The sequence below is a fragment of the Crinia signifera genome, chromosome 8, assembly GCF_055691185.1.
Source record: "Crinia signifera chromosome 8, ASM5569118v1, whole genome shotgun sequence".
NCBI classification, from domain to species: domain Eukaryota; kingdom Metazoa; phylum Chordata; class Amphibia; order Anura; family Myobatrachidae; genus Crinia; species Crinia signifera.
In genome coordinates, this window is record NC_139224.1 from 161431428 (window position 1) to 161694400 (window position 262973).

Sequence of the window (262973 nt, forward strand, 5' to 3'; positions counted from 1 at the left end):
GTGGGAATTTGAGCAGTTATGACAGGCATGTCCAAACTATGGCCCTCCAGCTGTTGCGAAACTACAAGTCCCATCGTGCCTTGCCACAGTTTTGCGATTAGGAAATACTAAAACTATGGCAGGGCATGCTGGGATGTGTAGTTTCACAACAGCTGAAGGGCCACAGTTTGGACATGCCTGATTTATGAGGTCAGACACTGATGTTGGACGAAATGGTACACCGTAAATAGATGTGTTATTATTAAGTATCCCTTACATTGCTACAACCTCACTTATACACTAACAACAAAAGTGTTCTCACGTTACATTAGACCCCCCTATGTTATACATTGCCCTGGGTATAAAATATCAGCTCTCCGCTTACCTGTAGCCATGAATTGGGTGGTTGAAGACTGCGCTCCCGTCTCCATGCACAAGGCTGTAAGCAAATAACACAGTAGTAACTGCAAAGCCAATATTTCTAATATTCTGGCATATAGGGGGTGATTCAACAGCATTCGGTCCCCGGTGTATGCGCGCCGGGGACCCATGTGGCAACTCTGCGCATGCATATGGGTGATTATACCCCTGTGCAGGGCCGCTGTACGACTGCCTTCTGCGACTATCTCAGTCGCCATGGGTTCATATGGGCAGGGGAGGAAGGAGGGCAGGCAGGGGCCAGAGCAGGGGAACGCCAACATTTTATGGGCTTCCCAATGAAAACGACGGGCATTCGCCTGGAAACGCACAAATCACATGACGTCAGCCCCCGCCCCTCTTTGGCGGACTGTGACAGAAATCAGTTTAGACTTTTTTTTCTGAAGGGTAGAGAAATAATTCGATGGTCAGCGACTATCGAATGATTTCTTTTCCCCTCGGCCACATATGAGGGGATGTGTTCGCATACATCTCCTCGCATGTTACTGAGGGGTTTTGATGGCTGAGGGTGGGGGTGGGGAGCTTTTGGCCTGGTGTTAAGCCGCTCGCTGCGCAACCACCAATCGCTGCTCAGCAAGCGGAATCAGGCCCATCATTTTTATACCACCAATCTCGCTTACCACCATCTATAAGATCATTGGGCTACAAAATGGCCATAATATTTATGAAGCAAAGCCTTATCTTACCTGCTAAGATCAGCCATAACCGGGTGTGCGTTTTCCACTTCATTCTGAGATCAGCGTCTCAGATAGCGTCCTCCAGGACTCACAGTACCTAATTCTAAATAAATAAATAAACAAAAGTTTAAAAAATAAAACTGAAACTTTGACAAGCAAGATAGGTGTCTAACCATGGAGGTGGAGGCCTGTGAGTGCCGCTTTACAGATACCCAGGGCTTGAAGTGGTCCTGAAGAGGTGGAACTCCTTTCTCCTAACACCGACTCCCTCATTAGGCAGAGCCTAGACCATTGCCAGGGAATTTGTGCCCTACCTCCCATAAAGGGGTAATGGTCCCACAAGGAAGGGGTGTGGTCACATAATAGTGACACCAATTAAAGTAGTGCAATCATATACACATTACACCGCATGTAGAGCCCTTGATTCATCTTAAATTACACAGTAATGCTCCTTATACACTCCTTAATTCTCTCTGCACATTTTACATCTGCTCCCCTGCAGTGCACATGGTTTTGTCCATCTAAGAAGGATGTTGTCAGAAAGAGTGAACTAAAATAAAGCCCCTTATCCAGCAAACTTCAAACAGATCATTTTGCTTTCACTTTCTGTTATGACATCTTTTGGCATACAAAGGTGTAATTTAGTCTATCTCTAGAGGCCTCTAATGGTCAGTGGTGGTACTTCACCTCAGAGAGGTGAGTAGTTAGCTTTATATACTGTGTAGATAGATAGATAGATAGATAGATAGATAGATAGATACTTTGTGTATATATATATATATATATACACACACACACACACAGTATATACACACACACATCTGTGAAACATCACATAAACGTCACATTTCTATGAAACATGATGCAATATCTCAAACCCATCACCTCGCCATATAAATCCGTGGACCCTGCATCATAGACACCTTGGGTCGGATTTAATAGCGTCCGAGTTCGGCGGTCGTGCGGGTTGAAAATCAAACTCAGACACTATCACAACACTGTTAAATGTAACAACACTTTACATAACAACCTAAGATTCAATGAACATCAAATGTGTGCATGTAGCAGTACAGCAGCCACTAAACAGAATCATAACACACAATACACACAGGAAAGATGGGACGAGACTAATGTTTGATCCAGAGCCTGCAATGAATTGCCATTGAAGGCAGCAGTCAGAACGGTTGCATAATAAGCAGTACAAATAGAAAGGCATTTTATCATACGAGCAGAATAAATAGCATTATCCGTCACCCACACAGCGCTATCCTCACTTTGTAATGGCTGGAAATATGGAGGTCCGGCATAAGGAAACGTAAGGTGAACATTTTCCAGGGACATTACTGTAACTTGGTTTGCTTTGGAATAATGTCCCTATTTGCATGTGTGTCACTTTACATTGTCATTATGCAAAACATTTGAAGCTGAAAAATGGGGCCTTATATTGTCATTGATGTCACAAGTGTCCCTGATTAATAAAGTGACCTAGCCAGATTAGACAAGAGGTGATCAATCACTAATCGTGAGTGTTAGTTACTGTATAATGAGGGGAAAATAACCAATAGCCACAGTGATAAACAACCCTCGGCTGGAGCAGTCAGTATTAGTATTTTTGGTACTTGTGTAGTTTCACGGTGCCACCGCGCGCACAGTCTGTGGGCGGTATTCAATGAGAATACCTGCGAGGTGCAGCGAATCCTTTTTAGGATTCGCTGCACATTCGCCACGTTCCGGAGCCGGCGGGCTCCGGTATTCAACGTGTCAGGGGCTCGCTGCCCCTGACTGGCGAGTATGAGCTCCTGCGGCGTATGCCGCAGGGAGCCTGAGGACGGTGGCAGGCAGAGAGATGGAAGTCTCTCTGCCTAGCCCAGAACGTTTGTGGGGGTTAGGTGGGCTCCCCGGGTGCCAGGCAGCACAGGCTGCCCCCCGGGGGTGCCAGCAGGGGACCTATATTCACTATACCCGATCGTAACGATCGGGTGCAGTGAATATATGAATATGTAATGAGCGGCTCGGCTCCGGCGCCCCCTGCTGGCTGCTGTGTAAAAAAATAATTTTTATTTTTTTTTATTAAATATATATTCATGTGCTTACAGCACATGAATAAAAGTAGCATGCCCCTCCTCAGAATAAAATTCCTGATTTTTTTACACCAAATGTAAAAAACAAAACACTTTATTTTAAAAGTTCACATTCCACTTCTCCATAAAAAGATAGCGATTGCTACTCGGTGAATCATGGCGAAAAAAACCTTCAAATGTATTCGCCATGTGGTCATTGAATAGGGTGATTTACCGTTTTAGTCAAAAATTCGCCAAACAGCACAAATTCGCCATAAAAACATGGCGAATCAGGCTCATTGAATACCGACCTGTGTCTGAAACTTGGCAGCCTGCCAGACGCTCTGTTTAACTGTGCGTGTGCCACTCTAGCAGTTCTCAGCGCAGCGCGTGGCTGCTTTCCTTATGTAAGCTACGTTATCAGCGTAGCGCTGGGCAGCAGCAGCGCACGCTGCCCAGCGCTGACAGGTCACTGTGGTACTTGTAGTTCCACAGTGAAATAGGCAGTCCTGCGCACTGCTGACAACGGGGGCACGTAAACTGGACACTCCGGCAATTTAGACGCTAGAGCGTCTAAATCCAGACTCCCTGCAAACCGCTAAGATGGGGGCATCTAAATTTAGACGCTAAAGCATATGAATTTAGTAGGGACTAGGGGTAAACTATTAAACCTGTTCACAATGACACTAGTCGACCTAACAGCTGTCGACCTTGTTAATTCCGCTATCCACGCCAACCCGAAGCGTGGCGAGCGCATCGAGCCCGTGAGGGGCGGCGGTACGCGTCCTACGACCTTTTCATACCCCCACTATCCACGTCGGCGTGGAGTTGATTTTCTAAAGTGTGGCGAGCGCAGCGAGCCACCGAGCCCGAAGCGTGGCGAGCGGCCGCGGATACCTTCACAGGTATCTGCGTCCCCTCGCGGGCTTCACAGGTATCCGCGTCCCCTCGCCACGCTTCGGGCTCGGTGGCTCGCTGCACTCGCCACACTATATAGAATCAACTCCACACCGACGTGGATAATGGGGGTATGAAAAGGTCGTAGGACGCGTACCGCCACCCCTCGTGGGCTCGCTGCGCTCGCCACACTATATAGAATCAACTCCACACCGACGTGGATAATGGGGGTATGAAAAGGTCGTAGGACGCGTACCGCCACCCCTCGTGGGCTCGCTGCGCTCGCCACGCTTTGGGTTGGCGTGGATAGTGGACTTAACAAGGTCGACAGCTGTTATGTCGACTAGTGTCATTGTGAACAGGTTTAAGAGTGTTTTGCACATTGCACCCCTATGTACCCCGTAACACCCTAGTAAATCTAGACGCTTTAGCCCCCTTCTTAGCGGCTTGCAGGGAGTATGGATTCAGACGCTTTGTCAGCGGTGCGCAGGACTGCCTATTTCACTGTGGAACTACAAGTACCACAGTGACCTGTCAGCGCTTGGCAGCGTGCGCTGCTGCTGCCCAGCGCTACGCTGATAACGTAGCTTACATAAGGAAAGCAGCCACGCGCTGCGCTGAGAACAGCTAGAGCGGCACGCGCACAGTTAATCAGAGCCTCTGGCAGGCTGCCAAGTTTCAGACACAGACTGTGCGAGCGGTGGCGCCGTGAAACTACACAAGTACCGTATTTTCTATGTTACGTTACACAGAATGCAGGGGGGCCCCACACCTATAATTACCAGCATGGACGACACTGTGGCAGATTTGAACTTGGGATGCTATGCATTTGAACTGGGGCCACTACAGTGTTTTTCACACTTTTGGTGCTGAGTACATTTGCACAATATACTTTTTAATGGGATACGGTCATTTGGTCTACAGCATGATGGTCAACAAGCATTGGGTCGACACCATTAGGTCGACATTAGGATAGGTCGACATGGTTCTAGTTCGACATGGGTCAAGGTAGACATGGGTCTAGGTCGACAGGTCATTAGGTCGACACAAGCATTAGGTCAACAGTTTTTTGAGCTGACATGTTCCGATAGATGGTATTTCATGCCCTACCATCCACTAGGATGTGGTGGGAGAATACAATAGTGTGCTGAGCGCAGCGAGGTACCGTGCCCGAAGCATGGAGAGCGAAGCGAGGGGATATGGTGCACTTTAAACTGTGCCCATGTTGACTGTGTTGACATTCGGGTAAAAAAACTGTGAAAAACCCCATGTCGACCTTTTGACTGTCAACCTAGACGAGGGCTGGGCAACACCGGCCCTCCAGATGTTAATGAACTACACATCCCAGCATGCCTTGCATCAGTTTCAACATGGCCACATAGCAAAACTAATGCAAAGCATCCTGGGATGTTTAGTTCATTAACATCTGGAGGGACGGTGTTGCCCAGCCCTGACCTAGACACTGTTGACCTAGCTTGTGTCGACCTAATGACCTGTTGACCTAAACCCATGTCGGCCTAGGCCTATGTTGACCTTGTCCCATGTTGACCTAGAACCATGTCGACCTTTCCCCATGTCGACCAACATGCTATAGACCAAATGATCCCAACCCTTTTTTAATAACATCACCAGTATATAATATTGGAATTTGAATCGGCATTGGCCTACACAAGTTAGTGGTAACCGAATGATAAGTCAATAATGTCCAGGTCAACAACCAGTAGGCCGACACCAAAACATGCACAAGGTCGACATGACAAACGACGAACACATCAAAGGATCGACATGGTAATTGAGTTGAGTTTTTCACATTATTTGTTTTTACTGTTTTATTCTTGGACTGCGACTGGGAACAGTAAAGTGTGCGCATGCTCAGGTGTCAAAAACTCAAGGCGACATTTTGATGTGTTGACCTCTCCCAAGTCGACCTTTTTGCTTGTGTCGACATGTTGTCAATGTTAATCTTGTGCACAGTGGTGTAACAATAGCCCCTCAGACCCCGCAATGGCGGGGAGGAGCTGTGTAAGTGTGGGCACTGGGGGCCTGCTTGGCTATTGTTACGCTACTGCCACCTGCCGGGACCTGCAGCGTCTGTGGCCGGGACCCGCAGATTTACTTGTCCCCTCCCCTCCGGCTCCCCTCTTGGCTCCTGCTGCTTATGAAAACGAACCATCACAAAATGTCCGCCCCCATACAGCAGACAGTTTTTGAGGATGCTAGAGGAGGTGGCGGCCGGACACCGTATTACATCAGGCGGGTATCTCCGATATCTGCTCTGGAACCCCTGTCACAATTTGCGAGTACCCTACAAAAACTACAATTTTCAGGGGATTCCCTCACAAAATGTGTTTAGTAAATATGGGATTCTTTAAATCTGTCTATAGGAGAATTGTTATTGTTTTTACATGAATACAAAGTAACATTATTCGGTTTAAAAAACAGCCTATATTGTTCAACTACAAGTCCCAGCAAACTGTCCAATAGCGACAGAGGCTTCGTGCAGGTCACGTCTGTTCACCAGTACCAAACAAATCAACCTTAAGGTGTATCAGTAATTACCGAGTACATTCGTTATTGGGTGTTTGATTATGATTGTCACATGTATATAACTTTATGATTAATATTATAACCCTATAACGCATGATTAACCCATCAACTACCTCATACATTCTGCGCTGATCTAGGGGAAGACAGGACACCACCTCCAAGACCGCTGCCAGTATAACCACAATGTAGCAAACATTCAAACTAGTATATAAGACCAACTCACCGGATCTACAGCAGTAAGGTATTTATGAAGTACTGCTGTAAGTGACATACTGTATATTGCGAGTATGACACACCCCCTCAATGGGGCGCTGTGGAAAATTCTACTACCGACTATAATCTCCCTGAAACTAGTTTTCAAAAGTAGGCAAGTATGTTCCAACATACATTTGTTTCTAAATCCTGTTATAAATTTAGTGCAATTAAATTGTTATTTTTGTTTATGTGCAAACAGGACGTTAAGCAGGAAATAATCCATTTTATGTGTATTTACTGTAGCTCTCAATCATGACTTTTGGGGAAATGCATTAAACCTTGGAGAGAGTTATCTAGCACTTAAAGGTTTGATACGTCACCCCCAAAGTTATGAGCTACAGTATATTGTTATGCGCAGAAGACGTTTAAGCCTGCAAACTCGGTCCTCAGGACCCCACACTTTTTCCAGGTCACCCAACAGGTGCACTCATTACTCACTGACACAGTTCAAAATATCCACAGGTGGAGCTAATGATTTCACTTGATTCTGTGAGGAGACCTGCAAAACGTGCACCGTGTGGGGTCCTGAGGACCGAGTTTGAAAACCTGTGCTATAAGGTCTTTGCTGTTAAAGTACAGCATCCAAGTAAACAAATAATATAAGAAAAGCAGGTGGCACAGTACAATTCAGTATCCTCCTAGTCCCTTAGTACACAGGCAGCGCAGAAACGCAGCAGCTGATAAAAACGGACACAAATATCTTAGAGCGGGGCTCCCCAGAAAATCAGTTGTCATTTTGGAAACATCCTCAGTTTCAGCATCCACCGGTCACTTTGCGGCCTCTGGTGAAAGTTGACCCCTAAGGTCGTTAATCTGTACGTCCCCAGAAGAATCCGAAATGTGTTTTCAAAAATCAAATACCAATCCATCAAAACTGACTTCTCCATCCTCACCTGTTACCGGTCCAGGTCCAGAGTTATCCTCTCAGCTAATGAAGATAAATCTTGGACCCAGCAGGGGAGAAGGGCTTATATAAAGGAGGCAGGGCCAGAGACTTCCCATCAGGGACTTATACGAAACAACATTCCCTTTTTCTGCTTAGACATCGCACAGGGATGCAGATACAGCCGGGATCATTCATTTAATTATATCTGCAATCATCAATGTAAAATACAACAGAAATATGTGAAGAATGGAAGGAAGAATCTCAGAGAATCATAGGCGGGGCCGGGGTCATATCACGAAAATAGTAGCAGGGACAAGTACAATTATGAAAGCACTGTGCACGAGTCACGCAGGAGGTTGCGAAGTGCTGGCTCGTCATACCTGAAAGAAGTATCAGCCCTGTGGCCATCAGGTAGCTGAGGTTATTTGGTGACAGGTGCGGTGTACGCAACAGTTCATAACAATCCAATGACAGCTCCTAACTTGTTAAAGTGAAAGCACCGTTTTACAAGCTTACAGAAACTTAATATAACTCCAAGTGCGCTTTATTATGATCCGTTTGGTGTTAGTAAAATGCATCTCCTATATTGCGGAATTAAAGTATACAATCCTCATGCAATAAAATGCAAACTAGGGGAATACCTCCGATATGACCCATTCCAAAAAGGGACACAATGCTCTGTTCCCTGACTTCCCTCTTAACCACTTGAGTGGTATGCCCGGAAGTTTTTCGTAGGCGCATCACCTGTCCGGGCACCCCACATCCCGAACCTCCTCTCCTCTGTGAATGGTGGTTGGGGCAGCGGCAGGGCCCAGAAGCCCCGGAGTACGATGAAGCAGAGATTGGGGGGGGGGGGGGGGGGGGGGCTCTGTAGTGGACAAACCTGCCCCAGCAAAACCCACCACTCAAGGGGTTAATGTATGATTGCCATCACCTGTGTTGAACAGGTTAATTGAAAAGAAAGGTGTTTCAACACAGATGATTGTACATTAAGAGGGAAGTTCAAGAACAGAGCATTGTGTCCCTCCTGGGGAGGGTCATGTTGGGAGGTATTGCATAGGCATGATTCAGACAGGGTTGCTAGGGGAAAATATGGTACAGGTTGAGTATCTCTTATCCGAAGTGCTCGGGACGACAAGCATTTTGGATAAGGGATTATTCCGGATTTAGGAATAATTTTTTTTTCCACTCACCTGGTCCCCTGGCGGTAGGGTGGCCAATCCCGGAATCCTGCCAATTTGGCCCAAAAATGTCCGGGACCTCAATCCCGGGATTGGAGTATCTGACGTTGCCCGGCGTGCGGCCTGTGCAGCGTGACTTGGTCATAGGTCATGCTGCGCAGGCCACACCCTGCCGCCGGAAACCTCTGCCTCCCAACCTGCGCTCCAGGTGGCACAAAGCCCTCCACCGAATGCCTCCCAACTACCGCTCCTGATGCCTGTCACACCAACCGACTGACTCCGCACAGCTTCGCCACAACGTTGCTGTTTGTCCCGGTCCCACTCATAAGAAAATGTGGGGGATGGGGGCTTTTTCTTTTAGGGATACGAATCTCAGGATCCCAGGAATCCCTGGATTGAGCATTTTTCAATCCCGATTCCCAGGATTGAAAAAATGCCCTGGGATTGGCATCCCTACTTGGCGGTCCTCCAATGGTTTGCGGTGTTCCATGGCGTCTACCAGATCCCTCTTCAGCAGCATCCTCGATCCCAAGGATGCATTGACGTCACCGGCACACCTTTATTTATGCTCACTTTTATTGATACTCACCTCATCCCCCGGCAGCCGCCATCAGATTCCTTATCAGCGGCATCCTCGGTCCCAAGGATGCATTGCATGGGTGCGCCGGTGACCCGCACAATGCATCTTTGGGACCGGGGATGTCACTGAAGAGGAGTCCAATGGCCACTGTGGCCACCAGGGGATGAGGTGAGTATAAACAAAGAATATTTTGTTTTGGGGATATCCGTATAAGGGATACCCAACCTGTAATACAAAGATGGGGGGGGGGGTTACTGTGCTAAATGACTTGTGTGCAGCAACATTTAAATAATATATGCATTTAATTAAAAAAAAAAAACAATTTGAGATACACTTATGATAAAATGGTCTCATAGGTGTGAATATGACCCTGAATATATTTGCCCATCGGGAAGGTGGGCAAGACCCCTGCTTTCCCTGGAGGCCCTCTGCACCCTCCCCTTTGCCACCCACAACAGAGTACAAGGAGGAGGGGGCAGCAATTTAGGGAAGTATGCTGATGTAACATGTGCAGAGAGAGAGTTAGATTTGGGTGTGGTGTGTTGAAACTGAAATCTAAATTGCAGTGTAAAAATAATGCAGCCAGTATTTACCCTGCACAGAAACAAAATAACTCCCCCAAATTTAACTCTCTCTGCACATGTTACATCTGCCCCATCTGCAGTGCACATGGTTTTGCCCGTTTTGAGAACAAATTTGTACTGCGATTAGATCTGAATAAGGGCCCTGGTTGGTTGCTATGGGCAATCTCTACACTTCTAAAAACGTGCACATTAGTAACTATAAACCCATGAGTCAGATTCGATTTGGCACGGAACAGAATGGGTCCTGGCAGTGTTTCCATTGTGAGATGGGTTTAGCGTTTTCCTGCTGTTACCAATGTTGCTCTTCCAAGGCTTTTGTGTGCACAACATTTTCGCACCGACAGTTACTTTTATTTCATGGAGTTATCGTTAGTTCAGTCTGTTATTACAGTTCATTCAAGTTTTTATCCAAATCCATCCAGTGAAAGGCCCAGAACAGTCGTCAGGAGTTAAATATTTATGGGCACGTTCCGCCATAAGGTTCCCACCAGTGTGTTCCACTGTTAGGTATAACTGACACCAACTGCCTAGTACAGTCTTTTCCATCCTCGGTCCTCGAGGCAAACTGACACTGCAGGATTAATTATATTTAGGCTTTAGTTCAGATACTTAAATCAAAATAACTAAGGTACTTATTAAGTCACATATGCTCAAGCCTGGATATTCTTAAAACCTGGGCTGTTGGTTATCCTTGAGGACCAAGGTTGAGGAAACCTGCCCAAGTACAGTATGTCTTCTGGAATCCAATTAAGCTTTCTTCCAAATTCATCCATTGGAAGTCCCAGACCAGGCAACCTGGGTCACGGATCCTACCGGTGCGTTCCGCTGTGAGGACCCCAGTCCCCATATCACATTGCCAGGATCCAACTGGACCACCTCTGAATGTGTGAATGAGTAATCAGACAGACAGACATATATATATATATATATATATATATATATATATATATATATATATATATATATATATATATATGAAAGGAAAGAGGAGTGCTCCATAGTGCTTATATCATTTATTTGTGCAGGGTAAAAAAACGTATCCAACAGGTATTCTTAAGACTTGTACAACGTACCGAAATGATGGTTAGGCACAACCGCGGGTGTTACAGTGTATGTCTGCTGCCCCAAGCAGCGTGTGTGCGAGCGGGTATACTCGATTCCACTCTCTCGTCGGTACAGCAGTTTGACCGATGCCAGGCCACGCCCCTACGCTCCCTACACGTTTTGTCACAGAGACTTTCCAAATGAAGACACAAAGCTGGATTGCTGTGCGCCTGAGGGTTATACGTGACCAGATCTCCCCGTACTTCGCATAGTAATCCAGCGTTGTGGCTTCACTGTGGGTTTCTCCATTGGTCTTTTAATGCACCATGAAACGCACTTTTTTCTTCTCTTTCATCTAGATATTCACCTCTGTGGATCCCAGAGGCCCCTCCTCCTGTTAAAAGTTGCAGTGGGTACAAATCTGGACTCTGGTCCGGGCACATCTTGTATATATTTATATATACTGTATATATATATATATATATATATATACACACATACAGAGTACCACAACACTCGCCATCCCTGCGAATGGGGTGCAAACAGCACTCGCCATTCCCAGGTTGGGGTGAAAGTGGCCTGTGACCACATGCTCTAATACATACAAATACAGGGACTCAACACTCTCCATAATGAACTAACTCACCTTAGTATACAATTAATCAAATAAATAATGGGGTTTTAGTTCATGAATTGATCAATGCATTTAAACTTGCAGCCCATCGCCAAGGGACCCCATTTCACTGCAAGTCCTACACTAGCATTTGTTTCTCAAGAGCCTGCCAACTGCTGACACATCAGAGCTTTAAACCAGGAAAAAGCACATGTCGACTTTAGCTATGATGTGTCAGCAGTTGGCAGGCTCTTGAGAAACAAATGCTAGTGTAGGACTTGCAGTGAAATGGGGTCCCTTGGCGATGGGCTGCAAGCTTAAATGCATTGATCAATTCATGAACTAAAACCCCATTATTTATTTGATTAATTGTATACTAAGGTGAGTTAGTTCATTATGGAGAGTGTTGAGTCCCTGTATTTGTATGTATTAGAGCATGTGGTCACAGGCCACTTTCACCCCAACCTGGGAATGGCGAGTGCTGTTTGCACCCCATTCGCAGGGATGGCGAGTGTTGTGGTACTCTGTATGTGTGTATATATGTGGGTTAATTTTTATTAACCTTTGTTACTGTGATCATAGCTTTCTCTTTCACCCCAGATGAGCTAATTTATCTGTAACCTGTTACAGCTGCCCCTTTAATTCTAAGTCAGGTGTTGTGTTAGGTGACTGCCTCATCTTTAAAAGCCATAAGGCACTTGGCAGGTGAGCTTTAAACCAGGAAAAAGCACATGTCGACTTTAGCTATGATGTGTCAGCAGTTGGCAGGCTCTTGAGAAACAAATGCTAGTGTAGGACTTGCAGTGAAATGGGGTCCCTTGGCGATGGGCTGCAAGCTTAAATGCATTGATCAATTCATGAACTAAAACCCCATTATTTATTTGATTAATTGTATACTAAGGTGAGTTAGTTCATTATGGAGAGTGTTGAGTCCCTGTATTTGTATATATATATATATGTATATATATACACACAGGATATTAAGTGTTGCCTTAAATTAAGCAGAAATAATTGCTGTAATAAGATTGAAGCACTCTGAGACTATTAGCATAGTGAAATTAATTAACTGCAATTATAAGGACCAACCACTTTATGGTAGGAATGCAACAAGGTGTGTTCTAATATCCTCCATCTGGAAATGAATATTTATGTGGACAGGTTACAGCAATCAGCGACTTACCAGGATTATCAGACATTCTTTGCTGTTAAACAACCTAAATTATTATTTTAGACTAATGAATAGCTTAGTATAGTGAGAACAATGGTCTTCAGTAACAATTACTGCAGAGGTAAAGGTACATTTCAAATCCATCTAAATCGATGGTGATATTTCAGTGACTAATTTGCACATCTACCAAAAACTAAAATCTATATATTACATTGGAGGTTATTCACACCTGATCATGTGGCTGCAAATTTGTATCCTGGGCAATTATCGAAAGACTGCACATGTGTACAACCCGTAGTTCGCATGCGCAAGGATGTCCTGGTACTTTTTTGATTACTGGTCGATGTTTTCTGGGAGTGTCTGGGAAAACGCAGGTAAGCCCAGGAGTTCGAGGGGAGGGTGAGTGGTGTCAGCTCCGCCCCCAAGCAGCCTGCTTCTGTCGCAGCCTCTGAGTAAGTCATGGACTACGCACAGACAGCACACACTGGAAAAATCATTCAATGGTGGGATTTCACTCTGGCTGGGCAGCTATTATCTGATCACAGGTATCTGCAAACTAACAGCCCAGCAATCAGATCTGAATAACCCCCATTCAGTGTCAAATGCAGGATTTTAAAAGGGGAGTTTCCAAATAATTGGTCCAATAGATTTTTTTTCCATTGCATCATTAACGATGCAATGAAACTGCGTCTCTGTGTGATTTTTAAACACGACTATACCTGGGTTGGACACGAGAGCATGATCCCGGCTCCGACCCAGATCAGGTGCTTTCACACTAAACCCGATTATACAGAGGGCGACCCAGGTTTAACCCTTCTTATAACCCGTGTCAAATTGTTGGGTTGAGTGACCCAGGTTATAAGCTGTAATGCATTTATACCGTACCTCGACTCGGGGTCCATAAATCACCCTCCTGGCAATAACCTGGGTCTGAGGTGTGGTGTGAAAGGGATACTAGAAAGACACACGCACACCAACCCCATAAACAGAAGACACTTTCAGGCTTTCTGATTCCCTTACCTCCTTCAAGCGCTCCCTCAAAACCCACTTCGTTTCTCCTCCTCCTAACCTCTTTCGCTCCGCCTATCCTGCCTACCCTACCCCTCCATCCACTCCTACTTATCCTATTGTTTTTCGTTCGTCCACCCACCTCCTTTTAGTCTGTTATCTCTTATGAGCAGGGCCCTCCTTCCTCACGTACTCACCCTACCTCTTTACCTCACCAGTGCTCCTGTCCTGTTCTTCTCTTCCTCTACTTCATCTTCAGTCTCCTCGACAATTTCGACACCTACTTCAGAACTGATGCTGATTTCAGTTCTACCAGCTATACCACTATTTATGCTGTATTTTATCAACACACCCTGTACAGTACCTTGTAATTTGTTTTTTGTTTGCTATGTACGGCGCTGCGGACACTTTGTGGCGCCTTATAAATAAACTACTACTAAGACACACCCACCATCATTCCCCCCTCTCCTTAGACAAATCACACCACCATACCCTCCTTAAGAGACCCAGACATAATGGGGGAAATTTACCAATATGAAAAACCTAGGGCGAAATGTAATAGGGTGCGATTTTTTAGACTAAAAAAAAATCGCACCAAATCGCACCTTTAAAAATCGCATTTTTTGCCGCGAATTCGCATATGTAATGAGATGCGAATTAGCGGCAAAAAAATGCGATTTGCCGCGATTTGCCGCGATTTTTAGTCATGAAAATGTGCGCATTTTCAGTCATGAAAATGTGCGCATTTTTATAAATGCACTTTTGTGCAAAAAAAAAAAAGTAAAAAAAAAAACGGCGTGGGGTCCCCCCTCCTAAGCATAACCAGCCCCGGGCTCATTGAGCCGGACCTGGTTCCAAAAATACGGGGGACAAAAAATCTGGGGGTCCCCCGTATTTTGAAACCAGCACCGGGCTCCAACAGCCCGCGGTGTCATGCCACAGCCGGGGGACACTTTTTATACAAGGTCCCCCGGCCAAAACATGAGCACCGTGGCTGGTCAGCCTTGGACGGGGTACCTGGAGGAGTGGGGACCCCCCCAATAAAGGGGTCCCCCCCCCCCAGGCTTCACCCGTCCAGGGCTGAAGCCCGGGGCTGTCACCGGCGTCCGTGGCCAGTGGACGCCGGCCTGATAGGGTTAAATCCATCATACATATCATTACATTGCTTTTTACCGGCGAACTACAAGTGCCAGCAGACCTCCCCCGCATGCTGGGACTTGGAGAACCACAAGTCCCAGCATGCAGGGCATTAATGGGCCCGCTGGGACTTGTAGTCCACCTGTAAAAAGAATGTTTATAAAAAACACACACACAGAGAAGTACAAGTTTATTACACACACACACCTCAATTTTACACCAGCATACTTACCATTCCTGGATCCAGCGCTGGTCTGGCTGCTTTACAGCCGGCTCCCCCCGCACTGACAGGCAGCGGGGAGAACCGCTTTCTCCGTTGCCTGTCACCGGCTTTCTCCGTAGCTTCTGTAGCTCTGTCCCAGTGCTACAGAGGCTGAGAGCGTGATTGGCTGAGCTACAGTATGCGTCTCCATGGAGACGCATAGCTCAGCCAATCAGGACTGAGCTATGCGTCTCCATGGAGACGCATACTGTAGCTCAGCCAATCACGCTCTCAGCCTCTGTAGCACTGGGACAGAGCTACAGAAGCTACGGAGAAAGCCGGTGACAGGCAACGGAGAAAGCGGTTCTCCCCGCTGCCTGTCAGTGCGGGGGGAGCCGGCTGTAAAGCAGCCAGACCAGCGCTGGATCCAGGAATGGTAAGTATGCTGGTGTAAAATTGAGGTGTGTGTGTGTAATAAACTTGTACTTCTCTGTGTGTGTGTTTTTTATAAACATTCTTTTTACAGGTGGACTACAAGTCCCAGCGGGCCCATTAATGCCCTGCATGCTGGGACTTGTGGTTCTCCAAGTCCCAGCATGCGGGGGAGGTCTGCTGGCACTTGTAGTTCGCCGGTAAAAAGCAATGTAATGATATGTATGATGGATTTAACCCTATCAGGCCGGCGTCCACTGGCCACGGACGCCGGTGACAGCCCCGGGCTTCAGCCCTGGACGGGTGAAGCCTGGGGGGGGGGACCCCTTTATTGGGGGGGTCCCCACTCCTCCAGGTACCCCGTCCAAGGCTGACCAGCCACGGTGCTCATGTTTTGGCCGGGGGACCTTGTATAAAAAGTGTCCCCCGGCTGTGGCATGACACCGCGGGCTGTTGGAGCCCGGTGCTGGTTTCAAAATACGGGGGACCCCCAGATTTTTTGTCCCCCGTATTTTTGGAACCAGGACCGGTCCAAGAGTCCGGGGCTGGTTTCAGAAATACGGGGGACCCCTATGCTTTTTGTTCCCCCGTATTTTTGGAACCAGGTCCGGCTCAATGAGCCCGGGGCTGGTTATGCTTAGGAGGGGGGACCCCACGCCGTTTTTTTTTTTATAAAAACACTTTTACACATTTTTATTAACAGAACCATGCACAGATCTCAATGATCTGTGCATGGTTCTGTCAAATTCGCCTGTCAGAACCTGGTCTATTTTTTTTGCGATTTTTGGTAACATTGACCAAAAATCGCACCCTATTACATTTGCGAGTTGTATACTTTATAATGGGAAAACATCTGGATGCGAATTGAAATGTGACTAAAAATCGCACTTCTAAAAGTGCGATTTCGCGGTAAAAAGTGCGATTTTTTACCGCGATTTTCAACCTATTAAATGTGCGATTTTCGGAAAATGTGCGATTTCGGCCGTTTTTGACCAAAAATCGCACATGTCTAAAAAATCGCACTCTATTACATTTCGCCCCTAGTTTTTCGTATTGGTATTTCCCCTACGGCTGCATACGACTGTTTTAGTCGTATGCAAAGTCGTGTTCCGGAGGGGAAATTACAAAGCAGTCATGTACGACTGCTTTGTAACCCTCCGATGGTGTAACAATTCGTATTAGCTGGCCATATATACGGCTGCTAATACGAATTATTTGTAGCAGTCTGCACGGATCAGTCAGATCCGTGCAGGCTGCAAGGTGTAAAAAAAAATAGAAAAATAAATATAAAAAAAAACCGGCGTGGGGTCCCCCCCACAGCCGAAACCAGCACCAGGCTGACAGAGCCTGGAGCCGGTAATTAAAAATCAGGGAACCCGACAAATAGGGGTTCCCCGATTTTTAACAACCAGCCCCAGGCTCCTGCTCTGGGGCTGGTTCCCAAAATACGGGGGACAAAATGACTAGGGGTCCCCCCGTATTTTAAGAACCATCCCCAGGCAAAACCAGCCAGCAGGGTAATGCCACAGCCGGGGGGAGACTTTTTATACAAGTCCCCCCGGCCAAAGCATTCATCCCTACCGACCAGTCAGCCTGGCCAGGGGCCCTGGGGGAGTGGGGACCCCCCCAATGAAGGGGTCCCCCCCCTCCAGGACTTACCTGACCAGGCTGAAGCCTGGTACTGTCCCCGATGCCCCTGGGCGGTGGGCATCGGGCTGATTAAGTGTAAAAAAAAAGATGAAACTATTGTTTTTTACTGTGGCACTACAAGTGCCAGCAAGCCTCCCCAGCAAGCTGGGACTTGGAGAACCACAAGTCCCAGCCTGCTGGGCATTAAATGGCCCGCTGGCACTTGTAGTTCCACAGTTAAAAAAATAGTACACAAAACACACTGACACACATTTTAAATAAAAGTTTAATACACACATCACAAACACACTGATACTTACCTATCTTGATCCCGTCGGTAGGTCGCTGGCTCCGGTGTCGGCGGCTCCGGTGTCGGCGGCTCCAGTGTCGGCGGCTCCAGGTCGGCGGCTCCGAGGTCGGCGTCCTGTCTGAAGAAAATCCATGTTGGACCTGTGGAAGTAAATCCTACTCACCAGGTCCTCCATGGATGGTCTTCTGTCTTCTCTCTTCTTTTCCAGGACTTATCTTCTGTCTTCTGTCTTCTTTCTTTCTTCACGCTGCCGCCGGGACTTTCAGAGCTGGAGAGATGTTGCCTCCTCGCTGTCTGGACTAAGAATGAATTCTAGCCAATCAGGAGCCGCCTAGTGGCCAATCAGGAGCCAGTAAAGTCGGCTCCTGATTGGACTGAAGTGGAGAAACCCCCCATGCATGCGCGTATGCCATTGTCTGTTAGTGGCGTAACTATAGAGGGTGCAGTTGATGCAACGGCTGCTCCTTCGTGCAGTGGCGGCGGCAGCAGGGGACCAATGGTGGACTGATTGTCAGTGCCAGCAGGGGACCAACAGCAGTGCTAGCAGGGTACCAGTGCCGACAGTAGCAGGTTTCTTGCTGGTTAATCGTAGACCCAATTTAGGGTAACGGTGGTGTGTGGTGCGGTGCCCCTGGACTGGTTGAGCTGGGTAGCTTTAATGCGACATGCCCCAATATTCTATTAACTCAGGACAATGTTTATTTTACTCACTAACACTATTTCTTCACTATTTCAATTATATTTCATTTTTTTTTCTCACTCTCTCTCTTTATATATAGCTTCGGCTTCCTATCACTAATATTAACTAACACTATAGTATCTCACTGGCGTGCCGCGCTGGGCTTTCTAGCTTATGATAGTTTTTTGGGGCGCCGCACCCTTCAACTAGATATAGCGCTAGGGACCCCCAATATAAGGAGAAGCCTTGACGATGGCTTGGGGGCATATCATACACCTGCAGGTATATGTAACCAATATCTCTGAATTCTATTATTATGTAGCGTTCAAGATTGGTTACTAATACTATTCAGTGAGCTGGGGGAAACAATATATTTTTACTTACTCAGTATTAACCCCTCTCTCATGCACCTGAATGGTATTACTGAACTAATTGAGCATCTACAACTATGTGTATGTCTGTAACAAAACTTTAGTAAATCATTTTATTGGATGACATACATTACATTTATATACATTAGTGGGGGAGAAGAAGCGACAAACTGATGCATGTCACCCTTTTAAGCTCTTGTACTCCCTCCACACCTCCTAGTCACCACCCTCCCCTCACTCATCCCCTTTCTCTCACACCCCCTCTTTTCTCCCTCATCGCTCTCTTCCCCTGTCTCTTTCTCACTCCCCCTCCCCATCTCATTCCTCTATTTCGTTCTGTACCCATCCCCTCTCTCTTTCCTCTCTCTCCTTCTCTCTCAGTCTCTTTCTCTCTACCTCCTTTCAATCTCTACCTGGCACTGTCACTCCCTGTCTCTCCTTGACACCCTCTCTACCCACCTCTCACCTTTTCTTTCCCTGACACCCTCTCTCTCGTTTTATTTTTCCCTGACACCCCTCTCTCTCTCCCCCTGTCTCTCCCTGACTCCCCTCTCTCCTCCTGTCTCTCCCTGATACCCACTCTCGTTTTGTCTCTCCCCATCTCTCCTTGTTCCATTCTCTTCTGATTGCACCCATCTTGTTCTCTCTATGGCAACCTACTGTATCTCTCGCTCCTCGCTTTCTCTCATTCACTTTTTTCCCATGAAGCCATCTCTCTGTCCCTTACCAGCCCTCTCGCACTCCTCTCTCCTGTGTTCTCTTTCTTTCCCTAACACCCTCTTTGTCTCTCACTCCCCTTACTCTCTTCAGCCACCCTAAGGGGCATTGAAGTGTCAATGGTGGGTTTCGGGTGGCCCTTCCAAAATTTTGCTATGGGGCCCACAAAGTTCTAGTTATGTCCCTGGCACTTACCAATAGTCAGCCATGAACATTAAGGACAGGGCTACCACTAGAAATTGTTGGGTTCAGGACTGATTTCTAGTCTCCCCCCCCCCCCCCCCCCCACTTACCACCCACATCTGCAGAGAAGCGCAGGGTATCCCATCTCCCCTTCCGCTGCCCCAGCTGAAGCCCACTGCTCCCAGAGTGCAGTCTTCAACTCCACCACTGGTCGGACACTGCCCGCCATTTAAAATATGGGCTCGTGGCACAGCAGCCAATCAGAGTGGCTACCGGTATGAGAGTTCTCATTGGCTAACTCAGCAGACGGTGCTGCATTTTTAAATGGCAAAGATGGTAAAGGAGAAGTCTGCTGTCCAAGAGCAGTAGGCTTCAGTGGGGGCAGCACAGCGGAGGGGGGTGGGGGGCAGAATGCATCCCCTTGATGGCAGTCTTGATTAAGGACATTAAGTAACTCTGGCACTGAACATACAGTATTTGCATATCAAACACAGGATAAGATCATATAAAAGATATACTGCAGTTATATATTTAATAGCAATGCACAGAACTTGCTGTAAGCATCAATCAGGCATGTTTAAGCATGTACTGTACTTATATTACAGTGGAGGTTAATCTATCACACACTAGTACTGAATGGCAGGGTTGTACATCACTTTAATCATTGTAAATTAATTCTTGTACATCAGTGCCAACTGTATGCTGGGATAGACGCTTGGCTTGTGGTATTAACAGAGGAGTCTAGGGACATAAGCCATGTGTAAAGGTACAGTACATGGTGAGGGAATGAAGCTGGCGTGGCTGTGAGCATCTTAGAGAGAGAGGATGGAAGACCCATTTTGCGTGAGTACCAGCCAGCATCTCTACCCAGAATACCAGCCTTTGTGACCAGTGTTGCAACATGTTAAATATTGGCAAGTAACTGAAATGTACTATAGTGGCACTGCAACTAAAGAGAAATTTATTATGGTGGCACTGCAACTAAAGAGACATGTACTATAGTGGCACTGCAACTACAGAGAAATGTACTATAGCCGCACTGCAACTAAAGAGAAATGTACTACAGTGGCACTGCAACTAAAGAGAAATGTACTATAGCTGCACTGCAACTACAGAGAAATGTACTATAGCCGCACTGCAACTAAAGAGAAATGTACTACAGTGGCACTGCAACTACAGAGAAACGTACGGTACTCTTTACTTAGAAGGGCGCCCATCATGGCCATCTCGGGCATTGAATGCACTAAAAAATCGGGTGCGATGCGACCGACGAGATGCCCGAGATTTCCCATAGGGAACAATGTTAAATGTCTCAATTGACCCGATTTTCCTGTTCAATGCCTCAATTGACCCAATTTTTCCATAGGAAACAATGTTAAATGGGCCACTGAGGCCAAATAGGCACCCTGAAGTGTATAATGGCCACCCGAATTGTTAACGCCACCCCACGATCAACGTCAACCCGAAGCGTGGCGAGCGCAGCGAGCCCGCGAGGGGCGGCGGTACGCGTCCTACGACCTTTTCATACCCCCACTATCCACGTCGGCGTGGAGTTGAGAATAGAAAGTGTGGCGAGCGCAGCGAGCCACCGAGCCCGAAGCGTGGCGAGCGCAGCGAGCCCCGCGAGGGGACGCGGATACCTTCACAGGTATCCGCGTCCCCTCGCGGGCTTCACAGCTGTCCGCGTCCCCTCGCGGGGCTCGCTGCGCTTGCCACGCTTCGGGCTCGGTGGCTCGCTGCGCTCGCCACACTTTCTATTCTCAACTCCACGCCGACGTGGATAGTGGGGGTATGAAAAGGTCTTAGGACGCGTACCGCCACCCCTCGCGGGCTCGCTGCGCTCGCCACGCTTCGGGTTGACGTTGATCGTGGGGTGGCGTTAACAATTCGGGTGGCCATTATACACTTCAGGGTGCCTATTTGGCCTCTGTGGCCCATTTAACATTGTTTCCTATGAAAAAATTGGGTCAATTGAGGCATTGAACAGGAAAATTGGGTCAATTGAGACATTTAACATTGTTCCCTATGGGAAATCGCGGGCATCTCGTCGGTCGCATCGCACCCGATTTTTTAGTGCATGCAATGCCCGAGATGCCCCAGATTTTTTACTAACGATGCCCACGATCAAAATCGTGGGCGCCGCTCTAAGTAAAGAGTACCAAACGTACTATAGTGGCACTGCAACTACAGAGAAATGTACTATAGTGGCACTGCAACTAAGGAGATATGTACTACAGTGGCACTGCAACTAAAGAGAAATGTACTACAGTGGCACTGCAACTAAAGAGAAATGTACTATAGCTGCACTGCAACTACAGAGAAATGTACTATAGCCGCACTGCAACTAAAGAGAAATGTACTACAGTGGCACTGCAACTAAAGAGAAATGTACTATAGCTGCACTGCAACTACAGAGAAATGTACTATAGCCGCACTGCAACTAAAGAGAAATGTACTACAGTGGCACTGCAACTACAGAGAAACGTACGGTACTCTTTACTTAGAAGGGCGCCCATCATGGCCATCTCGGTCATTGAATGCACTAAAAAATCGGGTGCGATGCGACCGACGAGATGCCCGAGATTTCCCATAGGGAACAATGTTAAATGTCTCAATTGACCCGATTTTCCTGTTCAATGCCTCAATTGACCCAATTTTACCATAGGAAACAATGTTAAATGGGCCACTGAGGCCAAATAGGCACCCTGAAGTGTATAATGGCCACCCGAATTGTTAACGCCACCCCACGATCAACGTCAACCCGAAGCGTGGCGAGCGCAGCGAGCCCGCGAGGGGCGGCGGTACGCGTCCTACGACCTTTTCATACCCCCACTATCCACGTCGGCGTGGAGTTGAGAATAGAAAGTGTGGCGAGCGCAGCGAGCCACCGAGCCCGAAGCGTGGCGAGCGGACGCGGATACCTTCACAGGTATCCGCGTCCCCTCGCGGGCTTCACAGCTGTCCGCGTCCCCTCGCGGGGCTCGCTGCGCTCGCCACGCTTCGGGCTCGGTGGCTCGCTGCCCTCGCCACACTTTCTATTCTCAACTACACGCCGACGTGGATAGTGGGGGTATGAAAAGGTCTTAGGACGCGTACCGCCACCCCTCGCGGGCTCGCTGCGCTCGCCACGCTTCGGGTTGACGTTGATCGTGGGGTGGCGTTAACAATTCGGGTGGCCATTATACACTTCAGGGTGCCTATTTGGCCTCTGTGGCCCATTTAACATTGTTTCCTATGAAAAAATTGGGTCAATTGAGGCATTGAACAGGAAAATTGGGTCAATTGAGACATTTAACATTGTTCCCTATGGGAAATCGCGGGCATCTCGTCGGTCGCATCGCACCCGATTTTTTAGTGCATGCAATGCCCGAGATGCCCCAGATTTTTTACTAACGATGCCCACGATCAAAATCGTGGGCGCCGCTCTAAGTAAAGAGTACCAAACGTACTATAGTGGCACTGCAACTACAGAGAAATGTACTATAGTGGCACTGCAACTAAGGAGATATGTACTACAGTGGCACTGCAACTAAAGAGAAATGTACTACAGTGGCACTGCAACTAAAGAGAAATGTACTATAGCTGCACTGCAACTACAGAGAAATGTACTATAGCCGCACTGCAACTAAAGAGAAATGTACTATAGTGGCACTGCATCTACAGAGAAATGTATTATAGTGGCACTGCAACTACAGAGAAATGTACTATAGTGGCACTGCAACTACAGAGAAATGTACTATAGTGGCACTGCAACTACAGAGAAATGTACTATAGCCGCACTGCAACTAAGGAGATATGTACTACAGTGGCACTGCAACTTAAGAGAAATGTACTATAGTGGCACTGCAACTACAGAGAAATGTACTATAGTGGCAATGCAACTACAGAGAAATGTACTATAGTGGCACTGCAACTACAGAGAAATGTACTATAGTGGCACTGCAACTAAGGAGATATGTACTACAGTGGCACTGCAACTAAAGAGAAATGGACTATATCCGCACTGCAACTAAAGAGAATTGTACTATAGCCGCACTGCAACTAAAGAGAAATGTACTATAGCTGCACTGCAACTACAGAGAAATGTACTATAGCTGCACTGCAACTACAGAGAAATGTACTACAGTGGCACTGCAACTAAAGAGAAATGTACTATAGTGGCACTGCAACTACAGAGAAATGTACTATAGTGGCACTGCAACTACAGAGAAATGTACTATAGTGGCACTGCAACTACAGAGAATTGTACTATAGTGGCAATGCAACTAAGGAGATATGTACTACAGTGGCACTGCAACTAAAGAGAAATGGACTACAGTATATCCGCACTGCAACTAAAGAGAATTGTACTATAGCCGCACTGCAACTAAAGAGAAATGTACTATAGCCGCACTGCAACTACAGAGAAATGTACTAGAATCCTACTGTAGCCGCACTGTATCTAAGGCGATGTGTATTATAGTGGCACTACAACTAAGAAAATATGTACTATAGCCGCATTGCAGCTAAGGGGAATTTGTACTATAGTGGCACTGCAACTAAGGGGAGATGTACTATATATGCACTGCAACAAAGGGGAGATATACTATAGGTGCACTCTAACTAAGGGGATATGTTCTATAGCTGCACTGCAACTAAGAGGAAATATAATATAGCTGCACTGTAACTAAGGGGATATGTTCTATAGCCCCACTGCAATGAAGGGGAAATGTACGATAGCTGCATTGCAACTAAGGGGAAATGTACTATAGCCGCACTGCAACTAAGGGTAAAAGGTATTACAGCTGCACTGCAACTAAAAAGAAATGTACTATAGCCGCACTGCAACTAATGGGAAATGGGTACTTGTTCCCCCTAGCAGGGCACCCGGATTTCCTACGTACGCAAATGTAGTGAAACCGCATTGCACATCGCAGAACGCAGAATAGCCCACTAAGTAAATAGCTTAGTGGGTGCCCTGCTTGGAAACAAGTACCGGGGTACTATAGCCCCACTGCAACTAAGGGTAAAAGTACTATAGCCGCACAGTAACTAAGGGAAAAGGTACTACAGCTGCATTGCAACTAAAATTTACTATAGTTCCACTGTAACTAAGGGGAGATGTACTATAGCTGCACAGTAACTAACGGGAGATGTACTATAGCTGCACTGCAACTAAAAAGAAATGTACTATAGTGCCACTGTAACTAAGGGGAGATGTACTATAGCTGCACTGTAACTAAGGGGAGATGTACTATAGCTGCACAGTAACTAAGGGGAGATGTACTATAGCTGCACAGTAACTAACGGGAGATGTACTATAGCTGCACTGCAACTAAAAAGAAATGTACTATAGTGCCACTGTAACTAAGGGGAGATGTACTATAGCTGCACTGTAACTAAGGGGAGATGTAATTAATGGGAATTGGGTCGGGATTTATAGACTGGATAAAACTTTTATATACAGATCCTCTCGCAAGGATAGCTATTAATGGGGTGGTATCAGACTCCTTTACCCTCCATAGAGGGACAAGGCAAGGATGCCCTCTATCACCGGCCTTATTCGCGCTGGCCATAGAACCCCTAGCTTGTTTCTTGCGACAGCATCCAGAGATAGAGGGTATAAGTTTGGGCGGAATTAGGGATGTAACGGCATTATATGCTGACGACCTGCTTATTTTTTTGGCGGATGCCATCAAGGCCGCTCCATTAGTGATGGGGATGATAGAGAAATTTGGGGAGTTCTCTGGCTTTAGGGTAAATTGGGGCAAGTCGAGTATTTTCGCCATAAAATCTAGCGATTCAGGATCCTCGAGAGTAGTCACTCCTGTGAAATGGGTCGACACTTTTAAATATCTCGGGGTGTGGATCTTGAGAGACCCGAAGGATTACAAGCTCTTAAATCTTGACCCACTATTATCTTACTTAACAAATAAAATTAAAATATGGATAAAACTACCCTTATCTGTGTCAGGAAGAGTAAATTTGATAAGCATGATTGTACTCCCAAAGTTTCTTTATACCCTGCAACATGCACCAGTCTACATCCCAGATTGTTTTTTTAGAAAAATCAATAACATACTGGCTGCCTTTATATGGAACAACAGTCGCCCAAAAATAAGGTTTCAATATTTAAAGAACAAAAGAGACAAGGGGGGCCTCGCCCTACCGGACCTCAAACTGTATTATATAGCAGCGCAACTGGCACAACTGAGAGATTGGTTCAGAGACTCCGCACAGAGATCAGGGATAGAATTTGCAATATCACAGATAGAAGGGGGTACCTCTCCGACGCAAAAACTGTTGAGGGGTCATATCAAGAACAACGACATTCCTATTGTAAAGCAGGCGGTTAAGGTGTGGCGCGACGCAAATAAGCGTATGCAGTTTGACAGTTTTGACAACGAACATCCGTTATATGACCCGGTAATATTAAAAGGGCTGGAATATACCCAATTAGATAAAGCGTGGAAACCATATGGAATAACCTTATTATCTCAGGTTTTTTCGGAGGGTGGTATAAAACCCTTTTCCCAGCTACAGGCCGAATTCCTGTTACCGGCTGGACAATATTTTAGATATGCCCAGCTGAGGCGGGCATTGATGTGCCACTTTAAGAATTTATTCCCACAGTTTGAGATATCACCATTTAAGGAGTTATTGAAACGAGATAGGAAAAATAAATTGATCTCTGAAATGTATAAGAAATTAATTGGGATAGAAGGGGTGGAATATCAAGGATTACAGGGAATTCGATCTAAATGGGAGAGTGAAATGGGGATAATCAACCAGGAGGAATGGTCGAATGCTATGGTGGCTATACCAACAGCCACAAATTCGATAAGGGTACAACAGATTCAATTATATGTTCTCCACAGGTCATATTTAACTACGGAAAGGCTGTGTAAATTTGGGGCAAGAACCTCAGATATATGCCCAAAATGTAAAGTTTCACCAGGCTCTTTTTACCATCTTATGTGGGCCTGCCCCAAAGTGCAAATGTTTTGGGAAAAGGTAATCTGTACCATAGTAGAGTGTGGCATCAATAGAGCATATTTAACAGATAGATGTTGCTTACTAAATATCATGAATGGACATGTTTTAAGTAAAGAGGACAAGGTCTTTATGAACAGCATGTGTGCCCTGGCCAAAGTTATGATAGCCAGATCCTGGTTGGCGGAGACGGCTCCAGAATTCGAGGCTTGGAAGGCATTAGTTGAATACACTGTTGAACAAGAAAAATATATTTATAGTTTTAGGAAAGCAATGCACAAATTCTTTAGGATTTGGGGTAGATGGATATACAGGGATTTAAGAAGCTAAGCACGGAGTCACGAGTAAAGTAAAATCTAATATAATATATATATATATATATATATATTTTTTTTTTTTTTTTGTTGTTTGTCTTTCCTCGTTTGTTATATAAGTAAGCACTAACACTTGGATTTATTAATAAGTTCACTTTTTTTTTTCTCCCTCTTTTTCTCATGCACTAAAAACAAACACACAGACACAGGGGCTCATTTTTAAATGATAAGTTCACTGCAGAAATTTTTTTTTTTTTTTTTTTTTTTCTCCCTCCTTTCTCTCTTTGGCCGTTAAGGGCTATTCCAGGATGTGGGTACAATCTTGTCCAGATATTAGTAAGAAAGATTAAGATGAAAAAGGAAAGCGTGTACAATGAAACTACGAAAAGACATAGTAGTGTACAAGGTAGCTAAAAGGTTTCTATAATGTATAAGTGCTCTTGGGAGGACTCGTGGGTATTGTTTGTTTGTTTGCTTATTGTAACATGATATGAAATTCTGATTGCTATTTATTGAAAGTATTATTTTATCTGTTTTTGTATTGTAAATGTGTATGTGTTAATTGATGGAAAATTTGAATAAAGAATATTTAAAAAAAAAAAAAAAACTAAGGGGAGATGTACTATAGCTGCACTGTAACTAAGGGGAAATGTACTATAGCGGCACTGTAACTAACGGGAGATGTACTATAGCTGCACTGTAACTAAGGGGAGATGTACTTTAGCTGCACTGTAACTAAGGGGAGATGTACTATAGCTGCACTGTAACTAAGGGGAGATGTACTATAGCTGCACTGTAACTAAGGGGAGATGTACTATAGCGGCACTGTAACTAAGGGGAGATGTACTATAGCGGCACTGTAACTAAGGGGAGATGTACTTTAGCTGCACTGTAACTAAGGGGAAATGTACTACAGCTGCACTGTAACTAAGTGGAAATGTACTATAGCGGCACTGTAACTAAGGGGAGATGTACTATAGCTGCACTGTAACTAAGGGGAGATGGGTATTTGTTTAGTTTCACGACAGCAGCAAGGCCGCCATGAACTTCTGGGTACAGCGCTCACCAAACTATCTAAAATAAACTAAATTAACTCTATGCCAACGTAGATAGTTCATACCCCTACTATCCACGTTGGCATAGTGTGGATTTTAGATAGCGTGGCGAGCGCAGGGAGCCTGCAGCGTGGGCAAGCGAAGTGAGCCCCGCAAGGGGGCTCAGATGCACGGCTGCTGCCGCCGTGAAACTAAACAAGTACCGGGAGATGTTCTATAGTTGCACTATAACTAAGGGCAAATGTACTATAACATCAGTGCAACTAAAGGGAAATGTTCTATAGCATCACTGTAACTAAGTGTAAATGTACTAGAGCTGCACTGTAACTAAGGGGAAATTTACTAGAGATGCACTGTAACTAAGAGGAAATGTACTAGAGCTGCACTGTAACTAAGGGGAAATGTACGATAGCGCCACTGTAACTAAGGAGCATATGTAGCATACTGTAGCTGCACTGTAACTAGAGGGAAATGTACTATGAAATTATACTTGCTATTAACCATACATCACCAGCATATATTTCCTTACTTATCACAAAACATCTCCCATCTCGACCACTCCGCTCTTCACATGATCTGCGTCTCTCTTCTGCACGGATCACAAGCTCCCATTCACTATTACAGGACTTTCATCGGGCTGCTCCCACCCTATGGAATGCCCTTCCACGCACAATAAGACTCTCCGCTAGCCTCCAAACTTTCAAGCGTTCCCTGAAAACTCATCTCTTCAGGCAAGTCTATCATTTTTATATACCGCACGCATAACCCTCTGAGGCACTTATGTATCATATAGCTTCCCTTCTGGACCTACAAGCTATGCTATTACTGGTGCCTGTCCTTGTGTTTCCCTCCTATGTCCCTATAGATTGTAAGCTTGCAGCAGGGCCCTCCTTCCTCCAAGTCTGTCTGTTGTTACCCAGTTTGTTTATCTCTGTTAACAATTGTAAAGCGCAACTTAATCTGCTGCGCTATATAGCACACTGTAACTGAATCTGCCTTGCTAAATAAGACACTGTAACGGAATCTGCTGCGCTATATAAGACACTGTAACTGAATCTGCCTTGCTAAATAAGACACTGTAACGGAATCTGCTGCGCTATAGAAGACACTGTAACGGAATCTGCTGCGCTATATAAGACGCTGTAACGGAATCTACTGCGCTATATAAGACGCTGTAACGGAATCTGCTGCGCTATATAAGACACTGTAACGGAATCTGCTGCGCTATATAAGAAACTGTAATGGAATCTGCTGCGCTATATAAGACACTGTAACAGAATCTGCTGCGCTATATAAGACACTGTAACGGAATCTGCTGCGCTATATCAGACACTGTAACAGAATCTGCTGCGCTATATAAGACACTGTAACGGAATCTGCTGCGCTATATCAGACACTGTAACGGAATCTGCTGCGCTATATAAGACACTGTAACGGAATCTGCTGCGCTATATGAGACACTGTAACGGAATCTGCTGCGCTATATAAGACCCTGTAACTGAATCTGCTGCGCTATATCAGACACTGTAACGGAATCTGCTGCGCTATATAAGACACTGTAACGGAATCTGCCTCGCTATATAAGACGCTGTAACGGAATCTGCTGCGCTATATAAGACACTGTAACGGAATCTGCTGCGTTATATAAGACACTGTAACGGAATCTGCTGTGCTATATAAGGCACTGTAACGGAAACTGCTGAGCTATATAAGACACTGTAACGGAATCTGCTGCGCTATATAAGACGCTGTAACCGAACCTGCTGCGCTATATAAGACACTGTAACGGAATCTGCTGCGCTTTATAAGACACTGTAACGGAATCTGCTGCGCTATATAAGACACTGTAACGGAATCTGCTGCGCTATATAAGACACTGTAACGGAATCTGCTGCGCTATATAAGAAACTGTAACGGAACCTGCTGCGCTATATAAGACACTGTAACGGAATCTGCTGCGCTATATAAGACACTGTAACGGAATCTGCCTCGCTATATAAGACGCTGTAAATAAATAAATAAATAGTAATACTAAAAAACAGCACAGCAAGGATCAGCTATCTGGCAGCTGTTTCATAGTTTAGAGATAATAGACACCCCATACAAGTCAGTGACTTGACATTTGGATGTCTTGGAAGGATTGCCTTACCTCCGGAGAACTCACACGTTCTTACATAAATTTTTGTGAATGGGGTAAAACATTTTGCACTATTACAGCTGGGTCTATCCGTACACATTGTTAAGTGTTTGATTTACCATTGTCTACATGACACAGCACATAGTTATACTATAAAATATGTAATGTAAACATGTAGAATTTATGACTATCATTATACGCTGTCGTATTAACCATTAGGCGGTGTTTTATCCTAATTAAACTGGATAGGCTGCAATGTAATACATTTACAGATTAAACATTGGAGTGGGAAATTAGTAAAATAAAGGTGAAATTAGCACGTATTGAGTTTTTGTAGTGTAGTCAGCAACTACGGCGATACCATACATGTGACCTGCCCTTTTATCACCATTATGTAGAATTCCCATATGCCGGGGTCTATTTATTAAAAAGGGAAAAGCTCGGTTGTCAACGATAGGATAGCGGCACCCTAGCGTATATGAATTTTTTCACGGCACCCCTTGGCCCAAAAAAAAAAAAGGAGAAGAATAATTATAAAATGAAGTAGAAGTAGATTGTGTTTATATGTGGTATTAAAGATAGGTGCAGTCTATGAACTTAAAATTACTATAAAAATAAAATAAAAACTTTTGCACTTCTTTGGAGTGGTGGAGTCCCCGTTGGCATTACCTGCCTGTCCCTACCTCTCAGAAGCATGCGGTACAGCTCAGCGGCTGTAGGATGTGATTGATAGCCGCAGCGTCTGATTTCCAGTTCTGTGTGCAGCGGGATGCAGCGAGGGAAGTGTTCGGCCGGCGTCCCGGCGAGATGTTTTCTTTTGACGGCTGCCAGTCTGTCGGGTTAGCGGTGGTGTGTCCTCCTCTGCTCCTTCTTGGGTTCAGTTATGTGGTAAAGCGCAGGATTTGTTTCTCTTTGTACACATTTTATGATTGGCAGCCACCAGCACTGCTTTTGTAAATAATTGAACATAAATAATTATTTTTTTTAACATCAATATTTTTTATTGAAAACCAATTCAATAACTTTTAGGGGGGGGGGGGGTACAGAGAAAATAAATAGGGTAGGAGGGAGGGAGGGGTTTGACTTCTGCAAACAACAGACAAAAAGATTATGCAATGCATAAAGGGCCTTATTCAGATTTCATCGGTACCGATGTTGCGCGTCTGCGCATGTGCAGGCGGGTATCTGCGCATGTGCAGGCGTATGGTGCGTGCACCCATGGCGACCTTTCGGTTCGCCGGGTGCACGCACCCATGGCGGCGTGGGGGGGCGGAGATGGGTGTGGGCGCCAGGCTGCCACATTACCATATGGGAACGCCCAGCGTTCCATAGGCGTTCCCATGAGAATGCTGGGTGTTCTCATGGTAATGAGGCAGTGACGCGGGTGTGGGGGGCGGGTAGCTTACATCACCGGATGTCAGCTGCCCGGCCGTATCCACGCCAGCGTGCACGCATATATACGCAACTGAAATGTCACTTATATATGCGTGCACGCTAAACATCATTCGATGGTCGGTGACCATCGAAAGATGTGGGCGGTTACCCGAGCCATGCGAATGGATGTTTATGCAAAACATCTATTCGCAGCTGTTCGGGCGAAGCCGCACTTTGACGGGGCGGCGGGGGGGGGGGGGGGGGGCGGTCGTTCGCCGGGCGGGGTTTGGTGGACTCGCAAGGCTGAATAACCCCCAAAGTACAGAGCATGAAAGACATAGGCAAAAACAGTCATAACACGTAATGTCTTGTGTGCCAATGTAACTTACCGATGGAACCATTACTTTATGTACATTGTGCTACAGTGCCAGCTGGGCAGCCTAATGTCAAAGTCTCCTTCACACGCCACAAGCATTAGATCCTACACGCCAGCGGTATTGTTACATGCACATGGGCTCATACACGTGTGTCTATCAGCATTACCTTTAATCAGGTCCTATCCCTACAGCTATTACCAGTTCCAGTAGTGCCATGTTTGTACAGCTGTTATAAGTTCCAGCAGTGCCATGTTTGTACAGCTGTTATAAGTTCCAGCAGTGCCATGTTTGTACAGCTGTTATAAGTTCCAGCAGTGCTATGTTTGTACAGCTGTTATAAGTACCAGCAGTGCCATGTTTGTAGTACAGATGTTATAAGTTCCAGCAGTGCCATGTTTGTACAGCTGTTATAAGTACCAGCAGTGCCATGTTTGTACAGCTGTTATAAGTTCCTGCAGTGCCATGTTTGTACAGCTGTTATAAGTACCAGCAGTGCCATGTTTGTACAGCCATTACAATTACCTGCAGTGCCATGTTTGTACAGCTGTTATAAGTACCTGCAGTGCCATGTTTGTACAGCTGTTATAAGTACCAGCAGTGCCATGTTTGTACAGCTGTTATAAGTACCAGCAGTGACATGTTTGTACAGCTGTTATAAGTTACAGCAGTGCCATGTTGGACAGCTGTTATAAGTACCAGCAGTGCCATGTTTGTACAGCTGTTATAAGTACCAGCAGTGACATGTTTATACAGCTGTTATAAGTTCCAGCAGTGCCATGTTTGTACAGCTGTTATAAGTACCAGCAGTGCCATGTTTATACAGCTGTTATAAGTACCTGCAGTGCCATGTTTGTACAGCCATTACAAGTTCCAGCAGTGCCATGTTTGTACAGTTGTTATAAGTTCCAGCAGTGCCATGTTTGTAGTACAGATGTTATAAGTTCCAGTAGTGCCATGTTTGTACAGCTGTTATAAGTTCCAGCAGTGCCATGTTTGTACAGCTGTTATAAGTTCCAGCAGTGCCATGTTTGTACAGCTATTACCAGTTCCAGCAGTGCCATGTTTGTACAGCCATTACAAGTTCCAGCAGTGCTATGTTTGTACAGCTGTTATAAGTACAAGCAGTGCCATGTTTGTACAGCTGTCTTAAGTACCTGCAGTGCCATGTTTGTACAGCTGTTATAAGTACCTGCAGTGCCATGTTTGTACAGCTGTTATAAGTTCCAGCAGTGCCATGTTTGTACAGCTGTTATAAGTTCCAGCAGTGCCATGTTTGTACAGCTGTTATAAGTTCCAGCAGTGCCATGTTTGTACAGCTGTTATAAGTTCCTGCAGTGCCATGTTTGTACAGCTGTTATAAGTACCAGCAGTGCCATGTTTGTAGTACAGATGTTATAAGTTCCAGTAGTGCCATGTTTGTACAGCTGTTATAAGTTCCAGCAGTGCCATGTTTGTACAGCTGTTATAAGTTCCAGCAGTGCCATATTTGTAGTACAGCTGTTATAAGTACCAGCAGTGCCATGTTTGTACAGCTGTTATAAGTTCCAGCAGTGCCATGTTTGTACAGCTGTTATAAGTACCAGCAGTGCCATGTTTGTACAGCTGTTATAAGTACCATGTTTGTACAGCTGTTACAAGTTCCAGCAGTGCCATGTTTGTACAGCTGTTATAAGTTCCAGCAGTGCCCTGTTTGTACAGCTGTTATAAGTTCCAGCAGTGCCATGTTTGTACAGCTGTTATATGTACCAGCAGTGCCATGTTTGTACAGCTGTTATAAGTACCAGCAGTGCCATGTTTGTACAGCTGTTATAAGTCCCAGCAGTGCCATGTTTGTACAGCTGTTATAAGTTCCACCAGTGCCATGTTTGTACAGCTGTTATAAGTTCCAGCAGTGCCATGTTTGTACACCTGTTATATGTTCCAGCAGTGCCATGTTTGTACAGCTGTTATATGTTCCAGCAGTGCCATGTTTGTACAGCTGTTATATGTTCCAGCAGTGCCATGTTTGTACAGCTGTTATAAGTTCCAGCAGTGCCATGTTTGTACAGCTGTTATAAGTCCCAGCAGTGCCATGTTTGTACAGCTGTTATAAGTTCCAGCAGTACCATGTTTGTACAGCTGTTATATGTTCCAGCAGTGCCATGTTTGTACAGCTGTTATATGTTCCAGCAGTGCCATGTTTGTACAGCTGTTATAAGTTCCAGCAGTGCCATGTTTGTACAGCTGTTATATGTTCCAGCAGTGCCATTTTTGTACAGCTGTTATATGTTCCAGCAGTGCCATGTTTGTACAGCTGGTATAAGTTCCAGCAGTGCCATGTTTGTACAGCTGTTATTAGTACCAGCAGTGCCATGTTTATACAGCTGTTATAAGTACCAGCAGTGCCATGTTTGTACAGCTGTTATAAGTTCCAGCAGTGCCATGTTTGTACAGCTGTTATAAGTTCCAGCAGTGCCATGTTTGTACAGCTGTTATAAGTTCCTGCAGTGCCATGTTTGTACAGCTGTTATAAGTTCCAGCAGTGCCATGTTTGTACAGCTGGTCTAAGTTCCAGCAGTGCCATGTTTGTACAGCTGTTACCCCCATCTATTCAAAGGTACAGCCCGCCCTGTGACGATCTCACCGCCCCTTCTATGGCATGGCGAGGACACTTCCAGGAAGTGGCCAACATCCGCCCGCGGCGGCTGGACTCTCCAGCCGTCCTATCAAAGGGAGGCAACACCTATTAATCACACACCTAAGCCTCTATGGGTAATCTATCTAGCCACAAAACTTTATTGAGATTATCACAAAATCCACAGGCTCATAAATGCCATCACACCTATGCAGCCCTCGCTTAATCTAAATACCAGCAGGGCCATGTTTGTACAGCTGATATACATTCCAGCAGGGCCATGTTTGTACAGCTGATATACATTCCAGCAGGGCCATGTTTGTACAGCGGTTTTATGTTGTGTTTTTACAAGCATTGTACAGATGTTATTAGCAGGGATAGTGCCATGTCTGAACATTATTTTGTTAATACTATTTTTGTTGTTCTGCAGCAGGATTTGTTGTCTTACCAGTTGATGACACCTTTTACAGGCTTGTAATAGTAAGCTAGCATTAATTACGGTAATTTGAGTGTTGTTTCTGAATAATTTTAAGGCGTTAGAGCTATACTGTACATTAAAAAAAAACCTAAGGCATTACAAAATGCCAACAACACCGTTGCAAAATGCAGCAAAGATCAAAGAGATTTGTGTGTCTGCATGAATGTTACCTCAGACAGTGTAGAAATAGTTCCCGTGCCTCATTCCTAGTAGGGCAGCTGACGAATCCAGACTGCAGGTCAGCGCGGTGATTCAGAAACATTTCAAGATTCTCCAAAGTCCATTCGCGCACAATTTCTCATTTACTTAATTAAATAATTAAATGAAATTAATTTATTTTATTACTTAATACGCTCTGAAAGTGCTAAATTTGGCTTGCCGCATATATATTGAAGGCAGTATTGTCAGATAACTAGGGCTCGGTGCTGTGTGCCCCAATGGCTGTGTTCTGTGGCCCATTAAATGATGAAGTAGGGATGGTCATCAAGTTTCTTTGAGTGATTGGCATGAGGGCCAATCAAAACACAGGGGTGGGGCTTCACAGGTGTTGGGTGTGTAGCTATGCTCCATGTCCCCGTCCCTTGGGGAAAAAAGAAAATCGAGGCTATTCATTTAAGCTTGACATCCATGGTGGGATACCATCGGGTTTCATTGATGGCAAAACTATTCTACATCGGCCATAAACAATAGATGATTTTTAATCATCCATGGTCAATGGACATCCCTTAGAAGAAGAACCTCATAACCAGCAAAATGCAGAAGTGGAATCCCGCCAACAGTACCAAAAATGTTTTTGTCCTATGTTTTAATTTCTTGAATTTCTGTTTTAAACTGCTTAGTCGTTATTTTTTTAATAAATAGCCAGGAGGCTCACCAAAATTAGGTGTCACTCCCGGCCACCCGGAAACACGGGCAAGTCTCCTGCATCATGTTTACACCCCCTTGCACCCCCCACTCACCCCAGCACCCTCACTCATCCCTGTACCCTCCATTCACCCCTACTCATGGACGAAACGTGGGCAGTGCAGTGACATTGTTCATATGTATCCCCACCCCCTTAAAGGCACATATAACAAATTATTTATTGCAATTATGGATCCTATATCTCTTTATGTAGAGGATTACATTTTTTCATATACTTAATGTGATTGTGTTTTTATTATTATTAAATGCATTATTTTTAACTAAACTGTAATAATGATATGGTACTTGTTTCCTAGCACGGCACCCATCTCGTTGATTGTATGCCTTAAGTTTAAGGCACTTAAGGCATACAATCAACGCGATGGACCCGATTTTGTGTCAATCACCAGCTAATTTGCCGGTGAAATACAAAATCGAGTTGATCGCGTCCATCGCAGCCCCTAATAAGGGGCCGCAATGCGACCAAGGCAATCAACCCGATTTTCCCATAGGGAACAATGTTAAATGATTTTTTAAGTGAAAATCGGGTTGATCGCGTCGGTCGCGGGCCATTATAATGCGATTTGGTTGGCATGCGATGCGATCGACCCGATTTTTCCGACCCGATGGATACAATCAAAATCGGTGGTGCCGTGCTAGGAAAAAAGTACCAATGATATTTTCATTTAAGCACTGACATTTTTATTCCTGAGCAGTGGCGTAACTATAGCACCGCAGCCCCCGCCACCGCGGGGGGGGGGGGGGGGGGCGCTGTGCATATGGGGGCTGTATGGGGGCGGCCATTTTGTGGTGGTCCTCAGCAGAAGAACGGAGCCGCCGGGACCAGCACGAAAGGTAAGGCTGCGGGAGAATGGGGGGGAATGGGGGGGTCTGCATGGGCGGCGGGGGGCGCCCCCTCCCTAACAGCGGGGGGCGCCCAAAACATAGCTACGCCGCTGTTCCTGAGTGCTGTTCACCTTTGTCCTTTTGGTATTTTAAACTTCAGAAAAGATCCTAAGATCTTCCTTGAATACCAGCTATAGTTGTGCCACTGTTTGTTGTTGGTAGACTAGTACGATCTACTGTACTTGCTGAAGAAAAGATATTGATGCATGTCAAGGCATGTTTTGTGTTTTACATGTGGTTCCATATAAGTAGAGATGTGCACTGGACATTTTTTGGGTTTTGTTTTGGATCTGGATCTCCTTTCATGTTTTGATCTGAATTGGTTTTCCAAAATCACCCTTCCAGGTTTTGGGTTTGGATCTGTATTTGTTTGGCAAACAAATTATAAAAACAGCTAAAATCACAGATTGGGGGGAGGGTTGGTCCTATAGTATTACAGTATTTACCTCGATAAAATAAATTTCCACTCATTTCCAATCTGTCCTGAACACCTCACAACTCACAATATTGTTTTTAGGCCAATAGGTTGCACCAAGGTAGCTGGATGACTAAGTTTAGCAACACAAGTGGGCGGGTCAATACCGTGGCCCATCTAGAAGTGGCACTGCAGCGGCAGACAGGATAGCAGTAGCAAAAACTAGGCCACGACGAGCACATAATGCAAAGAAGCTGCAAGATGGAATTGTCCTTGGGCCCTCCCACCCACCCTTATGTTGTATAAACAGGACATGCACAGTTGTTGTTTTTTACAATATTGGTGGCATTGTGAGATATCACAAATTCCCAGGAGAGTCTAAGTGAAGTAAGCTATTAGGTTCTCTAAGAGGTTCACAGTGGTGATACACAGCATAGCCTGCCTAGAAACGAGTTTGAGTTTGTGAGATGCTGCTGCGGGTGCTGCTGTTTTTGTTCCTGTGGAAGGCAAGTGGGCTGTCACAGTCATGTAAAGTAGTACTTAGTTTGCCCTGTTCCACTTGTCCACATGGTTAAGTGGACAGTGGGTACAATGGTATTTCCGAGGGGTGCCGGATGACAGTATCCCAATGTCGGGATCCCCACTGTCGGAGCCCCATACCACACCCTTTCCGAGAACACTAAGGACACTTTTCTTAAAGTCCCTGTACAGTCTGAGAACAGCACTGTACGTTCATAAACTGTCTAATCCCACTGCACTAATGGTAGATACTGAACACACGTCTAACACCAGCATAGGTGTTATGGCCTCAGTAATACGTTTTGCCACAGGATGACCGCTGCCATACTTCACCTTCCTGGCAAAGGACTGCTGCAAGGTCAATTGGTTAGTTAAAGTAGTACAAGTACTCTCTCTCTCTATCCCCTCTCTCTCTCCCCTCTCTCTCTCTCTCTCTCCTCCCAGCAACAACAGCAGCAGCGGTAGGCATTGCACTCAAGGATCCTCTGGAGGAATCACGAATAGTAGAGTAGTCAGTAATGACAGTGACTGCAGGACTACGTCCGATCATGATCGAGATGATTAGGGACTTGGGGCCTTATTCTGCTTCACTCTCAGAGGCAAATTCCTTCTCAAATGGACAAAACCATGTGCACTGCAGGTGGGGCAGGTATAACATGTGCAGATAGAATTAGATTTGGGTGAGGTTTTTCTTCAAAGTGAGATCTATATTGCAGTGTAGAAGTAAAGCAGCCAGTATTTTCCCTGCACAGAAACAAAATAACTCACCCAAATCTAACTATCTATGCACCTGTTACATCTGCCCCCCCTGCAGTGCACATGGTTTTGTCCATTTGAGAAGGAATTTGCCTCTGAGAGTGAACCAGAATAAGGCCTGTGCTGTGGATTGCAGGCGCTTGGATACAACAGAAAAAAGGTGTCACTGGACTGATTACGCTCTTAGCCAAAGTTTCTGAATTTGCCTGGACCGATACAGAGAGAGACAGCGACACAAGGAATGAGGGGTGCACCGGGTAACGCGACACAAGTTATACAAATATGTTTTAGCTTCAGGTGGTATGTGAATACAATCATTTGACAGGTAATTGTATACATGAACAGTTACATATTGTATAGTCTCGTATAAACCTGCTCTTCTCTATTTTCCATAATGACTCTTTTGTCTTCAATTATTTCCTGTAATCATCGTAATTCCTTTTATTGGTCTCATAAATGTTTATAAATAAATCGTGTGGGCGTCACCTGTGGGCTGGGCGTCTATTACAGCTTTCTCTTACTGCTTTTTATTATCTGGAACATACTAATTGACTCTCTTTAACCCTTTCAGTGCCAAGGAAATCCGTTTTTTTTGCTGATATTTTGAGGATCGCTGACAGCAACGTTGACACTCAATGGGTTAATAATGGGACAAGGGGCTAGTATTGGTATACACATCACCCGTCAGACAGCAGTGATGACCTGGGGACAAGGTCACCATCAGAGGGGTATTGAAGTTACGCATGTTAGGCGCAGTCTGGCTGCGAATCAGCAGCAGTGAGTGTACAGGGTCATCAGCTTCAATGGTGCTGGATTGAATGGGGAACAGGGCTCCTCTATTGTGGATACCCCGACTACAGCAGTTTCAACATGGTTCCCCATTCCCTCTCCATTTCCCCTGCTCCCCTGCCAGCTTATCCTGCTTTGCCTGGGTCTGTTGCTATGCACAGCACAGACAGTGTGAGTACAGTAATCTTGCCTTCTGTCTACAGGTCTCTGTCCCCCACAGTGTCTCATTCTCCCCCTTTGTATTTGTTGCTCTACAGTTTTGTATGTATACTTCTCACACAACAGGTCTCACCATGCATGCCTCTGCCCAAGGGCGTAACTACCATAGATGCAGGGGGTGCAGCTGCTATGGGGCCCAGAGCTGAGAGGGGCCACCTTCCCTGTCACAGTTACATGTGTTATATGCAGGGGTGTAGCTGCCATAGGTGCAGGGGGTGCAGCTGCTATGGGGCCCAGAGCTGGGAGGGGCCAGCTTCCCTGTCACAGTTACATGTGTTATATACAGGGGTGTAGCTGCCATAGGTGCAGGGGGTGCAGCTGCTATGGGGCCCAGAGCTGAGAGGGGCCACCTTCCCTGTCACAGTTATATGTGTTATATACAGGGATGTAGCTACCATAGGTGCAGGGGGTGCAGCTGCTATGGGGCCTAGAGCTGAGAGGGGCCACCTTCCCTGTCACAGTTACATGCGTTATATACAGGGGTGTAGCTACCATAGGTGCAGGGAGTATGGGGCCCAGAGCTGAGAGGGGCCACCTTCCCTGTCACAGCTACATGTGTTATATACAGGGTTGTAGATACCATAGGTGCAGGGGGTGCAGCTGCTATGGGGCCCAGGGCTGAGAGGGGCCACCTTCCCTGTCACAGTTACATGTGTTATATACAGGGGTGTAACTACCACAGGTGCAGGGACTGCAGCTGCTATGGGGCCCAGAGCTGAGAGGGGCCACCTTCCCTGTCACAGTTACATGTGTTATATACAGGGTGTAACTACCATAGGTGCAGGGAGTGCAGCTGCTATGAAGCCCAGAGCTGAGAGGGGCCACCTTCCCTGTCACAGTTACATGTGTTATATACAGGGTGTAGCTACCATAGGTGCAGGAAGTGCAGCTGCTATGGGGCCCAGAGCTGAGAGGGGCCACCTTCCCTGTCACAGGTACATGCTTTATATACAGGGTGTAGCTACCATAGGTGCAGGGATTGTAGCTGTTATGGGGCCCAGAACTGGAAGGGGCCACCTTCCCTGTCAAAGTAATTTTTCACCACTGGGTGGTACACAGTCACTTGCAAACTTTTGCTATAGGACCTTCAAATATCAAATTATGCCACCAGGGCTGCCACTAGGAATTTTGGGGCCAGGGACTGATTTTTAGTCCGGCCCCCCATCTCACTTACTGCCCGGCTCCAGGTCCCAAGCCCCTTCCGATGTGCTGCAGGTGCTCAGTGTGCTGAAGGAAGCCATGCTCCCAGAGCACGGGCTTCTTCGTCTCCTGAGGCCAATTAAAATGCAGTGCCGGCTGGTGAGCCAATCAGAGCTTGTGTACCGTTAGCCAATCAGTGTGGCTGCCGGTACGCAAGCTATGAGTGGCTGCGGCGTCTGGAGGTGAAGAAGCCTGTGCTTCAAAAGCAGGGCTTTGTTCAGCGCACTGAGCGCAGGTAGCACAGCTTAGGCATTCACGGGGGTGGGGTGTGTGTGCATTGGGCAAAATGAGGCCGGACCTGGGACAGCTGTACCCACAGCACCCCCTGATGGCGGCCCTGTATGCCACTGCCCCCCATATGTGACGCTGTACACTCCATGAGTACCTCTCCAGGGCTTGGGCTAGCGTACCTCAGAGAGGTGGTAAAGACGCCAGGCCTCTATTGGGGGAAGCAACATTAAAAGAATCTCTTTGCATTCAAACTTTTGATTGTTTTAAATACACTAGTGGGTCTGTCAGTTAACCCCGCACTAGCAGAACATCTGCTGCTATATCCCAATTGCTCAGTGTGTTATTAGAACACTGAAGCCTAGTCAGCGACTAAAAAAACCAATGCAAATTATGGGTTGACGCAGAGTTCCTTTGGCAAAATGAATGTAAATTGCTCTAAAAACAGCACAGAAAATTTGTTTACTTCCACCCAAAAAGCAGAACTGCATCCCAATGTCTTCTGTCCAGAGAGCAGAACAGGGAGCATGGACACGGTGAAATAGAGGCATGACCACGCCCACTAGTGGCCACACCCACTCGTTCATTATTTTTTTAGTGCCATTTTTCATGCAACATGCTGTTGAGAGAGACCCAGTGTGCCGCAGTGCAGCACCTAGTGCACAAAGGTTGGCAGGGCTCCCGTTCCCCTCATTGCAAAGAGCCAGGGAGTGGGGAGACAGATGACAGGCTGCCACCGCAGCACAGCCTCTCTCCCCAGCTCAGCACAGGCTGCTCATTGCAGGGGCAGCCTCTCATCTCTCTCCCTCTGTGTGTGGATGAGGATCCTGCACCCTGTACAGATTGTGTTTTTCACAGGGGCATGGCCACGCCCCATACCTACATCTACCGGGGCAGCGGGCCCGGCGGGCCAAGGTCTACTCACCTGTAGCAGCCACTAGAGATGACGGGGCCCACTTGGAGGCTGCAAAGGAGGCTCTTCTCTCTCAGGGGGTGATTCCGGTTAATTTGTAACAGGGCGAATTCTGCCCGTTCCAATGGAATGCCTTTGGAGAGTATCACACTTGCTGGGGCATCTGCCGGGGGTAGGAAAGGGAGGGGGGCAGCTGGAGGGGCGTCCCCATAAAAAAGCTGGGTGTTCTCCTGGGTGTACAAGCGTGGCATTCCCTGCTCAGGGGGGGTGGCTGGTGTCACCTGACATTCGTGCCCGCCCCATCTTCAGCCGACTCCGACGGAAATAAGTCAGTTTAGACTTTTGTTTTGGTCAACGACCATCGAATGATTTCTGACCCCTTCGGCCACATGTGAGGGGTTGTGGTCGCATATATCCCCTTGCATGGCACCGAGGGGATATGGGGGTCGGGCGGGCGTCGGTCAGCGTTTCAGCAATTGGTAAGCAGTAAACGACCCCTGCTTAGTGAACCAACATGAATCACCCCTTAGTACTCCCCTAATGTACTTCTGAATAACAAAACCACACAAGATACACAAGCCTGACTCATGTCTGTACATTAACTTATACTGACTTATTCCCATGATGCCATTGTCTGAGGACACACCGTATACCACATTGAAACTGTTGGTCCGTAGATTTGTCATTGGTTACTTGGTTTCGGAGTGATGTGTCAAAACCTTCACATTCCATTTAGATTGCGTCATAATTGTGACAGTTGGTGAAATCTGTGCACCTGTTGGGTTGACCTGTAACATTTGACTTGCTGGGTGGGCTGGGAACTGTGACAGTTATTTGCTGCTAAGCACAGGAGGCGAAAAATGGGTCAAGTGTTCCAGCCAGGAAATCCTCAGCTAGTTCCCATCACTACAGAACATGACAAAGCAGCCTACCTTCCAGTATCTCCATAAGGACTCTCTGCTGAAAACTTCCTCTACCTGAAGTGACTGATAACAGAAAACAATAGCTTACACACACTGATTACAAAAGTACACTATGCAATATTTCAAGTACTGTCAAGGTGCGGATACTATTAAAATCCTTGCAACATCCTCTGAGACATTGAGTACTGTGCTGAGGGGAACTCTTATTTCTGGTTCTCCAACTCTCCACATTCGGTTCTGTCCCAGCGCCCTCCTGCATTGTATTTCTGTATTTTATCACTGCTCTCTTATGCAAACAATGAGCAGATGGATTTATTTTAATGAAAGATGTGGATTATTTATGATAGTCACAAAGATGCCAGGGTGCCTGGGAGCTGCTAATAAAATGGTAACATCTTTTTGTCACAGGTATCACGTTAATGCTTGGATTACATTAGGTGATGGGTGATTGATTTCAGGGAATGCCCTTCCCTCGATGAGGTGGCCGGTCATGTGCCCATGTATAATTGCTGCATCATTGCTTCCTGCAACAAACATGATTTGTAGGTTTGTTCCGAAAACAAATGTTCATAAAAATAACATAATATAAAGCATAATGGTACTTGTGTATTATCTGGGCGCCCGATTTTTTCATCGCATGCCACTACTTATAGTCAGCCATGGGTGATTTCATACCCCCACTATCCAACTATCTGATTTTATATAGTGTGGCGAGCGCAGCGAGGGGACGCAGATTACTTTACATGTATTCTGCATCCCCTCGCGGGGCTAGCTTCGCTCGCCACGCTTCGGGCTCGGTGCGTAGTTGGACAGTGGGGGTATGAAATCACCCATGGGTGACTATACAATTAAAAATCGTGTCTTTACATTGAAAAATCGCATCGCATGAATTGTATGCCACTATATTGCATGCGATGCGATGCAATACAATGAAAAAATCGGGCGCCCAGATATTACACAAGTACCAGCATAAGTGCCTACTCTCGTGCATTCTGCAGAAGGCTCCCTGAAATAGTAGTAGGGATGGCCATCAACCATCGATGATTCAAAAATCATCGATGGTTTAAGGTAAATGTTGAATAGTTTTGCTATCGATAGGGGAGATTCAGATGGTTTCCCGCCATCGATGGCACAGCAAAACCGGTTTTCTTTTTTTTTTTAAGGTGCCTGGACACCCACATTCTGATTGGCCCACTTCTTTCAGTCAAAGAAAATGGATGACCATTGATAGGTAAAACTATCGATGGTCATCCATCACATAGTTAGTTATTATCGATGGCTGGTTGCAGTATTGTCATATTGCCAGTATTGACTACACCGGATGTAAGTATTGCTTGAAGTGTGCCAGAATACGCCAGTATGTCATACCAGCACTTCAACCAGAGGCTGTCCGGATCCGTCAGATCCTTTGTGTTGCAGCTGCGATCTCCAACTCCGATCTAATGCACACGACACCATGCATCGGATTGGATGTCAAACACATAGGATTTGGCCACTATTCACTCGATTTCTCAGGACGATCTGTCGGGTGAAAAGTGGATAAATCACACTAGTGTATGGGCAGCTTAACCCTTACTCCCACCCTCCTTTATCCCAGTGGCTGCTCCTGTCCCCAAGCTCTCCTACCCGGTGGCTGTTTTGCCACCTGCAGCTGTGTCCCATGCCACCCATCCCACCAATCAGCTGCCTGTGTATCAGCATCTGTGTGTCAGCATCTCCCTGCGTTTCAGCATGTCAGCATCTGTCTGTGTGTTACTGTCAGTGTGTCAGCGTCTGTCAGCATTTGTCTTTCTGTCAGAGTCTGTGTGTCCATGTGTCAGTTTCTCTATTTTTATATGATTGTCGGGATGTAACAGCTAATGGATCCATTCCAGAATGATAAGGGCGGGAGAAAAGTTTGCCAAAATATTGAGAAGTGGAACAAGACTTTTATGAAACAGAAATCTGGAGAATTCCATCCTCGCATGCCAATCTAAGGTAGGGTGCTATAACGGATCACGTGCCAGCTTGTACCCGTGCTGCTTTTGTAAAATGATCAATCAACTGCGCCAGCTATCTGTGACTCAGCCATGATGCATCACATACAGTTACAGAAGGAAGTTCGGGCTGAGCTTATTTGTAGCAGCTGCAGTGGCGTAATTAAAGATCTTAGTGCCCTGTGCCAGAGAGTTCATCTACTCTATTCTTAATGCATAAAAAGATTTCTATAAATGAAGAGAGGAGCATACTCAGCGGCATAACTATAGCACCGCAGCCACCGCGCGGGGGGGGGGGCGCTGTGCATGTGGGGGCGCCGGGGGCTGCAGTGCTATAGTTAAACCCCCCCCAATCCCCCGCAGACTTACCTATCTCGCTGGTCCCGGCGGCTCCGTTCTTCTGCTGAGGACCACCACAAAATGGCCGCCCCCATATAGAACACAGTTCTCTGAAACTGTCTGCTGTATGGGGGCGGCCATTTTGTGGTGGTCCTCAGCAGAAGAACGGAGCCGCCGGGACCAGCGCGATAGGTAAGGCTGTGGGGGATTGAGGGGGGGTTTGCATGGGCGGCGGCGGGGCGGGGGGGTAGGGGTGCTTGGCGGGGCGGGGGGGGGCCTAACGGCGGGGGGGCGCCAAAAACATAGCTACGCGACTGAGCATACTGTAAATTATGTGGCACACTTTTCATTTTTTGAAATAAAATGTGGTGAGGTAAGAGGTTGGACCAGGGGCGCTCAATGTGAGTTGTTTAAACCCAGCTGCTGCTTTACCACAGAATAGTCAGTCCTGTATGATACTAATAATAAACAGACTGGTTGATCTAGTAAAATTCATTTATTAATACTTCGCTAAAATATGTATGTAGAGCCAGCATGAATAAAAACAGAGAATTAAAACAGATGTGCTCTGAATGCAGATTTCTGTACGATCTCCACCAACCGTTTTTTGTTGTTCAAGTGTCTTTGAGGGACCTGAATTTCATAGGCCCATGGATGCAGTTGTAAGTCCCCAAATGGATATCCAGGGTGGAGAACAGAAATAGTAGCAGGTTTTTGCCGGGAGCGGCCCAAGATGCCACAAATCACCAACTCCTACCGCTGATCTTTCATGCAGGTATAATAGTCCTCGACCTCCTGTGGACAATAATTGCTTTTGTATCCAAATAGAAAATGGAGGAGAACATCCAAACGGGGATAAACAGAAGTTGTATTTCAAGAGCACTAGGTTGGGAGAGATGGCACTGTCCTTCTGACGCGTTTCACTACGTCTGGTTTATCAACGGGTGATGAAAGGAATACAATTTTCATTTTATTGTGTGCATGATGTAATTGTTACAGCTGAAATAGTGACAATTGTGTCTAGAGACTGAAACGGAGAGGGACAGGATAGTGTAACATAGGCCGGGTACAGCAAGGGGATGCTATTTGGGTGCTTGGGGGCTGTTGCAAATACGCAATGATAATAATGACTGTAGCCACACAGAAGTGGAACTCTGGGAAGCAATGGAGTCATCTGCCACCGTGCTCCTGCTTACGAGGGGGCACCTCTCCACCCCTATGAGTTTGAATTAGTTAATTGAAAGCCGTTAATATTGCTTCATTGGCCGACTCCCTACCCTGCTATAGTCATCACCTTCTTTCTATTCTAATCATAATTTTCACAAGTGTCACTCGCTGTATTAGAACCCATGACCTTTTGTACTAGAAGCAGACATCTTACTGATGGAGCTGTTTGCTCCTGCTGAAGAAGCATAGGAATTCTAGCTATATGAAGTTACTACACTACACACAGTCAGCTTACTTACTGTGCAGGAGCAAATATCTCCAGCAGCAAGGTGTCTGCCTCCAGTGAGATAGGTCACAGGTTTACATACACACTTACATATATTTATATAAGACGGTGTGTGGGGGCACCAATATTTATCCTGCCTCTGGGCAACTAGGACAAACTTATGCCACTGTAGCCACATCTATTTGGCTGGTTGCGAATTCACCTCTTGCTTTCATCATTGTGGGGCGTATTTTAAATTTAATTTATTTGTTGGTTGTATTTTTTTTTTTCCATCAATATATTTTATTGAATTTTTCAGCAAACAAAGAAAAAGGGGGGTACAGAAGAGAAAAGGGGGGAGGGGACAAAAACATGGGCAAGGGATGCACACAGTAATAGCACAAATATGTAATATATATCAATAACAAGAAAAAAAGCACAACACAGTAAATGGCAAAAAGGATATTGCAGTGTGAGAGAACATTAAGGCATATGAACTACGAGATACATCCTTGACAGCATTCATGTGACAGGTGGTTCGTTCAGGCTGAACTGCAAAGGGGACACCCTGGAGGATTGGGACAGCAGGGCCGCTCCTTCACCATCAGTTACGTATTTATGCCAGGCCATCCATTTCACAATCGGGGATGAGGGTTTAGAGGAATATGGGACAGATTCAGTCTCCATTGTAAAGTGGAATTGGATTTTGTGAAAAACTTTTATCACTAGAGGAGGTGAGGGTTGCTTCCAGGCCTGGGCTAGTGTGGTCCTTGCCGCAATACACATTTGTCCTAGCAGATATCTACAATGGGGTGGGACCTCAGGAGGGTAGAGATGTAATAGTGCTATCGCTGGTGCTGGGTTTAGGGTGAGGCTCATGACTTTATTGATCAGCTGAAAGACATCTATCCAGTAGTTACGCAGCGAGGGGCAGGACCAGAACACATGATAGAGGTGGCCTACCTCGCCGCACGCCCTCCAACAAAGTTTGGAGCAGGATGGCCAGTAGGTATGTAACCTATCAGGTGTGAGGTACAATCTGTTAAGCAGTTGACATGCATTTCCGTGTGGTTCAAGCATCTGGACATCTGGAAGGATGAGCTATATATCCGTTCCCATTGGGAATCTGATAATGTGATGTTAAGATCTTTCTCCCAGCGAAGCTGAGCATTGGATTTTAGGGATTTGGGTAAATTAACAATTACATCATACCAAAAAGAAATGTCCTTACCCATCGTAGCTGATGTTAAACGGGATAGTACACAGGTGGCCACAGCACTAGGGGTGCGACTAGGGCGAGGCAGGCTTTGGAACCAGTGGCGTATCTGGATATAATGAAATAATTCTCTGGGTGGAATGGCAAAGCGGTCCTGAAGTTGGGGAAAAGTGAGCAAAGTATGATCATCTAAGAGGTCACCCAGTACCCGTATGTTACACTTGAGCCATAAAGATAAATTCAAGTTGGGAACCAATCTAGCTATGGCTGTCATTGACAATGCCGCCATAGGGGGGCTAAGGTCAGGCAGTTTGGAAACCAACTTGTCCCACGTTCGTAAAGCAGAGGAGGAAGAGGGGAGTAAAGGTAAGTTTACTGGTCGTATGCGCCTTGGTGTCCATAGGATATCTGTGAGGGGGTATGAGGGACATTTAGTTTGTTCAAGCACAACCCAGGGAGATGTAAGGGGAGTGGCTATCCAGTATTTTAATTGGGCTAGGATGCACGCATCCTGGTAAGCAGACAGATCGGGAAGATCCAAACCCCCACGCCGTCTAGGCAGGACCATACGGGAGTAAGCTAACTTAGGTGGATGAGATTTGCACAGATATTTAGTGAGTATAACCCTACATTTGTCTAAGTATTTCTTGGGAAAACTGAAGGGAATTGTTCTGAATAAGTACATAAGCTTTGGTAGCAAAGACATTTCGAAGGCCGCTAAGCGACCCAGCCACGAAATTTCATAGGAGAGCCAAGATGAGGTCAAAGCTTGGAGGGCAGTAATGACAGGAGGTAAATTTACATCAAAAACCATTGAAGTAGAGGGAGGGATGTGGATGCCCAAATATATAATGGATTTAGTGTTCCAATTGTATGGGTAGAGGGAGCGTAAGGTTTCCACCTCCGTCTCGGGTAAGTTTATTGGCAAAGCATCAGATTTAGTTGTGTTTAACCTATAATAGAAAACTGCACTAAACGTGGATAAAAGGTCATGCAGATGTGGGAGAGAGGAGGTGGGGTCGGTGACAAAAAGAACATTGTCTGCAAATAGACACAGCTTATAGGCGATCTGGCCACAAACTAATCCTGGAAACTCGCTTGTTGGTTGTATTTATCGGCAAAATACAGTTTCGTTGAGTAATGCCCAAGGGAGTCCCAGATGGCTGATGCCAACACATAGCCGGGTGTAACTTGCCTTGCATGACACAGACATACTTACACACTGACAAACAATACTGTGTGTGACATGGAGGTGAGGATTCCAGATCAGACACAACCAACTAATTCCAGCTTAACTACCTGTCATTGCAAATGTAGAAATAATTAACTTTTTGCTGCTGTAGAAGATATTTCACAACCTGCTTTACATATTCTTGTTGTCACGTTTATGGATGGGAGCTGATGTCGCAATGCCCTTAATTTCTGGCTTAGAGCATATTCATCACAGGGGTAACGACCATATTGGGGACACTATTGTCCGGTGGAAGGGAACGATGGAGCCCAGCATTCCTCCATGTAGTTTAAAGGCCACCAAATTGGTCCTGTCTGGCTGAGGCAAAGAGATCAGCAAGAGTTGAAGGTGAACATTGTGTTGTCGGTCTAAAATGAAAGGAAATACCGTTTCTCACCGGTACCCCAGTTAAACATTCTTATCACCTCTTACATTCCTGTCATAGGTGAGAGTAATGGCTGCAGTTACCTGGTGACAATGTCCCAATCCTAACTGTACAAAAATAAAATTTGAATGCCAAGGTAGGGTTGAACTGGCCCATAGGTGTACAGGGTGAAATTCCACTACCTGAGCGGGCCACACGGCCTCCACTATGGGTCAGGTACTTGGTTGGATGAACTTTGGTGCTTTGTTTTGATTGCCAGGAGGACAGGATTAGTCTTCCTGCCCATCAAAGCTGGTGGTCCTGACACATCCCATTCCCTTAAATTTATAAAAGTTCTGTGTTCTTTGCTTGTCCTTTCTAATGGTTCACTAGATCCCTCTGTGGTGGCTGGTTACACCTCTTAACCTTGGGTCCCAACCACTGCCTTCTCTCTTGTGCCCTTTATGCAGGGAGGGATGGTGCCACGGGGGTACATGGGAAATCCTTTGTGTGCCCCACTGCGTGTCTGGCACTGGCTAAGGGGCTAACCTCTACTAGTTTTACTGCTGTTACCTGTAGTTATAATCCTATTACACATAGACTTTGTACCAGGGTTTTAGCCGGGGCATAAGGTTCAACCTGATTTGCGTCTATTTGTAAACTGACCCATCCCTGGTCTGCGACTCTTCTCGTTACCAGGGTTATTCCTATGACTAACACAGGTAACCTCTAAAAGGCATTGCCCTGCTCATGATGAACCAGGTCATGCCTAAAAGTAACTGATTGGCAGGCACAGTAGATTCTAGAGATGGCATCATCTCCAAGTTTCCACTGTATGCCAAAAGGCCTGGGTCACTGGAACCACTAATCCGGTTGGGATTGGTGAGAACCTGGAAATAATCTGGGTCTATAACCGATGTGTGAAAGGAGGTATGTACTGAAACCCCAGATTTAACTCATGCTCAGCGTCCAGGGCCCGAGCCGGGGTTCAAGATGGCATCATGCTTGTAGGTCCTCAAAGACTGATTGGCTGGAACTCTTTTTTTTTATTAACATTTATTTACATAGCACCAAAATATGTAAATACACATTATAGTTAGGAACATAGTGATAAAACAAGACTGGATGTTACCAAAGAGAGAGTTCAGAGGGCCTTGCTTGTTATAAATAATTTGTAAATCCCCACAAAATATATGTGTAGTTAGTCTCCATTTTTCACCATGAGAAAGAAAGGAAACAACCTGGTTTTTCAGATGTTACCATTCCAGAGTCAATGTTGTGTTGTGAGTTGCTGCTCTTAACCATGCCAGCTGGAACTATCCATAGAGAGAGATCAGAAATGTGTTTACTTGGTATGATGGGAATCCCCAGTGGGTAAAAACTTGTTGCAGAGTACAACATGGGCCAGAGGAAGTGCTGAATTATTAATCTGGGAAACCACCAGAAAGTCTCGTAGACTGGAGTAAGCGGTTCTGGCCAGACATGAGGCACATCTCACAGGTAAATCTGTGACAGTGATAGTTTAAATTTTGAGATGAAGTTTTTGCATTGTTGACGTGTTTCTAGAGGACAGTTATTAGAATTGTATTGTAGAGGACACGGATCAACTGTAGGGATTTACTGAGCAGTGCAATGGGTAAGGAGTGAAAAGTGAGGAAGGTCAGACTTGCTGCAGTATTTAGGATGGACTGAAGCCAGAAAAGATAAGTGAGAGGAACACCAGACAGGAGGAGGTTGCAGTAGTCTCGGTGGGAGATGATGGGGGAATGGACAAGAGTTATGTTAGTATCTTAGAGAGAGAGAGAGAGAGAGAGAGAGAGAAGGGGGCAGCGAGGGAGAGCATGTCAGAAAGAGTTAGCATAGAGAGGGTGAGGGAGGGAATGGGGAGCAAGAGAACACACCCTGTTATGGCTGCATCGTCAGGTCTCTGATGGGGGTGTTCACGTCAAAGACATTAAGCCCCTTCCCCAGACACCTGTGAATTGCTGCATTATATCCGCAGGCGGGTTCCAAAAGTCATTCACTCCCACTCACCTGTCACTGACTGCACTGCTGCAGGCAGCTGGCCACATAGGATGCAGAGTGGGCCAGGCCTGGCCAATGTTTGGGGGCCCCTGACAGGCCACCCCATCTGCCCCACCTATAATACGGCTCTGGGTGAGTCTAGTGTTGTCAGTGTGATGTTGCCACCTATAACTCTCCATATTATTTGATCTACGTGATCTCTTTCCATGTCATTCTTCTTAATCCTTTAAGGTCCAACGTCTAGTCAGGCTCAACAGCCCTAGCGCTAGTAGCAGAGCCAATGGTGAGACACTTTAAAAATAAGAACATTAACATCGTTCAAAATTCAATGTAGACCATTTAAAAAAAAATTAAATTAAAATAACTTAACATTTAAACCAAAATGTTTGTTTGAATTGCAAAAAAATTAATTTGGACTGCAAAGGGTTAATCATTTAAATCTCTATATTTTTTGACTGGGTTCTTTGTTCTATAGATCAATATATTTCTGTTGTTTTTTTTTTTTTTGTGCACTTTCTGCAAAAGCACCTAGACTAAATGGTAAATCAAAATACCCTTCTAGGATAGGGCTATCCATATTTTTAATTCCCTGTATATAATGTTCTCTCCCCAAAGCATAGATGAAAACTGTACATGTAAATCCATGTTCTCTTTTTTTTAAATATTAAGATTAAATCCAACTTCCTATTTTTGTCTGAATTTCATTTGCTGTAAATATTATTTTCATTTTTTTTTCATCTGCAGCATCATCCATAGAAGAAAATAAAAGGGTGTAAGATCTATTTTTCCGTTTATAGAAAATAAGAAATTCGCATTTGCCAGAAAAGAACAGTTTTATCTTCTTTGGTTATTAGATTACAGTAGTTATTGGTTACTGGAAAATACATGGTAATTGAACAATGATAATAATCCTATCTTACTATCAAGATTACAATATTAGTTGGCTTTTTACATTTGTTTTCAAAATAGTTTTTCTGTATAACGAGAGACACAAATAGGAAAAAAAAGGAAAATTACTTTTTAATACAAAAATGAAATAAAAGTAATTGATTCATAATTGCTATATATAGGGACTTTCATTAACATGTAACAGAACCCTTTTTGTAATACTTATTTAATGGATGTTTGTAGTAAGATTTCAAAACTGAATAATTTACTTTTTTTCCCCAAAAAACATTTTTATTAAGGCATTGTATAACATACAATAAATTGCACATTAAATCTGAAAATTTGCATAGTGGCATCATTTCCAATGAAGAAGGCAATCAGTACATTAAAATGTAATGAGTCCGTAGTGAATTATGTAAAAGAACAGTTTGGTAGCAACCAGTATATAGGCTTACATATCATCTACAGTTAGTCGTTATGGTCATATAATGTCATGAGTAACTGACAAAGTGTTTCACTATTGGAAACTACTGTAGAGCAGATCAAATGAATGTACAGCAATAGACTGTGCTTATACATGAATTAGAATAAATAACAAACTAAAAAAAAAATAATAATAATACAAAAACATATCACATCAAAAAAAGAAAATAAATATAGGAAAAAACAGCAAACCACCCGACATGCATACGATTTGGACGATGTAGTGCAGATCTGCACTATATAGTCATTGCTGCCCTGTCTGTCTGGGTTTCAATTTGTGCTGCCACGGGAGCGTGCATCGGGATCGCAAGATAAAAAACTTGTGCGATCTGCATGCGATCCCGATGCGATTTTGACCATATAGTCAAAATCGCATGTTGACTGTACACGTGTGTACACACCATTAGACTCTCTCTCCTATCTCAGCCCCCTCCCCCCCCCCAACCCCCAACTTACGTTGCCAATCACATTTACGACTGGATCCATTAGTATTGGAGGGCCATTATCCACTAGGAGTAATAAGTACCAAGATGTATATTGTAAACTTTGATGAATCTGTTGTCTCATATCCACCGACAGTGTGGCAATATAACTCCCATACTGCAAAGAAGTGTCAATTTTTTAATCTTTATTCAAACTTCTACCCAGTCCATTTGAAATAAATGGAATAATTTACATTTAAATAATAAGAAAGTTGGGGGTGAGGGAGATATCCATTCAATCATTCATGAAGGATTGTTTTATGAGTTGCAGCACTTACAGCCAATAGAAGATGTCTACCACCTCTGCAGATTCTTGTGGAGGATGAGATTGTGCCAAAAATGTCCCAATTTGGTGTGAAAGGGACGTGGTTAACCAATGAGGTCTCTGCATATTGTTTGACTTATAACCAGAACCTTCAAACGATTGAACAGGACAAAAAAATAATGGTTCAACTCTACATATGGTTCTCCACATCTGTAGCATATGTAAGAAGTGGAGCGACCCATTAGAAAGCTCCGATGTGGGCACAAATATGCTCTGTGAAATTTTTTTTAAAACATTTCTGTGTAAGTAGAGGATGATAGAGTCTTACAGGAGTTAGTAGGGGCAACTAGTAAATGTTTGATTTTGTAATCAGGAAATTTAGCTAACCATCATGACATGCCGTGACATTATGACCACTTGACACATACGCAAATCGGCTATAACTTCACGTTGTTGCCCCTAGAGGGCGAGATAGACATAAAAAGGGAATACAGGACAAGTGAAGCATCAATTGTCCTGTGTTGCTTGCGATGAAATGGGCAAAAAATGTGATTTAACCGTGTTTGAACACGGGATGATTGTAGGCGCTCGAACCATCGGAACCAGTATCAGCAAAACGGCTGCACTTGTGAAGTGTTCGAGAGCAGCTGTTATTAATGATTACAGAGAGTGGACTACCGAGCAGAATACCGGGCTCAATGTCAGGCTTGTGGTCGTCACAGGCTACTGAATGCTCAATCTGAAAGGAGACTTGCAAGAGATGTCCAGTCCAACAGAAGGGCAACAGTACATCAAATTGCAGGGAATCCTAATCAAGGAGCAACTGCGAAGGTCTGTGAACGAACTGTTCACCGCACATTACACCGTATAGGCTATGGAAGCTGATGACCTGTTTGAAAGCCTCTACTGTCTGCCTTGAACAAGAGCAGATCTCTCCAGGTCACAAAGGAGCACAAGGATTGGACAGTAGATGACTGGAAAAGGGTCATGTGGTCCGATGAATTGCATTTTCAATTACACCATGCAGTTGGCAGGGTGCGAATATGGAGAAAAGAGCATGAAAGCATAGACCCCAACTGCATTGCCACAACACTACAAGCTGGTGGAGGCAATACTATGGTTTGGGGGATGTTTTCTTGGCATTGTATGGGTCCCTTGATTCCTGTAGAACAACGTCTGAATGGCCAAGGGTATTTGAGTGTTATCGCAGATCAAATACATCCTGTTATGTTAATGGTGTACCCTGCCGGGGATGGATACTTCCAGCAGGACAATGCTCCCTGTCATAAAGCTGGCATTGTCCGTAGATGGTTTGAAGAGCATGACAGAGACTTTACCTTGCTTAGTTGGCCTGCACAATCACCAGATCTCAATCCAATTGAGAATCTGTGGGATGAGATCGAACGGGCCATCAGGCAGCTGGATCCAGTACCTTCAAATCTTAAGGAATTGGAAAGTGCAGTTCACCTGATATGGTCTCAAATTCCTCACACCACCTACCAATATCTCATAGAGTCCAAGCCAAGAAGAATCCATGCAGTGTTAAGGGCAAAACGTGGTCCAACATTGTATTGAGGGGGTGGTCACAATAATTTGGCCACTCATATAGATATATATATATATATATATATATACTAGGTGATTTATCGCGCCCTACGGGCGTTTTTCACACCGTCATAAGTGGCTGCGCCCCCTTAATTTGTGAACGTTTGTATTGTGAGAAATATGGTTAGAATTGTATGAAATATGCCTGTATTGCAACTTGAGTTATAGGTGAAATGTGTTAAATAGAGAGCATATGATGTGGAAGGGGGTGTGCATTGTTTTGTTTAATTAAAAAGCGGTTACAGAGTAAGATGTACATTGATAGTGTGGATGGTACAGTGACATTTGTGGGTGTGTGTGTGTGCAATAGTATAGTAGGGTGTTTTTGAGTCAGCGGCTCCCCACTGGCGGAGGTCACAACACAGGAAAACAGGAGGCTGGGTAGTGATAGGGGTGTGTGGGCATAAGGGGGACTAAAGAGGAGGGTGGGAGACACAGTGCAGCTTCTGCCAGTGGGTGAGGGTCCAGCGTGGCAGTACAGGACGGTGTCAGTCAGTGTCTCCTCCTACTGGGTGGGAGTTAGGGTGCATGAGAGCAGGAGGCTGGGCTATGAGGCATAATAGGGGTATGTGGGCAACACAGCGTCAGCGACTTCCCAGTGGTGGAAGCTATGGTTCAGGAGAGCAGGAAGCTGGGTAGTGATAGGGGTGTGTGGGCATACGGGGGACTAAAGAGGGGATCAGGGGTGCCGTGAATTGTGGGAGGGGCGCGGGGGGTGCCGTGAATCGAGGGAGGGGGCAGAATTGCGGGAGGGGGGGGCGCAGGTGTCGGTGAATCTCGGGAGGAGGCGGGGGTCTGCAAAGTGCAGGAGTGGGGCGTGAATCGCGCAAGGGGGGTTGCGAATTGCGGGAGGGGGGGTCGCGGGGGGTGCCGTGAATTGCGGGAGGGGGGGTCGCGGGGGTTGGGGGGTGGGTGCCGCGAATCGCGGGAGGGGGGGGTTGCAGCGAATTGCAGGAGGGGGGGTCGCGGGGGCAGGGGGGTTGCCGCGAATCGCGGGAGGGGTGGGTCGCGGGGGTTGCCACGAATCACCACAAGAACAAATCAACACAGAAAGGTCAACACATGTAAATGTTGACATAAGTGTGGCATTTCATTGGTGTCCATGTCGACACATGAGAATGAATATGAGAACATTCAAAAAATGAAAAATAAATCTCAAAATCTCATGTCAACCTTTTTCATTGTCGACCATAGCTATGGGGAGGGGGGGTTTTACCGCGAATCGCTTGAGGGGGGGGTGTTTTGCCACGAATCGCGGGAGGGGGGGTCGCGGGGGGTTGCCGCGAATCGCGGGAGGGGGGTCACAGGGGGGGGGCGCGAATCGTGGGTGGGGCGGCGGGGGGCACTCACCTGGTGCAGTGTCTTTGCTGGGCAACATGGGGAGGCAGAGGATGAGGATGGCACTGTGGGCTCACTGGGCTGGTTCTCTGTCATGTGAGTCAGTCACATACCTCCCAACATGACCCTCTCCAGGAAGGACACATTGCTCTGTTTCTGGACTTCCCTCATAATGGGCCTTATTCTAGTTCACTCTTTCTGACAAAATCCTTCTTAGATGGACAAAACCATGTGCACTGCAGGTGGGGCAGATGTTACTTGTGCAGAGAGAATTCGATTTGGGTGGGGTTTTACTTCAAAGTGAGATTTATATAGCAGTGTAAAAATAAAGCAGCCAGTATTTACCCTGCACAGAAACAAAATAACTCACCCAAATCTAATTCTCTCTGCACATTTTACATCTGTCCCCCTGCAGTGCACATGGTTTTGTCCATCTAAGAAGGATTTTGTCAGAAAGAATGAACTAGAATAAGGCCCAATGTATGATTACCATCACCTGTTTCACACATGTTATTAATTGATTAGAAAGGTGCTTCAACACTGGTGCTGGCAATCATTAATTAAGGGAGAAGTCCAGAAACAGAGCAATGTGTCCCTCCAGATGTAGTGACAGATGTAGCCAAATATATAAGAGATATATCCACACCTGAACCTTTGCATCATGGTGGAATTAATGCAATACATAATATCTATCTTTGTGTATCATTGGCTATTTCCCTATAGGTTGTAAGCTTGCGAGCGGGGCCCTCATACCTTTGACTGTCTGTAAATACCCAGTTTGTTGTATCACTGTCTCCTATTGTAAAGTGCAACGGAAAATGTTGCGCTATATAAGAAACTGTTAATAAATAAATTTACTTTTTTTAAGTGTATGTATGCATTGCCACAGATCTTCACAGAAAATTAAATAAAAATAAAATATTTAGAACCATATACCGTATTAGGGATCAAATATTTCCAGTCAAACAAAGCATCCTTCATACTCGACAATGTGCAAGGGAAGAAAATAATTCGTTATACAATGTGAAATGTAACCACAATATAATAAATGTAAATATCTAACACAGTAGTCCTCCAACTGGGTAAGTCAAGAAATGATTAATTAAAATGGCCATTTATATGTATATATAATAGAAAGAACCCATCAGGCTAATTTTATACGGAATGATTGCTGACTAATTATGCTAATGAATTGCATTAAGTGGGTTATAAGGACAACCAGTTTTTTTTCTCTTTAATTAACTATCAATTCTTCAGTGAATATTAGGTTAAGTATGAACCACGTCCTAATAAAGGGAGTGATCGCTTGTGAAATATTTGGCTTTGTAAATCTGAATTAATGTATATAACACATAATTGCACTGTTAGCTTATTAAACCATCATGAGTCAGAACACTCCTGAATGATTAAGATTCTTGGTTTTGACGGGTTCTCTGTATTTTCTAGACCGACTGTAAACTCTTTTGTTTCTTGACAGAGTAATGTAACTCATTTGTTGATTTTATGATGACATAAAATCTGGCCAAATAAAGTTTCACAATTGTAATTGACTAACAACAAAGGATGACATTGTTGTTTTATGAGTCTTAGTTTTTTTTTCAGCAAAAAAATGGGGGGATTACACATAAAAAAAAATGGTATACGTTTAAAAAAAAAAAAGAAATAAAAAATAACTTTTAAGAGCCAATATATATTTTACAATCACGTTGCTATGGGATGTAAGGCTAAAGAAAATGATGGACTCGCTACTGTTGTGAGAACTCATTAAAAAATGCATTAAAACGATAAAAAAAAAAACAAACAGACATTAAGTCACTTGCTGGTCAGGAGCTAGGGGGCACTCTGAGGGACGAAAGGTAGCAGGCTTGATATAAGTCTTGATATAAGCAAAGATAGATATTACCTGGTATCAATGTATTACAGCACGGGTGTCAAACACAAGGCCCGCGGGCCAAATCCGGCCCGACAGACCTCGTCATGTGGCCCGCGCAGCCGCCGCCAGCCTTCACCTTTTATTCTCTTTTTTTAGATCTTTTTTAAAGAGGTTTTTTTTGCACTGCCGGCGGCCATATTCCTGTGGTCTTTTAACATGGCCGCCGGCCTCCACGGCTACGTGGAGGAGGGCCCGGCAGCCTGTTCCCTCTTATCGAGGCAGTGGCAGAAGCTGGGTGGGGACGTCATGACGATGACGCCTCCCACCCACGCGTCTGCAGAGAGGAAGGAAGGCAGGCCGAGTCAGGGGGCTGCAGCAGGACAGGCCGCGGCACAGAGAGTGGAATTGAAATTACTGGAGCCGCAGCAGCAGCAGTAAAGGAGTCTGAGGGATAAAATACTGTAAGTTACATAAAAAACAATATATCTGGTGGTGGTGTCATGGCATTACTTTTATATTATACAGGGGGAGCAGCCTGTGGTGTCATTATTATTGTACAGGGGGAGCAGCCTGTGGTGTCACCACCTGCGCTCCCCCCCCCCGGAGCGCAGGTGGTGCTGCACAGAAATCTCATGCCACGGGCCGGCTCATGGGAGCGGGCGGCGCGAGCAGCGTGTTTTTATAACACGGCCAGGATAGGAGAGAGGAGAGGGGAGCGGGCGGAGAGGGGAGCGGGCGGCGCGGGGGGGAGTAGCATTCATGCCACGGGCCGGATGGGAGCGGGCGGCGCGAGCAGCGTGTTTTTATAACACGGCCGGGATAGGAGAGAGGAGAGGGGAGCGGGCGGAGAGGGGAGCGGGCGGCGCGGGGGGGAGTAGCATTCATGCCACGGGCCGGATGGGAGCGGGCGGCGCGAGCAGCGTGTTTTTATAACACGGCCGGGATAGGAGAGAGGAGAGGGGAGCGGGCGGCGCGGGGGGGAGTAGCATTCATGCCACGGGCGGGATGGGAGCGGGGAGCGGGGGGAGGAAGAATGAAGAATCGCAGACTTACCTGCTCCCTGCTCCCGGGTACCTCGGCGGCTCACTACCGCCCTCCAGCGGCCGGCGCCCTAGGCAAATGCCTAGTTCTGCCTAGTGGTGGCGCCGGCCCTGATAATAATAATGCCATGACACCACAGGCTGCTCCCCCTGTATAATATAAAAGTAATGCCATGACACCACAGGCTGCTCCCTCTGTATTATAATAATAATGCAATGACACCACAGGCTGCTCCCCCTGTATAATAATTTGTGTCATGGCATTACTATTGTTATATTATACAGCGGGAGCAGCCTGTGCTGTCATTGCATTATTATTATACAGCGGCCCTTTGAGGGTGACCAAACTGCTGATGCGGCCCCCGATGAATTTGAGTTTGACACCCCTGTATTACAGTCTCGGAGGTACAGGTGCTTGGAAACATGGAGTAGGACCGCTGGGCTGTAGGTACACACTGGGAGACAACAGGAACACAGTCTTGGAAGCACACTGGTGTGGAAACGCTGGTGCGGGTACACACTGGGAGATCACTGGAGCTGCAGACTTGGAGGCGCACAGGTGTGGGAACGCTGGTGGGGGTACACACTGGGAGATCACTGGAGCTGCAGACTTGGAGGCACACAGGTGTGGGTACGCTGGTGCAGATACACACTGGGAGATAACAGGAGCACAGTCTTGGAAGCGCACAGGTATGGAAACACTGGTGCGGGTACACACTGGGAGATAACAGGAGCAGCAGACTTGGAAGCACACAGGTGTGGGAACGCTGGTGCAGGTGCTCACTGGGAAGCAAGCAGGTATGGAGACGCTGGTGCCGGTACACACTGGGAGATAACAGGAACAGAGTCTTGGAAGCACGCAAGTGTGGAAACACTGGTGCAGGTACACACCGGGAGATCACAGGAACAGTGTCTTGGAAACACTCAGATGTAGAGGCGCTGGTGCAGGAGCACGCTGGGAAGCACAGGTCGCAGGTTACCTCCTGGGAAGAGATAGCGAAGCACTGGCGTCTGCTGAGAGTCAGATGAGGGATTAAATCCCTCGGGCATGTTCCTGATTGGACAAGCGGAGAAGTCAGAGTGAAAGCCATTGGGCAGGCCATGGAAAGATGGCAGCACACTGTAGGACACAGGGCCAAGCCAACATGGCGCCCGGGAGTGGAGACCAACAACACTAGGCAGGAGATGACAGGCACGGCCGCTGGGACACCGCAACAGGACACCTCTGGCTGGCACCAACACGAAGGGACCGGAGACCCCGTCGGTGGACCCGAATCGGTAAGCGCTGCTTGTGTCCAATGGTCATGACAACTTTAAAGGCTAATTTATTCCTTATAGATCGGTAACACCTCAGTGTCCTCCCTGGTCCGAATGGACTGGATACAGTGGGGTGTAGATACAGTTGATTATTTCAATATACAATATATATATGCACTATACAGTTGTGCTCATAAGTATACATACCCTAGCAGAAGTTGTGATTTTCTGCCCATTTGTCAGAGAATATAAATAACTGACAAACTTTTCTTTCACTCATGGAGAGTGGTTGGGTGAAGCCATTTATTGTCAAACAACTGTGTTTACTATTTTTAAATCATAATGACAACAAACTACCGACATGACCCTGATCAAAAGTTTACATATCCCAGTTCTTAATACCGTGTATTGCCCCCTTTAACATCAATGACAGCTTGAAGTCTTTTGTGGTAGTTGTGGATGAGGCTCTTTATTTTCTCAGGTGGTAAAGCTGCCCATTCTTCTTGGCAAAAAGCCTCCGGTTCCTGTAAATTCTTGGGCTGTCTTGCATGAACTGCACGTTTGAGATCTCCCCAGAGTGGCTCAATGATATTGAGGTCAGGAGACTGAGATAGCGACTCCAGAACATTCACTTTATTCTGCTGTAGCCAATGACAGGTCGACTTGGCCTTGTGTTTTGGATCATTGTCATGTTGGAACGTCCAAGTACGTCCCATGCGCAGCTTCCAGGCTGACGAGTGCAAATTTTCCTCCAGTATTTTCATCATAGGCCTTGTTGTCTCCTGTCCAAATGTAACGTTTATGGTTGTGGCCAAAAAGTAACATTTTGGTCTCATCACTCCAAATGACTTTCTTCCAGAAGTTTTGAGGCTTGTCTCTGTGGTATTTGGAGTATTGTAAGCGGGATGCTTTGTGGCATTTGCATAGTAATGGCTTTCTTCTGGCGACTCGACCATGCAGCCCATTTTTCTTCAAATGCCTTATTGTGCTTCTTGAAACAACCACACCACTTTTTTTCAGAGAGTCCTGTATTGCAGCTGAAGTTATTGGTGGATTTTTCTTTGCATCCGAACAATTTTCCTGACAATTGTGAAATTTTTGTTGGTCTACCTGACCGTGATTTGGTTTCCACAGAATCCCTCATTTCCCACTTCTTAATTAGAGTTTGAACACTGCTGATTGGCAATCTCAATTGCTTTGATATCTTTTTATAGCCCTTTCCTGTTTTATACAGTTCAGTTACCTTTTCCCACAGATCCTTTGACAATTCTTTTGCTTTCCCCATGACTCACAATCCAGACACGTCAGTGCAGCACTGGATGAAAGATGCAAGGGTCTTTCAGAAGACCAGAAACTCACTGACCTTTTATACACACATACTGATTACAAGCAAATAGATCACAGGTGAGGATGGTTACCTTTTGTAGCCATTCAAACCCGTTTGTGTCAACTTGTGTGCATGTTATCAGGCCAAAATCTCCAGGGTATGTAAACTTTTGATCAGGGTCATTTGGGTAGTTTCTGTTGTCATTAGGATTTAAAAAGAGTAAACACAGTTGTTTGACAATAAATGGCTTCACCCAACCACTGACCACGAGTGAAAGAAAAGTTTCATTATCATTCATATTCTCTGACAAATGGACAGAAAATCAAAACTTCTGCTAGGGTATGTAACCTTATCAGCACAACTGTACATATATATTGTATCTTTTTTCTGATAACATGCGGTATATAGCCCACACTAGATGATTAACTTGTTACGGCACCATACAGTGGAAAAATCTTTTAAACTGTCTATATAAACGTCTTTTAAATAAATGATATTGCACTATTGGGAGCCCCCTCTATTGTACTTTTAGATGGAAATTTGAAGACCCTGCGGGAATTGGGAAAACCAGAGGTGAGCAGCGGCCCACAATTCATATGGACAAGTGCTTATATTGACATTGTGCAGCAGTGTCATTTTTAGTAATTGTTTTAGGTCTCAGCGCACCTATATAACCTGTTTTTATATATATATATATGTTGCAATAGGTGGCATGAGGTGGGGCCGGGGATGGTCGCATGCAGGAGAGCTCCGGTGTCCATCCACGGAGCTCCCATCCCCGGCCCATGGAGAAGGTGCGGGTGACGGCGGGGGGACGGGGGAGACGGAGAGAGCACTGACCGCTGAGTCGATGTGCTCCCCCGGCGCTGGTCGCGGCGTTGCCCGGCGGGAGAGCATGGAGGGGGGAGACGGATGGCGCCCACAGTCACGGCGCCCAGATAACTACACTATGCCGCCGGCATGAGGCTCTGCTGCCGGTCCCTCGTGCCAGCGGGACGCCCAGCTGCCGCAGCAGAGACGGAAACCAAAAATGTGACACATATTACATCCAGCCGCCGCAGCAGAGAAGGAGTCCCGGCCCCAGTGGAGGATCCGGGCCTACAGAAGAGGACCCTGGCCTGCAGTGGATGATCCCGGCACTGCGGCAGAGACTCCAGGCAGACCCTGGCTGCGACCCCTAGGATGCACTGGGAAGCCCGTCCAGCCTCATGGATCTCTGGATGAACTGGCTGCCTGGGAGAAGGTATGGCTCCAGAGAGAGGGCCTAGCCTAGGCCACAGGCCTCACTGTCTGTCCCAGGCCCCAGGCTCCTGGCCTCACTGACTCTCCCCCCCCCCCCTCCAGCCCCCCCAGCCTCAGCCCCCCCAGCCTCATGGACTCTCTCTCTCTCCCCCTCCCCCGGCAGCTGCCTGCACTGACTCTCCCTTCAGGAGGATGGCCTGGTGAGGCCTTCAAGATGGCGCCGCAAATGGCTGCCTAGGATCTGTGCTCAGCAAATATGTATCCCGTGTCTCATGTGTGATAACTGTACTGTCCCTGCTACAACTGTACTGTCTCTGCTTCTATTATTACCTGCCGGCTGCTGCAATGACCAGTGGCGCCGCTGATGGCTGCCTAGGCACTGTGCAGCTCGGCAGGTATGTGTCCCCTGTGTGATAACTGTACTGTCCCTGCTTATATTGTTACCTACCTGGCTGCTGCAATGACCAGTGGCGCCGCTGATGGCTGCCTAGGCACTGTGCAGCTCGGCAGGTATGTGTTCCCTTGTGATAACTGTGCTGTCTCTGCTTCTATTGTTACCTACCCGGCTGCTGCGGTGACCAGTGGCGCCGCTGATGGCTGCCTAGGCGCTGTGCAGCTCGGCTGGTATGTGTTCCCTGTGCGACAACTGTGCTGTCCCTGCTTGTATTGTTACCTACCTGGCTGCTGCAACGACCAGTGGCGCCGCTGATGGCTGCCTAGTCGCTGTTCAGCTCGGCGGGCATGTGATCCCCGCAAGTAATGTCAATATGCTCTCAATGTAACGTGTATAATTGTCTCAATGGAATGTATGTAATGTCTCCCCACCCCATTTCATCCCTGCTTGATGCTGCACTGTAATCCACAAAAAATTCCTAGTGTGCGCAAGCACACATGGCCAATAAAGTTGATTCTATTCTATTCTATATATATGTATATATATAAAAACAGCCCCCCCCTCGCCGCGGGACACTGCCGGCCGTGGGAGGGACGCGGGAATGTATTATATTACGGTTACTACACGGGTCGACAGAGTAGACACTTCAGATGATGTCTATACTCCCACTGTAGTTATATTCTACATGCGCCCTATAATTCATTGATATACCCAATAGCAGGTATAATTGATAGATGAGGACGTACACCGAGTGTTTTTGCTCCACATTTTATCGGCTCAGTATCGGTACCTGACAAGTCCAGGGCTGATTATGCGTTATACAGCTATTATGGTACTAAGGTAACGGAAACAGTGTTTAAATTACCGTATGGAATATAACTTCCAGGTGATATACACGCGGTTTGATTAGACCCGTTTTCATAGTATAAAAGTAACTTGCCATTAATCATTTAACTAATATATTTCATCTTGAGCCAGTCTTTTTTCAATGTTATTTGTATATTGTATATGTGTACATGTATATGTTTGTTTTTATTTTCCACTTCCTTTCCGCCCACTCTTATCTCTCTAAACAGTAGCTCACTTATCACGTTTGTTATGTTTCACGGGTTTTGACAGCCTTTTTTTTCTCACGTTTTCATTCACAGTTTGTTTCGCTGGCAGTCCTGTCATAGTGACGCCGAGTGGACACTCCCCTTCGGAGGCGGCTCCGAGAGGTCCGCCGGACCGGAAGTCCTGTGCACCGGCTGTTGGCGTCCTGTATGCACGCTACCGCACACTGATCCCTATATAGTCTCCCTGGAGGTAAGATACTTTTGTGACCACATTTTGCACAATGTAATGATTGTATGGACCTGATGAAAAGACTGTTGTTTTGGTCTTGAAACGTTGTCGAACTGCTTTTACATTTATGACTTAATACAAAGATTTACTTGATTTAAGAAGTCCGTTTGAGTGCCGCCTCTTCTTCTACTCTGGGACCTGAAAGGGAACCTCGGCAGATACCAGTACTATATATATATATGTATATATATAAAAACAGCCCCCCCCTCGCCGCGGGACACTGCCGGCCGTGGGAGGGACGCGGGAATGTCCCCGAAAACCGGGACATTCCCGCGGTTTTTGGGATTGTTGGGAGTTACTGTATGGAGATATTAGAGGGAGCGAGAAGGAGTGATGGCTTTAATCTAAATAATAAGCAATGCCATTTTGTTTTTTATTATGGAAACAACTTAATGTGTTCATGAATAAAAAGTGTCTATGTGTTTATATGAAAGTATTTCTACGGAACCAATAATGCTGAATGTCAGTCTGCCTAGAATGATACTGCCATCTGCTGGATACACACAGGCATTGTCCAACATTGTGTATATTAATTCAGGGGTTATGGTATAAATCAGTGATGACTAATCTTGACACTCCAGAAGTTGTTGAACTACACATCCCAGCATGCCCTGCTACAGTCTTTCTATTTGACCATGCTAAAACTGATGCAGGGCATGTTTGGATGTGTAGTTCAACAACAGCTGGAGTGTCAAGGTTAGCCATCGTTGGTATAAATAGTACACAATGGGGGTTATTCTGGTTGACACGCTCGGATACGAATTCGCACCCTTGCAAGTCCACCAGAACCTGCTATGCGAATGGCAGGCTGCCCGCCCTCCATTTGCACTTTCACACGGCCTGCGAGTGGATGTTTTACATAAACATCCATTTGCAGGACGGGGGGAAAAAAAGAGTTGGTGCGTGCACGCATATATAAAGTGATTTCAGGTCACTTATATATGCGTGCACATTCGGGAGGAAGTGGGCGGGCGGCTAACATCCGGTGATGTCAGCTGCCCGCCCCTGGCGCCTACATCACCCAGCGATTTCCATGGAAAGGCAGAGCGCCCACAATGTTGGGTGCGTGCCCCCGGTGAACAATCTGTTTGCGGTGGACACACGCACCCGATGCACACATGCAAGCTCGATGTCTTGTTAACATTTCTGCTGTTGTAGCAGATATGCTCATTGACAAAACATTGAGCTTGCATGCGAACGAACGGACGGAAATATGGTCCGATGTCTAGGTGGACCACTACTGGTCAACAGTGACTAGGTTGACACCTTAAAAAGGTCGATATTGACAAAACGTTGTCATAGGCATGGTTGAATCAGATTCTACTTATTAATTTAGCATCTCCTAGAAGACAATAAATAGAATCTGATTGGTTGCTATCGGCAACATCCCATCTTCAGTAGAACTCCCATCTTAGTACATATACCCCTTCTTGTCTAATAATTGCATGACCTATGATGCTCTCCTGAAACTCTGATAATTATGGTGACTGTGCTTATTCCAATATGGGTTCATCCCGAATGAATGCCTTTTAGTAACTCATCTATCTATGGGTTCTAGACTTGAACCTTTATCAACATCCAATATATGCAGGCTGTGGACACAAGATAATATCCGAAATATAACTTTTATTAAAAAATTATGATTTTCCATAAGTTATAAACACATTGCAGATGTGCGAAACATAGCTGTACAATTTTTCCATCCCTGAGTTCTAGATTTTTTAAAGTGTTCTGCCATTCAATTGTGACTCCTCATAATGAAATGTATAGCTACATTTCACCGACGCGTTTCGTCTCCACTTGAGACTTCATCAGGGGTATCAAAATGGGAAAACAATTGCGAGGTGTTGAAAGAGATGCATCAAGCTGGTACTGTAGGTAGGTGAAGGTGCAGACACTTTAATATATACAAGTGTTAATGAGATCAGTATTTCCCTGGGTATATTTAGACATATCACTTATCTCGTACCAAGAAACAAACAATAATGTTGTCAGTACACTCATTATGCTTTGATCTATGGGTAACCAGAATCTCCTATCAGACTGACATGATGTTAGCAACAACCTTTGATTAAGATTGAAGATAATGTCTGTACATTATACTGTACCATTCCCTGTAAGGTGACTTAAAAAACTCGTTGTTCATGTTCGAAATTTGAGAGTTGAACGTGTTTGTTGGGATGTTTGTATAGATATCTGAACATCCGATTCCAACCTGTAAGGGCGTGGAACAGCTGGTCCTGGCTTCCGACAGGCAGTGTGTATTTTACAGATCTCTTTGATCTCATAGACGCTGCCGCTGTTTACTACACCTTCTGTATTTTGATTGTGAAATCATTTTAATTATTTTTTGCTCCATGGGAATTGAGTTTTTATTATTATTATGTTTTTCAAAACTGATGGGTGTTGGGGTTGCGTAGAGACATAACGGGCGCCTCTGACTGGCTGTTAGCTCCCCGTAATACACATCTCTTTACGCCACTCTTAATTTTTGTATTGAAAAGTGGCTCAAGAATACTGTGACACAACAAATGGGCAGAAGGTTGCCTTGTATTTATTATACATTTTATGAGTTACCTGTTTTCTTATTTTTTGAAAGGATCCATTTTATGTGGCCCTTTGTAGAATGTGATATTCACCCCCACTAGTCATTTAAAACAGTTCGCCGCCTGATAGTCAAAACTGTAGATCCCAGCCTGACCATGTTACGATTAAGGTCATCTTAATGTACATATGGGCTCCCTGAGCAGCTGCACAGAGCCCCATAATTCCAGGGGCCTTCCAGCCGGAGTGGGCTGGGCCAGAGGGTATTGCCTACAGACAGTGCCGTAACTAGAAAATGTCGTCGTCCCCTCCTGCAAAACTGTCTCTGCCCCCCCCAGGCAGTTCAGGACGGATACAGGGGGAGGTAGGTGGTACCTGGACAGCGTGGGGTCTGGGCAGCATCCGGGAGCTGTGAGGGCAGTCTGCAGTGTCTGGGAAGCACTGAGTGAGCTGACAGCAGCGGCAGAATTTGAAAATTCAAAAGATAGACCGCTGATTGGTTGAGAAAGAGAGCACTGTCAGCCAATCAGCAGCCAGCCTATCTTTTTAATTTTCAAATTCTGCCACCGTGTCTGCTCACTCTGCACTTCCCAGACACTGCGGACGTTCGCTGCACCCACAGCCCCCGGGCGCTTCACGCTGCCCGGACCCCACGCTGCTCAGGTACCACCTGCCTCCCCTTGTACCCGTCCTCCGACTCCCGCAGGTTACAGCGCCGGGACCCTGCGCCGCTATGGAGCCTACTTCCCCCGCCACACCTTGGGCTGCGGAGCCCTAGTTACGCCAGTGCCTACAGAGGTTCTTGGGTGTCAGGTAGCAAATACTGGGGCAGATGTATTACGCCTGGAGAAGAAATAAACTGGAGATAAAATGAAAAGAGATAAAGCACCAGCCAAAGAACTGTGTTTGAAAATGACAGTTGGGAGCTGATTTGTTGGTGCTTTATCTCCTTTTACTTTATCTCCAGTTTATCTCTTCTAAAGGCTTAATACATCTGCCCCATTGTTCTGATTGTGAATTACACAAAGTGCCCAGGTTTCTGTCAGCATGCTTATTGGTGGATGTCTGGAGCTCTCCACTAATCAGAGTGTAGCATTCGCTACCTGCTTCCCAGCCCGCAGCCACACAGTGATTGGCTGTCAGCATGGTGGATAGTTGGAGTTACAGTATCCTCCAATCAGAGTGCTAACAACCATTCACATGTGGAGAGACAGAACGAAACTGCAGGAGGTGTAAGCGAACATCAATTTATTTGCCTTACTGGGTGGTGAGGAGCATTGCTTTGCCCAGGGCCTACAATGGTCCTGCACTATGGTATTGTACCTGAATTTCATTTAACAATTCATCTTATATTGTTTAATAACAATAAAGTGTTTTTTTTATTTGATTTGGTGCTCTTAACCCCTTCATGACAGAGCCAGTTTGTGCCTTCATGACAGAGCCCTTTTTTTCAAATCTGACATGTCTCACTTAAGTGGGGATAACTTTTTTTTGCTTTTACTTATCCCAGTGATTTTGAGATTGTTTTCTCGTGACACATTGTACTTCAAGTTAGTGGTAAATTTGGGTCGATACAGTCTGTGTTTTTTTGTGAAAAATACCAAAATATCGTGAAAAAATGGAAAATTTAGCAATTTGCAAAATGTTAAATTTTCTGCTTGTGAGACAAATAATCATACCACTCAAAATAGTTAATAACTAACATAGACCATATGTCTACTTTATGTTGCCATCATTATTTCAACTTCCTTTTAATTTTTTTGGACACTAGGAGGCTTACAATATGAATAGCAAATTCTCAAATTTTCAAGAAAATTTCAAACACTGATTTTTTTAGGGATCAGTTCAGTTCTGATGTGACTTTGAGGGACTTGTATGTGAGACACCCCCATAAATGATGCCATTTCAAAAACTGCACCCCTCACAGTATTCAAAACAGCATTTTGGAAGTTTGTTAACCCTTTAGGTGTTTCACAGGAATTAAAACAAAGTGTAGGTGAAATTTCAAAATTTCTTTTTTTTTGCAGAGTTTCAATTTTAATACATTTTTCTAACGAATACAGTAGATTTTACTAGAGAAATGTGACTAAAAATTGATTCCCCCAATTCTTTTGTTTTCAAAAATATCCTATATGTGGCACTAGTGTGCACGTTGACCAAACCACAGGCTTCATAATAGAAGGAGCACCTACTTGATTTTGGAGCCTCCTTTTTATGAGATTTTTTTTTAGGCACCATGTAGGTTTCTAGGCACCATAAGTGCTAAAAGTTAGGAACCTCCCCCACAAGTCACCCCATTTTGCAATCTACACCCCTCGGGAATTCATCTAGGGGTATAGTGTACATTTCAAACCCCCAGGGGTTTCACCAATTTTGGTACAACTGGGATGTGAAAATGGAAAATTACATTTTTTTACACAAACATGCAGTTCTGGCTCAAAATTTTTCATTTTCACAAGGTATGAAGGAGAAAAAGCACCCCAAAATCTGTGCCCCAATTTCTCCCGAGTACGGCAATGCCTCACATGTGACCAAAAAAGACCAGTTGGGTGCATGGCAGGACTCAGAAGGGAAGGAGTGTTTTTTGGATTTTGCAGCACAGATTTTGGTGGAATGAATGGTGGGTGCTATGTTGCACCAATACAGTGGAACCCCCCCACAAGTCACCCCATTTAGCAAAGTACACCCCTCAGGGAATTCATCTAGGGGTATAGTGTACATTTCAAACCCCCAGGGGTTTCACCAATTTTGGTACAACTGGGCTGTGAAAATGAAAAATTAAATTTTTTTACACAAACATGCACTTCTGGCTCAAGATTTTTCATTTTCACAAGGAATGAAGGAGACAAAGCACCCCAAAGTCTGTGCCCCAATTTCTCCCGAGTATGGCAATGCCTCACATGTGACCAAAAAATACCAGTTGGGCGCATGGCAGGACTCAGAAGGGAAGGAGTGATTTTTGGATTTTGCAGCTCAGATTCTGGTGGAATTTTGGTGGGTGCTATGTCGCATTAGCAAGACCCCCCAAGCACCAATACAGTGGAACCCCCCCACAAGTCACCCCATTTTGCAAAGTACACCCCTCAGGGAATTCATCTAGGGGTATAGTGTACATTTCAAACCCCCAGGGGTTTCACCAATTTTGATACAAGTGGGCAGTGAAAATGAAAAATTACATTTTTTTACACAAAAATGCAGTTCTGGCTCAAAATTTTTCATTTTCAGAAGGTATGAAGGAGAAAAAGCACCCCAAAATCTGTGCCCCAATTTCTCCCGAGTACAGCAATGCCTCACATGTGACCAAAAAATACCAGTTGGGCGCATGGCAGGACTCAGAAGGGAAGGAGTGATTTTTGGATTTTGCAGCTCAGATTCTGGTGGAATTTTGGTGGGTGCTATGTCGCATTAGCAAGACCCCCCAAGCACCAATACAGTGGAACCCCCCCACAAGTCACCCCATTTTGCAAAGTACACCCCTCAGGGAATTCATCTAGGGGTATAGTGTACATTTCAAACCCCCAGGGGTTTCACCAATTTTGATACAAGTGGGCAGTGAAAATGAAAAATTACATTTTTTTACACAAAAATGCAGTTCTGGCTCAAAATTTTTCATTTTCAGAAGGTATGAAGGAGAAAAAGCACCCCAAAATCTGTGCCCCAATTTCTCCCGAGTACGGCAATGCCTCACATGTGACCAAAAAATACCAGTTGGGTGCATGGCAGGACTCAGAAGGGAAGGAGTGATTTTTGGATTTTGCAGCTCAGATTCTGGTGGAATTTTGGTGGGTGCTATGTCGCATTAGCAAGACCCCCCAAGCACCAATACAGTGGAACCCCCCCACAAGTCACCCCATTTTGCAAAGTACACCCCTCAGGGAATTCATCTAGGGGTATAGTGTACATTTCAAACCCCCAGGGGTTTCACCAATTTTGGTACAACTGGGATGTGAAAATTAAAAATTACATTTTTTTACACAAAAATGCAGTTCTGGCTCAAAATTTTTCATTTTCAGAAGGTATGAAGGAGAAAAAGCACCCCAAAATCTGTGCCCCAATTTCTCCCGAGTACGGCAATGCCTCACATGTGACCAAAAAATACCAGTTGGGTGCATGGCAGGACTCAGAAGGGAAGGAGTGATTTTTGGATTTTGCAGCTCAGATTCTGGTGGAATTTTGGTGGGTGCTATGTCGCATTAGCAAGACCCCCCAAGCACCAATACAGTGGAACCCCCCCACAAGTCACCCCATTTTGCAAAGTACACCCCTCAGGGAATTCATCTAGGGGTATAGTGTACATTTCAAACCCCCAGGGGTTTCACCAATTTTGGTACAACTGGGCTGTGAAAATGAAAAATTACATTTTTTTACACAAACATGCACTTCTGGCTCAAAATTTTTCATTTTCACAAGGAATGAAGGAGACAAAGCACCCCAAAGTCTGTGCCCCAATTTCTCCCGAGTATGGCAATGCCTCACATGTGACCAAAAAATACCAGTTGGGCGCATGGCAGGACTCAGAAGGGAAGGAGTGATTTTTGGATTTTGCAGCTCAGATTCTGGTGGAATTTTGGTGGGTGCTATGTCGCATTAGCAAGACCCCCCAAGCACCAATACAGTGGAACCCCCCCACAAGTCACCCCATTTTGCAAAGTACACCCCTCAGGGAATTCATCTAGGGGTATAGTGTACATTTCAAACCCCCAGGGGTTTCACCAATTTTGATACAAGTGGGCAGTGAAAATGAAAAATTACATTTTTTTACACAAAAATGCAGTTCTGGCTCAAAATTTTTCATTTTCAGAAGGTATGAAGGAGAAAAAGCACCCCAAAATCTGTGCCCCAATTTCTCCCGAGTACGGCAATGCCTCACATGTGACCAAAAAATACCAGTTGGGTGCATGGCAGGACTCAGAAGGGAAGGAGTGATTTTTGGATTTTGCAGCTCAGATTCTGGTGGAATTTTGGTGGGTGCTATGTCGCATTAGCAAGACCCCCCAAGCACCAATACAGTGGAACCCCCCCACAAGTCACCCCATTTTGCAAAGTACACCCCTCAGGGAATTCATCTAGGGGTATAGTGTACATTTCAAACCCCCAGGGGTTTCACCAATTTTGATACAAGTGGGCAGTGAAAATGAAAAATTACATTTTTTTACACAAAAATGCAGTTCTGGCTCAAAATTTTTCATTTTCAGAAGGTATGAAGGAGAAAAAGCACCCCAAAATCTGTGCCCCAATTTCTCCCGAGTACGGCAATGCCTCACATGTGACTAAAAAATACCAGTTGGGCGCATGGCAGGACTCAGAAGGGAAGGAGTGATTTTTGGATTTTGCAGCACAGATTTTGGTGGAATGAATGGTGGGTGCTATGTTGCATTACCAATACAGTGGAACCCCCCCACAAGTCACCCCATTTTGCAAAGTACAACCCTCAGGGAATTCATCTAGGGGTATAGTGTACATTTCAAACCCCCAGGGGTTTCACCAATTGTGGTACAACTGGGCTGTGAAAATGAAAAATTACATTTTTTTTACACAAAAATGCAGTTCTGGCTCAAAATTTTTCATTTTCACAAGGAATGAAGGAGACAAAGCACCCCAAAGTCTGTGCCCCAATTTCTCCCGAGTACGGCAATGCCTCACATGTGACCAAAAAATACCAGTTGGGCGCATGGCAGGACTCAGAAGGGAAGGAGTGATTTTTGGATTTTGGAGCACAGATTTTGGTGGAATGAATGGTGGGTGCTATGTTGCATTACCAATACAGTGGAACCCCCCCACAAGTCACCCCATTTTGCAAAGTACACCCCTCAGGGAATTTATCTAGGGGTATAGTGTACATTTCAAACCCCCAGGGGTTTCACCAATTGTGGTACAACTGGGCTGTGAAAATGAAAAATTACATTTTTTTTACACAAAAATGCAGTTCTGGCTCAAAATTTTTCATTTTCACAAGGAATGAAGGAGACAAAGCACCCCAAAGTCTGTGCCCCAATTTCTCCCGAGTACGGCAATGCCTCACATGTGACCAAAAAATACCAGTTGGGTGCATGGCAGGACTCAGAAGGGAAGGAGTGATTTTTGGATTTTGCAGCTCAGATTCTGGTGGAATGAATGGTGGGTGCTATATGGCATTAGCAAGACCCCCGAAGCACGGTGAAATGATGAACCTAATAATCCATAGATGTGTGGTATATTTTGAAACACTCCTTCATACATAGGCCGGGTTTGTCGGGGCAAGTTTCACAGTGGAAAATAGTTTCCTTTCTTATTCCCTTTTTATAGCAAACTTTGCACCTTTTTTGTGTCCTGCCCTTTCTTGCAGTGGAGGGGATTTCGTTGGGAAAATGCTGCCCTGGTACAATACGGGGGCCAGTACTAGAAGTACTGGGGCCCTCTGCCTGCTGGTTCCCAAATACTAGGCCCTTTATGACTTCCTCTTGAAAGTGCATAAATGTCCCCCTCTGGCCGGTAGAACGGAATAGCACGTAAGCGTTATACAGTGCCATCTGGATGATATACACGGCCAGCTTCTTGTACCAGATATTTGTTTTCCGCAGGGCACTGTACGGCTTCAGTACCTGATCTGAAAGATCCACTCCGCCCATGTACTTATTGTAATCTAGGATACAATTTGGTTTTGAGGTGTGGGTACTGGTACCTCGTACAGGGATGGAGGTGGTACTGTCTCCATGAATTGTTGTCAGTATAAGGACATCCCTCTTGTCCTTATATTTGACCAACAACATATTTTCGGTGCATATTCCCCTGCTTTCACCCCTTCTTAGTACTTGGGCAATGTGCGTTTTGGGGAGGCCTCTTTGGTTCTTGCGCACAGTACCGCAAGCTGCTGTACCTCTTGAACCAAGAGCCTTAAACAGGGGGATGCTGGTGTAAAAGTTATCCACATAGAGGTGATAACCTTTATCCAGGAAGGGGTGCACTAAATCCCAGACAATTTTTCCACTAACACCTACGAGGGAGGGGGGGCATTCTGGCGGTTCAATTCTTGAATCCTTCCCTTCATATACCCTAAACTTGTGGGTGTACCCTGTGGTGCTTTCACACAGCTTATACATTTTTATGCCATACCTTGCCCTCTTACTGGGAAGGTACTGGCGGAATTTAACCCTTCCTTTAAAATGTATAAGGGACTCGTCGATACTAATACATTTATCAGGGATGTATAGCTCTGCAAATTTGGCACTGAAATGATCAATGACCGGCCTGACTTTGAATAGCCTGTCAAAGGTGGGATCATCTCTGGGTGGGCACTGTGCATTATCGGTGTAATGTATAAATTTATGGATTGCCTCAAAACGAGCCCGGGGCATGGCCATACGGTGAAATGGGGTGCTGTACAGAACATCTGTACTCCAATATTGCCTAATTTGTGGCTTTTTTACTATGCCCATATGTAACACCAGACCCCAAAACGTCATCATCTCTACTGCATCTACAGGGGTCCACCTAGCAAATGATGACGTGGGGTTTTGAGCAATAAACTGCTGGGCATATAAATTAGTTTGGTCCACCATTAAATTTATAAAATCATCAGAGAAAAATAATTTGAAAAAGTCAATTTCTCTGAGACCTGTTGAATCAAATTGGATTCCTGGGATGGCCAAAAACTCAGGAACCTGGGGCTCAAAATTGTCTGGTGGTGGGGTCCATACGAGATCAATTATTGGGGGGGGGTCTCAGCTGCTCTACGGGGGCGTCTTTGAGGGGGTCCCTCATCATCAGAGGAGGAAGAGGAGCTTAAGACAAATCCTTCAAATTCCCCGCTTGCCTCACTGGCTGTGTCAGAGTCAGAGGCAAGCATGGCATATGCCTCCTCCACCGAATACATTCTCCTGGATGACTGGGACGACATTTGGGATGACATTTGGGATGCCATTTATATTTTTGTGTTACTGGTAGTGAAATGTTTCAACACGTGTATAGTGTAGGGGGGGGTACAAACTTTATTTCAACCCGGGGGGTATGTAGTGTGTAGTGTGTATGTAGTGCAGAAAAAAAAAAATACAAAAAAAAAAAAATTGAAGGGTTCAAAAAAAAAAAAATGGAAGGGGTTAAAAAAAAAAAAATGGAAGGGGTTAAAAAAAAAAAAATGGAAGGGGTTAAAAAAAAAAAAATGGAAGGGGTTAAAAAAAAAAAAAGGTCCTGCGCCAAAAATTGAGCACAGATGTTGGTCAGTAACGTCCGTCAACAGGAATTTGATCCAAAAAAAAAAAAAAAATAGATCAACCCTGTGCCGAAAAAGCTGATCAGTGATGTACGTCACTGATCAGCGCACAGTGGCCACAGGACACACACAAAATCACAGTGTGTGTAAAAAAAAAAATTTAAAAAAGACCCCACAGCACTCACAAAAAATAAAAAAAGGTGATCAGTGATGCGACACTGATTACCAGTGAGGGGCAGCAGGTGCACAACCTTTGGTGGTACTGACAGGTATATATAAAAAAAAAAACCTCTGTACCCCCAAAAAGTTGCTGATCACCTCAGATATAGTGATCAGCACAAAAGGCGGGGGCAGCAGACACAAAATTTAGCACTCTCTATCACTCTCTGTCACTATCTCTCTCTATCTCTCTATCTCTCACTATCTATCACTCTATGACACTGCAGCAGCAGCACTGACAGGTATATCTATATATAAAAAAAAACCTGCGCCCCCAAAAAGTTGCTGATCAGTTAATTTATACTGATCAGCACAAAAGGGGGGGCAGCAGTCAGTTATATAAAAAATATATAGCACAATCTGTCACTATCTCTCTATCTCTCTCTCTCTATCTCTCTCTATCTCTCTCTATCTATCTATAGCTCTATCACACTGCAGCAGCACAAAATATAGCACTAGGCCTCTCTATCTCTCTCTATCTCTCTCTATCTCTTTCAGTTATATAAAAAATATATAGCACAATCTGTCACTATCTCTCTCTCTATCTCTCTCTCTCTATCTCTCTCTATCTCTCTCTATCTCTCTATCTATAGCTCTATCACACTGCAGCAGCACAAAATATAGCACTAGGCCTCTCTATCTCTCTCTATCTCTCTCTATCTCTCTCTCTCTAACTCTCTCTCTATCTAATAAATCGCAGAAGCACAAGATGTCACAGGATGTCACAAGATGTCACAGGATGTCACAAGATGTCACAAGCATAAGCAATATCAATGATCAGGTAAGTATTTTGGATGGGTTCTGGTCAGTATAGGCGGCAGCTGGGCACGGTGACCGCACTGCATGCTATTCCAGACCGGAATGGCGTCTGCAGTGCAGTCACCGTTAGTTTAAACCCCCCTCCATGGCTGTGATTGGTCCGTCGGTCCGACGAACCAATCACGGCCTTTGGGGGCGGGAGGGGTGAGGTGGGGTGACACCAGTGTCACCCTTACACCCCGCGGTGATTGGTGCTGTACTTTACAGCACCAATCACCTCCGATCCCGTGTCACCGGCGAACGTTATTCGCCGGTGACACAGAAAACGCTGTGAATGGCTGTTCACAATGAACAGCCAATCACAGCGATTGCCGACGGGGGGGCGGCATCGCCGCCCCCCCTGGGCATGCACGGACATGTCTGCTGTCAGGGACAGCAGACATCGTCCCTCTGTCACTGCGTCTCTAGACGCAGTGACAGTTTTAAGCCATGACGTATATATACGTCAACGGTCGGGAAGTACTTCCCGGCCATGACGTATATATACGTCAAATGTCGTGAAGGGGTTAAGATGGCCCTGATGTATTCCTAGCACTTGCAGTTATACAATACAATAATTTTATAAAAGGTTTAACTTTATAATATATAGAATATTTTACAAACCACAATGTGATGTAACGGAACGGTATCTCCTTCAATTGGCAGCAAATCACTGATATAAAAAATTCCATTAGTTCCGTAGGGACACGTGCAATTCCTGGAACCTTCTTCCCCTTTGCTTCACAAAGTGCTCAAGAATATCAGTGCATAGTTTGTTATCAAATTAGAGTCGCCGGTGATTAATCCACCTGTCCAGGAGATCCACATATCTTCCCCTGTTGGGTGTAGACTCGCTTGGTAACAAACCATAATGCATACTCATATCGACAACAATATTTACATTAAATACATATTCAAATGTAATCCCATTTACGGGGATTACAAAAGTTTCCCCGCATCACTCTTTTTATACAGGCTTCCCTTATCAAAAATGCTTGGGACCACGAGAATTTTGTATAAGGGATATTTACAGTTTTTGGAAAAAAATTTTTATTGAATACTTATATGGTCCCCTGGTGGTTTCCGGATGGTCCAATGACGTCCACAATGTCCCCCGGCATCCACGGAGGTGTTCAGGATCCTCTTCAGCGGTAACAGGAGTGCGGTGTGTGAGTGCGCGGGCGCGTTGGTCATCGGGGGACTTGGTAAGTATGAAAAAAGGGGCAGGGGAAAAAAATTACAAATTCCAAAAAAAACATGGTTTTTGGAATATTTTGGATAACAGCATACGGGAGACTCGACATGTAATTTCCTTTTAAAGTCAAATCCCAGGGTACTACAAGCTCCAGTTAGTGGGCAAGTAAGTCTGATTGGTCACACCACTGGATGGCTGGTCATAGGGGGTGACGTCCAGGCTGAGTTCCAGTAGGTCTATCTTTGGCCAGTAGTCTTCATTCTGGTAGCTGGGAAGGGAGAGCTGAACGTAATCCTGAGATGTTGGAGGCCCTTCAGCCGTAAATGTCACTTCGCTAAGTATTTCCAGACAGGAGGGTTGTGGTGCTTCTTCCAGAGGCTTCTCGTACAGCGTAGCACTAGGCTGCGATAACAAAAACAAATAGGTCAAACGCATCAAATACGACAGGGACACCCTCCCTCCTGGTTCATAAAATGACAATGTTTGTAAGTGTGAATAATTGGCCTGATTGGGATATGTATGCAAAACCAAGGGTCTACTTTCAAATTCCAGTTGTAAAAGGCCTTTTGACTGCGACCTTCCCCAAGTTGAACTATTGACCCTATTGACCTAACCCCATGTTGACCTTCAGTCATGTTGACCTTTATGGATGTCGATTTATTGGTGTCGACCTAATGCTTCTCAACCTAGTTGGTGTCTATCCAATGATCCATACCCGTCATTGGACGCAGCCTTCGTACCCAGCTGATGAAGCTTCGGCTTACGTGGACTGGCCAAGGGTTGGCGATGGTGACAATGGTCATCCAATGCTTTGTCTTTGGAAGCAACACTCGGACTGCAGATGCATGGTTTATAACATGGAGGACTGGGTTCTGCATATACTGTATATATACATTTTGTTTGTTTTGCGTCATCAGAGGCTGAGCCCTGCAAACCTCGGCAACACTCATACAAAGGAGAGCATTGGCAAAGAAAGGTTCTGGCTACAGCTGGGTTTTTCGGAAGTTACCTGACATTAGTGGCGTAACTTTGTCCCAGTTACCCGGTGGCAAGTTGTAAAATGTAATAATAACAATATATGAAGCGTTATTAGCAGTCACCTGGTATTGTTTCTGTATCTCGGCCAGGAACGAGTCCAGGACGCGGTGCAGGTTGGGCACAGAAGGCCACAGTATATCCTTCAGCTTCCTGAAAATAGGACATCACATTTCATGTATAGCATCATGGATAGGTATCACACACTGGTGTCACACGCAGGTACGTGTCACACGCAGGTATCACACACTGGTGTCACACGCAGGTATTACACACTGGTGTCACACACAGGTATAACACACTGGTGTCACACGCAGGTATTACACACTGGTGTCACACGCAGGTATCACACACTGGTGTCACACGCAGGTATTACACACTGGTGTCACACACAGGTATCACACACTGGTGTCACACACAGGTAATACACACTGGTGTCACACGCAGGTATTACACACTGGTGTCACACGCAGGTATTACACACTGGTGTCACACGCAGGTATCACACACTGGTGTCACACACAGGTATTACACACTGGTGTCACACACAGGTATTACACACTGGTGTCACACACAGGTATAACATACTGGTGTAACACACTGGTGTCACAATCTAATTTTTATTTAGCGCCTTCTAGAATCTCTTATATATTTGGCTACATCTGTCACTCAAAGTGTGTGAGTGTGTGTATAACAGGAGGGACACATTGCTCTGCTTCTGGACTTCTCCCTTAATTAATGATTGCCAGCACCTGTGTTGAAGCACCTTTCTAATCAATTAATAACATGTGTGAAACAGGTGATGGTAATCATACATTATGAGGGAAGTCCAGAAACAGAGCAATGTGTCCCTCCTGGAGAGGGTCATGTTGGGAGGTATGTCAGACAGACTCACATGACAGAGAACCAGCCCAGTGAGCCCACAGTGCCAGACATCCTCTGTCTCCCCATGTTGCCCAGCAAAGACACTCCACCAGGTGAGCGCCCCCCCACCAACGATTCGCGCCCCCCCCCCCCCCCCCGCGGCAAAACCCCCTCGCGATTCGAGGCAACCCCCCCTCCCCCCGCAGTTCACGGCACCCCCGCGACCCCCCCCTCCCGCGATTCGCGGCAAAAACCCCCCCTTCCCCATGGCTATGGTCGACAATGAAAAAGGTTGACATGAGATTTTGAGATTTATTTTTCATTTTTTGAATGTTCTCATATTCATTCTCATGTGTCGACATGGACACCAATGAAATGCCACACTTATGTCAACATTTACATGTGTTGACCTTTCTGTGTTGATTTTTCTTGTGGCGATTCGCGGCACCCCCCACGACCCCTCCCGCGATTCACGGCACCCCCCCTGCGACCACCCCCTTCCATGATTCGCAGCACCACCCCACCCTGTGACCCCCCCTCCTCCCGCGATTCGCCGCCAACCCCCCCTCCCACGATTTGTGGCAACCCCAGCGACCAACCCCTCCCGCGATTCGCGGCAACCCCCGCGCCCTCCCTCCTGCGATTCGCAGCAACCCCCTGCCCCCGCGACCCCCCCTCCTGCAATTCGCTGCAACCCCCCTTGCCCCCCCTCCCGCGATTCGCGGCACCCACCCCCAACCCCCGCGACCCCCCTCCCGCAATTAACGGCACCCCCCGCGACCCCCCCTCCCGCAATTCGCAACCCCCCTTGCGCGATTCACACCCCACTCCTGCGCTTTGCGGACCCCCGCCCCCTCCCGAGATTCACCGACACCTGCGCCCCCCCTCCTGCAATTCTGCCCCCTCCCTCGATTCCCGGCACCCCCCCCCCGCGCCCCTCCCACAATTCACGGCACCCCTGCTCCCCTCTTTAGTCCCCCGTATGCCCACACACCCCTATCACTACCCAGCTTCCTGCTCTACTGAACCATAACTTCCACCACTGGGGAGTCGCTGACGCTGTGTTGCCCACATACCCCTATCATGCCTCATAGCCCAGCCTCCTGCTCTCATGGACACTAACTCCCTCCCAGTAGGAGGAGACACTGACTCAGGGCCACCGTCCTGTACTCCTGTACTGCCACGCTGGACCCTCACCCACTGGCAGAAGCTGCACTGTGTCTCCCACCCTCCTCTTTAGTCCCCCTTATGCCCACACACCCCTATCACTACCCAGCCTCCTGTTTTCCTGTGTTGTGACCTCCGCCAGTGGGGAGCCGCTGACTCAAAAACACCCTACTATACTATTGCACACACACACACACCTAAACAACATGCACACACAGCCCCCCCCACACACCCACAAATGTCACTGTACCATCCACACTATCAATGTACATCTTACTCTGTAACCACTTTTTAATTAAACAAAACAATACACACACCCTTCCAAATCATATGCTCTCTGTTTAACACATTTCAACTATAACTCAAGTTGCAATACAGGGCATCTTTCATACAATTCTAACCATATTTCTCACAATACAAACGTTCACAAATTAAGGGGGCGCAGCCCCTTACGACGGTGTGAAGAGCGCGATGAATCACCTAGTATAATAGTATTTGATGTGTTGTCCAGAGAAACAATCAATCTATAATTGTTATGGGAAAACTGACTTTCATGTATAAAAGACACTGCAAATGTCTTTAATTATATACATATACAGGTTGAGTAACCCTTATCCAAAATGCTTGGCACCAGAAGCATTTCGGATAACGGATTATTCCGTATTTCAGAATATTTTTATATTTCAATGGGGTATCTTGATGAACCTTGCATGTATGTTGTATAAACACATCAAAACACATCAAAACACATGAAATACACACAAATACATTTTATTTGTAAATGAAACAAGGTTTCAAAACATGAAACAAAGTTTGTGTACAATCTCGGGTATTGAATTTGAATGCCAAGCAAACATTTTCTTGCACATATTTAGTGGCAGTTGCATATCATGTCCCCAGTAGTGCCAGTTACATATCATGTCCCCAGTAGTGCCAGTTACATATCATGTCCCCAGTAGTGTCCCCAGTAGTGCCAGTTAAGGGCCCCATACATCAGCAATTAATTGTGACAATTTTCATATATGGAGATTGCCACAATTAATTTTAGATGTGTGGGCTCCCCCTTTTGGCAATCCCAATCAAAATCGCCAATCGATTGCTTAATCAGGTTTTTAAACATGTTTAATAATCTGGTATTATCTGCAGATCTTTTTTATATGTGTGGGCATTCCCAATTCGTCTTCTTCATCTATTTACATTATGAACAGCTGAAGTGACAATCGATTGGGGCAATTTCCAGATATGAAGATGCAATCTTTAGATGGAAAAATCTGCCGATCACTGAAATAAATCTGTAATATGTGGGCAAAGTCAGATAGATTGTAAAATCCATTTATCTGGCCAAAAAATCCCTGTATCTGGAAATCCATAAATTGTGATTTCTGATGTATGGGGCCCTTTACATGTCATGTCCCCAGTAGTGCCAGTTATAGATGTCCCCAGTAGTGCCAGTAATAGATGTCCCTAGTAGTGCCAGTTATAGATGTCTCCAGTAGTGTCAGTTACAGATGTCCCCCCAGCAGTGCTTTTAGGGGGGGGAAATACGGTACTTGTGTACTAGCACGGCGCCCATCGCATCGCAGACCATATCGCATGCGATGCGATGCGATATCCGCCGATGTTCTATTTTTAATTTTAAAATTGTATGGCATTGTATATGGCATACAATGCCATACAATGCGATGGGATGCGATTATAAATTGTATAAGCACCCTAATGGGTGCTTACAATGCTTAAATGCACCCCCACGCCACACCCGGCGGTACGCGTCCTACGACCTTTTCATACCCCACTATCCACGTCGGCGTGGAGTTGATTTTATAAAGTGTGGCGAGCGCAGCGAGCCTGAAGCATGGCGAGCCCCGCGAGGGGACGCGGATACCTTCACAGGTATCCGCGTCCCCTCGCGGGCTTCACAGGTATCCGCGTCCCCGTGCGGGGCTCGCTGCGCTCGCCACGCTTCGGGCTCGGTGGCTCGCTGCACTCGCCTCACTTTATAAAATCAACTCCACGCCAACGTGGATAGTGGGGGCATGAAAAGGTTGTAGGACGCGTACCGCCGCCCCTCGCGGACTCGCTGCGCTCGCCACGCTTCGGGTTCACGTTTATACTTGGGGGGTGGCGTGGGGGTGCATTTAAGCATTGTAAGCACCCATTAGGGTGCTTATACAATTTAATATGGTATATGGGTCAAAATCGCATCGCATGCCATCGGGTGTATGGCATGCGATGTGATAAAAAAATCAGGCGACTAATTATCGTGGGCGCCTTGCTAGTACACAAGTACCAAAAATACATTCTGGGAACTATGAATAAGGGATTTTTGGATATGGGATACTCAACCAGTTATGTTATTTTTCTCAATAAATGTGTACTTACCTATACAGAGAGGGAAATAGATAACACAGAACAAGCCCAGCTGCCAGGGTTATCACCACACACAAAATGATTACTGGTATAATCCAACCTGCAAGGAAAGGACACACAGATCGATTATATATAATGGGCATATATATATATATATATATATATATATATATATTGTGTGTGTGATAAAGAAGGACATACACTGGACTCCAATGAAGGCTTTGATCTTTATTTTCTTTAGCAGGACACAGTATACCAGGTCAGTTCACAGGCAGGCGTAGGTACAGCCAGCAGCATACAGGTAATCACAGCATAATACATACTCCAGTTATCCCTAGCATGGCCCCGCACCTTGCCCTATCGCTTGGGCAGCTAATCCACCATCAGGAGCAGTTACCCTCTGCCCTGGAAACACTTATATCATGAGACCACAGGTGCTGCTGATTACACAACCTTGCTTCTGTTACTGCTCCAAAACCTGGTCTGGATCCTCTCATGTGGAGAGATGATGTCACTGCCACTAGAGGCAGACGGCGTTTCGTTAGATGTCTATTCTTGGTTGTCCGCATTTACATAGACAGTGACAGTAGATAGACGAGAGGAAAGCATCGAAGGGAACCTGGTCGACAGTCGACAAGGGTTTTTCGGCTTTTTTTTGTGCCAATCCACTTGGTTCCTGCTCTACTATCCAAGTGGACATAAAGTGGGAATATGATGGTGTGCCCAAATCACGGCTAGAGCATTGTCCACGGGCACCCCTCTGACACTGTGAACATACATATATTGTCCGCAGGCACCCCTCTGACATTTGGCACCAAAACAAAGATGAAAAACCTGTGTCAACCTTGCTACTGTGGACCTTGCAGGTTTCCTCGTGTAGATTTACCGTCACTGTCTATGTAAATGCAGACAACTAAGTATAGACGTCCAGTCATAGTCAATGTAAAATGAACTACGGACATACAAGTGCACAGGTGACCAACACACAAGTCAGTGTCCTGTTCATGCTTGAGAATAGGTGAAAGAGAAACAGAGAGATTGCCTGAGCGCAGAGTGGTCGAAACCTCCAGATGGCAGTTGACCAATGATCATTAGTCTATGGGTGATGTCAAATACTTTTGCCATCAAGGAGAAGATCCAAATAGTTTCCCACTATCCGATGGTTTCCAGATCACGGGGCATCGCTCTAGGCACCCTCCTCCCAACAACTGTTAAGACCCAGGTGGTCTGTGGCCTGTGCAACACTCTCTGAAAGAACAGGAATGTCCATTGGTGGGTGACTATGGTGCAGGATTACAGTCCTGGTGCCTTCATAGTAAGATCGATGTTGAATAGGGTTACTGTACATGGGTTTTGCAATAAGAGGGAGTATTTTGGACAAAAGTTATTGCCTACAGGATGTTCCATTCCCTGTGTCTTTTTTATAAAATGTATCACTTCTCTTCATTGGTGTGGTCATTGGTCTGCGAGTGTTTGGAGCGCAGCAAGAAGGTTAATGCACCCCACCAGACATGTGCCCCCCCCCCCCCCCCTCCTGCCTGTCCCAATCCCTGTGCAGGGTAATTTCTCCTCCTGTCACAGGAACGTCTGCATTTTGCTGGGCACTCCCGACGTTTCTATGGGCGCGTCCACCATTTTTGTGGGCACGCTCATGAAATGCCACGGGTCCAACCTGATGCACCTCCCACCTGTCAATCAGACTGCGAGTGCCTTGCAAACACAGAAGTTTGCCAAAGGCACTCACAGCCGGGCCCGGCACATGGGCATTTTGGCAAATGCGTATCCGGCCAACCATCAGGCGGGGCCAAATTTGGACCTGGGCGAGCAGGTCTGAAGGCTTCTAGGCTTCCTCAATACTTGTTGGCAAAATGTGCCATGCGGTTGCTCTGTAAAATATGCAGCAGTTCATAAAAGGCACAGTCACTCTTGGTTCCTTTGAACTTTGCCTACATGACATGGGCAAAGTTTTCTATCAGTTTGAAAGAGTAACGACTGGAATCCAAGTCTCACCATTTATTTCCATCTGTCATCTGAAATGATACAGGACCTTCCCATGGAGGATTTTCATGGTATCCAGATTTAATTGGCTCCAGTCATTGACAATTTCTAGTTGCTATTCTACACAGATATGGCAGGGTCTATGGGGGGGATATGGTAATTTGGTCTACAGCATCTTGGTCGACAAGGATTAGGTCAACACCATTAGGTCGACATGGGGATAGGTCAACATGGTTCTAGGTCGACATGGGTCAAGGTCGACATGGGTCTAGGTAGAAATGGGTTAGGGTAGAAAAGTCATTGGGTCGACACAAGCATTAGGTTGACATGTCCAGGTTGACAGTCAAAAGGTGGACATGGGGTTATTCACTGTTTTTTGAGCCGACATGTGCCGACAGTCAGTATTTCATGCCCTACCATCCACTAGGGCGTGGTGGGATAATAAAATAGGGTACTTGTGTACAATCACGGCTCCCACAATGTCCATCGCATAGGAAAAAATCGCATCGCATGCGATTTTAACGCATGTGATTTTTAACAGAAATGCATCCAAATGCATTGAAATTAGTATCAAACATGTTCAATGGCCCCCAAATGTCATTTTTCAGGCTGTACCACCCCCACTATCAACGCGAACCCGAAGCGTGGCAAGCCCGCGAGGGGCGGCGGTACGCGTCCTATGACCTTTTCATACCCCCACTATCCACGTCAGCGTGGAGTTGAGAATAGAAAGTGTGGCGAGCCACTGAGCCCGAAGCGTGGCGAGCGCACACGGATACCTTCACAGGTATACGCGTCCCCTCGCGGGCTTCACAGGTGTCCGCGTCCCCTCGCCACGCTTTGGGCTCGGTGGCTCGCTGCGCTCGCCACACTTTCTATTCTCAACTCCACGCCGACGTGGATAGTGGGGGTATGAAAAGGTCGTAGGACGCGTACCGCCGCCCCACGCCGGCTCGCTGCGCTCGCCACGCTTCGGGTTCGCATTGATAGTGGGGGTGGTACAGCCTGAAAAATGACATTTGGGGGCCATTGAACATGTTTGATACTAATTTTAATGCATTTGGATGCATTTCTGTCAAAAATCGCATGCGATCGCATGCGATGCGATTGCATGCGATTGCTAAAATATTGCTTAAAATCGGCAAAAATCGCATCCCATCGCATGCCACTACATATGGCATGCGATGGCATGCGATGGGAGCCATTAAAGTACACAAGTACCTAAAATAGTGCCCGAAGGGGATGTGGTGCACTATAAACTGTGTCGACATTCAGGTAAAAAAAACATGTCGACCTATTGACTGTTGATCTAGACACTGTCAACCTAATGCTTGTGTCGACCTAATGACTTGTCTACCTAAACCCATGTCTACCTAGACCCCTGTGGACCTAAACCCTTGTTGACCTGGAATCATGTCGACTTTTCCCCATGTCGACCTAGTGGTTTCGACCTAATGCTTGTGGATCAAGATGACAAATTCCGGGGTTGGATCCAGCTGAGGAAGCCACAGAGTAATCGTAAGGCGGAGAAACGCGTATTGGAGCCCGCTACAGCCCGGAGCCAGTACCCACAGACTCTGCAGCATTGGTATTGGGTCAACCCCGGAACTTGGGGATTCTTTCTATTTCTGCAGGAGCCAGTAAAGGATACAAACATCTGGACACTGTTACCTGGAGCTGTTCCCTGCAAAAGGACCATACACCTACCGCTCTGATAAAGGGAACGTGGTATATAACCAACTACTCAAAACTCCAAAAAAGGAGCCCTGCACTATGACCAAATGGGACTGGTAACTATTGTTCAAATGCCTCTGATATAAAACTGAACATTATTAAAAAAGCCTCATTAGTTGAGTATACTCAGCCTCGCTCTGCATATTATATGTGTGTATGTTGTTTGTCTTGTATGTCAGCTTTTTAATTATATTGTACTAATAAATTGTGGATTTATGTATGCCTTTTTTATTAAATAAGGGATATCACAATTATATGGTTCAACTTGGTCTTTGTGGTAAGCAGCGCCACCTTGTGGTAGTTTACTTTTAGTAATATACCATTTTCTTTTTTGTGCACATAATTAGCAGAGGTACACAATTCCTCTGACAGGAGGCCGCAGCTTACTTCTTACTTTCTGTGGTCAGATTGTGTTTAGGGAATTGGTGTGAGAAATGTGACGTGGCGGACCTTGCGGTCTAAACTTTTGGATTTTCCAAGGCAATTTGGGGATTCTGAGGTCTTGGTTTTACATCTCGGTAGTAAAGATCTGAGAAAGATGACAGGTTTGGAATTGAGGAGCCATAAATACAAGGCAATTAATGAGGCCAGGAAGTAGGTGAAATGGGGTACAAAATGTCAGTAGAAGGACTTTTTTTTTGTTTTCGAGGATCTGATTCAGGTTATTTCTTCGGTGCTTCGGTAGTTGTATCGTAGAGGTGTGGGGGTTCTGTATCCGGACCTTCGTTTTGATAGGAAAGAACGTAAAGTTGCCACTTTGGGTGCATATTTTGTTAAGTTAATAAATCTTATGGTTTTGGGTGCGCTCTCCTTCCTTGATCTGTTTTTTCATTGGAACACCTTGACAGGGTCTGCGTTTTCACCCTACCGGTTGAGTTGTCATGTTGGACGGTTGAGTGGATACTTATTGTTGGTAGCTGTTGAGAATTTTGGTTTGTGTGCACCATTGTCGGGATCAGTCAACATTGCGTGTTGATAGTTGTTAATACCATAAGCGTGCGCAGCCCATCTTATTAGAGGGTGCACAATTTGAGGGGCGTGTCTATCGCCACCTACTGGGCGTGCATATCACTGCCCACTTATCTATGCTATATAGATATACATATACATATATAAGTTTGTGATAGATGATAGAATATATATATATATATAAAAGCACTTACCCCCTCTGTGTAGAAGGAATTGAAGCCAGCACTCAGCGATGTAAGTGAAAAAACAAAATAGCTTTTATTGCAAACACATCATTGCAAAAAATGACAGCTGTAGAGACCTGACAGCCGTTTCAACTGCTCCTAGGCAGTTTTCATCAGAGGTCCTGGGAGCAGTTGAAACGGCTGTCAGTTCTCTACAGCTGTCATTTTTTGCAATGATGTGTTTGCAATAAAAGCTATTTTGTTTTTTCACTTACATCGCTGAGTGCTGGCTTCAATTCCTTCTACACAGAGGGGGTAAGTGCTTTTGTTCATGTACCTATGTGCCCTGCACCAGCTCAGTTATTTCTTGAACATTTAGGAGTGCCTAACCTGCAAAAACCTGATATATATATATATATATATACATATATATATACATACAGTTTGTGGAGGGGGGGCACCAACATTCATCTTGCCTCTGGGAGACCCCCCTGGCCCTCTCTCCCCTAACATACTGCCGAGCGGGCGCGGGGGTCGGGGGGGGGGGGCACGGGGATGTCACGATAGAGGTGGGGGCTGAAACTGAAAGGGCAGCGATGGATCCAGCGCTGCAGCACCCTGCACCCGGCCGCGAAGACGCCGTGTGACGGCTTTTATCTGCTGCAGGCTGGAGGTGAATTTAGCAGTGTGCGAGCGCACGCCTATGGTTGATACATTGTTGAAGTGTCCTTGATTATAGCTATCCAGTCCATGCCACATACTTTAGTTTATTTAAACATATTTAAATATTCTTAATATATGCTTTAAATAAATATCTAACAATTTTTTTTATTAGGCCAAATCCATGTCTCCGAGTCTTTCTAATATTGTTTATTTATGAATGTGTCCAGTTTATGATGTATGCATTGGACACACTCAGACGATGAATATCTCTACAGTGGGACCCTGATATAACATCGCCGCGCACATGATAATTCAGCCAGAGGGTGAAATTGGTCCAAGCTTTAAGTCTTACCAGTGCTGGGAGGACTCTTGTACAGGACACGAGAGGACCAATCGCTCCAGAATCCCTTGATTTTCTTTGTACTTGGACTTGGACTTGCTCTAATTTGCAAAATGTAGCTTGTACCAGCAACCAAAGACAGCAATTTGTGGTGAACGCCTGCTGGGACCTGCACAGTCTGGTGGAGAACATGCAGCTTTATACAGTAACTGTAGTCATAATTCACAATCACACCCTGCTCTATTAACCCCATCCTGCATGTTCTGTATAGCAGCGTGCAAATGAATTGGGACGGAGGCCCTTATTCTGGTTCACTCGCAAAGGAAAAATCCTTTTCAAATGGACAAAACCATGTGCACTGCAGGGGGGCAGATGTAACATTTGCAGTGAACGGTAGCACAGGACTTACTCAACGGCTGCGATAGAACTAGGTGGAACTGAATGTACAAAGGATGGTCTATATGCTGCAGAGTCTTACCGTCCACGTTTTTGTATTGTCCTCCGAGAAGCGGATCTGGTAAATCAGATGTTCTTCAAGGCCCGGTAGGGAACTCGACCAGTTAAGAGCCAGTTTGTTGCCAGGAAGCTCCTGGATATGCAGCTTGGGTACAGGAGGAATGACTGAATCAGATAGAACACAGCCAGCTTAATTTATAAACATTGGAAGAGATATCCTACAGTGTATATAGTCATTCTGCATATAGCCTCTAGGTGTCGCTGTTGTTGTCGTGCAGATCAAAGATACTGATATGATATTTCAGATCATAGAGACATCTGTGCTTAATGCAGGCCGAAGCTTCCCACCAACCTTCCTCAGAGCCCCCTAACATTGCATATGATCCAGATCTCCTAGTTGGTGCACAGTAAACCCAATGTTTTAATTAACAAGAAGAAACTCATCACCAGTGGCGTTGCTAAACAACTCCCTAGGGAGCTTTCCTGGGCCCAGGACAAGACAATATTGTCAGCCATACATCACATGAGGGGTATTGGTTGCGCGAAGGCCGTATTGTCGTAAAGCACCATCGGAAAGCGATCATGTAATGGTGACAACCACATATATAATAGCATCAAACATCAACAGTTGCCATAAATTAGTTTCCAATATAGTCCATACTCACCTATATGGTTAACCAAGAATTGCTTAGTAGAGTACACAGACCAGTTCCCATTCACAGATGTTACATTCAGCATCACAGATACTGGTCTGTCCTCTTGTGCCAAGAACACACAGGGACAGCCTGTTACATTCACATCACCCATGCACGTCTGTAAGGTCACATTGCTGTATACCGAGAGAGAAAGTACAGTGACTGTTATTAACCTGTAGAAACATTCCTAAAGCCAAATTCCCAATTATGTATTTTAATTTATATTAAAATAAAATGCTAGCAATATTATTAGAGCCCAAAACTACACTATATGTAAAAAGTATGTGGACATAAATTACTACTGTGGAGATCATGTGTAAAGGGCATTGCTACTGTGTGTCAAAATGTATAAGGAGCATTACTATTGTGGGCATAATATGTAATAGGCATTACTATTGTGTGGCATAATGTGTAAAGGGCACTACTACTGTGTGGGCATAAGGTTTAAGGGGCATTACTATTGTGTGGAATTAATGTGTATACATTGTACTGCTGTGCGGCATAATATGTATGAGGCACAATATATGTATAAGGCACATTACTGTGTAGTGTAAAGTAAATAAGGGGCTCTAGTCTGTGGCACAATGTATATAAATGGTACTTTTGTGTGGAATTATGTGTAAGGGGCAATACTTGTATGTGGGCATAATGAGCAAGGAGAACTACTACTTTGTGGCATAATGTGTTGCAACATTATTTTTGTGTGGCATAATGTGTAAGGGGCACTACTGTTATGTTGGCATAATGTGTAAGGGGCACTACTAATGGGTGTAATAATGTAAGGGGCAATACTTGTATGTGGGCATAATGAGCAAGGAGAACTACTACTTTGTGGCATAATGTGTTGCAACATTATTTTTGTGTGGCATAATGTGTAAGGGGCACTACTGTTGTGTTGGCATAATGTGTAAGGGGCACTACTAATGGGTGTAATAATGTATATAAGTATATAAGTTGTACTACTGTGCGACATAAGGTGTATAAGATACACTGTAATGTAGTAATGTAATGTGAATAAGGGGCGATGATGTGTTACAATACTTGTATAAAGGGTACATGAAATGTGGAAAAAAGTTAATAAAATATACTACTGTGTGGTGCAAGGTGAATAAGGGACATTATTATGAGGTGTAATTTGAGTTGGGGGTATTATTGTGTGACCATGCCCTTCCCCATGAGACCCATTTTTTTGGAGCCTTCCCTATTTAAAAAATTGGTAAGGGGGAGGCACAAATGCTATTTGGGTACCAAAATGTCTAGTTACAGCTCCTACACTGGCAACTTCAATTCAAATACAATAGTTATATATTCCTCCCACCCTCCCCCCTCCCTTTATCTTCAATGGCTCCTAGAGAATATTACCTCTCTTGCTCATATCTGTAGAATGCTTGGTAGAATCCTAGCGCATTAGCAGACGCTCTATTCCACTTGCAGCAAACTTGAGACAGGTCAAATGTAAAACACAACAGCCCAATGGCATCTGCAAGGGACAAAAAAAAATCACTTCCTCCGTATGACGCAAGTATTTAATATAATTTCTGATGGCTTCTTACATATAACGCTAAATATTACACATTTATAAATTGTACTAATTATTACGGAAGCCACCCAGCAAGATTTAGGATTTACTAACGAGCATTGTCAGAAAGAGGTATTTTTCAGGTCTATTAATTAAGCTGAGAAGAATCTTTACTCGGGTGTTACACAAATTGTTTCAACTGTGAGCTACTTTCCAAAACGTTAACCTTTTCTAGCTGCGTAGCGCCATCTTAAGATGACGTTACCCTTCATCCGTCTATTCCAAACTTGCCAGCTCTCCCGCATGTTCGGAGCGACTCACAATTTTCTGGGCAGTTCCCAGGTCTCCCATCCCTACTTCCTAGTGAAGAAGCGGTCAGGAAGAAGAGATCATACAGGGGGCAGGGTTTGTCTCCACCCTTAAAATACAGTAGTTCTCAAGTCCATAGGGAGGAGTCAGGGCAGATGATGTGAATATATCCACGCCCCTTCCTGCTGAAACACTAATTACATTATTTTGTGGGCGTGGCTTAGTTATGTGTTGTCTGGCCCCTCCCCTGCACTGGCAAGCTGTGTCTTCTCTCCAGGCTTCCCATTCTTTGGATGCGGGAGAACTGCTTTTATTTCTGGTAGTGCGGGGGACTAATCAAACAATTGGGAGTCTCCTGCAACTTTCGGGAGAGTAGGCAAGGATGTACCAAGTACATTCCTACACTGATCCAATGACAAATTCTAAAACTCACCTGACACAAGAATCAACATTAAATATTTCATGACTCTATCTTATTATGCTCAGGAAATTAAATGAAATTTTGAGCAAACGCACATTTTATTTCAGTGAAGGTCCACAATTGCTTTGTAACCTATGGTATATTTCTAAATCCATATTTTTGAAGCAATGTATTATCTAAGCATGGAACAGGCACAACATTCTGAAGTTGTTTGAGTTGGGAGCAATGTAAAAAAGAGCAATTAATATGTGACTGACAGTGACTTGCTATTGGAAGTTCGACCTGCCAGTCACTCCAGGCAGTCCCATTGGGTGGTGTTCCCTCCCTCTGGGATGCCTCTCTATGAGCACCTGTGGGGCAGCCCCAAAAATGGGTTCTATGCGCAGTACCGCAGATGATAATACATATGCGCCGAACCCGTGACCTGAATATGCCTCCGGGGGCTGCTGCAAATGCTGTGCAGGGGACCGGAGGCTGGGACCGGGATTTATTTGTGGCGGAGGCAGCCCCCTCCTCCGCAGAGGTAAGAGCCACCGCTGATTAATATTGCCCTAGGGTAATACCATGATGCCCATAAGGTAGGGCAGATGTATCGTGCAGAGAGAGATAGATTCGGGTGGGGCATGTCCTAATGCAATTTTGAATTGCAATGTAACAGTAAAGCTGTCCACTGTTCATGGGCTACATGCAAAACCAGCTGGTATTTGCCCTGCACGCAAAAAACAATAAGTTTCTTATTCATGAGACTACTGCTTTCACTCTAGCGACCGTTGGCGGAGTTATTTTAATTTTCGACAATTCTGTTACCAAAATGTAATTGAAATGTACTTGGTAATGTGCATCTGTCATCTACCTGCAGAAAGTGGGCTGTAAAACATCACTGCCTCCGACCATGGGCCCCAGACTAATGGGTCGTCATCCATCCACGACGTCCGGACTTGAAGACGGTAGCGCAGACCCGGTGTCAGCTTCGGAAGTTCTACTTCTTGGTCCCTTACAGTCTACTTAGAAACAAAGCGCACCAAAGCATACCAATTGAGCAAATGTTGTCCCTGACCCCCTACCAGTGGAGGTATTTTATATGGGTATCAATCATAGGTTGCAATATACGGTACTTGTTTCCTAGCACGGCGCCCGTCGGGTCCCATCGCATACCTTAACTTAAGGTATGCGATGCAACGCGACCGACCCGATTTTTACCTTGGACCCAATGTATAAAGGGTCCCTGGGACCCGATTTTACATTGGACCCAATGTTAAATGCCTCCCACACCCGATTTTTAATTGTAAACCCACCCTGATGGTTAATTATGTGAAATGGCCCCCCATTGTTAATGCAACGCCACGATTAAAGTCAACCCGAAGCGTGGCGAGCGGAGCCAGTGGCGTAGCTTGGTTTGGGGCGCCCCCCCGCTGTTAATGCCCCCCCCCCCCATCACCGCAGGCTTTCCTGTCTGCGCGTTCCGGCTCCCTGCCTGGCTTCAATTAATAATTCTATGCAGACGGACCACGATAAAATTGCCACCCCATACCGCAGACAGTTTCAGAGAACTGTCTGCTTTATGGGGCGGCCATTTTATCGTGGTTCGTCTCCATAGATTTGGTTGAAGCCAGGAGGGGAGCCGGGACGCGCAGACAGGTAAGCCTGTGGGGGATGGGGGGCGCCACGCTTCGGGCTCGGTGGCTCGCTGCGCTCACCACACTATATAAAGTCAACTGCACGCCGACGTGGATAGTGGGGGTATGAAAAGGTCGGAGGACGCATACCGCTGTGCTCGCCACGCTTCGGGTTCACGTTGATCGTGGTGTGGCGTTAACAATGGGGGGCCATTTCACATAGTAATTACCCATCAGGGTGGGTATACAATAAAAATGGGGTCTGGGGAGCATTTAACATTGGGGCCAATGTAAAATCGGGTCTCAGGGACAATTTAACATTGGTTCCAATGTAAAAATCGGGTCGGTCGCATCGCATGCGATTGGGGCGCATGCAATGCAATCGACCCGATTTTTGCGACCCGATTTCATACAATTAAAATCGGTGGCGCCCTGCTAGGAAACAAGTACCCAATATACAATATTGCACAGATACTTCTTACAAAAGGAAATTGCAGGGTTAGGAAAAAAAACACCCACCATTAGCTGTATCGCCGTTGAGTTCTCCGACCAATACTGGACCTGGTATTGCAGAAGAAATGGCATATCATATTCCGGAGGTTGCCAGATTACATGGAACCGTTCAGAACTTTTATCCCATAAAACTGTGACACCACTTGGGTTTTGTAATATTGCTAAAAAAAAGCAAAAAAAACCCAAAAACTCTGAAAACTGTTGGAAATAATGTGTGTGGCAGTGCTGACATTGCAGAGGTATATAGGCACACACCAGCAGATAACTTAAGCTATGAACAGGTCAGTTACTCAACCAGTGGTGTTGCTTTATTGATAGATAGCAGGTAGAGTCGTACTCACTGTTACATGCACACTGGTTATGGAGCAGTGCTCCAGCAGAGTGTAATGGATAGTGGTTCATGGAACTGCTTTGTAGGTCTCTCTGGAGACTTATCTTATCTTCACTCGCAAAGGCATCTTCCTTCGTAAATGGACAAAACCATGTGCACTGCAGGGGGGCAGATGTAACATGTGCAGAGAGAATTAGATTTGGGTGAGTTATTTTGTTTCTGTGCAGGGTAAATACTGGCTTCTTTATCTTTACACTGCAATATAGATCTCACTTTGAAGTAAAACCCCACCCAAATCTAATTCTCTCTGCACATGTTACATCTGCCCCCCTGCAGTGAACATGGTTTTGTCCATTTGAGAAGGAAGATGCCTTTGCGAGTGAACAAGAATAAGGGCCAAAGTGGATCATTTGTCAAACAACCAGTTTCTGTCATTTTAATTGTTAGATAAATGATAGCATTTCAAGACGAATTGATACCTCCCAACTATCCCTATTTCAGCAGGACTATATTTTTTGGGACACTGTTCAGGAGGAGGCCTGCATGCAGCCCCATCCAGCTGGGCCCCCTCCTTCCTAACGGGAGCAGCGCCGGGCTGCTGACTCATACTGTGCATGCACAGATCTTTGGGAAAATGGTGCGCTGGCCATTTTTCCAGTGATCTCTGTAGCAGCAGTGTGGAGATGTATGGTCTGAGCACTATAGCGCTCAGACCCTACTGCGCATGTGCAGTAGGGTCTGACACACCTACACACCTCTTTTCACATACATCATACTTGCCTACTTTTGAAAACTAGTTTCAAGGAGATTATCATAGGTAGTAGAATTTTGCACGGCGCCCCATTGAGGGGTCGTGCCATGCTCCACCGAAAGGGCGTGTCTAGTTCCATATATGGAGAGATTGTGAAAAGAGATTGTGAACGTGGGTGTGTACTGCTACATCTGAGAGGAACCTTGTAAAATGACTTATATCCAAATGAAGATAAGCCCCAAAGCAGCTACTATACTTGCTAAAGTGTTGGATGCAAGTCTATATAAAACAATTTTCCTCTCATACAAAGCCTCAGTAAGAGTATTTGGTAGTAAATATTGTGCTTTCTTACCTATGAGTCCAACTTCAAATGTGCGTTTACGGAGGGTCAGATTCTTTGTTTTGTCCTTCACTAATACATGAAGGTCACTGAACAAGCGGACGTCGTCGTGCTCGCAGACATAGAGGGCTCGGCTGCCATTTTGTACAGTGATGTCACATTCCTCTTCCGCTTCTCTGTGGAGGAAGGGGGGGGGGGTTGGGGGTGGATTCACGTTCTCATCACAGTGGCAATATAAGGTGCATTTTCAGGGAGCATTTACATACAGTACAGGCCTGTAATACACTTACCAAGATATAAATGCACCAAGAACAAGTAACACACACGCAGCCTAATAGATGGATAGATTAGGGATAGATAGATAGATAGATAGATAGATAGATAGATAGATAGATAGATCATACTTGCCTACCTGACCCTCTCCATGAGGGAGAACATGCTCTGTTCCTGGACTTCCCTGGTAATGTATGATTGCCATCACCTGTAGTGAAACACCTTATTTATCAATTACCTAACTCCCCACAGGTGATGGCAATCCTACATTACCAGGAAAGTCCAGGAACAGAGCATTTTCTCCCTCATGGAGAGGGTCAGGTAGGCAAGTATGTGATAGATAGATAGATAGATAGATAGATAGATAGATAGATAGATATTCTGTATACTAATGTCTTTGCCAGGGTTTCGCTATCTACACTTCAGCTGTGCATAGCATGTTCTCGTCAATGGTTACTTACATTTGTTTAATGTAAAAGAATTGTGCAAAGTGCCACCTACAGGCCTGCTGAGGGCATTGCCCAAGCAACCATATCATCTATATCAGTGGTTCCCAAACTTTTTTGCATCACGGCACCCTAGATTATCAGAATATTTGTCACGGCACCCCTAGGTGCAAAGTTTGCTACCGAGAATTTCAGAAAACAATGTTAAATTAAATAAGTTGTGCTTATATTTCATCCTTAGGTCCAGCTATGTGGTGAGGGACATAATTCACTTCTGTATATCCACATATTTTAAAACTGGAAGCCACAAGCTCTGGTTTTGCCTATTACATTGACCATAAATAATTTGAATCGGTTCTGGACCAACAAACCAAGGCACCCCTGCAAGTGTTCCGAGGCACCCCAGGGAGCCTAGGCGCACAGTTTGGGAACCACTGATCTATATATTGTCCGTTTGTCTACAAAATACTGCCATCTGTTGGCGGTGAGTGAAATGACATCTCTTTCTCACACATGCACGAATACAGAAGGTAGCAGAATAGCCTTTGAAGCTTTTGCTTCCTTCGAGCGGGCTTACTAGTAATAAATAAATGTGTTTTTGCTTACACTCAAATATAATCAGTCAGCTGTAATTATAGGAGGCAGGAACTCACCAGCAAAGCATTAGTGGATGCAAAAGGTGCTGTTGCTGCTTTGGGGCCCGGGGGTCAGGGGGCCCCGGACCCAGCTCTCGTATAATTGTCTAACAAGTACCAGAAATAGCCTCTTAAGAAATTGGATCTGGCACTTTGCCTCGGTCCAAAAAGGGGACTCAGCAGTGGCGATCTCTCTCTCTCTCCTACTCAGTAAACCTGCACACTGATATGATCCCTCCAACAGTGCAGGGTGTGGGCGGATTTGGAGAGACTCCCATTTTTCCAGGGGAGCTGGGAGCGCCACCCACATGATTTTCGGGAGCCTTCAGTCAGTGTGAGTTAATGTATTATGCACACCACAATGTTGCTCTTGGGCTAACATACAAATAGCTGCACGCCTGACCATACAAATCATTTCTGGCAATAGCCTCATATTTGAGTTACTTACTGCTCATAGGAGTAATAAAAACCATAGGTTACTTTACTGTCTCCAGCGTCCTCTCCCACCGCCGGCAGCTCCTGAGAGTCACAGTAACATGTGATTGTTTTTAGGTTTCTGGAAAAACAATGTGGGGTCCCCTGGTCCTCCGACAGCAGGAGAAGGTCTGCAAAGAACGAAACCGCTTACGTGACTGGATTGTGATGATAATAATAATAATTATAAAAATAATAATAATCCTGTATCTTATTTTTCCTTGCTCTACTTCTGTTCTCAAACAGCTGTAGTCATCTATGCTCCTTGAGTTGGTCATTTAATTAATGTCACAATTAGGTGGGAAAAATACAAGACAACCAGCAAAAATCCTAAAGGGATGAATGAAAAGTACCAAGTGCACAACTCACCTTCCTCAGTGACCTCGGATTTCCCCAGAGCCACACACAGTACGAGGACCGTGCAAAGGGTCAGAGGCCGGGGTCCTCCAAAGGATCCGTCTCCCATAATTCCTGGGTGGTTTCTGCCCTGTGATGCTGAGCGTTCGCTCAGTGTTCTGTGAAAACCTATCTGCCTCAATAAATTGGAACATCAGGAAACCCTTTTTCTTGAGGGAAGGCCCCAAACCACCAGAGTGTGGTAGACTCTATGTGACAGTGACATGGGCCGTACCACCCAGTGCATCCTGTTGGTGGCTGGTTCAGGAGAGCCAAGAGTAAACAGCAGGAACCAGGGAGGGAAGTAACTGATGATAAGAGCTGGGAGATTCTGACCAGGCTCCCTGTGAAGTCTGAGGGAACGTCGCAGCAACGTGGAACATGGAGATACGGCTGCACTTTGTAAACATCCTGGGCCTGATTCTTAGTCTGATGCAGTGGTGTATCTATAATGGGTGCAAGTTGTGCGGCATGGGTCCATTTGTTCAATATTTGCCCCTCCTGAGTCCCATGTCGGCGGACGGAGCGCTGCACAAATCACTAGGGAATTGGTGTGGCGGCCATTTTCTGTGCAATTCTTGTATGCATATTAGGAAAATCACAGGAAAAATAGCCACCGTGTCATTTCTCCTGCGCATTCGTACTAGACTCTACAAGGTAAATTTACTAAGATGTAAGTTCTATTAGAGATTCTATCGCCAGCCCCCGCAAGAACTAAAGGCGCTCCATATGGAACTCTCAGTCTGTGGCTTCCTGCTGCCCCCATTCCACTCCTCACATCATGCCACTGCCCCTGTCACATGCAGCCCCGTCCTCATTGACGCATCACTCATCTCCTGATATACTCTGTGCTGCTGGGAACACTGCTCCTCCCACTATACAACTCTGCTGCCCCCATTCCCCTCCTCACATCATGTCACTGCCCCTGTCACATGCAGCCCTGTCCTCACTGACACATCACTCATCCCCATATACTCTGTGCTGCTGGGGACCCTGCTCCTCCCACTATATAACTCTCAGTCTGTGGCTTCCTGCTGCCCCCATTCCCCTCCTCACATCATGTCACTGCCCCTGTCACATGCAGCCCTGTCCTCACTAACACATCACTCATCCCCTGATATACTCTGTGCTGCTGGGGACCCTGCTCCGCCCACTATATAACTCTCATTCTGTGGCTTCCTGCTGCCTCCATTCCCCTCCTCACATCATGTCACTGCCCCTGTCACATGCAGCCCTGACCTCACTGACACCTCAATCATCTCCTGATATACTCTGTGCTGCTGGGGACCCTGCTCCTCCCACTATATAACTATCAGTCTGTGGCTTCCTGCTGCCTCCATTCCACTCCTCACATCATGCCATTGCCCCTGTCACATGCAACATTTTCCTTGCTAACACATAATGTGTATCCTGATATACTATGTGGTGATGAGATACCCTGCATCTTCCATTATATAACTCTCAATCTGTGGCATCCTGCTGATTCCATTCCCTTACTCAAACCACGCCTCTGCCCTGTCACAAGCAACCCTGCCCTTATCTCCCGACATACTCTGTGCTATTGGGGACCCTGCTCCTTCCACCAGAGCGTTGGAGGCCAAGCAGAGAAAGGCTCAGGTGGAGACAAGAGCAGGGAGTGAAAAATGAAGGCCACATGTCTACCAGGTGAAACAGATATAATCGGACCACCTGCCCGCCCCGCTTGTAAAAGGCTTAAATTACTGGAGGTACTCCACCTATTTCTTGAACCATGTCTCCCTGCCCACTCACCAAAGGACATCACCACCTACCCCCACCTCACCCATACCTCTCTAACTGCACCTGAGCTGCAACCTCCACCCACCACCCTGATCCCACCTAAGGAAATTACCCCCTGCCCCAACTCCACAAATACCATCCTGACTGCATCTGAGACTTTGTCCCCCAATCACCTTAACCCCACATGCAGTGTAAAGTAAATTAGATTGTGCTACTTTGTTGTGCCATTTGAATTGGGGATACTACAGTATTTTGTGACCAAGCGCCTTTCTTGTAAGACCACAGTTCCTTTAGAAAAGTACAGGAGGTAGGGCAAAAATGTATAGTTTGCAGGGGGTGCAGAAAATCCTACTACTGGCCCTGGCACTGCCTAATGGGTGGGCATTATGTGTATATGGGGTATTACTGCTGTGGGCATCATGTGTGTAAGAGAAACTACTACTGGTGGTATTATGTGTATAAGGGGCATTACTGCTGTGGGATTATGTGTATAAGCAATGCTGCTACTGTGGGCATTGTGTATAAGGTGCACTACTGTTTGATGTAATGTGAATAAGGGGCACTATTTTGTGTTGTAATGGGAATAATGGGAACAACACGTGGCATAATGTAAAGAAGATTGTGCTACTATGTGCCGTGATTTGAATTAGGTGTTCTATTGTATGGCCACACCCCTCCTTTGTTAAACCATACGCTTTGTTGCGATGCGCACCTTTGGTTCACACTGTCCTTTGGTATAGAATGGAAGGTTGTATAGTAGGGGTGTGCCAAAAACCTTAGCATCGGCCCCGGCTCTGCCTAATGGGATGGTATGTGGTGGGGGAAATGAGTTCCACCACCTCCCCATATACCTAATTACAGTCATGCGGATATGCCCCTTCAACTTCAATCTCCACCAGCTCTGAAGTTGACCATGAATGTGGTGAGTCACAACTTCAGCTCATGGGATCCCCAATGTATACTGCTCGGACACACTTAACTAAAGCCACCGCTTATTGTGGTGTTTAATGGGAGGATGTAGCTTTCTTGAGGGACTTATCAGGAATCCTGCAAACCAGCCCAAACACCATCCTACCTTCCATAACCCAACATTGGCGCTATAGATGTCACACGGGGCAGGGATGGTGGCTTGTGGGCTCCGTTACCACCATGATTATACATACGCTAACCCAAAATCAAGGTCCAAACAGTAGTTTATTGAGATACAATGGAAAGAAACAGAGAACTGTACAGGGGAAATGCAGGGTGCTCACTTCTGGCCCCCGGCTTGGCAGTATTCAGCTGTGCAGAAGGGAGGAGGGGTCCCGCTCTTATCACATACGTCCAGACACACACACACTTTTATAGACACACACACAGGCATAAAGAAAGAGCCGCTGGCTGTGAACATCTACAGATCCACAATGCACATTTGTGTGGTTTGTGTGCACAGCCTCAGATGATTGAAAGAACAGCAGCCCATGATCCGGCAATGGGTTTTGCTGGTCTCGGAGATCTTCCGCTCCCAGAGGCACAATAAGTCCTTATTTATATACAGAAAGTCCTGTTCTCTGGCAAGCAACATGCAGAGAACCCAATGTTTCCATCATCCACAATCTATGCTTCTTCGGCTGTTGCGTCAATTCCGGCATAGGTAAAATTCTCAAACAACGCCATGTTCACGTAAGCCTGGGAGACACAAACGGGGAACATGAAATTAGCGTAGTCAGGGTCTGAGGTTCAGACCGGGAAATTTACATGCACATGATGGAGGAAATGTTGTCCCCGGCGAGTCTGTCTGATGTTTTAAAGGGGCAATCATTTAAAAGACAAAAGCAGGGTGTTTTTGCTTTTTTAAATAATTTCCACTTTAATTGCCCCTTTAAAACTTCGGAAGACTTGACCCATTATTTTGTGTGTATATACTGAATACTGTGCGCATACGCACAGCGTCTATTCATTAGAAGAGTGGGACAGGAGGCATGGCCAGCAGCTCATAGAGAGCTGACCATGCCCCCACAGTGACAAAAACGGGGCTTAGCTTCACTGGAAGTGCCACAATTGTAGGCCACACCCCCTAACCATGAGGGCACACCCCTTAATTTCCCTAATGGTCCCTAATCATCATTTTCAAGTTGGGTGGTATGGTATAACCTCCTCCACTGGTGAACAGAGGGTCTGATTCAGACTTAATGCAGGCCTGTATCGGCACGCAGATTCACGATTATCGGATATCTATGGCTGCGCAAGATGCGTTCTGCACATGAGCAAGACGGGCCTCATAATCTCGCCTGTAATTCCCCTTTGCTACTGAGAGAGGGGGAGCCTACATTCCGGGAAATGGTGGCCTTCTGTCACAGAAAAGGAAGGGGGTCTATGTTGTACCATGCAGACTTCCCAGCCTCACCCATCGGTCAGCTGAGTGAGCCTCAAATGCAAACACCAAACTTCACGGTGCACGCGCGATGCAAATTTCGAACCGTGAGATTGACGGGGGATCTATAAATGATTATACAGTGAAGACGTTGAGGTCCTTTCAACCAATGAAATTATATACAATTTCTCGTACCTTTCTGGCCTCTAACATGCGTATGAGCTGCAGGGATATCTGAGTGAATGGAGGCCTCTCGTAGGGTCGGTCTCTCCAGCATTGCCGCATCAGTTCGTACCTGAAAGAAGAACCCGCACTCTGTAATCACCATGGAAACAGCCAGGGATGCAGCACCAGTGCTTTAGACAGTCTGCCTGTTACACAGACTAAGCAGGGATTACGGGAGTCATGGAAATCATAGGCCTCATGGGGGAAGATTGGGAAAGTTGTCCTTAGCAACCAATAAGCTCTTACAGTACATCACATGTTATTTAATGTACTGATAGGTAACAGCTGATTGACTATTGCTGATTGACTATTGCTTGACCACTTTTTGGGAGGTTTATTATGTATCTTCCACTGTTTCCCAACATTTTGCTCTCGGGTGGCGACTATGGAGTCCCATTAAAATCAATGAAAAACAACTGATTGGCTGAGAGCCGTGACAGCTGGTTCTCTCAGCCAATCAGCAACCGCCTATTGATTTCAATGGGAGATTTGAAATCTCCTGCTCACCAGCTGCAGCCTGTTTCTTGCTGGCACCGCTCCTCTGGTGTTAAAACACTGAGGCTCATACCCTGCAGTGTATATGCAGCCAATCAGCTCCCATGTTACATGCTGTGTTTAAAAATGACAGTTAGGAGTTGATTGACTGGGCATTTATCACTCTTTATCACCCTTGCATTTATCTATTTTTTAGGCTTAATACATCTGAGCTATATGAGGTAGATCCGTGATCACAGACTCAATAAATATTAGCAAACACTTACACCTCATCGTCACAGTTGCGGGGCTTCTCCATTCTGTAACCCTGCGGTAATTTCTCATAGAGTTCCGCACACGTCATCCCGCAATATGGAGTTCCACCTGGAAGAGATATAATGAGTATGGGTCTCACACCGTATGGAAAATTTACCAGCTAGCACCAAAATGTAACGGGGCCCAAACATCTACAGGCCAATTCCCCAATTTGCTGAGAGCACAGAAGCTGATCTACGGAAATGAGATCCATCGGGAATTGGCAAAAGACTGCACTCCACTGTTCACCGATTCCGATCAATTTTGGGTCAACAAATCGAGGATTTCCAATGTGTTGGATCTTTACAACCCTCCGACCCAGGCATCGACAGAATGGGGAATTGCTACAGCAGCTGCCTGATGTACAGGCCCCTGTTCCATGCTTACATTTTGGACTCAATATTTTAAAGCTAAATATTTTACAACTCCCCAGTTTTTAGAAACATTCCAAAAATTCTTACGAAATTGGCTAATTCTTGACTTACCTAAACTGACGATCTCCCAGAGTAAGACCCCAAAGGACCACCTGTGTGACAAAGCAAAATGGTTATATTTACTGCACACAGTCACACACTTGGGGTAATGTTCTCATTCCCTTATTTTACAAATCTCTACAGCCCCGGAGCCATCGTACCATATCCACCTGTCTGTAGAAAACCCACATTACAAGAAACCAAATGATTGCTCTAAGAAATGATATAATTTTAAACCGCTAAGATGGGGGCTAACATAGCATGACTTTGCCTGCCTATGGTGTGGCAGAAACATCACGTGACTTAGCCTGCCTATGGTGTGGCAGGGACATCATGTGACTTAGCCTGCCTATGGTGTGGCAGGGCGAATTCTGTGCTGGAATTTATGGGCAAACCCTCTCTGTTTCTCAAGTGTGCCACCAGAGGTAGAGATGTTCGGACAATGGCCCTTATTCTGATCGGTGCGGATTTTACCGCATGCGGACGTCCCGCCGATGTTGATCGTCTGCGCATGTGCAGAGGTCACTCTGCGCATGTGCAGGCGATTTCGCCGCACGTATTCTTTATACGCCGCACAGGGGGCGTAGAGGGGCGTGAGGGGCTACTTAGCCTCATTACCCTATGCATACGCCCCGCGTTTCATGGGCGTTCCCATGCAAACGCGGGGCGTATGCATGGTAATGAGGCCGTGACGCGTGTGTAGGGGGCGGGCATCTGACATCGCCGGATGTCAGCTGCCCGTCCCCATACAAGATTTCACACGGACAAGTGTCCGTGTGGTCTTGTGTTGCGGGACCTGGTGGAGCGTGCGGCCCTGCATTCGATGTTCGTCGACCATCGAATGCAGGGGCTGCTCCCAAGACGGAGGAGGCGTATCCCCGTCCAATTTCATAGGGATCGCCACATATCCGCGTACGGACAGAGGTGGCGATCCGTATGGAAGGCGGGGATTCGCCTGCACGGACATGGCCGCATATTTCTGATCGGGCCGCACCGATCAGAATAAGGCCCTATGTATTTTATTTTTGTTCCCGGTGGGGACAGGTGTGATTGTTTTTTTCATATGGGGGCCAATGTTTTTTTTTATTATTCCTGTGGGGGCCAATGTGTTTTTCCCTGGAAATTTTAAAATCTTGTTTGGTGTGCCGCAAGTTGAAAATCAGTGCCTTAGAGCAACCACCAGAACGCCATATACACATATGTACTCTATGTAAATAAAATTATTGATTGGTTATTTAGTCATAATCCCTATGATCCATTGCAGTGGAGGTGACTTACACATCGCTCTTTGTAGTATACACGCTGTAATTAAGAGACTCAATGGCCATCCAGCGCACTGGGAGGCGGCCCTGCAATATTACAGAAACCATAATTAGCACAAAATAATGAACCAGTCAAAAAAAATATATGTAATATGAATTTTCAGTCCCATCATTCAGCCCTGACTGGGATTTCCACAAGTAAGATCAGGTACAGGCATCATTCAATCACACGCTGCATTCAGACCATCGATGGCAGAGTAAGCCCCATGTCCTACCATGGTCTTCTTCACATAAACTTCTTCTCCCCTGGAAAGTCCAAAGTCTGCGATCTTTGCTGCTAAATTCTCTCCAACAAGAACGTTTCTGGCAGCGAGATCCCTGTGGATAAACTGGGAAAGCACCAGAGAACCCCAAGGTTAGTAAAAGATGCAGCAAAAATGCACAATCGCATAAGAGCGATTAGGTGGGATCCCCTGACAATGAGATTGGATTTAAAAATTAATAGCTGTAATCATTGCTTGTGATTGTAATAATATTGATATCTCTGACTATAAACAGAGTGAAATTGTTTCTTATACTTTGTTGCATTTTCCATCATTGAAGACCAAGCTGTAAAGTGACCCTACAATGGGGGTAATTCAGACCAGATTTTCACTCGGCGGATAATTATTAATACACTGCGCATGGGTACTGCCCACAGTACGTATGTACGAGGCCGTGCTGCGATGAAATCCTGCTACTTTTTCTATTTGCACGCTGTTTGCCAGGTGATTGACAGGAAGTGGGTGTCTGGGTGTGGAAACTGGACGTTTAGTGGGAGTGCTAAGAAAAATATAGGCGTGCCTAGGAAACCGCTGGGAGTGTCTGAGAAAACGCTGGGAGTGCCTGAGCAGTTTAGGGGAGGGTGTGTGACGTCAGCAGAAGGCCGGATGTGACTGTTAGGAAAGGGTGTGTGACGTCAGCTCCAGGCCGGATGTGACTGTTAGGAAAGGGTCTGTGACGTCAGCTCCAGGCCGGATGTGACTGTTAGGGGAGGGTGTGTGACGTCAGCTCCAGGCCGGATGTGACTGTTAGGAAAGGGTCTGTGACGTCAGCTCCAGGCCGGATGTGACTGTTAGGGGAGGGTCTGTGACGTCAGCTCCAGGCCGGATGTGACTGTTAGGAAAGGGTCTGTGACGTCAGCTCCAGGCCGGATATGACTTCTTCCATCGCACTGCTGAGTAAGACACTGGCTACTCTGGGATGAGTTGTGCCCAGTGTAACAATCATTCACTAATGAGCCTGTTACGATGGGTTTGCAGCGGTGCACACCCATTCGCACAGTGAGCAAGGCGGGATTTCACTCTACGCTGTGAGTTTGTGGCCCTGTGATCAGGTCTAAATAGATATTAATATACCTATGGTCTTATGACTTGTCTTGTAAGATAGTTTACTTGATTCCTTGGTTACCTTTAAGGAGGTGCTACTGCTAACTATGAGCCCGATTCAGATGCTTTCGGAGGGCCAAATTTGCAGCCCATCTGAACATCAATAGATGTGCATGGTACACTGTGTGCGTGCGTTGGACCCCGTGCATACGGACTGTGCAAAGAATAGCCTTTGCTGGTCGTACGCCAGGTTACTGAGGCAGGGGGCATCCCGTGGTGCACCCCCGGCGTCTCATGCACAAAACTGGTGGTCGCGCCCAGGGCCCCAGCGAACGCTGGCGTACCCATTCCTGTTCGGTGCAGGTGCATGACATTGGCGGCGACCCTGAATTTGCGATGATACAAGCAGCCTGGTTCACGCGGCGGCTGCGAGCAGTTGACAGAGGATAAGAAATCCTTTAATGGTAAGTAACCAGCAAATGATTTGTACGACCGTACCCATCCATTTGCATCACCGCACAGGAATGCCTTTGGCGGGGGGGGGGGGGCATTAACCTGATTGCTAGGCTGCAAAAACAATTTGAATCGGGCCCAATGACTAGTGAAACATCTCATACAGTATATGCCATCAGGCACCGTGGGGTAATGTAGGAGGAAACTCACTAAGGTTCTGATAGACACAGCTGTTGTACTTTGTGCAGCCGTCATTTGATAAACACAACCCTTCTATACAAAGCTCATCCTTTCAGCAATGGCAGATTTCTCCTTTATACGGAGTCCATACCTGCTTCTCACTCAGGTACTGCATCCCCTTCCCTACATCCGAGGCAAACTGCAGCAGCTGCTGGGAGGTAAGTGTAGACGCCGTCCCATGTTCCTTGGCGAACGCGGGGTCCGTCTCCAGGACTCTGCTCTTACGTAGGAAGTCCAAGAGGTTCCCAAATGGGGCGTATTCAATGGCGATATACAGGTACCCTGCAAGGCAACGAACACAAAGCTCCGCATCAGTCGTGCGTAAAGTCTTCATGTTCCCGACTATCGTATAAAATAATGATTCACAATCCAAGCAATTATGTCAACAGAAGACAATATATACATGTATACAGCAATGCGGTACCTCTGTTCTCGCAGGCTCCCAGCAGATTGATGATATTCGGGTGATGACCCAGTTTACATAAGACCTCAAGCTCCCCTGCAAAGTCCCGGTGGTCATTCTCAGATGCAAACTCTGCAAAGGAAATGGTCAAATTGAATTTGTTTATTGTATTTGCCTTCATTTTAATTAAAAAGTTGGAATGTCACCTCCTTGGCAGATACAGGGGTCTGCCCTTTGGTTCCCCCCTACAATGTTACCTGAAGGGGTCTCTACTGATTAAATCGGGTGGAAATAGTTCCCTATAGATCCTATATAGGGTCATATTAACTTAAGGAAGGGTTATGATAATTGGGCAGATCCTTACATTTGGTGCTTTGGTGGTAAGTATATAATAATAGGGGTATATAGTATATAGTAATAGGGGTGCCAGATAATGTAACCCTATTTCCCAAAATAATGCCCGGGACAGTAAGTTGGCAGATATATTGTCAGCATAACCGTGTCCTCACCTTTTAACATCTTGATGGCCGCGCTCATCCGCACCCCATCTTTTTTTATCATGGCTTTTATGACCTGGCCAAAATTCCCTTCTCCAATCACATCCTCAAATTTAATATCTGCCCAGTCCAGGATGGGGTATGAGAAAGGTTCTGTCTGGGGTCTGGGGCGCCGGGTGAGGGTCAGAGTCCCGGAGCTGAACTGCAGGATGGTTTCTTCTCCCTGTGAGGGCAACATAATGGAAGCACCATGAGAGCTGAAGAACAGTCTGTGGGATTCTTACTGTTACTGAGTCTGGCATAGGGCAGTGCTATGGCTGATTATTAGCATTACTAAGATTGTGCAATTCTGTATAGATAGGCAGTGTCCCATCTCCACGCAGGTCTCCCATTTACAGTGAGGATCACAAATGCAAAATCTTTCTCTAATGAACCATGCTGTGCTGCAGCTGGGGCAGATGTAACATATGCAGAGAGAGTAAGATTTGGGTGAGTTATATTGTTTATGTGCAGGGTAAATAATGGCTGCATTATTTCTACACTGAAATGTAGATTTCAGTTTGAACACACCCCACCTAAATCTAATGCGACCGCCCCAAAAAGGGGTGTGGCCTCTGGAAAAGGGGCGCGGCCCACGTGGTGATGCTGCCCCCCAACTGCCCCCACCCACCGTGAGACACTGGCGGCCCCAGGCGGGACACGGGAACGTCCCCGAAAACCGGGACGTTCCCACAGAAAGAGGGACAGCTGGGAGAGTGATAAACAACCAGCTCCAACCTGCCATCTCACAGGCTGTGTTTGAAAAATGACAGGTAGGAGCTGATTGGTTGTTGGTTTATCACTCTCCATTTTATCACTTTTCAAGCTTTGTACATCTGGCTCAGAGATTAGAGGTAGGAGCATATAGGGACTGGGGGTGAGGTGGACAGATTGTGGTTTAAAAACTGTCACAGCTCAAAGTGAAAGTACATTGCAGAAGCCGTCATTTTGAAAAACGGTTAACTATTTTTGATATAAGTATGGTGGTGTGACTGGTCAGTGTGTCGCGGACGAATAAAGCATAAGGACTACACAACTGTATGACAGTGTGTCGCACAATTACTCACAGATCCAGACTGGTACGTGAACATTCTCCTGCGATGGAACAAATTCTTTTTAATGCAGAAGAGGGCGAGCAGGGCGATGATGATGGTGAAGCATGTGACTGACACGGAGCCAATAATGGCCAGGATGAGCTGCTGGCCGGATTCGGGTGCTTGCGGGTTCTGGCTCTCCATGCTGATGGTGTGATGAGACTCTATGGGCACAAACGGCAATTGATCGATGGTCTATGTAACAAGGAGGCACCTCATATAATATGGCAAATTACTATACAAGGGAAAATTTTACACACCTAAATAGGACAAGTGCAAGTGTTGCTCGTAGCAACCAATACCATTCTAGTCCTCTTGTAAAACAGGGATGGGGAACCATTGGCCCTCCTCCAGCTGTTGTTGAACTACATAACCCAGCATGCCCTGCTACAACTTTGCTTTTGGCCATGCTAAAACTGTTGCAGGGCATGCTGGGATGTGTAGTTCAATAACAGCTGGAGGACCAAAAGTTTCCCATCAGGGTTGCATCAGGGTTCCCCAGAGGGTCTCCTCTTCAAGAGACTTGGGGGGGGGGGGGGGGGGCACTTTGGGGGCGGGGCCTGATCTATACTTCATTAAGTCCCGCCTCCAGTACTGCAAATCCCATGATTTGTGGGTCTTTGAGAAGGGGGCGGGGCTAAATTGACTCCTTCCCTATGAAAAGGCGTGAATTGCGGTAATTAAACACTGCAGCTGGTTAGATGGGGGGGGGGGGGGGTGTCCAGCATTTTGGCCACCTTTCCTTGGGGCCGGGAGGGGGACCCAATTTTTTGGGAGCCTCCCTGTCCCCCATCCCTGCTTTAAATCACAGCGAGAGATGTATTGGTTGCTAAGGGCAACACTTCCACTTGTCCTCTTTATTAGGCCATACCTCCCAACTTTTCCATGTTGAGAAGAGGGACACATGCGCACAGCGTCTATTTTGTCAGTTTGGGGGGGGGACTCCCAACTGCTCCCCACCCCCCCCCCTTGCAGCGGGACACTGCTGGCCACGGGAGGGACGCGGGAACGTCCCCAAAAACCAGGATGTTCCCGTGGTATGCAGGACATTCGGGAGGTATGTTAGTCTTTATACAGTACATCTCCCCATTAATGAATTCTATAGTAGATTGGCGATTACACATAATGAGGCACATGTTACACAAAGCCAACAGAGACATTTACCCTCGCTGTATGTTTCCGCGGTCACCGTAGGGCTCCACTCTCCCGGTACCCTGGAGTTGGCGCGCACGCGGAACTGATACGCCGTGCTGGAGTTCAGGCCACTGATGACATGCCAGGTCTGGTTGTTGCTCTCCGTATCTGCCCATTGCTGCTCCCCAGGAACTCCCAGCCTCCTGCTCTCAACTGTGTACTTAATGATCCCCCCATTCTGATCATCGGGAGGGGACCAGACCAGCTTTACGCTGTCCCTAGAGTGAGATTCTGCGCGGACATCCTTTGGGGGTGATGGGCCTGTAAACACAGTAGATTTAGAATTTGTGTACCAGAACCTCATTAAGACCCTTTCTGGTCCTAGGTACCAGACTGGTTGGATCCCTCCCACCCATCTCTTTTTCCACGTGAACACTTGAAAATGTGTTAGAGTGATCCGGGCCTCAGTAACCGTTGGGCCCTACATAGGATTATATTCCTCTCACCAGGTGCTAAAGACCACAATGGAAGCTACTGATGACATTATGGTGCCTTGCGTCTCACTGGACTGATGTCATAACCTTCTAAGCTGCCTTAAAGGTGCCGATTGGAAGAAGTGTCTTAATGCCCCCCACGGGCAGGACCGAGAAATCGGGTCAGTGTGATGTCCCGGGCGGCTCGCAGGTGATTGGCTGGGCATACCGTGCTGAGAGAAATCGCAGTAGGGTATGCCCAGCTTAAGTGGAAGGGGTACAGGGCGGCTTTGGAATGACCTAAATCCAGAGATAAAGATTTTATGAGCGCGGGGGACTGTTTGCAGACAACGGGCCAGTAGAGGACATATGTTATTCTGCGAGTATATGCTTAGTACGACCAAAGGTGCGTACACACAGTAAGATATTGGCTAACAATTTCGACTATGTAGTCAAAATCGAAAGAAAAGTTAGCCAAAATTCTTCAGCGTTACCCTGCTTGTGATACCGATGAGCAGACAGGGCGGTTTTGACTATGTTGCATGCAGTGTATTTGGCCATAAGCCAAATCGCATATAGTCAAAATGGGCTCCATGGCCTTCAAGGGGAAATCACATAGTCAAAATCGGCCAAAGCCAATGTCTCACCCAGTGTATGCCCCTTAACCGTTATCTCTGTTTTTTTTTTTAATTCAGTAGTTTTTTATTAAGATTTTGAAATATACAAAATAACTCCCACTACAGATATAAGGTATTGTAGACCCAGACATTGTAAACTACAGGGTACTAATACAGCAATGAGCAGCCAGAGTAGCGATAATACTACAGTGGTATATGTGAGCAACATAAGGGTAGGGTACTGTTTACCTAGAACGGCGCCCACGATCTTTATCGCGGGTATCTTGCCGCAAATCGCAGGCATCGCATGTATCTTATGTGTTTGTAATGTTAAATTACCTTCCAATCAACCAGATCAACCCAATGGCCACGATTTTACATAGGGAACAATGTTAAATAGCCCCCAGACCACAAATTGAATAACCACCCTGAAGTGTGAAATGCCTCCCCTCCCCCATTTTTAACGTCATCCCGAAGCGTGGCGAGCGCAGCGGTACGCGTCCTCCAACCTTTTCATACCCCCACTATCCACGTCGGCGTGGAGTTGAGAATAGAAAGTGAGGCGAGCGCAGCAAGCCACCGAGCCCGAAGCGTGGCGAGCGGGGACGCGGATACCTGTGAAGCCCGCGAGGGGACGAGTATCCGCGTCCCCTCGCGGGGCTCGCTGCGCTCGCCACGCTTCGGGCTCGGTGGCTCGCTGCGCTCGCCACACTTTCTATTCTCAACTCCACGCCGACGTGGATAGTGGGGGTATGAAAAGGTCGGAGGACGCGTACCGCCGCCGCTCGCCACGCTTCGGGATGACGTTGACCGTGGGGTGACGTTAACAATGGGGTTGGGGGGCATTTCACACTTCAGGGTGGTTATTCTATTCAATTTGTGGTCTGGGGGCTATTTAACATTGTTCCCTATGTAAAATCGGGGCCATTGGGTTGATCTGGTTGATTGGAAGGGAATTTAACATTGTTCCCTATGTAAAATCGCTACAATCGCACCCATCGCATCACAGGCATCGCATGCCACTATAATGGCATGCGATGTACATGCGATCAACGCGATGGGTGCCGTGCTAGGTAAACAGTACCAAGGGTAGTAAGTGTACATACATCAAGTGCAATCTCTGCATTTCAGGATTTATCAAGTCCTATTGCCCAAAGGCGCCATCTGGGTTCTAGGTACTATCGGAAATAAGACACATATACATACAAAGTGAAATACCACCCTAAAATATAGCAAAAGTACAACAGTACGGATAGAGAAGTGTGAAAGGACAGTATATTCCCCAGCTAAGAGAAGTTATTAAAGTAGGAACAATTTTCATTGCAATGTCAATAGTCTGGTTCGAAAGGGGAAATGAAAACTATAGATAAGGAACCCACTATCTGAATATACTACCCAAAACAAACCCCCCCAAAAACCCAACATAAACCTCCCCCAAAACCCCCCACCCTGTATGACCTAACCCCAACCTAGTTATACCTGGATCCCGAGCAACCTACCCCCCCCCCCCCCCCCAACTGTCTATACTACTTTCTCTGAGAGGGATAAAATTAGTGGTCTTTATCTTATGTTAGCTAATCTAGCCTAAAGTCCTAATTCACCCCTTCCTCCCACCCGCTACACTATAGTATCTATCTAACCCCCCCCCCCCAGTATATAAAGGATAAACAGAACGAATGCCCAACAGGGGCAATATGAGACAGGATGAAATCACTTTAAGACCTAAGGGCAGGTCCCCCAAACCCATCGGACAGAAAAACAATGCGATAAGCAGTACACAGGATATATAAATGTAGGTAAAACAGAGTTTAAATACGGGTCGAGTTCGGCAGATATATATAGCAGAATCAACGTGTTTCATATATGTAGGTACAATGATTCTAGAGGCAGGTCTAGGTTCTGGAGTAACAGCCAAGAGGGATAAAGTATGGTCTCCACGACGCAGACAATGTAGGGGCAGAATCTCCCTGCAGTGCAGTCAATTTATTAATAAGCCTGTCAGAAGAGGCGTAGATGGCCGTCAGGATTTGTTGGACTGATGTATCCATTGTTAAGGAGATGGCTGTCCCCACTAGGTTTCAAATTAAAGGAGAGCAGGTGAGCTGCCGCTGAAGGAGTCTAGACAAAGGATAGAGGTGGCTAGCACACCTCTAATCCTACACAGGTTATTAGCAGCAGCGGCACAGTCACAGGGGACGCAGGAGAATAATCAGGCAGGCTGCAGTGGCAAGTATATAATATATAAAGGCAGGCAGACTGCACGTGGCTGGAGTGCAGAGCCAGCAGCCAAGGAGTCCCACCAGCAGCCGAGGAGGATCTTACCCGCAGCGAGAGGGATCACCGCCGGGGCCCAAGAGGACAGTCAAACTGGCAGGAATCTCTGGAGGCAAGATGGCGGCCACGTCGGGAACCACCACACCCCACAGGCACCAGATTCGACAGTGAAGGGTAAAGTCCTACTGAAGAGAGGATAGAAGCCCCAATGCGGCGGTAGTCACAGGCAGCGCAGGGTATAGAGCTCCGATGCGGGGAGACAGGTGGCACCGCAGACACAAGCGCCGCAGAGAGAGGAGTGCTTCAGAGCACGTGGCGCGGCCCGGCCCAGAAGCACACACATCAGGGAGTAAAAGCAGGTCACCCAGCCAAATAAGCACCGCAGATGGTGACCCGGAGGACGCACCCCGCTATCCCAAAGCAGTGGGTAGGTTATTCGCTCCCCAAGGAGGGGGCAAGCAGGATATTTAGCAGGATATCATGACGGAGCTCAGCACATTACATGCTACTACATTGCCGTCGTAGCCACGCCCCGTTACCTCTGGGTTTTACATGTAACGATGGAATAGATTTATTAAGCTCGGTGAAGCGATAAAGTGTCTGTTTTTTATTACCGGCCAATCAGCTCCTACCTGTCATTTTTCAAACCAAGACTGTAACTTCACAGGTAGGAGCTGATTGTCCGGTGATAAAAACCAGACAGTTTATCACTTCACTGAGCTTAATAAATCTGCCCCCAAGTATATGATGGTTCTGACAAAGGGGATGTATTATTTATTTTTTTAATTAGTTTTCAGAAAAATTTGACTCCATGCTAGGTCATGTTCACGGTACTTTCCCCATGGGATGCTCTCCAACAATAGGCCCAGTTATACAGTAGGAAAGGTCTAGATCAGTGGTTCCCAAACTGTGTGCCGTGGCTCCCTGGGGTGCCTCGGGGCACTTGCAGGGGTGCCACGGGTCGGTGGTTCAGGACCAATTCAAATTATTTATGATCAATTATTTATGGACGAAACCAGTGGTGGTGGCTGCCAATCATAAAATATGTGTACAATCAGAAGCAAATCATTCCCTTTACCACATAACTGAACCTAACAAGCACATATAAACACAATGTACTTAATTTTATATACATTTTTTTGGGCCTAAGGGTGCCGTGGAAAAATTCTGATATTCTAGGGAGCCATGATTCGAAAAAGATTGGGAACCCCTGGTCTAGATAAATGATTTAGTTCATTAGGCGTTATGGTACAGTAGATAAGAATGTATCAACGCAATACAAATTGTGATCCAAAAATGAACTTGCAAAGATATGAGCTAACTTTTGAGAATGTTTGGTGCCAGTTACATATCATGTCCTCAGTAGTGCCAGTTACATATCATGTCCCCAGTAGTGCCAGTTACATATCATGTCCCCAGTAGTGCCAGTTACATATCCTGTCCCCAGTAGTGCCAGTTACATATCATGTCCCCAGTAGTGCCAGTTACATATCATGTCCCCAGTAATGCCAGTTACATATCATGTCCCCAGTAGTACCAGTTACAGATGTCCCCAGTAGTGCCAGTTACATATAATTTCCCCAGTAGTGCCAGTTACATATCATGTCCCCAGTAATGCCATATCATGTCCTCAGTAGTGCCAGTTACATATCATGTCCCCAGTAGGGCCAGTTACATATCATGTCCCCAGTAGTGCCAGTTACATATCATGTCCCCAGTAGTGCCAGTTACATATCATGTCCCCAGTAGTGCCAGTTACATATCATGTCCCCAGTAGTGCCAGTTACATATCATGTCCCCAGTAGTGCCAGTTACATATCATGTCCCCAGTAATGCCAGTTACATATCATGTCCCCAGTAGTACCAGTTACAGATGTCCCCAGTAGTGCCAGTTACATATAATTTCCCCAGTAGTGCCAGTTACATATCATGTCCCAGTAGTGCCAGTTACATATGTCCCCATTAGTGCCAGTTACCTATGTTCCCAGTAGTACCAGTTACAGATGTCCCCAGTACTACCAGCTACAGATGTCCCCAGTAGTGCCAGTTACGTATAATTTCCCTAGTAGTGCCAATTACAGATGTCCCCAGTAGTGCCAGTTACAGATGTCTCCATTAGTGCCAGTTATATCATGTCGCCAGTAGTGTCAGTTACAGATATCCCCAGTAGTGCCAGTTACATATCATGTCCCCAGTAGTGCCAGCTACAGATGTCCCCAGTATTGCCAGTTACATTACATGTCCCCAGTAGTGTCAGTACATTCCGGAAACTTTGGTTTTCAGAATAATTTGGATATTAGATTTCCGCATAAGGGATACACAACCTGTACTTTCTGTGCGCCTTTTAAAAAGTATTTTTTCTTTAGCTTTTGAAAGAACATAGATACTTTTCTAGTCGTTATTTAATCCCTGCACACATAAGAATGTCCTGCTGTTTATGTGAAGAGCGGGTGCAGCCTGATGTGTAAAACAATCCTACTACATAAAATGTATTTCATAAAAGTGCAATTTTACTGTGGAGTCAAATAAACGACATTTAACCTAATTATCATAAGAAGAGGCACAAAGAGGGACAATTCCAAATGCAAATGAAAGCTAAATTCCCCTTCCTTCTCTTTTAGGGGCTCATTTATCTTTAATCATTAATTCAATGCGATCTTGGTTTTATATTAGCACCCAGGATCGCATTGCAATATATGATTGTACTGGACCAATGTATCAATGCGTGCCGACAGGGGCCAGAGCTCGGGGGACAAGAGACCATCCCAGCGATGTGCTCAGTTTGGAACTGGCACTGCAGCGCATGCGTAGTCCCGATGACCACACGTGCGCAGTGCCCACTTTTAGGGAGGGTTCCAGGGGAACCCTGTGCCAGCTATGATTGCAATGTGTAGCTCATAGGCTACAGGTGGTGGTTTTGCATTCCGAAACTGGTCAGAAACCCATGGGGGAAGCGGCTGCTGGCAGGAATGGAGGGATCACAGCCATCCTTCCTGCTGTGGTCCCTTCTTCATAAATGAAGGTATATTAAAATATTTGTGGTTAACCCGCAAAAACAATTTTTTCAGTTCAATAACTGCACATATTTGAGCCCCATTATATGGGCTCTGTCTTTCCCATTGGGCTTAATGGGCAGTTGCCCAGGGGCCCAAGGATTATTGGGGCCCACCCCAATGGGGAAGACGGCACTGCAGCAGCGGCAGTGGGTGACGGGGATCCGGGCAGCGGCAGCTTGGAGCTTGCCTTGTACTGTAACGCTATTTGCCGGACGGGAAGCTCTGCTGATTTAAAAAAGACTGTCCAGACGCTGATTGGCTGAGCATCCGGCCAATCAGCGTCTGGCCAGTCTTTTCTAAATCAGCAGCGCTTCCCGCCCCGGCGCTCGGCAAATATTGCTACATCAAGCCCGTGCTGCCCTGATCACCGCCGATGCTGCACATAGGTTTGGGGGGGTTGTGGTTGTTGTTGGGTATGAGGTTTGGGGTTGGGCTGGGGGTTGTGGTTGTTGTTGGAGTTGGGGGGGCCCTCAAATTATTTTGCCTAGGGGCCCACTCTAGTGTTAAGACGGCCCTGGCTCCCAAGCAGAATTACTATATACTGTTCCATGCTGGGTGCTAGGTCTATCAGTAATGAGTAGTGTTGTGCACTCACCTTTGCTGTTGAGTCTGATATAGAAGGGATTGGAGGGTGGCCCCAGGCTTGTGCAATGATAAATAAGGACTTTAAAGATATACTCTGTGTTGGAGCTGAGGCCGTATATACGCGCAGACAGAACATCTATGGACGTTACGTTCTCTTGCAGAAAAACACGGTGGGGAGGGTGATAAACCCTCACCAGGTAACCACTGCCAACCACCTTGTAGGTGGGCAGCTGCCAGTTTATGTACAACGTGTTTCTGTCTTCTATCGAGTAGTCCTTGATCTCTGGCTTCAACGTGGGTTCTGCAGATAAAAAAATATATATTGAAAAGCCCTGTAAGGACTAACACGTTAACAATAAAAGGACGCATTGGAGTTCACTGTCAACATGTCGACCATTTTGACATTCTGAATGATGACGTTCAGATCCTTTGTTCATGTCGACGTAACAACTACATACCCTGGGCACATGGTCAATGACTTAGCGGCCATATTTACCTATGCAGTCGGTTTCTAGAACAGCCAGTGGCCCCAGTGGGCCTTCACCACCGGGCCCTTGCCGGCTCAGCTGGAACTGCACCAGGTAAGTGGTGACAGGTTTTAGGTTCGGTAATGTGATGTTGTCTTTGTGATCCACTGGAAAATACAGAGGGTTTATGTGTTATATGCAGTGCGAACAGGTGCAACCAGTGGCGGCTCCAGAGGTGGGGCTGCAGCTTCAAAAACATTCAAATAGGGGATAGACACCAACTGCCACTGCCAGTCAGTCCTGGCCAGTTGGTGAGTCTCCCTATTTGAATATCGGATGGCGCTGCAGCTCTGGAGCCGCCACTGGATGTAACTCTTAATCAGCCTTCTACAAAGCAACAACATGAAACAAATGATTTGCTGATATGCGGCAATCTCTAGGGAACCGCACAGGAATGCGGGTGCCACAACACACAACGAGGGCACCGTACGCAGGATGAGGGGTGGATCGCGGTATTCCCAGGTGTTGTGCGATGACACACATTTTTATGCACCCACTCAATAAGGGGTTTCTTTTAGAGGGGGGGGATATCAAACAATTTAAGAGGAACATGAATCCATGTACTAACGGGGCGTGCACATTATAGATTCCCCCGTTGTGTCACTCTAACAGGACCAAGCACACCAGGCACCGAAATCCTAAAAACGATACAAGTGAGTTCAAATGAAAGTGAATTCCAGGAAGCATTTTCCATACCTATAATGTTAGACCAATCCGATTTACTTTCCTTGGGTTTGTATAGTAACTTTATGGATGAAATTGGTCCGTCTCCTTTGAAACGTTGCAGTGGAGCCAGGATCAGCTGCCTGCTGCGCCGGTCCAGCAATCTTGGCGGCTCCAGAGGTTCCGGTGGGACTGAAAGAGAGATATAGAGCCATGAGATATGTAATACGGCGGGTGCTTTAAAACCTCTTCTCAATGAGGACCACATGCACAAAGCGATAAAGTACCAGCCAATCAGCTCCTAACTGGTATTCTACCGGCTGTGTTTGAAATATGACAAGAGCTGATTGGTTGGTGATTTATCACTCTTAATTTGATCACTTTTCAAGGCTTAGTACATCTGGTCCTCAATCCCTGAAATATTTGTAAGGGTCATGGAGGAGACCCTCAAATTCTGTACCAATAAACGTTCCCTGAGGACCGTTTAGGGAAACCCGAGTTCCGATTGTCCATCCATTATTTGCATCATCAAAACTTGTGCCAGCACTATGACAGGTGCAGGTGGTCTGCCCGGAGTACGTCCCCCAGTCTGAGCGATGAAGCATCTGAGTGCGCAGCCGACGACACGCCCATAAAACTGTCCATCTGCATCTTCTGCATGGTCAGCTCCCAGTCATCCCCCAATCACCACACAGTACACTTTTACATTCATACATTCGGTACAGTCTTTATTTGCCGGTACAGACCGTTAAAAAACGGTACTGTACCCAGGGCCGGTGCAAGGCACCGGAGCGCCCCAGGCGAGTCGGGGTGGGGGCGCCCCGGTGCCCGGGGGGTGGGGTGGTACCTGTATTATAAAACTGGCGGCGTCAGCGTCCCTGCAGTGCTGGAGCGGGCAGGGGTGTCCGTGCCGTGGGGGTACCTGCGGCGCTGTCACTGTGTATAAAGCTGCTGGCGGCGGCGGCGGGGTCCCTGCAGTGAATAGAGAATAACTAGCGCTATGCGGCGGCGCGGGAAGCGCTTCTGATTTTGAAAACACTTGCCACACGCTGATTGGCTGAATCTCAGCCAATCAGCGTGCGGCAAGTGTTTTCAAACCCAGAAGCGCTTCCCAGGCCGCCGCATAGCGCTAGTTATTCTCTATTCACTGCAGGGACCCCGCCGCCAGCAGCAGCTTTATACACAGTGACAGCGCCGCAGGTACCCCCGCGGCACGGACACCCCTGCCCGCTCCAGCACTGCAGGGACGCCGACGCCGCCAGCTATATGCACATGCTGGGGGTGAGTGGCGAACTGCCGCCCTCTAGGTGCCGGCGCCCTAGGCAAATGCCTAGAGCTGCATAGTGGTGGCCCTGACTGTACCGGCAAATTCGGTACAGTTGGAGGGTATGATATACATGTAATCAATCAGTGCCCGATGACACTATTAATCAGAAAATTTATGATTGTTTACCTCTGACATACACTTGAAATTTCCGGTTGTCCTGCCCCCCGCTGGTGGATACACGGCATTCCCATATTCCATTGTCAGACAGAGTTATAGAGGGGACGGTGAAAGTGCACGTGCTGCGCTCCGAATCCAGGACTGCTTGACTGGCCTATGGGGGGCGAGAGTGAGCAGGGATCAGCTTCCACACAATGACAGCAGAGGATGTGTACAGTTTATTTAGGGTAAGAATTTGTGCTAGTCATCTTTCTGCAATTAAACACAATTATTTAATTACACCCCTTTCACATCACATGCCGGTTCATGCCGGTTTCTTGCCGGTTCGACACGGTAATTGGTGCGATGTGAAAGGGGTTACCGGGTCCAGCAAACCGGTAGCAACACGGCAATACAAACCGGTAAAAAAGAAGGGTTCTTACCGGTTCGTTGCCCTGTTGCTTTGTGGTTAATCGGGTCGAGCGACCTGTTTCCTGTTCACACTATGGAGGAGGCAGTGCTTGGAGCAGCGCCAGTTCTAAGCACTGCCTCCTCCCCTGCCCCCGATGATGCTCCGTCGCTCTGCCCCACCCTCGCATGACGCCAGAGAATCAGCAATGCTGTGATTACCTATATGCTTCTGCCTGTAACTACGCTTGCCTACGAAATTAATCTGGTATGCTGTGACCCGCTTTATAAAAAGAGATCAAAGTCTTCATCTGAATCCCCGTGTACATGATCCTTGTCACATATATATATATATATATATATATATGGGGAACAGACTCTCGTTTCGCGCCACTGGTTTTTATAGTAACTATGCTAGGGCTGCCGGACCCACACGGACCCCTGTTGGATGGGGACAAAAGGAATGTGAATGGCAGTTGTGGGTTGGCGCCCTTTTGTGAGATCTTTAATGATTAGATCTACAAAGCCTTAAGTTGGAATTCCATACACATAAAAGTAAAGTCCAAAATTCATATATAAATTTATTAAAATGTCTCTGGATCCACACTGTATTGGTGGGTAGATCAGATCATAAAAATTTCAGTGGTACAGTTCATATCGGTACAATAGACGATCCCAACGCGTTTCGTCCCAACACGGGACTTCATCAGGGGTTCGCTATGAACATAAACATATACAGATTCTTAATTTTGCAACTTGCATAATCAATATCATACAATTTTAATAACAATTTAAAAATAAATGATATACAAAGAAGGACTTCACTTAAAATCATTTTTACAGTGTTTGTAGGCTAATCTTATCAGCATGTGACATTTATCATTTGACAAAAAATGATGATGGATGAAAAAAGGCAGGTGTTAGGTAGAAAAGATGAATGAAGAAAAGAACGAGGAAAACAAGAAAAATAATGGTTTCCAAGAATTGAGGTGATGACATGAAGAAAGATTAGGAGTATATTTATGGCTTTGACATACCAAAAAGTATAGGGATAAGTTCCTCAGTGTTTTCGCTATGGACGTCTCCGACTGAGTTTATATATAATATAACTTTAAGAATACGAAAAGGTACCTGAAAGAAGACATGTCCATTTTTAAGAGAATGTTCTGATATATGGCATATAATATGGATGAAAGATTTTTTAAAGGGAGGAAAAAATTCTTACTGAGTGGTCAATTACCTTGGAGAGTTATTACTATATAAAATCTATTGTTCCACAGGAGCTTTCTCCTTCTTAATTGCGGGTTAGGCTTCCCGATAATTAGCTCAGCACACTCAGATCATACATGTGCAGGTAATTGTGAGACTGTGGGTATATGTAAAAAAATATATATACACATGAGTATACTCTTGTACTTTTATGTTCGAGACAGGATTCACTGATAAAATGAAGTTATTTACCTTGGGATTTCAGGGTTCTAGGGTATTCACCCTGCTGTACCCTCCCAGACTCCGTTCACTTTTTCGGAGAAGATTCTGCTTTATACTGATTGAAAAGTGTTTTTCATTTGTAAAAAAGTTGTAAGGACATGATAAATCACAGTTTGCATAGGACTCTAAGGACAATTACCTACAGATATGGGATCCTTTTTCTAATACACGCTTTATGGATGTATTCAGACTGTGCCCATTGGCCTTGTAGAGTAGACACACTTATTCAGGAACCGTTCTGGATCTATGGGAAATGAGACGCTCTGAGTCAACTGGTGTTAAATATCTTAGTGATAGGATTTTCTAAAAGTTAGTCCCTAATAGATTTGAAGGGTGTTATAATTAGTTAACCCTGCAGATTAGCAGGCATGGTATTCAGATTGCTCTTATTCTGATAAACCCCATGGGTAGCTACCTTGAGGAATATTTCCCATATAATTAGTTCCACTATGACAGGGAAAAATAGAAAAAGCAACGAAAAATCTGACATACATACCAAGGTATATTCAAGAATAAGGTGTGACCAATGTATAGTCAGAAACTGATCGAAAACAGGGTTGTCACTGTCTGGTGAAAGAATATAAATACATTCTTAAATAATTTTTATATACTATAAACATATTACATAGAAGTCACAGTTCCTACAAAACATGGTTTAACAAATGCAAAACTTAGCACTCAATAAACTGGGAGTGGATAGCTTACCCTTTCGTAGATGTGTACCAGTGTGAAGGTTCAGTGGGAATGAAAGGCCCTATCTCATGGCCCAGGTATATATAGTGACTAGTCGTGACATCACTTCCTGTTAGGGTTAATGAAAACCATCACAGTTCCCCGCAACCGGTGGAACGCAATCCGGAAGTGCTACTTGTTAAGACGGCGATAACAACGCCGCTATTTTGGGGACAATGGGGGGGAGATCCATCAAGTGGAGATGGATCCCATATCCCCCCACTGTACAACCAATGTTAATAAACATCGGTGTTACAAATCAAAGGTGATTTATGACTATAATAAACGGCTGTGACAGCCGCTAAGCATGCTGGGTAGTCCAGCCCTTAACATTAATTCTATACAGAAAAACGTCCAATATTTAGGTTTATTATTAATTATCATATAGTTACCAGAACAGTAATTTAATTAGATAGGAACATCCACGATTTGTAAACGAATATGATGGTTTTCATTAACCCTAACAGGAAGTGATGTCACGACTAGTCACTATATATACCTGGGCCATGAGATAGGGCCTTTCATTCCCACTGAACCTTCACACTGGTACACATCTACGAAAGGGTAAGCTATCCACTCCCAGTTTATTGAGTGCTAAGTTTTGCATTTGTTAAACCATGTTTTGTAGGAACTGTGACTTCTATGTAATATGTTTATAGTATATTAAAAAAAAAAAAAAAAAAAAAAAAAAAACCTAGGTGAAATGGAATGCACATATGAAATTATTTAAGAATGTATTTATATTCTTTCACCAGACAGTGACAACCCTGTTTTCGATCAGTTTCTGACTATACATTGGTCACACCTTATTCTTGAATATACCTTGGTATGTATGTCAGATTTTTCGTTGCTTTTTCTATTTTTCCCTGTCATAGTGGAACTAATTATATGGGAAATATTCCTCAAGGTAGCTACCCATGGGGTTTATCAGAATAAGAGCAATCTGAATACCATGCCTGCTAATCTGCAGGGTTAACTAATTATAACACCCTTCAAATCTATTAGGGACTAACTTTTAGAAAATCCTATCACTAAGATATTTAACACCAGTTGACTCAGAGCGTCTCATTTCCCATAGATCCAGAACGGTTCCTGAATAAGTGTGTCTACTCTACAAGGCCAATGGGCACAGTCTGAATACATCCATAAAGCGTGTATTAGAAAAAGGATCCCATATCTGTAGGTAATTGTCCTTAGAGTCCTATGCAAACTGTGATTTATCATGTCCTTACAACTTTTTTACAAATGAAAAACACTTTTCAATCAGTATAAAGCAGAATCTTCTCCGAAAAAGTGAACGGAGTCTGGGAGGGTACAGCAGGGTGAATACCCTAGAACCCTGAAATCCCAAGGTAAATAACTTCATTTTATCAGTGAATCCTGTCTCGAACATAAAAGTACAAGAGTATACTCATGTGTATATATATTTTTTTACATATACCCACAGTCTCACAATTACCTGCACATGTATGATCTGAGTGTGCTGAGCTAATTATCGGGAAGCCTAACCCGCAATTAAGAAGGAGAAAGCTCCTGTGGAACAATAGATTTTATATAGTAATAACTCTCCAAGGTAATTGACCACTCAGTAAGAATTTTTTCCTCCCTTTAAAAAATCTTTCATCCATATTATATGCCATATATCAGAACATTCTCTTAAAAATGGACATGTCTTCTTTCAGGTACCTTTTCGTATTCTTAAAGTTATATTATATATAAACTCAGTCGGAGACGTCCATAGCGAAAACACTGAGGAACTTATCCCTATACTTTTTGGTATGTCAAAGCCATAAATATACTCCTAATCTTTCTTCATGTCATCACCTCAATTCTTGGAAACCATTATTTTTCTTGTTTTCCTCGTTCTTTTCTTCATTCATCTTTTCTACCTAACACCTGCCTTTTTTCATCCATCATCATTTTTTGTCAAATGATAAATGTCACATGCTGATAAGATTAGCCTACAAACACTGTAAAAATGATTTTAAGTGAAGTCCTTCTTTGTATATCATTTATTTTTAAATTGTTATTAAAATTGTATGATATTGATTATGCAAGTTGCAAAATTAAGAATCTGTATATGTTTATGTTCATAGCGAACCCCTGATGAAGTCCCGTGTTGGGACGAAACGCGTTGGGATCGTCTATTGTACCGATATGAACTGTACCACTGAAATTTTTATGATCTGATCTACCCACCAATACAGTGTGGATCCAGAGACATTTTAATAAATTTATATATGAATTTTGGACTTTACTTTTATGTGTATGGAATTCCAACTTAAGGCTTTGTAGATCTAATCATTAAAGATCTCACAAAAGGGCGCCAACCCACAACTGCCATTCATATATATATATATATATATATATATATATATATATATATATATAGGTAGTGCCTTGCCTACAATATTCAGACAGTCAGTTTTCACAAATAAATACCATTTAATACACCAAAATCATACGTATACGCTTAGGAATTAATTCACACAAAGTCAAATTGCACTTGGAATTAATTGCATAGGCATCACATTAATCATGTATATTGGGATTTGAGAAGAAAATAAATATCACAGCAAATCTATAGTTGGAAACAACAAACCCCATATTGCAGGCAGCAATGATAGTATCAATACTTGCAAAACTTCCCAAAATATGTTGTTACTAATGTTGTTGTATAGAAATGTAGTTTAGAAATGTAGGCAATTTTGCACTCACGACTAGTACAGAACCATCGGGACGGCGCAGTACAATACTCTCCCGGACAGGCTGGGGGTTACCGGATGCAGCACAAGTCAGTAAAGCCGTGGAATTCAAATTAAACTCAACCTCAGATCGAAGATCAATGATTTGGGGAAGCCGATCTGAAATTAAAATATTAAAGAAAGTTATATAAAGCCTAAACAAATAATAAAATGTGACACCACAATTAAATAATACAGACAGTGCTGCGGTCTTTTCTTTAGATGCAACACATTCCCATTAGTTGTGAGAGTCTCAACCATCAGCGCAGGGCCTGACATACAGTATAGGGCAAAGCAATATCTGTGTGGAGTTTGTATATCCTCCCAGTACGGGTCAGAATCAGCCACATACTGTATACATTTTGATGTAACCTATGTCTAGAATCATTTCTGTAACATATGAGAAAATGAAATAGCAATCAGCCATGTTGGAATGCCACAGTTATTGGCTTGGCCACAAGAGGGCACTGTTGTATTGTGTTCTATGGTCATAATTCCATACATGTCTGCAGATAACATTTTCCCGTTGACTATTAAGGAAATTGCGTTTGAGCAGAAGAAAATTGGGTGTGGACCGCTTGGTTGACAGTGTCTAGGTCGATACTCAATAGGTTGACCACTACTGGTCGATAGGCAAAAGGTCGACATGCATTGGGTTGACATAAACAAAAGGTTGAAACAATCAAAATGTCGACATGGGAAAAGGTCGACATACTGTTATATTCTCTCTCTATGCCCACTGGGATGGTAAAGTATGAACAAATCGTTTTTTGTTTTTTTAAATCACGAAAAACTCATGTCAACCTTTTTCTATGGCACCTTTTGCCTGTGTCGACTTTTTGTCCATGTCAATCTTATATATGCATTCCTTTTCCATGTGTACACTTCCCGCCTGTCGGCCAATAATACTTTTAGCATTAAAGATTATTCCATATTGAATCGGACGACACAGAAGTCGGAATCGCGACTGTTAAATGCGTGTCGGGATCCCGACTTACAGGGGCTACTCTCCCTCATGAGAGAGGGAGAGTATAAGGGCCAGATGTATCAAGCTTCAAAAAAGGATAAAATGGAGAGTGAAAACAGCCAGCCAATCAGCTGCTTACTGACTTGCTACTTCCTGGGTTTGAAAAATGACAGGTAGGAGCTAATTGGCTGGTTGTTTATCACTCTCTAATTGATCACTTTTTAAAGGTTGATACACCTGGACCTATGGGAGGAGAGGGAGAAGAGGGAGAACAGAACCTGTGGCGAGAGCAGCGATCCCACAATGGGCTGTGATGCGCTTGCCGCCCTGTCGGAGTAACGGAAGTCGGAATTAAGATGTTGGACGTCTGACCGTTGGAATCCCTACTGTCGAGCGCTATACCACCACCCCCCACACACAGAGGTTCCCGATGACAATATCTAGGCTGATAGTCAATAGGTCGATAGCAAAAGTTTGACATGCAGAAGGTCAAATGGTCGACACAAGCAAAATTTCGGCATGGCAATGGTCGACATATGAAAAGGTCAACATATCATTACACGATTTGTTCATACTTTCTGTGGACACCACCAGGCCCGACGCATGGACAGCGCAGCGAGCCACACAGGACCATACACTAATTGGGGGTCTGGGAGCTCAGGTGTCGACAGTGACACCCAAAAATCTGAAAACCCCATGTCGACCTTTTTATGTGGTCACCTCCTCCATGTCGGCATTTGTGCGTATGTTGACCTGTTATCAATTTCGACCTAGACAATGTCAACCCTATGATCCATATCCCCCTTTATTACAACATCAATGGGCTGTTTATTATTGATCCCCCACTTATCTTCCTTGTAGCTCTCAACGGATCTTAGTACATCACATTTTTTTAGATGGCTATACTGCAAAAAGCGATATTCAGGGGTAAATTTACTAAAGTGAGAGTTTTTAGACGTGAGATGTTGCCCCTAGCAACCAAATTAGATTATACGTATTATTATTTAGCACCTTCTAGAACAGGTATGTCCAAACTACGGCCCTCCAGCTGTTGTGAAACTACACGTCCCATCATGCTTTGCCCCAGTTTTGCTATCAGGGAATGCTAAAACGATGGCAAGGCATGCTGGGATGTGTAGTTTCAGAATAGCTGGAGGGCCACAGTTTGGACATGCCTGCTCTAGAAGATAATAGAATCTGATTGGTTGCGATGGACAACATCCCATCTTCAACAGAACTCCCACCTTAGTAAATGTACCCCTCAGAGAGAGAGAGAGAAATAACATTCTTATTACATAATTGCTAACATTACATTGTCTCATATATATTGCTACAGGACGTTCTATCGCTGCCCACTGCAATACATACAGGCAAGCAGTAGGGGGCAGTATTGAGTAACAGATGCCTCACACAGTATAAATCTTACCCGACTTCTCGCAGTGCTGTCCGTGCCAGCCATTGGGGCACACGCAGCCACTGAACCTGTTACAGGAGCCTCCACTCTCGCACTCACACTTCAGGGCACAGTTTGCGCCGTAGTCGCCGGGGGCACAGGCTGTAGAAATATAAATAGTGACCACACATGAAAAGGAGTCGGTGTGTGCGGCAGGGCCATCTCTATGTATGGGCTCAATGGGCCCTTGCTCAAGGGCCCCACATTCCAAAGGGTCTGTGCCAGGCTGCCAGCAGACAGTGCTGGATTTAAGGATCAGGCAGGCGTCTTCTATGCTGGCTCCGGGATGGGTGGAGGCCATGCAAAAGAATTTAAAGGCCACCTCTGTCCAGGTGAAAGACTAAGAGCAGCAGCTTTGGTCTGGGCTGGTCACTAGGTTGGCATGTGCCCCCTGACCCGCAACAGCAGTAACAGTCATGTGAATGGGTGGATAGGGGCCTTAGTGCTTTTTTTTGCCGAGGTGCCTACACTGATGTTAAGATGACCCTGGTGTGCAGATGCAGGGGGATGCTTAGCACTAAAATAAGGGATTAGGTAAAAGCCGGACCGGACCAGCAACCTGCAGCAATCTCAGCAACTGTGGAGCTTGCTGTGCATGTCTCCCTGCACCGTTTGCTGTAACATACTCAGGGATGGGCACAGGAAACTCTACAGTGGCAAAAGTCGCTATATGGTCCGGTCTGGTGTGTTTCATACTTGGGGACCCACACAGAGAGCTCCACAGCTACATGGAGATGGAATGGTCCGGCATTCCGGCTTTCACCCAATCCCCTAATATAAAACATTACAGACCACTGCCTGAGAGGTGGGCACGGAGATTGGGTTTGGTACCTGTTTGGCAATGTGAGCCGGTCCAGCCGCTACCACAGGAACATCCATAGGGGTCCGGAAGGCAGAACGTCAGCCCCTTACAGCCTTGATCTTTCTTACAGGACTCCTGACAGTTTCTGCCAAAGGTCCCTTCTCTGCAGGCTGGAAAAAAAGTTTGGGAAATGTATTATAACCACGGAATATGGAATTCTGTAGGAAAAGTTGTTCTCTTCTTTGTGCCACATATACAGGAATGTCTGCCTCTCAGCTTTACCATATGGGTCACATATCCCTGTGTTTCACCCCATCGCCCCCAACTCATCGTAGTCATTCCTAGAAGCGAGAGCCTGCTTATTAGTAATGATGATAAAGCCCCTTAATACAGGATGAAGAGCACGTGGGGTGATTGCTGCCGTTACACATGGATATTAGAACACAGATCAATGTACCCTTTTCACAGCGTGGTCCCATGAACCCTGGGGCACAGATGCACTCTCCGCTGCCGTCATGGCACACTCCACCGTTTAGACAGTCGAGGCAGTCCTTCTGGCATGATGGACCCCACTTATTGGTGGGGCACCCTGTATTACAGAATGAATACAGTTACTACAACAATGAAAACTAACTTAATATACCATTACCATCAATAAATAAGTATATACATAGTTATACGTGTATATATATATATTCTGATAAGTTTCCACTCCTCACCTCTTACGATGAGTCTGAAGAAGGCGCTGGCCAGGGGACTCGCTGCCATGAACGCGGCGCTGTACACCCCGGCCTGGTTAAGCTGCACTGATTGGAACGTCAGCACCGCTCTCCCACCTGTTATCTCATTCTTGTATGTGGTCTGGAATATGGTTCCTGCAATGTAAGAGAGAGTGTTAAAAGAAAGATTGCAAGTCCCCAGATAAATCCCACTAGTGTCCAGAATTAGCATAGCTCCGAACATGACCCTCTCCAGGAGGGACAAAATGCTCCGCTCCTGGACTGTCTTCTTAAGGCATGATTACCTTGAACTGTGTTGAACAGGCTAATTAATAACATTAAGGTGCTTCAACACAGGTGATAGCAATCATACATGAAAGGTGCGTACACACGGGGGCGATTATTGCAAATATCGCTGGAAATATGGTCGCTGAGCGACCATATTGTCAGGAATGGGAGTGTGCACCGGCGATAAATCGCCGGGTGCGCGCTCCCGTTTTCTGCCCGTAGTGATCGCTGGTCACAGGAGCATGCTCCTGCGACCAGCTGATTTCCACTGCTGGGCTCCCCCGGCAGTTTCTTTTTCATCAGCGACCATCTCTGGTCGCTGATGAACAGGAGACACTGAGCAATATATTGCTCCCCCGTTTGTACACAGCTTAAGACAGAAGTTCATTAGCAGAGCAATGTGTCCCTCCTAGAGAGGGTCATGTTGGGAGGTATGAATTAGGCACATGGAGGAACCACAACTCCCAGCGGGGGGATATGAATATATGCACCCAATTCAGTGTACAAATAAATATAATTGGAACTCTGGCCCTTATTCTGGTTTACTCGCAAAGGCAAATTCCTTCTGAAATGGACAAAACCATGTGCACTGCAAGTAGACCAGATGTAATATGTGCAGAGAGACCAGAATAAGGGCCTCAATACTGTGAACTCTATACTACGTGAGTAATATTGGGGTATATAGGGTGCGATTTCTGTGACCTGTGATTGTAAACTTGCGAGCAGGGCCCTCATACCTCTATTCCTGTCTGTTATTACCCACTTTTCTATTATCTGTGTTTACAATTGTGATTAATATTTGTGATATATAAGAAACGGTTAATAAATGGAAAAAAAATGTGAAAAACTCATGTTGCCCGTGCTCCCATCACTCTAACGCTAGCGGCTAGCTTCCGTTACTGTTAGGTTAATTAGCTTCTAATGAAATGAGCCCTAGCATGGGGTTGGGTGATAGAGAAATTAGATTGTAAGCTCTATGGTGGCAGATAATGCTGTAAATGATTATAATTCTCTGTAAAGTGCTATATAAATAACTTAACAAAATGAGTAACACCATCCTCCCAAATGGAATTATTCAGCACAGGTAACTGCAGTAGTAAATAAGAGGAGCTCAGGCAGGGCAATCCTGGCGTATAGCCACACCAGGCAGCTGCCCAGAGTCCCACAATTGTATGGGCCTTTGAGCAGGGGCAGTTGGTGGTCACATGATCACAGAGCACCATTCTCTATCTACCTTCCAGCCTGCAGCCAGACAGAGAATGGCTGTCAGCATGCTGATTGGTTAATGTCTGGAGCTCTCCACCAATCACAGTGACTTACAGCCATTCACTGTATAGAAGAATGTGGAGAGATGGCACAGGACTACACTAGGGGCATGTCATAATTTCCTTAATTGGTTCCTCCTGTGTATGGGTGTGTAGGGGCCCCAGTGAGATGAGTTTCCCAGGGCCGGTGCTCAGGCTCCAAGCTTAGGTGCAGGACATTTTGTACTGGGTGATCTGGTGACAAGTTCAAGGCTGCTGAGTCATCAGTAGGTCCCAGGTATAGAGGTGGCATGGCCACTGGAGGTGGCACAGCTATGCTGCATCATTGTGTACATTCCTATGGTGTATGCTGGGTGGGGCAATAGCACAGGCACAGGGGGAAGGTGGGTGTTACACCTCCTCTGTATTCCCAGGTCCTTCTAGAGCCCCAGACCTGGCTTATTATTATCCATTACATACCATTGTACTTCCACATGATGTCCTGGTGTAACGTCTTCTCCCCTTTGGCTTGTATTTTGGCCTCTAATTGTGCATCCTGGTTCACACTCACCGTCACTGTGACCTTCACCGGGGCCAGATCAGCTGGAAGAAAGCACAAGACAGGGGTAATGGACCCTCTACAATTGACGCATCTAGAAAGCGGACAGGGACTGAATTCCGTCGCTATACGTCTATTAATGCAATTAGTTGCCTTGTTCTCTAGACTTACAGTAAACATTGACATTATCCATTATTGTACAATTGGGTCACAGTGTCATCCCATGAGAGATCATTTAAACCTCTAGGATGGGGGCTGGCATGAAGGAACATCACATGACTTAGGCTGCCTATGGTGTGGCAGGGACTAGTCAGTGTAGGACTTGATTTGAGGTCTTGCTGCTGTGAGCAAACTCTCCCTGTTCCCAGTCTTCCCAGCCTCCTCTGTGGTTCTGTTGTTGGTAATTGAGCGTTGGCTATCTTGTGGCAGGAGAAAACGCCAGGTCCCCAGTCTCAGTGCAATTGCTTATTTGAAGTACGCTCCCTTCGTTGATGGGTAGTTGGCTGTACCACCTTGGTGGGGGTACTTTCATCACCCAAATGGGTGGTTAGTAAAGATAGAGGGTGAGTGCATACATTTCTGCTTGTAATGCCTCCCTGGGCATTGCAGAATTGGCTGATTCTGGCCGTCCTTTCTTTGCCACCATAGTCTTTTTTAACCCTTTCAGGTCCAACATCTAGTCAGACTCAACAGCCCTAGCGCTAGTAGCAGATCCAATGGTGAGCCGCTTTAAAATAAGAACATTAACATCGTTCAACAGGTTGACCATTTTTTAATAATACATTTTTTTACAGTTAATTTAAACGTTTGAATTGCAAAAAAAACAAAAATGTGGACTGCAAAGGGTTAAAGTTAATATTAATATGCCATTTAAGAAACAAGCTAACTCTATCAAATCTACACCTCAGTGTCTTTATTGATTCAATATTTATTTGCATTATCAGGGCCGTCAATAGGGGGGTGCTGTGGGTACAGCTGTGCCGGGCAGCTCATTTTGTCCACACACACACGAACACACACACACCCCCCGACTGCCTCCGCTGCGCACAGTGTGCTGAACAATGCAGGTCCCAGAGTGCAGGCTTATTTAACCCAGGACACTAGCAGCCAATTAAAATGCAGCACCAGCTTTTGAGCCAATCAGAGCTTGCGTATTGGCAGCCAATCCAAGCGGCTGCTGGTACGCGAGCTCTGATTGGCTCACCAGCCGGTGCTGGATTTTAAATGTCCGCCGGCATCCCAAGTTGAAGAAGCTCCGGGACATTCGGACTGCAGCTCAGCGGAAGAGAAGTTGGGGGAGCAGGAGCCGGGTTACGGTAAGTCAAGTGAGGAGACGGGCCTGGGGCCCGGACTAGAAATAAGTCCCGGGCCCCAAAATTACTGATGACATATGTGTTATTAACCCTTCATTGTGCATTTACGCAATGATAATTCATGCAAGGAAAGCCAGTTGTGAGAAGGGCGGAGGACTTATGTGATTATTAGAGGCTGTCCCCTACTTTCCCTTGTTTTCTAGCCTGAGTCTTTATCATGAGCTCTGTTTCTTTCCTGCTTTTCAAGACACATCCGTATCAGAGACTTTCTTGTAAGGAGGATGAGTGACAGAAGCTTCCTCACAGATTAATCCCCATCAAGTTACTATGGCGCAGATAGTGTGCTTTCCCTGGGAACTCTGGGATGCCGGGCCATTAAGTCTCATTATCTGTGTAACCAGTGATAGCATCACACATACAATCCTACAGTCAGGAAATAAGGAAAGCTGGAGGCAGACAATCAGGGACTGGAAGGCTGGGGGCCGTACCTCTAATGAACTTTCATTTATTTGAAGTGTTTGGGATCTGTTCATTAAAAGAGTGTTAGAAAATATATATTAAGAGTCAAATATAGTGTTATAATAAATAATCCATCAGGGAAACTTGATAAAACCTCTGTATGGATAGTAACAGCAACACTGACACAGACAAAGTAACAAATTCTGAATTATTGTTTTCATTTTTTTAATCACTGTTGTCTGGAAACAATTACTATGTTACTATGTTTCCAATTGTGAAGCACAACGGAATATGCTGTGCTATATAAAAAACTGTAAAAAAAACAAAAAAAAACGTAATGTTTGTTTCCGCATCAGACTTCCTGTTTGTCTTTGGAAAATACCGTAATTATCTCTCTCATACCGCTTTCACGCTGACTAAACGTTTTAAAAACCGGTATTATGAAACGGTATTTAAAACGGGTCTGAGCCTTCACATTGCAGTAGATTACCGTTTTAAATACCGTTTCAATACCATTCACATCAATTAAACCGTTGAAAACCCCTGAACACATTTCAAGGCAGAATGCAGGGGACAGCCTATCACAGGTCTGTAATCTGTTGTTTTTACTAAATACCGTTTCAGAGCCATTCTCACTGCTTAAAAAACGGCTCTGAAACGTGTAGGACTCTGGTGCTTTCCCACTGCAGCCTTAAACGTTTTAAAATGGGAAAAAAATGGCAATATACCGTTTAACAAGTGCGGTGTGAAAGGGGTATGAGTCTAACTCAAGGTGCGTACACACGGGGCAATATGATCGCTGGCAATATATTGCTAGCAATATATTGCTCAGCAATCATATTGCCCCATGTCCCGTTTTCATCTGCGACCAGAGATGGTCGCAGATGAAAATGTAAACACTGCTGGGTGAAGAGGCAGGGGATGTCGCTGGTCGGAGGAGCATGCTCCTCCGACCAGCGTCCATTCAGGGTCTGAAAATGGGAGCGTGCACCCGGCGATTTATCGCTGGTGCACACTCCAATCACTGGCAATATGGTCGCTCAGCAACCATATTCCCAGCGATTTCAGCCCCTATCGCCCCCGCGTGTACACAGCATCAGGGTTGCCGACTTTATTATTCTCCTCTCCGGGAGAAGCCCGGAGAGGAGAGTTTCATCAGCAGCTCAGGGGGCGGTGTTTAAGCGTGATGTCACTAAGCCCCGCCCCCATGACGGTAAACCAGCTAATTCAGGGATCTCCGTGGAGGGGGCGGGGCTAAAATGACGTGATTGTGGCATTTTAGCTCCGCCCCCTCCTCTGAGACCCGAGGATTGCAGCATTTTAATGCCGCGATCCGGGGGACAGCGGGGGTCCCCCCTGAATCCGGGAGGGTTGCCCACCCTTCGGGGGGCCGGGAGGGGGACCCGATTTTCGGGAGACTCCCGGCAATTCCGGGAGGGTCGGCAACCCTGGTCTAACTTCTCCAGTGAATAAAAACAGTATACACATTGGGCCTTATTCTGGTTAGGTCGGTGAAACGTACGTACGGTTCGTTTCACCGTACGTTTCCCGTACGTGGACGGATGAGTGTAAGTCCGCCCACAGAATAGCCGCATACGGATGGTCACAAACACCGACAATGGGGTGTGACGTACACTTGAGCGTATGCCACCGTATATGGACGGGTATCCGCTTAGACACCGCTAACTGGCGTACAACAGAGCGTACGCCACCATATACGGACGGGTCTCGTCCGTTTTGACACCAACATCTTCCGTATATCTGAGCATACGCCACAGTGCACGGACGGATATCGCCTTTTTTCACTGGAAAACTCAGCGTGTGTCACTGATCGTGAGAGTGAGCGTACGTCCGTGCACGGTGGCATACCCTTCACATATATGGACCTGCAAATCTTGCCTTTCAACTATAATTAAGACAATTAATTAATTATTCTAACTGTTATTCAATAATTGTTTTCTATTAACTCAATTGTCTACCTTAATAAACACCCTAATAAAACAACTTTTTAACCCTCATTACATGTATATTTATTATGTTCTAATGTGGCATTTTAATCCATATCTATGTGTCCCCACATTGGTTTTACATTTAAATAAAGTTGTGTTGGTGTGAAAAAGTGAAAAAGTTGACACATGTCGACTTCTGTGAATGGGTGTAGATGGTTATAAAATAACTACCTTGACATATATAAGCAGGTCTTAGAATGAATATTACCTAAAATGAAACCAACCTTTACATGTTGAAGTGTAGAAAGATATGCTTCCAATGTGTTTGAGGGCTGTGTGTGGCTTGCAGGTAGTGAAATAATGGTTTTCACTCAATAGGCTGCAGCATTGCTTATTACATTCAGCAGTGTATGTGTTTGTGTAGTAATCAGCGTTAATTAGCAGACCCAGGCGTCCGCTCTCATACGGTATCTCTAGGGGTGGTCTGGAGCTATCGTTGGCGTCCGCCTGTTTTTGGGCCAAAATGCACGGTGCGGTCGCCGAACGAGCGGTTGTAGCACCTTACATTTTTGGTGCACACCCCCGTGTACGCCCATGTTTACGCCCAGCTTTCCTCATTATTATGGGCGCTCCCCTAAAAACGCCCTCATGCCGCCCACAATGACCGTACTCTTGCGGACAGGTTTTTTCGCACGGAGAGACCCATCCGTGAGCGGTGTGAGGTCGCCGCACCTGCGCATTGTGAAAGCTACGCATGCGCAGATGGAAAAAAAAAACGATCCGCCCGTACACGCTCCCACCGTACCGAGCAGAATAAGGCCCATTATTACATCTCTGTTATCCCATAACGGACGTTTCCATATGTAACTGTGGGTATATAATGCTGGATCAGCTGATATGGTAGTGTCACTGTTCCTTTAAATCCAATTAACGGTGATCATACTGTAGATGGCTTTGGTGAAAAGCCGGTGACTGGGAAATTGTGACAATGATCACATAGACCGGGTAACAGTCAAACAGCAGGTGTATTTCTTCTCCAGCGGATAGGTCACTTACATGGTAATAACAGCAGGTCAAAGGTTACAGCAGGGCTGGGCAACACCGGCCCTCCAGATGTTGATGAACTACACATCCCAGCATGCTTTGCATCAGTTTCAGCATGGCCACATAGCAAAACTAATGCAAAGCATCCTGGGATGTGTAGTTCATTAACATCTGGAGGGCCGGTGTTACCCAGCCCTGGGTTACAGCATCACATTCCACGTTCTGACAAACAATAACGGTATACACCCCACTGGTTCCTAACGTAACCCAAGACCCCCAGCCTACTGCCTGGCCAGCTCATCCGGGATACGGTCGTATTATCGACCACACTTAGGTCAACAGTCATAAGGTCGACACTGTTGAGTCGACAGGCAACTAGGTTGATGGGTTTCTAGATCGACATGGATGAAGGTCGACATGGGACAAAGTTGACATGATTTTAGGTCGACAAATGCGTTAGACAACATGGGTTAGGTCGACAGGTCGCGAGGTCGACATGGTTTTTTTCACTGTATTTTGAGCCAACATGTGCCGACGGGCGGTATTTCATGCGCTACCATTCACTAGGGCGGGAGAATAAAATAGTGTGCTGAGCTCAGCGAGGCACCCGCCTGAAGCATCGCAAGCAAAGCGAGGGTCTGCGGTTCACTTCCAACTATGTCCATGTCGACTGGGTCGACATTCGGGTGAAAAAACAGTGAAAAGAGATCTAACGCGATTGTCGACCTAAAACCATGTCGACCTAAAACCATGTTGACCTTGTCCCATGTCGACCTTCACCCATGTCGACCTAGACCCATGTCAAACTTGCTGCCTGTCGATCTAATGACTGTCGACCTAAGTGTGATCCATAATACGATCCACACCCGCTCATCCAGCATCAGAAGCCCAATTCTTGTATACAGACACCAGTCTTAAATGCAACTAGCAAAAGCTTGGCTGCAGTTCATTCCTGAGCTTGATCAAAACCTGGACCGGACCTATGTTCAGCTGCTGTTCCGTGCTTAAACTTAAACAGGGAAATCCTGCTATCCCTACCACTATAAATATATATATATATGAGCAAAGGAGAAAAAACCCCAACCGTGCACACAGAATTGATAGCAGCACCTCTGAGGATCCCCTGTTAGGCGGGACCCAGCTTTTTTTCAGCTTTTGGATTCCAGAGAGCACACTTCCAGTGGTCTATGTTTACATGGGACGTAAAAAAAAAAAAAAAAAAAAGCCCCTGATGAAGTCATGTCGTTGACGAAACGCGTTGGGCCTATTATACTACTGGAAAGACCAAAGCTTGACAATAACTCTCAACACGTGTTGTATTAAATGCTTTTTATTTGTGATTCATATACTGCCCATAGGGCAGTGTTTTATCAAATTACAACTTCTGTTTTATTGGTGTTCAAATTTTCTTAGCGCACCCTAAACACTTCCTTTTTCATATATATATCTCCAGAACTATCTCTCATGCGTGTATAACGCTGGGAGGAGTCCCAAACTCCACCCCCCATCCTACCTTACACACGCCAAGCCTTAAGCAGCCCATACACGGTCCGTTTAACGGATCCGTTTGGGACTTAAATAGTACACATCGGATCGGATAGCATCCCTAGTGCATGCAGTGTGCATGCACTGCGAGCCGATCCGATGTGTACCTAGTACAAAAAGTATGTGCAACACATACTTTTTGTACCGTACTATGTGATGCGCGGGAGCGCGCATCGCATAGTACAGAACGGAGCCGTACACAACTGACCATGTATGGGCTCCTTTATAAACACAAGTGGGACAGATTTGGCCACAGTCCCTGCACCCATCGCCTCCTTAGTCCTCGCCCTCTTCACTCACTCATCCCATGTCCGGTGTCCTCTACAGTGACGCGCAATCCCCACCCGCACCATGGTACCCTGTTCTCCCCCAACACACACTCGAATGCGCCACACGTCGCTGGTATGCGCAATCTCCACCCGCACCACTGCTCTCTGCTTTCCCCATCACCCACTGCGCATACGCCACACGGCGCCGACGTGATGTGCCACGTGACGTCGCCGTCACTCCCTCTGCTCGCCAGCCACCGCGGGGCTCTGTGGGTAGGGGTGGCTTTCGCAAACAAGGCACAGGCGCCCCAGTTACGCCAGCCGGACCGGACCGGACCACCCAGACCACCAGAGACCTGCGTCCGACCCACCACCCGCTCAGTGCTGCACTCCCCTCCACACTAAGCACCCGTTCCCAAGGGTGCATTGCGGCTCCCAGCTCGGCGTGTGACGTCATTACAAGTAACTATGTAGGGCTGAGGGAAATGTTGCCCAGTGCAGAGGCCGGGTCTGTCTCGGTGGCTCCTCCCCTCCCCTGCTAATGCTACAGCTGGAGCCTGGACAGAGGGAGAGACTGCAGTCATCCGCCAGGGTGATTTTACAAGCAGCCGTGGGCCCGTGGCTATCCTGGAGGGGGAGTGACATAAACCAATACAGGAAGCAGCTGTGGGGAGATAGACAGCCCAGGACAGCTAGGAGCTCGGAGGAGATGCTGGGGGAGGAGCAGGAGTGCTTCCAGGTTAGTGCATGTGCTTCTTCTGCCTTAGCAGCTACATACTGGTTGGGACTGTATTTAAATAGCCGGGTGTGGCTGTGCATGCTAGTAGTGACCTGTGTGTGTTTGTTTGTCCTGTGTGTGTGGGGGCTGGTAGTGACCTCTGTGTGTGTGTGTGTGTGTGTGTGTGTGTGTGTGTGTATGTGCTGGTAGTGACCTCTGTGTGTGTGTGTAGGCTGGTGGAACCCAATCTCATATACGGTATTTGCCCAGATCTGTCACTCTGTTAGTGTGTGTGTATAATGGAGGGTGGAGTCACTTTATGACTCCGCCCAGCGTTATACACACATATCTGGCCTAATACATAGAAAAAAAGAGATATAGGTGGGCAGTGGGCCACAGAAGAAGGTACACATATATATATATATATATATATATATACTGTATATGCGACCTGTGTGCGCCACCGGGTGCCCGCGGTTAGCCTGCTGCCATTGTCAGGGGACAAGGAGGGGGCAGTGCTCTTGGGCAGGAAGGGGCGGGTGTAGGGCTGCGATTGGCAGCCGGAGCCGCTAATCCCGGGAGAGAAGTGGCTGGCCACATCACCTGCAATGTCTGGAGACAGGGTGCCAGAGCAACAGGAGGTCCCCCCCCCCCATGAGCCGCTATCTGCTATCTCCCTACTCACACACACACACACACACCCCATCATCACACACATACACCAGCATCATCACCATCCGCCGCACCCACTCTCCCGCCAGTGTCCCCAGCCCTCAGTCCACCATCACCCACCGCGATCTCCCCCCAGTGTCCCCAGCCCTTACTCCCCCACCAGCATCACCAGCCGCACCCCCCACCCCCCCTCTCCGGACAGTGTCTATAGCATCACCAGCCGCACTCCACCTCCGCAATCTCCCTCCACAGTGTCCCCAGCCCTCAGTCCCCCGGTGGCATTAGTTGAAGCACTGCACCACCGTTTTGCCACACTGCACCAAAACCCCCATCCCCAGCGATCTCCGGACAGTCCCCTACAGCATCACCACCAAGTGTGGGTGGTGATGCTGTGGGAGACTGTCCGGAGATTAAGGGGACTGAGGGTCAGTCCCCCTACAGCATCACAACCCACACCCCCTCCCACCAATCTCCCGCCAGTGTTCCCGCCACCTCCTTCATCCCCCATTAGCATCCCCGCACCAAACACTGTAATTTACCATGTTACCAACTACAATACAAAAGTAACAAATTATTACATTTGTGCTTTTACAAGAACAAAGGGGCTAATTCAAATCTGCTCGCAAGGCTGCCTACCGAGCATGTAAACAGCGCCCCGCCAAACACCCCCCCCCCCTGCACTACCAAACGGGCAGATGTAAACACTTATGCATCCACTAACGGGCGGCTGCAAGGATGAGAAATCATTTGATAGTCTCTCCCCATCCCATGATTTGTAGCCTTCACTCTGAAAACTCTGTACCTTTCAGATATTCGCTATCTATCCGCCAAATTGGGGGGTGGCGGCTAATGTCATATGATGTCAGCCACCCACCCCATGAATGCATGTCCATGCCTACGTTCCCAAGGGTACGCCCACCATTTCCATAATTGCAGCCGCTCATCCACCATCCACAACACCACCGCACCCGCCCCAGCATCCACCTACAAAACACAGCAACCACTCATCCACCACCCGCAGTACACCTGCCCCTCCCCCATGGCACTCAAGCCTCTCCCACATCCACAGCATGCACAAACCCCATCCCGCGCCCTCCCCTCGAACACTGCCAGCACACCAGCCACCGTCCATCCCCAACCCAACTAAAGCACACCTGCCTCTACACCGCACACCTAGCCAAACCACACACATGGCCCAATCCAGACCCGGCAACAGTATCCACCCACAGTATCCACAAAGCCACCACTCCCCACCCAGAGCACCCATTCCTCACCCACTCAATAAATGCGTTAACACAGGGGTTCCCAATCTTTTTTGATTCACGGCACCCTAGAGAATCAGATTTTTTTTCACGGCACCCCTAGGTCCAAAAAAAATTAATTTGATTGGGTTTATATGCGATTCTAAGTGGCAGTTATGTGGTAAAGGGCAGGATTTGCTTCTGTTTGTACACATTCTATGATTGGCAGCCAGCAGCACTGGTTTTGCTCATAAATAATTAACCATTAATAATTTGAGTTGGTCCTGCACCACCAAGCCGCGGCACCCCTGCATGTGTCCCGAGGCACCCCAGGGAGCCACGGCACACAGTTTGGGAACCACTGCGTTAACAGGTTAAGGGGGCGCAGCACCACATTTGCAATAGTCCTGGACCAGAAGTAGACACAAGGAACCCACAATGGAACGCTGTGCTAGACCGGAAGCTCCATCTGACCGTTCCTGGTCTAGTATGTTTTCATACTTGCATGCATATATTTTAAGCTATTTGCGCTACCTATATCGTTTATTCTGCACATAAAAATATTAAGGGATATCGAATTAAATCCCCATACTTAGTTGACCGGGCCGGAAGTAGCCATATGGAATGCACAGTGGAACCCACCAGTCGTGGTTTATTTAGTTTATTTAGTTTGTTTTACCTTTATATTTATTTCTATATTTCAAGGAATGGCATGCACACATAGGGCCTTATTCAGATCTGAGCTCAGTACAAATTTGTTCGGAAAATGGGCAAAACCATGTGCACTGCAGGTGGGGCAGATGTAACATGTGCAGAGAGAGTTAGATTTGTGTGAGTTATTTTGTTTCTGTGCAGGGTAAATACCGGCTGCATTATTTTTACACTGCAATTTAGATTTCAGTTTCAGCACACCCCACCCAACTCTCTCTGCACATGTTACATCTGCCCCACCTGCGGTGCACATGGTTTTGCCCATTTTCCAAACAAATGTGTACTGAGCTCAGATCTGAATAAGTCCCATTTAGCGCCACTCGCACTATGGATACAAACTGTTAGGCACTGTTAAATGTATTCATTAAGTGATATTTAATTAGAATCCCCATGCTTATTCAGCAACGTGAAGTGATGTCACACCTTAAGAAGTATATAAAGAGCTCCCCCAGAGCTGGCAGCACACTGGCCTTTTTGGGATCTCCGTAAAGTTTCTCATATACATACTTCTGTAACTAGTCTAGAAAAATCTGCATTTCTGTGACTGCGGAGCACTGTATATATACTTATATACCATCTGAAAGCCATCTGTTTATTAATGGGTATCTGAAACCTCTTGTGAACTAGGTATGTAAATATACATGGTTTGTTTATGTTAAATATGCCTATATGAAAGAATCAGTGTATTGATCGATTTTTTTTTTTTTTTTTTTTTAATCAGTATTAGAGGTGTTCAAATCTGCACATTGTGTTATTACAGAAAAACTGTCTATTGATATGTCCATACCTAGAGTAAAGTTAAAAAATTGCAAGAAATTGCTATATATGAAATGAAGGTTCTTGTGTACTATCACGGCGCCCATCACATTGCAGACCATATTGCATGCGATGCGACGCGATATCGGCAGATGTTCTACAATGCGATGGGATGCGATTATAAATTTTATAAGCACCCTAATGGGTGCTTACAATGCTTAAATGCACCCCCACGCCACCCCCCAAGTATAAACGTGAACCCGAAGCGTGGCGAGCGCAGTGAGCCCGCGAGGGGCGGCGGTACGCGTCCTACGACTTTTTCATATCCCCACTATCCACGTTGGCGTGGAGTTGATTATATAAAGTGTGGCGAGCCCGAAGCGGGGCACAAGTACACAAGTACCAAAATTAATGTAGACCCCGTAGTTATTATAAATAATAATACCTATTGGCCATTTCAAATTTTGTCTTACATTCAGGTGACTGTAAAACACCTATTATTATTATTATTATCCATTCTACTTATCCTACTGAAGCGCGCCACTGTATTATTTACTGGGGTAACAGTATATTTCTGCATTAAATAGAGGATATACCAATATTAGGGGATTCGGTATGAAATCCCGATGGTTAAAATCCCGACAAGGTCAAAATCCCGAATGGGTCATAATACCGACAAGGACAAAATCCCGACATTTAAAATCCCGACATGGTCAAAATACCGACTTATGTACATATGTACAGGTGAAACAGTCAACATGACTTTCCGTCGACAGGTCACTAGGTCGACATGGGTTTTTTCACAGTTTTTTTTACCCCTCCCACATTCACGGCATCTCCCCCCCCCCCCCCCCCCCCCCGGGCCCCCCCTCCCATGATTCGCGGCACCTCCCGCGATTCGCGGCACCCCCCACGTATGCCCACATACCCTATCATGCCTCATAGCCCAGCCTCCTGCTCTCATGCACCCTAACTCCCACCCAGTAGGAGGAGACACTGACTCAGGGCCACCATCCTGTACTGCCACCCTGGACCCTCACCCACTGGCAGAAGCTGCACAGTATCTCCCACCCTCCTCTTTAGTCCCCCTTATGCCCACACACCCCTATCACTACCCAGCCTCCTGTTTTCCTGTGTTGTGACCTCTGCCAGTGGGGATCCGCTGACTCAAAAACACCCTACTATACTATTGCACACACACACCTAAACAACATGCACACACAGCCCCCCCCACACACACTCACAAATGTCACTGTACCATCCACACTATCAATGTACATCTTACTCTGTAACCGCTTTTTAATTAAACAAAACAATACACATCCCCTTCCACATCATATGCTCTCTATTTAACACATTTCACCTATAACTGAAGTTGCAATACAGGCATATTTCATACAATTCTAACCATATTTCTCACAATACAAACTTCACAAATTAAGGGGGCGCAGCCCCTTACGACGGTGTGAAGAGCGCCCGTAGGGCGCGATGAATCACCTAGTATATATATATATATTATGTGAGAAGAGTGAGGTAACCCCATTCATTAAAAAAAATAGAGGAATTGCTCTTAGCAACAAATCATATTCTGCCTATGGGCCTCTTTACACATAATTCCCAGAGAACCCAGCATTTACTGTGGCTGGCACATGTGCAATAGGGCTCCCAGGTCATAAATCCAGAAGGCCTAACAAAACAAAGTACGAACGGACGCGGATGACTTCACATGTATTCCGCGTCCCCTCGCGGGGCTCGCTGCGCTCCCCATGCTTCGGGCTCAGTGGCTCGCTGCGCTCACCACACTATTTAAAATCAACTCCACGCCGAGGTGGATAGTGGGGGTATGAAAAGGTCGGAGGACACGTACCGCTGCCCCGCTGTGCTCGCAACTCTTCGGGTTGGTGTTCATAGTGGGGGTCACATTGACAATGGGGGGGGGGGGGGGCATTTAACATTCTGGGGGCATTTAACATTGTATGCACCAGGGTGCTTGTACAATTAAAAATCGCATGCGATCGCATCGCATGCCATTTGCTGGCATGCGATGCGATATTTAATTGTACATTTTTCCATTTTGACGCGAAAATCGCATGCTATCGCATACCTTATTTAGTGGTATGCAATGCGATGGGCGCCGTGATAATACACAAGTACCCAAAGTACAGCTGTTACTAGGAGACACAAAGAACAGCTGTTACTAGGAGACACAAAGAACAGCTGTTACTAGGAGACTCACAGGACAGCTGTTACTAGGGGACACACAGGACAGCTGTTACTAGGAGACACACAGCACAGCTGTTACTAGGGGACTCACAGGACAACTGTTTGTTACTAGGAGCCATACAGGACAGCTGTTACTAGGAGCCTCACAGGACAGCTGTTACTAGGAGCCTCATAGGACAGCTGTTACTAGGAGCCTCATAGGACAGCTGTTACTAGGAGCCTCACAGGACAGCTGTTACTAGGAGCCTCACAGGACAGCTGTTACTAGGAGACACACAGGACAGCTGTTACTAGGAGACACACAGGACAGCTGTTACTAGGGTTACCACCTCATCCCTTTAATTCCGGACACATATTAATTACACAGGTTCTGTGTCTGGCTGACTTCAAGACTCCATTCACCTGGTTTTAAACTGCCACAGAACTTGTGTAATTAATATGTGTCCGGAATTAAAGGCATGAGGTGGTAACCCTAGCTGTTGCTAGGAGACACCGAGCACAGCTGTTGCTAGGAGACACCGAGCACAGCTGTTGCTAGGAGACACCGAGCACAGCTGTTGCTAGGAGACACCGAGCACAGCTGTTGCTAGGAGACAGAGAACACAGCTGTTGCTAGGAGACAGAAAGGACAGCTGTTGCTAGGAGACACAGAGCACAGCTGTTGCTAGGAGACACAGAGGACAGCTGTTGCTAGGAGACACAGCGGACAGCTGTTGCTAGGAGACACAGCGGACAGCTGTTGCTAGGAGACACAGCGCACAGCTGTTGCTAGGAGACACAGCGCACAGCTGTTGCTAGCTATGCTCCATGTCCCGGCACCTTGGGGGGAAAAGCAAAAACAAAATTATTAGTTTAAGCTTGACATCGATGGTGGGAAACCATCTGGTTCTCCCCAATCGATGGCAAAACTATTCAACATCAGCCATAAACCAATGATGATTTCTAAACATCGATTGTAGATGGCCATCCATATGCAGAAGGTCATTACATCACACGTGTAGTCAGCAGACAGGACATACATGGCAGCATTGTGGAGGCAAAGAGTGATGGGAGGAGTCTAATATACCATAACCCATCACATCACACGTGTAGTCAGCAGACAGCACATACATGGCAGCATTGTGGAGGCACAGAGTGATGGGAGGAGTCTAATATACCATAACCCATCACATCACACGTGTAGTCAGCAGACAGCACATACATGGCAGCATTGTGGGGGCACAGAGTGATGGGAGGAGTCTAATATACCATAACCCATCACATCACACGTGTAGTCAGCAGACAGCACATACATGGCAGCATTGTGGAGGCACAGAGTGATGGGAGGAGTCTAATATACCATAACCCATCACATCACACGTGTAGTCAGCAGACAGCACATACATGGCAGCATTGTGGAGGCACAGAGTGATGGGAGGAGTCTAATATACCATAACCCATCACATCACACGTGTAGTCAGCAGACAGAACATACATGGCAGCATTGTGGAGGCACAGAGTGATGGGAGGAGTCTGATATACCATAACCCATCACATCACATGTGTAGTCAGCAGACAGCACATACATGGCAGCATTGTGGAGGCACAGAGTGATGGGAGGAGACTAATATACCATAACCCATCACATGTGTAGTCAGCAGACAGCACATACATGGCAGCATTGTGGAGGCACAACATGATGGGAGGAGTCTGATATACCATAACCCATCACATGTGTAGTCAGCAGACAGCACATACATGGCAGCATTGTGGAGGCACAAAGTGATGGGAGAAGTCTAATATACCATAACCCATCACATCACATGTGTAGTCAGCAGACAGCACATACATGGCAGCATTGTGGAGGCACAGACTGATTGGAGGAGTCTAATATACCATAACCCATCACATCACACGTGTAGTCAGCAGACAGCACGTACATGGCAGCATTGTGGAGGCACAGGGTGATGTGAGGAGTCTAATATACCATAACTCATCACATCACGTGTAGTCAGCAGACAGCACATACATGGCAGCATTGTGGAGGCACAGAGTGATGGGAGGAGTCTGATATACCATAACCCATCACATCACATGTGTAGTCAGCAGACAGCACATACATGGCAGCATTGTGGAGGCACAGAGTGATGGGAGAAGTCTGATATACCATAACCCATCATATCACATGTGTAGTCAGCAGACAGCACATATATGGCAGCATTGTGGAGGCACAGAGTGATGGGAGGAGTCTGATATACCAAAACCCATCACATGTGTAGTCAGCAGACAGCACGTACATGGCAGCATTGTGGAGGCACAGAGTGATGGGAGGAGTCTGATATACCATAACCCATCACATCACATGTGTAGTCAGCAGACAGCACATACATGGCAGCATTGTGGAGGCACAGAGTGATGGGAGGAGTCTGATATACCATAACCCATCACATGTGTAGTCAGCAGACAGCACATACATGGCAGCATTGTGGGGGCACAGAGTGATGGGAGGAGTCTGATATACCATGACCCATCGCATCACATGTGTAGTCAGCAGACAGCACATACATGGCAGCATTGTGGGGGCACAGAGTGATGGGAGAAGTCTAAAATAACAGGCAATTCAACATATTTATCACTTTTGGGGGAATGGCGAAATGGACCAGTGCACAGGTTTTTGGTTTTGAACTAAGATTTTAAATGGAGTAATGGTTTCCACAATAACATTTATTGTAAAGAAAGAGCACTTTCTCTAAAGTATATGTATATATCTTTTGTGGAGATTATTAAACATAATCTCAGTATTTTTAGCTGTATTTATTAGAATTATTGATGTTAGGGGACAGTACAAGAGGCAGAGTCTTGGAACCCCCTTTGTATCTCTTATATATTTAGCCAGATCTGTCACTCAACCCCTGTGGAGAACGTTCCTGTGTAGAACAGTTTCACTTTCATGTGTCTGACGTTCCACCCCCTTGACATCACCTCCCCCCGCCCAGCCAGGGCTACAGTACACGCCCACCATCCACCATTACTCCACAGCCACCATCCACCATTACTCCTGCACATCCCTACACTCTGCCAGGACCCCCACGACCCCCCTCCCGCGATTCACGGGACCCCCCCCCCTCCCGCGATTTGCGGGACCCCCCCACGACCCCCGCGATTCGCGGGACCCCCCCTGACCCCCCCTCCCGCGAATCGCGGGCCCCCCACGACCCTCCCGCGAATCGCGGGACCCCCGCGACCCCCCTCCCGCGATTCGCGGGACCCCCGCGACCCCCCCTCCCGCGATTTGCGGAACCCCCGTGACCCCCCCTCCCGCCATTCGCAGGACCCCGCACCCCCCCCTCCCGCGATTCGCGGGCCCCCCGCTTTCCACCCTCCCGCAAGTCGCGGGACCCCCCCTCCCGTGATTCGCGGGACTCCCGTGATTCGCGGGACCCCCACGACCCCCCTCCCGCGATTCGCGGGACCCCCGCGACCACCCCGGTATCCGGACTATTGTTAGACAGCACTTACATCGACAGCCATTACATCGACACCATTAGTTCGACACCTCAATAGGTCGACATGGCTTTAGGTCGACATACCATTAGGTCGACATGTCATTATGTCGACAGCTCATTAGGTCGACAGCTCATTAGGTCGACAGCTCATTAGGTCGACATGTTTTTAGGTCGACACTGCCATTAGGTCGACAGTGTCTATGTCGACAGTCAAAAGGTCGACATGGGTTTTTTCACTGTTTATTGAGCCGGCATGTGCCGACAGGCGGTATTTCATGCCCTACTATCCACTAGGGCGTGGTGGGAGAATAAAATAGTGTGCCGAGCGCAGCGAGGCACCGTGCCCGAAGCATAGCGAGCGGCTGCGGTACACTTCAAACTGTGTCCATGTCGACTGTGTCGACATTTCGGCCAAAAAAACAGTGAAAAAACCCATGTCGACCTTTTGACTGTCGACATAGACTCTGTCGACCTAATGGCAGTGTCGACATAAAAACATGTCGACCTAATGATCTGTCGACCTAATGAGCTGTCGACCTAATGAGCTGTCGACATAATGACATGTCGACCTAATGGTATGTCGACCTAAAACCATGTCGACCTATAGAGCTGTCGAACTAATGGTGTCGATGTAATGGCTGTCGATGTAAGTGCTGTCTAATATCCGTCCCAGACCCGACCACCCCCTCCCGCGATTTGCTGGACCTCCGCGACCACCCCCTCTCGCGAAACGCGGGACCCCCGCGACCCTCCCGCAAATCGCGGGACCCCAGCGACCCCTCCCTCCCGCGAGCCCCCTCCCGCAATTCGCAGGACCCCTGCATCCTCCCCTCCCCCGATTCGCGGGACCCCTGCGACCCCCCCTCCCGGCATTAAAAGGGCCCCCCGCGACCCCCCCTCCCGCGATTCACGGCACCCCCCCTACTATGATTTGCGACCCCACTCCCGCAATTCGCGCCGCCCCCTCCCGCGATTCACGGAACCCCCCGTAGCGCCCCCCTCCCGCGATTTGCGGGCCCCCTCGGCACTTCTCGCGATTTGCGACCGCCCCCTAATTCACACATTCGGGGACCCCACCTCCCGCGATTTATGCCCCCCTCACGCAATTCACGGCACCCCCCACACCCCCCTTCCTGCGATTCGCAACCCCTCACGACCCCCCCTCCCGCGATTCACGAAACCCCCCGTAGCGCCCCCCTCCCGCGATTTGCGGGCCCCCTCGGCACCTCTCGCGATTTGCGACCGCCCCGTAATTCACACATTCGGGGACCCCCCCTCCCGCGATTCATGCCCCCCTCACGCAATTCACGGCACCCCCCATACCCCCCTTCCTGCGATTCGGAACCCCCCACGACCCCCCCTCCCGCGATTTATGCCCCCTCCCGCAATTCACGGACCCCCGCACCACCCCCCTGCGCCCACCCTCCCTTGATTCACGCCCCCCTCATGCAATTCACGGCAACCCCCCACACCCCCCTCCTGCGATTCGCAGCACCCCCACGACCCCCGCCTCCTGCGATTCATGACCCCTCCCGTGATTCACGGACCCCCGCACCACCCCCTCTTGACTCACGGCACCCCACGCGCCCCTCCCGCAATTCACGGACCTCCGCAACCCCCCCTCCCGCAATTCACTAACCCCGACAACCCCCCTCCCGCAATTTGCGGACCCCCCTTCCCACGATTCAAGCCCCCCCGCGCCCCCGCCCACGATTTGCGGACCCCCGCCCCCTCCCGCTAACCGCGGATCCCCACACACCACCCCCCCTCCCGCAATTTGCAGACCCCCTTCCGGCAATTCCACCCCCCAGCGGACCACCGCGGCCCCCGCATTTCACGTACCCCCGTGACAATGGGGGATCCTGTACCACCACAAGCAGGTACCGCCCCTAGGTGGGAAATCCGGCCCTGGCTGCCGCATTGCAGGTTTCCCCACTGCCCTCTGCACCAGCGCCACAACTTTTATCAATGTCTTGCCCACATACCACTATTATACAGCCTCCTGCTCTCATGCACGCTCACTCCCTCCCAGTGGTAGGAGACGCTCACCCACTGCCGGGAGCTGCATACTGTCCCCCACCCTCCTCCAGTTCTAGGGATGCCCATCGACCATCAATGATTTTCAAATAATCGATGGTTTATGGCCGATGTTGAATACTTTTGCCATCAATGTGGGAGGACACTGCCCTGCCTCCTGTTCTCCTGCCCCGTAACTTCCGCCAGTGGAGACCCGCTCACCCTGTGTTGCCCACATTCCCCTATCATGCTTTACCGCCCAGCCTCCTGCTCTCATGCACCCTAACTCCCACCCAGTCGGAGGAGACACTGACTCCTGTATTTCTGTGCTGCCACGCTGGACCCTCACCCACTGGCAGAAGCTGCACAGTGTCCACCACCCTCTTTAGTCCCCCGTATGCCCACACACCCCTATCACTACCCAGCTTCCTGCTCTCCTGAACCGTAACTTCCACCACTGGGTAATCGCTGACGCTGTGTTGCCCACATACCCCTATCATGCCTCATATCCCAGCCTCCTGCTCTCATGCACCCTAACTCCCACCCAGTAGGAGGAGACACTGACTCAGGGCCACCGTCCGGTACTCCTGTGCTGCCACGCTGGACCCTCACCCACTGCCAGAAGCTGCAATACAGGGCATCTTTCATACAATTCTAACCATATTTCTCACAATACAAATGTTCACAAATTAAGGGGCGTAGCCCCTTACGCCGGTGTGAAGAGCGCCCGTAGGGCGCGATGAATCACCTAGTTATTTAATACTAGTATAACAATCAGGGTGAGAGGGAATGTGCCATTGTTAGAATGAATTGTACTAAAATTTTACTTTTAATAATACACTTAAAATGAATACTAGACATACACTTTCCAATGTATATTTCTCTATGTGGCCACTTGAGTACAGTCAAAGGAGGAAAACATTACAAGTGGAGTACCCCAGGGATCTGTACTTGGACCGGTGCTTTTTAATATCTTTATTGGTGATATTGCAAATGGAATTGAGGGTAAAATGTGCCTTTTTGCAGATGACACAAAGGTATGCAACAGGGCAGACACACCAGGAGGGGTAAAAAAAATGATTGATGATCTAGGTAGATTAGAGGAATGATCAAGAGCATGGCAACTGCAGTTTAATGTAAAAAAAAAATGCTAAATCATGCACTTGGGTCTCAAAAAGCCAAAGACTAAATATAGTATAAATGGCACTATAATGGAAACTACTGAGGAAGAGAGGGATCTAGGTGTCACTATTTCAGGGGACTTAAAAGCAGGTAGGCAATGTAACAAAGCAGTGAAGAAGGTAAGTCAGATGCTTGGTTGCATAGGGAGAGGTATCAGCAGTAGAAAGAAAGAAGTAATAATGCCACTGTATAGGTCATTGGTACGACCTCACCTAGAGTATTGTGTTCAGTTCTGGAGGCCGAGACTGTACAAAGAAGGGCAACTAAAATGGTGCATGGCCTACATCACAAAACGTACCAGGAAAGACTAAAAGATCTTAATATGTACACTTTGGATCAGACAAGGGAAAGGGGGGACATGATAGAAACTTTCAAATATATCAAGGGCTTTAACAAGGTACAGGTGGGAGACATTCTTCACAGGAAGAGGAGCAGCAGAACACGAGGACATGCACTGACACTAGGGGGGGAGGAAGGTACAGGTGGGTGACATTAGTCACAGGAAGAGGAGAAGCAGAACATGAGGACATGACACTGGCACTAGAGGGAGGAAGATTCAGGGGAAATGTGAGGAAGAATTACTTCACAGAAAGAGTAGTAGATAAGTGGAATAGCCTCCCATCAGAGGTGGTAAAGGCAAATACAGTAGAACAAATTAAACATGCTTGGGATAGGCATATTGATATCCTTACAGAGAAATAAGGATCAAATATGGTTTGAGGTAACATGTTTAAGAAAGGGGCAGACTAGATGGGCCAAGTGGTTCTTATCTGCCGTCAAATTCTACAGTATGTTTCTATCGCCCACTTGCACCCAATGCCACAATAGTGCCCACCTCTACATGCCTACTACATGAATAACTGGTGCTAGCTCAGCACTTACCAGATGGGCTGTTGTAGGTATAGAGTATCTTGGTTTGCTCGGAGGGCCCCTTTGCGATGCAATAGAAGACGCCAACCAGCTCGTTGGGTGAGAATCCGCTGGCCTGCAGCCCAGTCTTTATTGCTTTGGTCTGGAAGGATGTTCCCAGAGGGATGCGTACGATGGTGTTGTCTCGCTCAATGCGCAGATCTGAGCTCTTCATCTCCCGCTCTCCGGTCACACATAATAATGATAAATTCACCTTGCTGTGCCCAGAAGTAGCGGACACCAGTGTGACATCTAGAACGGCACCTGTAATGCACAAGATGCATTAGTACATAGATATCTACTGGTCTACTGATGTATACTACTATATTAATAACTGGTAATATATACTATGCGTGATATGTGCGGAACTCAAGGGGTTATTGGCATTAACGCTCTGCTTGCTAGTAACCTTCCAATACACTATACACAATTGACCTCACCAGTTCCAAAACAGCCTTGGTTAAACATATACATTACTCAATACGGATTGATAAAAACAAATTTAATGTAAGGTCAACTGAAAAAAAAATTCGGTACTCTTTACCTAGCACGGCGCCCACGATTTTGATCGTGGGCATCGCAGGTAAAAAAATTGCGGGCATCGCGGCCATTGAATGCACTAAAAATCGGGTGCGACGCAACCGACGCGATGCCCGCGATTTCCCATAGGGAACAATGTTAAATGTCTCAATTGACCCGATTTTACTGTTCAATGCCTCAATGGACCCGATTTTTCCATAGGAAACAATGTTAAATGGCCCACAGAGGCCAAATAGGCACCCTAAAGTGTGAAATGGCCCCCACAATTGTTAACTCCACCCCACGATCAACGTGAACCCGAAGCGTGGCGAGCGCAGCGAGCCCGCGAGGGGTGGCGGTACGCGTCCTACGACCTTTTCATACCCCCACTATCCACGTCGGCGTGGAGTTGAGAATAGAATAGTGTGGTGAGCCCGAAGCGTGGCGAGCGGACGCGAATACCTTCACAGGTAAACGCGTCCCTTCGCGGGCTTCACAGGTATCCGCGTCCCCTCGCGGGGCTCGCTGCGCTCGCCACGCTTCGGGCTCGGTGGCTCGCTACGCTCGCCACACTATTCTGTTCTCAACTCCACGCCGACGTGGATAGTGGGGGTATGAAAAGGTCGTAGGACGCGTACCGCCGCCCCGCGCGGTGCCTATTTGGCCTCTGTGGGCCATTTAACATTGTTTCCTATGGAAAAATCGTGTCAATTGAGGCATTGAACAGAAAAATCGGGTCAATTGAGAAATTTAACATTGTTCCCTATGGGAAATCGCGTCGGTCGCGTCGCACCCGATTTTTTAGTGCATTCAATGCCCGCGATGGGCACCGTGCTAGGTAAAGAGTACCAAAAATTCAGTTACAGTAGGAAATAAATATTTGTCATAGACACTACTAGAAATCTAAGTAAGGTTTGTTCCTGAGTAACTAATGTCAGTGTTCAGTGCAAAAGAAAAATCAGAAAGTAGTAAATAAATCTATTTAATCTAATACAATGATGAAAACATAAATAAAATAGACAAAATCATATAATAATCAAATATATAAAATAATGCTGAAGAGTGATAAAAGTGATGTCATCACGTTGGAATGAAGTGACTGGTGAAGTCACTGTTCCACTGTGTCAGTGATGTTACTAAAGATAACACATAACACATATCTGCAATTTCCAAACACATCTGTTATTTCCTGATTACTCATCATGGACCAACTCATGAAGAAACCACACATGGATCTGCATCATGTCGGCCCGCCTTTGGGGGGGGGACTAGTAGTGACTGAAAGTCTGTCCCGATTCCCTGTAGTTACATGTAGCACCTCCTCTCAGGCCTTACAGGACACTTTTATACCCCTTTCACAGCGCAAAAATAACCTGGGGGGAGTATCCCTGGGTCGGACCTGGGTTGCTGGGCAGTGTGAACAGGTAACCCGGGTTGAGTGACTCGGGTCACATTCACTTTTGGTACTCTTTACCTAGCACGGCGCCCACAATTTTGATCGTGGGCATTGCAGGCAAAAAAATTGCGGGCATCGCGGCCATTGAATGCACTAAAAATCGGGTGCGACGCGATGCCCGCGATTTCCCATAGGGAACAATGTTAAATTTCTCAATTGACCCGATTTTCCTGTTCAATGCCTCAATTGACACGATTTTTCCATAGGAAACAATGTTAAATGGCCCACAGAGGCCAAATAGGCACCCTGAAGTGTGAAATGGCCCCCACAATTGTTAACGCCACCCCACGATCAACGTAAACCCGAAGCGTGGCGAGCGGCGGCGGTACGCGTCCTACGACCTTTTCATACCCCCACTATCCATGTCAGCGTGGAGTTGAGAATAGAATAGTGTGGCAAGCGCAGCGAGCCACCGAGCCCAAAGCGTGGCGAGCGCACGCGGATACCTTCACAGGTAATCGCGTCCCTTCGTGGGCTTCACAGGTATCCTCGTCCTCTCGCGGGGCTCGCTCGCCACACTATTCTATTCTCAGCTCCACGCCGACGTGGATAGCGCTCGCCACGCTTCGGGTTCACGTTGATCGTGGGGTGGCGTTAACAATTGTGGGGGCCATTTCACACTTCAGGGTGGCTATTTGGCCTCTGTGGGCCATTTAACATTGATTCCTATGGAAAAATCGGGTCAATTGAGGCATTGAACAGAAAAATCGGGTCAATTGAGAAATTTAACATTGGTCCCTATGGGAAATCGCGGGCATCGCGTCGGTCGCGTCGCACCCGATTTTTTAGTGCATTCAATGCCCGCGATGACCGCGATGGGCGCCGTGCTAGGTAAAGAGTACCCACTTTTATGGTAGAGCCAGCAACGTCACCTCAGTGCTGCCTCCTTCCCCACCCCCTTCTGACGTGCCACCACTCCGCCTGGTCCCCCGTGATGACGTCAGTGACCCGGCTCCAGATCCCGTGTGTGACCCGGCATTTGCTATGTGAAAGGGGTAATAGAGTAGGCAAGTATGCCATAACCACACAATGTAACAATATAGAATAAATGAAAAAGGCTCAGTGTTGATGCACAGGACACCTATAGGAAGAATAAATACAGCAGATTCAAGATATTACCCTCTAAAATATGCTAGATAAATAACATGTAGAATCTGATTGGTTGCTAGGGGCAACATCTCAGACTTCTAGAAACTCTCACCCCTATAAGTATAAAATGAAAAGCGGAAATGTTAAGAACAACCTATATAATCAACTGCTGATACGAAAAATAGATGACGTTGAAGGAACAGATCTATGTCTATGTCGACTTGTGTCGACCTTCTGGCAAAAGTCAACCTATAGTATGTCAACCATTTTCAGATATTGACCTAGTCACTGTTGACCATTAGTGGTTAACCATATGACTGTCGATCTAGACATTGTCGATCTAGACATTGTCGACGCGCTATACCGCAACCAATGCATTAATGAGTACCCGAGGCTCCGAAAGCCTGTCCCTGTGATGTGCTCAGTGAGCTGCTGCGGGGAATGTCAGCACAGCCACCACCTCCAGGGAGGGTTCCGGCCAGCTGGGCGATGTGTAGCTACAATGGGCTACTGACACTTCCAGGAGGTATCGCATTGCAGAAATTAGTCAACCTGTCAGCATTGAATCCCCAGTGCAGCAAGTAGGGGGCTAGGGCGTGATATAGCGTATGTGCTGGTGGTATGCCTAACCACATGCCCCTGCCCCGCTGCCATTTAGGGCTTTAAAACATCAAAATAATGCCACCGCCAGCTTGAGTTCCCCACCATGGCCTGCCCACCTGATGCTTGGATAAAGCTCCGGCTTTATCACAAGCTACTGAGGGCTGGGAGTGAAGGACCCTGGGAATGCAGAGTAATAAAGTTGACAGGCCATAGGTAGAGACATTAAAAAGTCAACATACCTTAGGTCAACATGGTCAAAAGGTCAACACATGCAATAGACCAACACATGCAATAGGTTGACATGGGAAAGATCGACTTGAAAATGGTTGACATAAGTTTTTCATATTTTTTCCAAAACAGGTGGTTTTTCATACTTTACCATCCACATAAAGGACATAGAGTTATATTATAATAGTGTGCCGAGCAAGGCAAGGCACTGTGCCCAAGGCATTGCGAGTGAAGCGAGCCATGCAAGGGGACGCGGTACACTTATACAGTGTCCACATCAACGTATGCCGACATAAGACACCAAAAACGGCAAAAAACATATGTCGACCTAAGGCAGGTCAACCTTTTTCATGGGTCGACCTATAGCCTGTTGACCAATAGTGGTCACCCCAATGACTGTCGACCCTATGGCCCTTACCCAGACTCAGATTCACAGCGCTGGCGTGAAGAAGAAAAAACTTGGCGGAAATGCGTTCGGTGGGGGTACTGGGGGTGAAAGGAGTCTGGCGGTGGAGGAGCGGTGCTAGGGAGGCGGACTTAAAGCAGGTGAAAGGAGTAGTGCTCTTGGGATCGTGGGGGGGTTTAACATAGGAGCAGCGCTGAGGGGTGTCACGGAGGGGGTGAACAGAGGAGTCTTACTGTCTCACATTATGTTTAAGAAGCATTTTTGCATGTGTCGCATAATATGTAATGGTGTGTGGTATAATATGTAAGGGGCATAACGGTGTGTGGTATAATATGTAAGGGGCATTACGGTGTGTGGTATAATATGTAAGGGGCATTACGGTGTGTGGTATAATATGTAATAGGCCTTATGGTGTGTGGTGTAATAGGCATTACTGTGTGTGGTATAATATGTAAGGGGCATTATGGTGTGTGGTATAATATGTAATAGGCATTACTGTGTGTGGCATAATATGCAAGGGGCATTATGGTGTGTGTTATAATGTGTAATGGGTAATGGGCATTATTGTGTGTGGCAAAATGTGTAACACGCAGTGCCATACATTATACAGTGACACGCAACACAGTTCCATACTATATACAGTGACACACACTATACAAAGTCACACATTATACAGTGACACACACTACACGGTGCCATACTATACACTACACAATGACACACAATACACAAACCCTTATATTATACAGTGACACACACTACACAGTGCCATACTATACACTACACAATGACACAGAATACACAAACCCATACATTATACAGTGACACACACACACACAGATGGATCAGATATAGATACAGTGAGACAGCATAGTTAGCATAATAGTGGGCCAGCACAGTTGGCACAGTAGTCAGCATTACTAGTGGGTTTACTTTGGGCACTCTGCCTTCACTCCACACTCTAAAAGCACACTGGTGCAGTAGGGTAACTGGCTTATGAGAGAACAAAATGTACCATAGTGTATGTGTGTGTGTGTCCATGTGGTAGTGAATATAGACTGTAAGCTCCACTGGGACAGGTCCAGTTGTAAATGACATCATATGCCTGGAAAAGTGCTGTATATTATATGTGCACTACATAAATAACTGTAAATATATAATATAGTCCCTTCTTCAACTCTATTGTATCCCTTATATATTGAGTATTCATGACAATACGTCGTTAGGTCACTATGGCACTTGCTGAAAAATGTTCGCTTGGTAATTTTCGCACCGATTTTGACAAATTTCTTTGGCACTCAGAGAGTTAAATCTTAACGGACTAATGAAAATAAAAACGGTGCTATTACCGATTTCTGTCAGAGGGAAAGATCCAAGGAAGAGACTCAGGAGATGAAACAGCTTCAGCATTGTCCTTAATCCAATCCAAGGTGAAGCTCTCCCAGAGTGTGGCCAGCAGTCACCACCCAAATCCACATTATTTCTTATGGCCACGGATTAGTGCTTAGAACAGATCCACCATCATATCAATCCAAAGGCATTCATCTCATCCAAGTCACAAACAGCAGAGGCAGATTTCCATAATATCCCAGTCGTATCCCAGTGAGGAGTCTTCAGGGATCACTAATCAGATGTCTGATCTCACATCATGGCATGGCCGCCATTAATCGCTAGCTCAGGGGCCAAATTCCACACTGCAATAACCAATTGTTGGTGAGGACTCCGACATTAGCTCCCGCTAGACTTTCTTACACTCAGCACCTCTGTCTTCCACAGATCTGGGATTTGGACATGGAAAGAGGAAAAGGCGTAGGCTGGACTATTAGGTACAGGAAACTCCACAGCTGAACACTCAGCGATGGCCTCTACTCTAGGAAATCACAGTCTGAGTAACGATGGGAAAAGAAGATGACAAAAGCTGATCACCCTCCCCCCCCCCCCCCCCCCCCCCGACTTCCCTAGGTATGAACTATATTGTTGTATTCTGCCATTAAGTCTGTGTGACCTCCAGGCCCTCGCACCTCCCCTAAAATACAAATATAGATGTATTTAGCACGTTATTCCACTGCATGGCTCAGGCACATCATTGTAATATAAATCTGTTATCACCCAGATCACAAAGAAAAAAAGAAAGTGCAAAGGCACACTCTATAGGACTAAGCGCCGGGAGACAATGGAGTCATCTGCCACCGGGCTCCTGCACCAAAGGGGGCACCTCGCCTGCGAGTTTGAACTAGTTAATTGAAAGCCTTCAATATCGCTTCTGTGGCTGATGGTATGATTATTGTTTGCGATTTGATCTTTTTAGTTCAAATTGCACCATGTTTATTTGCCTTGAGATGCTCGCTTCCGACATCACACTTGCGGGCGGGCCGGGCTGCCGACGTCACACTTGCGGGCGGTCCCGGGCCCCGCCGACGTCACTAAAGTGGGCGGGCCGGGCCGCCAACGTCACTAAAGTGGGCGGGCCCGGCCCCGCCGAAGATGTCGCCACTACAGGGGGAAGGTGCCGTGATGCCGGGGAAGCGCCGGGCATCGCCGTCTGAGGCGGCGCTGGGCTTCCCTGTGCAAGCTGTCGGGCAGGCACCAGGCTATTTTAGCGGGCGCTGCGAGAGGGGCAGGGCGCATTTTGCCCTTAAAATATCGGGCAGGGCGCGGCGCCCCGCTAAAACAGCCTAGCGGGAACACTAACATAGGATTAAGGCCGACAGCTCTGGCTCACATGGGGCCAGATGTATCAAGCTTCAAAAGTGATAAAATGGAGAGTGATAAACAGCCGACCAATCAGCTCCTACCTGTTATTTTTAAACCCAGTCTGTGACATGGCAGGTAGGAGCTGATTGGCTGGTTGTTTATCACTCTCCATTTTATCACTTTTGAAGCTTGATACATCTGGCCCTTAATCCTATTAAAGGGCTAGATGAGGAGGGCTCTATCTGTGGCACTCATTTCACCGTATGCGGGCACCATGAGAAATGGCTCCTAGCAGGACAATACACATCTCTTTATTCTAAAGCAATTGTCACACCCTGGTATGAGAACGCATGATCTGTTCCACTAGAAGAGAAGACGGAATAGGAATGGAGAGGGTTAAATATCTGAGGCTGGGGATGGCCTTGTAGGTATCCCATGACATATTATCCAATAGGAACCCAGAGACGGAAAGAGTAGTTTTGTTCATAAGGAATAGCTGGGGGGGGGGGGGTGGAGTCAGACACTTTTTCCTTTGTATTCCCTCCCACCCTCCTTTTTTGGTGGATGGGGAAAATTTTGCGTTAGCTGTTTGGCGAGAAAGAAAAGCAGGTTACCTGTTATAGGTCGTTAATAGATGAGTATTGATGAATCCATGGTGGTTTGGTGCGCTCACCTTTAATGACTGTGTATATCTGCTGAACCACCTGAACAGGGGCAGCGTCATCACCGGAACGGGGTAGGTAGTTAAGGTAGAGGGTTGAGCGGATGCCTTTTGTTTGGTTAGCTTGTTTGGATTGAATTATGTAATTCATTAGATGGGGGTAGGAGTTTAGCCGTTCTTTTATTGCCACCATAATGTATTCCCTTTATTTACAGATATTTAAGTTTAGTTTACTGAAATAAATCCGCTCTCATTCTCTGCCAAACCTAGGTCTCCGTGTCTTTATATTAGGTAAGGTTATATTGTATTGATTCATGCACGTTGTCCTCCATGCCGCATTCTGCAGGGCCCCTATTAACGATCTGCTCTGTCGTCTGTACACAGATGGGGGGATTAACGACCCGCGGGAGCCTGCATTGACCGTCAGGTGCAGCACACACACTGGGCCCAAACAATTTGACCCATTGGCGAGAGGTCCTTGATCTCATCTCCAGGCCTTCTGCTACCACTAGCCCAATTGCCGCTGATTGGAAACATCCTGCTTCCCTTTCTTTAACTACAGTCTTATCCTATAATTGGTAAACCTACCATACGCAGGGCCAATAGACCTCCAAGGCACAATCCTAGGGGCAGCATCTGCTGGGGGCGGCAAGGCACCCGCCGCAGGGGAGATGCAAATTGTGGGAGGGGGAGCAGTCTCTCTCCCTTTCTCCCTCTCTCTGAGCTCCCACTCAGTCTGCTCTGCACCTGTGCTCTGTACTCCCCTTCTCTGTGTGCTCTCTCTCTCTGCTCTCGCTCGCTCTCTGCTCTCGCTCGCTCTCTCTTCGCTCTCTCTCGCTCTCTCTTCGCTCTCTCTCACTCTCTCTGCTCTCTCTTCTCTGCTCTCTCTTCTCTGCTCTCTCTCTCTCTCTCTCTCTGCACTTATCTCTCTCTCTCTCTCTGTGCTAAGCCATTGTGGTACATCCAGCCGGACATCACATTGACACTAATCGCATAGTACTAACATATTGTAAAGTCACTGGCGCCAGATGAGAGGGACCCCATGGGAACCTCTCTCCTCCTTTACCTGGGAGTGTCCTGCTGCAGACGGGTACAGTGACTCCCAGGCTCCTGCTCCTCTTCCCTGCACTCAGAAGGGGAAGTATCATGCCAGGGAGGAGGTCACTGGGTCCGGGCAGCACAACCAGAGGCTGCCCAGACCTCAGGTAAGGGTTGCCGGTATGGGCAGCATGAACCAGCATAAAATGGAGAACCTAGGATTGGGTGAAAATATCTGCTGATGGGTAGGGAATTGGCTATGTAATAGAGAACAAAGGAGTGGTTGTGAATGGTGCCGTATCAGATATGATACCGGTACTAAGTGGAGTGCCCCAGGGTTCGGTTTTGGGGCCCATTTTGTTTAACATTTTTATTAACGATATTGGGATGGGGTTACTCAGCAATGTATCCATCTTTGCGGACGATACAAAACTTAGCAAAGTCATCAAATCATCAGAAGATGTCACCATGCTTCAAAATGATCTTGCAATTCTAGATGAGTGGGCTAAAAAATGGAAGATGAGGTTCAATGTAGATAAATGTAAGGTTATGCACCTTGGGAGACACAACCAGTGTGCAAGTTACAACCTTAGCGGAGAGGAACTGGGTAATTCCATACTTGAAAAGGATCTAGGAGTCCAAATAGACAGCAAACTGGGATGTAGTGCCCATTGTAATGTAGCTACAAAAAAGGCCAACAAAATTCTGGCATGTATTAAGAGGGGAATGGAAACTAGGGACTCAAGGGTAATTATGCCACGGAGTGCAGTTCTGGGCTCCACACTACAAAAAGGATATCATAGAATTAGAAAAAGTCCAAAGGCGAGCAACAAAGCTTATTAGGGGAATGGAGAATTTAAGCTACGGGGAGAGACTAAGCAATTTGGGACTATTTACATTAGGAAAGAGACGTTTAAGGGGGGACATGCTTAACATGTACAAGTATATCAAGGGCCGGTACTTATGTATTATCTGGACTCCCATGTTAAATGCACCCCATTTTTTCATACCCCTACTATCCAACTACGCATGGAGTTGATTTTATATAGTGTGGCGAGCGCAGCGAGCCACCGTTCCCGAAGCGTGGTGAGCGCAGCGAGCCCCGCGAGGGACGCGGTCTCATAAGAAAAATGGGAGTCCAGATATTACATAAGTACCGAAAAACGATTTCATTCAGCTAGTAGAAAGAATTTCTTTACGGTCAGAACAGTCAAACTCTGAAACTCTCTTCCCAGAGAGGTGGTAACGGCTGGCTCATTAAATGCGTTTAAGGCAAAGTTGGACAAACATTTACTGGAGAAAAACATCCATGGGTACCAAATAAGAAATATAATTTGTCTGTAAAATACCAGAACCTACCAAATCAGCAATGGATATCTATACCAGGTTGAACTAGAAGGACGCAAGTCTTTTTTCAGCCTTACCTACTATGTAACTATGTAACCGGTGGGGTTTGGGGATGCAAAAGTAGCCCACAGGCTTCTATAGGGTAACACCAGAAAAAGCTGATGGTGGAAATGCTGTGGTCCCGCATTGATGCATCTGAAATGCAGTAAAACCCCTGTAAACAGGGTTTTTACTGCATTTTCTTTTTGATACATCCCGGTTCTGTCTCTGGGGCATACTTGCCTACTTTTGAAAACTAATTTCAGGGAGATTATAGTTGCTAGTAGAATTTTGTACAGCGCCCCATTGAGGGGGTGTGTTATACACCACCCAAAGGGTGTGTCTAGTTCCATAAATGGAGGGATTGTGAAAAGAGATTGTGAACGTGGCACCTAGAAGCGTGGGTGTGTACTGCTACATCTGAGATTAATCTTGTAAAATGACATATCCAAATGTAGATGAGCCCCAAAGCAGTTAGTAAGATACTAGGTGATTCATCGCGCCCTACGGGCGCTCTTCACACCGTCGTAAGGGGCTGCGCCCCCTTAATTTGTGAACGTTTGTATATGAGAAAGATGGTTAGAATTGTATGACAGATGCCTGTATTGCAACTTGAGTTATAGGTGAAATGTGTTAAATAGAGAGCATATGATGTGGAAGGGGGTGTGTATTGTTTTGTTTAATTAAAAAGCGGTTACAGAGTAAGATGTACATTGATAGTGTGGATGGTACAGTGACATTTGTGGGTGTGGGGGGGGGGGGGGGGCTGTGTGTGCGTGTTGTTTAGGTGTGTGTGTGCAATAGTATAGTAGGGTGTTTCTGAGTCAGCGGCTCCCCACTGGCGGAGGTCACGACACAGGAAAACAGGAGGCTGGGTAGTGATAGGGGTGTGTGGGCATAAGGGGGACTAAAGAGGAGGGTGGGAGATACTGTGCAGCTTCTGCCAGTGGGTGAGGGGCCAGCGTGGCAGTACAGGAGTACAGGATGGTGGCCCTTAGTCAGTGTCTCCTCCTACTGGGTGGGAGTTCGGGTGCATGAGAGCAGGAGGCTGGGCTATGAAGCATGATAGGGGCATGTGGGCAAAACAGCGTCAGCGACTCCCCAGTGGTGGAAGTTACGGTTCAGGAGAGCAGGAAGCTGGGTAGTGATAGGGGTGTGTGAGTATACGGGGGACTAAAGAGGGGCTTAGGGGTGCTGCCGTGGGTGGATGCCGTGAATTGCGGGAGGGGGGGGGTCGCGAGGGGTGTGTGGGTACCGCGAATTGTGGGAGGGGGGGGGCGCGGGGGGTTGCAGTGAATCATGGGAGGGTGGGTCGCGGGGGCAGGGGGTTGCCGCAATGACAGGAGGGGGGGTCAGGGGTGGGGAATCGCGGTAGGGGGGTTGTGGGGGGCACCGTGAACAGCGGGAGGGGGGCCCGGGGGGTTGGCACGAATCGTGGGAGGGGGGTCGCGGGGTGCCGCAATCGCAGGAGGGGGGGGTGTCACGGGGTGGTGCCGCAATCGCAGGAGGGGGGGGTGTCACGGGGTGGAGCCGCGAATCGCGGGAGTCACCGGGGGTGCCGCGAATTGCGGGGTGTGTGCTGCAAATCGCGGGAGGGGGGTCGCGGGGGGTGCCGCAAATCGCCACAAGAAAAAATCAACACAGAAAGTTCAACACATGTAAATGTTGACATAAGTGTGGCACTTCATCGGTGTCCATGTCGACACATGAGAATGAATATGAAAACATTAAAAAAAAGAAAAATAAATCTTCAAAAACTCATGTCAACCTTTTTCATTGTCGACCATAGCCGTGCCAGTGTTTTGCATGTGCCATTTAATCCTGGGGTTGCCGTGAATCGCGCGCGGGGGTGGGGGGAGGGAGGAGGTGAGGGGTGTCCGCGAATCACAGGAGGAGGGGTCGTGGGTGGATGCAGTGAATTGCGGGGGGGGGGTGTGGGTGCCGCGAATTGTGGGAGGGGGGGGCGCGGGGGGTTTCAGTGAATCGCGGGAGGGTGGGTCGCGGGGGCGGGGGGTTGCCGCAATGACATGAGGGGGGGTCAGGGGTGGGGAATAGCAGTAGGGGGGGGTCGTGGGGGGCACCGTGAACCGCGGGAGGGGGGGCCCGGGGTTTTGGAGCGAATCATGGGAGGGGGGGTCGCGGGGTGCCGCGAATCGCAGGAGGGGAGGGTGTCACGGGGTGGGGCCGCGAATCGCGGGAGTCACCGGGGGTGCCGCGAATTGCAGGGGGTGTGCTGCAAATCGCGGGAGGGGGGTCGCGGGGGGTGCCGCGAATCGCCACAAGAAAAAATCAACACAGAAAGTTCAACACATGTAAATGTTGACATAAGTGTGGCACTTCATCGGTGTCCATGTCGACACATGAGAATGAATATGAAAACATTAAAAAAAATAAAAAAAAATCTTCAAAAACTCATGTCAACCTTTTTTATTGTCGACCATAGCCATGCTAGTGTTTTGCATGCGCCATTTAATCCTGGGGTTGCCGTGAATCGCACGCGGGGGGGAGGGAGGAGGTGAGGGGTATCCGCGAATCACGGGAGGAGGGGTCGTGGGTGGATGCCGTGAATTGCGGGAGGGGGGGTCGCGGGGGGGGGGTGTGTGGGTGCCGCGAATTGTGGGAGGGGGGGCGCGGGGGGTTGCAGTGAATCGCGGGAGGGTGGGTCGCGGGGGCGGGGGGGTTGCCGCAATGACAGGAGGGGGGGGTCAGGGGTGGGGAATCGCGGTAGGGGGGTCGTGGGGGGCACCGTGAACCACGGGAGGGGGGGCCCGGGGGTGTGCGCGAATCATGGGAGGGGGGGTCGCGGGGTGCCGCGAATCGCAGGTGGGGAGGGTGTCACGGGGTGGGGCCGCGAATCGCGGGAGTCACCGGGGGTGCCGCGAATTGCGGGGGGGGGGTGCTGCAAATCGCGGGAGGGGGGTCGCGTGGGGTGCCGCGAATTGCCACAAGAAAAAATCAACACAGAAAGGTCAACACATGTAAATGTTGAAATAAGTGTGGCACTTCATTGGTATCCATGTCGACACATGAGAATGAATATGAAAACATTGAAAAAGTGAAAAATAAATCTTGTCAACCTTTTTCATTGTCGACCATAGCCATGTCAGTGTTTTGCATGTGCCATTTAATCGTGGGGATGCCATGAATGGGGGGGGGGGGGAGGGAGGGAGGTGCATACCTCCCAACATGACCCTCTCCAGGAGGGACACATTGCTCTGTTTCTGGACTTTCTTCTTAATTTATGGATTACCATCACCTGTGCTTAAACACCTTTCTTATCAATTACCCTGTTTAAAACAGGTGATGACAATCATAAATTAAGATGGAAGTCCACAACCCAGCGTTACAGCTCCAGACACACTTTGAGTGACAGATGTAGCCAAATATATAAGAGATGCTATACTTGGTAAAGTGCTAGGAAATGGTGCGGATGATTCAATGTAAATGAATCCATCTATCATTCCTTTTTTCCCCAAAAATGTAACAGTGTAATGTGGGCTAGGTGACATGAGGGAGATTGCTAGACTAATGAGGGAGAGAGGGATATTGCCTCTATGTCAGGGAGTCTCCTGCAGAATGCAGGAGGGGAGGTAACTATGATGTAACAGTGTAATGTGGGCTAGGTGACATGAGGGAGAGAGGGAGATTGCTGCTATTTCAGGGAGTCTCCTGCAGAATGCAGGAGGGGAAGTAACTATGATGTATCAGTGTAATGTGGGCTAGGTGACATGAGGGAGATTGCTAGCCTAATGAGGGAGATTGCTGCTATTTCAGGGAGTCTCCTGCAGAATGCAGGAGGGGAGGTAACTATGATGTAACAGTGTAATGTGGGCTAGGTGACATGAGGGAGATTGCTAGCCTAATGAGGGAGAGAGGGAGATTGCTGCTATTTCAGGGAGTCTCATGCAGGAGTGGAGGTAACTATGATGTAACAGTGTAATGTGGGCTAGGTGCCATGAGGGAGATTGCTAGAGTAATGAGGGAGAGAGGGAGATTGCTGCTATTTCAGGTAGTCTCCTGCAGAATGCAGGAGGGTAGGCAACTATGCTCTGGGAGGAACCTCTAGGTCTGCCACACTGTCACTTTTCTTATCTCTTATTTTCTTATCTCTTATTCTCCTTTCCCTTTTAAATAAAAAAAAAAAACAGTCGCTCTGTTATATGCAGGATTGGCCTTCCTAGTGTGGAGGTTCTGTGCACAAAGGTGAAATTGCGGGATGGTCCGGGGTGCACCGGACCACCCATTAGTCTATTTTTTTTTTCTTTTAAATTTACCGGCTGACTGACATGAAACAGCGCCTGAGGGGTGCAGAGACTGTGTCCACGTACAGACAGAGACCCTGGGCCCCTCCAAAATGGCCACCACCTTAGAGGAGACAGATGCTACAGGCCATACTGCACCTCTAGCATCTGTCAGGGGCTGGCGCCCAGCTCTACCTGGAAGTGCGGATTCCGGGAGCGCTGGCACACTGTGCACTTGTAACCCCCCCAGGCAATGAGCATGTAACCCCTCCTGGGCAATGAGCATGTAAACACCCTTTCCCCCACTGCCGGGGGCAGCAAGCATGTAACTCCCCTGGGCAATGAGCATGTAACCCCACGGGCAACATGCATGTAACCCTTCCTGGGCTGCGAGCATGTAACCCTCCTGGTCATAAAACCCCTGGCAACAAGCATGTAGCCAGGGCCGCCACTAGTAATGTTGGGGCCCTGGACTGACATTCAGCCCGGGCCCCAGCGGCAACCCCCCCTCGTGCACCAGCACCCACCCTCGCGTGCTGGTACTCCGCCCCCCCCCCCCATTACTATTACTTACCAGCGGCGGTGCAGCATCTTCTCCCTTGGGGGCTCAGAGCACTCACTGCACAGTGCAGCCTGCAGAGCGCCGAGCCCCTCTGTAGCCTAGGCTCTGCAGGCTGCACTGTGTATTGTGTTCGTCTGGCCACCAGCACCGGGTGGGGGATACTGTGCGGGTGCGGGGGGGTGGTGGTGCCATGCCACTGTGGGCAGCTGCCCGGGCCCCGGCAGAGGCCGGGACCTGGGACAGCTGTACCCCTGTCACCCCCCTGTCGGCGGCCCTGCATGTAACCCCTTGGCAACAAGCATGAAACCCTGGTCAAGGAGCATGTATCCCCCTGGCAACGAGCATGTGACCCACTAACCTAGACATTGTCTTCCCGGTGACCCGGGGGTATCCGTGTCCATTTACACGGGTCCTCTACCCAGGTCCTGACCTGGGTAGAACCCGGATGGGACCCGTGTAAATGGCGGTGTAAATGGTCCTGCTGCGGGTCCAGGCACCAGCAGCGGGTCCACAGCGTGCAGCGCTGGGGAAGCTGTCCCCAGGTGCTGCGGGAGGAGGGGGGTCCCTGCAGCTACTGAGGGGAGATGGGGTACCTGTCAGCGGCCAGCCTGACACGGCGCTGCCACTGCTGTATCTCCCCCCCCGGCGGCCGGTCCTTGCGGCGGATGGACAGTCAGTGTCGGCGGTCCCTCTGGCGCAGGGGAAATAGTACTATTTCCCCTGCGCCAGAGGGACCGCCGACACTGACTGTCCATCCGCCGCAAGGACCGGCCGCCGGGGGGGAGATACAGCAGCGGCAGCGCCGGTAATCATAGTGTCAGGCTGACAGGTACCCCCTCTCCCCTCAGCAGCCGCAGGGACCCCCCTCCTCCTCACAGCACCCGGGGACAGCTTCCCCCCTCTACCCCCACAGCACCCGGGGACAGCTTCCCCCCTCTACCCTCACCGCACCCGGGGACAGCTTCCCCCCTCTACCCCCTTAAAAGCTATATTGATAGATCTATATAGATCTATCTATATAGATCTATCTATATAGATATATAGATCTATCTATATAGATCTATATATCTATATAGATATATATATCTATATAGATATATATATATCTAGATATATCTAGATATCTATATATATATCTCTATAAGGAAAGGCAGGGCTGACCCAGGTTCAGTGTAAATGGTGCAGACCCAGGTCCGACCCAGGTCGAAGTGCTGTGTAAATGCAGTATAAAGCAGGGTCAGACCCTGGAAACTCCAGCGTTCAAAGACCAGGGTCGGACCAGGGTTTTTGGTGTAAAAGGGGTATTAGAGGGAATCCAAAATCTGCTGTGGTTCCCCCAGTGATATATTTTGGGGATACTAAATATGTACCCCTACCGTTTACTCTTGTTTTTCTCTAACTACAGTGAGATGGGAACACACTGGAAGATGCTAAGTGTGAGCAATGTGTGAGGAAGGCTCCGGCCTGTTTGCACAACGATGCAGATAGTGTGGAGGGAAATGAAGAACAATGGAACGAGGTAAAGTCTGGGACACAGAGATCCTGAGGAGAGATTCTGAGATGTGAAAGAACACTTCTCCCTCCACATTCACACACAAGGAGAACACAATGGAGTATTCACTACACAGAGGCTCAGTATCTGTAATGCAGCGTTGTTTTCCTTTCCCTAATTACTAGAGTCGCTCCGGTTTATGTCTCCTCTGGTTTTCCCAGGAGCAGAACAACATAAATTTAACCACCAGAGCCACATTGCCAACAATGGGAAACATGTTTTACTGACATTTTAGCTTTGGAATTCCAAAATGTATATAGAAATCTTGCCAGAGACTGCTGCGCATATGCTGGTCTCCGTAAACAAGGCACCCGCTATGTATCGGAGACAAAATTCCTACTGCACACGCACGGTGACCATTTTGCTGGTGACATTTTTGGCTATTGCAGCTCCGGCGCTGGACTCCTTAGAGGTAAGTAACAAAATGTGGGCGCATTGCAGTGGACTAAGGGGCCCGCGTGCACCGCACCCATTACAGAAATGCCTATGATTATAGGGGCTTATTTATAACAATCCGCATCTCAGACGGAACGTTATCAATATGACCAAACCCGGATGGGTCAATGATCGCATGCAGTGACATTGCTTGCATGAAAGCTCTTACCATGCGGATCCACTTGCCGCAATTCCTGCGATTGTGACCTCACATGTGCCGCCGGTTACCGCCCACTCGCTGCCTGCAGCTAGGACCAGTGAATGATGAACCGGAGGGCAGCCAGCCATCTGCCTTGTTGTGACCCCCGGGGCTCACAGCAAGAGAAAAGGATCTGGTGACCAACTGCCCTCAATGGATCACCGGTTCCAGAGCAGGTAAGTGTTAAACTCCTTTTCCACTAGCAACAGTAATCTGGGATTTTGCGCAGGGATGCGCATTGACCTTGTTTTTTTGCTAGTGGAAACGGGTCCCCAGGCAAAATCCCGAGTTGGCTGATCTAGGACTCCAACCCAGGTAGTTACCTGTCCAGGGCAGTGGAAATGGGTAACCCGGGTTGATGCGACCCAGGTCCCATTCACTGCAATACAAATCCGCCGCTGGGAGATGCTCTCATCTCCCAGTGCCTCCCTGGCCCCGCCTACCGATGATGTCACTCACCCAGATTTATGCCGGGTCAGGCTGCTAATGGGAAAGGGTTTGCAAGCCGGGTCGCACATGGGTAGAAAATCCCAGGTGCGACTCGGCTTGCATAGTGGAAAAGGGAATTGGTACATCTGTCAGAATGAACTTAGGTCTACAGTCATTAGGTCGACCCCACTAGGTCGACTGGCAGGAAGGTCAACCTGACTTAAGGTCGACATGGGCCAAGGTCGACATGACTTAAGGTCGAATTTGCACAAAGGTCGACATGAGGAAGGTCGACTGGTCATAAGGTCGACATGGGTTTTTCACTGTTTTTTGATCCGAATGTCGACACAGTCGACATGGACACAGTTGGCAATGAGAATCGGACCCTCGCATCGCTCGCTTCGCTCGCCATGCTTCGGGCACGGTGCCTCGCTGCGCTCGGCACACTATTTTATTCTCCCACCACGCCCTAGTGGATGGTAGGGCATGAAATACCGCCTGTCGGCACATGTCGGCTCAAAAAACAGTGAAAAACCCATGTCGACCTTATGACCAGTCGACCTTCCTCATGTCGACCTTTATGCAAATTCGACCTTAAGTCATGTCGACCTTGGCCCATGTCGACCTTAAGTCAGGTCGACCTTCCTGCCAGTCGACCTAGTGGGGTCGACCTAATGACTGTAGACCTAAGTTTATTCTAATAGATGACCGCTTCCCGTGGAGAAGGGGTTTTAGTTTTTGGTTGATCACAGTGGCTAAATCTGAGCACAGTCAGCAGGTAGAGAAGGATGTGCAGAGCAGGAAATCCAGAGGGAATCCGTGATAATGCAATCTCAAGATAGCATTATTATCAAAGGGCTGTTTTTTTTAAATATTTTTTAAATATATAATTTTAGTAAATTAGTGCAGTTCCTCCTTCTTTTTGAAGCTGTCACTAAGAAAATGGCGTGCGGAGGTGTGCGATGCTGAAGGGCTCATGGTATTTTGGGTACATCTGAAGCTCTCTTTGCAGGCATTCAGATTGTTCGATTCTTGTAGATGACAATGAACTACTCAGATTAGAAGGCAGCTTGTATAATGAGCCTCCCATCTGGGTCATCCTAGCTTCCGTTATATGGGGGACGCGAAGATAAAGAAAATAAAACTCACTCTCTCCTGGAGCCCCAGAAGAAGTTTATAAACTATATTTTCATAGATTGTAAATAAGAATAGGGCAAATCCATTGGCAGAGTTTGCCTAAGATGCAAAAGTTGTTATTTTTCCTGTAATTCATCTCCTCTTGGCACAGAACCAGCTCTCAGCCCACCCTCCTTCCTGCGTTCTTCCTCCTCCACGTTCTCCACAACACAAACAAAACAACGTGTCCATTTATCAAGGACAGGAGTAAAGCGTTCTCAGGCGGGTGTGTCCTGTCCAGCGCAAAGGGCAATAAAAGCCACTAATAAACGAAACGAAGATTAAATAAAAAAACATAACAATATAAAAATAACAATAAAACATAACTAACGGGCACAAGTCTAGAAAACTGCCCATGGTGGTTGGATGTGACCGGGAGTATAAGTGCCCATGATAGACAGAATTAAAACTCAACCAGCTGACACCGGTGTGGATCGTTTGATAGACAGTCAAGGCAGAAGGTCGACACTTGGAAAAGGTCAACAGGCATTAGGTTGACATGGTCAAAAAGTTGACATGGAAACGGTCGACAAGAGTTTTCTATGTTTTGTGTCAGTGTCGACATACGGTAGGTAAATCAGAATCAGCTTTCTTGGCCAGGTAAACCTGCGTATACTAGGAATTTGATTTGGTTTGCTGTGCAACAGCCAGTTAGGTAACAGTTACACAGTGACAGTACAGATATACATAACACATACAGGTATATGCTCAATGTGCCCTGGGGGTTGTAGACGCAGGGAACATATATTCGCCGAGCTGCACAGCACCTAGGCAGACATCAGCGGCGCCACTGGTAACTGCAACAGCCAGGTAGGTAAAAATATAAGCGCAGTTCCTAGGCAGCCATTTGCGGTGCCATCTTGATCATGATGCTCAAAGGCAGCAGTAAATATAATAATTTTATTTATATAGCACTTTTCTTCCATAGCTGGCACACCCTGCCAGCTTGTTGCTGGCAGGGTGTGCAACCAGTGATGGTACAGCATACAGGCTTTGCATACAGTTGGGGTGGAGGTACATGGTACAAATCATGGTAAAGAAACAGTAAACAAAAAAGTAATACATAGCTTCCATCAGCTTAGAGGCTGAGAGATGGTAATTGGTGAAAAATAAAAATAAAATGATGCAGTGTGCGGGTGTAGGTCCAAATCCAGTCCAAACTCCAATCAAACTCATGCTTCAGATGACATGCTTACGATGCAGGCTTAGATGGCAGGCAAGCCTTGAAGTATGAACAAGTGTTGTTGTTTTTTGTTTGTTTTTTAAATCAGGTCGTGTTTTTAAAAAATAAGTATTTTTTTAAAATAAAATCAAGAAAAACTCATGCTGACCTTTTTTATGTCGACAAAATGCACGTCGACCTTTTTCATGCATTAACCTTTTACCTGTCGACCAATAATGGTCCAATAATGATTGCAATGAAATCTGGTACAAAAAGTACAGCCTCCACATACTTTTTTTGGCTTGTGATGTGAACAACGCATCCGAGAATTGCACCGTGTGTGTGGGCACCATTAGCGATGTTACAACCGATATCGCTCACTTTGGCCATTCTGAGCAATATCGTTTGCAATATCGCTAAGTGTGTATGCTCATTATCATAAACTATGCTTAACTTCTTGGAATCAATCTGACCTGATTTGATGGTTTCTTGTTGTCATCACAAGAACTTATGTATATGTATAGGAAAACTAAATGGAAGCGTAAAGTGATTGTCAATCCCCAAATGATCCAACTTTTATGGGCAGATTTATTAAGCCTGGTGAAGTGATAAAGTGGAAGATGATAACACACCAGCCAGTCAGCTCCTAACTGCCATTCATACCTGGTCTGACTGTAACGTGACAGTTAGGAGATGATTGGCTGATGCATTATCACCGGCGACTTTATTACTTCAACCAGGCTTAATAAATCTGCCCCTGAATCTGATCATTTTTCTACCACTGATGATTTCAGGAGCTGCGTGACCTTGTTGACTGATGTTGAGGATTTTCCCAATAATCTGCAGGATGAACTCTGCTGTTATTTAGCATCACATGTACGATGTACCTGATATAATGATAGAAGAATAGAGGATGTTTCAGCCCAATACTCTCTACTGGCTGGTGGCAGCCTACATTAGAGGTTAACAATAAAAATGTATCTGCACTAACAACCTTATTGGGGAAAAAAGGGTTCAGCTTTATTTATAAATAGAGGAAAAGTACAGTATGGGGCCAGAGTAGGAACATGCAGATCAACTTCCAGCCCATTACTATACTCAATACCTAGATGGGGATCAACTTCCAGCCCATCACCAAACTCAATCCCTCGATGGGGATCAACTTCCAGCCCATCACCAAACTTAATCCTTAGATAGGGTCAACATCAGCCCATTGCCAAACTCAATCCATAGATGGGGGTCAACTTCCATCCCATTGCCAAACTCAATCCCTAGATGGGGGTCAACTTCCAGCCATCACCAAACTCAATCCCTAGATGGGGGGAAACTTCCAGCCCACCATCAAACTCAATGCCTAGATGGGGGAAAGTGTAAAATCATCACCAAACTCGATGCCTAGATGGGGAGCAACCTACAGCCCATAATCAAACTCAATGCCTAGATGGGGGGTATGTGTCAAATCATCACAAACTCGATGTCTAGATAAGGGCAAGGTACAGCCCATCACCAAACTTGATGCCTAGATGGGGGGCAAGTGTCACACCATCACCAAACTCAATGCCAAGATGGGGGGCAACTGCCAGCCCACCACCAAACTTGATGCCTAGATTGGGGGTAAGTGTCAGACCATACTTGATGTGTAGATGGGGGGGAAATTGCCAGACATCACCAAACTAGATGGGTCTCAATTGCCAACCCATCACCAACAACTCAAAGCATCCAAACACCCCCCCCCCCCCATGGCATGCAAGAATTACACCTGGACTAGAGTTGATTCTGACCTCAGTATTGTAGCATTAGTCAAACCCGTGTATTGGTTGGGCGAGCACCCCTCAAGACCTAAAAACAATTATTTCAATAGGTCATCAGCCTACAAAAGAGTAATAAAAATAGGAGGTTGGGTGGAAACGGCCACAGAAGCATCTCCCAGTTAAGGAAAGATTAGTATAGATCATAAAACATTTAAATTCTGATAGGCAAAAACATGCCATAACCCAACCCCTAGCTTTCTAACAAATGAACCCCAGATGCTAAATGTATGCTGACTCACCCATAAGGTTGAAATGCCGCCAGTGCCTTCTATCTCCTTCTTTCGAATAATAAAATCAGCCGTATTTGGACTTCTTGCCGGATGCACATCTACATCTTTATGCAAAATCGCCAACAAATTTGCAAGGACTAAGACGCCCACTGTTAGTGTCAATCGAAACAAATACCTGCCCTATGGTGGGTTCAGGTTTCCTGTCTGAAATATGGCCTCCTACACTGACATTCCCATAATGCACCAATACGTCAGTCTAGCTCAGTGTGTCCGCCAAGCCACCCCCCTGCCACTGGCCAGGAACTCCTAAAACATTGTCAGATGCTTTTCATACCATTTATCTCCTGTGTGCAAACTGAGCATTAATTAGATGCTCAGAAGAAAAATATTGTGCCCAATTCAGAATCAGACCCATGATTTCCCATGATAACCACCTGCTGCCATTAAGGGAAGATTGCTGCATTCTCCGTGCTCCTCCTAACCCAAGGGCCAGAGGACCAGCGGGACATTGTACTGGAAATAGGGAGACCCATCACAAGGCCTAGAATTAGTCAGTAAGCTTTCACATAGTATATTCCATCCACAGCAGATAGAACTTATATCTGTTGGATACAACAGAAGGGTCCTCGCTTTGTCCTGCGTGTCAGGAGTTAAGTTCTCCGGCTTCTCCCTGTAGGGCTTCTTTGTCTTGAGATGTTTTCCTGTTATTGTTGAAGACAGTCATCAAGTTTGCATCCACATCCTGGCAGGCCCTGAGCAGCTGGCTACTTACAGTCTGCCTGGAACCTCCAGACCCCCCACCCCAGGGCTGAGGATGCCCCCACTTTGTCTACAGATTTCATCTACAGCAAAAGGTGCATCCAGAGCTTCCTGGCCCGTTCCACAGAGTGGTAATACGGTTGGTTTATAAGACGTTGCAGGTCAGCTCTGGTCAGTACATCTGGACTTGCATCGGCTTGGGGGCGAATTGTATTGCAGGCAAGGAATCCCGACTGTCGGGCAGTCATCCGGCACCCTTGCTTATTGCTACTCCACTTTGTTGAATAAACTCTGACCTGAAAGAGACCGATCACCAGATAAGTAGCAGATTGGCCAGATAATTGTACTGTGTGTACCTAGCTTTACAGGACATTGTACTGCCTATTGCCCCTCTCACCTTGATGAGGGAATCTTCAGTCCACAGTATCGCTGAGGCTGTATTTTCATACTGGAAATTTAGGGGGTCATTCTCGTTGGCTCGTACGCCCGGAATTTGCCGGGCGTACAAATACCTACCACTCACCGCCCCAGCCACCGTGCGAGTATCCCCGCTGCTTTTTTGAATGGATGTTTTGCATAAACATCAATTCGCAGGGTAGTGTGCGGGGCCCGAAATTCGATGGTCGGCAACCCACAAATAATGTCTACCCTGCTCGCAAATATAAGTCAGTCTGGGCTGAGTCAATCTTGGCTGACTGGGAACTGGGCAGGCGGTTGGCCTTGGCTGCTCGGCCCAAGCAGGCAGCCTCCCATCTGCTTTTGCATGGGGACGCCCAGCGTTTCCGTGGGTACATGGGTACGCAGGGTGTTCGCATGTGAATGCCCCCTGATCACCTCCGATCACCCACCCTGCGCAAGTCGGCAAAGCCGCCAGCACAGAAGCACTGCACATGCACAAATGAGAATATGCGCAGAATTTAAACAACAGTCCCCCATGCAAACACGCCGGGGACCCAAGGCAACAAGAATCAGGGTGGCCCTTTTAAAGGCTGGAAGGACGCCGATGCGGCTGCAGAGTGTACCGGTCTCTCCATCATTGCAGTAGGCTATGCACAATAAATGGCTTCCCTATGTCAGCACCTGTATTTCCTGTTGCTGAGCGAGACGTGTCTAAGAACATCCCAACCTTTGTAATAAGTCATGTAATAGTCCCCTGGGAATATTCTACCAATATTCCATTTATGTTATCAAGCCCCAGTGTGTTCCAGGATGCTGCCTGAAAGCTGATTATTATTATTATTATTAATATATGCAACCACAGACAGCACTCACACAGAGGGCGGTATTCAATGAGGCTGATTCGCCAGATTTTTATGGCGATTTTGTGCTGTAAGGCAAATTTCTGACTAAAACGGTGAATCACCCTATTCAATGACCAGATGGCGAATACATTTCAAAGTTTTTTTCGCCATGATTCACCGAGTAGCAATCGCTATCTTTTTATGGTGAAGTGGAAGGTGAACTTTTAAAATAAAGTGTTTTGTTTTTTACAATTGGTGTCAAAAAATCTGGAATTTTTATTCTGAGGAGGGGCATGCTATTTATATTCATGTGCTGTAAGCACATGAATATATATTTAATTAAAAAATATATATATATTTTTTTTTTTACACAGACCAGCCAGCAGGGGGCCGGAGCCGAGCCGCTCATTAGATATTCATATATTCACTTCACCCGATCATTACATATGCATGATCGGGTGTAGTGAATATACCCGGTCCCCTGCTGGCACCCCCGGGGGGCAGCCTGTGCTGCCTGGCACCCGGGGAGCCCACCTCCCCCCCACAAACGTTCTGGGGCAGGCAGGGAGACTTCCATCTCCCTGCCTGCCACCGCCCTCAGGCTCCCTGCGGCGTCCGCCGCAGGAGCTCAAATTCGCCGGTCAGGGGCAGCGAGCCCCTGACTCGTTGAATACTGAAGCCGGCGAGGCTCCGGAACGCAGCGAGCAGTGGCGAATGTGCAGCGAATCCTAAACAGGATTCGCTGCACGTCGCCAGTATTCACATTGAATACTGCCCAGTGTATAATATGAGGGTACTTCTGTAGTTTCACGGCGCTGGAAGTGCAGAGGCTCGCGTGCCGCTCTAGCTATGAAACTTGGCAGCCTGCCAGGTAGCGTAGCGCTGCGCATGCCAAATGTAATGAAGTGTATCGTGTAAAAAACAGACAAACGGGGCTTATAAATCGCACACCCCGGCACATCGCACACCCCGGCACACCGCTGGTGTTCCCAATGTAGACGCTAACTTATTTAGCGTCTCAATTCACACTCCTGGCACTTCGGCTTAGACGCGTGCGGACAGCGTTACGTAGTCAATCAGGGAGCTACGCAGTTTGCGTAGTCAGTCAGCAGTAGCCCTGTATGAGACACTGAGGTGAATGTGTTCCTGAATCAGCCTCACTATCCACGCCCACCCGAAGCGAGGCAAGCGGCGGAGGTATGCGTCCTACGACCTTTTCATACCCCCACTATCCACGTCGGCGTGGAGTTGAGAATAGATTAGTGTGGCGAGCGCAGCGAGCCACCGAGCCCGAAGCGTGGCGAGCGGACGCGGATACCTTCACAGCTATCCGCGTCCCCTCGCGGGCTTCACAGGTGTCAGCGTCCGCTCGCCACGCACCGAGCCCGAAGCATGGCGAGCGGACGCTGACACCTGTGAAGCCTGCGAGGGGACGCGGATAGCTGTGAAGGTATCCGTGTCCCCTCGCGGGGCACGCTGCGCTCGCCACGCTTCGGGCTCGGTGGCTCGCTGCGCTCGCCACACTAATCTATTCTCAACTCCACGCCGACGTGGATAGTGGGGGTATGAAAAGGTCGTAGGACGCGTACCGCTGCGCTCGCCACGCTTCGGGTGGGCGTGGATAGTGGGATTTACACGGTCCACAGCTGTGGCGTCCACTAGTGGCACTGAGGGTGGGTTTCAATAGTGTTCCCCTAGGGCCACCTAAATTTAGATGCTTTTGCGTCTAAATTTAGATGTACCCCTTCACCTAAGTAAATCCAGACGCATTTGCGTCTGGGTTTACAAGCCCCAACACCTTTGCGGCTATCTATGTGACTCGAGATTCAGACGCAGTTGCGACTGAATCTCGCGTACAGTTTAGAATCCCCGGCATCGCTGTGCCGGGGTGTCCACTTTAACATACCCCCCGCTGTCAGCGGTGCCCAGGCGCTGCCTATTTCACTGTGGAACTACAAGTGCCACAGTGACATTGACCTGTCAGCGCCTGGGCAGCGCTGCTGCTGGCCGGCCGCTACGCTGTTTACGTACAGCTAGAGCGGCACAAGCTCAGTCAGACAGAGCTAGAGCGGCACGCGCACAGTGAAACAGAGCCTCTGGCGCGCAGCGCTACGCTACCTGGCAGGCTGCCAAGTTTCATAGCTAGAGCGGCACACGAGCCTCTGCACTTCCGGCGCCGTGAAACTACAGAAGTACCAATATGAGATACCAGTCTGACTATCTCTGATGTGCTGTAGTGGTGCAGAGTGATAGTAATCAAGCAGTGTGTTATTAATAAAAAAAATAAATACAATTTAAATACAATCTGTCACTTGTTTTGATAACTTTCACTTAATAATAACAGTGCATTGTTGCATTCCGTAAATGTTGCTAGTGTGTGAGAGGTCCTGATTGCTGGTAGATTGTAGATTATTAATAGTATCTGGTCACTAGGTTTACCACTTATGGTCGACACTGAGTAGGTCAACACATACGAATAGCCGACATACACTAGGTCAACACTGACAATGTCGACACAAGCAAAATAGTCGACATAAATATGGTCGACGACGAAAAATATATACAATTTAGAGTACCACAACATAGACATCAATCACACATCTACTATTCTCCCATCTAGCATGGATATGGTGATAAGATGGGTATACACAAAACATGTAACCCAATAGTAGAACTGCCCAAGGGGTTCTGCCAACTTCCACCTACTGTATAAGGTGCCAGACAAAGTTTGAGGTGGCTGATAAGGCTGAAGCTAGGGACACCTGGGCATTGCCATCCAGATAAACACAATTATTCTGAATACATACCGTCTCTGACACCTGGATGCTATGTTGACATAAATAATGTTGACATTGGTGTAATATTGACGCTGCATGTCAACAGCCGGGATGTGGACCTAGCTGTTCAGCAGATGCTAAGTGTAACAGTACTAGAACAACCGTGATCTCCTCAATGTATTTTCTCTGAAGGTTAATAATGAACTTTATGTAGCTGATGGTGGTATGCAGCTGTGGTCGGAAGGAGAGGAAAGGTCTCAGCGAAGCAGAAGTGGTGATAACATGACAAAGGAAACAGGAGTTAGTCCATAGATTTCTGTAAAAGACGGATGAATAGACTCTGATGATCCACCAACAGGGTATGCTGCTTAATATAGCCTGATAAATAACTGAGGAAAAAAACATAAAAGCCTATTACATAATTACCTAGAGCTGGCCCTAACCAATTTGATGCCCTAGGCAAGATTTTAACTGGTGCCCCATGGCACAGTTGCCAGTTCTGTCTCTTATGCTGCACCCCTCTCATGGCACAGCACCCATATGATAGTGTCCCTTATTCAGGTTACACCACACCGTATTGCTCCTTATTCACATTACACCACTCTTTACTGCTCCTTATTCATTATACCACACTGTATGTCTCCTTATCAGAGGCAGATTTAGACCTTAGGCATGATACTGGTTTGGGGCCCTCCTTAAACAATCCATAGTACTACCGATAAATATTCAACCGTATGAACATCAGCACTGCATACAAATCTGAATCAGGTTCTAGGTCTTTTGGCAGTAGGCTTACTACCTGTGTCACATTTATCTTTATGGGGCCCCTTGGGATTTTCTGGGCTCTAGGCAGTTGCCTAGGTTGCCTTGAGAAAAATCCACCTTTGCTCCTTATTCACATTACACCATTACATACTGTTCCTTATTTACATAACACCACATTGTAGTGTATTGCACCTTATACACATAATGCCACACATTAGTAATGCCCTCATACACATATAGGCACACAGTAATGCTCCTTACACATATGTCCCGCATTATTAATGCCCTTATATAATCCCCATACACATATGCTGCGCATTATTAATTTCTTTATACACATTATGCCAATTATACATTTGGTGCTCGGACTCCGGGTCAATGGGGTTAGATGGACCACAGTATGGTTGACCCCCCTTAGTTGACCCGGCTTAGTTAGATGCCTAAAGATAGTCACCGCCCACTAGAGCAGCAGTAATGACGGCTGATCGGTGGGACCATGGTCGACGGATACACCATCGATGCAACTTTTTCAGGATTTTGGCACCGGTCCACTTGGATCATTCTTTACTATCCAAGTGGACATAGAAGTCAGTGGCGTAACTGCAAATAATGAGCCCCCCCCGCCAAAAGTTTCTGGTGCCCCCTGGCCGCCTGCTCGCTTGCCCACCGGCCATACTTACATACTTAGGAGTCCGGCTGTCAGCGATGCGGGCAGCGGGTGGGAGCCGGGCTGTCATCGGTGCGGGTGGGAGCTGGGATGCCTGTCAGCACTGCGGTGGTCCCGGCTCCCGTCCTGGCTTCATTCTGATAATATGAAGAACGGACCATCACAAAATGTCTGCCCCCATACAGCAGACCGTTTCAGAGAACTGTCTGCTATATGGGGGCGGACATTTTATAATGGTCCGTCTCCATAGGCTCAGAATGAAGCCAGGACGGGAGCCGGGACCACCGCAGCGCTGACATTACGCAGCTGTGGTGCATATGGGGGGGGGGGGCATTACAATAGCACCGCAGCCACCCAGCGCCCGCACTTACACTGCGCCTCCCCTCGACCGCGGGGGCTGCGGTGCTATTGTTACGCCACTGATAGAAGTAGAATAGTGTGCCGAGCGTACTGAGGCACCGTGCCTGAAGCATGGCGACCGTAGCCAGCCATACGAGGGGACACTGTGCACATATAGTGTCCCCAGGTCCGCTGTGACATCCGGCACCAAAAAAATCCTGAAAAAGTCCAGTCGACCATGGTCCCGCTGATCAGCCGCCGGTGTCTAACTAATGTTACTGCCACTCTAGCGGCCGCTGACTATCTTTACGCGTCTTACTAAGCCGAGCCGACTAAGGGTTGTTGACCATACCCTAGTATTCAATGGTTTTTGTGAGCTGTGACAGCTGGCACAGTCAGTGTTCAACTGACCCCCCTGCACACGCCGTTTCCACCTCACTGGGTTTTTACAACGACGTGGAAACGGCTTGTGCAGCCACCAAAACAGCGCGGCTCGCAGCTGAATGCAACTGGCTCCCTGCATTAGCTGCGAATCTTGCCATTTTGGGGGAATCCTCGCTGTCCTCTGACATTAACTAAGGTGAGCGGCCTGCGCGGGTGTTAAACGGCGAGGGTCGCTTGTTTTTGGTATTGGACCATTGTTTTAAATAAAATCACAGTGACAGTGTGAATAAGTTATGTTGACAGCAGGCTGCTGTGTCCCGCTATACTGCCACCTTGTGGCCTTTCTTCACATTGCACTTGTGTTTTGTGAGTCCGTGTCACCAAGGCCCTTATTCTGATGGTGCGGATATATCCGCGTGCGTTCGGCCCGCCGATGTTTTGTGTCTGCGCATGTGCAGAGGCGTCTCTGCGCATGTGCGAGCGGGGCGTACGGCCAAATTCCGCATGATATGTGAACACTCCGAACAGGGGGTGGAGAAGGGCGTGAAGGGCTATTTGGGCTCATTACCATATGCATACGCCCCGCGTTTCATGGGAGTTCCCATGAAAACGCTGGGCGTACGTATGGTAATGCGGCCGTGACGCACGTGTAGGGGGCGGACATATGACATCGCCGGATGTCAGCTGCCCGCCCAGATCCCTGCTTTTGCACGGAAAAATGTCCGTGTGGTCTGAGGTTGCGGGTGCTGGTGGAGCACTCGGTCCTGCATTCGATGGTCTGCGACCATCGAATGATGGGGGAGGTTCCCTTAGATGGAGGAGGCGTATTCCGTGAAAAATACACGTGCGGTCCGTTCGGACAGCTTCTTACCGCATACGGACGGAGTTGGCGATCCGTATGGAAGGCGGGGTTTCGCACGCACGGTCCTGGCCGCATAATCGGCTCCGGCCGCACCGATCAGAATAAGGGCCCAACAGACAATACTTACGTTATTACTAGCTAAGTCCGCTTGAAGCAAAAGCTTCAAAGCTAGTTTGCTACCTTGTGATTGCCTCTGTGTTTCTGTATGTGAAAGAGATGTAGTTTCACTCGCTGCCAGCAGATGGCAGTATTTCGGTTATACACGGACTCTAGACATATATTTATAAGATATAAAGACCGCAAAGCCAGAAGCTCATCTAACCAGCAAAACCTGTAATATCATAGTGGATTTTTATAGCATCAACTGCTATTAATTGTCAACTTTGCCTACATGTTATTTGATTTTCACTATTAGATCCGCCCAGCAGCAGAGATAACACACAATCCTGCCAAGTATACCTCCGGCATGATGTAACCATGTAAACTGCATGCAGTCCTCTGTGTGTTATAACAAATAGATAACAAATAAACACTTCCTGCAACACACCTCCTAGACCTGTCTATCTGTTCCTCGCTCCTCCTGATTCACTGCTCCTTAAATTAATGTGGCGGCTGCAATTATTCATTTGTTCTTGCTTTTTTTGGCACTTCAAACAGCTCTTAGTATTTCTAATTATGCAGTGGTATGTAACTGCCATGGCAACCACAGTCACATGGCACATAATAGTGAGCAGAGAGGCATTGGAGCACCCCTTTGAGCTCTGTTTGCACTGTGCAGTCCTACCCAATCTGCCATCATAGGACTTTTCAGAAAGCTACAAGTCTGTAAGTGTGTCTGCTCGTTCTTTCCCTTAGTGAGGATTTGGAAAACAGCTAAGAAGTCAACTAAATGGTACTTTATTGCTATTTAAAGAAATCAAAACATCCCTGTAGTATTACTGCTTAAAGAACTATGGTGTCAATTAAATTTAGCACAATATTAATAGCACCGGGAAGGAGGCCACGGAGCTGTCAAATTGAGTCAGCGAATGGCGGGTATCCCGCTGTATAATTGTGTCTAGATCACTTCTACTCTATGACGAGGATGTGACGTTATGTGAGCGCGGCAGTTGTTAGATGCCCTCACAGCATTTTTTAATTTATCTATAATTTCCGTCGGTGTAGGTTATTTTCTTTTATTGTCGCTGGATTGTACTCTCGCGGGCTCGCTTCGCTCGTCATGCTTTGGGCACGGTAGTTTGCTTCGCTCACCACACTATTATGCAGTATTCTGAATCCAGGTATATGAGGACCCAGTGCATGATGGGAAATATCAAAAGACAGAAGTGGTTCTAGCCGCAACCCTTTATATACTGTAGACCCGGGAAATTGCCTGGTCTATCAACCTGGCAACTTCCTGGGCCGCAGCGTGACCCGGGATGTGAGAAGGGTTCAGGACCCGGGACGATGCTTCCATTTTCACTGAGCAAACACCTGGGTCGATGCGTGTTCACATGCAAAATCCGGGTATTTGGAGGCAGTGGAAAAAGGGGTATTACTGGTGTATACTGGACCCTGGTTATTGCTGTGTTATATACAAAACTAAACACGTTGTACATTGGGACATTTAAGTTTGTACTTGCACATTTTATGGGCGGCAGTCAGCAACATCGGGCTCAGATAGCTGAGCCAGCAGTGCTGTCTCGCAGGGGACATCGCCGCTGCGAGACAGCACAGCAATCACATATGTGCAGCTGCAGCACGTGGACTCCAAGCATGCATCGTGGAGTGACAAGTCAAGCAGCGCCGCTGCCGTCATGATTGGCGGCGGCGCTGCTTGTCACTTACCCCTGCCCGCTTGGAGTCCACGTGCTGCAACTGCACATATGTGATTGCTGTGCTGTCTCGCAGCGGCGATGTCCCCGTCCGCTCCGGTAGTTGAGGTTCAGCTCAACGTGCAGATGCTAAGCTGAGCCACTGCCCCCCTGCCACTATTGGCTGCTGTGTCAATGGGCGTGCAGGGTGGGCGTCACAGTGTGTCTGTGTGCCTCAGCTGCTCCAGGCTCCCGCCCTCCCTCTCTCCCATAGTTGCCAAGTCAGCTTGAAACAAACGGATTTGGGCTTGTTTCTTTCATGAGTTGCTTATTTTGGTACTTGTTTCCTAGCACGGCCACCACGATTTCTATCGTGGTGGTCGTGTCGGAAAAAATCGTGTCGGTCGCGTCGGGTGCATACCAAAACGCACACGACGCGACCGACGCAATGTACCCGATTTCTCCATAGGCTTCAATGTTAACATTGAAGCCTATGGAGAAATCGGGTACATCGTGTCCATAGACTTCAATGTTAAATTATTTTAACATTGAAGCCTATGGAGAAATCGGGTCCATCGTGTCCATAGGCTTCAATGTTAAATTTTTTTAACATTGAAACTGAGTCCATTTAACATAGTAAAAAATGGTAAAAGGGCCAATATGGGCCATTTCTCATTGGGTATGGCCCCGTCATGTGTGTAAAAAATAATGGCCCCCCATTGTGGCCGCCACCCCTACTATTGAGGCGAACCCGAAGCGTGGCGAGCACAGCGAGCCCGCGAGGGGCAGCGGTGCGCGTCCTCCGACCTTTTCATTCCCCTACTATCCACGTCGGCGTGGAGTTGAGAATAGATTAGTGTGGCGAGCGCAGCGAGCCACCGAGCCCGAAGCGTGGCGAGCGGATGCTGATACCTTCACAGATCTCTGCGTCCCCTCGAGGGCTTCACAGGTATCAGCGTACCCTCGCGGGGCACGCTGCGCTCGCCACGCTTCGGGCTCGGTGGCTCGCTGCGCTCGCCACACTAATCTATTCTCAACTCCACGCCGACGTGGATAGTAGGGGAATGAAAAGGTCGGAGGACGCGCACCGCCGCCCCTCGCGGGCTCGCTGCGCTCGCCACGCTTCGGGTTCGCCTCAATAGTGGGGGTGGCGGCCACAATGGGGGGCCATTATTTTTTACACACATGACGGGGCCATACCCAATGAGAAATGGCCCATATTGGCCCTTTTACCATTTTTTACTATGTTAAATGGACTCAGTTTCAATGTTAAAATAATTTAACATTGAAGCCTATGGACAAATCGGGTCCATCGCATAGGCTTCAATGTTAAATATTTTAACATTGAAGCCTATGGCGAAATCGGGGGCATCGCGTCGGGCGCGCATAGGCTTCAATGTTAAAATATTTTAACATTGAAGCCTATGGGGAAATCGTGGGCATCGCGTCGGTCGCGTCGTGTGCCTTCTTAAGGCACATGACCGACGCGATGTATCCGAGTACTGTTTTTTTTCAAAGGAAATGGCGGGCATTGCGGGCATCGTGTGCCTTAAAGTTAAGGCACACGATGCCCGCGATTGTGGCCGTGATAAGAAACAAGTACCCTTATTTTTTTGCTGGTCGCTTGTTGCTTGTTTTTGGGCTTATAATTTTTTTTAGTAGCTTGTTTAGGGCTTGTTTTATTTTGGGCTTGGTGTTGTTTTTCTCTGTAATTCAGTTATTCAGCACAGAGATTAGGGACAAACACAGGTGAGAACTAGGCTTATAGAAAAGGTAATGACTAGAAACAGGATTATATGCAACATAAAAAGCTTGAAATATGCATGAAAAATACTTAAAATATGCATAAAAAGTGTTAAAATATGCTACATTAAATAATAAAAAAGTAATTTTTAACTTATTTATTTAAAAATCAGCATACAATTAGTTGCACATAAACTTTAAAAATAGGCCCACAACATCTTTTTTTCCATCCTGGCTGCTACAACAGACTGCAACGTCCTAGGCTCTTCTTGCATCAACTACACAGACCCTCATCTCCAGCGCTGATGGATCAAATGTCAGCATAGCGTGTGAAGGTGGCGCAGTGGAAGGCTTCCTCCCTGCGCTGCATACTCACTATGACACGGCATTTCCTATGCGCCATATGATGTCACAACCCTTCCGCCCGCCTCCTCTGCTGTAAAGTCCCAGGCCAGGGGCAGGCAAAGGTTCAGGACCTTCGTAATGGGATCCGCCCCGATTGACTTTTATCAACATGGATTGGCAGCCTAGAGCAGTGTCAGACATAGCGTACATCCAAGGTTCCCCACACTGCGCACATATTGCCCCAGCCTGCACACTCTACCACTACCTGGGTAGCAGCTGCAGGGCAAAGCTCGCGGGTGGGAAGAGGGCAGGGACTAAAGTATGCACCATCACTAGATTTTAGGTAAAATATGCAAATGCATATGCAAATATGCAAATGCATATAATCCTGTCTCTAGTAATGACTTTTATTATCTATGTTGCTGCAGATTAGGGCTAATCTGATTTTAACACTGATGCTTGTAGTAAGATTGTCCACACATGGTACAATTTAACGGGTGCGATGTGCGCTCCCGCGCACATTGCACAGCACAAAAAGTATGTGCTCACTCGATTGCATTGCATCTCATTGCATTTAAAATGCATGCGATCTAGTACAAAACGTACATCGCCTGTCGCACCGTGTATGGTAAATATTTCTCAGTGCGTACAAAGGACAATGTTCACTTAAGATTTTTCTTTAGAGAAAAAAAGGAAAGTAAAATATGTCATATTGGGGCAGTTGTATAAAGGCGCGCTATGGGGAAGAAGGGGGTATCAGCGAGTGTTATGTGCACTGATACCGCTTCTCCCCAATGTAAGTAGGAGCTGATATGCAAGGCAAATGTATGAACGGTACAGCGCTGACCATTCCACCCCCTGCCACTAACCGCTTCAACAGCTGCAGGGTGATTAAGCCCTATACCCAAAACAGCGACATCACTGTCCCCGCTGCTGGCTTTGGGCTGCGCTGGGGATCTCACGTGAATAGCGAGATCTTGCGCATGCCCAGTACAGCCGGCCATGGGGAAGGAGACAGCGCGTCAGTGTTAACTGATGCGCTCGCTGTCTCCTCAAGGGGAAATCGCCGGAGGGGGGAGTTTGTGCTCGCCCACTTCGGCAGACAAGGGGCCAGATTCTCTAAGCTTCAAAAGTGATAAAATGGAGAGTGATAAACAGTCAGCCAATCAGCTCCTACCTGCCATGTCACAGACTGTGTTTGAAAAATGTCAGGCAGGAGCTGATTGGCTGGCTGTTTATCAATCTCTATTTTATCACCTTTGAAGCTTAGAGAATCTGGCCCAGAATGTTAAAACATCTTGTCGATGTCCCTTCCTGCTTCGCCTCATTAATGAGGAAGTGTTATAGTATTCTTTAAAAGCCAGTTTTGTGCTGATAAAATATCATTGTAAAGACATTACTTGTAGATTGTATATATAATACGTAAAATATCTATCTATAATCAAATGTAAGTTGGGCTTGTTTTTGGGCTTGTTTTTTGGTCATCAGTTGCTTGTTTTACGTTTCAGAGTTGGCAACACTGCTCTCTCCCTCCTGAGTGCACTACAGAATTTAAAAAAAAAAGTGCGTACTACCGTGGCTGAAGTTTGATTATATATATATATTCCAACATCAGCCTGAACGATGAATATGTTAAAATGGGGGGCGGCAAAAGTGTTGTGCCTAGGGGCGGCCTGACCCCTAAATTCGCCCCTGCCCCTAGTGGTAGTATAGGTACTGCAGCCATAGGAAAGGAGGGAGAGAAGGATCCCTGAGGTCACGTATGCTGTGAAAGTGTTTGTGCTTTCTCTCTCTAGGGCTACAACCCAATCACACAGAGACCTTATCCCCCTCTTCCTCCCCCTTGTTCTTCTCTCTCATATTCTGCACAGGGGAAGTTACATTTTAACCAAGTCTGCTGCCACCTTTGTACCTTTCCCTGTTCCAGGCTCCACCCCTCACCTTCAGGAAGACAGAGCAGGTAGTAGACGGTGTGAATGGGACGGAGCATGCCTGCGGTATACACAGACATGTTACATACATAGAGGTGAGTCTGCATGTAGGGATAGTGCACTGCGTGTGTGCGTTTGTGTGTGTGTGTCTCTGGGCTTCTGCATGTAGAACTGGAATGTTACATTATGGACCTTATTTTGGTCCATTCGGTAGTGGGTGTTCCTTCTGACGGGGCCGATGTTTTCTCAATGGGCATGCACTGGGTGCGTGTGTGCGGCCACGATGAACAGATTGTTCGCAGGTGGCCAGTCCCCCTCGCCACCCTGACCACCCCCTCCACGAACCCTGCCCGGCTCCCTGAAGCGGAGACGGGCAGGGAGACGCTGCCCAGCCACCGTGATACTGGGATGCGTGTGCGCATGAGACGTACACGCGTCCCAGTCCCTATTGCCGGCGCTCGCCAGAGGAGAGGATCTGGCGGGCGCCAGCGGTGCCCTCTCACGAGAGGGGATGAGTCCTCAGGACGTATATAGGGCGGTAATAAGCGGCACTCGGAGGCTGTCGTAAGTGGTGAAGAAAAAGGAAATTTATTCCTTGTGCAGATGTGAAAACGTTTCGGAGCTCGGGGGCCCCGTCGTCAGTTCAGGGAAAGCACAATTGACATACATACAAAGTGAAATTTATAGGAGACTTACCCGCCCCCCTGTGGGTCCCGTCCGTGTCCTCCTCCAGCGGCTTCCGGGTTGGCGCTGTCTCTGTGACGTTGCTGGCGCTGTCTCTGTGACGTTGCTGGCGCAGGTCCGATGGTTGCGTGCGGGACATCACTGATGCGCGCTCCCGGCTGCCAGCTCTAGGGTCACGTGGGGCGGCTGTGCGCTGTGGTGACAAAGATAAATTATCAGTGACGTCCCGCGTGCAACCATCGCGACCATCGGACCTGAGCCAGCAAAGTCACAGAGACGGCGCCAACCCGGAAGCCGCTGGAGGAGGACACGGACGGGACCCACAGGGGGCGGGTAAGTCTCCTATAAATTTCACTTTGTATGTATGTCAATTGTGCTTTCCCTGAACTGACGACGGGGCCCCCGAGCTCCGAAACGTTTTCACCACGTTTTCCTTTTTCTTCACCACTTACGACAGCCTCCGAGTGCCGCTTATTACCGCCCTATATATATATATATATATATATATATATATATATATATATATATTTTTTTTTTTATTATTTATTTATTTCTCCTGCTTTCGCAAATGAAAGTTAGTCTGAACTGACTTTTATTTGCGCGTGCCTATCCGAAGATGGGCCACCCGCCCCCGGCAGGTATCGGCCCACCCGCGTTGCCATGGGAATGCCCAGCGCTTTCATAGGGACGCCCATAAAATGCTGGGTTTCCCATGGGCAACCCCCGTACCCGCCGCTATCCGCCCCAGGCCCAATGTATGCAAATGGCTCGACGACTATGCAAGTCACCAAAGCCATTCGCAAAGACCTGCGCATAATGTACCATACGCATGTACAGAGCCACAAACATCGGAACAAGGCCGAATTCACCCCGTTCCGATCAGATCAGAATGAGGGCCTGAGTGCCACAATCTATGTCACAGAGGGAATTATTGCAGATCTTTCTCTGCAGCTCCTGAGGTTGTAAGGAAACATATACATATTATGCTCCCTCTGGGGCTCAACGTGCAGGGTAACGAGCCTTAGCTGGATTACCTTTATAGGTAAGTATCATTCTTTCTTCCTTCACATATAAGTACTGTATCATTCCATCTTCCTTTATAGTAAAATATAGTTCTATCTTCCTTAATAGCGAAGTATCATTTTATCGGTGACTATCATTCTATCCGCCTGAGTATCATTCTATCCTCCTATGTAGGTGAGTATCATTATCCCTGAGTATCATTGTATCCTCCTTTATAGGTAAGTATCATCCTATCCTCCTATGTAGATAAGTATCATTCTATCCTCTGAGAATCATTCTATGCTCCTGTATAGGTGAGTATCATTCTATCATCCCATGTAGGTGAGTAACATTCTATCCTTCTGTATAGGTGAGTATCATTCTATCCTCCTGTATAAGTGATTATAGTTCTATCCTCCTGCATAGGTGAGTATCATTCTATCCTGCTGTATAGGGAAGTATCATTATATCCTCCTGAGTATTTTTCTATCCTCCTGCATCGGTGAGTATCATTCTATCCTGCTGTATAGGGAAGTATCATTATATCCTCCTGAGTATTTTTCTACCCTCCTGCATCGGTGAGTATCATTCTGTCCTCCTGTATAGGTGAGTATCGTACTATCCTCCTGTATAGGTGAGTATTATTCTATCCTCCTGTATAGGTGAGTATTATTCTATCCTCCTGTATAGGTGAGTATCATTCTATCCTCCTGTATAGGTGAGTATCATTCTGTCCTCCTGTGTAAGTGAGTATCGTTCTATCCTCCTGTATAAGTGAGTATCATTCTATCCTCCTGAGTATCATTCTATCCTCCTGTATAGGTGAGTATCATACTATGCTCCTGAGTATCATACTGTCCTCCTGTATAGGTGAGTATCATATTATCCTCCTGTATAGGTGAGTATCATACTATCCTCCTGTATAGGTGAGTATCATACTATCCTCCTGAGCATCATTCTATCCTCCTGTATAGGTGAGTATCATACTATCCTCCTGTACAGGTGAGTATCATACTATCCTCCTGTGTAAGTGAGTATCGTTCTATCCTCCTGTATAAGTGAGTATCATTCTATCCTCCTGAGTATCATTCTATCCTCCTGTATAGGTGAGTATCGTTCTATCCTCCTGTGTAAGTGAGTATCGTTCTATCCTCCTGAGTATCATTCTATCCTCCTGTATAGGTGAGTATCATTCTATCCTCCTGTATAGGTGAGTATCATTCTATCCTCCTGCATAGGTGAGTATCATTCTATCCTCCTGTATAAGTGAGTATCATTCTATCCTCCTGAGTATCATTCTATCCTCCCGTATAGGTGAGCATCATTCTATCCTCCTGTATAGGTGAGTATTATTCTATCCTCCTGTATAGGTGAGTATTATTCTATCCTCCTGTATAGGTGAGTATCATTCTATCCTCCTGTATAGGTGAGTATCATTCTGTCCTCCTGTGTAAGTGAGTATCGTTCTATCCTCCTGTATAAGTGAGTATCATTCTATCCTCCTGAGTATCATTCTATCCTCCTGTATAGGTGAGTATCATACTATGCTCCTGAGTATCATACTGTCCTCCTGTATAGGTGAGTATCATATTATCCTCCTGTATAGGTGAGTATCATACTATCCTCCTGTATAGGTGAGTATCATACTATCCTCCTGAGCATCATTCTATCCTCCTGTATAGGTGAGTATCATACTATCCTCCTGTACAGGTGAGTATCATACTATCCTCCTGTGTAAGTGAGTATCGTTCTATCCTCCTGTATAAGTGAGTATCATTCTATCCTCCTGAGTATCATTCTATCCTCCTGTATAGGTGAGTATCGTTCTATCCTCCTGTGTAAGTGAGTATCGTTCTATCCTCCTGAGTATCATTCTATCCTCCTGTATAGGTGAGTATCATTCTATCCTCCTGTATAGGTGAGTATCATTCTATCCTCCTGCATAGGTGAGTATCATTCTATCCTCCTGTATAAGTGAGTATCATTCTATCCTCCTGAGTATCATTCTATCCTCCCGTATAGGTGAGCATCATTCTATCCTCCTGTATAGGTGAGCATCATTCTATCCTCCTGTATAAGTGACTATTATGAATTATTCTTGTGTAGATGGATGCAATTAGATTTCCCTGCAGTGATAAATATCTGTGTGCATACGGCTATTATTCTATCTGTTGCAGCCTTATAACACCTATAACCACTGTCCGCCTGGTCACAGAAGAAGGAGGAGGAGGCCACTTTCAAAGTGGTTCTTCAAGTCCACAAGGTAATTGTTGTCTGATCTAATTGACCAAATCCTGGGCACATTTAAAATAAGATGTACTGTATTTATGTTCTATTTAACACCCGAGAGCACCAGTACATGCACCGCTGATGTATGGAATATTCTACAGGTGTTTCTGCTATATCATCTTCTAGAAATTATTTTTTTGTAGAAAGAAGTAACATTTTGTGTCAGCAGAGTTTGCACATGGTCTTTTTTCACGCATGCGCAAACCGCGACCATCAGGGTCAGGGACGAATCGTCCCGATATGAGCAGGTCTGAATCGGACCCTCTGTGTATTGGTTTGTAGACCTGAGCAGCAAATGTATGCGCCTTTCTTTATTCTCACGCATGCACCAGTCGATGGTTGGGGCCTATTATAAGATGTGGAGGAGGAGAGGCTGATGCCAGTGCTATAAGCCCCAGTGTCATGGGCTGCACTATCGCCGTGACAATCTATTGTACTAGCAGCTCGCACAAGTAAAAAGTTGTGCAGCATTCTAAATCATATGCATGAAACATATAGGGGGTATCCAATTAAAAACAATGGAAAAAAAAATTCACAATTTTTATTAAACCATATTCAATAAGATCGCCCCCAAAAAATTGCATGTTCTCATGAGAACACATGCACAGCTGTTTTTCATGTGGAAACAGGATTGCTTTCGGGAATTTTGGGAATGGCTGAGGCATGAACTGTGGCTTATCGGGCTAATGGGATAGCCACCGGGAATACAATTACCCCTGGTAAATTACAATCCTCCTTAGACTGCAATGGTGGGAAGGTCTACCAGGGTTAGCCAACCCGGTTCTCAACAGCTATAAGCTGGTGCACAGGTGCAGTCGTTACTAACTGTCATGTTTCCCAGATCACCTAGCTGGTGCACAGGTGCAGTCGTTACTAACTGTCATGTTTCCCAGATCACCTAGCTGGTGCACAGGTGCAGTCGTTACTAACTGTCACGTTTCCCAGATCACCTAGCTGGTGCACAGGTGCAGTCGTTACTAACTGTCATGTTTCCCAGATCACCTAGCTGGTGCACAGGTGCAGTCATTACCAACTCTCACATTTCCCAGACTGTGACCACCTAGCTGGTGCACAGGTGCAGTCATTACTAACTGTCACATTTCCCAGACCACCTAGCTGGTGCACAGGTGCAGTCATTACTGTCACATTTCCCAGATCCACTAGCTGGTGCACAGGTTACACATTTCCCAGATCCACTAGCTGATGCACAGGTAAAGTCATTACCAACTCTCTCATTTCCCAGACTGTGACCACCTAGCTGGTGCACAGGTGCAGTCATTACTAACTGTCACATTTCCCAGACCACCTAGCTGGTACACAGGTGCCGTCATTACCAACTGTCACCTTTCCCAGATCACCTAGCTGGTGCACAGCTGTAGTCATTACTAACTGTCACATTTCCCAGGCCATTTAGCTGGGGCACAGGTACAGTCATTACCAACTGTCACATTTCCCAGGCCATTTAGCTGGGGCACAGGTGCAGTCATTACCAACTGTCACATTTCCCAGACCACCTAGCTGGTGCACAGGTGCAGTCATTACTAGCTCTCACATTTCCCAGACTACCTAGCTGGTGCACAGGTGCAGTCATTACGAACGGTCACATTTCCCAGGCCACCTAGCTGGTGCACAGGTCCAGTCATTACTAACTGTCACATTTCCCAGACTACCTAGCTGGTGCACAGGTACAGTCATTACTAACTGTTACATTTACCAGGCCACCTAGCTGGTACACAGGTCCAGTCATTACTAACGGTCACATTTCCCAGACCACCTAGCTGGTGCACAGGTCCAGTCATTACTAACTGTCACATTTCCCAGACCACCTAGCTGGTGCACAGGTGCAGCAATTACTAACTGTCATATTTCCAAACCTGCTGTATTCATAACTGACACGTTCTACAGATCCACAGGTGTCCTGGAAAACATGGACTGTTGGTAGAACTCAAAGGGCACCAGGAAGGCAGTGAAGGTTTCCCATTGTAAATATAGACAATGGCTTTCTGCCATCTTTGAGGACAAAGTCATTTTGGAAGGAGAGAAATGTTCTCCAATTTTTGTTCCCAAATGCCGGTGAAATTACCATTAAGCTCCTCTTGTATGTCACATACAAGAGGAGCTTAATGGTCATTTCACCGGTCTCAATGATGCGCATACAGCAGTCAGTTTGGACCCGTTCACTTTCCAGCTCAGGAGAGAACAGGGATCAGGGCTGTAGACCACAGTGATTCCTAATAACATTCCTAAAAGCAGAGCAAAGTGCTGCAAAACACAGCAACCAATCAGATGGCTTATTTTTTTTTTTTGTGAACTGTGCAGAAAAATAAGACAGCTTAACCCTTTGAGTGCCAAGTGAATTTGTCAGAATAGGTGTAAAAATTGCCAAACAAACATTTTTATTCATCGTAAGGACCTGTAACGTTTACCTTTATATAGGAAATATCATCTTTTTTACATATTTTTTATTTGAATTTATATAACAAATGTGAGCGACGCTGGCACTTTTAGCGGATATTTTGAACATCTCTCACAGAGATGTTGGCACACAAAGGGTTAAATGCGGTTACTCGCTTCAGGCTAATCTCAGAAATAGCCCTTAATATATGATGGATGGTGCAGGGAGACATTGTGCTGGCCGATACACAGCCGATGTTTTGCAACTGCGCACGTTTGAAAAGTTCAGAAAACCTCTATGGGTCCCAAACAGTATCAGATATGTGGCGGGAAAGTGATGGACGTTTCCATGGCTGCCACGAGAAATTGTAGGACCAGGGCCTGACAAAATAGGCAGCACCCACCCACCCCCTTCTCAAAACCGCGGCATGCTTGGTAGGACCCCCAGATTTCAGGAATATGTGAACTTTGTTCATGACAAATTATACTTGTTAGACCCCAGTACTGGGCCCTCCTTTCTGCCTAGGCCCGGGTCTGAAGTCCTGACAGTCCCCCCCTGATGGCGGCCCAGGACATTTCCTAACGCTGATTGGGAGGTGGCTAGTAGTAACCGCACAACTGGTCCGCTCAGTGGGCTCAGTCATGTCATCCATGTAACTCATTATTCTGAGAAATACCATCTCTGGGAATCTGCTGGTGAATATTTAATCCCACCTTGGCCATGTGCTCTGGGGCAGAACATATCGGCCTCCGTCCTCTCACTTCACAGGTTAGTACATTAATACTATAGTGAAGGGTATGGGATAGAGGTTACAGGGGGAGATGTATCAAGCTTTGGTGTGTGATAAAGTATAGAAGTTGCCCAATGCAGCCAGTCCTTTTATAACTGTCATTTCAAAGACTGTGCTAGATAAATGTCAGCTTGAAGATGATTGGTGCTTGGCAACTTCTCTATTTGACCAGACTCCAAGGCTTGATGCATCTCCCCCACATTGTTCAAGTTTATCCAATGTGGAGACATTTTCAGGCTCAATATATGAGAATATTCTCTGTCTCTCACCTGTGAGGTCACTAGTTTCCAGTAAATTGATTTGCTGAACATTGCTCCCGCCTACATACTAGCTGCGTTTATTGGGCCTGATTCATGTTCATATGGTATTGCACAGCCATAAGGATACATCTGTGTAATTCTGTGTAATTATTGTTCTATAATCCTGTAGGAGATAGACACCTCGGGTGACAAAAAGTTTAGTGGTCCCCCGTATTTCTGAAACCAGCCCTGGACTCTTGGACCGGTCCTGTTTCCAAAAATCCGGGGACAAAAAAATCATGGGGTCCCCCGTATTTTGAAACCAGCACCGGGCTCCAACAGCCCGCGGTGTCATGCCACAGCCGGGGGACACTTTTTACATATGGTCCCCCGGCCAAAACATGAGCACCGTGGCTGGTCAGCCTTGGACGGGGTACCTGGGGGAGTGGGGACACCCCCAATAAAGCGGTCCCCCCCTCAGGCTTCACCCGTCCAGGGATGAAGCCCGGGGCTGTCACCGGCGTCCATGGCCAGTGGACACCGGCCTGATAGGGTTAAACCATGCATACATAACATTTTTTATACAAGTGAACTACAAGTGCCAGCAGGCCTCCCCCACATGCTGGGACTTGGTGAACCACAAGTCCCAGCATGCAGGGCATTAATGGGCCCGCTGGGACTTGTAGTTCACCTGTAAAAAGAATGTTAAAATAAAACACAGACACACATAAAAGTATAACTTTATCACACACACCTCAATTTTACACCAAAATACTTACAGCACCAGGGTCCAGCGCTGCCTCCATCCTCCACACCAGCTCACCCCGCGGGGTGAGCCAGCTTCCTCCGTCGCCGCTAACATCTTCTATAGCGCTGTCCCAGCACTACAGAGGCTGTTAGCGTGGTTGGGTCTATGCATCTCCATGGAGATGCATAGCTCAGCCCTAATTGGCTGAAAGCGTCTCAATGAACATGCATAGAGCCAACCACGCTAACAGCCTCTGTAGTGCTGGGACAGTGCTATAGAAGCTGTTAGCAGCGACGGAGGAAGCTGGCTCACCCCGCTGTCAGCGCGGGGTGAGCTGGTTTGGAGGATGGAGGCAGCGCTGGACCCTGGTGCTGTAAGTATGTTGGTGTAAAATTGAGGTGATTATCCTAGAATACCAGAACTGTATTTTATAGCATGCAATATGACTTATGAGTTTTACCATATCTGACAGACTTACCATATATACTCGAGTATAAGCCTACTTTTTCAGAAAAAAATTTATGCTGAAAAAGCCCCCCTCGGATTAAACTCGACTGAGGGTCCCACTTGAGTCAATAAGTTTTCCCAGTTTTTTGTTGTAAAATTAGGTGCCTTGGCTTATAATCGGGTCGACGTATATACGGTAGATAATCATAAGGCCCCCCCATACACTTGTGCAAGGTATCCCATGGAGGCTCACAGGCAAAAGCTCCGCAACTACCGGCCAGGGTAGTTTTGTATACAATGTAGCTGCAGGTTACCATGGATCCTTGAGGCAGCCATGACGATCTCCGGATTCAATCCGAGGTAAATCACGTACAATATTTGTTATAAAGTTATGTAAAAAATATTCACCAGGTAAAGGGTATAATATAAGCACTGCAAAGGTCATTATAAAGGTCGGCGAGGTCAGATAACATTGACCCCTGTATATAATGTTCCTCCTCTGTTTCTAGTGTCTGGGGAGTTCTGCCCCTCTATGATGCTGACAGAAGAGATGGATCACCATGTACAACACACAGGGAGGAGTGATGTCATCAAACACTTTGTCCGTGATGTCACTGAAAGCTCCAACAATAGCATGGCATACAACCTCAGTAAGTCTCGTATGAATGGCGATAATGAGTATTATTTATCAACCATTGGGTTTGTAAAAATTGCTGATATATATTTTCCATGCCAACGTCCCGGGTTTCGCTTTCAATAAAATTCCTAAGTTAAAAACTGCTGACAAAAGTGATTTCACAAACCTTCTTTAGGGGGAAATCTGCTAAGATGGGAGTTGTATATCACATGGGATGTTGCTATGGGTAACCAATCAGAATCGACTTCTTTTTTATTTAGCACCTTCCAGAAGATAATAGATAGTATTTGATTGGTTGCCCATATAACAAAATCCAATGTGAAATAGAACTCCCATCTTAGTCAATTTGGGCCATAGTGCCTGGTGTGCACCGTTCTATACAGTATAATGAGATAAACATGTCTTTATGGTAGGATGTTGAGATGCTATGACCAGCAGGGGGCAGTGTCTAGTTGATCATCATCCTCCTACATATATATTTATAGAGTATGACATATTGGAAAAAAAATTGGGTTGCGATAACAATAATAAATGTTATATTTGATTAATTAGCATAAAATTAGCGTTAAATAAGTAAAATAAAAATTGTGTGCAGATCGTTCAGATACTTAATTTTCAGTAGCTCTTTATACGTATCTATAATGATGTATGACATCGGTACATGCTTATTATCTACTGTCCCAGAATCTCAAGGAGACTCACAAATTTAAGGGGAGACCCCTGGGACCCGGAAGGAAGCAGGGTTATGGTATAGAAGATCGGCGATATCTAGTTAGAGGCCTAAAAATAGACGGCAGCATCTAGTAACAGATAATCAACGCAAGCAAAAAGGTTGACATGAACGTGGTTGACAGTGAAAAGGCTGACACAAGGTTTTCATGCTTTTTTGTGCCTCTGTCGACATATGTCGACATGGACACCGTGTATAAGCATGGCTCGCTGAGCTTGGCACACTATTATATGTCCACTGGAATGTAGTCAGTTTAAAAAAAACAACATGAAAATCTTGTGTCGACCATGTCCATGAGGGGCTAACGTTGGTAATCTTGGGTACAATGGGATAGTGATGGAGAGAGGGAGCGATCGCCGGTAATCTTGGATCTATGGGGATAGCGATGGAAGCAATATACCAACAAACCAGCTAACTGTCATTTTTCAAACCCATCCTGTAACATGGCAGTTTGGAGCTGATTGCCTGGTAATTTACCTCTCTGCAAGGCTTAGTACACAGGCCCCATGCGGTGTTATTGTCTCCTGTGCACCCTACATTATGGGTGTGTGACTGTCCTGAGCGCCTTGATTGTAAAATAATTATTTGCAAAGCGCTTTTACAAACAGGCTTTTTACGTCAGATAAGTCTGTTGAGTATTTTGCCAACAACGGTGTAAATGTCTGACTCACCCTGAGTGCTCAATGTTTATGGCTCAGTCACTCCCAGATCATTTGAATGACAATAAATCTTTGAGTTTTCTGCTTTAAGCAATTTAATAAGCCAGCAATGTAAGCAGTCCCAGCTAACACCCACTGTCCTCTCCCGTAATACAGCGTCTTCTTCCTTGTTCTGTCTCCCTGAACGTCACTGCTGAGCAGCCTCAGGCTTTCAAGCTGGAGGTGGGCAGGGTAGGCTGAGACTTGCAGTTCAACAACAGATGGAAAGATAAAGGTGTGGTGCATGGGGGTCCCTGAGGACTAGGGGTTTACTGCTGCCCTGTCACCCTCTACCTGTCACCCACTGTTTTCCCTGTGACTCGTTCTGCCTCTCCCTGTCACCCACTGCTGTGTTGCATATTGTTAACTTGGGTTGGGGTGGTGGAGGGGGGCCCAAGTTATATTTGTGCACCTGGGCCTACAACCCACAAATTCTGCCGCTGAATCGGCGTGAATGAAGGCCCTGATTCAGGACCGCTCACTAAGCAGCGGTTGTTAACTGCTTAGCAAGTGACTTAACGCCGACTGTCCGAGAGCCCTACTGACCTTTATTTCCTTTGGTGTCCGCCGAAGAGGGGGCGGGTCCTGACGTGGTGCAACGTCAGCCTCCTGCCCCACTGGGCGTTCCCCAGCTTTGGGCCGACGTCCGACCCCCGCCCGTCTCCCTCCCCTACCTTTTCGAAAGCCTCGGAGAGTATGATACTCACTGAAGGTGTTCACACTGTCCCCAAAACATCGGAACAGGGGCGAATTCAGCCCTTTTGAGTGTTCCTGAATTACCCCACAATGAGTGTGGATGAGAAATACAGATCTTTCAAAGAGAAAAGAGGTCAGTTTGGGGGATATTTAGAGATAAGTGATTGTACGTTGGTGTGAGAGATAATGAGAGAATGGATTTCAGTTTTAGCGGTTCTTGCTGTAAGGTATGGGTGTATTCTAGATATGATTTTGAGACAGCCTGAATGTGGGGAACAAGGGCACTTCAGAGTCCAGAATGACACATAAGCAGCGAGCTTCTGGGGTAGGTTTGATTGTCGAGTTATCAGCAATGATAGAGATATCAGGTAAGTAACTACTATTATGGAAATATTCTATTATTAATATGCAATACATATTGATGCTCAAAAGGAGTAGAGTGCTGACGGAGCACCGGAACCCCCCAAGGCTCGTATCTTTGTATCCACATTGTTCACCGCATCTGTTATACATGTGTGAAGAATGTGCAGGGTCCCCATCAGACCCTTGTATGAAATGAATGAGATTCTGTACTTGCATCCCAAAGGCTTAAACTGTAATGTACTGTACAACCTAGGAGAAAAGTCACTTTTAATCCCTTTGTCTTTGTTGAGCAGCTACTCCCCTGGCAGCCACCGAAGTATCTCACGGTAGAAGTTGGCCTTATCTGGTGGGATTCGTGGTGATCGCCATCTGCCTGTCTCTCCTTATTGCTCTTGCTGCCAAGTGTAAAGTCTTCCACCGGTATTTCCGCAGTTACCGGCATCGCCCCTTGCCAGACAACGAGTGGATAAACGAGTCCCATGGCGACCTGCCTGGGGTACCTCTTCCACCACAGGAAGACGAGGACGGGTTTATAGAGGACAATTATATCCAGCCAGGAGACCGCCATGATGATTTGGATGAGGATGACATTAGTATAGCATCGAATGAATTGCAAGACGACTCGCTGAAGCTCGGAACCTCCAACTTCAACAGCACTTTTAGGCCGTTGTGATCCAGGGGACATGTTATAAGAAACAACTGAGCATCTTCAGAGGATCATTGATGGTCCTATCTCCTGAGTTCCCAACACAAGCATAAGACGCTGATAGAGCATGGCCAAATATAAAGGTTCTGGTGTCTGAGGATGTATAGACTGTGTTCATAATTTGCATTTAGGAATTTTAGTTACCCAAATTCCTTGGTAATGGTAAGAGCCATGAGAATGATTACTTGGCTACTGTAAATTATCCTACGTCTTTATAACTAAGGGATGTAGGATTGTACCGCTAGCCATGTAGGATTGTACCGCTAGCCATACACTGGCTAGTCTGGCAGACCCCACCACCATGCACACTCCAAATACCCCGCTCACTCACACACTTTCCTCACTACTAACTGCTGTTAGGAGGCTGGGCTATGGCTCCCACTACAGGGCCGGTGCAAGGCCATATTGATGATGATGACCAGTAGTGATCTAGTTGTAGGCATCTCATGATGTATCTTGATTTCTGCATCAGCTCTCTATTATCCGGACAAGGAGCCCATTTTCCACTGAATATTTGCAAATATTTAATATCCCCTGAATAAATTACAGAGGGAGCACAGCAGATACTTGCTGCAATTCCTCCATTCCGCCGGCAGCCGCACTCCCCTAGGTTTCTATGGGGAATAAGATGCTGACACCATTGTCTTAGCCAGCAAAGAGTTCCCCAAGAGCCCTCCCTGGCAATGGCCGCAGATAGGGTGACCAACTCATCCCTTTAATCCAGGACACATATTAATTACACAGGTTCTGTGGCTGGCTTTCACCTGGTTTTAAACTGCCACACCTCAAGACTCCATCTGCCCCAGCTGCCTGTGTTTGTGGGTAAGCACATGGCGATGTATGTTGGGGTGGTGCTCTGCATCATGTGATCGGAGGCATCAGAAGGGTCACAGAACACAGGAGTGCACATGATGTCGCTTATAATGCAAAAACAATTATCTTCAGCGAGATTGATGCCCCCGATTTAGTGGTTGGCTACCAGATTCATACTGTACATTCTCGGAGGTAGGGGATGTGGCGTGTCGAGCTGGGCTTTCAGCGGATGGCACCAACCAACTACACTTTTCTCAGGAAAGAGCATTTATTGGTGCATTTCTAACACTGTAATAACAATTGTAAATAAAGACCCAATGTCATTTTATTCTCATGAGTTATTTGACATATTAAAGAGTAATAAAAAAGATGAAAGCAAGGAGATATTGGGCCGGAGGGTACGGGAGGCGACGGACCGGAGGATGGTGCCATGTATGCTGCTGCTCACTCTGTTTCCATGTCGAGTTGAGATTGCCGGAAACATGGCCAAAACCTTTTGGTTTTGGTTTGTGTTTCCGTCAAAAGCAGGTGGATTAGCGGCTATTCTGTCAATCCACCTGGTTTTTGGCAAGTCGGAAAATTTCGACCTCCTGAAAAAAAACAGCCAGCATGAAACCCCTTTAGACCTATTCATGTCGAAAACTGCCATCTTTTCGGCAAGACGGCAGTTTCCACAGTGATTGTATATACCCCATTGGGTAGTTTTTTTTCTGGTTTCTTTTTCGCAAAGGACCAAAGATACAGTATGCAGTCCAGAGTAGGGTGGGGGAAGTGTGCACTCAGGAAGAAGTCCCTCCCCACCAGCTTTTATGGGAGAGGCCCTGCTTCCTACAGATCATATTCAACATCAACTTTCACTCCCACCACCCCAGCAGCACCCCTGAGACAGGGAGAGGGAGACTCCCAGCCTATTCCTGCTCTGGAGTGCAAAAAGCAGGACCTGGAGCTATGGAGGAGGTCAGTGTGCCCAATTCAGGACTGAAGCCCAGGGGTGACTGTCTGCTATGGTCTCCTGTATTCATGCCCCTGTTTCATATCATACTATTGAACCTGTGCAGGAAACTGTACACATATGTCTTATGTTATGTGAAAAATGCAGATAAGGCTGGACAAATTGTAAACTCATCTTTATTAAAAGATACGGAAATCTGTAATATATTAGCTTTTCATTAAATAATCATCATTCATTTGTAATGAAAAAATATATTTTGTACCATGTCTTATTACAATATTAGCATCTTAGATGCATCAAGACAGCGATGTCACATTCCACCCTCTGTCTGTGATATTCCACTTTGTACTGATTTTTTTGGGATGTTGCCCAGTGCCTGATTGGGATGTTGCCCAGTGCCCGGGGCTTGTTAGCTATCACCCGTCCCGATGTACTGTGGGGGGTAAAGTTCTTAAGGTGACTGCCAGGTGGCTGTGCCAATGTAACTTACTGATAGAATCATTACTTTATGTACATTGTGCTACAGTGCCAGCTGGGCAGCCTAACACCAAAGTCTCCTTCACACGCCACAAGCATTAGATTCTACATGTCAGTTGTATATCCTTCATTACATGCACATGGGCAGTATGACTGGCGAGTCCCTGAGCGCCCATCATTTCATATGTATTAGACTAGGACAGTGATGGCTTAGCTTGCTGTTGTTGAACTACACATCCCAGCATACCCTGCATCAGTTTTAGCATGGCCAAAGGGCACCTGGAACCTTTAATCAGGCCCTGATGTTGCCCATAGCAACCAATCAGAATCTCCTTAATTATTTAGCACCTTCTAGAACAGGGGTGGCCAAACCGGTCCTCGAGATCTACGAATGGTCCATGTTTTCCAGATCACCTAGCTGGTGCACAGGTGTAGTCATTACTAACTGTCACATTCCCCAGATCACCTAGCTGGTGCACAGCTGTAGTCATTACTAACTGTCACATTCCCCAGATCACCTAGCTGGTGCACAGCTGTAGTCATTACTAACTGTCCCATCCCCCAGATCACCTAGCTGGTGCACAGCTGTAGTCATTACTAACTTTCACATTCCCCAGATCACCTAGCTGGTGCACAGCTGTAGTCATTACTAACTGTCATATTCCCCAGATCACCTAGCCGGTGCACAGCTGTAGTCATTACTAACTGTCCCATCCCCCAGATCATCTAGCTGGTGCACAGCTGTAGTCATTACTAACTGTCACATTCCCCAGATCACCTAGCTGCTGCACAGCTGTAGTCATTACTAACTGTCACATTCCCCAGATCACCTAGTTGGTGCACAGCTGTAGTCATTACTAACTGTCATATTCCCCAGATCACCTAGCTGGTGCACAGCTGTAGTCATTACTAACTGTCACATTCCCCAGATCACCTAGCTGCTGCACAGTTGTAGTCATTACTAACTGTCACATTCCCCAGATCACCTAGCTGCTGCACAGCTGTAGTCATTACTAACTGTCACATTCCCCAGATCACCTAGCTGCTTCACAGCTGTAGTCATTACTAACTGTCACATTCCCCAGATCACCTAGTTGGTGCACAGCTGTAGTCATTACTAACTGTCACATTCCCCAGATCACCTAGTTGGTGCACAGCTGTAGTCATTACTAACTGTCACATTCCCCAGATCACCTAGCTGGTGCACAGCTGTAGTCATTACTAACTGTCACATTCCCCAGATCACCTAGCTGGTGCACAGGTGCAGTCATTACTAACTGTCACGTTTTAAAACCTGCTGCATTCATTCCTACTATAGATCCACAGGTTGCCTGGAAAACATGCACCGTTGGTAGATCTTGAGGACAGGTTTGGCCACCCCTGTTCTAGAAGATAATAGATAGGATATGATTGGTTGCTATGGGCAACATCCCATTTTCAATAGCACTCCCATCTTAGTAAATAAACTGCGTAGTGAGCCCTCTAAGGAGAGCACAAGAGGGGAACTTGGCCACAGCTTCTACTTATTTTTTATCGAATGGACTTGATAACTGCTAGCTACAAGCTAATGGGTTGCTATGGGCAACGTCTCCAACTGTCCACTTCTGCAAGGGATACATTTACTAAAGCTTCTAAAAATTCTGTCTATCATTTCTCTATTTCTCTGATTGGTTGCTATGGGCAACAGAAGCTTTTTAAAGTAAGCAATCCCATCAGATGCAATACTATTTCGGCCCCCAAAAATCGGGCTATTACCGCAATTTAGTCATTATTGGGCCCCCGGTGATATCGCGACTCAGATGGCTGCTTCCTGCAGATTATGCTCGATATGTGCTGGGTATTGAAGCAAAATATTGAAACATGGGACCTTACTCAGGCCGGTTTGCACGGCCGTGCGCGTTCCATGTATGCGCTTTTGTGTGTGCATTTCTGCACATGTGCATGCCACCCATGGCAAACAAACTGTACGCTGGGTGCACCCATCTTTGCGGGCATGGGGCAGCGTTACCATATTTCATGGGGGGGGGGGGGGCAGCTGACATTCACTGAATGGCAGCTGCCCGCCCACTTCCGGAGATCTGTGAGCATTAAGAATCTTTTTGAATCTTTTTGATCTAGCGGTGTTCCTGTCCTTTTTGTTTTCCTTTAATGTAAACCCAGTTCCACAGCGTCATTAGGCAGGATGTACCAAGCAGCGGCTATTGTGCAGATGCTCAACACATATGTACTGACATTTGCGATGAGCAACACAAATTGCAGCTCTCCCGATATGAGCTGTCTTCTGTATTCCCTGCCGCTTCCTGGACTTCTGGGTCTGTGACCCGGGAGTCCCTCTGCGCATGCACAGGGATGCTGGCAGCTGAGGAGCATGCTGGGAGGAATCCGTGCCGGATCCTTCACACAGCAGCGCTGCAGAGAGGAGCCCATAGGCTTCTAGGGGGTTATGCCGGGAGGGGCTTTAGTTCATTAAAAAATGAGGTAAAAATACAGAAAAACAGGGTTTTTACCGCATCTTTCTTTATGTGCAAATGAAAGGAAAGGGGCAGACTGAGCAGCTGTTCTAGCAGGATAAAAATAAATCTTCTGCGGTCATTGTAGCTTTTGCAGGGCAGAAAGACAAGTTCTATAAAATGTTTAACAAACTGAAAAATCCACTTTGTTTTATTATGCCCCAAAAGGAGAACTAAAGTACCCTAATATTTATGTTCCAATATTCCACAATGCCACAAAGTGGTAAAGCTATGGCATTTTTCTAAAATAAATGACCCCATTGCCAGTGGCGTAAGTTCATCCCAGTTGCCCGGAGGCAAGGTAAGTACTGGGGCCCCCCAAATAGCTCATTCAGTAGAACTGGTTAGTGATCAGTATCTGCGGAATACAACAAATCATGTAAGAAATGAGTAGTGTTAAAACCACCAGTTTCTTTGGAAATGTAGCAGAAATTAAAGGAATGAAAGAATGTGGAATATTGGAATTTCAACACTGAAAATGACACAAAGATTTGAAAGCAGAATACAAAATAAGTTGTGGTGTAACACCCACAACACTGAAGGAAGGGTCTGCGTAGTTCTATGATCAGATTATACAGTATGAAGGTAACAAACCAGTAGGATTCTGGGGAGGATTATCAAGGCTTCCAAAGAGGACTACTGGGGGTGTTGCTCCGAGCAGCCAAATTAGAATCTAGTTATCTTCTTATAGTATGCACTAGATCATTGGTTCCCAAGCCTGGTCCTCAAGTACCCCCCAACAGTGCAAGCTTTCCAGGTCACCCAGCAGGTGCACAGGTGCACTCATTATTCAGACACATTTTAAAAGACCCACAGGTGGAGCTAATTCTTTCACTTGTGATTCTGTAAGGAAACCTGGAAAATGTGCACTGTTAGGGGAAACTTGAGGATCAGGGTTAGCAACCACTGCACTAGACCAGGAGTTCTCAGGACCTCACCTAGTTCACGTTTTCCAGGTCGCCTGACAGGTGAACTCATTACTCATTGACACATTTTAAAAGATCCACAGGTGGAGCTAATTAATTCACTTCTGTGAGGAGACCTGCAAAACATGCACTGTGTGGACCAAGTTTGGGAACCTGTGCACTAGACAAATGATAGCTACAATATGATTGGTAAATCATATAGATAAATCGGTACTTGTGTATTTTCACGGTGCCCGATATATCGGATGCAATATCGGCCGATGTATCGATGCGATCCGAACCAATTTTTGACTTGTTCATAATGATTTTATATAGTGTGGCGAGCGTAGTAATCCGCATACGCTCGCCACACATCGGGCTCGGTGGCTCCGCTGCGCTCCCCACACTACATAAAACCTTATGAACAGGTCAAAAATCGGTTCGGATCGCATCGATATATCAGCCGATATCACATCTGATATATCGGCCGATATCGCATCCGGTATATTGGGCGCCGTGAAAATACAAAAGTAACGATAAATCTCCCCCTAAAGTTGAGCAAGGATCTTTTTGATGCTCCCGATTAGCCAAACAATCCATGCAGAGCGGTGTCTTTCCTATAAGAATAGGCAAAATGCTGCAATCTAGCATGCACTGTCTATCCCTGCGGGCGATGGGGAAGTGCAGGACCGCGCATTGCCATCGATATACCCTGTACACATGGAGCGATCCAGACTTATTGTCAGATTGCTTAGAAAATAGCCCCAAATTGCCCCATGTGTACGGGTCTTTAGGGTTAAACATAATATAAATATTTGTCACTCCCAGCTACAGTCTTGGGGGAGCCCTAACAATTCATGTTTTCTAGATCCCCCACAGACTCACAAGTGGAATAATTAGCATAACCGGTGGTTTTAAAATGTACCAGTCAATGATAAATGCACCTGTGCACCAGTGAAACATGGAAAACAGCAGTGAAACATGGAAAACAGGTGCATACACACTGGGCGTTCTTGCCCATAAATGATGTTCTGAAAATCACTGTCCGATAAGTAGGAGACTATGGAAAGAGGTTCACTCTTCCTGTAAAACAGGGCGACGGCTGGCGCTGCACTCATCAGCGATCATCGCTCATCGCAGAGAGTGAATCTGCATCTCTTCCTCACACATGCACAACTACAGAAGGTAGCAGACTAGCTTCCCAAACTTTTGCTTTGAGTGGGCTTACTAGTAAGATGAAAGATGTAACACGAAAGGAAATGTTTGACAGTTACCGGTGAGTAATGTATATTTGCTGTCATTGATTTAACATCAGCTTCTGAAACCAGATAAGGCACATTGTGGAAAGTATTACATCCCTAGTGATAGAATGGACTGTCCGTACTCAGATGTTTCTCCTAACTGAGACTTGCTCTCCTACCTTATACAGATCGGCAAAGTCAGTGGAGGAATTGAAATACTCATAATTGTTCTTCTGATTGTTGTAGGAAATTAAGACGGATAAATGTTAAATATGTACAATGTACTCAGACCTGTTGTCTTATTGATAGCATTTTATGCTATAAAGAAATGTCTACTTCAAGTAAATATCCCTGGATCAGACATACAGTACTTGTTGTATTGGAGTTGCGGTACTCCATGACACGTCTCATAGATCCAGCCGATCCAGCTGTTATTAATTTTGGCTCAGGTCCACAGAATGTTTTAGGATACAGAAGAACTCAACTCAACCTGGACTTAGATGAGGTTGGCCAGGCTGGAAGTGGTGTTCTGCCGCCGGTACAGCTGCCCAGAGATGGAGAATATACTCATATTCCTAGGATGGAAGCGGTTGGTGGCACAAGACCTACACAACATCATTAGAACACATATCAAAACACAAACAAGGATAACCACTCCCACAACCACCAAGGACACCCCCACAGTGTGCATGGTGACCAGCATGGGAGGGTAGCCTGGAGTTTCTCCTGAGATAGAAATAACCAGAAGGACGATTCCACATATCAGGATAACGACGGAACTGACAAGGAAAACTATTATATCCGATAGACCGCCGCTCTTAAGCATGTTGATGTGCTCACGCCTGCTGACGCAGTTCATGTCCTGGATAGCGGAGCTGAGAAGTTGCTTGAGTAAAATCAGCAGAGCAAGTATACAGAGAGTTGAACCCACACCTAGTCTCCACTCTCCCGATCGACTGGTGGTGGTGGACAGAAGCACAATGCCACCAATCCCACTTGCCACGATCAGGACAACTGCCAAGGAGTAGCACAGTATCGACTTGACCGGCTCCCTAGACCACCACAGTTCTGTGTGTTCCTCCAAAGCATCATCCTGTATCTGCCCTTGGTTGGGTCGGGCCCTTGGTGGTGGCAACTCGTCAATTGCCGACATCCTTAAAGCAGAGGATTAGAGATGGTTCAGTTTAGGGATATAGTGAAATTGAAGGCCAAGTTTTAAGTAAAGCGTTCCAGACTGTCTGCCATGGCTTGCAAAGAAGGATCTTATGAGTTTAAGAAGCACAATCCAGAGGTAAGATGTCCATGGGATGTTTCATATTTAGGTCTACTGAAGACTCATCCGTGGAAGGAGATTGTATTAGAGAATAACCATTATGCAGCCATAGAGACCTAGTAGATATAGTTCATGGACACAATGACAGGAAATCAAAGGTCAACAAATAAGTGTCATATAAATACGTCCGTAATTCTACGTCTTCAAAGATACCAATTCCTTTGCGTTAGTTCCTGTTGATCTACAGGAGCATGTTCTCCTTTAATCCATGTTAGCGGGATCTCCCTTCAATCTTCTGAGTTTAGCGTCAACTAAAAACACAAAAGAAGACGTATTTATTATTCACATAAACATTCTGGCAAATGTGTTAGTCTCAGACATTCAACAAACTCCCATGAAATAGAACTTTAATTCTAGTTTTAGCAAACTTTTATCTTTGATACGTATTTTTGTAGCTGAAACTATTAAGTGTAATGGACCAGATGTCATTTGAAGGATTAGGATAATAGACGCTAATAATAGGCACATTTATGACATATAAGACCTGAGGTATCTGGCTGTAATTAATTTTCTGGAAAGTTATTTTATACTTTGTGTTTTGGTATGGGACAAAATGGCGATTAAGCTTCCATTTTGTTGTTTTTATACTTACAGTATGTCTGTCTGACATGCAGATAGGATTGTAAATTCTGTGATGCTATAGTAGCTGTGGTTTAACTGACAAACTTGTTTTTCCCTTTCCTTTGCCGCTGTATTTGTTGACTCCTTTGCCAACAATTGAAATTTATGGCAGAGACAGCAATACAGTAAGTGCCTCTCCTGAGCCAGTCAGTCAGGAAGCAACTCAGTGGCCATGTAATGGTGTTAATGGGGTTTTAAGATGAAGAATATTACAAAGCCTCCCTGGTCACTGCATCCATGTCACTTGACTGTGGTTTCCATGGCGACTTTAACAAGCTGCAAATCATTAATAACAGCTTTATTCAAAACCTTAAAAAATCAACTCCATACCAGAAAACAGAATGATTTATGCAGGAATTTAGAAAAGTATTTACCACAAACAAATTCTATTGGATAAAAACAAATCAGTTAAACTGCTACATTAATACAAAAACAACACAATTCCCCATAATTTAAATATCCTGGAAAAAGATACCAGCGCAGTAACCTGAAGATAGGCAGTCTCTGCCAACTAGCTCCCAGGTTAGTGTTCTCATAGCTGTGAGACAAAGAAATTGGGTACGCACATGACCTAATTTATTCATGTCATAATTTGCTTCCTGATACGTGCCAAATACATCCAAAGTTACAGACATACAGGTAGGGCTGCCACTAGGAATTTTGGGGCCTGGGACTGATTTCTAGTCCGGGCCCTGGCAACCCCCAGCCCCACCCTCACCCTCACTTATCACCCGTCTCCCCATCCCCCTTCCTCTGTGCTGCCTGCGCTGCTCAGTGGTTGAACTAAGCCCTGCTCACAGAGCGCAGGCTTCACCTTCAGAGACCAGTTGGCCAATTAATATACGGCATTGGGTGGTGAGCCAATCAGAGCTCGCATACCGGCAGCTGTTCTGATTGGCTAACGGTATACAATCTCTGTTTGGCTCACCACCCGGTGCCACAAATTAATTGTCCGCCAGCATCCTGATGTGAAGAAGCACAGCGGAGGGGGAGGGGGGTGCGGTGGGCAATATGAATGGCCTGGGCCCTTCCCTCTCTCTCAGTTTGGCCGGGCCCAGAACAGCTGTACCCACAGCACCCCCTTGATGGTGGCCCTGCATACAGTATCTGAGTCCTGACTTCTGAAGCCCCACATCGGACCGGCAGATTTATTGTATTCTGTCTAAAAACAAAACACAAACTCTGTGTGTGTCATGGTAGAGAAGTTAAAATGTTGCCCATAGCAACCAATCAGGTTCTACTTCTTATTTAATTCTAGAAGATAATAGATATATTCTGATTGTTTGCTATGGTAAGGAGACCAACTATTTTACAAAAGGGACACAAATAAATGAAAGAAAAAGATATTGTAAATAAAAGAAACCAGGAGAAAACCTAAATAGACCAGCAGGGTGGGCAGTGGTGGAACTAGTGACTCGTAGGCCCAGGTACAAGCATATGCTTTGGGCCCCCAGCAACCCATACCTCCCAACTCCTAATCCACAGAGGGAGGGACATTAATGCACGGCGTAGGCACGTGCCTGAAAATTGGGGGCGTGGCAATGGGGCGTGGCCTACAAACAGAAAAAGTCAGTGAAAAATAAAAGCTAACCCCATATTGTACATCCCCATTTAAAACATGTTTACACCCATATCAGCACTGACATCTCTTAACTGCAAGCTTACAATCTAAATGATATAAAATCTATATAATTTAATCTGTTGGTCAAGCCACAGGGGAGCCAGGTCACCGATACCAATGTATATAGACACAGTATATCTATATATATGTATATAGTAGGGTTAATCACTATCACAAGTAAACACAAGGCTAGACATTATCTCCCGTATACATAGATATAACGCCACACATGTTTACACTGGGGAAGACAGTGTCACCCAGCGACAGACACACTCACCCATAAACACATACACATGTATATACTGTATATATGCCGGGTTAGGGACAATCACGTATACAGTACACAAACTCACCTAGTGACAAACACAACAGAACACCTGTGTACACACACGCAGAGGACATTAGCGAGCCATTATATAATACAGGGCGGATATATATATATATATATTGGGGCAGTAACGGATGGTGTAATGGATAGCAGCATTACTGCCTCACAGCACTGAGGTCATGGGTTCGATTCCCACCATGGCTCTAACTGTGCGGAGTTTGTATATTCTTCCCGTACTTGCGTGGGTTTCCTCCGGATACTCCGGTTTCCTCCCACATTCCAAAAATATACAAGTAAGCTAATTTGCTTCCAACAAAATTAACCCTAGAATGTCTGTGTGTGCGTGTACATGTGGTAGGGAATATAGATTGTAAGCTCCACTGGGGCAGGGACTGATGTGAATGTTCAACTATTCTCTGTACATCGCTGCGGAATATGTGTGCGCTATATAAATAGCTGGTAATAAATAAATTATATATATATACCAATTCTATCTATTATTTTCTAGAAGGAGCTAAATAAATAAGTAGATTCTGATTGGTTGCCCCTAGCAACATCCCATCTGAACTAGGACTCCCACCTTAGTAAATAAACCCCCTTGTGTGTATCATGTCCCCCTATAGGCTGATACGTATAATGTGATGATGAGGGAGGCCTGTACATCTTACCTGCCCTGGGAGCCTCCAGGTGTGCAGAGCTGAGGCATGAGGCACACAGAGAGTCACAGCAGCGCAGGGTGCCAGAGAGACAGCTAGAGAGCAGGAGAGTGCTCTGAGAGGTGGCGGTGATGTCTCATTGCTGTCACAGAATATGACTCTTGTCACCAGCTGCTCTCCCTGTCACCAAGTTACTCTGACTGCAGCCATACAAAGGAGGGGAGGCGCAGCCTGTAACCCTTCATGTCCCCACTACTGGGGGCAGGATAGAGGAGTCGCACATTGCAGGATACAGCTTGTCAGCAGAACTGGCTGGGGAGGACAGGAAACTTACAGCATACGAAATATAAGTGTGCTGGCTACTTCATGGGGATGAGTACTGGGTAGCTGTGGGGATGATGGGGACCTTCAGACAGTCCCACACATATACGTACATCCCATCTTCCTCCTAAAGAGTTCCTTCATCAGTCTTAATGGGTGTACACACGGAGCGATCCTTCTAAGCGATTTTGACTACATAGTCAAAATTCCTTAGAAGGTTAGTAAAGATCGCTGTAAAGGTTAGACAAATCGCCCTATAATATCACCTAGTAAAAAAGAGTGGCCAGGCAAGAATATTTTGACTAGATCGCTGGCTGTCTAGTAAAAATTGCTGCTATTTACTGCTGAGGGAGATATTCACTAGGCGACCTGCAATGAGTACCAACCAAGTTTGTTCATTCTAGTATAGTCAAAATCGCCCATAGACAAAATCGCTGTTGTATCTAGTCAAATGGCTTAGTCAAAATCGCTCCCTAGCAAAAATCGCTCCATGTGTACACCCCTTTACAGATAACGTGTACCTCCATAGGACTATATAGATAACGTGTCCCTCCATAGACCTATATAGATAACGTGTCCCTCCATAGGACTGTATAGATAACGTGTCCCTCCATAGACCTATATAGATAACGTGTCCCTCCATAGGACTGTATAGATAACGTGTCCCTCCATAGACCTATATAGATAACGTGTCCCTCCATAGGTCTGTATAGATAAGGTGTCCCTCCATAGACCTGTATAGATAACGTGTCCCTCCGTAGGTCTGTAAAGATAACGTGTCCCTCCATAGACCTGTATAGATAACGTGTCCCTCCATAGACCTGTATAGATAACGTGTCCCTCCATAGACCTATATAGATAACGTGTCCCTCCATAGACCTATATAGATAACGTGTCCCTCCATAGGTCTGTATAGATAGCATGTCCCTCCGTAGGTCTGTATAGATAATGTGTCCCTCTGTAGGTCTGTATAGATAATGTGTCCCTCTGTAGGTCTGTATAGATAACGTGTCCCTCCATAGACCTGTATAGATAATGTGTCACTCCATAGATCTGTATAGATAACGTGACCCTCCATAGACCTGTATAGATAACGTGTCACTCCATAGGTCTGTATAGATAACGTGACCCTCCGTAGGCCTGTATAGATAACGTGTCCCTCCATAGTTAGGTCTGTATAGATAACGTGTCCCTCTGTAGGTCTGTATAGATAACGTGTCCCTCCATAGTTCTGTATAGATAACGTGTCCCTCCATAGGTCTGTATAGATAACGTGTCCCTCCATAGGTCAGTATAGATAACGTGTCCCTCTGTAGGTCTGTATAGATAACGTGTCCCTCCGTAGGACTGTATAGATAACGTGTCCCTCTGTAGGTCTGTATAGATAACGTGTCCCTCTGTAGGTCCTTATAGATAACGTGTCCCTCCATAGACCTGTATAGATAACGTGTCCCTCCATAGGTCTGTATAGATAACGTGTCCTTACATAGGTCTGTATAGATAACGTGTCTCTCCATAGGACTGTATAGATAACGTGTCCCTCTGTAGGTCTGTATAGATAACGTGTCCCTCCATAGACCTGTATAGATAACGTGTCCCTCTGTAGGTCCTTATAGATAACGTGTCCCTCCATAGACCTGTATAGATAACGTGTCCCTCCATAGGACTGTATAGATAACGTGTCCCTCCATAGATCTGTATAGATAACGTGTCTCTCCATAGGACTGTATAGATAACGTGTCCCTCTGTAGGTCTGTATAGATAACGTGTCCCTCCATAGACCTGTATAGATAACGTGTCCCTCTGTAGGTCCTTATAGATAACGTGTCCCTCCATAGACCTGTATAGATAACGTGTCCCTCCATAGGACTGTATAGATAACGTGTCCCTCCATAGATCTGTATAGATAACGTGTCCCTCCATAGGACTGTATAGATAACGTGTCCCTCTGTAGGTCTGTATAGATAACGTGTCCCTCCATAGACCTGTATAGATAATGTGTCACTCCATAGATCTGTATAGATAACGTGCCCCTCCATAGACCTGTATAGATAACGTGTCACTCCATAGGTCTGTATAGATAACGTGTCCCTCCGTAGGCCTGTATAGATAACGTGTCCCTCCATAGGTCTGTATAGATAACGTGTCCCTCTGTAGGTCTGTATAGATAACGTGTCCCTCCGTAGGACTGTATAGATAACGTGTCCCTCCATAGTTCTGTATAGATAACGTGTCCCTCCATAGGTCTGTATAGATAACGTGTCCCTCTGTAGGTCTCTATAGATAACGTGTCCCTCCGTAGGACTGTATAGATAATGTGTCCCTCTGTAGGTCTGTATAGATAACGTGTCCCTCTGTAGGTCCTTATAGATAACGTGTCCCTCCATAGACCTGTATAGATAACGTGTCCCTCCATAGGTCTGTATAGATAACGTGTCCCTCCATAGATCTGTATAGATAACGTGTCCCTCTGTAGGTCTGTATAGATAACGTGTCCCTCCATAGACCTGTATAGATAACGTGTCCCTCTGTAGGTCCTTATAGATAACGTGTCCCTCCATAGACCTGTATAGATAACGTGTCCCTCCATAGGACTGTATAGATAACGTGTCCCTCCATAGACCTGTATAGATAACGTGTCCCTCCATTGGACTGTATAGATAACGTGTCCCTCCATAGGACTGTATTGATAACGTGTCCCTCCATAGATCTGTATAGATAACGTGTCCCTCCATAGGTCTGTATAGATAACGTGTCCCTCCATAGACCTGTATAGATAACGTGTCCCTCCATAGGACTGTATAGATAACGTGTCCCTCCATAGGACTGTATTGATAACGTGTCCCTCCATAGACCTGTATAGATAACGTGTCCCTCCATAGGTCTGTATAGATAGCATAGGTCTGTATAGATATAGTGTCCCTCCGTAGGCCTGTACAGATACAGTGTCCCTCCGTAGGCCTGTACAGATACAGTGTCCCTCCGTAGGCCTGTACAGATACAGTGTCCCTCCGTAGGCCTGTACAGATACAGTGTCCCTCCGTAGGCCTGTACAGATACAGTGTCCCTCCGTAGGTCTGTACAGATACAGTGTCCCTCCGTAGGTCTGTATAGATAACGTGTCCCTCCATAGGCCTGTACAGATACAGTGGGGGTTATTCAAGTTTGTTAGATCCTGCGTGCATTCGCACACAGGACTGATGTTGCGTGTCTGCACATGCGCAGGCGGGTTTCTGTACATGTGCAGACGTATGGTGCGTGCACCCACAGCGAACTTTCGGTTCACCGGGTGTACGCGCCCATGACGGCGTGTGGGGGCGGAGAAGGGCGGGGGGTACCAGGCTGCCTCATTACCATATGAGAACGCCCAGCATTCCATGCATTGTTCATTCCCCGGGCATGGTTTGGTGGATTTGCAAGGCTGCAAATTCGCAGCCTTGCGAATCAACCAGAATAACCTCTAGTGTCCCTCCGTTGGCCTGTACAGATACAGTGTCCCTCCGTTGGCCTGTACAGATACAGTGTCCCTCCGTTGGCCTGTACAGATATAGTGTCCCTCCGTAGGCCTGTACAGATACAGTGTCCCTCCGTAGGCCTGTACAGATAGTGTCCCTCCGTAGGCCTGTACAGATACAGTGTCCCTCCATAGGCCTGTATAGATACAGTGTCCCTCCGTAGGCCTGTACAGATACAGTGTCCCTCCGTAGGCCTGTATAGATACAGTGTCCCTCCGTAGGCCTGTACAGATACAGTGTCCCTCCGTAGGCCTGTATAGATACAGTATCCCTCCGTAGGCCTGTACAGATAGTGTCCCTCCGTAGGCCTGTTCAGATACAGTGTCCCTCCGTAGGCCTGTATAGATACAGTGTCCCTCCGTAGGCCTGTATAGATACAGTGTCCCTCCGTAGGCCTGTACAGATAGTGTCCCTCCGTAGGCCTGTACAGATATAGTGTCACTCCGTAGGCCTGTACAGATAGTGTCCCTCCGTAGGCCTGTACAGATATAGTGTCACTCCGTAGGCCTGTACAGATAGTGTCCCTCCGTAGGCCTGTTCAGATACAGTGTCCCTCCGTAGGCCTGTACAGATACAGTATCCCTCCATAGGCCTGTATAGATAATCAACCTTCTGAGTAACCCTGCAGCCACAGACTGGCCGATGGAACTGAGACACCAGAGCCATTTTGATGGCAGACGGAGGTAGATATACGCCCCCAATATGGACAATAATACATATAGATTCAGGCCATAGAGAAAACAGTGACACCTTCATCCGCCATTAATAACGTCAGTATGGACCCATAGGAAGAGCTGAAAAGCAGAACGTTCCATCTCTTGTTTTCTAATAAAGAGCATGGTGCTATGTGTTACCAGTCCTGCCACTAACTCCTAACGTCTTATTGCAGTGCACCCACCGGAGTCATTTGATAGTACTAGGATGATACAGACAGTAGAGAGATAGCAAGAAGGGGAGTTTCAGTTACACCTCGATGCAGAGGGGATAGCAACATATTTATACACTAGTAAGCCCTCTCGAAGCTAAAGCTTCGAAGGCTAGTAGATGTAGTATCACTTGCTGCCAACAGATGGCAGTATTTTAGAGTAACAGGGACATTAGACATGACATATATCCAGTGGAGAAGTTGCCCATGGCAACATTGATCAAGTACATTCTATAAAATTATACGTAGCAGCTGATTGGTTGCCTTTTCTCACTTATCCACTTTTATTGCTGCTTATTATGCCGACCCCAATTTGTCTTCTTCGAAAAAAGCCATATGTATATATATTATATCTGATAATGCTAATTGTGGTCATATTCAACTGTTCCGGTGATACAGTATGACTGTTCCGGTGATACAGTATAGCCGTTCTTATTCCGGTGATACAGTATGGTTGTTCCGGTGATATGGTACGACTGTTCTTGTTCTGGTGATACAGTATGGCTGTTCCTTTGATACAATATGGCTGTTCATGTTCTGATGATAAAGTATGGCTGTTCGTTTTCCGGTGATACAGTATGACTGTTCCGGTGATACAGTAGAGCCGTTCTTATTCCGGTGATACAGTATGGTTGTTCCGGTGATATGGTACGACTGTTCTTGTTCCAGTGATACAGTATGGCTGTTCTGGTGATACCGTATGACTGTTCATGTTCCGATGATAAAGTATGGCTGTTCGTTTTCCGGTGTTACAGTATGACTATTCCGGTGATGCAGTAGAGCCGTACTTATTCCGGTGATATAGTATGGCTGCTCCGGTGATACAGTATGGCTGTTCCGGAGATGCAGTAGAGCCATACTTCTTCCGGTGATATAGTATGGCTGTTCCGGTGATATTTTATGGCTGTTTGTGTTCTGATGATACAGTATGACTGTTTGTGTTCTAATTATATGGTATGGCTGTTCCGGTGATACAGTATGGCTGTTCTGGTGATACAGTATGGCCCGGCGCAGTAAGAGATATGGTATGGCTGTTCCGGTGATACAGTATGGCTGTTCTGGTGATACAGTATGGCCCGGCGCAGTAAGAGATAAGTTTCCCCATAGCCGGCAGTTTATTTAATCATGGGGTTTCAATTCCACAATAAAAAATATATATTAATTTTAGAAATTTAAAAAAAATAACTGCATAAAGGAGCCCATACACGGTGCGATGAACTCCGTGCTTTTAGTAATATATTGCATAGCATCTAGTACAAAAAGCATACAATGTGCTACAGCACCGTGCTACCTGTACTAGATACGATGCAATCTAGTACTAAAAGCACGGGCTGCACAGACTTTATGTGCTGTGCAATGGGAACATGCATCGCACAGCACCATCGCACTGTGTATGGGCACCTTTACACATGTTCGGTCATGTGGCGAGTATGGAAGCACGGAGAGTTGATTTGGAGCATACTGTATGACATTAGAGGGTGCAAAAGCATGTATGACAGGGCCGTGCAAGCCTCAGCTACATGTTAAAATACATTAAAAGGCGTGATATACACACGCAATGGGTACAGAATGTTTATAGCCCGGGCTCTGTACTTTGATCTTTGTTGTCTACGTTTATATTCTTTCTGTTTGTTTCCTTGTGCAGATAGTGACACTGGGTCTGACCCCGCGGTGGATGCTAATCAATTGTGTGTGGTCCTGACACCCCTCTCCTCTCCTTTACAATGAGGCCCGGTCCTTTGCATGTCCTATATAATGGATGGCCAAGTCCCTCTGTAGTGGCTGGCCACACCCTCTCTGCCCACTGACCACACCCCTTAAGCATCCTTACCACTGCATTCTCTGGTGGGCCCATCAAACCCGAGTCCTACACTGCTAATGGGATTAAATGAAATATTCTTTATGTATATGCAGGGCCACCCTATGGACAGCCCTATTTGCATAAAGCAATGTTGGACTCATGGTATCATTATTTTTGTTCATTGAATTTGGCCACTTTCCTGTATTTATAGTATAAGATATATGGAATACATACGGATGTTCCAGTGGTGGAATTTGTGAGTGGCAAAAAAATAATTTGTCCCCCCTCCTCTACCCCACCCCAGAAAGTCATTGCTGGTGTGGGCAGCAATGGGCCCATTAGTCCTCAGGGGCCCCGGTGCGCTGCACCAATGGTAGTTCCGCCTCTGGGTTGTCTGATGGTCGGGATGCAGGCAGACAGAAGACCGTCAGCAGCATCCTGATGATAAGAATCCTGACAGGGGCTGGGTAATTATACTAATACACTTACCTTCTACCCCACCCCCTAACCCTCCCTACCCGATTCTGAACCCTATCCCCCCCCCCAACAGTCTATCCCTCCCCCCTTTTTTAGTGCCATACCCTAACCACCACCACCACCACCCCCCCAAACTCCCCTGCGGAATAACTGAAAGAGTCCTCAAAATTCAGGATGCCAGCAGTTCCGGCGCTGTGATTTCGACTGCTGACATCCCGATAGTCTACATGCTGACCTTGTATCTTGAGGTCTCCTTGACACCTCCTGCACCCTTATTTACTGTCACACAGCAGATCTGGCTCTGTTGCTACCACTGAGCTAATTATAGAGTCTTTGATTCACGGATTTCCTGGTTGCACATATAAGGACGTAATCATTCAGAAACAATTGTTTGAAGTTGAATGTTTTGGGGGGTTTCCAAATGTATTCGGTTCCAAGTGGCTAAAAAAAGCTTATTTATTATTATTGAACTATCTACTGTGTCAAAGTATTTAGCTGCAACACATTCAGGCAGAAAATGTAATATTAGGGTGAACCAGGCACAAGGTTTAGTTGTATAAGAATACAATACAAGGGAACTTTATTTCTGGGCCTGGGACGTTGGACTCAGCATTTAATCCAAAGACTGAGCAGCAAATCAGAGAAGTTACAGTAGTGGGCTTATTTTTACTTAAGCATGAGCTGATTGGGTCCATTTGGGGGGGCAGTGCTGGTCATGATGGTGATCCGATGCTGAGTCACGAAGTCACAGGTTCGGGAGCGGGACCGGTACGGTGTGGCATAGAGAGCTCTCTTCCGGCCCTGTATAATTTACCTCATATACTGGCTTTATATGCTTGTAAAAGTTGGGAAAGTTAAGACTAAATTTACGAAAGTCTTATCACAAACTCTAACCCAACATAAACCCTAAACCAACACTGATAACTACAGTCCAGATTGCTGGGCCTTAATCTTCGTGGAACGTCCTACCTGACCTCATGTAGTCTGAGATAAAGATAATTAGCTATAAACAAAGGGTCCGGTTTAGTCAGATGCAAAGAGGTCGCAAATGCCACCAGATCTACCACATTACACGAGTATCTGTGTCTCTGCATGCCTATGGTTGCACGGGTGTGGTATATGAGGTCGACAATGTCTACGTACACAAGCTTTACACTGGAAAAAAGTTAACACAAGCAAAAAGTTGACACATGAAAAAAGTTGACATGAGTTGACGTGAGCATGTGGCCCAATTAGTGTACAACGTACCCTTGGGACACATTACCATTCCCAATCAGAGTCTACAGGGATGGTAAAGTATGAAAACGTTCAAAAATGAAAAAAAAAAACATGAAAACCCATGTCCGTCAACCTGTTCAAGTGTTGACTTGACTATATCCATTTCGACTATTTGTTTGCGTCAACCTTTTGACCATATCGACCACTTGTATATTTACTATATGGTGTTGAACTAGACATCGTCTGTCAGCCTTCCGGATACCTGGTTGCACCACCGACTGTTACCCTCTGCAGCTGCTGCCGCCAGTAGTACCGGTAATATCTACAGCCTGCAACAGGCGCCCAACCTCCGTCGGCACAACCCAAACAAACACAGACATTGGATGGGACTATGTAAAAAGTGGACCCGGACAAGACCCTGTACCACCGGACCGGACATCAAAGGCTGCGGTCCGGAGCTTGTAGTGTCCCAGGGGAGTGTCCCATCCTGGGGGTGTCTTGTCCAGGGGGATGCCTGTGATAGCTTTCACCAGGGACATGGGGAAGAGGAGTGGTTCGGACCATTCGTTTTTTGCTACATTCCCGGACCATACAGGGAGGCTTTATTCTCCCCCTCCTCCTCCTCTCCCTGGTCACAGCTGTCACTTGAAGCCCCCCGGATAGGACACCCCCAAGACGGGACACCCCCCGGACCGCACACTACAAGCTCCGGACTGCAGATCTTGATGTCCGGTCCGGCGGTCTTGTCTGGGCCCGGTTTTTACCCATTCCCCGTTGGACTGATGTTCCCACAGGATGGACCCTGATGATCCCTGAGTTTCTGGATTCAGAATAAGCTGATCAGTATAAAGCTCACAGTGATGGAGGTTATCCGCTGCGATATATCAGAAAAGGCCGCAGATGCAATGGAGGCCGCGATCAGAACAACTGCGCCCTTGTCTAACAATCGATGAACCTGGCATTGGACTTAGGACCGCTGCTTATAATCTGTAATTACAGCTTCAGTGACGCCGGTTCCCAGTACAACACCAGAGTCCAGTGATCACCGTGTGCTGTATAGTGTACAGCGCTCTGCGGAATCTGCTGGTGCAGGGGTAGTATACCGACACCGTGTAGGTATACAGTACGGGAGCGCCCACTGCAAGGATTTATAAATATTCAGATGGAAATCAGATACATTAACCCAACGCAATATATCCTTATCTCTAGCTGGAAGAATGTGCCATAGAAAATACATGTACACTCTTCCTTGTTTATACAAGACAATTGCTTGTGAAAGTTTCCAGCACTGCATAGGCCACAAGAATTGTAACCCCTTCCCTCCCAGCTGCAATCCGCACGATTGGGGCAACCGGAGGCTCTCCAGCTGCTGTAGAACTACAAGTCACAGCATGTCCTGCAAGTAGTCATACAGGTGGCTTGTCCCGGTTGTCCCTGTGCTTGGCCATAAAAGAGTTAACAGTCTGCGGCACATACAACCTGTTATGTAACACACACACATTACCTGGGGACAGGTCTGTCCGGACGAGCGCTGGACTCTGCACAATAGGTGGGAAGCCGCCTCCTGCCGCCTCCTCCGCAGTCACCTCACTGTAATACAGGATTCCCTGCACTTGTTTATTATTCACAGGTAGAAACACTATCTCTTCCTGCCTGGCTGTCTCTGCACTGATTGGCTGCAGGGACATGAGAAGGGCAGGTACATTACATGCAAGGTGAGCTCTCCCTTCCACCTGCTCATCTGTACAATGTACACAGCCCAGAGACTCAGCGTTCCCCAATCCACTGCGTACTGCTAACTCTTCCTTGTTCTCTCTCCCTCCATAGTCCTCTATTGCTCTACCTGTCTCTCTGCCACATATTTCTGGGCCTCCTTCCTCTCTCTCTCTTTCCAGAGTGCTCTCTCTCACTTTCTCTTTCATTCTCCAGCTTTCTCTCCATCTCCCTCTTTCCATTCTTCGTTTATGGTAGGGACGGCCATTGACCATCAGTGATTCATAAGGCCCCTATTGAATGATAATGATTGACCTTTGACACTAGCTTAACTCTATATGACCCATAGAAATAAATCACACGGACACATCTAATCACTAAAAGTAAAGACAACCACGGCATAAGTTAAAAGGTCACAGGTATTTATTAAATGGCATGACTCTATTTGTAAAAGGGATGGCGAGGAAAGTGCTTGGAGACCAGCTTATAACCTGGGCGATGAATCTATTTAAGGCACAGCCCGCGCTGTGATGATCTTACCGCCCCTTCTCTGGCATGGCGAGGACACTTCCAGGAAGTGGCCAACGTCCCCTCACAGACCAGCTGTCCCAGAAAAGGGGTGCAACACCGCACAGCGACCACCTGTACCTCAACATGACCGCTGGTTAAGAGCGCCTTCCCGACGATTTTGATTAAATATTTTGAAAAGCCAGTTAGGTGATAGCCAACAGGCCAGGTAGCAATTGAGAGAGGAAAGGGAGAGTGGGATTCCAGGACTCAAAGAGGAAGTAGCATCATCTGACTCCCCTTATATACCCCTGACAAAACTACCTCCCCTTAGCTACCTAATTGGCTAATCCACCTAACAAACAAATATACCTAAGGCTCTTGGGTAATCTACCTAGCAACAAAACTTTATTAACCAATTACAAAATTCACAGGCTCGTAAATGCACTCATGCCTATGCAGCCTTAATCTAATCATCGGTGGCTTATGGACAATGTAGATTTTGCCATCGATGGGGTAGAACCAGATGATTTCCCTCCATCGTTGGTCTGAAAAGGGAGTGGAGCTAAGAGGAGTTTGGGCATGGCCTTGGGTAGAGGGTGGGGCCTAGCGCCGCAACCCCCGTTTTTATCATTTTCAGGGTGTGCCCAGTGTTCCCCTAGCAACTTGGCAGCCCCCGGCTCCATCCACGGCATCTCTTCAGCGATCACCGGCAAAGCCGCGCCCCTATTACAAAGGCCACGTCCTTCAGCGACCTCACAAGGCCACACCCCTATGATATAGGCCACACCCCTTTTTGGACACATGCACGGCTACACCACACGAGCGTTACGATTTATAAAGTGACAATATTGAGAGGAATGTTTTATAGAGTGTACTACAGTATATAAATGATAGACAGAAGCTGATTGGTTGCTTTGGGTGACTCTTTATTCCTCCACCTTATTCTATCTCCTTTCTACTTTCCCATAACAGCCCTCTGCCCCCCCTCCCCCAGGAATCTCACTGTACAGAAACGTATGTAAGTGGCACAGAGTTATTCTGTCTATAGCACACTGTATAAAGGGCAGAGGGTGGGGCAGTATATAATCAGATAAGACGCTCCATAAATAGAGACAGCAGAATGACGAATGTCATATAAATGTGAATGGACTGGTTGCACAGATAGATAAAATACCTTCTCTCTGCCAGCTCTGGAGCCTTTCACACCTTCATGCCCAATGTCTGTCCAATCCCAGATCATTGTATAATACAGCCGGGATATTACATAACGAATGTATGGTGCATGGTCATTGTCATACCTGATATGGGTCCATGTATAATACAGCCGGGATATTACATAACGAATGTATGGTGCATGGCCATTGTCATACCTGATATGGGTCAATGTATAATACAGCCGGGATAAAGGGATTTTTGTAAGAACTTACCGTTCGAATCCCTTTCTCTGATATGGTCCTGGTGACACAGCTCAACACTGGGATGTAGGAGGGTCCGAAGGAGCCAGGCACCTATCCTAAAGTTTTAGAGGGTAGGCTCCTCCCCTACTGCATCCCTGGACTCTTCAGTTCATCTTTCAAAGCCACTGGAATACATTAACTCAGTACAAACGCCTGCACATATTATATGCACATTTTATAACAGAAAACTGTTAACTTTTAACCATTTTAACATGAACATCATGAAACTTCTGGCATACTTACTGAGCGTAAGGGAGGGATCGCTGTGTCACCAGGACCATATCAGAGAAAGGGATTCGAACGGTAAGTTCTTACAAAAATCCCTTTTTCTCTTTCAATGGTCCTGGTGACACAGCTCAACACTGGGACGTTCCAGAGCCGGTCCTTTGGGAGGGTACGCTCAGGTCTGCAGCTCTCAGCACTGCTCGCCCGAATGATGCGTCCTCCGACGCGAACTCATGGAATCTATAGAATTTGGCAAATGTGTGAACAGATGACCAAGTGGCAGCTCTGCAAACCTGCTCAGCTGTGGCCCCATGTCGAACCGCCCAAGAGGTGGCAACTGACCTGGTGGTATGCGCATTTATTTTGGCCGGTACTGGTCTACCCACTTTGGTGTATGCAAAGGCTATCACAGACCGCAACCACCTAGCAATAGTCTGCTTAGATGCAGGCCAACCAATCTTGTGTACGTCATACAATACCAACAATGTGTCAGTCTTCCTGACACTCTTCACTCTGTCCACATATATGCGTAAGGCACGCACAACATCCAAAGTTCTCAACTTGTCCCTTTTCTTAGAACCCTCTGGGGGTTGAAACACAGGTAGAACTATCTCCTGATTTAAATGGAAGGTAGATACCACCTTCGGTAAAAACTGAGGCACTGTTCTTAAAACAGCCCTGTCATCATGAAAAATTAAGAAAGGAGATTTACATGACAAAGCTCCCAATTCTGAAACTCTTTTAGCAGATGCTACTGCTAACAAAAACACTAGCTTCCACGTAAGAAACTTAAAGTCAGCCGACCTTAAAGGTTCAAAAGGTGCCTTTTGAAGGCATTCCAAAACCAGTGATAGATCCCAAGGTGCTACTGGTTGCTTGTATGGAGGTTTCAACCTGGATACTCCTTGTAAAAAGGTTTGAATTTCCGGCAAAATGGCTATCTTTTTCTGGAAATAGATGGACAAGGCCGAAATCTGCACCTTCAGTGACTGAAGGCTTAGGCCCGATGAAAAACCATCTTGTAAGAATTCCATCATTCTTGATAGCTTAAAATGAGATGTATGAGCCTTTCTTCTCTCACACCATCGAATGTAAGTCTTCCAGACTCTATAATAATTTGCCGAAGATACAGCTTTTCTGGCTTTTATCATAGTCTGTACTACTGCCTCAGAAAACCCTTTTCTTTTCAAAATGGTGGTTTCAATAGCCAGGCCGTCAAAATCAATCGATCTGAATCCAGGTGATTGAAAGGGCCTTGTCTTAGAAGGTCTGGTCTCAGAGGTAGACGCCATGAGTCCACAGACAACCTCTGAAGCCTCGAGTACCAGGATCTCCTTGGCCAATCTGGGGCCACTAAGATCACTGGAACCTTCTGCCCCTGTATTTTCTTCAGAAGTCTCGGTAACATTGGTACTGGTGGGAATGCATAAAGGAGATCTCCCTGCCAGTGAATAGTCATGGCATCCACTGCCTCCGCTAGTGGATCCCTTGTTCTGGCATAGAACCTGGGCACTTGACGGTTGATCCTGGATGCCATCAGGTCCACATCCGGAGTTCCCCACATCGAAGTGATTTGGTGAAACACCTGAGGGTGTAAGCTCCATTCCCCTTCCTTGAGCTCCTCCCTGCTCAGGAAGTCGGCTTCTATATTCTCTATTCCTGGGATGAATATAGCCGATACAGCTGGAACATTCTGTTCCGCCCATAGGAAGATTCTGGATACCTCCCACATGGCCAATCTGCTGCGTGTACCTCCCTGGTGATTCAGATACGCCACAGCTGTGGCATTGTCGGTCTGAATCCTCAAAGGGAGGTTCTGTAACCTGTCTCCCGCCAAGGAAATGACTTTCCAGACAGCTCTCAGCTCCAAGATGTTGATTGGTAACGCTGATTCCTCTGCCGTCCACAGGCCCTTGAAGATGGGTGTCCAGTATGACTCCCAAGAATTGGAGCCTTTGTGACGGTACCAACTGAGATTTTTGCAAATTTAAAATCCAGCCGTGAGCCTGCAAAAAACTGATGGCCTCTGCCAAGTGACTCTGCAGCATGGCTGCTGACTCTGCTTTGAACAGGAGATCGTCCAAATAGGGTATTACTGTGATTCCCCTGAGCCTCAGCACCGCCGCCATTACTGACATTATCTTTGTGAATACCCTTGGCGCGGTGCTAGCCCAAAGGGTAACGCCCGGAATTGTAAATGCAGGTCTCCTATGGCAAACCTCAACAAGGTCTGATGTTCCGGGTGTATAGGAACGTGCAAATATGCGTCCTGGACATCCATGGACGCCAAAAATTCTCCCTGGTCCAGACTCAAGAGTACTGACCGTAGAGACTCCATTTTGAAATGGTCTACCCATAAATGAACATTTAGAGACTTCAAATTTAGTATTGGTCTGAAAGACCCGTCTGGTTTGGGCACCAGGAACAGCGTGGAGTAAAAGCCTTTCTTCCACTCTGTCTTGGGGACTAGTGTCACCACCCCTTTTTCCAAAAGGGAGTGCGCTGCTCTCACCAGAGCTGTACGCAGCCGTGCCTCCTTTGGTAAGGATGTGGGAATGAACCTCTTCGGAGGTGGCCCTCTGAAAGGGATTTTGTAACCCTGTGTTATGATGTCTAGCACCCAGGAATCCTGGTCTAGAGAAGCCCAAGCGTCCCTGAAGAGCGTGAGACGCCCGCCCACTTTTGTCACTGTCGGGCAAAGCCCCTGACAGTCATGCAGAGGGTTTATCCTCTCCTTTATTGGCAGGCTTCTTGTGAAAAGAGCCAAATTTTGACTTTTGTGTCTTGCCTCTAGAGGGCTGAAACCTTCCCCTGAAAGACTGTCCTCGAAAGGACGCACCACCTCTAGGGGAGGGCCGAAAGGACGGCTTAAAAGCAGAAAATCTGGACGTCTGCTTTGCTGAGGAGGCCGGCAGAAATGTACTTTTGCCGCCTGTGGCCTGTTTTATAATCTCCTCTAATTCGGTACCAAAGAGTACCTTTCCTTTGAAGGCTAATGTTTCCAGAGCCTTCTTGGACTCATTGTCTGCTTCCCAGGCTTTTAGCCAAAGCACTCTCCTGGCATTAATGGAGACTGTGGACACTCTGGTTGCCATTTTAATAGCTTCCTCCTCTGCTTCAACTGCATATTCTGCTGCTGCCTTAATCTTTTCTGCCAGCAGTAATGCACCCGGGTCAGCCTGCAGCATGGTGCATAATTCACCAGCCCACTCTATCATGGCCTTAGAAACCCAGGCTGAAGCAATAAGGGGTCGTAAGGTAAACCCCACCCCTTCAAAGATAGCCTTGAGGTTTCCCTCCAGCTTTTTATCCACAGAATCTTTAAAAGCTGCACCGCCCTGTACTGGTAATACAGTAGCCTTGGACAAACGTGCCACTGAAGCGTCCACAACTGGGACCTTTTCCCAGAGCTCCGCATGAGACTCTGGCATGGGGTACAGACTAAGGAATCGCTTAGGCATCTGAAGCCTCTTATCAGGAGTTTTCCAAGCCCCTTCTAACAATTCCTGTAACCCCTCATCTGAAGGAAAAGTAACAGCCTCCTTCCGCTGTCGCTTAAAAACACCTTTAACAGGAGTCTTATCCTCCACAGTCAGCTTTAAAGCCTGCTTCACAGCTATAATGAAATCCTCTATACCAGCAGCAGAGTTCTCTTCCAAATCATCACCCTGATCCCAGGGGATGTCAGTATACTCTCCTTCCTCTTCATCTACCACAGTAGTTAAGGCATAAGACCTTCTAGGGGTCCCTGCCACATCATCCATTTTGTCCAGCATTTCACTGAACCTGTTAATCCCTTTTGCAGTATCCTGCATCACCTGGATAAGTGCAGGATCTGCCTGGGTAAGAGGCAAGGAGCCCGACGACTGCTGAGATGATGGCATAGGTCTCTGTGATTCTACCAGCCCATCACTCTGCCTGTCCAAAAGCTGCACCAAAGCGTTTACTGACCTGCCTAGGGCCCTGGCCCACGCAGGTTCCATATGCTCTGCCCTATGGGGATCACTGCCCATGGGTCTCACATCAGCGCAAGTAATACATAAGCCCCCCTTGGCCATCTGCTCAGGGACAAATTTTTGTGTGCAAACATTGCACGCGCTCAGTGCATTAAGGGCTCCCTCCCCCAAAACCACAGCCTGATGCTCAGACCTGACGCAAGTGATAAAAGTATATCTATCAGTATACACAGTGCAAACAATGTACAAGCGTTTATACAGAGGCAATGCACCCAATCACTTATCTGTCTGTTGGTTTCAACTGCGGGGAAGCGATGCCCAGGAAATCCAAGTCACTCTGCCAGGATCAGTAAGCCAGCTCAGCTCCGCTGCAAGCGTTCTGAAAGGCGCCAAAGTCAGAGTGAAGGAAGAGACCACAGGTCCCTGCTGCTGCGGGGTCCGTGACCTTTTGGCGCCAACCACCCCCAGCAAGCCGCTCCTTAGGTAGGATTTCCTAGTTCCAGTGTCTCCCCCTCAAATGGGGATCACTTGGAACATGCCTGTCACAACGCTGCTGTCCTCTCATCTAGGAGCTCAGCGTGTAAGCTCCGCATAAAATGGCCGCCGCCATCACGGAGCGCCTGTCCCCCATGATCCCCACCTAAGCGTGGAGCCGGTTTCAGGGTACTCCGGAGCCCAGGCAGCCTTTTAGAAAAGGCTATAAGCGCTGCACAGGGAGACCAGACAGCGTCTCCCCTGTGCACAGTGAGCTGACAGGACGCGCTTCTGTCAGCTCCTGCTGCGCAAGCAGTGTGAGGATTCACTATGAGAATCCTCACACTGTGCCTACCTAGCTAGGGTAAAAGTTAATAAAATAATAAAAATCCCCTAACTACTCTAATTCTTCGGCTGCTCCTGCAGCCCTTTAGAATAGCACCCACTCCAGTGGGCACCTAACACGAACTGAAGAGTCCAGGGATGCAGTAGGGGAGGAGCCTACCCTCTAAAACTTTAGGATAGGTGCCTGGCTCCTTCGGACCCTCCTACATCCCAGTGTTGAGCTGTGTCACCAGGACCATTGAAAGAGAAATTACATAACGAATGTATGGTGCATGGCCATTGTCATACCTGATATGGGTCAATGTATAATACAGCCGGGATATTACATAACAAATGTGTGGTGCATGGCCATTGTCATACCTGATATGGGTCAATGTATAATACAGCCGGGATATTACATAACGAATGTGTGGTGCATGGCCATTGTCATACCTGATATGGGTCAATGTATAATACAGCCGGGATATTACATAACGAATGTGTGGTGCATGGCCAGTGTCATACCTGATATGGGTCAATGTATAATACAGCCGGGATATTACATAACGAATGTGTGGTGCATGGCCATTGTCATACCTGATATGGGTCAATGTATAATACAGCCAGGATATTACATAACGAATGTGTGGTGCACGGCCATTGTCACACCTGATATGAGCCAATGCCTAAGGGTTGGGATCATTGGGTTGACCTAATGATGGTCGACAGTCATTAGGTCAACACTGTTGGGTTGACATACACCAAGGTCGACAGGTGTCTAGGTCGAGATCCCACAAGGTGGACAGGTGTCTAGGTCGACATGGGACAAAGTCGACATGGGACAAGGTCGACACATGCATTAGGTCGACATGGGGTTTTCCACAGTTTTTTACCCCGAATGTCGACACAGTCGACATAGACACCGTTTTAAGTGCACCGCGTCCCCTCGCATGGTTCGCTGCACTCGCTATGCTTCGGGCAAATTGGGGAAGGTCGACATGAGATGTTTCACTTTTTCCCCTGAATGTCGACACAGTCGACATGGACACTAAAGAAGTGCACTGCGTCCCCTCACATGGCTCGCTGCGCTCTCCATGCTCCGGGCACTCTATTTTATTCTCCCACCACGCCCTAGATGATGCTAGGCCATAAAATAAAACCTGCCGGCACATGTCGGCTAAAAAAAAAGGTGAAAAACCCCATTTCAACCTTTTGACTGTCGACCTTCCCCATGTGAACCTAATGCTTGTGCCCACCTAATGACCCTGTCGACCTCACCCTATGTCAACCTTCAGTCATGTCAACCTAATCAATGCTTGTCGACCTAGTGACCGTATCCCGTTCTCAGCAGGCCACACATAGGCACACATCCCACAGTACAGCACCATGCAGATGGAGGACCTGAGAGTGGACGGTTCCTCGTTGTGGCGCATATTTATTATTTATTGGGTGCTAGACCCGATAATTAAGATTTTATTTTTCTTTTATCACATGTTACCACTGATCCCTCTCCCAGTAAACTCTGGAGTCTATAGGCTACAATGGGTAATGCCACCTCCAGATGGTGTTAGCTATTGTACGCAGTCTATACAAAACTTGGTCCTTGCACATACTCTGTAGAGAGCTCAGCGGCCATCTTGGCATAGGACATGAAACCTCCCAGGAAAATAGGAAGACTGGAGACTTGGCAGTAGTGCAACTCCTCTTTCATCATAAATATCTAATGAAATAAATACCAAAGGTCAAATCTATTTTATCTGACATATTTAAAAAGTTGACCTAGTTATTCATGAAATGTTATAGTGCCGACAAGTCAGTCTGATGGACAACTATGCAATAGATAGCACCTATCCTTTGAAGTGGATTCTGATTGGTTGCCTATAGCAACATCTCATCTGAACTAGAACTCCCAGTAAATTTCTCCCATGGTAATGAGGCAGTTATGCGGCTGCCGGGGATCACGGCGTGCCGGGGATCGCGGCGTGGAGGATGGGGTTGGCATCCCTGCAGCCGGTATGCAGGTTTAAAAAGACTTGCGTGTCAACCAGAATGACCGCCTTTGTTTTATGAGAAGAGATATAATGGCCTGGAAAATAGTTTTAAGAGAAATTAAGTATTCAAGAAACCTGCATTTTGCATTGGACAGAAAGGGCGGGGTTTACTGCAGAGTGGGTGTGGTTTCATCAGAATGTGGGTGTGGTTATTTATATTCAGGTTAGAATGAGGGTATGACGTTCTTGTTTAGATTTAATAGTGTTCCTAGGTTCCAGAAAACGCTGTGTTCAGCTTTGAGTTTATAGAAAATGCCCTTTGCCCATTGATTGTTATAACTCCACATAGTTCAGCACTGAAGTGTCTGCAGGCGGCCGAGCCCAGTTCGGAAATGCAACATCCATTTTCTGTTGGTCAGTAAATGTGCAGCATGGAGTATTGTCCTTTCCCTGCTGTGCATGCAGGGGTGCAGAGATGGGGGGAGCAGGCACAGATGACCTGGGCCTCTGTAGGGCTTGCGAGTGGGAGGCCTAACATGTCCTCTGTGATGTTGGGGCCATGCCAACTGGAGCACACACCATTGGTTAAGTACTGAATGAGGACCTTGGTGTACAATAGTTTGGACATCAATGGGGGAGAAGAACCAGATGGTGCCCCCCTCCCCTCCTCATCGATGGCACAGCATAACCAAATAGTCTTCCCATAGGTGCAGGGATACATAGCATAGCTCCGCCCCCAAAAGCCATGAAGTTATGCCTCCATGTTCTGATTGGCCCATGGGCCAGTCAATCAAAGAAAATAGAGGACCATCGATACTTAAAAACATCGATGGTCATCCATTAGATATTATGCTGCCATCGATGACTGATGGTAACCAACTATGGTGACCAAAACGATAACCATCCTTACAGGGAATTACAAGGGCCTAATTTGCATAATTATTCATACTTTACTAGTTCTTCGCCCCCTCCTCCTCCGCACCGCGGCTCTGTCCACTGCTATACAGCGCCATAAAACAGGTATTGTATAGCGCAGCGGGGCTACTATGCCAAAATTTGGCATGAATCACGGTTCCCCCCACTTGTGCTTTGCAAGAGGATGGCTGAGTTGGGTGCAGGGGATTATGGTATAGATAATAGGCAATGTCGTGGTGGACAGTCATTAGGTGACTAGGTCAACACCTAAGAATGGTCAACATACTCTCGTAACATAAGGTTAACACAAGGTAAAGTTTGACATGACAAGTTTTTTTCACGTTTTTGTGTGTCTGTGCCTGCCATACTTTGGGCACTGTGCCTTGCTACGTTCGGAACACTATTATAACCTAACTCTATGCCCACTTGGTTGGTAAAGCTTAATGTTGTGAAGCACTCGGCCCAGCCCCTTGAGTGGTTCTCTTGGAGACGCTTCCAAAAAGGTGGCCAGTATGATGCGTATTGTGCTCCTGTGCAGCGGTTGAAGGGCCTTATTATGCAAATCCCGTAATCAAAGCCCCTCCTTGATCACAGAGATTAGACTCCTCCCCCCTGAAATTATAGTGCTTCCCAGACATGCCAGGAGAGTACCTATCTGTAAATCAGCCCCATTACTGTATAAGAGAGGTTGCTGCTGATCCTGCAGCCACATATATGAGACGGTTATGCCAGCGGGTCTTGGCACCAGCACAGTGAAGCTGAGCATTGTTGTAGCAGGCGGCTGTGCAATTTCAGACAACAATAGTACATTGTGGTGTGTGCATCACTCCGTACAGTACATACAGGTTATTGTCCCTGCTACATACCAGCTGCTCACTGCCATTTTCCTAGATTACTGCCTGTGCGTCTGAATACTGTATGTGAGCTGGATTATGAGAGGCACACTATGCCAATATGGAAGTAGTTGTGCGATTAGTTTTACTGCACACGCGTATATGCTGCACCCCTGCATGCCCGCCGATTGTGTCCGTAGAGCACCGCGGTTACTATCTCAGGTGCATGTACACATATTCGGCATTCCTGGGCAGTAACTGGGAGGTGGCTTAGTGACCGCATGTAGATGGTGCCGCGTAGGATGCCATCCACGGATAGAGAATCTGCTCCTTGCATGGAGCTAATAACGAAGCAGGGACCTGTGCACCTGGGCAAACAATGATGCGATGCAGGGAGTGCAGATACATTTTTATTCATGCAGGGTAAATACTGGCTGCTTTGGCATGTAGCCTACACATGCTGCACAGCTTTATTGTTACATTGCAATATAGATGTAAGTTAGGACATGCACCTCCCACATCAACATCTCTCTGCACATGTTACATCTGCCCCACCTGCAGTGCAGCATGGTTTAACTGAGGTGCACTGTTACTGTAACTGCTGTTTATTCATACTTGCCTACCTGACCCTCTCCATGAGGGAGAAAATGCTCTGTTCCTGGACTTTCCTGGTACTGTATGATTGCCATCACCTGTGCTGAAACGGAAGCGGTACATCTGTCAGAACAGACTTAGGTCTACAGTCATTAGGTCGACCCCGGAAGGTCGACTGTCCCCAAGGTCGACAGGGTTAAAGGTCGACATGGCTCAAGGTCGACATGACTTACGATCGACATGGGCCAAGGTCGACATGGTTTTAGGTCGACAGTCATTAGGTCGACATGAGTTGTTCCTGGACTTCCCTGGTGATGTATGATTGCCATCACCTGTGGGGAGCTAATTAATTGATAAGAAAGGTGTTTCACCACAGGTGATGGCAATCCTACATTACTAGGGAAGTCCAGGAACAGATCATTTTCTCCCTAAAGGAGATGGTCAGGTAGGCAACCCTGGTGTATCAGGTAGAAGCTTTGGAACGTTACACCTTCCAGCGCTTGTTGCATAGGGGCCCATTGGAAGTTTATGGGGGCTGCTGTGCTTCTGATCTCATTCCAAAATATTCCTTGCACCTCACTTGCTCAATAGCTTCACCACATGACCCAGAGACCCGCCACTACCACCACCACCATATCCAAGGAAAAGACCCCATGTACATATTGGAGCCCAATGTCGGATTGGGCCACCAGGAAATTTCCAACTAGGCCCCAACCCTTCCTCCCTTGCCTCTCAAACCTCCCCAAATATCCCAACACCTCCTCACCTGCCACTCAGCCTTTTACAAATACTCCAACACCTCTTCACCTGCCAGTCAGACCTCCACAAATACCCCAACACCTCCTCACCTGCCACTCAGACCTCCACAAATACCCCATAAACCCCTCCCCTGCCACTCAGCCCTCCACAAATACTCCAACACCTTCTCACCTGCCACTCAGACCTCCACAAATACCTCAACACCTCTTCACCTGCCACTCAGACATCCACAAATAGCCCAACACCTTCTCACCTGCCACTCAGCCCTCCACAAATACTCCAACACCTTCTCACCTGCCACTCAGACCTCCACAAATACCCCAACACCTCCTCACCTGCCACTCAGCCCTCCACAAATACTCCAACACCTCTTCACCTGCCAGTCAGACCTCCACAAATACCCCAACACCTCTTCACCTGCTACTCAGACCTACACAAATACCCCATAACCCCCTCCCCTGCCACTCAGCCCTCCACAAATACCCGAACACCTCCTCACCTGCCACAAAGCCTTTTCACAAATACCCCAATACCTCCTCATCTGCCAATCAGACCTCCACAAACCCTGAACAACTCACCTGCCACTTAGACCTCCACAAATGCCCTAACACAGGCATGTCCAAACTATGGCCCTCCAGCTGTTGTGAAACTACATGTCCCATCATGCCTTGCCACAGTTTTGCTATTAGGGAATGCTAAAACTATGGCAAGGCATGCTGGGATGTGTAGTTTCACAACAGCTGAAGGGCCACAGTTTGGTCATGCCTGACCTAACACCTCCTCACCTGCCACTCAGCTCTCCAAAAATACTCCAACACCTCCTCATCTGCCACTCAGACCTCCACAAATACCCCAACACCTTCTCATCTGCCACTCAGACCTCCACAAATACCCCAACACCTTCTCACCTGCCATTCAGCCTTTCACAAATACCCCAATACCTCCTCACCTGCCACTCAGCCCTCCACAAATACTGCAACACCTCTTCACCTGCCACTCAGACCTCCACAAATACTCCAACACCTTCTCACCTGCCACCCAGACCTCCACAAATACCCCAACACCTCTTCACCTGACACGCAATCTTTCACAAATACCCCAATACCTCCTCACCTGCCATTCAGCCTTTCACAAATACCCCAATACCTCCTCACCTGCCACTCAGCCCTCCACAAATACTGCAACACCTCTTCACCTGCCACTCAGACCTCCACAAATACCCCAACACCTCTTTACCTGCCACTCAGCCCTCCACAAATACTCCAACACCTCCTCACCTGCCACTCAGACCGCCACAAATACCCCAACACCTTCTCATCTGCCACTCAGACCTCCACAAATACCCCAACACCTTCTCACCTGCCATTCAGCCTTTCACAAATACCCCAATACCTCCTCACCTGCCACTCAGCCCTCCACAAATACTGCAACACCTCTTCACCTGCCACTCAGACCTCCACAAATACTCCAACACCTTCTCACCTGCCACCCAGACCTCCACAAATACCCCAACACCTCTTCACCTGACACGCAATCTTTCACAAATACCCCAATACCTCCTCACCTGCCAATCAGACCTCCACAAACCCTGAACACCTCACCTGCCACTCAGACCTCCACAAATGCCCTAACACCTCCTCACCTGCCACTCAGCTCTCCACAAATACCCCAACACCTCTTTACCTGCCACTCAGCCCTCCACAAATACTCCAACACCTCCTCACCTGCCACTCAGACCGCCACAAATACCCCAACACCTTCTCATCTGCCACTCAGACCTCCAAAAAAGCCCTAACACCTCCTCACCTGCCACTCAGCCCTCCACAAGTACCCCAACACCTCCTCAACTGACACTCAGCCCTCCTCAAATACCCTAACACTTCCTCACCTGCCACTCAGCCCTCCAAAAATACCCCAAAACCTCCTCATTTGCCACTCAGATCTCCACAAATACTCCAATACCTCCTCACCTGCCAATCAGACCTCCACAAACCCTCAACACCTCACCTGCCACTCAGACCTCCACAAATGCCCTAACAACTCATCTGCCAATCAGCTCTCCACAATACCCCAACACCTCCTCACCTGCCACTCAGCCCTCCACAAATACCCCAACACCTCCTCACCTGCCACTCAGACCTCCACAAATACCTCAGCACCTCCTCACCTGCCACTTAGCCCTCCACAAATGCCCCAACACCTCATCTCCTGCCACTCAAACCTCTACAAATACCCCAACACCTCCCCACCTGACACGCAGTCTTTCACAAATACAGTACTCCAATACCTCCTCACCTGCCAATCAAACTTCCACAAATAACCCAACACCTCCTCACCTGCCACCCAGACCTCCACAAATACCCCAACACCTCTTTACCTGACACGCAATCTTTCACAAATACCCCAATACCTCCTCACCTGCCAATCAGACCTCCACAAACCCTGAACACCTCACCTGCCACTCAGACCTCCACAAATGCCCTAACACCTCCTCACCTGCCACTCAGCTCTCCACAAATACCCCAACACCTCTTTACCTGCCACTCAGCCCTCCACAAATACTCCAACACCTCCTCACCTGCCACTCAGACCGCCACAAATACCCCAACACCTTCTCATCTGCCACTCAGACCTCCAAAAAAGCCCTAACACCTCCTCACCTGCCACTCAGCCCTCCACAAGTACCCCAACACCTCCTCAACTGACACTCAGCCCTCCTCAAATACCCTAACACTTCCTCACCTGCCACTCAGCCCTCCAAAAATACCCCAAAACCTCCTCATTTGACACTCAGATCTCCACAAATACTCCAATACCTCCTCACCTGCCAATCAGACCTCCACAAACCCTCAACACCTCACCTGCCACTCAGACCTCCACAAATGCCCTAACAACTCATCTGCCAATCAGCTCTCCACAATACCCCAACACCTCCTCACCTGCCACTCAGACCTCCACAAATACCCCAACACCTCCTCACCTGCCACTCAGACCTCCACAAATACCTCAGCACCTCCTCACCTGCCACTTAGCCCTCCACAAATGCCCCACCACCTCATCTCCTGCCACTCAAACCTCTACAAATACCCCAACACCTCCTCACCTGCCACTCAGGCCTCCACAAATGCCCTAACACCTCACCTGCCACTCAGACCTCCACAAATACCCCAACACCTCCTTGCCTGCCACTTAGCCCTCCACAAATGCCCCAACACCTCATCTCCTGCCACTCAAACCTCTACAAATACCCCAACACCTCCCAACCTGACACGCAGTCTTTCACAAATACCCCAATACCTCCTCACCTGCCAATCAGACCTCCACAAACCCTGAACACCTCACCTGCCACTCAGACCTCCACAAATGCCCTAACACCTCCTCACCTGCCACTCAGCTCTCCACAAATACCCCAACACCTCTTTACCTGCCACTCAGCCCTCCACAAATACTCCAACACCTCCTCACCTGCCACTCAGACCGCCACAAATACCCCAACACCTTCTCATCTGCCACTCAGACCTCCACAAAAGCCCTAACACCTCCTCACCTGCCACTCAGCCCTCCAAAAATACCCCAAAACCTCCTCATTTGCCACTCAGATCTCGACAAATGCCCTAACAACTCATCTGCCAATCAGCTCTCCACAATACCCCAACACCTCCTCACCTGCCACTCAGACCTCCACAAATACCCCAACACTTCCTCACCTGCCACTCAGACCTCCACAAATACCTCAGCACCTCCTCACCTGCCACTTAGCCTTTCACAAATACAGTACTCCAATACCTCCTCACCTGCCAATCAAACTTCCACAAATAACCCAACACCTCCTCACCTGCCACTCAGGCCTCCACAAATGCCCTAACACCTCACCTGCCACTCAGACCTCCACAAATACCCCAACACCTCCTCGTCTGCCACTTAGCCCTCCACAAATGCCCCAACACCTCATCTCCTGCCACTCAAACCTCTACAAATACCCCAACACCTCCTCACCTGCCATTCAGACCACTACAAACCATCAACACCTCACCTGCCACTCAGACCTCCACAAATGCCATAACACCTCCTTACCTGCCACTCAGCTCTCCAAAAATACCCCAACACCTTCTCGTCTGACACTCAGCCCTCCACAAATACCCCAAAACTTTCTCACCTGCCACTCAGCCCTCCACAAATACCCCAAAACCTCCTCACCTGCCACTCACCCTTTCACAAATACTCCAATACCTCCTCACCTGCCAATCAAGCCTCCACAAATACCCCAACACCTCACCTGCCACTTAGCCCTCCACAATTACCCCAACACCTCCTTGCCTGCCACTTAGCCCTCCTCAAATACCCCAACACCTCCTAACCTGCCACTCAGCCCTCCACAAATACCCCAACACCTCCTCACCTGCCACTCAGCCCTTCACAAATACTGAAACACCTCTTCACCTGCCACTCAGACCTCCACAAATACTCCAACACCTTCTCACCTGACACCCAGACCTCCACAAATACCCCAACACCTCTTCACCTGCCACTCAGACCTCCACAAATACCCCAACACCTCCTCACCTGCCACGCAGTATTTCACAAATACCCCAATACCTCCTCACCTGCCAATCAGACCTCCACAAACCCTGAACACCTCACCTGCCATTCAGACCTCCACAAATGCCCTAACACCTCCTCACCTGCCACTCAGCTCTCCACAAATACCCCAACACCTCCTCACTTGCCACTTATCCCTCCACAATACTCCAACACCTCCTCACCTGCCACTCAGACCGCCACAAATACCCCAACACCTTCTCATCTGCCACTCAGACCTCCAAAATGCCCTAACACCTCCTCACCTGCCACTCAAACTTCCACAAATACTCCAACGACTCCTCCCCTGCCACTCAGCTATCCACAAATACCCCAATACCTCCTCACCTGCCACTCAGACCTCCACAAAAGCACGAACACCTCCTCACCTGCCACTCAGCCCTCCACAAGTACCCCAACACCTCCTCGACTGACACTCAGCCCTCCACAAATACCCCAACACTTCCTCAATCAGCCCTCCAAAAATACCCCCAAACCTCCTCATTTGACACTCAGATCTCCACAAATAATCCAATACCTCCTCACCTGCCAATAAGACCTCCACAAACCCTCAACACCTCACCTGCCACTCAGACCTCCACAAATGCCCTAACAACTCATCTGCCACTCAGCTCTCCACAAATACCCCAACACCTCCTCACCTGCCACTGAGACCTCCACAAATACCCCAACACCTCCTCACCTGCCACTCAGACCTCCACAAATACCTCAGCACCTCCTCACCTGCCACTTAGCCTTTCACAAATACAGTACTCCAATACCTCCTCACCTGCCAATCAAACCTCCACAAATAACCCAACACCTCCTCACCTGCCACTCAGGCCTCCACAAATGCCCTAACACCTCACCTGCCACTCAGACCTCCACAAATACCCCAACACCTCCTCGTCTGCCACTTAGCCCTCCACAAATGCCTCAACACCTCATCACCTGCCACTCAGACCTTTACAAATACCCCAACACCTCCTCACCTGCCACTCAGACCACTACAAATCCTCAACACCTCACCTGCCACTCAGACCTCCACAAATGCCATAACACCTTCTCACCTGCCGATCAGCTCTCCAAAAATACCCTAACACCTTCTCGTCTGACACTCAGCCCTCCACAAATACCCCAACACTTCCTCACCTGCCACTCAGCCCTCCACAAATACCCCAAAACCTCCTCACCTGCCACTCACCCTTTCACAAATACTCCAATACCTCCTCACCTGCCAATCAAGCCTCCACAAATACCCCAACACCTCACCTGCCACTTAGCCCTCCACAATTACCCCAACACCTCCTTGCCTGCCACTTAGCCCTCCTCAAATACCCCAACACCTCCTAACCTGCCACTCAGCCCTCCACAAATACCCCAACACCTCCTCACCTGCCACTCAGCCCTTCACAAATACTGAAACACCTCTTCACCTGCCACTCAGATCTCCACAAATACTCCAATACCTCCTCACCTGCCAATCAGACCTCCACAAACCCTCAACACCTCACCTGCCACTCAGACCTCCACAAATGCCCTAACAACTCATCTGCCAATCAGCTCTCCACAATACCCCAACACCTCCTCACCTGCCACTCAGACCTCCACAAATACCCCAACACCTCCTCACCTGCCACTCAGACCTCCACAAATACCTCAGCACCTCCTCACCTGCCACTTAGCCCTCCACAAATGCCCCACCACCTCATCTCCTGCCACTCAAACCTCTACAAATACCCCAACACCTCCTCACCTGCCACTCAGGCCTCCACAAATGCCCTAACACCTCACCTGCCACTCAGACCTCCACAAATACCCCAACACCTCCTTGCCTGCCACTTAGCCCTCCACAAATGCCCCAACACCTCATCTCCTGCCACTCAAACCTCTACAAATACCCCAACACCTCCCAACCTGACACGCAGTCTTTCACAAATACCCCAATACCTCCTCACCTGCCAATCAGACCTCCACAAACCCTGAACACCTCACCTGCCACTCAGACCTCCACAAATGCCCTAACACCTCCTCACCTGCCACTCAGCTCTCCACAAATACCCCAACACCTCTTTACCTGCCACTCAGCCCTCCACAAATACTCCAACACCTCCTCACCTGCCACTCAGACCGCCACAAATACCCCAACACCTTCTCATCTGCCACTCAGACCTCCACAAAAGCCCTAACACCTCCTCACCTGCCACTCAGCCCTCCAAAAATACCCCAAAACCTCCTCATTTGCCACTCAGATCTCGACAAATGCCCTAACAACTCATCTGCCAATCAGCTCTCCACAATACCCCAACACCTCCTCACCTGCCACTCAGACCTCCACAAATACCCCAACACTTCCTCACCTGCCACTCAGACCTCCACAAATACCTCAGCACCTCCTCACCTGCCACTTAGCCTTTCACAAATACAGTACTCCAATACCTCCTCACCTGCCAATCAAACTTCCACAAATAACCCAACACCTCCTCACCTGCCACTCAGGCCTCCACAAATGCCCTAACACCTCACCTGCCACTCAGACCTCCACAAATACCCCAACACCTCCTCGTCTGCCACTTAGCCCTCCACAAATGCCCCAACACCTCATCTCCTGCCACTCAAACCTCTACAAATACCCCAACACCTCCTCACCTGCCATTCAGACCACTACAAACCATCAACACCTCACCTGCCACTCAGACCTCCACAAATGCCATAACACCTCCTTACCTGCCACTCAGCTCTCCAAAAATACCCCAACACCTTCTCGTCTGACACTCAGCCCTCCACAAATACCCCAAAACTTTCTCACCTGCCACTCAGCCCTCCACAAATACCCCAAAACCTCCTCACCTGCCACTCACCCTTTCACAAATACTCCAATACCTCCTCACCTGCCAATCAAGCCTCCACAAATACCCCAACACCTCACCTGCCACTTAGCCCTCCACAATTACCCCAACACCTCCTTGCCTGCCACTTAGCCCTCCTCAAATACCCCAACACCTCCTAACCTGCCACTCAGCCCTCCACAAATACCCCAACACCTCCTCACCTGCCACTCAGCCCTTCACAAATACTGAAACACCTCTTCACCTGCCACTCAGACCTCCACAAATACTCCAACACCTTCTCACCTGACACCCAGACCTCCACAAATACCCCAACACCTCTTCACCTGCCACTCAGACCTCCACAAATACCCCAACACCTCCTCACCTGCCACGCAGTATTTCACAAATACCCCAATACCTCCTCACCTGCCAATCAGACCTCCACAAACCCTGAACACCTCACCTGCCATTCAGACCTCCACAAATGCCCTAACACCTCCTCACCTGCCACTCAGCTCTCCACAAATACCCCAACACCTCCTCACTTGCCACTTATCCCTCCACAATACTCCAACACCTCCTCACCTGCCACTCAGACCGCCACAAATACCCCAACACCTTCTCATCTGCCACTCAGACCTCCAAAATGCCCTAACACCTCCTCACCTGCCACTCAAACTTCCACAAATACTCCAACGACTCCTCCCCTGCCACTCAGCTATCCACAAATACCCCAATACCTCCTCACCTGCCACTCAGACCTCCACAAAAGCACGAACACCTCCTCACCTGCCACTCAGCCCTCCACAATTACCCCAACACCTCCTCGACTGACACTCAGCCCTCCACAAATACCCCAACACTTCCTCAATCAGCCCTCCAAAAATACCCCCAAACCTCCTCATTTGACACTCAGATCTCCACAAATAATCCAATACCTCCTCACCTGCCAATAAGACCTCCACAAACCCTCAACACCTCACCTGCCACTCAGACCTCCACAAATGCCCTAACAACTCATCTGCCACTCAGCTCTCCACAAATACCCCAACACCTCCTCACCTGCCACTGAGACCTCCACAAATACCCCAACACCTCCTCACCTGCCACTCAGACCTCCACAAATACCTCAGCACCTCCTCACCTGCCACTTAGCCTTTCACAAATACAGTACTCCAATACCTCCTCACCTGCCAATCAAACCTCCACAAATAACCCAACACCTCCTCACCTGCCACTCAGGCCTCCACAAATGCCCTAACACCTCACCTGCCACTCAGACCTCCACAAATACCCCAACACCTCCTCGTCTGCCACTTAGCCCTCCACAAATGCCTCAACACCTCATCACCTGCCACTCAGACCTTTACAAATACCCCAACACCTCCTCACCTGCCACTCAGACCACTACAAATCCTCAACACCTCACCTGCCACTCAGACCTCCACAAATGCCATAACACCTTCTCACCTGCCGATCAGCTCTCCAAAAATACCCTAACACCTTCTCGTCTGACACTCAGCCCTCCACAAATACCCCAACACTTCCTCACCTGCCACTCAGCCCTCCACAAATACCCCAAAACCTCCTCACCTGCCACTCACCCTTTCACAAATACTCCAATACCTCCTCACCTGCCAATCAAGCCTCCACAAATACCCCAACACCTCACCTGCCACTTAGCCCTCCACAATTACCCCAACACCTCCTTGCCTGCCACTTAGCCCTCCTCAAATACCCCAACACCTCCTAACCTGCCACTCAGCCCTCCACAAATACCCCAACACCTCCTCACCTGCCACTCAGCCCTTCACAAATACTGAAACACCTCTTCACCTGCCACTCAGACCTCCACAAATACTCCAACACCTTCTCACCTGACACCCATACCTCCACAAATACCCCAAAACCTCTTCACCTGCCACTCAATGCATAGCTCCCAACAGTCCCGAATTTAGCGGGACAGTCACGATTTTCGGTGACTGTCCCGCTGTCCCACCCGCGGCCGGCAGTGTCCCGCCGGCGGGGGAGGTTGCCACGGGAGATAATCACTGTAATACCTCTCGCAGCAACCTCCCCCGCCCGCGGGACACGGTAGATGCTAAATTATAGTGGGCTAAAGGACCTGTGATGACATCACACCCACGTGACCCGCAGTGATCAGTGGGAGGAGTCAGTACACTGAGTTCCATTTCCTCCTTCCTTTCCTACTGCAGGCAGGAGCAGCATGTGCTGCGGACTGGGTGTGAGACATCCCAATTATCAGGTACACCCAGCGGCACCCCCTCCCCTCTCACCTGCCCGGTGGGCACCCCCTACGTCACCTGCTCTTACCACCCACCTTACCCGGCGGAACAAAACACCCCCCACCCCTCCTTCGACGGGCACCTTCTCGCCCAGCAGCACCCTCCGCTCCCGTTCTTACCCTGCTCCACCACCCGCACATTCTGCCCCCACACTGTCCCCCCCTGCACATCCTGCCCCCACAATGTCCCCACACTGCCCACCCTGCACATAATACCCCACACTGCCCACCCATCACATAATACCCCACCCTGCACATACTGCCCCCACACTGCCCACCCTGCATATACTGCCCCCACACTGCCCACCCTGCACATAATACCCCACACTGCACATCCTGCCCCCACACTGCCCACCCTGCACATAATACCCCACACTGCCCACCCTGCACATACTGCCCCCACCCTGCATATACTGCCCCCACACTGCCCACCCTGCATATACTGCCCCCACACTGTCCGCCCCTGCGCATACTGCCCCCACACTGTCCGCCCCTGCGCATACTGCCCCCACACTGTCCGCCCCTGCGCATACTGCCCCCACACTGTCCGCCCCTGCGCATACTGCCCCCACACTGTCCGCCCCTGCGCATACTGCCCCCACACTGTCCGCCCCTGCGCATACTGCCCCCACACTGTCCGCCCCTGCGCATACTGCCCCCACACTGTCCGCCCCTGCGCATACTGCCCCCACACTGTCCGCCCCTGCGCATACTGCCCCCACACTGTCCGCCCCTGCGCATACTGCCCCCACACTGTCCGCCCCTGCGCATACTGCCCCCACACTGTCCGCCCCTGCGCATACTGCCCCCACACTGTCCGCCCCTGCGCATACTGCCCCCACACTGTCCGCCCCTGCGCATACTGCCCCCACACTGTCCGCCCCTGCGCATACTGCCCCCACACTGTCCGCCCCTGCGCATACTGCCCCCACACTGTCCCCCCCTGCGCATACTGCCCCCACACTGTCCCCCCCTGCGCATACTGCCCCCACACTGTCCCCCCCTGCGCATACTGCCCCCACACTGTCCCCCCCTGCGCATACTGCCCCCACACTGTCTCCCCCCTGCGCATACTGCCCCCACACTGTCTCCCCCCTGCGCATACTGCCCCCACACTGTCTCCCCCCTGCGCATACTGCCCCCACACTGTCTCCCCCCTGCGCATACTGCCCCCACACTGTCTCCCCCCTGCGCATACTGCCCCCACACTGTCTCCCCCCTGCGCATACTGCCCCCACACTGTCTCCCCCCTGCGCATACTGCCCCCACACTGTCTCCCCCCTGCGCATACTGCCCCCACACTGTCTCCCCCCTGCGCATACTGCCCCCACACTGTCTCCCCCCTGCGCATACTGCCCCCACACTGTCTCCCCCCTGCGCATACTGCCCCCACACTGTCTCCCCCCTGCGCATACTGCCCCCACACTGTCTCCCCCCTGCGCATACTGCCCCCACACTGTCTCCCCCCTGCGCATACTGCCCCCACACTGTCTCCCCCCTGCGCATACTGCCCCCACACTGTCTCCCCCCTGCGCATACTGCCCCCACACTGTCTCCCCCCTGCGCATACTGCCCCCACACTGTCTCCCCCCTGCGCATACTGCCCCCACACTGTCTCCCCCCTGCGCATACTGCCCCCACACTGTCTCCCCCCTGCGCATACTGCCCCCACACTGTCTCCCCCCTGCGCATACTGCCCCCACACTGTCTCCCCCCTGCGCATACTGCCCCCACACTGTCTCCCCCCTGCGCATACTGCCCCCACACTGTCTCCCCCCTGCGCATACTGCCCCCACACTGTCTCCCCCCTGCGCATACTGCCCCCACACTGTCTCCCCCCTGCGCATACTGCCCCCACACTGTCTCCCCCCTGCGCATACTGCCCCCACACTGTCTCCCCCCTGCGCATACTGCCCCCACACTGTCTCCCCCCTGCGCATACTGCCCCCACACTGTCTCCCCCCTGCGCATACTGCCCCCACACTGTCTCCCCCCTGCGCATACTGCCCCCACACTGTCTCCCCCCTGCGCATACTGCCCCCACACTGTCTCCCCCCTGCGCATACTGCCCCCACACTGTCTCCCCCCTGCGCATACTGCCCCCACACTGTCTCCCCCTGCGCATACTGCCCCCACACTGTCTCCCCCCTGCGCATACTGCCCCCACAGTGTCTCCCCCCTGCGCATACTGCCCCCACAGTGTCTCCCCCCTGCGCATACTGCCCCCACACTGTCTCCCCCTGCGCATACTGCCCCCACACTGTCTCCCCCCTGCGCATACTGCCCCCACACTGTCTCCCCCCTGCGCATACTGCCCCCACACTGTCTCCCCCCTGCGCATACTGCCCCCACACTGTCTCCCCCCTGCGCATACTGCCCCGACACTGTCCCCCCTGCGCATACTGCCATAAGTCCCACGGGCTTCTCACCCCCTGAGCCCCGCCCTCCCCCCCACTTACCTGGTCATCCTCCCTGCTTCTTACTCGACCGGGGCATGCCCCCCCCCCCCTTACCTCTGTCCTGTCTGGCTGGCACACCACCAGCTTCTCGCCCATCTTGCGGCACCCCTTCCCCCCTTTACTTACCCAGGCACCCAAAATCCTCTGCTTCCTGACGGCATCCCCACCAGCATCTCACGCGGCAGCACACACACACACCCCTTCTTACCCTGTGGCGACCCCTTCTTCCCGCTCGACGGACCACCCCCCACTTTACCTGGCGTGCCCCCTCCCCGCCTGATGGAACCTCCTGCCCGGCGGCACCCCCCGCACTTGCCTGGCGGCACACTCCCCCTACTTACCCAGGCACCCCAAACCCCCTGCTTCTCGCCCATCCGGGGGCAGCCCCTCACTGCTTCTACCTTACTTACCCAGGTGCCCCCTCCTCCATGCTTCTCACCCGCCCGGTGGGCACTCCCCCCTGACCTCTGTTCTTACCACCCACCCCCATTCCTTATCCCGGCGGCACAATTCCCCCCCCTCTCGACGGGCACCTTCTAGGCCGTCTGCACCCTCCACTCCCGTTCTTACCCTTCGCCACCACCCCCTTCCCACCCGCCCGGCCAGGGGCTCCCCCCCCCCCTTTCCTCTCTCCTGTACGGTTGGCACCCCACCAGCTTCTCACCGGGCAGCACCCCCCACGCCCCCCCCATTCTTATCCTATGGCACCCCTTTCTTCCGGCCCGACGGGCACCCCCTCCCCGCTTCTTACCTGGCATACCCGCTTCTCACCCGACAGCATCTCCTGACCCGGCCACCCCCTGCAATTCTCACCCATCTTACGGCGCCCCCCCCTTCTTACCTAGGCACCCCAAACCCCCTGCTTATCTCCCCTCCAGCATCATCCCCCCTCTGCTTCTACTGTACTTACCCAGGCACCCCCCTTGCCTCTCACCTGCACGGTGAAACCCCCTGTCCCCTGTTCTTACCCTGTGGCCCCTCCTGCTTCTCACCACACACATCCCCCCCCCCCCACCCGCTTCTCACCTATCTGGCGGACACTCACAACCCCCTCCCCCCCCCCACTTACCCGGTCATCCCCCCGCCTCTCAACTCCCCACACACCCCCCCCCCCCCCCCTTCCCGCACCCGCCCAGCGGGCATCTCAAACCCCCTGCCTGCTTACCCGGGCACCACCCCTTGCTTCTCACCTACTCGGCATACCCCCCTTGCACTCCCTGCTTCCCACCAACCCCCACTTCTCACCTGTCTGGCGGGCACCCCCCAGCTTCTCAACCGGTGGGCACCCCCCACCACTTACTTCCTGTTTCTCACCCGGTGGCAAGCTTCTCCCAAACCCGCCTGGTTCTTAACCTGTGTGGCACTCCCCGTTCTCACCTGGCGGCACACCCCCATCCGCTTCTCACTCCCTGGACACCCAACAGCTGCACCCTTCCCTCCTCCTCCATCCGGCGCCTGCACCCTGCCCCTCCATTCATCTCCTACCTGGTGCTAGCAGCCTGCACACACAGCGTCCTTCCCATATTTCACACCCAGCACCAGCAACCTTTCTCCTTCCATTTCACACCCGGTGCCAGCAGCCTTCACACCAAAAGAGTGCCGGGACTTACTTTTACAAAATTGGTGGGTCCCCGGGATGCGCTGTTCTATAGCACAGCAGAAGAGCCAGGGGCCAGCTGTGCGGGGGTCCTCGGGGATGCACTGTGTTCTGCCCAGCTGCAAAGCAGGAGAGCCCAGGGGACAGCGCTGGTGAAAGGGAACCCCACCAATGCTGGTGAGAATGAGACCTGCCTCCTCTCCCCCTTTTGTGTTGCCCCCTCTTGCCTTCTTCACCCTTCTTTTTCCCTCTTTCCTCTTTTTCTCACCCTCTCTCTCTTCCCTGCTGCTGACTTTTTTTTTCTCTCCTCTGCTCTCTTCACCCCTGCCCCCTCTTTCTCAACCCTCACTCTGCCACAGTCTGTCTCTTTCCTCCCCATCTTTCACCACGCTTCCTCTCTCTCCCTGGCGCTGTCTCTTTCGTTCTCTTCCTGACACCATCTCTTACTTCATCTTTGACACTCTCTCGTTTTCTTTCCCAGGCACCTTCTCTCCCCATTCTCTCCCTGACATGCTCACTCTTGCTCCCATCTTTCTCTCTCTCTCCCTCCCTGACGTTCTTACTCCTGCTTGTAACTCTGTCCCTCTTTTGCTCTTCTTCCTTTCTCTGACACCCTACCCCTCACACCACTTTTTCCAAGAAGCCCTCTCCCTTTCTTGCACCCCTTGCCCTTTCTTGCTCCTCTTTTGCTGTGTTTCCCCAACACCCTCTTTGACATCACTCCACTCACTCTTTCTTCTGACCCCCCCCCCACCCAAGAGACTGCACCCTATCACAACCGACCAGTGTTTCATTCCCCTTCCCACTAGCTTCACACCCAGTTGCATTGTCCCCCCCTTCTCCTAACTGTGCCTCACCTCTGGTCTCCTACTCGGCAGCAGTGTCGTCCCCCCCCCCCCCCCCCCCCTCCCTCCTAGTCACAGTAATCGCACTCAGTGAAAAAAAAAGTATGTGTCCCCGGGACCCCTCTTTGTTAAGTTGAGGTCCTACTCCACAGTTTTTGGGTCCCATCACATAACGCTTTTGAGCAGTGGCGTAACTACAGAGGGTACAGGGGGATGGCACCGCTATGGGTCACGGCCGCTTGGGGGGGCCCCATGGCCCTGGAAGGCAATCCCCTGCACCCTTTTTATTCTCCAGGTGTTTTTTTATATTAATATTGCCGATCGGGCATGGCTGCTCTGCCAACCGACTGCCCAACCCCCCCCTTAATTACCTGCCCCCTCCCTTCAGTGGCTGTACAAGAGACCCTGCACTACTAGTGAGGATGATGGCACACGAGACCTGCGCCATCGGTGCCTGGGCAGAGGAGACCTCCTACTACACTACTGTTTGTACTGGGGGGGCTCCCCTCGAAACACAAACACCTACTCTCCCTCACCACCCTTCTTGCCTCCCCTCCTCCCTCCTTCTCCTCCCCAACACTGCCTCCTATCCCCTCTCTCTCACCCGCCTCTGTCAACTCTCCCTTCCTTTTTTTTGCTGACTCCTCAACCCCTTTTCTCTCTTCCCCCCCTTCTCTTATGTGCTCTCGCTTGTCGCTCCCCTACTGCCTCTCCTCTCTCCCCTGCGCCTCTCTTTCTGTCAGCAATATCTCTCATCTCCTCTTTATTTCTCTCTCTGCCCCTAGTCTTTCTCCTTCCCGCTCTTTCCCTTTCTGACACTCATAAAACACTGCTGCCTCTCCCTCTTATTCCTCTCCCACTGCTGGCTGTGAGTGGGGCACTGCTGCCTCTCCCTCTTATTCCTCTCCCAATGCTGGCTGTGAGTGGGGCACTGCTGCCTCTCCCTCTTATTCCTCTCCCACTGCTGGCTGTGAGTGGGGCACTGCTGCCTCTCCCTCTTATTCCTCTCCCAATGCTGGCTGTGAGTGGGGCACTGCTGCCTCTCCCTCTTATTCCTCTCCCACTGCTGGCTGTGAGTGGGGCACTGCTGCCTCTCCCTCTTATTCCTCTCCCAATGCTGGCTGTGAGTGGGGCACTGCTGCCTCTCCCTCTTATTCCTCTCCCACTGCTGGCTGTGAGTGGGGCACTGCTGCCTCTCCCTCTTATTCCTCTCCCACTGCTGGCTGTGAGTGGGGCACTGCTGCCTCTCTCTCTTATTCCTCTCCCACTGCTGGCTGTGAGTGGGGCACTGCTGCCTCTCTCTCTTATTCCTCTCCCACTGCTGGCTGTGAGTGGGGCACTGCTGCCTCTGCCAACTGAACTAATGGGCCCTACACACGGACCGATAATCAGCCACTTTCTGAGCGATTTTACATAATTTTACTAAACCGCTTAGAAAGTGGCTGAATATCGCTGTGTGTGTAACCCACAAAGCGATATGGATGCGCAGCCCCGCGGAACCCCGATGAATAACAGCCCTGCCTGTAAATTTAAAGTGATCACTCAGAACGCCTTGTACATCTCTGCTGTGTGGTGGCTTCTGAGTGATCACTGAAGGGGTCAGCCCGGCCGGTCACACAGCCACCTCATTCCTATAATGTCTCGGGTACCTGGCCACCCACCTCTCACTGTCTGCCTGCAGCAGGAAGCTCTGACCAGCGGTAACTTCCTGTCTGGACTCTGCAGCATGTCCCAGGAGGCTGATGGGTGGCATGCAGCGGTCTCTGGCAGCGCAGGGTTAGGCGGGGTAGCGCTGGTGGACATTGGGTCCCTGCAGCGTATGTGAGATTATCAGCAGTGTTCCTGCAGTGGATGGGAACTACTAGTTCCCATCTGCCGCAGAGACCCTGCCGCTGACTTCACATACGCTGCAGGGACCTCCTGCCCGCCAGCGCTACCCGACCCTGTGCTGCCAGACCCCGCTGCATGCCACCCACCAGCAGGCAGGGGGTCCCTGCAGCTTATGTGAGATCAGCGACGGGGACCCTGCAGCTTATGTGAGATCAGCGGCGGGGTTCCTGCGGCGGATGGGAACTACTAGTGACTGGTGACTTCTCATACGCAACAGGGATCCCCTGCCCGCTAGCGCTAACCGCTAGAAGCACCCCTCTACCTCTAAGATGCCCTGTGCACCTCTTCCAAGATGCCCAGCTCCCTCCTCACCCTCAGATGCCCAGATGCAGCACCCGGACCCCTTCCCCACTCACGCCAATTCCGCCCCCACTCGTGGCACTTCCGAACCCCTCCTCACCCTAAATAAACTGACCCTTGTGTTGGCCTTGTCTCAGCGGTGGTCTTGGTCTCCCTCATCCAGCGGTGCGGAGGAAATAAAAATTCAAAATGGCCACGGCCTGACAATCATGGCTTGTCATTGCCCCAACCCCTGGAGCTGGCTATATTAACCAATTCAAGACGGGGCAGCCAGTCCGATGGCGGAGGGGGAGCAGAGAAGAGCTCCAGAAGAACAATCCCTGAGAGGTGGTGGAGGCCATGCAAAAGAGCTGCCCCAGGTGAAGACTCCGCAAAAGCCCTGGGGGGGCAGGAGCCCCCCTGGGTGAAGACAAGATGAAGTTTAATAAAATATTTAAAAACCTGTGTTTTTTTTATATTTCCTTTACAGGGGGGCTATAGGTACCAGCAAGGGCGTAACTACCATAGGTGCAGGGGGTGCAGCTGCTATGGGGCCTACTTTGCCTGTCAAAGTATCATGTGCTGTATACATTTTTCAGCATTAGATGATAAATAGGGATCCTTAAAAACTTTTGCTATGGGGCCCACATGTATCTAGTTACGCCACTGGGTACCGGTGAGCCATTAATGCCCCACATGCTGGTACCTGTGGTTCTCCCAAGTGGGATACTGGGAAAAGTCTTCAGACCTTGCGGGTACCCTCTAATACCCAAGGTCTTAAGACGATGCCCAGTATCCCATAAGGACTTTGTGAAAAGGAATTACCGGTAGGTATTAAATTCCTATTTTTACGGTTTAAACAAGCTATCAACCCTGCACCCACCGCTCAGGGGTGCAGGGGATAGCCTCGGGCTTCAGCCCAGGCCTGGGTTGATTAGTTAGGGTGGGTAATGTTTTGGCCATGGGACCCCATCGAGAGTGTCCCCTGGCTACGGCATTACACCCCCTTCTAGTGGAGCCTAGTGCTGGTCCCCAAAATACGGGGGACCCCTATTCATTTTGTCCCCTGTATTTTGGAAACCAGGGCCGGCTCAAGAGCCTGGTGCGTGTCCTGCATATCTTGGGAATCAGGACCACTCCGAGCTCTGGGCTGGTCATGAGGGGGGCAGGAGGAGAAGAACCCCACGACATGTTTTTTTAGATTCAGGGTATGGCCGCGTAATAGTACAAATTCACATTACACCACACAGTAGTGCCACTTAAACACACTACACCAGCTAGAACCACTTGGACACACTGAGCCAGGGTTACGCACACCATAATGCCTGTTAGGCATTATGCCACGCACAGTCATGCCCATTATACAACATACCACACCATTATGCCCATAACACAACATGCCACACACCGTAATGCCCACAATTTATGCCACATACCGTAGTGCCCCAGTACTCCTGCTTATACATACTGTATGATGCCTCCAGTAGTGTCCCCCCCCCCCCCCACACACACAATTCCTAAAGTAACGCCATTACAGATAATGTCCACAAATGTTCCACCACATAGGGGCAGATTTATTAATGGGGCTATATACGTTTAAAATAACAGGTCCCGCTTCTCCTGCATAACGAAGAGAAGTGGGCACGCTTATAACCTTGATGTATGATGCAGGCGGCTGTCGATAAGGAGAGATGTTACTTCCTGTCTCCTCAGTTCTCCTTATTGGCGGCCAGGCAGCACTGTGCGAGCGCATTGTAAAAAAAAAAACCTCTACCCTGGCCGGCTCTGTGGGCATGCACAAGATCTTGTTATTATCGCAAGATCTCCAGCGCAGCCCACAGCCAGCAGCAGGGCTAGTGCTGTCCTCACAGTGGGGAAAGGACAACACTAGCCCTAAGCTGAAGAAGCGGCTGTTAATACATCGCCCTGGCCGCTAATTGCTGGGGGGGATTACAGAGGACAGCTGCGCCGAGCGTTACTCTTCAGGCTGTCCCTAGAGCCCATTAGGCGTGCTGTTAATACTGTACATATAAAAAACCGTAATCCCCCCAGTTAACCAGCGTTAGGTGCAGATATGCACTTAACATTGGTTGATACTTCTGCCCTATAGCAACGCTCCTGCTCCCCTCTTAGCAGACATTTCAAATGTGGTCACTGCCGGACATTAGAGATAGAAAAAGAGTAAAGAGATGGGGTGAGGGGAGGGGGGTGAGGCGAAGGCAGGTCTTGCTCCAGCATCAGCCTTCCATGCACTGGCTTTTACAGTTCTGCAAAGGCATGCTCTCATGCTTCCCAGCGCTGGCAGCCCATGCTCACCTGTAATAGCACCAGCTGCCAGCACTGGGGAGCAGTAGAGCACTGGTGACAGGTAGCATCGGGAGCAGCAGTACTCCGACAGCAGGCCCCCAGTTGCAGCAGCGGATGACCCAGGGAGGAGAGTTCAGACAGCAGTGGCGGGTGGTCCAGGGAGCAGGAGTGCTCCGGCAGAGAGACCTAGGGAGCAGAGCTTTGGCAGCAGTGGTTGGCCCAGGGAAGAGAGCTCCAGCAGGCCCTGGGGAGCAGCGTGGGTGTCCGGCTCTGCCATGCTGCAGATCAGGGCACAAGAGCACAGGATGGCGGCTGCAGCACTCTTCCCACATGGGACACTGGGGGGGGGGATTTATCAGTTTTCCTTATACACCAGCTGCAGCAGTGCGCGAGGCATCCCTGGGGACCCACTCAGTTTAGGGGTCCGCAGTTAGGGCTAAAATTTTGCGAACTCTGCTCTCAACCTATTACATTTGGCCCTCTGTCTTTCCTTTCTGTCTCTCCCTCATTGTCATTCTCTCTGCTCGCACTCCTCCCTTTATCTTGATATTCCCCTTTCGCATTTCTTTTTCTTGAATCCCCCTCTCACTCTTTCTAGCTCCTCTCAATTTTTTGCTCTTTCCCAGACACCCTTTTTGTCTATCAAACCACTTACTCTTTCTTCTGTCCCACCTAAGAGGCATTGTAGTGACGGTAGTTTGGGTAGATCAAAGGCAGACTATGTAATGGAACCCATAAACAGTGAAGTGGGGTCCCAACTGTATAAAGTTAGGGGTACCTGGGCCCCACACATTTTTGCACCTAGCACGATCACTGGTTGTGTAAGAGGCATTACGGTGTTGGGCATAATGTGTAAGGGGCATTACTTTGTGTGTGGCATATTGTTTAAGGGTCATTAATAATAATAAAATAACGAGGGGAGCTTGAAGGGAAATATAGAGCTATGGATTGTTTGGATAACCCCCCAAACCGGTTTCTTGCCTAGGGCCCCATTGAGCCTAAATCCGTCTCTGCATCCTTCCCACCACCCCTTCCTGCTCTCACAATCATAAGCATGTCCCTCAAAGCCTGCACATCCTACCTGCTATAGAATGTAGTATTTGACCCTAAATTGTGACCTGGAACTCATTTTAAAAAGAAAATTAGGGTCCCCGGGGACGAGCTCTTCTGACCCTGACATGAGCTGGCAATGGCGGGCAGGGGGAGGGAGACATGCAGGAGCGGTTAGGGAGATGGGGAGCAGCGGAGCCAGGCAGATGGTTACTTGCATGAGAGCACAGCGCTAATGTATGGGAGACCTATTGATGCTGGTAAAAGGAGATCTGCCTTCTATTCCCACATCGCCCTTTCACATCATCTCACTGCCCAGTCTTCTAGCCCACTGTCACCTCAATCCATTTCACCTTGCCCCTTGTTACATTACCACTTCCCATCGCCCTCTTCAACTCACCCCTCTGCCCCATGTTTTTGCTCTTTCTCGCTCTCTACCAGTTCTCTTTTCTCTAGCCTATGCTCTCTCTCTCCAACCCTCCGTCACCCTCTCGCGCCTTCTGTCCATCCTCTTTTTCTCTCCCCCTGCTCGCCTCTCTCTCCCTCTGACAGGCTCTCTCTTCCCCCTCTCTACCTGGTGCAGCCTCTCTCCCTAAAAAAACACTCCATCTTTAACCATCAATTGTGCACTGAAAATCTTCATTGAATTCTACTTTTTGAAAAAAAAGACTAATAAAAATGATTGTATGGACTTCGTTTGTATACATCATTTGAAATAACAGTTAAAGGAGGCTTGAAAAGACCAATTAGGAGATCACGTAACCCCACAAGTTGGCCAGGCCAGGCGCCACCACTAGGCAACTTTAGGCATTTGCCTGGGGTACCGCCCACTGGAGGGCGGCACTTGGGCGCTGGACCCCCCCTGGCTCAAGGTAAGCAGTGCAACTCTCCCCCACCCCCTGCTACCCCCATGGATTAACACAGCTGCCCTCGCCGCATCAACTGCCAGCCCCTTCCCTCCCATGGAGCAATGCGGCAACTGCATCACAACCCTCCCCCCCCCCCCCCCCCCCCCACGGTCCTATAACACCCCCCTGTGGTGCGACGTGGCGGCGGCGGATGCATCACCCACGCCTGGGCCGCTCCGGTGCCTTGCACCGTCCCTGAAGGTGCCATCCCACAACTGACAGATGTCTGATTCAAACCTCTGTGTATAGGCACTACTTGGATTTATACCATTTTTATTTAGAAATATATATATCTGTGAAGTGACCCATTTACAACTTTTAAGTAATTTATTGTGCCACCTAAACCAATCAGTTACACAATTTGTGTCCCATAGTTCCTTTTGTATCCATCCTCCATTCTGCCTCCTTGTGCCTCTAAAATCCAAGTCTGACCTGATTACCCTGGCAGCTCCTCGGGAGAGCTCACATACTATATGGCACTGGATGTAATAAATCCCTGGAAGCTGCAGGCGGAGGTTTCTTAATTTCATTCATCCGCCTGGCTCATAGTGCCCCCCCTCCCCCTACACCGGATGTGATACATTGTGGATGCTGAGCAGCACCCTCGATGTGCCGCTGACGGCTGAACATAAGGGTTATCTGCTGTATGTATGTGTGTATGTATGTATGCTCTCCAGCTCTGACCTGAACGCACGGGACCGCGCATCGGATCAGATGTCATTCACATGCAATTTGGGCAAGATTCGAGTGAAATCGGGCCAAAATCACATAGGGTATGGGGGCCTTGACTGTGCCCTGTTATGACTATCTGTTGCTCTTCTGGCTCTCAGAGCCTTTGTCTGTGCCCCTTCTACCTAAATGTGCCAATATATGTGTCCTTTCTGCCAGTTTTCCTTTCCGTATCCTCTCCTTCTGTTTTTTGTACTATCCTGTCTTTATTTCGCTCCCTCTCTTCTCGCCTCTATGTTCCATCCCTTGCCCCCACCACTTGTTGTATGCAACCTCATCTGTTTCAGTAGCACCCACAGCTTGTTCCATTCTCTGATCTGTGGTGCTTCAGTCAGTGCATACCAATTGCCCGCTATTCAGTGTCCCACTGGTTACCCATGAGTACAGCTGATTCGCTTCTCCTCATCTGTGAGAACCAAGCTAGTCCCATAACCGGTTCCTGCCATGGATCCACACTTGCTGGCAGTGGCACCCGGTGGTAACTATCCTTCCTCCCACCCCCTGACACCAATGGCCCGAGAAATCCCACTACGCCCACAAGCTCTCCACCTAGAGGAGTGTGGCTGATAGCTTCACCCCGCACTTCTCTTCTGCAAGTCTGATGTATTCACATTAGAAAAGAAAACACGGTTTGTGTGGGGGGGTGTCGGACATTTATGGCGTGCCTGGGCACACAACACACCATCCCTTTGCCCACTAGGATTTAGCCTAGCTATGTCTAAATGGGCTACAAACTTGTGGTCTAAAGGACCTGGTTCTTTACGCAAGTGTCTTGTAAAATGTGATGTACTTTTGGATTTAGCCTACTTACATAAAATGGGCTGGAATCAAGTGGCCTACAGGACCTGGTCCTTTACACCAGATGCTCATAAAATATCAGGTCCCTCTGCCCACTTGGATTTAGCCTTCTTACATAAAATGGGCTGGAATCAAGTGGCCTACAGGACCTGGTCCTTTACACCAGATGCTCATAGAATATCAGGTCCCTCTGCCCACTTGGATTTAGCCTACTTATATAAAATGGGCTGGAATCAAGTGGCCTAAAGGACCTGGTCCTTTACACCAGATGCTCATAAAATATCAGGTCCCTCTGCCCACTTGGATTTAGCCTGCTTATATAAAATGGGCTATAATCAAGTGGCCTAAAGAACCTGGTCCTTTACACCAGATGATCATAAAATATCAGGTCCCTTTGCCCACTTGGATTTAGCCTACTTATATACAATGGGATATAATCAAGTGGCCTAAAGGACCTGGTCCTTTAGACCAGATGCTCATAAAATATCAGGTCCCTCTGCCCACTTGGATTTAGCCTACTTATATACAATGGGCTGGAATCAAGTGGCCTAAAGGACCTGGTCCTTTACACCAGATGCTCATAAAATATCAGGTCCCTCTGCCCACTTGGATTTAGCCTACTTTTATAAAATGGGCTGGAATCAAGTGGCCTAAAGGACCTGGTCCTTTACACCAGATGCTCATAAAATATCAGGTCCCTCTGCCCACTTGGATTTAGCCTACTTATATAAAATGGGCTGGAAACAAGTGGCCTACAGGACCTGGTCCTTTACACCAGATGCTCATAAAATATCGGGTCCCTTTGCCCACTTGGATTTAGCCTACTTATATAAAATGGGCTATAATCAAGTGGCCTACAGGACCTGGTCCTTTACACCAGATGCTCATAAAATATCGGGTCCCTTTGCCCACTTGGATTTAGCCTACTTATATAAAATGGGCTATAATCAAGTGGCCTAAAGGACCTGGTCCTTTACACCAGATGATCATAAAATATCAGGTCCCTTTGCCCACTTGGATTTAGCCTACTTATATACAATGGGATATAATCAAGTGGCCTAAAGGACCTGGTCCTTTAGACCAGATGCTCATAAAATATCAGGTCCCTCTGCCCACTTGGATTTAGCCTACTTATATACAATGGGCTGGAATCAAGTGGCCTAAAGGACCTGGTCCTTTACACCAGATGCTCATAAAATATCAGATCCCTCTGCCCACTTGGATTTAGCCTACTTTTATAAAATGGGCTGGAATCAAGTGGCCTAAAGGACCTGGTCCTTTACACCAGATGCTCATAAAATATCAGGTCCCTCTGCCCACTTGGATTTAGCCTACTTATATAAAATGGGCTGGAAACAAGTGGCCTACAGGACCTGGTCCTTTACACCAGATTCTCATAAAATATCGGGTCCCTTTGCCCACTTGGATTTAGCCTACTTATATAAAATGGGCTATAATCAAGTGGCCTACAGGACCTGGTCCTTTACACCAGATGCTCATAAAATATCGGGTCCCTTTGCCCACTTGGATTTAGCCTACTTATATAAAATGGGCTATAATCAAGTGGCCTAAAGGACCTGGTTCTTTAAGTAAGTCTTTTAGACCACTAGGAAATAGCCTAATTTTATTGAATTGGCTAAATCAAAGTGGATAGAGGGACCGGTCCTTTATCCCACTAGGAAATAGCCTAACTTTAATGAATGGGCTAAATCAAAGTGGATAGAGGGACCAGGTCCTTTAACCCACTAAGAAATAGCCTAGTTTTATTGAGTAGGCTAAATCAGTGTGAACAGAAGGACCTGTCCTTTAGCCCACTAGGATATAGCCTATTTGTATTGAGTGGGCTAAATCATAGTGCCTGGAGGGACAAGGTCCTTTAGCCCACTATAAAATAGACTCAACCCGCGGGACACTGCGGGCTGTGTCAATCTGCTGTGCCTGCCTATCGGCGCTGTGTGCGCATTGCCTTCCGCTCCCCGACCGCCGCGGTGCTCCCTGGGGCACGGGGAGGACGTATAAGCACATGTGCGCATGTGCGCACCCGCCGCACTGTGATAAGAGACACGGCAGGGGCTGCAGTGTCTTGTCCACTTCTCCCCCTAGCAGCTATTGTAGCTGCTACTAGGGGAAAACAGTACACATCGTCATCGCCCCGCCCCCTATGACGTGTGACGCTGGCATGCCGCCCAGCCACGCCTCAGTGCAGTCTAAATTGTTAGGAGGATCGTGGGCTGGCTGCTGGATAATTCTCCGTTTAAGCTGGGGCTGGCTTTTCTTTACTGTGCAAGTAAGCACTTCAATATAATTTATTATGTCAGATACTGCATATTTTAGATATATCTATATATAGATATATAAATAAATTTATTTATATATATATATTATTTATAGATATATCATAAATGTGCCCTGTAATATACCATATAGTTATATATAGTCATATAATTATCATATAGCTATATATAAGTGTATATTCAATGCTGATGGCGAGCTTGGACAGCGAGCAGCGCTGCCTGCTCGCTGTCACATCTCGCAGGGTCAGTATTCAACTGACCCCCCTGCATACGCCAATTCCTCTTTGCTTTTTGGAGCGAGGGGAAATTGGCGTATACGGCCGTTGAAACAGCGAGACTCTCCGCTAAATGCAGTGGGCTCCCTGCATTAGCCACAAGCCTCGCTGTTTGGGAACGTTGAATACAGGGAGCAGCTGGCAAGGGGGTTAAACAACGATGATCACTTGTTGTCTGCGATCCCCGCCGTTTAACCCCCTCGCCGGCCGCATTGATTATGTCACATAGAGTAAAGTATATGTTGTAGTTTATATAGCTTTTATATAATTGTATGATGTAATAGAGATCTATTCTCGTATGAAAATGAGGTTGCGGCTAATTAGCATAAGCCGTGCCCTCATTTGCATACGCCCCACCCCCTTTTCGGGCGCTATTCTTCCGTTCACAAGTTGGGAGGTATGCACTCAGACCTCCACAAATACCCCAACACCTCCTCACCTGCCACGCAGTATTTCACAAATACCCCAATACCTCCTCACCTGCCAATCAGACCTCCACAAACCCTGAACACCTCACCTGCCATTCAGACCTCCACAAATGCCCTAACACCTCCTCACCTGCCACTCAGCTCTCCACAAATACCCCAACACCTCCTCACTTGCCACTTATCCCTCCACAATACTCCAACACCTCCTCACCTGCCACTCAGACCGCCACAAATACCCCAACCCTTTCTCATCTGCCACTCAGACCTCCAAAATGCCCTAACACCTCCTCACCTGCCACTCAAACTTCCACAAATAATCCAACGACTCCTCCCCTGCCACTCAGCTATCCACAAATACCCCAATACCTCCTCACCTGCCACTCAGACCTCCACAAAAGCACGAACACCTCCTCACCTGCCACTCAGCCCTCCACAAGTACCCCAACACCTCCTCGACTGACACTCAGCCCTCCACAAATACCCCAACACTTCCTCAATCAGCCCTCCAAAAATACCCCCAAACCTCCTCATTTGACACTCAGATCTCCACAAATAATCCAATACCTCCTCACCTGCCAATCAGACCTCCACAAACCCTCAACACCTCACCTGCCACTCAGACCTCCACAAATGCCCTAACAACTCATCTGCCACTCAGCTCTCCACAAATACCCCAACACCTCCTCACCTGCCACTGAGACCTCCACAAATACCCCAACACCTCCTCACCTGCCACTCAGACCTCCACAAATACCTCAGCACCTCCTCACCTGCCACTTAGCCTTTCACAAATACAGTACTCCAATACCTTCTCACCTGCCAATCAAACCTCCACAAATAACCCAACACCTCCTCACCTGCCACTCAGGCCTCCACAAATGCCCTAACACCTCACCTGCCACTCAGACCTCCACAAATACCCCAACACCTCCTCGTCTGCCACTTAGCCCTCCACAAATGCCTCAACACCTCATCACCTGCCACTCAGACCTTTACAAATACCCCAACACCTCCTCACCTGCCACTCAGACCACTACAAATCCTCAACACCTCACCTGCCACTCAGACCTCCACAAATGCCATAACACCTCCTCACCCGCCACTCAGCTCTCCAAAAATACCCTAACACCTTCTCGTCTGACACTCAGCCCTCCACAAATACCCCAACACTTCCTCACCTGCCACTCAGCCCTCCACAAATACCCCCAAACCTCCTCATTTGCCACTCAGACCTCCATAAATACTCCAACATCTCATCACCTGCCACTCAGACCTCCACAAATACCTCAGCACCTCCTCACCTGCCACTCACCCTTTCAAAAACACTCCAATACCTCCTCATCTGCCAATCAAGCCTCCACAAATACCCCAACACCTCACCTGCCACTTAGCCCTCCACAAATACCCCAACACCTCCTCGCCTGCCACTTAGCCCTCCTCAAATACCCCAACACCTCCTCACCTGCCACTCAGCCCTCCACAAATACCCCAACACCTTCTCACCTGCCACTTAGCCCTCCACAAATACCTCAGTACCTCCTCACCTGCCACTCACCCTTTCACAAATACTCCAATACCTCCTCACCTGCCACTCAGGCCTCCACAAATGCCCTAACACCTCACCTGCCACTTAGCCCTCCACAAATATCCCAACACCTCCTCGCCTGCCACTTAGCCCTCCACAAATACCCCAACACCTCCTCGCCTGCCACTTAGCCCTCCACAAATACCCCAACACCTCCTCACCTGTCACTCAGCCCTCCACAAATACCCCAACACCTCCTCACCTGCCACTCAGACCTTCACAAATACAGTACTCCATCATCTCCTCACCTGCCACTCAGCCCTCCACAAATACCCCAACACTTCCTGGCCTGCCACTCAGACCTCCACAAATACCCCAACACTTCCTGGCCTGCCACTCAGACCTCTACAAATACTCCAACACCTCCTCGCCTGCCACTTATTTCCAAATAACCTGATTTTAACTTTAAACTAATCACACGCTGATCCAAAAGATCTTATGTGCTGGTAGAGATCTTTAGTCTTCCTTTTCTGTTACTTGTCCTGAGCAGAAACAGGGTAATACGGAACCCACCAATAAAAGGTGAAAATTCTGGGTAATATTAACCCTTATAAGATATACTGGAAACACATTTTCTCTCAACCAAATTAACCCTAACATAAATGTGTGTTCGTCTACATGTGGTAGGGAATATAGAGTAGGGATGGCCATCGATGATTCAAAATCATCGATAGTTTATGGCCGATGTGATATAGTTTTGGCATCAATGGGGGAGATGTCAAGCATAAACTAATAGTTTTCCCAAAGGGTCGGGATACAGAGCACAGCTCTTGCCCGGACCCCTGTGAAGTCCCGCCCCCATGTTTTGAATAATCCACAGGCCAATCAGTCAAAGAAAATGGATGACCATTGATAGGTAAAAACATCAGTGTCATCCGTTGCATAGTATGCCACTATCGGTGGGCAGTTTCTCTATTGCCAATGGCAACAGTGGCCATATTTTATATAGAGTGTAAGCTGCACTGGGGCAGCGCTGCGGAATATGTGTGTGTTATATAAATACCTGGTAATAATTAGTGCACAGGAATAGAATATTCAGCTTGTCTGTGTGTGAGTCTGCAAGACAGGAAGCTGCAGACAGGAAACCACTGACTGCAGCCCTTACAGCTTCAAAGTGTCCGCTCAGTGCACCATTTCCTCATATCAGACAGAGCGGGTCCATTTAGTCCGTGCACTTAAGTGGCCATTGAGCTCCAAAAAGGTGTTTGTCTTAAAGCAAGTCAGCGGCATTTACAAAGTGCAAGAGAATCATTCAGTGTGTGCCGGACACATTTCCCCAGTATGGTTTTATTTAGAGTTGACCTCTGACCTGCAGTGTGATGAGTGCAGGGAGTCCGCATGGGGCTTCAATGTGCTCCCCCCCCCCTTTTGGACTACTGACAGTCAGGATTCCAATGTCGGGAAACTACAGTCGGAATCCCGACAGTCCGAGACGCATACCACCCCTTGCCACCTGGACTCCCATTAGGGAAAATAGCTCCTGACAGTCGGGATCCCGACTGTCCGGCATTTAGCATTCAGGATTCCGATGTCGGAGAAACAATCGTCGGAATCCCAACTGTCGGGGCGTAACCGGTACCCCAACTCTACGAGTGTCAAAGGCGAATATTGCAGTGCCATGAGTAACAAATACAGGCTCCAGGGAACTACTGTAGTGAGTCTGAATGAGCAGCGCCCCCTGCAGGACAGTCTGTGCCACTGGAACTGCACTCAATTGTTTTGTTGAAAATTGATCTATTAATGACGTGAGACATAGGGGTTTATTCTAGTTCATTCTTTCTGACAAAATCCTTCTTAGATGGACAAAACCATGTGCACTGCAGGGGGGCAGATGTAACATGCGCAGATAGAATTAGATTTGGGTGAGTTATTTTGTTTCTGTGCAGGGAAAATACTGACTGCTTTATTTTACACTGCAATATAGATCTCACTTTGAAGAAAAATCCCACCCAAATCTAATTATCTCTGCACAAGTTACATCTGCCCCACCCGCAGTGCACATGGTTTTGTCCATCTAAGAAGGATTTTGTCAGAAAGAATGAACTAGAATAACCCCCATAGTCAGGCCTCCAACCCCCTTGTTGTCAGACAGGCAGGCGATAGGACTATTCATATGGGGGGAAGACTTTTATTCACTTTGTCCAACACTACAAAGGATTACCACCGGCTGTAATATTGCTATAGTCTGAAGCTAACTCTGAGTCCCGAATTTAACGAGCATCAAGTATCATTTCAGGCTATAGAACAAAATACAGCGTTTTCCAAAGTGCAGTGCACTCTTCCATGGAACAAGGACATTCCTAAATGGTATCCGGAAGCCGGGTCGACCATGTTATGAGTTAGTCGTGTAAAAGATCGGCGGCAGTAACGCCATAGTTGCCTACCCTCCTGCATTCTGCAGGAGACTCCCTGAAATAGAAGCAATCTCCCTCTCTCCCTCATTAGTACTGCAATCTCCCTCATTTCACCTAGCCCACATTACACTGTTACATTTTTGGTAAAAAAAAAAGATAGACAGATACAGTTACATTGAATCATCAGCACCATTTCCCAGCACTTTACCAAGTATAGTAGCTCTTACTAACTGCTTTGGGGCTCATCTAAAATTTGGATATGTCATTTTAAATTA

At 47.4% G+C, this 262973-nt stretch overlaps 4 protein-coding genes across 5 annotated transcripts; 1 reads left to right on the forward strand and 3 right to left on the reverse strand.

The window, feature by feature from the left end:
* Positions 1–76976: 76976 nt before the first annotated feature.
* MPL (MPL proto-oncogene, thrombopoietin receptor) lies at positions 76977–98435 on the reverse strand. Its single transcript, XM_083157578.1, has 12 exons — positions 98184–98435; positions 97789–97945; positions 95999–96162; positions 94571–94725; positions 93289–93436; positions 91549–91666; positions 90157–90320; positions 89514–89656; positions 89048–89213; positions 83180–83267; positions 78835–78922; positions 76977–78136 (listed from the first exon to the last, which is right to left on the reverse strand). The coding sequence occupies exons 1-12, from the start codon at positions 98278–98280 to the stop codon at positions 77876–77878; spliced, it is 1749 nt and encodes a 582-aa protein (XP_083013704.1). The 5' UTR covers positions 98281–98435; the 3' UTR covers positions 76977–77875.
* A 2708-nt stretch (positions 98436–101143) lies between these two features.
* TIE1 (tyrosine kinase with immunoglobulin like and EGF like domains 1) lies at positions 101144–158008 on the reverse strand. Its single transcript, XM_083157579.1, has 23 exons — positions 157465–158008; positions 151788–152078; positions 131244–131366; positions 129232–129387; positions 128970–129101; positions 128542–128682; positions 127684–127812; positions 125265–125410; positions 119946–120090; positions 118526–118684; positions 117799–117936; positions 117313–117603; positions 110328–110618; positions 109137–109327; positions 108043–108253; positions 107555–107665; positions 107222–107412; positions 105346–105459; positions 105087–105157; positions 103821–103861; positions 103308–103404; positions 102517–102616; positions 101144–101636 (listed from the first exon to the last, which is right to left on the reverse strand). Exons 1-23 carry the CDS (start codon positions 157523–157525, stop codon positions 101565–101567), a joined length of 3402 nt encoding a protein of 1133 aa, XP_083013705.1. The 5' UTR covers positions 157526–158008; the 3' UTR covers positions 101144–101564.
* Positions 138157–200868, forward strand: C8H1orf210 (chromosome 8 C1orf210 homolog). Its single transcript, XM_083157580.1, has 5 exons — positions 138157–138640; positions 168103–168216; positions 191161–191246; positions 196401–196541; positions 199309–200868. Exons 2-5 carry the CDS (start codon positions 168176–168178, stop codon positions 199686–199688), a joined length of 648 nt encoding a protein of 215 aa, XP_083013706.1. The 5' UTR covers positions 138157–138640; positions 168103–168175; the 3' UTR covers positions 199689–200868.
* Positions 200869–205784: 4916 nt separating this feature from the next.
* TMEM125 (transmembrane protein 125) lies at positions 205785–221037 on the reverse strand. Of its 2 annotated transcripts, none has more exons than XM_083158139.1 (2): positions 220940–221037; positions 205785–208203 (listed from the first exon to the last, which is right to left on the reverse strand). In XM_083158139.1, the coding sequence occupies exon 2, from the start codon at positions 207770–207772 to the stop codon at positions 207116–207118; it is 657 nt and encodes a 218-aa protein (XP_083014265.1). In that variant the 5' UTR covers positions 207773–208203; positions 220940–221037; the 3' UTR covers positions 205785–207115. The 2 variants fall into 2 exon arrangements, with proteins under 2 accessions (XP_083014265.1, XP_083014266.1); XM_083158140.1 differs by lacking the exon at positions 220940–221037 and adding an exon at positions 211191–211367.
* Between the last annotated feature and the right edge of the window lie 41936 nt (positions 221038–262973).

What these genes read in the sequence shown, in the direction of transcription:
- TMEM125 (XM_083158139.1), bottom strand. Translation starts at nt 207,772, where the DNA reads ATGTCGGCAATTGACGAGTTGCCACCACCAAGGGCCCGACCCAACCAA.
- C8H1orf210 (XM_083157580.1), top strand. Translation starts at nt 168,176, where the DNA reads ATGCAGATAGTGTGGAGGGAAATGAAGAACAATGGAACGAG. An exon ending in ATGAAGAACAATGGAACGAG is followed by an intron (nt 168,217 to 191,160) that starts GTAAAGTCTGGG and finishes TATCTGTTGCAG; the next exon opens with CCTTATAACACCTATAACCA. An exon ending in TAGCATGGCATACAACCTCA is followed by an intron (nt 196,542 to 199,308) that starts GTAAGTCTCGTA and finishes TTTGTTGAGCAG; the next exon opens with CTACTCCCCTGGCAGCCACC.
- MPL (XM_083157578.1), bottom strand. Translation starts at nt 98,280, where the DNA reads ATGGGAGACGGATCCTTTGGAGGACCCCGGCCTCTGACCCTTTGCACG. An exon ending in ACAATACAAAAACGTGGACG is followed by an intron (nt 89,214 to 89,513) that starts GTAAGACTCTGC and finishes GTTCTCCACCAG; the next exon opens with ACTGTGCAGGTCCCAGCAGG. An exon ending in CTATTTCCCTCTCTGTATAG is followed by an intron (nt 78,923 to 83,179) that starts GTAAGTACACAT and finishes TCCTATTTTCAG; the next exon opens with GAAGCTGAAGGATATACTGT.
- TIE1 (XM_083157579.1), bottom strand. Translation starts at nt 157,525, where the DNA reads ATGCTGAAGCTGTTTCATCTCCTGAGTCTCTTCCTTGGATCTTTCCCT. An exon ending in CCGATGGTTCTGTACTAGTC is followed by an intron (nt 120,091 to 125,264) that starts GTGAGTGCAAAA and finishes CGCCCCCCATAG; the next exon opens with GCCAGTCAAGCAGTCCTGGA. An exon ending in TCTAGAAACCGACTGCATAG is followed by an intron (nt 117,604 to 117,798) that starts GTAAATATGGCC and finishes TTTTATCTGCAG; the next exon opens with AACCCACGTTGAAGCCAGAG.